Source organism: Zootoca vivipara, chromosome 8 (assembly GCF_965207765.1).
Source record: "Zootoca vivipara chromosome 8, rZooViv2.hap1.1, whole genome shotgun sequence".
Lineage (NCBI taxonomy): Eukaryota > Metazoa > Chordata > Lepidosauria > Squamata > Lacertidae > Zootoca > Zootoca vivipara.
The window spans coordinates 41,203,381-41,491,738 of NC_142591.1; the positions used below are offsets into that span (position 1 = coordinate 41,203,381).

A 288,358-nucleotide genomic window follows, 5' to 3' on the forward strand; every position below is an offset into this window, starting at 1 on the left:
TTTGCTAATGACACGATGTAGGACAACAAAGCCCCAGGTATGTCAGCCACAAATGTTTCATTAGCCTCTGTCCCTGAGGCAGCCCACCCTCCCAGGGACGCAATAATGTTTAAACTCTTGCTGCAAGCAGCTAACTCTTTCCCAAGGGCGAGCAGCTAATTTGTGCAGGTCAGGGTTATTTACCCAAATGGAGTGTGTTTTCATTTAGGCACATTCAGCCAGGGAGAATAGCAGAGCAAGTGGCGTAACTCAGTTATTTATCTCAAGATGTTCATCTGTCTTATAGACTTGAAATATAGCTGAAAGCCTGGGAAATAGAGATCTTGATTTTGGTTAACGGAACTATTAGCTGGTATAGATCACATTGGGCTGTGTTCTCTAAGTCCTGAATTCTTCCAGAATTTGGGCTATTTCCCCATAGCATAATAATTAACAGAAGCTTTCTTTTTAAGAAATCCAATTGCAGGACTCATTCTGTTATGCTCTTCTAATACTGTTTTGCAAACATCATTTAGCATGTGTTTTCCCATCTAAGTTAATGCAGATCTTTGTCATAGTACTGTATGGTGATCCCCCCCCCCAATTGCATCAAACTGAAGCATGCACACACGGAGATTTAATTAAGCCCTATTAATGAGTATTTCCCCTCTCCCCCCCCCAAATCAATCTACACTCTATAATAGTCAAATCATACCAGAGAAGAGGAGGGAAGGTTAAACTGGCTGTTTGATTACTTTAAGGTGCAGTGTAAGGACTAGGAATGTTTTTGTGAGAAAATGCATGGAGTCGAAATGAATCAGAAAATGCTGAATCTGGGGATATTTGGGAAATGGGGAGGTTTAGCTGATGAAGGAAATAAGATTACCTAGGATGCTGACAACCAGATTTCAAGGCAAAGGATTTAACTTTAGGCAGCATGTTGAACTGATTGCTTTTATCATTCTTATAATCTGTTTTGGACATTCTGGGGAAAGTAAGGAATTCTTTAGTATTTTCAGACTGTCCTGTTGAATATACAGGTGTTGCTTCATTATTTGAATGCTCAGACTATGAACCCCGATTTAATGTAAATAAAAACCTTGCAAATTTGTCTACTTTGTCAACACAAGAACATGATTTGTTTCCCCCCTGGTGATTCAAAGTAGTACTCCCTCTCATTTTAAATCAGGTTCAGCACAGAATCTTTCTGTTTCCATCACATTCTCACATTGATGGGCTGAAAATTCACTGGTGTTACATAACCAGTTACCTTGAACATCATACATGATTCCAATCAGGCAGATGTCCAGAGGATATCCTCACACCTTAAGCACAAAGGAGGATTTGTCTAGGTAGTAAAACAAAATAGATTCAGAAGGAGTTGCTTCAAAGAAACATTTCTAATCATGCTAGAATTTGGTTGTTTCCTTTGTACACTGACAGCTAAATTTCAAATTCTAGTTTTATAAAAGCACACAGCCTGTTCAGTGCAATACATACACGCATGCCCAGTGACCTAAATAAAACAATTCAAGTTGCCTTTCTACTATCATTTCCAACGTTTTCTACTGGAAATGCATTTTCCTTTTGCATGGTAGATCACCATCCCTAAGTCCCTTGTGTAATGTAACCTTTTGGCCTCATTCAAAGAAGATGCCCTGAGGCTCATAAACAGCTTAGCGACTCCTGTAACAAAACAGGAGCCTCCACATTCATAATGAAACAGTACAGATTATGAAAGCCAAACAGTCACTTGTGGTGTGATTAAGGCTACCTCAGGCTTCCTTTCCTGCCTTTAACCAAGATGGGATGCATTTTCGTATTATTTTATCTTAAGATGCAAGAAAGTGATGTATAAGGAACTTTAAAGCATAACCGAGTTGTCTCTGTAAACTACTGTTGGTTGATCAGTCTAAGGTTTCGTTTTGTATTCTCTTTATAATGTAGCTCTACCTAACCCTTTCATAATCAGCTGATGCATCCATTTTCGACAAACCTCCCACACTTTACCCACAGGGTATTCATTCAGGAAAGTACAGTCTGCAAAACAAGGACAAAAGCTCCATTCTAGAATGAGTGCTTTCTTCCACCTGGCTCTATCAGTGTGCATCTGGAGTAGATGGTTAAGCCCTTGTTAACATGGTCAGGGAATGCAGGGTGGTAGAAGGAAATCAGGATTTTGCCCCTACTCCTGATTTCCATGTGTACAAATAAATGGGTGCACCCTCAGGCTAGCCCATTATTCTTATACCTGTTCTTTCGGCTTCAGTAGTCCTGACTAGATTATAGGAGAGAGGCGAAATAGGCAAAAGCTCACAAGTGAAGTTCGGGGATTACTTTAGAGTGCAACCTTCCAATGAAATCTTTGCATATTCATAAGGACACCTTATTATTTGTAGGGTGGAGCCAGCCTGCAGCCTAATTTTTAGTCTACATCAGAGATGAGGAGGGATTGGTGTGGGGATTAACGGACATGAAGTATTAATTCATTTTTATCAAATAAAATACTTGCCATTTCATGCTCTGAAACTAAAGAGGAAATGGGGGACTGGGGCAATTGGAGAACCCAGAACAAACAAGGAGGAAATGAACAAGAAGTGTGACTCTGATGGGGTTAGAAGAATGGGACAGCTTGAGGAGGTGTTGGAGGCTACATAAAATGAGGCTGGGACTGTGTGACGGCACATATTGCCCACCTGTGTGTTAAAGAAAAAACCAAAATCCCTGCTGAACCACGGACCTCTTTGTGTTGAATCCATCCCAGTTTCTCAGTTCATACCGTAGATGCTAACACGTTTTGTATTGATTCACACAGAGCCAATGGCAGTAACTCTGTAGGAGTTTGGAGGGTTTCTACAAACCTGCAGGACCAGGATGAAAACAACCACACAACCACTGAAATAAACTTTGGCTCTAGAATGGGGACTCTTTAGCCTTTCAGATGATGTTGGATTCCTTCCATCTTCAGCTCCAGCCAGCACAGCCAACAATGAGCATTGTAGTTCAGCAACATCTGGAGTGCCACAGGTTCCCAGTTCTTGTTCCAGCTGCATATCCCCTCCTCCTGGTCACCACCCAGTTGTTCAGCACAACAGATCTTGAGAGTCTTTGTGAAGGTGTACAGCACCTTTGATTTTCTAAACTTCACCCACTGAGAAAGTAAAGGCAGGGGGTATTATTGGGTCAGATGACCAGGGATAAGTTTTAGGTCTGCTTGCCCAAGGCAATACTTCTATGACAGCAGAGGGCAAATGAAAGCTTGCTCTCTATAGTGAAGTCAATTTAAAGCTCTGACAGACAGAGTAGGGGATATTTTACCTTTATAGTAGTGGAGCAGAAGTTGAACGAAGTTGAACGAAGAGGGCAGGACCATCAGCAAACATTTTGTGCAGGACAAAATGAAGGAACATTCACACTGGCATGCTATGGAGTTGGATTCTTGGCAGGGTGGAGATTAAGTGAAAGCTAGTTAAGAGCATGCCATGTGTAACCTAGTGGGGAAACAGAGTTCTAGGGTAGACTCTTTATTAACAGTGTGGTCCTTTATGTATCTGCTGAGAGGTAAGCCCCATTGAGTTCAATGGGACTTACCTCAGGTTAGTGCAGGCATGCCCAAACTGCGGCCCTCCAGATGTTTTGGCCTACAACTCCCATGATCCCTAGCTACCAGGACCAGTGATCAGGGAAGATGGGAATTGTAGTCCAAAACATCTGGAGGGCCGAAGTTTGGGGATGCCTGGGTTAGTGTGTGTGTATAAGATGTCATATAATTTTGTAGCTAAGTATAGATATATATTTTGGTTGTTCATAGACTGCTTTTCCACATCTATGCATTCAAACCTGTGTTTAACACATGAAAAACAAATGACCTGAGCAAGTTAATTAAACAATAATACATTAATGACAAAAACTGGTGCTAAACAATAGTAGCAGCAGCCAAACAATAAAGGCAAGAAAAACTAAATAAACTCCAAAAGCAAATGCCTTGTCTTGCCACCTAATAGTGAGGAAAGAAGGGGTTTGCCAGATGTCCCCAGGGAAGGAATTCCACAGTTGCTGAGCCACCACTGAAAAGACTCAGCACCTGACACCTGTCAAGCATATGGCCAGAGGAGGCAGACCTGAGAGCAGGGTTTCTGGAGCTCATTGAAGGGCATGGGCAGTTCAATATGAGTGAAGGCAATCCTTCAGGTCCTGGGCATTGTCCTGAACTGTTAACAACCTTTAAAGGTCAATACCAGCACTTAAAAATGGGATCAAAAACAGATAGGCAGCCAGTGCAGCTTATACAAAAATTGGCACCCTCTGTTCTGATCACTGAGCAGTGGCCAGCATCGTCATGAACACATTTATCATCAGCTGCAGTTTCTGAACCATCTTTAAAGGGAGACCCACCTACAAAACATTATAATAGTCGTGTTTGGATGTAACTAAGGCATGTGTAACCAAGGGTAGATTTGCTTTCTCTAGATATGGATGTAACTGGTAAATCAGTCAAAGCTGATAAAAGATTCTCACCTGCACATCCAAAGACAATGGCAGGTTCGAAAGCACCCCCAGGTGGCACACTTGTTCTTCCAAAGCAAATACAAGCCTAGCAAGAGCCCACTGTCTCCCTATGTCCCCAAACAACAGTATGCACCCGATCCATACAGCACTGCTCTAAAACATTATGTGGAATTCCGTTAAGGCTGCTTTGTCAGCTATGCTGCCAGCAAGAAGAGTGCTCAGATTCCCTTTCACTAGCCCAACAACTCCCTCTCATCTTTTCTCCCCTTTTCTTTTGCTTGCAAATGCATGCAGGGCATTAATCAACCTTTTATTAATTTATGCTCTGCAAATTAAGTGCCCTGCTACTATTCAACAAATGCACAGAAAGTGACATTAAGGCCAAGTAGTCAGTTTGGCAAGTGGGTTGTGTCTAAGTGGCTATTTTTGTGGTTAAGCGATAACAGCAATTGGCGGGTTGTTGTAGACCTGCCTCTGTCTCGCACACACATCCTTGTGTCAGAGTGATTAGTCACTAGTGACTGAGCAGATTTAATAAATGAATGTGAAATGTAATTTGCAATCTTAAAGGGACTATGCCGTGTGGGCGGCTTTGCAATCTGGATCATCCCCAGGCTCTCATGATCTTTTTTTTTTCCTATTCCCTGTTTTCCTGTAGGAGCCGGAGTATCTGTAGGGAACAGTGCCCAGGGTAGCCAGCCATGATCGCCACTGGAGGCCTCTTGAGGATCTCAGCCAGAAAACAGGATCCCCTGCGGCCTCAGAGCCAAGTCCCAAAGCGCAAGCGCAAAGCCAAAAAGAAACGCAAGAACGACGTGGTGGTGGTGAAGGGCAAGCTCAAGCTGTGCTCCGTCTCTGGCCTCATTGCTCTTTGTGGCATCCTGGTGCTTCTCGTGGGAATTGCCTTGGCGGTAGTAGGCTACTGGCCCAAGCCTCTTTACCGGGCACGGAGCACTGGGGGCAGCCAGTTTTTGCCAGCACATGGGACTGCCACCAAAAGCCGCTCCAGGAACCAGACGGAAGATCCGGGAGAATCGCACCCAGAAGGCTTGGGAGCCAACGCCTCCTTTGAAAGCAGCAAGAAGGGTGTTGCTCCTTCTCCACCTGCCCCCTCGTCCTCCTCCACTTCCACAAGCTTCCTCTTCCAGCTTTTCTCGCGGTATTTGCATTCGGACAAGCTCAAGGTGCTCGGGCCTCTCATCATGGGCATTGGAATCTTCCTCTTTATCTGTGCCAATGCAGTGCTCCACGAGAACCGGGACAAAAAGACAAAGATCATCAACTTGAGGGACCTGTACTCCACTGTCATTGATGCACATAGCCTTCGGACCAAGGATGGGGCGCCCTCAGCTCCTGTCGCCCCAGTTCCTATCAATGGCTTCATCAACTACGTGCAACCTCGAGGGCTGGAGCTGAAACCCGGCAGTGGCCCTGCGGAAGCCCTGGGGGCTGCTGGTGTGCTAGCCAAGAGCAGCTGGCACCCACCCGTGGGGGCCCCTCTGTCTCCTCCAGACTTGGTTTCCTCGCCACGCTCCTCCTCTTTCTCTTCTAGGCAGCCACAGCCGCCCAACTTGGCTGAGGCTGTGTACAGCATCTATCGGGAGAGAGCTGCCTTGGCCAGAACTGCTCGTAGCCCACCTTGTAGCCCCCCAGATGGCTGGGACCAGCATAGCACAGCCAGTTCCATTGTGGGTTCCTCGCTCAGCACTTTCACTTTGCTGCCTCTGGCTCAGGGGGAGGCGGCAGAGGGAGAGCGTGGCGGCTGGCGGAGGCCACTGGGGGAACGAGGGGCTAGGGAGATTCCACGGGGGGATGTGGAGCTCAGCCTGAAAGATCTCAGGAGCAGCTACATAGACACGGGGCAAGGGTATACAATGCTGCCTAGGGCAGGCAAGCGTAAATTGGTCCTTAGACGCCAGAGCACAAGCTGCCTCCCTGATGCCAGGAGATCCTTCTCCCCAGAACCCTCTCAGACTCTGGACAGTAGCACAGACCTCGAGTCCAGTCTTTTAGTAAAAGCTTCATCTTCCAGCTACTCCAAATCCCTAGATCTGGGGGACTCTCCCCCTCCGACGCCACCTGTGGACAGGAGAGATTCTCAGAGCTCTCAGTGTGATCAGCACAGAAGCAATAAGGGCTACACCCCATTGGAGGAAACAGGCACCTCATTGGAATCTGTTGCCAACACCCCAGCCCATAAAACCCAGGACTGTGAAGTGATCCCCAGTGGGGAAACTGGCCCCTCCGAGGGTCCCAGCAAAGAACAAATGGAGCAGCGGCCTTTGAAAGTGCAAAGACAGTACACAAATAAAGAGAAACTTTTCATGATCTCCAGATCAAATGCCATGGCCGGGCTGGAGGAAGGAGACCCGGAGAGCAGAGGCATGATTTAAATCGGAGCGAAATAAAATGGAGGCAAGCACCAGAACAATTTGTGATCCTTCTGCCCCCTTGTGGAACTGGTCAACACCCAAAGAGCTTGAGGAATGTTATGTTATTGTTGAATGGCATCAATAAATTCCTGTAGATGTATTCAGGAAAGAAAGGAAGAAAAACCACCACCACCATCTAACAGGAGTTTGTTCTGTTCAATTGTGCAACTATATTCCATGCAAGCCAAATTGTATTGCACATTGGCAGCTGAGTAAATTCTTTGGATCAAAGGAATAGAACATTACAATAATTGTGCACTTTACTGATTTTTTAAATTCCAGTTGCCCCCTTTCATTCTCTCTCCATCTCTCTTGGCTTTTGCCATGGCACTTAACTGCACACTCTTCTCCTAGCTTCAGATAGAGATGACTTTCAAGTCAGAATCAGTCTCTTTTCCTACCTTTTAATGTTTATTTAGAACGACGAAGTACTATGGCAAAAGTGGGAGGTGGGAAACAGCTTTAATTTTTGTAAAAGTGTCGGCTGAGGAAAGATCGGAGATGCCCTATGGCCAGCAAGCTGCAATTCTACATTCCTAAATTCAAGTAATATTACTTTATTAAGTATTATTGCACATGTATGAATCAATAGCATTAATAAGCATTTTTAATTTAAATAAAATATATTTACAATGAGAAAGTAGATTTAGCTAATGTTTCATTTCTGACTAAATTCTTATTAATGAAATAAGCCTTGTTTTTCAGTGTAGGACTTTGAATTATTATTTTTAAAGACAAAAAGGCAGGGGAATAGGTAGGGGTGTGGGTGGGTGAGTGTTGAATTCAGGAGAACAATGGTAAAAAGCTTTCTTAAACAAAGCAGAAAAATGTGGTTGAGTTAACTAATTAAAAAACTTACAAAATCTTATGAAGATGGGATAGCATCAAGGCAAAATAAAGCACTTAAATTCCATTGTTTTCAAGTGAAGAGACAGTGAACCATGTGTATAACACTTCTGAAATAAATTAAGTTACAACACAATTCCATCTATGGTGATTCAGAAGGAAGCACCAAACTAGACATGATGTTAATTGCATGCATGTAATGAATGCACTTAAAAATAAACAAATAGAAGTCACACCCACCCTCCCTGGCGCTTGGGTTGTTCAGTGGCTGGGGAGAGGTTAACCCTTCCCTTCCTGTCATGCTAAAATCCTCCCCAGTTGCATCAAGACAGTGTCTTCACCACTGTGGTCCTGATGCATATCAGTGCTATCCCCAGCTGCTGTTTACATTTTATTTATTTATTTAATTAATTTATTGAATGCATGTTAACTGCATACACACAGTTAACATCAAATCTAGTTTGGCCCTTAGTTGCATTGTGTTGGGTAGGCCTTGCTCCTAGTACAGTGTGCGTAGATTTACAAAAGTTAAAAATGCGTAACTTTAATAAATATTTGCACTTAGGACTGTAGTCTTGTATCCTGGTACTAGGTGCACAATTTGGAAATGTCCCACTGAAATAAATGAGATTGAAGTCTAAATAATTTGCGAGGGGCAGGGTAAGATTGCCAGGTTAACTTTTTAGCATGTTTTAGCAATTATGAGATGCTTTTAGTATCAGTTTCACCCCACATGCATTTACAAAGACAATATAGAACACATGAGAAGTTGTCCTCACAAGCATTCTGATGCAGCCAGTACCAGCTGGCCCGTGTCTCAAGAAATATTAGCAAAGTAACACCAAAGAAGGTAAAGTGATACTAACAAGGTAAAATGCCAGTGTTTTGGATATGGAACTTAGCCCTGATTTCCATAGGTATATCCACCCTCCTTTGACATTTATTCATTGGTGGCTGTTTCATGCATGCGAGACATTACTTAATGTTGCAGTCACAAAGTGATGAACATACATGCATGAATTCAGCCTTAGTTGGGGTTTATTAGATGGTGCTGAGGCAGACAGGAGAGGATGGCACACCAGGTGTACAACCAGAGAATGGCCCAAACCACAGTATTCATGAATTATGTATATCTGTGCTTTGAAGCTATGGATATGTGCTTGTAAGTAAGTTCTATCAAAGTTAATGCATTCAGTATGTTTAGATAATGTGGTGCCAGCCTATAACAGTCCATATCAAACTATACCTTGATTAAATTTGCCTACCTGGTGCCTATTTGATTATGGATTGGACGGTAAACTACATTTGAAGTTAGTATTCTGACATTTTAACTGGGATTTAAAACAGGGTAGGGCTTGGGTTTTTGTTTTGCCCGTTAACATAAATCATATGAGCAATAATGTGCAAATAAATAAAAAACTTTTTGAAATTCCGGGGAATGGAAACGCTAGACGTTAATTTGGGACCTCAATTATTAATGTTGGGTTCCCCCCCCCTTTCATTTTAAAAAAAATCTGAAAGATCTGAGATTTAGGGCAGGCTTATGCCTTGAAACCACAGGGAACAATTATGAATGGGTTAGCTCCATAGGCAGCAGTAATATGTAAAACAGCTTGCTCTGATTATGGATAGATTTTCTGTGCCAGCCCCAAGAACAACCAAGAATATGCAGTTCTTGTGTTAGCCAATAATATGGGGTGATCAACATGATCCATTGCTTCCACATGCTGTGTTGGTCCCGCAGAGCTATATTTTTTGCTGAAGCATTCCTAACAGCTTCCACATGGTGACTGTAACCTAAGAACTGGCCCTTGGTAATCAGATTCCATTACTATTGGTTCATTTCAAATAAATACTTAATCTCAGAAATTGTATGTTAAAGTTTCTTTTTGAGATGCTGCTCCAAGGAAAGCCCCTTTCCCAATGTAGATTAACCACTAAGTAAGCTGCTCATCTGAACATCAACACAGTTCTCAGTGAAATTTATTTCCATGTAAATAGTTTAGTTCCCCTACAAGTCAATGCCAACGGATAAATGCTCATTGTTGCAGTGTAGCACAACACAGTGGTGTACTGTCATTGTGAGTCAACCAGTATCATCACAACAGGATGAGTAATTAGTAGGTGTGGTGCAATATAGTTACAAAGTGGTATGAAATTAGAAAAATGTTAGAGAATTAGTCAACACGGAGCCAACTATTTTGGCACAAGCTGATGATCTCATACTACCAGCCCATTCATATGGGATTGCACCCGAGAAGCATCAGGAATCTGCATTCAGCCAGGTTGTGGTTCTGGTCTAGATGCAAATATCCAGGAGCACCACAGCAGTACTCCAGTCTGTGAAGGCATCCATTTCCACCACCTGTACTGTACTACTGAACATCTGGTTTGTAGGAGAAAGGAGGGCTTTTTGAAGACTACTGGTTACATCCAGGTCCGTAGCTCAGGATGAGAGTCAATTTGAATGAATTATGCATCTAACTATGAAACTGTAAGCAATAATCACAAACTGTATGTATACGGTAGTTTGAATTCTGATGGTTGCTTTTTTCCTAATGGATCCATCCTTTCCCTGCATATGTTGACAGCCTGTGTTTAGATGGGTTAACAGCTTGAATTCACCCTCTCAAACATCTGTAACATAAGAAGAGTCCAGCTGGATCAAGCCAAAGGCCCATCTATTCTCACAGTGGCCAGCCAGATGGCCATGGGGAAGCCTGCAAGCAGAGCATGAATAAAACAGCATTCTCCCCATTTGTGACTTCCAGCAACTGGGATTCAGAGGCATGCTGCCTCAAGCTGTTGGGGTAGAATGTAGTCATCCTGACTAGCACCCATTGATAGCCTTATCCCTTAGTGTTTCATAAGCACATTTCTCTGAGATGCCTCCACTGTGATTGCCCTGCTGCTGCAGTTCCCATAATCTGAGTGGGCAAGAGGGTGGCAGGAACAAAAATGGCATCAGTAAACTATGAGCTCATAGGCCCAAGGGCTCGGCCACTCAGTTATTTCAGGGGCAAATCTCTGCAAGAAGGTTTAGAACTCTAAAAATAAGCAAGACAAAAGGAATGGATGATTGGCGCATTAGATTGCAATCCTATAGGCACCTGGGTGGGATTCAATCCCAATGAACACAATGGGACTATTATGCACTGATAGTCTTCCTCTTATATAGTTTTTCAATTCAGGCATCTCTGTATAATTTCAACATATCCCCTAGGTGTTAGTTCTTGCTTTTTTAATGCTTTAGGGGAGACTAAAAAGCATGGGATAATCTAGAGAACCACCATATCATCTTCTTCTGGGTCTTACTAATTCATTTTCTCATGTAGCCAGCAATCACCACAGTGCCGACATCATTTGGGACCCTACGACAGCCATTCCTGTTGTGTGTATTCATCATACAGTTTCATTTTGCTATCAACTTCTCTGAGCAGGGCCTAGTCCCAAAGACAACCAGTGTTATTACCATAGTGAAGAGAAATGGAGACTCATGCTGCCCTTTGTAATCAGATGTTTCTTTACAGTTTCCAGGACCAACCCAATAATTTTTGCTGCCTGAGGTTAAGGACAAGATGGCAACCTCCCCCCACCCCCACCCCAGTCTACAAAAGTCAACCAGACTGGCAATTGAGTCTCTTGCATTCAACACTAGTGACAGGACAATATCCTCTACCACACCTGAGGGAAGCAAGCTAATTTATGGAGGCATAGTAGTCTCCATAGTACACACAGGGCTGTCCTCTAACACCTTGCCACATCCCTCCCCCTCCCACGCAGTGTTCACTGCCTAAGGTAACTGCTTTACTCTGCCTAGTGATAGAGCTGGTCCAGTCCATTTTGCAGATTGGGCAATGGGGCAGGTACCAAGCATGCATATAGTACTGGCCCTAGAACAGCATCAGTTGCTAAAAAGCAAGACCATCCTCTCACCCGAGACTCCTTGCCGGACTGGCAAACAGAAGGGAAAACTCAAAATATGTTTCTTTGGCCAGATTTTGGGGGGGGGGGAGAAGTAGGGGGAAAGATTATATCTATGAAAAACACAACCAAACACCCACTCCTCCAACTCCCTCACATCTGATGAAGTTCAAAGAGGCAAAAGGGAAGACAAGGAAGACAAACACTCAGTCAACAGCAGCTAATTAGTGACAGAGGAAAATTCATCCCAAGCCCTGCAAAGCAGCAGCAACTACCAATGACTCAGTAGGCCAAGTTTTAAGGGCGAGAGAAAAAGCAAAGACGGGGAGGAGAAGCAGCCGAAGTAAATAAAAATGGTATCATTCAAAACTGGCATCAAAAATAGCGGCTTCTTTTGCCCACCCCACCACTAGTCTCAGCAGGTCTTCCCTCAATGAACCCTTCCCTCTGCAGATACAGCTTCCGGTATTCTGAGTAAACTCTCCCCCCACACACACACACTCCCTTTTAGGCATAACACAGGTCACAAATGCTGGCAAATGAGAGTGACTCATATTCCTCAAAAACCTCTACCTTATGTTAATTCATTATCTGTCCCTGGACACTAAACAGGACAAAATGACTTAGTATAGTGACAGACAGACAGACAGACAGACAGACAGACAGACAGACAGGCAGGCAGGCAGGCAGGCAGGCAGGCAGGCAGGCAGGCAGGCAGGCATGCAGGCAACAGCAAGGAAGTTAGGCTGAGGCATTTATATCTTAAAGGCAGATTATGCTACAGCTTTATCCCTGAAACAAAAAGATGCTTTATTTTAAGAGACAACATTAGAGTTCATATTCCTTAGAATAAGAACCAGCATCTTTAGGATAGTTGAATTTTCAGGCTTTCACAGGCGATTTGCTCTGGAGGGACTTTTCTTTTTATGCACCTGCTCTCTGCATGTCGACATCACCCTGATGGGCCTATGGGGTGCTGGTGGGCAGATGGTTCTTTGGCGCAGCAGGAAGCAATAGGCCATAATGGCCATCTGGTCCCTTCCAGTTCTACTCATGATGCCATGAAATAAATTGCTCAAGGATCAAAGCTTGATGACCCAAAACTGAGAACAGCAGTGCAAACACATTGATGTAGCAAATACTGCTGCAGCAGCATGGCCAGGGCAACAAGCCGGCACCAAAGTTCAGGAAGGGAGTGTAAATATTTATGGTGGTACCAATATATTTTTCTTCACAAGTGGCTAGATGAAGAGTTATGGCTTAGTGTTGTGGAGGAAATGTGCCGTAGTTTATTCCAATAATGTGTCATTTAATAACCCCTTGCTGAACTAATTTGCTAAATGAAGAAATGGAGGCAGTGAGAGATTTTACTTTCTTGGGTTCCATGATCACTGCAGATGGTGACAGCAGTCACGAAATTAAAAGACGTCTGCTTCTTGGGAGAAAAGCAATGACAAACCTAGACAGCATCTTAAAAAGCAGAGACATCACCTTGCCGACAAAGGTCCGTATAGTTAAAGCTATGGTTTCCCCAGTAGTGATGTATGGAAGTGAGAGCTGGACCATAAAAAAGGCTGATCACCGAAGAATTGATGCTTTTGAATTATGGTGTTGGAGGAGACTCTTGAGAGTACCATGGACTGCAGGAAGATCAAACCTATCCATTCTGAAGGAAATCAGCCCCGAATGCTCACTGGAAGGACAGATCCTGAAGCTGAGGCTCCAATACTTTGGCCACCTCATGGGAAGAGAAGACTCCCTGGAAAAGACCCTGATGTTGGGAAAGATGGAGGGCACTAGGAGAAGGGGACGACAGAGGTCGGGATGGTTGAACAGTGTTTTCAAAGCTACCAACATGAGTTTGACCGAGCTGCGGGAGGCAGTGGAAGCCAGGAGTGCCTGGCGTGCTCTGGTCCATGGGGTCACGGAGAGTCAGACACAACTAAACGACTAAACAACAACAACAACAACAACAACAAAACTAACTTACCAACATGATCCTCAGATAGCTGGGCTGCTCTCCCCTGCTCTTAATCCCATCCTCAGCATATCAACCATATCCAGTACAATATCCAGTTATTTTTCATTACAGCATGGAACCTTGCAACAGGAGCATGCGAATATTGAGAGAGAAAGTCACCTTGCATTGACTCTTTCACTACACAATTTGTTATGTAAATTGGCCTACAGTGACTGCAATTCAAAAGGCTAATTCAATGACCCAACTCAAATTTTATGTTGATGAAAGAGCACATGTTTCAGGCCACGTCTCCTTGCAGCTGTAATGTACAAGCCCTCTGTCAGGGCTCCTTGCACATTTGATTCACAATAGGAATTGGGGGTGGGGGGCATTGTGTAATTAAATTCAACTTATATGCCTGAGAACATTTCCTGATTTATTAGCACTGCTGTTAGTTTTGGCTGAGAAATATGTGTTAGGAGACTGGAGAGCTATTTAAAGCAAAAGAAGAATCTTTTCTGAGCATTTCACTAACAACATGATAGATATATTCCATATTGCTGACTTTTATTTTAATCGCCTGCCAGAATGCAACAGGGTGTTGAAGGATGATGCGTCAGAAAGAGACTGTGATTCCAAAGCACTATTAGAAATCCCCGAAGCCCGCAAAGAACACAAGCAACGGAGTGAAGAAATATTTAAGCTGGCAGCAAAAGTCCATCTTTACAACTCATTTAATCATAGAAACATCTCCCTCTGGTTTGCTATGTTTATTACGCAATATAAACACAAACCGAGAAAGGTAGAAGTAGATTTGGCAAGTCTGAGCTGAAGAACTGCGGGGTCTGATCATCTGTTTGTTCAACTCTGCTTCAAAATGCCACACATTTTCTACATGAAGCGCTCAGTCTTGTAGAAAATACCATATAAAGTATATGTGATGATGGCACATATATCACTTCTGTTATTCCATTTTGTGCATCACACAGTGACAGCCTTTTCTATAAAGCAATATGGTAAAGTGCAGTGATCAGCCATCCATAGTTTTCATGCTATTTCTCATGTGCTTGACCATGCTTCATATTTAGTTGGGATGATCTGGAGTTGTCTCATCCCGATCCAGCAGAAGCCAAAATCAGCCCAAATTGGGTCAACTAAGGTCTTATCCACACTTAACTTTTCGCCCCACTCTTTCCATGCTGAGGTCTGGACATTAACGCTCTGTGTGCAATGTGGATTTTTAAATTTTGTTTTGCCCTCATCTTTCCGGGCAAAAACTCACTCTTTGAAGCTGAATTGGAGCAAACATCAATTTGGGTTTTCTGCAGATTGTTTCTCTCTCCAATTGAGCTTTAAAGAGTGGGTTTTCACTGTGAAAGCATAGGAGCAGGGGGGAAAGGGTGCTCAGACACAGAGCTTTAAATAACAGACTGTGCCTAAACTGGTGGAGGAAGAGGAGTGCGGGGAGGGGGAGCAGCACCCCCGGGAGTACAATCCTGGTGGGGTGCTATCACAGCTGCCCCCCTGCCCGTGCTGGGCACCACACCCCTGCAGGAGGAGTGCGCCGCCCCCAGGACGCACACCACACCCCTGCGGTTGGCACGCCCTGCCCCCAGGATGCGCACCAGCCCCGCCCCCGCCTGCTCTTTGCCCCCCGGTGCCGGAGCATGAAGCAGAAATGGTGAAATGTAAGTTTTCTGTTTCACACGGCAAAAAAGGCATAGCAAATATATAGGGACCTTAAACTTAACACTGTGCAAATTTCACATGAGAAAAGCCTCTTAAAGGTTGTAAATGGGTGCATGTTTAGTATGCATTTGCTATGCTCCACTGCCATCTGTCTATAGAAAGTTAATTAATGAGCTTTAATAAAATAATGGCTGCTTGGGAAAATGCTTGTTAATAGGTCACATCATCCAGTCACATTCATAATAAGAGGTGTAATTAAACAGCTGAAGAGTCATTAAAGATTTTGCTTCTCAATGGTTGTTCTGTTTTTCTGGGGAAACACTTTCTCTGGGAAAATTACTTTGTATTGCATTTTAACGCTAGTTAAAATGCAATACAAAGTGGCATGCAAAAGTAACATGCAAAAGTAACAATACAAAAGCAAATGTGTTTTCCTCCTCCTTCCAGTTCCTGAAAAGAGTTACTCGCACACAGCACATTCTGGACCGAATCCAGAACGGGGATTCCCAACACACGAACCAAACAGATTTACAACAGCCAGCTGCAGCGGAATTGCGTTGGTAATACACCTGAGCTCTTTTGCTAAAGGTGACCCACTTAACAAAGTACCAGTATGTTTGATATGAAGCTTCAAATTTTTTAAAAAAAATGCCCCCCCCCCGATCCTAGCACTGCATTTTGGGGGCTTTCATAAGTCTACCTTCTCCACATTAAGCAGATTGTGACATCACAGTTATTTGGCTTGATCCAGCATGGGTAGCGAATGCTTAAAAAAGGGTTCCCATATCTCAGTCATGTGTGTGTGTGTGTGTGTGTGTGTGTGTGTGTGTTTGTGTGTGTGTGTACTTTCCATAGGCGACTTGATACATCTAGCACAGTGGTGGTGCTGGGGTAGCCTACATGGCCTTCCAGCTGTTGCTGGATGGGAACTCCCAATATCCCTGACCACTGGTCATGTTGGCTGGAGCTGATGGGAGCAGAGGTCCACCAGCAATGGGTGTGGGTGGGTGTGCACAGACTAGGCGCCCATGATGTAGCACCTGGAGTTCCATGGGGTTCCCAGAGCTGCAGTGAAATAGCAACAACAGGTAAACAACAGGTAAACCTGTGATGCCACTTGTGATGATCAGTTGGGATAATGCGAATGGGGGGGGGGGTTCAAGGTCTGGGCAAGCAGCTGATCACTGTCAAGATTGAGTGACTCATCTACTTTAATTTATTATTCTTATTTTTATTACTATTAGGCTGTAAAGTGCAGTACTCCTTGCTCCAGACTATAACAGAGTCGTGAAAGCAGCCCTATTTTTTCTAGTTCTGGATGCTCCCCCCCCCCCGTATTTTATTTTATTGTCTGTTCAGGATTCTTGCCCTAAGCGATTGTGAGAACACCATTTAATCGTCTAGCTCAGGAACACTTCCTTTCGTCTCTCCCACCTTGTGATTTTTCTGTCTTATATTATTCTATCTGCTGATTGATTGATTGATTGATTGATTGATGGCCTTCTATTGTACTCTTCTATTATATTTTGTTTTAATATGCTATTTGCCACATTAAGGGGGTTTTGGACTGAAAAGCCGTATATAAAAGCAACAACATCTATTTGGTGGAGAGGTGCACACAGACACACTTGCACAGCAGAACTCATTACTGTGTGCCCCTATCTTTGGGCAGAAGCAACTCAATTCTTGGGAGAAGTCGACACCATATTATAAACCTAGTTTTTGAAAAGCTTAGTGAAAATGAAGTTTGGCATTGTTTCTAACACATCTTTTTAATTTTTAACTCCACAAGTTTGATATCTAGAAAAGTAGCCCATGTCAATAATTTGGGAGTAAAATTCCATGAAAACCACAGGCTGTTATTCTGGAGCAGGGGTGAGAGGACTTGCCACCCTCCAGAATCCATCTCTCATCAGTCTCAGCCAACATGCCCAACAGCTAAGAATGATGGGAGTTGGAGGGCAATGAGTTTCATCAACTGTACTCCAGAGCGATAGATGGTTCCTTAAAAGTTTATGTAGGATTCTTCAAGTAACAAAGGAAACACTTTTCTACCCATCTTCCCCTACAATGCATACCCCAAGGAGCAAACCTGTTAGTTTTATATAATGGATTTTCAGTTCAGATGAGGCAATGAGGATGACCAGGAAGTGAGGCTTGTGCATCCTGGCAATGCTCCAGAATCTTCTGCTGCATACAAGGGTTCAACAGCAGACATGAATGTTATGTGACAGACAACAGATAAAGTGCTCCTTGAAATAGAAAGTCTGGAAGCCGCTGGCCTATAATGTAGGCCTATTCCTAACCGTTGACATGGCCCTAAAAAAGCCATCCTAAAAATCTAGAAATAAACATCCGAACTACCAGCATTTGCCATTAATAATGATAGAAGTAAAAGTACTATTGAAAGGTTTTCCTTGCAATAGGTACTGTGTATTTCTGCATTGGTGTGACTTAAAGTAAAAGGCCCTTCGGCCTGTCAAACAAATTGTAGATATTTTTCATTTCTTTTTACTGTGTTTTACTAGACATTTTCAATTTGTGCCATCTGCTGGTCAAACTGTATCACTACAGTTGGCAAAGGCGTTTCAGTTAGAATGCTCCCCAGCCCCACGACCCTGTGACTTAATTTTGCCAAATCACATCAGTGGAATTGCTTGCATATCATCATGACTTGACACAGAGCTATTGCAAATTATAGCAATACCACATATCTCACTAACAATGAAATGAATACACTTTTAGACCACAGAGGTTACAGGAATGAAGAAAGCAACCACAGTTTTCCTTCCTAGATTAAAGGCTGCTTCAGTAAAGCTCATACCTAATGTCCAATATTATCAACTTGCTGCTCCTGTTTTAGCCTTAGCCTTTATAACCCTGCTTTAATACCACGCAGACACTTTTACATAAAGAATATCCTTCTTCAGTCTAAGAAGCAGATCGTCCCAATAGTGAATGTTTTCTTTTTTAAAAAAGCAAATGCCCATTAATTCAACCTCAAAATAAAGTCAAGGAACAACGATACTTTAGCAAAATGCTTTAAACAAAAGGTGATGGTTTTTCAAATGTTTATTCCCCCAAGTGGATAAGCACTAAATACCATGTGCATATTAGTCATGTGTTTAGACCAGCAGTGGGGAACTCCCATCAGCCCCATCTGGAATGGCCAAACCACCAGATCATGTGATCTAGACTTGAGCACCAATATCAGGAGAATCACATGCTTCCCACCCTGGTTTACTCTCTGAACATCCTTTCCTATTTTCTCCTTAAGCTAAGCTTGTCCTAAAGGGAGCTGATGGTCCCCTAACCTTTGCGGTTTTCCCCAGCTGAAATTCTGCACAGCCCACAATGTTTTTCCATTGATTGACATCAGCAGTGGCAGTCTGCATCTGCTTCTGGCTGAGGAACACTTTGTACCTTGATGCATTAATGGCTTATGGCTGAGGAGCCTTTTCACTTGCCACAACTTTTCATAAGTCATCATCCGTCATCTTTGTGTGGGGTTACCCCCCCCCCCGTTCCTAATCCTTAGCCTTTAACGCTGGCAATAATTCAGGTACTGACTTGGAACAGAGCTCTCTGTCTGCAGAGAAAGTTTGATGCTTGGCTCTCATTTCGGTGCCTATTTTATTCATACCATTTTTTTTCACTTGTGGATGCATCTCCATCAAGATTTCCTGGTACTTTGTAATCCCTCTGAGCAGCAAAGCCTCTGGACTTTGCTGCTGTATTGTCACACATGCTGCCTTTTAAATGGACACCAAGAACATTCTGTTTTGGAGCATCAGCCGGCTGCTCTTTGTTCTTATGGTCTTCTGGAATTGTGGGCCATGCATTGATGGAAGATACACAGTGGTAATAACCAGAAACCTGCTTCTTTTCATGCATAGCGCAGAGATCAGTATGCCTTAAGATCTCTGTGCCAAAAGGACTATCTTCATACTTTCTATAGAGATCTTCCTGAATTTTTGTAAAGCCCTAAAACATTGGAAAATACATTGTGTTTTTGAAACTTTTTTTTTAAAGAAACAGATTTTGGTTTTTTTTTAAATCAGCTGCTCAAAGACTACAACATTTTAAATGTGGTGTTTGATCATTCCTATAGTGAGAATAAGCAGCTAACAGAATCTTAATATATTTGCTATCAATATTTTTGACTTTGTGTCATTTCACTTTCCAGGAACCACTTGCTTTTTCTGTGCACACATTTGATACTGTGGGCATGAAAAGGATGATTTGATAACATTTATATATATCCATCCCCATTGTTTGGACCCTAGTTTTACTAGCTACAACTTGGTAGAACCCAAACACCTTATGGCTTTCCTAAAATCAACAAATTAGATTTGAGGTTGAAAAATCAACAGATACATCACTGTCCTCCAAGGAAAATCCACAACTACCGGTAATTTTATCTTCCTCAGGTGTAAAAACCTCAATGCATTATTCTACCTCTATAAACCTTTTAGCAATTTTGTTTAACTACTATATGTTGCAAAACTTTTCAACAATATTCTTGGATCTTTTTTTTCAGCAGGATCTTTTTTCCTCAGAGCTCCCCCCACCCCCACCTCCCATTATTCAGATTCATTTGTTTCACAACTGCATTCTTCCACATTAAATAACACTATCCTAACTTGCTGTTTGAACTATGCAATGGTCCTCTTTATGCAGGAAGCAAATATATTGAAGTGAACCAACGACTCAGGAGTGTACTGTAGAAGGTGCCTCATTCTGTGGAGTGGGGGGGGGGAGGAGAAACAAGTTCTGAGAGTTACGTCTTTTGGATGACTGATTAACACCAAGAGTAAATTCGGAAGACAGATATTACAGCAGCCGCAATGTGCAAAATGAAATGTCAAAGTAAAACACCTCTTAATAAATATCCTCTTCTGCCACATATTAATGCAAAAAAAGCACTCTCATTGAGTCACTGTAGTCTAGACTTCCTGTTCAGTGATCTTTGTCATTTTCTAATTGCAAAAGCATAATAACTTCTCACCTCTCACGCTTCTGTTCTCTAGTCAAGTTCTTTAATTAGGGGCTCAAATACAACAAGGCCTAGAGAACTTCATGTGATATGAGTATTGTAATTGTACTTTGAATTCGTAGAAGCTTCCAACCCTTCCTGCAACAAGGATGAGACACACAGTGAATGCCAACCAATTCCAATAGGGCTTGAGGGTTATAGATTCCTTCACTTGTGGCATAAATACATGTCCCTGCAACAAACTTTCCATGAAAATATTTCAACTGCTACTACAGCTGGGCAGGCACATCTGCAAAAAGTTTTACAAGTAATAAAATGTAATACAAACAAGAATCCACCCCATAATAACTTCATGGCAATGAGAGACAGAAAAGGGGGGGGGGCTGAAAACTAGATGGGTGGGAGCAGTGTTTTTTTCCTAAGCATTTTGTGAATCTTTGTACTTTTCTCCATTTACTGTATTTATTTTTCCTGATTTGAACTATAAAATAGTGATTTTCTTGAGTCAAAATAGGAGTACAGTACTCCTAATCATTTTTTTAATAGAAAAAAGCACTGGGAGGGAAAATAATGGAGTGGCTGAAACAAAGAGAAACACAGGTATATATAAAGGGTAGAAAGAACCATCTCGCTGTCTGGAAAGGTCACTTCCTGGTTCATGCTGACACAGCTATTTTTTAAATTTTCACCAGGGATATGAGAAAAAGAGGAAATCAATGGCAAAATCCAAGATTTTAGGATGGAAGATGACGTGGATATTTTGTTACATAGTGAGAGCTGCTTCAGTTTCTCCTTGTATGATCTACTTCCTAAATACAGATATTGGGATCCCTACACGGGTCAGAAATGCCCCATGGGAACAGGTTATCAGACAACATGGACTATCGTTCTAACGATAACATTGTCATATAGCAAAAACCCCGAATTTGGAACAAACAACAACCCTATCACTTTGTTAGACAAGGCTACCTGATGCAGCTTATTCTATTTATTTAGTGTGAACATTGCTAAAAGGGGAAAATGGCAAAATTATTAAGCATAATTGGCACATATGCTAAAAGGATTCAGCCAAACCACAAGTGCACAATTGCTCATTGGGTCTAAATAAGGCATTGATATCACACTTGGCCTGCCATAATCTTTAATTACATGACCACATTTTTACAGAGCTCAGAATTAATGCTTGCAGAAGTGCATAATTTGGAGGGGATCAAATGTTAATCTTTTTTAAGATGCCAAATGAGTCCTTAATCATTTTTAGATGACAATTTAGTCCTTTAACTGTTATACTTCTTGATTACTCTTACCACGAAATACCAGCCGGGTATTATTATTATTATTATTATTATTATTATTATTATTATTGCTATGTCCAGCAGATGTGATGGGACGACTTCCTCTTCCTCCCCCCCCCCCCGGCTCTCATGTGCCCCTCAAGTCTGCTCCTAGGGGTCTTCCTCTGATCACACCAGGAGCAGATTTTTTGGGCCGGGGGGTTATACAGGGTTGTGGAGAGGAAGGGAAAATATTATGCAACTAAACTGACAATAGGTTCAGATATCATTATATCATTAGATCCTGATACCATTAGATTGTAAGGAAAACATTGGGGCCTAATTTGAATAGTAGAGTGCTTGGTATCTGGTGGGTGGGGCTAGTGTGTTTTGCTCCAGAATCAGCCCCTCCCTTCAGTGTTTGTTCAGTTAAGACTGTCAGTTAAGAGCAGGCACCCCCCAAACTCGACCCTCCAGACATCTTGGGACTACAGTTCCCATCATCCCTGACCACTGATCCTGTTAGCTATGGATGATGGGAGTTGCAGTCCCAAAACATCTGGAGGGCTGAGTTTGGGGGTGCCTGGTTAAGAGGGACCAACTGCCTCTTCTTGTTTCTTGCCTCAGACTTGCCTCGGGATGTTGTTTTAGTTTCTCTCAGACATCATGTTATTTTGCTACTGTTTTCTCTCAGTTTATTATTAAAGCTTGCTTACATTTACGCAAGCCACTTGTTTTTCTCAAAGAAAAATAAACTCTGCTGAAGAATGGTGGAATATCCTAAACTTGGCTGAGTGAGGGGATATTCCCAGTTTGCCAGGAGGACTGATTTTGTTAATCATCCCACAACACAGATATAACCCCTAGACCCCCAACATTTCTGTATAATTGCTGAATTTAAACAAGTACTGTACTTAAGTGAGGCTCAGAAATAACCAGGGAAAATGTCATGTACAACCTGGTGGGAAAGTACAGCCAGCAGATGGCGTCAGAATAGCTACTACAATGCTGTGTCTATTGAGTCATCTGCATATCCCTTTTATTATCTCATATTCAGCTTCTTTGCAAAGGAACCAAAATAATTCATTCTAGTACCCCTTTCCTGTGCATTTTTCATCCATCAAAACAGGGAATTTACTTCATAATGATGCTTCATGCACCACCACAGCATATCTGGCAAAATTGATCCAGGCTCCAGCTTAACACATCCTCTAGCACATCTACCACCTAACTTCAAACATTTTGGCCAAGCTTGACCTAGAATGAACTAGGTTAATATTGTGCTGCACAAAGTCTGCAGGAAGAAAGTCTCTCTCAACCCTCGTGAGCATAGGTCTCCTAAGAACAGTGCTTTTTTAAATTTCTGGGGGAACACAGGCGTACACGTACCCCTAAACATTATGTGAATCTCTGTACTTTTGTCCATTTACTGTAATTAATTTTCCCAAATTGCACTATAAAATGGTGGTTTTCTTGAGTCAAAATGAGAGTACCTCTAAACATGTTTTCAAAAGCAGGTGTCTTGTAGGGAAAAAAATGAAAACCACAAAACTATATAACCAGAACTAATCCTTTTAAAATTGTGCCCCTCAAAGGTCAGTACTGCACCCCTTTGAGGTCTGCACCCTAGGCGGCTGCCCCATTGGCCTAATTATAGCACCAACCCTGAATGTAGCTCCAAAACGTGCAACTATTTTTTAAAAAAGAGAGAGCGAGCATTTCGATGTAAGAAAATGTACTGTATAGGAAAACACAGATCATTAGGATTTTCTTTTTCTTTCCCAAGTTAAACATGCAGTACACCTGTGCAAGGACTGTGAACAAATACACTTCCCAGCATTTTTGTATGTAGCAGAAAGAAGTACAAAAATACATGGTTCTAACTCATTTTTGTACCTCACAAATGACAACATCGAAGGTGGCCATTATCACATCTTCTTAATGTTGTGTCTATTAAGCTCAGCAGGACTCCGTGTGAATAAAGGAAGGATAGGGGAATCAAGGGCAGACAAACAAAGACATGTGTTTCATTATGTTAGATAAGAGCCCTGAATCAGAATCTGAACAATTCCAATTCCATAGAGGGCTGAGATTTATGTGATGGGGTTGCTCAGCACTTAGAATGACATATTTATGTCCCTTTTTTTCAAAGCACAAAACACTCTGAGATTCTCATTTGATTGAGGAAGTGGTATAGCAAAGAGGGTCCAGCTATTTCTTCCCACATGGTTTATTTAAATAGCTCAAGCTCCAAAGCTGTTGTTTGCAACTGTGTTCCCCCCCCCCCCCCGGGCAAATAGCAGCTTTGGGGGAGAGGGTTTAGACTGGGAAACAGGAGGAATGACTTGCTTGCACAGCCCCAATAACCACTTCTGTAGCAAGGTTCATGCTAACTGCATCCCCCCCCCAAATATGGCCGAGGTGGAGACAGGCCCATTTGTACAGGGTGTGTGTGTGCAACCCTAAGACATAAGACTGTGTGACATGTTTGTTCTATCCCAGAGAAACAGAGCAAAGATCTCAAACACACACACACACACACACAGGCAAAGTATAGGAATGAGGGATGGATCCCAGCATAGTTCAAGCAAATTACTTATGCAACTGACTTGATGTGAGGGTGCTGGGCCTGGGACAGCCCCCAGCACGCCTGTATCAACACTAGGAGGGGAATCAGAGGAAATTACCTTCATGAAAGGGGGAAGAAGGAAGCCAGGCATGGCCCACTCTGAGATATAGAGTGGATGAGATTTGAGAGGTTGCCAGGGCAGTGGATTGACATTTGGCCCAGCCAGCCTCTGCTTGATCACAACACTGAGAGAACAGGTTTGGAAAAGAATGCAGTCATCCCCAAACTTCGGCCCTCCAGACGTTTTGGACTATAATTCCCATCTTCCCTGACCACTGGTCCTGTTAGCTAGGGATCATGGGAGTTGTAGGCCAAAACATCTGGAGGGCCGCAGTTTGGGGGTGCCTGGAATAAGGCATCATTAAAGGTCCTAAAAATAAGTACCTTTTACAGAAGAGTGTTTTGTTCAGAAACACATTTTTGCAGAGTCATTCTTCCAATAAAGGAACACTTTGTGTCGTTTGCATTTATTATCTTCCCATCAGCCTGTGTGCATTTCAGCTGTGTGCCCAACATTATCTACTTAATGGAGATTTACAAGACAAGACAAAACAAAATACATCATTAGCTCAACATCACTCATTCCTATCCTCCTGCATTTCTCCCTAGACAACAGAAATGTTGTCACCCTCAGCCTTAGAATAAATATCTTTATAAATAAGCCCTGCTATTTCCAAGCTGAATGAGAGACATCAAATATCTGAAGAAATACTTCATACCTGACTGGCAGAAGCTCATGGTCAGAGAACGCTTTCTTCCACTATTAAAGCATTCACTTCACGTCCTGAGAGTGTATCATTATTGTTTCCTTCTGCTTATTATATTGACCTCATAAAAACACACAGCTATTCCAGGAAACAAGGAAGACAGCATTCGAGCAGGGAAAACTTAATCTAATCAGAGCCACGTTTTTACTTTAATTGTAAAGCAATAAAACCCAACCAAATCCTATATCCTGCTGCAGTTAAAGGTTAGATCAGCATATCATGTATTTATACTGCAAAGTCTCAGAAGCCTTGAATGCTACCTGACATAAATCTTGCAGCCAGCTGAACGTTCCCCTGAACCCCTTTTGCTCCTATGGTGAAAACAGCTCAGGACTGCATTTCTGTACCACTGATAGAAGCAAAGGCAGTAAAAGCAAAACTGCACTTTTGAATCTCAAATCACTTTATTCTCAAGTAATCCTACTGATTTACTGTGGAGTAAATCAGGCTTCCTCAAACTCGGCCCTCCAGATGTTTTGAGACTACAATTCCCATCATCCCTGACCACTGGTCCTGCTAGCTAGGGATCATGGGATTTGTGGGCCAAAATCATCTGGAGGGCTGAGTTTGAAGAAGCCTGGAGTAAATGGTTTGCAGGCTGCAGTTTATACATACATGAAATGCTTACCCTGCAGCTTATATAAAGTTCTTTCCTTGACTAGGGATAATACAGTGGTACCTCTGGTTAAGAACTTAATTCGTTCCTGAGGTCCGTTCTAAACCTGAAACTGTTCTCATCCTGAAGCAAAGTTCTTAACCTGAGGTACTATTTATGGGTTCAGGGCCGACTCTAGGGGTACGCTGGGTGGCGCAGGGCGCCAGGGCGCCGGGCTGGCAGGGGGGCCCATATGTCTGGGTTTCCCCAGTCACTCTGGGTGGTTTCCAACAAAAGATTCTGGTTCAGGTGATAGGGATGGGGGAACGCTCTCACCATCCCTATGTGAAGGAGTATTCTGTTAAAGGAATCCAGGGACTCAATGGTTTGTTTAACCCTGTGAGGGGGTTGTGCCCTTGCCAGAGTCCAGGGGGACATCTGGGTGGTGGACATAGCCTGTTCCCGGCTTTCCACCATTCTAGGTGTTCACTCTAGGCTGACCTATGCTGGTGCCCTGGGTCAGCACTCCCTGCAAGGGTGCATGGAGCTAGTCGAACCAGAGCCTATGCAACCACTCACCTGTTGTAATCAATAAAGTTGTGGCCTAAATTCTGCCAAAAGCCAAACCAACATTTGAGTCTTGTCTGAATTTATTTAGGGGGGAGGTTTAAAGGTCTAAACAAGCAAGTATAATTGCCAGGCAGGAATATATTGGGCAAGACAGTCCCTTAGATATCCTGGTTCCAAGTTGTTTGGCGCTTTAAATGCTAAAAGCAAGACCTTGAACTGCACTTGATGCATTGCAGTAGACTTAATGGATCAGCATTACAATCCTTTTCCTAATGATCATGGAATTCACCTTTTTCATAGCTGCCACGTGCTGACTTGACATCTTCACTGAGTTGTCCACTAGAACCCCAACGTCTATTCCTGGTCAGTCACACACCCCTTTAGCAGATATGAGAAGTTTTGTGTATCATTTTACACTTGCTTACAGTGTTCTGAGGGAGTTTGAAACACAATGGCAACAATGGAAGTCTTGGATGCCCAAGAAAAGCAGGATCTATTTTAATATACCAGTATATTAACAGAAATTTAATGAAGCAGAAGAAATCTACTATTTACACTCAAGAAATCAGCATCCATAATTGTATTCAATGTTGATATGCTATTTCAGTGTTTCACTGAAATAGTAATCTCATGCAAATTGTGAACGTTTAAATACTAACCCACAATTCTGCTTAGCATTTGCTGTTCATCCTCTGACATTTTAATGTACATCACTTGGTTGTTAAACTGGCCAATCCCATGAAATGTCATGCTGAAGAGTTTTCCCTGCAACAAAGCTTGCACTTTGGCCTTGCTGTGCTCCAGAGCAGAAACAGCCCTTTAAACGAAAGAAACACACTCCTAAGTAGGAAATCACCAGCCAAGCAGCTTTGGAAATAAATACTAAGGTCAAGATGGCTTTTTGGAACGTCTACTTGCATAGATGCAAAATATTCATTGTTCAGTGCAAAAGCACAAGGTCAGCATAAAAGAGCAAAATGGGATGCATCTAGAGAAGCTTTTCCCTGTCCACAGAAGGATCCAGAAGAGGTTCCTACTGAAGGAAGGTGGGAAGCAATTCTCACCCATTTCCTCTGCACACACACCCAGCATCACATTCACTGCTATAGAGGACCCTGTGTCAGGGGACCCTGGGAGGGGAGCGAGTTTGCCCAGGGACAGGAACTAAGGGGACCAACCGAGCAAGAGGAGGGCTGGCTGGAGCGCGAGCTGGAAGGCAGTGCAAGGGCTCTGAACGAGGCGGAGGGGTCTAGGGATGCTACCGATGCGCACGCGGGAGAGGAGGTGTCCGAAGGTACTGCAGCAGGGGAGGTATCGGAAGTGGGGGAATCAAGGAGGCTGTTTAGCAGTTTGGGGGAGGGGGCTGGCCCCACTCCCTCCCCTGAGGTCCATAGAGGGGGGAAACGTCAGGAGCAAAGAAGGTGGACTGAGGTTGTTTTGCTGGCGTAGATCGAGACATATGCCAGTTCCAGATTATGACTCTGAATAGGCGGTCGTGTCTTTCTGAACTCTGAACTGAACATATGTGCATAGTATTAAAATCTGAAAAGCCATCACTGAGCCTTGGTGGTCTTTGGTCGTGGGAAGCCGCACACCAGCCCTGATACCCTGTAACGTTGTGGAGCTGTTTTTCAGAGGGCATGGTGCCGGAAGGGGATATTGACATAATTCACCTCTTTCTTCCAGTGCAGCAACATATGGGGGAAATTTTCAGCAGCCTGGATCAGACCTTTTTGGTCCCGACAGTCCATAGCTGCCAAGTTATCCCTTTTTTAAAGGGATTTTCCCTTATGCTTAATAGGCTTCCTCGCGAGAAAAGGGAAAACTTGGCAGCTATGCGACAGTCACATAGTCACATGCAGCAGTGGGTGAGCAGGCGCCACAAGCCAGTATGTGGCTTGTGCCACATTAAAATTGAGGGAGCCTGCCTCACCAACAGCTGTTTGGCATGCTGGTGACACATTTTTAATGAGATAAATATGCTGGGATAACTCTTCCCTCACACACACCTCTCTCTCCCCCCCCTCGCCATTAAAATTGTGCCCCTTCCTTTGAATGGAGAAGACCATCCCTGTGCGTCCATCTGCTCATTAAAATGCAGGAGATTGTTCTCCTAGGGGTTGTCTAAGCAGTGCAAGGACAGCAATCTTTACAGGATTGAGAGCACTGCAGGGGTTAAAAACCCCTCCCACTGCTGCACACAAAATCACTGGCCTCCTTTCCAACTTATGGCTGAGCAGCAAAAGGAAGGTGGGGAAGCTCCTCACGGTTTGGTGGCCTATGAGTTGCCTGCCTCAGATATTGGAGGTTCATCCATAGATTGCACTGTCCTCTGTTGTCTTCCATGCTGACGTTGAAGTAAGAGTCCTTGAGTTTCCTTACTTTCAAGTAAGTATGCTTAGGTCTGATAAGTTACCAAGTATCAAGCACTGAAGAGGCAAGTAAAATGTTTGCTGTATCGAAAGTTCTGCTTGTGTTGTAGGTAGCAGCCCTTTAAAAGCCTTAGAAAAATAAATTGGGTTTCTTCCTGTATAATATTAAACTGTAATTGTACCGCAGCATACACACTGTTTATTTACTATTACCTCAGAACAAATCCATTATTCAATTAAATTTAATTGATCGTTATCTATTACATTGCAAGCTCCACAATAGGTTTCGGTTTTTAGTCATTCATTTCCTGTCAGGCAAAAAAACATACATATGTTTTAAACCTGAAGCTCAACCAGGTACTTTAATCTTACTCCTAAAAATAAATCCTGAGATATAAAAGATAAACATAAATATTAAATAAGACATTTTTTTAAAATAGCTTCTGCAACATAAAACCCTAAGAGATTTCTGAAGGTACCTTGTAGAGCTCCATTTAATTTTATGAAGTGCTATTCATATAGCAGTGCAAGTTTATTTATTTTTATTATATATACGTTTACAAAAACAGACATATTGATTATTTCCGATGGGTAGGACTGCCCTCAGGCATAAACTATCAGAAACACTTGTGTTACAAGAGTCTGCTATACCAGGACCTCTCTGAACCAAGGACATTGGGTTGTCTTCCTCCACCTCACAGCACTTCAGCCCAGAAGCCCTAGTGGAGCCACAGTCTCCTATTTAACACTCATCTTGAGGATGAACTGAGCTGCGGAAGCAGCAACTGAGCTCAGCTCACGTGGAGCTTCCACTGCTTGCGCCTTGCACAGAGCTGTCCAGGGTACCCATTGGAGCTTTGCCTCACGTTGCCTCTGTACTGCCAGGTCTATTATTCAAAACAGGATAAGAGCACTAGTTATCATGTCCTGAATACTTTGAATGTTATGATACAGTTATGAAACTTTCAATTTTATAATAGTCTTCTAGTAACTCACAATAAAGGTTACTCCTGATCTCAGCGTCGTGGGTTTGAGCCCCACGTTGGGCGAAAGATTCCTGCATTGCAGGGGGTTGGACTAGAAGACCCTCGTGGTCCCTTCCAACTCTACAATTCTATGATTCCATGACCAGTTTGCGTTCAGTCAGTGGAAGGATTTCCACTCATACAGCAGCAAATTATCTTCCTTTCCTTCTCCCCAGGCACCCCCTAAATCTATTCTGTAGTAGATTTGGGGAAGGAGAGGGGGGTGCACAGGAAAAGGAGAGGGAGGGTTCCACTGTGCAAGCAGAAAATCTTACACAGATGAACCTAGTTAGCTGCATACTGCTCACAGAGAATAAACTTACTACCTTGGAGCGTGACCCATGCTGGGAAATGGACAGGGAAGCACAACCCTCACAGTGACATTTGACCCCACGCTGACCATGGTATCCAACACAAAATGTGTTAAGACCAGAATAAAAACCATTCATTCATATAAATTGCAAAGTGACATTTTAAGTTATTGCCTCTCCCTGTTTTAAGTTCTCTTACCTTTTCGCATCATCTTCTGTCCTCAGATGAGCTACAGTAATCGTAAGATTCACCGTTTGAACTGGAATTGGGGCTCTCAAGAGGTCAGGCTCTTTGGTGAATATCAACTCTTGGACATCTTCAATTTTATCTAAAATCTAATGATAAAAAGGAGGTTTATTTTAAAAAAATGCACCCACTTTGTTAACATTTTAAACCTAGACCCAGAGATAATTTATTTAGCTTCTCAAGGCACTTGGGAAGTGTCCCTGTTCAAGATGTGTTCAGTCGTTCTCCAGGTGCTAGGCGGTGATTTGAAGTTATCTCCCTTAAACCAAAAGCAATTTTTAACATCAAACTGAACTCATTTTGGGGTTAATGAAAACTGAGATAAGGAACTTTTTTAGGCTCTAAAAATAAAGTTCTTTGGGAGGGGAGGGCTTCCGGATTTACCACCCCTAAGAAACACATTATTGATACATAATTCTTATGTGCAACTCCAGGCTTCCAGTTGAGTTGTATCTACTTGACAGAATGCAGAATGCATCTTCACCTTTGCCTGAAGCCCAGAATTACAATAAGATCTTTCCATAAAATTTAAATATAGAGTATATTCTGAAGAAGCAGAAACTGATTGTGCTATTTCTGAACCTCAGCTTCACTGAGGGTACAAAACTAAGAGAACTAAGTATTAGTGTGGTCTTATGCAGCTGCCAATTGTTAACAGACTGGAAAATGGAATAGCATTTCCATAATTAATTGTGTGCTACTTTCTGATTACAAGAAGAAACTGATGCCTTTTCCCAAGTGGGAAACTGTGACGGCAAATAAATCCGTTCAGATGACTAAATTTGCCACTTTTAAAGACATTGTTTTTGCTGAGCTGCACGGCCCGTTCTCAGCATTTTCCAAGTCTATTTCATCTGCGTAGCTGAAAAGCTGCAGGAAAAAATATTATGCTTTTTGAAAGAACCTTCAATAGCATTCTTAGGATTAAGATGAATGAATTTAACCAGGAGAGGGAAGTCCCAATGGCCAGAAGCTTAAACATGCACTGAAAAGAAGTTATAATTCTAATTGGTGTAGTTCAGTTTTGTTCACTTAAAAATGCACTTATGTTTCTGGGGCACCAAAACCAGACCATAATATTTTCTATACTTCAAAAAAAAAGTAAAGCATATAGACATGCTGTTCAAGGGCATTCAAGTGGCCTGGTGTACAATTGTGTGCTTATATTCCATAACCTTTTTATTATTAGTGCTGCAGGCTTGAATTTTGGGGTGGGAAACCTTTTTTCAGCCTGAGGGATGCATCCCTTTCTGGGGCCATACATCTGTAGTCAACAGGGCCAGAGGTCAATGTGAGCGGAGTAAATGTGAATTTCACACTTGGACAGTTGTCTAGTGTCTACACACACTCACAGCTTACTCTAGCCTTAATCCAGGCAAGCAAGAGGCATTATCAGAGTTCAAACAAAAACACTCAAGGAGTATGTGAAGCAAGGCCCATGTGGCAGCGGGAACATCCCAACGGTCAGAGAAAGAAGCCTGGAGAGGCACACACAGACCACCCCTAGGCCTGAGGCTTCCCAGCCCTGCTTAAATTGATTGGTCTGGCAAGTCATGTGCTCATCTGTTTCCATCCCTGTGTGCCCAGCAGTGGAGCATATGCCTGTGCTGCCCAGGGCGGACGCGCTCCCGAGGGGGGCGGGGCATGGGGGTGTTCCCAAGGGGGGCATGGGGTGGGCCCCTCCCACATGCCACAGTTCAGGGTAGGAGAGGGGCAGAGAAGCTGCTGCTCACTCTCCTCCTCCTCTCCACAGCTGGGTCAGACATGACCTGGCAACGGAGCTGCTGCGGCCAGGTGTGCCTCGGCATGGCTGAGGAGGGCTGCTCTCTGCTGCCGAGTCAGAAGAGCTGCTGCCACTGTGCGCGAGGTGTGCTGCCCACTCGCCTGCCATTTTGTCACCCCCCTAAGTCATGACACCCGGGCAGGCCACACACCCCTTCCTATGCCTCTGTGTGTGCCAACTTTGATAGGCTGGCATCACCTGACAGCATTGCAAGGAGCTCTGCCAGCCCTGCGCTCAGGGCCTATCCTGAGTCTAGGGCTGGCAAAGCTGAATTCTGCAGGGATGAACTCAGTCATGCAGCTGATGCAGCCCCCTGACATTTGGGTTTTCCAGGTCTGTGTACGAGCATTTTATTATTATTATTTGTCTGCAATTGCCGTTTGCTCTGATTCAGCAGTAAAACATGGGTTTTCCCAGGGAAAGCACTGGGCAAAAAACAAAAAACAACCCCTACTTGGACCTGTGCCCAGAAATGTGGCATAAAAGGGAGTTTGGATGAGCCCATAGTTACAACAAACTAAGTACTAATTAGGAATGGCTTAATTATTTTTAATCCACATCACAGCATTCCAATTATTAAACCAAATTCACCTTAACTGGTCATTTACTATTAGGATTGCAACAAAATAGTTAGGCATATCCCTTCCGTGTTTCTTAGATACATTTTTTTTCCTTTGTGTTCCTGTTCCTTCTCTTCTACATTAATCTTTTGGGTTCCTTCATCTGAACCACGTTGCTGCTGATGAGAGGAAATGTCACCTTCATTTTCATGTTCCTGCCGCTTCTCTGTGGTTGGGTCTTGCGTGTCTTCCTCTCTCATACTACAAGATTGAAGTTCTTACATATTTGTTAGTTCTACATGTTGGCTGTCCTCATGCAATTTCTTGTCACCATCACCTCTAATCTTTGGCCTTTAGCTGCTCTGTGCTGCTTTGGTCCCACTTATGTTGCTGTTGCAAGCTCTCATTGCCCAGTGATTGATTCATGTTCTTCCATAGAGACTTTGAATCCAACAGATTTGTCTCTTCACGATCTTGTTGTTCCTGCTCCTCTTCCATTATTATCCCATTCTTGCACTGGGTTTGCTGCTGGTCTTGTTTTTCATGAGGTGCATCCTTGTACCTGTTATTGCTTTGCCAGTGGGCTGCTCACAAGGAATTTCCCCGTCATGACCATTCCACTGTACATATGGGTGGGGCTTCTCTCTTCCTGCAATCTGCTATTGCAATTTTAGACACACATGATATCTCTCCAATTTTGTTCCACTCTTGTTGCACCTCGACTGTTACTGATGGCAAATATTGTCCTTGTTGTACCTGTACGGTCATCTCGGGAACCTCTCCTCTTCCATCCCATTGCTGCTGAACAATTGTCACTGTCACATACTGTGCTTTATCTCTTTTCCTCTGTTGTTTTTGTTGAACATGAACCATTACAGATGGCATCTTCTTTTCCTCAGTCTGAGTTTGCACTGCTACATCAAAAGTAGGCCTTGCTTTGGCCTATTGTATATTTCCCACCCTTGCCTGTTGACATTCACCTGGAAGCTTTGGAGACTTCCCATTCCCATAATTTTCTTCAGACAGTAACAGTTGCTGTTGAGCCATCATCTTTAGTCTACAACAGGGATGTCCAACACGTCGATCGTGATCTACTGGTCGATCCCTGTGAGGCTTTGGTAGATCGCGGTTGATCACTGGTTTCCTTCCGGCCCCGGCCCCTTTCCCTGCACTGGCCTCTATTGTTGCAGAAGGGAAGCCTAAATTTTGAAACGGAGGCTTTTATGTTGTCAGCAATTGGAAGGTTAGTGGCTGCCTCTGTTCCTTCCCCCAATAGTGTGCTTTTCCCCTCCCTTAAGAAAAGCTCAACAACTTTGAGCTGAACCCCTGAAAAACGGGGGTAGCTCACCACCAGATTTTAAATTTGTGAGTAGATCGCAGGGTCTCTGGAGTTGGCCATCCCTGGTCTACAACACCAACACTGTTTCTTCCAAAATGGGTTCCTCCTCCAGAATACTGTCCTTTTTTTTCTAGGCCTGAAATCAGCCTTGTAGAAGAGATTGAAAAATGGACAGATGCTAACACGAAATTCCAAAACTGTGAATAAGAGGCAAATAATAATTCCACTTGATTGCAACACTGCAACACATCCTGAGAAAGGTCTAAGCTCAAAAAACAGTAGCATGAGGACAGTAGGACCATATTGGTTCACGTTATTTCTTGTTGAACACGGGTTGTCCAATAGTGTCACAAGCTGAAAACTGTGTGATAAGAACAAGGAGCAGTTTACAGACCCAAGTAGGCAAAACAGCTGCTTAAAGGCAAATTCAATATGGAATGATTAGCACCAGAGTATATATATGCCAGGCATGAATTGCTCTGTGTTGTACTATAAATGGATACCATATATAAGACTCCAGGAAACAGTCTCTGTGATGAAAATCATAGGCTGATACTAGAAAGCTCACAGCGGAGAAAGAAAAATATGCAATTTAGCATGATACTTACTTTCAAATATTTCTCTAATGTCAGCGTCAAGGAAGGGATGTTCTGTCAAATCCACTTCTAAATCCTCAAGCTATATTTTGTATAATTACAACACATGCAGCACAAAATATTACAAAATATTAGGAAAACCAGCAAATCAAACAAATTAGTGAGACCATGAGACTTGCTATGGTAGCTAAACATGCTGCATGTGCTGTATTGCTGCATACAATTTTAGTCTAAGCTCTTGTACACTATATGACATCTTGGTTGGCATAATAAAGGGATAGACGCAGTGCTTTTTTTCCTTTAAAAATATTTAAGGGTACTCTCATTTTGACTCATGAAAATCACCATTTTATAGTTCAAATTGGGAAAAATAAATACAGTAAATGGATAAAAGTACAAAGATTCACAAAATGCTTAGGGGTATGCATCCCCCTGCGTGCCCCCAGAAAAAAGCACTGGATAGACGTATGTGGATTTTTTTTTTTTTGCATATGGGGCCAGCACAGCTATCTTTTTCAGAGAGAGAGAGAGAGAGAGAGAGAGAGAGAGAGAGAATTGAGTTTTCAGTGTATAAGAGATGAATATGGAAACTTCTTGAGATTCCAAATGACAGGGCAAGGGACACAGAGATATGGAATTTTTGATGTAGGAAAAATATCCTGCCTCTTGCCACCTACTAGCAAGGAGATTGCAAAGTTTCCAAGAAATGAGAGATCTGATAGCTTAGTGTGCTTAAGGCATAGCTGCATGGCATACCAGAGAATTTTAAAGGTAACTTCCAAGGTGAGATGGATGTCTTAGGCTTTGGGGGAATCACTCCCTTGTCTTAATATTCTAAATTGTTCCACCTAGAATGAGTCATAGGATAATTACATAACTAAAGCAGAGAAACCCCTTCTAAGCTGCTAAACCTGGAACTATTTATGTGGCTGCAGGCTTCATTCCCCTCCTACCACTCCAGGAGGCACATTTAATGGCTTTGAATTTAATAGGAGTCTGGTAGGTACACAAAATGCATAATAGATTTGTCCGAATACTGTAATTTTGAGAGTTGCATTTTCCATTGCCAGGAGTCGAGATGTGGGGTCAGAGAACCAGCTGTTAATGGATATTCTTTTTTTAAAAAAATTACACGTTTCCAGTATTGAATTGAATAGTTCCATGTAAATCAGCACAGTAGGTCACAAAACATATTCCATTTTGTTTCCAATTAAAGCTAAATCCAGGGGTATGTCAGCAAATCTGAAGACAGAATTTAATGGAGTAGAGCTTTTAATTTGGGTTGCTTTATTACCCCTGAGAATGGCAAGGAGTATACACTTGAGTAATGTGCGACTGGTGATCTTGAGGACAATCCTCGCCAGGCAGCTATCATTTCTTGCGTTATTGCTAGCATTTCAGCGACTGAGTGCGGGGGAGGGGGAGGCATAGGAAGGCTGGAGAAGGAAAACTGACAAAACTGGCAAAGGACAGGAGTAAGGGGGTTCTGTTTAGTATGTGCAGTTGAGCATCCCTCCAGATTGGTGTTTTATTCGGGCATATTCTGCAACATGTCGTTGAACAGTTATAGTGCATTTGTGATGGCTTCCTTTCGCATTATGACTTGTTCTGCAATGCTACCACATTATTGTTGCTTGGAGGGGGATGAGGCACCACTAAAGCAAGGCAAACACAAAAACCCAACCCAGAACATGAAATGTTACATGACTTTGTCAGGAAGTTACGAGTTATGGAGTGATTGGAAAGATGCAGTATGGCCACTTCAAAACCTTTGCACAAATAGCATCGCAAGTTAGATCAGTTATGACCACCCCAGTATCATCATGAGCACAAATCATTGCCAATGCTCAAAAAAAGCGACACTGGGAGACAGAGTTAAACTGTATGATAAAAGCATGAATTAGATGTGTTACTCACATGTATTGCAGTTTTCTGCATGCAGGTGTTAGGATTTGTGCATTCTGTATCATTCTCCAATTGCATGTGTTTGTGCAACCTCTTCTATACATTTCCAGGTACAACAAAAGGCAGGGATTTTTCCAATATTGGGGTCAATGTTCTGCCCACCCAGCCCAAATATTCTCCCATCTTTGGAGGGAGACATTATTCAGATTCCTGAATATATAAAAGCACAGGAAACATGGACCCATCTATTTCCCACCTTCTGCCCCTACCATTCTCTGGTAACACCTGTTGAAACTTTTCTATTCATATCCATGCTTAAAAAAACAAAGTTCTACTAGTTAATCTCACCTTGTTCCTTTTCTACTTTTAGTACAAACACAGGATGATTTTTCATGTTATATTCAGAGTATACCATTAAAATCAATGAATTCCAGTTACTTAAGCCTATTTCTTTCAATGGGTATACTCTTGACATGACTACGGGGGGTATCCAGTGTTAGTCACTGGATATCAGGCAAAGTTTACTATTACTTAGTTATTAACTAATATTTAGCACTGCTCATTACACTGAAAGATCTTGTTAAGCTTTGTCATGATATAAAGTTTTAATATCTCATAATTATTATTTAAGCAATTCATTTCATTTTTTTTAAAAAAAGAAGTGCCTCTGTGTGGTCACAGCAGTTGGCGAGATCATGCAATATTTAGAATATATTGATGGATAAAAATAGTTTTTTCCCAGAAGCCACGGCTCTTAGGAATACCTATTCCATAAAGCTAGAATTACAGAAATTGTGTGATGTCTTAATTTAAACCAGCCAGCATTTTAAGTGCACCACAGAACAAAATGATTGTGCAGTTTCTGGTTAGCATGCTTTAAGAAATAAAAGCAGCAGCTACACTAAAACATCTCCATAGGAGATGAATGACTTTGCCCCACATTTTAAGAAGTTTTCACACTTTGCCAAGACCTGCATTTAAACAGATTAATCTCTCACAAACCCACACCCCTGCAACTCAAGAAAGCACTCAGACCTAAGACAGACATCTACATGTTTCTGTATGTGTAGCAATAGTCCCATAATTGTCACCTGCTGGTGAAGGGCTATTCACCAACATCATAGTTTTTAAACCAAGGCTAGGCTCCCAATTTGTCCTTCCTTCTCACATTGCAACACCACATGCATTTAAATGGCCATCCTATCTCCCAGGCGATGATTATGTAGAACCAATAGATAAAGGAACTGATTGTGCAGATCTTTAAGCATATTGCTGCAGAAACTTCAAGCTCTCTCACACAGGGAGCGAGCTTCTTCTGCTTACTGATTTACAGTGTGTCAGTTCAGAAGCTGTAGAGCAATTGAAAACAAAACAAAAAACCTGCCTTTCAGCGTTTGCCCATTCCTAAACTATAGAAGGCTGAAGTTGCATGTCTCTGATCTTTTCCTCCCCCAGCTGCTACCCGCAGTGGTGGATCTTGGCATATACAATTTCAGCGGTGCTTTGTGCAACGCCAAAATCCACCATGCCCCACCTTCTGCCTTCCATTGGACACAATAGTGGCAGCACCTGCTGTGATGCCCCAAAAGCTCCACACCCGGTAATACTGAGCTGGTCACGTTTCTCTTTACTGTCAGTGTTAAGCATCTGACACTGCAATTTTGTCTATGCAGAAGTAAATCCTATTGAGTTGAGTGTGGCTTACTCCCAAGTAAGTGGGTTTAGGAATGCAGCCTCAATGTGCTATAATGTATTGTATTAATCTGCAGACACAAAGTCAATGAGAAGATGTAAAGTTGCCATTCTTCCCAGTCTTCTGCCTTCACTAAGCTTCCCCATTGTCGCCACCGCAAACACACGCAATATTAGTCTGTTATACACTCACTCTGCAGAAGAAGGGGATGCTTAAAGAAACTGAAATGGGGAAGCATCTGTTGAAAGAAAGCTCAGGGGCCATAGCCAGCCAAAATAACATATTCACAGTACAAAGATTTATCGATTGCTGCCATTCCGTTCCAGCGCCTTCACCATTGTTTCACAAAATTAATTTAGACCAGTGCTTAAGTTTCACTCCAAACTATGTCACCTTTTAGCATAAATCTCATCAGTTAGAAATGTCATTATGGCTTACACATTTCATTTATTGCATAATAAAAAGTACATTAAATATTCATTTTAGGAAGAATGAACATATTTCCAAATAAAATGTTAACTTCCACTAGTCTGAACGTGACAGGGAACCTAGAACATATAGACAAGACACAAAGGGCCCAAGACACCAACATTTTGGATCCTGCTATCAAACAAGACCCAAAGAATGCTAAAAACAGCAAGGTTTAAACATAAAATTTCTAATAACTGCATATTTTCCTACAGGTATATTATTAACAAGATTTGTAGCAGTACTGCAAATAGTTTGACTCCTTAGCCCTAGTATGTATGTATGTATGTATGTATGTATGTATGTATGTAAAGTGCTCAGGATATTTGAAGGGCTGCCCACTTTCATGTCATTCTGCTCATCTTGTTGAGAACTGGCAGAGAGGTCCTGGTCCTCAAGAACAGACAAGTGTGGGCAGCAGCATGCCATTTCCCTTTCAGAATTTAAATACCTCCCCTCACCCTTTATGCTTATTTTCTAATACTGAGACAAAATTCTTTTGCTCAAGCTTTCCAGGTCAGCTACATTCTAAGCTTCGCTCAGCTAGGAGAATGGCTGGCACTCTCTTCTGAAGTAAAATGATAGCCAGTGAATTATAGCCTGCATACAATTGCAAAAGGAGCTCGGGTGTGTTCTACTCAGGGAAATATGCCAGAACACAGCATAGTTGGAGAGCTTTCTTGTTACTCTGGGACCCCAGTTTGAAGCAGATTTATCACAATAAGTCATCAGTTCCCTAAATATATTGCTGCTATGTAGTCCACCAGGCACCACGAGGCTGCACTATACTCAAGTCATAAGTGACTCAGCTCCATTGAAATCAGTAGGATTTAAGTTGCAATCCTATATCCCACTGAACACAATGGGCTTTATTTCTGACAAGACAAACGCAGGATTGCAGTGTTGCTTCTCTGCACAATTGCTCCGCAAGGCAACCTTTTTTTGTCTATATATTATACAGCATACCTATCAATCTCTTCATTTTAATGGAGCTGAACCTCATCCAGAAACACAAAACCGTACATATTTAAAATAAGATGAACTATAAGATATACTAGGATTTGTACTTTATATTAGCCTTTGGATTCCCCCCCCCCTTTAATGGAACGGTTTAGGGTTGTTGTTGGTCGTACTTAAAGAGTTGCTTCAATCACAATCAATGGGGAAAAGACTGGCAGTGGAGATGAAATAAGCATTGCACATCCTGACAAATCAAATCAAATTGCTTCTTCATCCAGATTCCACATTTCTGCAGGCAACGAACTGGGCTAGAAAAGCTACCTCCAAAATCAAACACCCTTCATCCAAGAAGCTCAGGACAACACATGTGGTCCCTGCTCTTTATTGTAAGAATGTACGAAGAGCCCCACTGGATGAGACAAAAGGCCAACCTGTGCAGCATTATGCTCTCACAGGGGCCAACCAGAGGATGCCCACAACAGAACACAAGTTCCTTGGCACTCTTCCGCTAGTGATCTGCAGCAGCTGACATTCAGAGGCATACATCTTCTGACAGTGTGAGCATATCATAGCCATAAAGTGAAGTGGAACCCTAAAGAGACAGAGGTATTGTGTGTTCTGAGTTCTCAAGTCCAGTGGGTGGGAGGCAGCCTGTTCTCCCCTGGAAGGAACAGGTCTCTAGCTTGAGGATGTCCTGGATTCAGTACTGTCATGGAGATGGCCTTAGTGTAAGGTTACCACATTTTTTTCAATGAATCTGGGGACACGTTAATTAATTAGTTCGGGACGCTGATGCTGGCAGAGGGGCGCCCACCACCTTGACCTCAACTGCTATGTTTCTCCTTCCTCCGGGGCTTCTTTTTTTTTCTTCCTCCCTTTTATTAAATTTTATTGTTACCGTTCACATTAACACACAATACAGAAAAAGAAAATAAATTTCCATCACCACCAAAGAAAAAAAGAAACTTCAACTAGTCAACAGAGGCCAAATAGCTGGCTTCGGTCCTTTTAGAGCTAATATATAGTCCCTGTTTTAAAACAGCTGTACTAGTTACCAGTTTGTTTCTGAGCCCAATTCAAGGTGCTCACATTGGCATTTTAAAGCCTCAAATGACTTAGGCCCCAAGTCCCACCAACCCCCTTGGATGTTAAGATGGGCAGAGGAGGCTCTCTTGGTAGTTCTGCCACCCTCAAAAGTCCAGGGCAGCTTTACATGGCTGATTATAATCTCAATGGTTTTATCGGGGGTGGGGGGTGGGTTACAAGTGTATTTTATATTGATCTACCCCACCCTGGAACCTCATGGGGAAGGGCTCATAAGTAAATAAATCGTGGCTTTGATAACCTTACCCTCCATTGATTTGTCTAATCCCCTTTCAAAGCAGTCCAAGTGAGTGATCATCTTTACACCTCATGACAGCAAATTGCACAGTTTACCATAGAAGTTGAAGAAGTACTTCCTTTTGTCCATACCAGTCTTACCAAATATATATCAAATACATCATCAAAAGACACATTTCTCATAAATTCCCATAAATACATGTCAAACCCAGACAAATATCTTGTGACTATCCCCTCTCCACCACATCAATGTGCATTTGGCCATCACTGATGTGCTTCTATTGAAAACAAAGCTCCATTCAGGAAACTGCAGGCGATTCACACTCAGTGCTCCTGGACTTCCTAGAAAATAAGAGGGTTGTAAAGAATGTAGTCCTATTAGCTATGTTAGCATGGTTGTAACCATGAAATGTGTGGCAAGGAACACCTGTTTCCATCTGTTTGCTAAATACATTGTACCATCACACTATTATTACATAATTATTATTGTGGTGTTAAAACTAGAGCTAATTGTTTGGTACAGTCATATAGGTCCAGAGACTCACAGAAACAACTAATGGCACACAATGTTTGCACATACATTGCCTGACTGTTATTGATGGGACTACAAACTGCTTGTATGAATATGTGCATCTAAAAGGCAAGTGGAAGGCCTCCACAAGGCTGGCGGCTGATGTCTTAGTGAGTGTTTGCAACCCAACCCACACTTCTGAGATGCAGATCCTATTTTTGTAGAACAGCTTGATTCACATACAAACATGATCTTCTTTTGCAAAAAATAATGCTTTCAAGTTTTGATGGACTTGGAATATCTCAAGCAATGCTTAACAAGGCTACATTTCTACAGCAGACCACAGTAGAAATTGTTGATTGCTATGAAGCCAGCCAATATAGTATAGACAGGGCTAATTGAGCACTGACAGTTACTGAGGCAAATAGCAAAAAAGAGCCATTTATACCTATGCTGCCTACCAATTATGCAATAACACATGTCACCGTTCAAAACAAGAAGCTTTTTTCTGTCACCTTTTATTTCCCGTCCTCCCTGACAATTATGTATATTAAGGAGATTGGAAGGCTCAACATTGCTATCATCATCCCAGCATGGATTAGATCTCTCCTGCAAATGAATATCTATTGATTTCTTATGAAACTGTAGCAAGAGTGCTACCAATTTATGGGCCCAGGATAATCGCACTGTCTGAAAACAGACTTGGGCAATACCCTGCTGTTCCACCTGCAAAAAAGGAGAGGCAAAAGCAAAGCATCGGCAGATTTCAATAAAAAGCCAGAGAGACTTCCACAGCAGAAACATCCATCAAACAGTGTTGAATGCTTCACACACACAGTGGGATTTCGAAGCACAGAAAACTGCTCTTGAAATATAAACCTAGCAAATTAAGGAGCTTGATGAGTCTTCTGTGGCCTTTGTCTCGTACTGAGTAGTGCAACAAAATGTTTCAGCATCTTGGAATCCCTGCAATGCATCCAAGTGAAAGACATCAGAAAGACGGCATGAATCCTGAATCCTGAATCTGATGCCTGATCTATACAGTGCAGCAAAATAAGGTGATAACATGGGACTGGAAGTGAGGCGACACATTTTTTTAATGCTCCATGAAAACAGAAAACCAGCACAGCAGGCAAAGTGCAAGGCTTTCTTTCTGATATGCTAGGTTTCTATTTCTGGGGAGTTTTTCCTCACAATAAAGCATTCAAAAAGTGGTATCCCTCACCACTTGTCCAAAGTGATACCTCCTGCTTGCATAAATCCAGCCTAAGAAACACTGTCAAAATCTGGCAGATTGGATCCAACAAACCTGCATTCCCCAATCTGTTCTGGGTTTCCCGCAAACCAAGAAGGATACTGACAAGGTGGAACGTGTCCAGAAGAAGGCATCCAAAATGGTCAAAGGCCTGGAAATGATGCCTTATGAGGAACGGCTTAGGGAGCTGGGTATGTTTAGCCTGGAGAAGAGAAGGTTAAGGGGTGATATGATAGCCATGTTCAAATATATGAAAGGATGTCATATAGAGGAGGGAGAAAGGTTGTTTTCTGCTGCTCCAGGGAAGTGGACATGAAGCACTGGATTAAAACTACAAGAAAGAAGACTCCACCTAAACATTAGGAAGAACTTCCTGACAGTAAGAGCTGTTCGACAGTGGAATTTGCTACCAAGGAGTGTGGTGGAGTCTCCTTCTTTGGAGGTCTTTAAGCAGAGGCTTGACAGGCATATGTCAAGAATGCTTTGGTGGTGTTTCCTGCTTGGCAGGGGGTTGGACTGGATGGCCCTTGTAGTCTCTTCCAACTCTATGATTCTATGAGAGCAAATGGGGAGGGGGAAAGCTCTGTTGCACAAGCAGAAGTTCTTGTACAATATGAGATGGCCTCTGTAACTGAGCAATTCACACCAACTTGATATGGAGACATTAACAGGTGGTGACATTTACATCTATGTATGTAGTTAAATACTTCACCTGGGCTCCACCAGACAACCTGTTTATTGAACATTCACCCTGATTTGCTTGCACAGTGCCTACGGGGAGGTTAGAGGATATCTGTTGTTTATTGAACATTCCTCAAATTTGTTTACAAGGAGGGTATACAACAATCAGCATACATTCTGCTTTCTTGTGTTATACGCCTTGCCATTAATCAATTGATTACCCCACACTTTTCATTTTTAGAGTGAATCAGCTGCACCAGAGTGATAAAACACTTTAATCTACTTTAATTGTGGAAACCTTGGTTTCCAGTACATGGTCAATTCTTTCCTGCAAAATACTGAGAGTCTAGAGGAGATGCTGCTTAGTCATCAATGCAACTGGAAGGGCAGAATAACAAACAAAATGCACTTTTGGGCTATCTTTTTCAGAGCCACATAAAGAGATGGTCCATTGTGTCCCCAAGCAGCAATTTCAGGAAGTCCCTTTAAGCATGACAACCTACTTTGCCTCCAATTAACAAGATATTTTCAGCCCCGAGTAAGTCTAGAAATAATTCCCAATTCCGTTCTTCCCGGGGTAAGTCAGCACTCAAAGAAGTCCTTAGTTTGGTTATGTTCTACTAGTCTCAAAAATAAATTGTAGGAAACAACTTGAAAATGGATCTGAAGAATAATGAAATAGTGAAGATGCTGGAGGATAGACATGGAGCCTATAGGATGGCATTGGGTGGCAGGGAATGAATGAAGGATAGTGGGTTTTAGTAAAGTCCTAGAACAAGAGACTTCAAGACCGCCACCCTACCTAAAGTCCTGGACTCTCTCACTTAGAAATTTGCTCAGCAGGAAGGAAATGCACTCTGCAGATGCTCAGGGACCCTCTTGCTTATTATTACTTGATAATTGGAATTAATAACAAGCTCTAGATTTCAATCTTGACTCTAAAAAGAGAGAGAGAATCTATAAGGGCATTATAGCCCTACCCTAACCTACAATTAGCTTGAGATGCCTCTTGAAAAAGTTTAAAGATTCCCAACTACCCACCCTAATGGAGAATCATTTTGTTTTCTAACAGCAGAATTCCATAATTCAATCCTGCCAGTGGTTAATCAGGATAAGACCAACTTGAGTTCAGTGGTTTTCCCACCCTCACCTATATTTACAAGTATGTCTGATGGAGGTCTGCAGTTCTGTGCACAATAGATGCTTCTTTATTTTACAGACTCCTTAAAAACAAGTATATATTCAAGTAGGTTAAACGTTCTCTTAACTACCCACCTGAGAATAGCAGTGCTAGGATTTCATAGTTGAAAATTGTAACAGTGACATTACCCATATGGGTCAGATTCCCTAGACAGACATCTTAGAGGTGCCATACGGTGGATAAATTAAACTTTATTAAACTAAGATTACGCATTAGAACGAAGTTTTTAATATCCAAGCCACACTCCACACCAACTAAACAGTTCCATTTCAAAAGGGAGAGTGAATTCATCAATCAGCCAATGGAAAACAGTTGTGGGTGGGTGGGGTGGGGTGGGTGTAACAACAGCACTCTCACCCATAGCTGATTGCAAGTTTTCCCTAAAATAACAAAAAGAAAATGGATGATGGGCGGGTCATTAGGATAATAGTGCAAGGGGACAAGTTTGATCTTTTCCTTCTTTCATCCTTGTAAGCTTGCCACATGTCCCTGAGCTCTGCTCCATGACTTCTCAGAGCAACTTGTTTTGGAACTGCTGCCCCTCACTGGACATCTGACAAGTACCTATGATGCTGTGTTTCAGACACTTGCTTAAAATTTTTCCTATTCACTCAGCCTTTCCCTGTGGAGTGTATTTCTGCATTTTTTTCCTGCATTTTCTTTTGTATTTCAAATCTTAAAATGCACGCCGCTCTGGTATTTTATATGTTGAAATCATTTTTTAACAAACTTATTTCAGGGAGGAGAACAATAGAATGGCATTTAAAAACACTATAGTTCGATAACAATAATCAAGAGGGCAGTTAACCCACAATGTCAAATGTAATCAAATATTGATTGCATGTATTGAGTCAGCTATTATAATGCATATTCTGCCATTTATCATTAAATGATCTCAGGGCAGGTTATTACATATAAAATTAAAACCAACCAATAAAATATACACAGTTTTTAGAATACACAGTTTTGATATATTATCCTCCATCCATCCCACCATTTTTGCCAGTGCTGTTTGTTTACTATGGGGTAACCAATGTGGTGACATCCGAATGCTGCTGGACTCCAGCTCCCATAATCCTTGACAAGTAACCAGGCTGGCTGAGGCTTATGGGAGCTGGAGTCCAACAACATCTGGAAGGCATCATGTTGGCTTCACCTGACATGAGTCTCATGTTGGCAGGCTCTTACACAGGAGGAAGACATGGCAGGGCTGAATGGTGGGAAACTGAATTGGAGAAGCAAGGCTCTCCACCCTGACTTCCATCTCTTCCTGGATTAGATGGGCCATTGCACTGATGCAGCAGGCTCTTCTTACAATCTTATGTTCCCCCCCAGACCCTGACTTTCCTACAGAATGGAGAGCCTCCGGAAAAGCTTGGGAGGATTTGGGGCAGCCAAGGTTAGGCAGGCAGAACCAGAGGCAGCAATGACAGAACAGGAGCCTGAACAGGACGGTGCAGTTTTGTCATCTTGAACCAGGTGCCACTTACACAGGTGGGACCAAGCCTGCCCACCCCATAAGAGTGCACATTTGAAAACCTGACATTTCCATAAGGTGAGCAAGTCTCACAAGTGACTGCATCTTTAAAAGCTTGGTGGGCAGGGCAAGTAAACTCATTGGGAGACCTTTGTTCCTTCCATCCATTATTGTCCTGCTCTTGAACTCTTGAAGCATGACTCTTGAGTCATGTGTTTTTTCTTAACCTATGCTATTCTGTTTTTCAGGAACTTGAGAACCACAGAAATAAGAACTGCAACGTTATTCAGCTCCCTACCTATCCTGCCCTACCATCCCCACCCAGCAACAGCAATGGATGAACCAGAAAGGCTCTTGCTATAATCATCTCTGCTTGCATGTTTGTTTGTTTTTTTGGAGGGGCAGCACAATCTCTGACTTAGCCAAAGGCCCAACAGAAAAAAGGTACTTTCACTTGTTGCCTGAAAGTAATTAATGTTGGTACCAGTCTAACTTTATATCCCAACCTTCCTCCAAAGTGCTAAAGACGTGGTTCTGCAGCCCTCATTTTGCCTTCACAGCAGCCCTGTGAAGTAGGCTAGACTGAACAGTGACTAGCCTAAGATCACCCAGCGAACTTAATATCTGAGCGAGGATTTGATGGAACCTGAGTGGAATCCCATTTTTCACCACTAAACCACACCCTCTCTCTCTCGATTTTAGCTACAAACCAATATTGAGTACGTATAGCAGTAGCCCTACTGGTTAATACATTTTGTTGCTGGGGGTGGGTGGAGAGCTGGAGAGCTTTGCAGTTGTTATTTCTGTGGCTCTCAAGTTCTTGGAAAATTATTTGTCTGCTTGTGTGCAAGTCAAATTCATGAGATTCCACAGCTGCAGAGGCCCATTGAAGCTTCAGTGGTGAGGAAATCACTACATTATTCCAAAACTCAGCTGTTTGAAACATACTGAATGCAAATCCATTGGTGAGTTACAATGTGTTAAATTACCCTAATTAAATGCTTATGTAGCATGACAGAGTTCATGATATTTCATTGCAAATTATAGATCAGGCACCTACTCTCGTAAGCAAGTGTTGCGTACTTTATCTTCATTTTCTCTTTTCCTTTTATTTCTCATCTCTGTACAGGAATGAAAAAGAATAAAAACTTTTCAAGTTAATTGCCTTCTAGACAAATTTTTTTTGGGGGGGGGGCTGTAGTCTTTTCAAATATCTCTAGGCACCTCTGAAAATCAGATGTGAAGAGTGGTGGTATTTTATTTATTTATTGGGACATTTTTATGCACCTAAACCAATCTATGACAGAGTAGGCTGGGCTTAACACCAAAGGCACCGGTTGCTATGGTTTGATCATATACTTTAACCATAGAGAAAGATCATTGGGCTGAAGGAACGAAGTGCTTGGAGTACTTTGAATTCCAGTACAAAACCAACCGTGCAATACAGAGTCTGCCTGTAGGAGAGAGGCTACAGGAATGCAAGCAAATAGCTCCAGTTCAATGGTGAGAAACATTGGGCTTTCCAGATGTTGCTGGCGTGCTGCTCCCTGCCAAAATAGTCAATGATCAGGGATAATGGGAGATGTATAGTAGTCTAGCAATACTTGGAGGGCCACACATCCCCCCACTCCTGCTGTACAGCAAACAAGTGACAGCATATGCATTTGTTTAAGTATCAGATTGGAAAAATTAATAGGATGTTGCCATGCAGCCCAACACAATATTCCTTTGGGGAGGGAAGCCAGAAGTATAGAAGTGTTCCTATTTCCCGTAGCCTCTTAATATTTAATCAACTAAATTGTTAAACACCAAACTGATAGTTTGACATTAGCCCTATTCCTGCATGTAGGACAATGGTGTGTTTACTTGGGATCACCACCCTCAACCTCACATCTGCTTCTTTGAACAACTGAGTATTGCACAGAGTAATCGGTAAGGAAAACTCAATATGTGAGCTGCTACTCATGTGTCAGGGCTCTGTGCCAAGCAGGAGACTTGCACTACTAGGTGACTCAATTGTGCAGAGTCCCTATACATGCGCTCACACACTGAGAATACTTTACAGACAGAAATAAAACCAATGTTAAGTCAGGCTGAAAGTGTAGTCCTACTCAAAAGTCCACACACCACTGCACTACACATGAATAACATCTAAATAGGGCTTTTTAACAAAACCAATGGTAAGGAACATGTGGCCCTTCAGCTATTCTTGGACCCCAACTCCCTTCTCTAGCCAGCATGGTTAATGATTAGAAATGATGGAAGTTGTAGGCCAGCAACAAGTCTTCCACCTCTGCTGTACATCTGATCCTGGCATAATTTAATTTAATTTAATTTAATAGCTGTACACAAGAGTTAAGGTTGAGCAGTATCATATATTTACCCTTACACTGAAGAAGTGTGCATGCACATGAAAGCTCATACCAATGACAAACTTAGTTGGTCTCTAAGGTGCTAGTGGAATTTTTTAATTTTGTTTATAATATATTTACCCTATTTTTCTTTCAATAGCTACACAGGTATTTCATAGCATTTCAAAGCATGCATGATTAGAAGTAATGGCCATTCAGATTGGTGAGGTTTCCTTCTGAGTAAACATATGCAAGATTGGGAAGTATATCCCATCATTTTAGAAGGAAACAGTTTGATTTCTAAAAAAGCTTCTCATTTTCTTTCTTTCCAAAGGGCAGGGATAAATCCTTAAAACGAGAAGCTCTCACCGCTACTAGAAATTGTGGACCTCTTCTAAGCTTCTGAATTCCATTATAACTGAAATCCACTAAATAAATATTCACAGGGTTTTATATTTAAAGTTTCTTCTCTCCTTTGATCTTCATATGAACAAACCTATGCTTTAACTGCTTGGAGGGAAATGAAAATATCCTGGATTAACCAAGATGGAACTTACAAGTAGCCTTTTTAATTACCCAGCAAGCAATCAGGTTGACAAAGGAAAATCATGGTGTTCATTTATTATTTAATGTAAATATTTTAAGAATTAAATATTTCCACAACTCTGAAACCTCATATTTTATCCATTGAAGTCACAAAGTCATTCTGTTACCAGATTTCCCCCTCTGTAGTTGGCAAGCCAGGCTCTGAATTCATGAACAAATTTATTGACGTATTCCATATGTTGAAGTCTTTTAGTTATCAAAGAAGAGACAATTGTTTATAGTCTCTGCTCCACTGTTCTGGAACTTCAAGCTTTAGTACTGAAGGACCACCTTCATTCATATGAAACTCCCCACATGATGAAGACTTCATGTTGTGTGGTAGGTGGTTACTCAGGCCAGTGGTTGGTTATTTTTTTCATCAGGGGCCCTGAAACTCAGGATCACTGGTTGGAAATGCAAATATTGTAGCATCTTACAGCAAATATATTTGTGATCTTCACAAAGGACATATGAAGGTCTCTTGCTCAGCTCCCATTCATTTGAATGGATCCTTTGTTTGTGGATTGGGCCTCAATATGTTAACTCTCGCCCAACATCATGGTAGCCCTCTTTTAATTTAACAACTGTGAAAATAATAAAACTGCAAATAAAGGTAAAGTGCCCACAAACAATCACTGCCCACAAACAAAAATCTTTGTCCAGCCTCAATCACTGGGCTGGCCCCATGCAGGAAAAGTTGGTTTGACTTGTGCCAATGAAACACATCCTGCTTTGTAAGGCTAAACTGGCTCTGTTGGTACCACATTGTGGAAAACAGTTTTCATTGATGAATAAGCAATGCTAACTTGTATTTTTGTTGCATTTTTAGTGCTTCAAAATCAGGAAAGCAAACGTTGTCTTTCCGTTTATATTTAGGTCCTGCTTTGAGCTGGGAATTGTACTCTACCCACCAAATGGGTCCAGTATACCTGAAGGAGCGTCTCCACCCCCATCGTTCTGCCCGGACACTGAGGTCCAGTGCCGAGGGCCTTCTGGTGGTTCCCTCGTTGTGAGAAGCCAAGTTGCAGGGAACCAGGCAGAGGGCCTTCTCGGTAGTGGCGCCCGCCCTGTGGAACGCCCTTCCATCAGATGTCAAAGAGAAAAACAGCTACCAGATTTTTAGAAGACATCTGAAGGCAGCCCTGTTTAGGGAGGCTTTTAATCTTTAATCAATTATTTTATTCTTCTATTGGAAGCCGCCCAGAGTGGCTGGGGAAACCCAACCAGATGGGCAGGGTATAAAAAATAAATTATTATTATTATTATTATTGCTCAAATTCTAGAATTCTGTGTCTGGTTTTTCTCAGCCTGGGTCTTCTAGCATCACATAAAAACCCAATCAACTCAGTTTTAGTATGCTTTGGGTTGGTACACATGCCAGTTGAGGGGAACACTGAATTGCTACTGGGAACCGAAAGAATGAAAAGATCACAGCATGAATCAGCTGAGCAGGGATGTGGTGCCCATGTGCAGACTCCACCAGCCTCAACAGACCCCCATTTTCCCTGCTAACCTACCAAAGTGACTATATGGGCATGCAGGAAAGCCACACAAAGGACAGCTGCAAAGAATGGAAGATTTGTGCATTCTTCCCTGTATGCCCATCCAATGATTGGTCTCTGGCCATGCAAGTTAGGGCTCATCCACACTTGTCCCATGCTAAGAAAGCATGGATCTGAACAGTTCTCCCATTGTCCTGCTCCTTTCTGAGGGAAAACCCTCTCCTTTAGCTCTAAAACAGAGCAAATGGCGATCTGGAGAACACCGGAATTGCCATCTGCTCCAACAGTGATTCTCTCTTGGGGAAAGCAGCATAACAAGAGGAAGTGTAGGTAAGCAGGGCTGTCTTTACCCGGGGGTGCAAGGGGTGCGAGGCACCCTGGCGCCAAATTCTGGGGGATGCAAAATGTATACCCTCTCGATCGGCGGCAGTGAAAAGCAATGGAGCGAAAGCCCCTGGCCTTGTCCTCCATCGATCTGTTACTTTGTAGCGTCAAATGTTCCCAAAGAGTCAGGAAACAAAAGCAGTTTTTGTCAACAACTTTGGCTTCCCCCCTCCCAAAAAAGCTCAATAAAAGTTAATTTGGGGGCGCTGTGCGGATCTTTGCACCCCGGCGGTGCATATGCTAAAGACAGCCCTGTAGATAAGCATTCATGCTCCATTCCCTATAATGTCCACATGCATTCATATGGGAAATGGTTAAGAAGAGCAGGGCTCTCTTCGACCCAACTGCAGTTTTTATTTTATATTTGCCGTGACTTTAGTTTGGACTTTGCTGTGTAAGGTGAACACATTAATTTTAAAAAAAACCATTTAATTTTCCTAAGTGGTGACTATTTTAATTACACAGATAAAGCTGGTAAATACACTTACATCTACAAGCATAGATTTACATTTCTGCCTACTGCCACAAATATGCACACACACACACACACAATCCATGGCTGATAAAATTTAAATAATGGCTGTACTAGGAGAAAAGTATTTAAGAGCGGCAATGGGATTCCTTTCTATCTCAAAATCACCACTCAGATTTGTCATAATATTTGAGATAGTAAGCCTAAGATACTAAAGCCTTAAATTGTTCTTCTGCAGTACAGCCATTATTTACATCCACAAGCAAATTTACTCACTATAATCTAAACAAGATATAATTTGAAATTGGCAGCATACATCTAAAAGCATAATGCATTTTCAGTGGAGTTTGGCATTCTGTTGCTGCAAATCTAATTTTTCTCCCATCCCCAGAAGAGGAAAAGCAAACTATGAAATTCCTCTTGCCATTCTGGGAGAATAATTACAACAATAAAATAGAAAGATTTCGGACCATTTTACCATGCATTATAAGTGGGGAACAAGCGTTCTTTCCTTCACAGCCAAGAAAGTAAAGAGTTCCACACTGCAATTTTTATCTTTATTGGTGAGGATGTACATTCCATATGCAAATTGCACCACTGCCATTCAGATAAATGGTTACACCGAACCGAGAAGGACAGGACTAATTTACGTCTGTCCATCTCTACAATCCTTTTAATGAATTTTACAAACAGAGGCCTGGATCCTGCCATGTTATATTATCACTTCAGCCACAACCCCATGGTTCTTTAATTAGTTTCCACGTAGTGTGGGAAGCTATGGTAATAAGAAGGATTTCTTTTTGAATGGCCACCATGCAAATCCATTGCTGCCCGCATTTCCTCTCTTTTTTCACAAGTGACAAGCCATTAAATACCTGAATTATTTTATTTGTCATTTCAGAATGTCTGCTTGGGCTTCGATGCCAGGAAACTAATGAAATAAGCTCTGGAAAAAGTTCAGGTTTAATGAAAGCAAGCCTAATACGACAGATGAAGCTTGTACAACGTGATGCATTTTAGCTTGAAAGGCAGCAAATACAAGGATCATGCAGCACTCTTGTCTGAAAAAAAATCATGCATTGATAACATTTATTTAAAATATTTATTTACCATCCTCCAGCCAAGCTTCCAGAGCGCTTTATGGAAGCAAGATACAAGTAACAAAAAATCAAGCTAAGATAGAACAGCTCACAACATATTAAAAGAGTGTTAGAATTGAAAATAGGGACCCAGGTGGCGCTGTGGTTAAACCACTGAGCCTAGGGCTTGCTGATCAGAAGGTCGGCGGTTCGAATCCCTGTGACGGGGTGAGCTCCCATTGCTTGGTCCCAGCTCCTGCCAACCTAGCAGTTCGAAAGCACGTCAAAATGCAAGTAGATAAATAGGAACTGCTACAGCGGGAAGGTAAACGGCGTTTCCATGTGCTGCTCTGGTTTGCCAGAAGCAGCTTTGTTATGCTGGCCACATGACCTGGAAGCTATACGCCGGCTCCCTCGGCCAATAATGTGAGATGAGCGCGCAACCCCAGAGTCGGTCACGACTGGACCTAATGGTCAGGGGTACCTTTACCTTTACCTTTAGAATTGAAAATACAGGAAAATTTAAAACATCGCCTGCTGAATCTTCTTGGAGAGGGAGTCCACCATTGAACAGTTGAAGATAGAATTGGACCACCTCCCCTGCAAGGGGGGGGGGACCCACTGCAATTCCAAACTTCATCAGGTGTCTGACCATGGCAGTGGAGATATTTTAACTACTCCTATTTCCAAACTACCTCTTTCACATCCCAAGCCAGATACCAAATTGAGGGGTTGACCTGCTCTATGTGTTGGATTGATGACAAATGGAGACAGCCACCACACAGCCACATACTCTGTAACCTCACACCCAACTAACACACATATGCATATACCACACAAATGCTCCTTGGTGCCTTGTGTAATGAGAGTTAAAAGCAAGCTGCATCCATCTCCTTTCAGACTTCAGACATTTAAGGGAATCAACATCTCCTGGTCTGGAAAGTATTTAGAATCCTTCTTCTCACCCCTCACCCCACTATCTCTCACTCAGGGTACCCAAATCATCACTCCCAGGTCCTCCCAGCTTTCACTTAGAGGGATCCTCACTCACACAATTTACAACCACTCAGGACATACTGCATTTGCCTCATGATTCTCTTGAATGTCTGAAGCCTGAAGGAGATGGATGTAGTTGGCTTCTAATGCCACAATTCTCTCAGATCTTGGTGATTTATAAAGAGAAACCATAAGCAGTCACCTCTAAGTACCATTTCAGTGTTATTGTTGCCAACAATACACAATGAATTATATCGAGAGGTGCTGACACTGCTATCTCCAAACAAACCGAATATCATTTTCATATGAATGCCAGTTGGAAAGCTTAAGTATCGTGGCCACTGCCTTTTCCACTGATCTGTTTTAGTACAAGGGTGAATTATTATTTCTATGCCATCATAAGAAAATATTAAGTCAAAGTTTTATAGCGTTATGGGTTTGTAGGTGCCAGACTCCTCTAAATTCCTTTCTGCAATAGGTATTTGAATTTAATCAAGGCTTGGGGAGTTAAACTTGATGCCAAACTCCTAAACCCTAGACTCAGCTTTTCTTGTCCAGAAGATCGCCTACAAGATGGGTCATTAAGAAAGCCAAGGAGAAGAGGCTCTGAGCCAGTCAGCAACTGATTGGGCCCCCTCCTCCAGCTCTGAGATAATTGGAAGAACAAAATCCAGCGTTGAGAGTTGGCTGTGATGCAACCTGGGCTGGGGGCGGGGGGAGGTTGCAGTCTGGAAAAGGCAGACAGAGAGAGCACAGTGTTTGATGGCACAGTATTTGATGTCTGTTTGAACCCGAGGCTGTGGCTATGAGACCCTTTTAAGTTATTGATGCTGTGAACCCCTCCATTGTATGCTTAAGTTATATATGTGTGTAAATAAACCATATATCATAAAGACACCACAGTCTCCACTGTGCCTCTTTTCCAAAAGGAAACATGGATCCTGGGTAAATGCCTGGAACCCTTAGAATCTCGCACTGCTGATAAATTTGGGTGGCATGCAACAATATATTATCAAATCAAAGAAATGTTTTGGTTTTGAATATTCTAAAAGTGCACTAATCAACCAACCACTTGAGGTGGTATACTTGTTTTTTCCCAGTTTAACTGAGAGTATTGTTGAATACATGTGAACATTTTATCAGAATAAGGGCGGATGGGCAGGTAACCATCTTATTATTTGATCTTAACAAGTTGGATGCACAGGGTATTCCACAAACAGGGAACTGCCACTGAGAAGGCCCTGTCACTGGTCAATGCTAACTGGGTAGTGCCAAGTAGTGACACCACCAAGGACCTACCCTGGGAATCATAGAGCCTGAGGTGGTTTATATCAGAGTAGGCACTCCTATTGTAGCATTTTGTAAAGGCCCACTTCACATTAGCAGCATTTTTCCCCCAAATAGGTGATATTTTTGGTGTATATTGTCGCTGGTGGAGAAAGATTGCTGATGCAGTAGCCTTTCCTAGCCTTACCATATATTCCTTTAGGTTACTTTAATTTTAATCCTATTAATTTTGCGGTCCAGGAGTGATCAAAAATTCTCTAGACCACAGCCAATTAATTTTAGCTGTTATGCGCTTTGTTGCATTAATTTTAAATGCTCGTTTTCTTTTTTCCCTAGCTTTTACAAACCATAGCACAAAGATATCTGCATTTCTTTGTTGCACTACAGATGGCAGCTGCTGCATAAGGCATGGGATGTAGCTTAAGATTTTTCAGAGCCAAACTATCCCCACAGAATTTTCTTGTTTATAACTGTATGACCAAGCAATTGCACTGAGGTAGGCTGCTCAAGAGGAAAATGTTGATCTGCCATTGATCTTGTAAAGAGTTGATAACATCCAGTACAGGTAAGGGATTGTTCTGTATAAAGTTGACTTGGCTTAGCGTTGACTTGAAATTCCTGAGGACTTCAGATCACAATGTTTTTTGGAATATAACCAATATGAATATTTATTTGAATACAGTCTCATAATATGCTGAACTTGGAAAGAGATAAAACAAAAATTGGAAATTTGGAAAAATTTAAAAATTTCGCTATTATATTACGGAGAATTTCAATAATAAAAATGAGCATTTTACCAAAAATGATGTTTTTATTTCAAAATTTACCGATCCTTGGAGGAGCAAAATGCTTTGACAATTGGAGGAAGGACCTGAGTAAATTCATTTGGGATGGTAAAAAACCGAGAATAAAATATAAATTATTAACTCATCCATTGCCCCAATCCATTTTCCCGCCAAGAGTAGCAATTAAAGAAAATTGATAATGTGAGCAGCCTGATCCTATCCATTCTTACTTCAAAGAAAGTTCCACTGAATTTAATGAAACTTATTGCCCCTGTCTTAATGGCATAGAAAGGGGAGACAGAATTTTGATTATAAATGTACATTAGTGTGTACAGGATTTCAGTAAAGAATCCAGACATTTTTGTAGCATGAAAATCTTTTGTACAATTATCTTTATCGCTGCATATTCTATGTTATGTTGTATCATATTGGTAATGTTTGGAGGATACTTGTGAAATAATTGGGGGGAAATGCATGTGCTGATTGTGTCTGTTCTCATTATTGCCACTTTGAAAACGTGTGACATTCAGGCAATGGTGACACCACACACACACACACACACACACACACACACAATAGCATAGCAGTGGGCAGAAAGGGCAAAGTATATTTCTAGAAAGTTATGTCCCGCATGTTAAGATCTCTGAAAGAAAAATAACAGTTTATTTTAATGACAAGAGTCCAGTAATGGGAAGCAAGTAGGGGGTGGGGGGACAAGCTCCTTGTTTGGAAGGACATTTGCCTCCTGCCCTCCCTCTGGTACCATTCATGCATTCAGGAACGCATAACAAGTCATGTAACAGAACTGTCTGAAAGTTCAGTTGTGGCACCAGTCTGAGTATCAGATTTGCAAGACTTTTTCATCTACTGAGTCTACTCCATTCCTCTGATGTATTTATTCTGCAGAAGTGCTTTAACAGTCCTGGCTGGCCTGCATCTACTTTTGAGTTATGCAAAGTATACAGCTTCTAAAATGTCACATGCTGATTGAGATATGTCAGCAATCTACAAAACCATTTTCCCCTTGAAGATTCAAGATATGATTATGGAAGAGTGAAATTTCCCTTCAAGATTACATGCATTGCTGTTTCGAGTGGTGAATAATCTCCTACTTACTCTACCATATGAGAATGATATAAAATTCTGAGTGATTGTGCTCATATATATTATTTTAGGGAGCAGCTTCAACTGAGATGGTGCCTTCAATTGGCTCAATCCACCTACCTTCAACTCCCTGCAATTCATTTTGCAGGTGCTTATTTTCAAGCAGTGCTTAATGGTTTGTACCAGGGGCAACTAACATTTAAACAAAAAAAAATTAAAAACCCTGAGGCTCGAGTGTGTTCATTGTGAAAAACTATGGGAAAACGGATCATTTAGTTCTACTGTTTGCTACATGCTGTTAAGCAATACAATGTAAATTGGAATCTGAAAAGTAAAATATCCTTTGTTGGAAATTTAATATCATTTCTGCACCAGTTTTATATATTTCCTAGACTTTGGGGGCAAAAATGTTTTCTGGTGCTGTTTTAAGTTTTCTTTTGAAGGTATATAAACAGACCTGAAGATGATTTAAGATAAGCATCACTTGCCATCGTATACCTACGTATAAGTTTTCTCCCAGCATCACAACCAGTCAAATAAGTTTTACAGGTTTCCAAAACAATGCAAAAACCCATTGACTAGAGGCAAAAGTTGGATTTGTGTACATAGTTCATGTGATCACACCTCTCTAACCCTGCACCTTAGCCAAAAACAGACTTAATTTCCTCCAAAACTTATCCTTTTCTTAATAGTCTTTCTGGAATCCTGACTGGAACAAGATCTTAGCAAGGAATTTAAAGGCATCATCAATGAATGATAAACACACACCAAAACAATTACCTGACTTTTAAAAATACATTTTGGTAACATCCAGGTTTCTGTACTTGGCTAAATTCAGGGCCTGGAAACCAGAAGGTAGGAAAGAGCCCCTGCTGCTTTAAAGCTGAAATCCACTGTGGCAGATGGTGAAGATACTCTGGGGGAGGAACGGGTAGAGAAGGCAGCATTTTTTGCACCTCATGCGGCTCCATGAAAGCTATAGTCTTGACACTGTGCTTGTAAGAACATAGCTGTAATATATACCGTATTGGCCTGAATATACGCCTCACCTTTTTCCCCCAAATTCTGACTGTGAAAAGTTAAAGTGAGGGTTAAATTAGCAAATTCCCCAAAACTGACTTTTACGATATCGCTGCTGAAACAGACATACAGTATGGTAAAATGGAACGGGTGTGAGTGCCTGAGGAATTTTAGGGGAGCAACTTATATTCGGGTTTTGTCCCCCCCCCCCTTGAATTTGAAAGGTGTGGCTTACATTTGGGTGCAGCTTATATTTGGGGCAATACGGTGTTTTTTCTCCTAATCTGGGTGAGGGTGATTGTGCATGTCTTCCGTCTACCCAGCCAGCACCCTGCCAGTCCAGAGGATGCCATTTTAGTGGTAACAGTAATCGACCAGTTTTGCATCTAAAGGTGCTTTGAGATGAGTGTGTTGTATTTCTAATAGGTTGTTCAGATGTACTTTTTCTCTGCAGGTTTGACACATTAGCTTCCATGCATTCCTTTTTTAGCTTCCATTTTTTTTCAGCCACAAATACCCATTATTGCTATTCTTCTGAATTTCATGAACAGCAGCACAGTGGGTCTTTATGTAATGTATCCAGGGTTGGAAGACCCTTCAGTTATTCCTCCCATGCCATCCTCTACCCATTTCTATTCTGAGCAGGTAGGTATATACAGGTATTTCTGTATCTGTGCACATGGACCTTTTAAAAAAATAATAATCCAAGGATGGTTTGAAGGAGCAAATGTTACCAGTCCTAGTTATCATGTTTCATAATGGGCAAATTGGAGACTTCTGCTTGGGGGGCGGGGAGGGAATATAATGTAGGCTAGAAACAAGGATGTGTTCAAGTGGCAAGTGAACAGAAGCAGGGATGAGATGAGAGAGACCACCCACTGAAGGCGTCACCATGCAAGCCACCCACAAGCTACCCACACACAAAATGCACTAGCAAGCTTCCAGGTTAGCAGTGAATGCAAGTTATAATTGGTTGTTTTTATATCTGGTTTTCGCAGTAAGGGAAATTCATGTTATTACTAATGACTAGCATTTTGATAGTGAAAATGTGTACAAGCTGCAAAAAAAGCAAACACACACACACACACACACACACACACACACAAATACCTTGTGTGCATAAGCAGCATCAATTTCATAATAAACTCCCATCCAGAAGACCCTAATTATTATGATTTTGGCTTTGAAAAAATATCAGATAACATACAGATGATGAAGTGTTGTAAACAAGCACTCTGAATTCACTAACAGTTGTATGGTTTTAGTATCCATTATTTATAGCGGTTCCAGTCCACACCAATCAGGATTTGAAGATTCCAGTTTATAACCTTATTAAAAAATATGGCAGCAGAGCATAACTTGGCAGGTTCAAACTCGCAAACAGCTGAATTGCTTAATTTATCTACCTACCACAGTAATAAAAACAAGCTGAGCGGAATGATTTTTAGTTATTCAAGAAGAAAAGATAAGGAAGAGCTGGTTATTTATAGATTAAAGACCTGTGCTTTGTGAGGGAAAGTGAGGGTATAAACTCTTCTTCTGTTACAATTTCTATATTAATGTGGAATCCTATGCATTTCTATTCAGAAGCAAGTCCTGCTCAGTTCAGTGGGCCTTGCTCCCAGGTAAAGATATAGGATTTCAGCCTTGTTGTTGTACGTGTTCTACTCTTCTGAAACAGTTTTTTACAGAGATCTGCTTTGCTTAATCAAGTGCTTTTAAACCCGAGGGATGAACTATCCATTCCGAGTGATTCTTTGATTACTACTTTTTAATTTTCACCTTCTAAGTGTAACAAATGGAATGCTAGGTTGAAGCACACAATTTATTTTCGCAAGACTCTCTAGATATTTTCTGTTTAGCCAAAGCAGAAAACAGAATTCCAGCTATTTGTCAGAATCTGAGAAAGGGAAGAGGAAATGGAAAAGACGGGGTGGAGTGAGGGGGGAGCTGCAATTGCAGCAATAAGCCGACATCTAATTATAGTAGTGAGAAGGGAAGATCAATACTGCCTTGCTGTCTCTTGTTCTTTTTGCTCACAATGGCATTAGATTACCTCTCAAAGAAGAAGGGCTCTCCAGACATAGGATGGCTGCAAAATCAACATTTCATCTCTCACGGATTGATTCTAAGAATTCAGGCACCAGCCTAGAATTCTCCACTCTTCCTCCTGGCAAACTACCCCATCCCCCCCCACTTTGATTTGAATACTACTCACTAATTTTCTTCCAGCCTGCAGTTTGCACCACTGCTTCACCTTAACTGCTCCTAATGAGGAGCTCCTGCTGAAATGACAGGAAGGCAGAGCTGGCGGTGCCTGGCAGCTGGCTTCTTGGCAACTCCTCCAAGCAAGGGGCACAGGCAAACATCCCATCTGGCCAATGGATCGCATTGCCGCACATTCCCTTTTCAAGTCATTTCACCTCTTCTACACAACTGACATCAATGGGCGGGAAGAGATCCCAACTAGGGGGAGTTGGGCTTGTCATTAAAACAGAGCTGGGGAACCATTGGTTCTCCAGATGTTATTGGACTCCAGCTCCTTTCAGCCCCGGCCAATGGTGGGGGATTATAAATAGTTCAGCAGCATCTGGAGCAGCAAAGATTCCCCATTCATGTATTAAAAACTGTGGGATTATTACATCTGCAAATGAAATAAGATACCTGGTAATTATCTCACCCAGACTCTGAATTCATTAGCTTAGATTTCCCCCTCCAATAGTAATTTTACTGTCTATTGGAAAATAGTATTCTGTACATCTCCTAACAACTAGAATGAAGCAGAAGGTACAGTGTACCTTGTGCTGACATAAGGAGAGTGGCATTTGGGATTTAGAGCATGGCTGAGCTGAATCTTCTTGAAAAGTACATTCTCCCCTTCTCCTGCAAAAGGGAGCCCTTGTTTCGGTTATCTTTGAGGGGGAGGGCTCACAAGCAGAGGTAAAAGTGTTCACCTCCTTTATTTAGAAGTAGCAAATACTACTATAAAGGAGGATTCCACAGTGTGATCGCCCCATCTTTTGACAGCAGATTGCTTCCTCTAATGTAGCAACAGCTACTTAAAAACACACCATGTGGAACGCGTGGTGCCTGCCTGGCGTGATCCTCGCCTTCTTCTGGCAAAGCACTTAAAGGGAGAAAGTCAGGATGCTATAATGCTTCAGTTTGCTGGAAATAGTCTGCAGCACCACTATGAAATCCCCACCCACTCCATGGGGAGTGTTTCGTCAAGCAGGGAGGGGGGAGGCGATCACAGTCTTGCAACACAAAGTAGGGATTTTTTCCCCCTTTAGGGGAGCACTGTTTCAGAGGACACTGCATGTCCCTTAAAATGATACCTGTTTGCTGTGGGAAAACAACCCCCATGAAAATTCATTGTGACCCCAGTTTAGAGGCTAATAGCGCAAAATCCCCACAACGTCTGATGCAGAAACGTATGTGTGCTTCATGTTCAGCATTCAACTGTTGTCATTGTAATAGAAAGTTTGTAAATCAGGGTGAGATAAGGCAGCATTGTCAGTGCACTACATTTTCATCAAGGCACTTTGACAGGAAAATAATAGAACCGAAGCCCTGATTCAGTCAAAAGAATTATGGCTTAATTCTAGCCTCTGTTGTTTATCGACAATCCCATACATATCTAAAGAGAAGTGGATTGCAGTTTGGAATGTCAGGACCGAGCTCAATTTTCTTACAAGTAAATTCTCTTGATTTTAATATAATATGTGTAACGAACAACTGGATCCTGTGTACATTTACTCAGAAGTAAGTGGGCTCAGTCATAAAGGAATGGTGCAGTGAATTGCTTCATGTGCAATAATGGACTATTAATGGCCAGGATGAGATGAGATATTGAAAATCAGAACAGTTGTAGGCTCAAGAAGATCACATACAACCTATGCATGATTATTTAGAAGTAAAATATATCAAGTTAAATAGTATTAAATCCAAAGTACATTGCATAGCATCATAAAACTAAGGCAGACCTAAAATTGTACCCTCTGATTCTTCAGACTTTTCATATATATCATATATACTGGGACATATTAGGGACATATCAACTGTAGAAGAGTTGCATTAACGTGTGCTTGGAAAGCTCTATTTTAAAAAAAATCCATTTAAGTTATTTACTATTGATGCCTTTAAAACAAATATACACATTCAGATGAGGATAAGTAATTCTCCTGAATGTTCAAACCACATCACATACATTATCTCAATAAAAAAGGTAAAGGTAAAGGACCCCTGGACGGTTAAGTCCACTCAAAGGTGACTATGGGGTTGCAGTGCTCATTTCAGGCTGAGGGAGCCGTCGTTTGTCCACAGACAGATTTCCAGGTCATGTGGCCAGCATGACTAAACCGCTACTGGTGCAACGGAACATCGTGACAGAAGCCAGAGCGGACGGAAATGCCATTTACCTTCCCACGACAGCGGTACCTATTAATCTACTTGCCCTGGCATGCTTTTGAACTGCTAGGTTGGCAGAAACTGGGACAGAGCAATGGGAGCTCACCCCGTCAGGGGGTTCAAACCACCGACCTTCTGATTGGCAAGCCCAAGAGGCTCTGTGGTTTAGACCACAGCGCCACCCATGCTCCATACAGCAACCCAGCAAATGATGCCAGTATTATTACATTTCTGTTATGGGTGGTGGCTGTAATAAAAACGTTAAGAAGAGCTGTGCTGGATCAGGCCAAAGCATCTAATCCAGTATCCTGTTCTCACGGTGGCCAACCAGATGTCTATGGAAAGCCCACAAGAGGAACCTGCTGTCACGGTCCCTGCCGACCTGTACAGCACCCCCGGACGTTTCACGGTCTATACCCTGGCTGAGCCCGCCCCTGAGGGTTCTAACTGGCACAAACTTAACTCCTTACATGCTTGGTCCTGTCTCAGGGCGAATCGCCACACCTGCCCACTAAACAACTCCTTTGCTGTTTCCGGAAGGGGGCTCAGAAATCCCACGGAAATGTATAAATCTCAGCCCCATGAAGGTATTTGGGACCCACCCAGACCCCTATCTGGCTGCATCTCCTGGAGCAGTTTGCTTGCTCATTTTCTAGAGTGATGGGTTCCTTTTAATGCTGCAGAGTCTATGACTTGAGTGGAGCTGCTTTTACATTTAAAAAAAATGTAAAAAGAAATAAAAGCAAGTAAAATGCTTTCTGTGGCTGCTTATGCCATGAAATGATGGCTCATATATCCAAATCCTTGCTGGATGTGAACGGCAACCCTATGATCACATTGAAAATATGAAAGTCAGCCCTTGCAAATTGGATCGGATATTGTCCCTATTGAGCCACCAGGGCAACTGTTTGGAACGGGGAACCGCAGGCAGTCCTAGCCGAACAGCTCGCATGAGAGAACAGCCCACCCTCCTCCTGCTACTAGAGATTTAATCGGGTGCCATCTGCAGGTCTAAAGGCCTGCTGACTCAGTGTAGGCAGCATATTGTTGTAGAAGACTACCTTATTCTCTCTCTCTGACTATCTGAGCACCTGGCATAATATTTCTTTTCCCCTCCTGAAGATGGTGCAGGTTGAAATTGGGATCTTCTGCAAGACATGTTTTTTTTACCGCTGAACCATGAGGGGAGACCACTGACTATTCATTCTAGCTATCATTTTAAGGGAATGTTATATTTATCTGCTGAATGTGTAACCTGAACAAAAACAGCTCCTGTGATTATCCCTCTATCTGGGTGCCTCCCATGTCCTCAGCAGATGCCAGAAGTACCACCTGTCTCCCTTGGTGAAGTTGCCAAATGATTCCTTTGCGGCACATCAAAGGTACATTACAATAATCTTCCACACTGAAAATGGAATATTTCAGTCACATAATAAATACCGCACCAGATAGATATTCATTTTCTGCATTCTTTGTTGGGGTTTTGTTCAAGTCAGCATGACTGGAAAATTTCCAAGAGCTGGCTTAAAATTGGCATCTTTTCCACTAGCAAAAATCAGGGCAAACCTGGCTGTAGGGTTTTGGTTTGGTTTGTCTCGGAATAAGTTAAGCTTACATGAAGTCTAAAAACTGATATTGCTTTAAAATATGCACTTATCATCGGAATAGTTGCCTCAAGAGCAGCAGGCAAATTGCGCTTTTAATTGTTTTCCTTTTAATTTAATTGGGTGTAAATGCATGGAATCCATTTCTCAGCTAAAATTTTTGATGACGGCAGAAAATACTGGTCAAAAAATTATTATTATTTATCTACTAGACTTTGATTCCCCTACTCCCAGCTCATTCATTTATTGTACCTTAAGGCTCTTGCTAAATATTTGGGATGGAATTCTGTTCTGAATTTAAATTTGCATGCCTTGGAGTATAATGGACTGACATGTGTTCCCTGATGAAGTTTTACATCATGAATTTGAATATAATTTCCCCAGAATGCACTGAGCTATAATGGTTGCCCCCTATTCCCCCAAATGGGGACTTGCGCACATTATGACTGTGAAATATGATTATTGTTGCTTATATATCTATAGCTGGCATTCATTTGTAGCAGAAGCGATTTTGCAATGAGAGATGAATGGAAATGGGTTCTAGAGAGGAAACATTACCAAGGTCCTGTTGACTGTATATTTATTAATATTTCCCATTTATTTTTCTGGATACCATCCCATGAACATCTAAAAACATTGCTTATACTTTTTTTGACCATGTTTTGGAATATTTTATAGCACAGGTAACAATCAGCCTTTCTAATTTTTGTTTGAATTTCAAAGAAATCCTTTAAACTTTTGGAAACATTTATACCACTGTTCAAGTGCTATAAATGTGCATTGGAATATGGTGTGGATGTGACCCCAGTCTCCTGCTCCATCACACAGAATCATAGGATTGTATAGCCATATTTGTCAACACCTGCACTGGAATCTGCACATTTAACAGAGGAAGCACTGGAAGATGCTCTTCCCCTTGTATTGCTTGGCATTTCAGAAAGTTCCATTTTGGTAGGGTTTGTATTCTGAGAGGTGGGAGATAAAGAATATAATAATAATAATAATAATAATAATAATAATAATAATAATAATAATTTATTATTTATGCCCCGCCCATCTGGCGGGGTTTCCCCAGCCACTCTGGGCAGCTTCCAACAGAAAAATAAAATACAGTAATCTATTAAACATTAAAAAGCCTCCCTAAACAGGGCTGCCTTCAGATGTCTTCTAAAAGTCTGGTAGTTGTTTTTCTCTTTGACATCAGATGGGAGGGCATTCCACAGGGCGGGCGCCACTACCGAGAAGGCCCTCTGCCTAGTTCCCTGCAACTTGGCTTCTCGCAACAAGGGAACTACCACATGGCCCTCGGTGCTGGACCTCTGTGCAGAACGATGGGGGTGGAGACACTCCTTCAGGTATACTGGACCGAGGCCATTTAGGGCTTTAAAGGTCAGCACCAACACTTTGAATTGTGCTCGGAAACGAACTGGGAGCCAATATAAATTAAAATAAAATAAAAGTCATTAATACCATTCATTTAAGGTTTTCTGGTAGTAGCAAAAGGTAGAAAGAAGGGGCAGGAAAAGTCGTCGTGTGCATATGGAAGTCAGTTCCGTTTGTATCCCAGCCCAGGTCATTTCCATAAAATGTCCCTGCATCTCGTTAAACGGAAGGCCTCCCCCCACCCTCATCAAAACAGAAGAAACAAATAGATGCCCTTATCCAGCTAAGGAGATCTGAGCAAGTAGACTTACATGCAGCCATGAACCATGAACATAAATGTACAACTGTCTGTGGATATAATTTATTTCCACTGCACTGCATTCAACAGGGTGGTCCTTAAAATGTACACACCCCTTCCACATGCTGGCATAAATACCTTTTCTTTAGCATGACCAGAACTGGACTAGGGCAATCAATTTTAATTAGAAACTATTTCCAGATGAGAGTGAACACTGATATTTTTTCTCATTAGTACAGTTTACCCTCACGTAAAATATAGATTGAGCACAAAAATATATAATGGTGCCCTGTACTCTTGATGTAGATTTGAATTATGATTAAAAATAAATAAACTAATCAATAATTCTTTGGCTCAGGTCTGTATCTTCCAAAATATATTAGAAGTGGTGTTGTTGTTTTTACTTGACTTCCTCCATAATGGACTGAAGGGAGATATGGATTGAATTTTGTCTTTTTTAAAAAGAAAAATTTGTCTTTTTTTAAAAAAAAAGAGCAACATTTTAATCTGACCGCTGTGTGTCAGCATCTAGTTGAAGGCTTCTCTGGTCTTTGTAGCCAGGACAGATTCTCCATCCTTGAACTCGGTTGTCCCATATATCAAGTGCATGGCTGAAAGATGCCCTCGATTCACCCAGCTGTACAGATCATCTATGTACAGGTTTATCCCTTCCATGAGCTAAGGTGAGGCTCTTGGCTCAAGTGGCAGGACAGGGGGGACTGTGCCCCTTTGCTTGCCCTCTGTTGCTGTCAGCCAGCTACAGGGTCTTCTTCTACCATCAGTCCTGGCCCAGCAGCCCATATACCCTGCCAGCCCGAGTCCAAGAGAGATAACCTATGCTAGGGTATGCCTGCCTGCTATTACTTAAGAAGAGCCTGCTGGATTCAATGGCCAATGGTCCATATATTTCAGGGCCGGCTCTAGGGGTAGTCTGGGTGGCGCAGGGCGCTGGGGCACCGGCCCGGTAGGGGGGGCGGTGCGCAGCAACCATGCTGTGCGCTGTGCCCACCCACCAGCCACGGCAAGAAACGGAGCGGGGCGGGGGCGCCGGAGCGATCTCCGCACCACGGCGCCAGGGCGCCCGACGTGCTTGAGACGGCCCTGGTTGGAACCCACCCAAAGTGGCTGGGACAACCCAGTCAGATTATCCTGTTCTCATAGTGGGCAACCAGGTGTCCAAGAGAAACTGTTGAATAGCCACTGGCAGCTGCTACATAGCAGTGCCATCACCATTTTGCTGCAGTGGCAAAAGCTGCTTGAAGTGTTTGGCGCTGTGTCAAAGTGATTGGCAGTGTTCCTAAAAGGACCTCCAAAGCCATCTCTCTCTGTCCGCCCCATCCCATGCCCTGGTGTGGCACTATGGGGTGAGGTGGCCACTACAAAGGGCTCAAACCACTGCTTTGCCGTGGTAGCAAAACCTGGTTATTCCCAGACGGAGGGACTGAGGATGAATGCTTGCATCATTCCTCAGAGCAAGGGAATTGGGCAGGGAGCAGGATTGCTGCACCATCAGGGCTGAGGAGGAAGAGGAGGAGGGTTATCAGTAAGAAGCGGTTCCCCCACAAACACACACAGAATCATGAGGCGAGGTCAGGAGGAGATGGAGCAGCAGATGGAGAGGGAGCTGGGGGGGCGGTTGCTGGTCTGTTTTAGGTGGTAGGATGTATTGGATCTAATTCATTGGATTGCAAAACTTAAAGGACACTAGATTTTGTACCGATAATCACAACACCCAAAGAAACTGATGTTTCTAAGCAAAACTAAGAAACAAGAAAAATTAGGACAACCTTCATCAACCTCAGCCAATGCACCTGAGATGGGAGTTATAAAAGAATTCATATGGACGGCACCGGGTTGGAGATAAGGCTTTTAGGAACCAAAAAAATAAAATGGATGGATGTTAGAATTCTGCCTAAAGGATATTCTTTCTGCTCTATACAAACTTGAAAGTAAGAGGCCGTGGTGTTCTAGAATAAAACTGCTGTTCTTAAAAGGACATCTGGGATTATAATTTGGGATGAATTATGATGCAATGCTGCAAACGGCACAAATAAAAATCATGAGTTCTGTTTGTAGCATTCATTCAAATGCATATCAGACCCACCCGCAAATCTCCTTGGTTCCATGAGTCTTTTAAAAAAATCTTTGTAAAGTTATTTGTGTGATTAGGAATTTTCAGGACATTATAATATAGAACACTAATGTACTAAATTGCTGAGATTATAATGTTAGGCAAAGATACTACTAGGTGATATAGTTCATGCCAAAATTAGACATCGGACCATTATAACCAAGGAGATAATTCTGCCTTATATGGTGCTATTGGTGCCGTAATTAGGAACTGGTAAATGTGGCTATTAATTCTTTCAACCCAAATGAGAGTAGACATAGACTCTTTTCCTATGCACTCATTAAATGATGTACATCTTTATTAAATAATGATGGCTATTATTTTTAGCACATGGTTTGAGTAGTTGTTTGCCTGTTCTGTATTTTTTTTATTATAAAAATGTCACTATGAATTATTCTGTCTGTATTCCTTTCTGAGTGGTAAGAATAATCTCATCAAAGAGAGAAGGATAATGAAATGTCTTTCCCCTACTTCTGTAGCCTTTGGATTCCAAAACGCTTTTCTCCTTTCCTAGGAACAGCCACAATCTAAGTTAACAGTGTGAGCAGCTGAGCTATATAAATGCTTTCAGATATAGAAAGATATCAGATATGTCAAGTAATAGAAAGGTTTTGAAACAGCAAGAATCTTGCAAAGGCGCAGCATTGTGCTCAAGCATCATTTCAAACATGTAAAGTACAATCAGAACAATGTGTTTGGTTTCTATTTTAATTTACTTTATCAGCATACACATTTTTAATGGTTGTGCATTCCAAAAGCTAAAAAATATAACTCAGACCTACCATTTGCATACTGTCCACCATTCTTCAAAGGGTGGCGCTGTGGCTTAAACCACTGTGCTGCTTGGGCTTGCCGATCGAAAGGTCGGCGGTTTGAATCCCCACGACGGGGTGAGCTCCCGTTGCTCGGTCCCAGCTCCTGCCAACCTGGCAGTTTGAAAGCACATCAAAGTGCAAGTAGATAAATAGGTACCACTCCAATGGGAAGGTAAACAGCGTTTCCGTGCGCTGCTCTGGTTTTGCCAGAAGCGGCTTAGTCATGCTGGCCACATGACCCGGAAAAACTGTCTGCGGAAGCAAGATGAGCGCTAGCTCCCTCAGGCTGTAAAGCGAGATGAGTGCCACAACCCCAGAGTCGTTCGCAACTGGACTTAATTGTCAGGGGTCCCTTTACCTTTACCTTTACCACCATTCCTCAGATGAAAATAGGGATATTCTATTCTACGTCAGTATCACTGCTTAAACATTTTGTGCTGATCCAAAAGTTATTAGTGGAAACACACAAAACCATAATATTTTAAGCCCAGAAATCTTTGAATCTAAGTCTTGTACTTAGGGAAGCCTGAGAGGGGAGAAAACTCAGATCAATAAATACAATTAAATCTCTTTCTCTCTGTGTGTACACATATACAACATTAACAGTAAATACAACATTATTAAAAAATAAACATTATTTAAAAAATATAAAAATACCACATGGGTGGAAAGTCTTCATTACAAACTGTCATGTAACCAAACAAGCAATTGCTCTTCAGTGCTGCTGCTTCCACTTTCAACTGGAGCTTTTAAACAGCAAAACTTCCCACGTTACGACTGAAGGCCATAACATCAGCACAGCCAATCCCGATTTCAACTCAAGTTTTTTGAGAAGTTTGCTCTTTTCTTGCCATCAACCCTCTGCAGGGGGCAGATAAGATTTTGCTTTGGGGACCAGGTGTTGCTTTTGGAACTCTTAAATACAGTAGATTGCTTTTTGCTGCCATCCCTGCACACAGACTATTTCTTATTCCCATGTGCTCTACGTATGCTCAGGATGAAGCTTGTCCTTCTGGTGACTTTCCTAAAGAGCTTTGAACCTAACTTATGTTCTTTTTGAACATACTGAAAATACCTTCAGAAAAAGCATTGCTGTATGGGATGAGAAAGACATATTCGGCCATATGAGAGAGAAAACTAAACTATGGTTGCCCAGTAGCTAGATCCTGCAGCTTTGAAACCTGATGCCAAGAAACCTACTTGAAATGCACATAATGTTGCACAACGGGCTTCATAATTTACAAAATCCACATTCTGGGGCAGGCAGCATAGAAGGGGTTTCTTTTTGGGTGGAAGGTTTCACAATGGAAACATACCCTCCAACATTTCTCTGATAAAAATAGGAACGTCCCATTCCATAATGATAATGCTACTATTTATACCCCACACATCTTACTGGGTTGCCCCAGTCATTCTGGGCAGCTTCCAACATATAGAAAAACATAATAAAACATTAAACATTTAAAAAGACTTCCCTATACAGGATTGCCTTCAGACGGCTCAGGGGTCGGATAACTCCATACCCTCTCCATACCCTCCAACATTTCACCAATGAAAATAGAGACATCCTAAGGAAAAGTGGGACATTCCAGGATCAAATCAGAAACCGGAATGGCTTCTCTAAATCAGGGACGTCCTTAGAAAATAGGTACACTTGGAGGGTCTGTAGAAAAGCAACAGAATCTGATTCTGAAAGCAGCAATAAAAGATAACTCCCGAACAACATAAGATTTGGAAATGGGAGCGGGCAGCACTTTCCCTCATCCCTAAGTCGCCTCCATCCCTTTCCACCTTCCACCCCACTCCCAAGCTGATCTCCAGAGTTTTTAGCAGAGACAAACCCCAGGTGAGATCTTGCTCAGTGAGGGGTGGGTGTGGATAGGAGGAGTGGCCAGGAACAGAGTAGAAACAGGAGGACACATTGCAAGTATCTCACTCAAATAATCAACACTGATCCACTCAGGGAACCAGCAACCTGTGCCAGGTGTTGGCAACACACCTGGAAGATGATGCATGGAGGACAGAACATAGATGACCTCTTTGAGACATTTACTTCTCCATAGATGAAGGCCTAAATGAATAAACGTTCAGCTTATATGTAAGTGGAAATTCAAAGAATTAAACTCAGGAGGAGATCTTTCAGTTAACTTGAGAGTAATGTCCATGGTTTGAAATAGCTTATGATTAGATTTGGAAAGAACATTAAATTATGTTTGAATAGCTATAATCAGGGCAGTCTCGAGCAGGTCGCGCGCCCTGGGGCTGAGGGGCGGAGATCGCTCCGGCGCCCCCACCCTCGCAGGGCGCAGCATGGTTTCCGCACGGCTTCGCCGCACGGCGCCCTGCCTACTGGCCTGGCGCCCTGGCGCACCGCGCCACTGGGGGTCTACCTAGAGCCGGCCCTGGCTATCATAGCAGTCTGACCTGGGTACAGGGGCTAAATACTAATTGAACTATATTGTCCCTGGTTCTCCTCAAAGTTTCCTGCGGGGCAGTTGGCACTCATCCTGAACCTTCTCCCTGCTGTAATCTGGTAAAATGAATCTTGGGGCCAAAACAATCTCAACCTTTTCTAAAACCTGATATGGGCAAGAAGCCCAACTCACTGCATGGAAAGGTGAACCATTTTTGGTGACCATAAATGATGCTTCAGGATGAACCAAGACAAGTTTGAGGTGTCATATGTCAGTGGTGGACCTTGGGGTCTCCAATTTCAGCAGCATCCTTTGTGACCCCGAATTTTGGGACCCTTCCCCCACCTCTTGTGCTCCGTTCTAAATAATAGTTGTGGTGTCCCCTTCAGTGCCCCTGAGGCTCTGCACCCAGTGTGACCAAACTGGTTGTGCTCCCCTCAATCCGCCTCTGCAGTCATCAGTTTTCAGACCATAGAAAATGTGTTGGTTGATAGCCATAGAAGTTGGAATCTGTTAAGGGGCATGTAATCAACTAACTCTGAAAATGGATGGTGCTGGCAAAGAGGAGCTATGCCACAATGGGCAGAAGGGCCACTGCAGTAGACCTTGAAGCTGAATATGTAAAAGTCATATATAGGGATTTCAATCTTTACTCCCCAGTCCCACAACTTAAAGTGTGTTAAATATTCCTTGGGAAAACAGCATAGTTTAAGTCATTAAATGCCTAGCCAAAGCAGCAAAAATGGCAATTACTTAGTTGCATTTTATGTTACATTGCATTTTATTGTATGTTGCATCATATTGTGATTCAATATTAAAAGAAGACACATATTTCACAGTGCTCCAGTGTAATAAAACTATAGTAGGAGTAACCCATAGCTTTTACAAAACCACCTACACCAAGCAAAATCTTAAATTTAGCAGAAATACCATGTAGTCAAGCTATCAGTGCTGCCATGAATTTAATGTTGGATTTCCTGACTTGGGTGTAATTTAATCCTTGGGGGAAAGAGTGAGCCTGTACCGTGCTATTTAATTCCTTAACCAGAGGAAGTGAATGCAGCTGCACTTATTTGCATAGTGGGGGGGTGAGCTCTTTTTTTTAGTAGGGGGTGGGGAGTGACATCTGTTGAAGTGGAGCCCTGCTAAGATTGGGTAATGGGTTAAGAGGGAGAAGCTCTTCTCATAGCACTGCCACCATGGATGGCATGGATAGTGAAAACACAAAAGGGGGCTTTTTCTCCTACAGCATCCTATCTCTGAAACTCCCTCCTGGGGCAGATCAGATCCTTCCCTGACAATATTCAGGCAGAATTTAAATATATTTTATTTGCCTTGGGTAAGAAGAAGACAGAAAAAAATCAGGCACCATAGATTTCAAATAGTCATTTTAATTAATATATATTGGATATGGTTTGATTTGGGTTTTATGTTATTAGGTCAATGTTTCGCTGGAAGGTGGTGGCTTGTAAAAAAAACCAAAACCTTCTGAGTAATCTGTTTCTAGTGTCCTTGAAGTTGTGTGGCATGGGTCTGTTATGTCTACAAATATCACTTCAGAGAAGCAAAGGAGATTGCTGCCTCACTTGTACGAAAGCTAAGCATTCTGCAAGCACAAGGGCAGAGGTGAATGTGTGTCCTGAGCCCCATGTAACCCAACCTTCTTTGAATTTGCTAAGGGAAGATTAGGGATGCTTGAGATCAACACCCAAAAACATGGATGCCAACGTTCTTCAAAATTGAATCAACAGAATGCATTGTGTGATTCAGGTGGGGAGAAGCTGGAGAGAGAAAACTAGTTCTTCTTCCAGGGGGGCTTTACTGAAGCAATTCATATTAAAGAACTGGACAATTAATGGGATACGCGCTCCATCAGTAGTAGTAAATCTTTTTTACGGTCACCGACCAGCATCAGCTTATCCTCACTAGCTTAATCAGAAGGAAAATAATTCTATGTTGCCTGCATGGGACTGGAGGAATTCTGAGTTGTTCATGAGAGCAGTTGTAATCAAAGTCTGCTTCAGTGCTTTGCCTTGATTTTGCTTTTATTCTGGGACCTGCAATGTTTCTGCCTTCTGGTGCCACAGGTGTCACCTCCTGTTTCCATTCATCCTTTCTCAGTGTGGGTAAATAAACAGACTGTTATAATGGCTCTGTAAGGATCCACTGCTCTGTGAAAGGCTGCATTGAACTTCACAAGACTTCACATTAGAATGCCATCCTACAATAAAAGAAAAACTTTAGTTTGCTCTATCGCATATCTGGATACCTCTGGGGCCTTTTCTGACCAATACATTGTTCCCAGATTACCTTACTTCAAAAGTAGGTAAAATACATTTGGGCCTTTGAAGCTTTGCGTGTTGGATGTGGCTTCCTGGTTTATGAATGAGGTAACCCTAAACTATCTATCTCCTCCAGGGTCTTATTTGAGATTATCCATGAATAGAAATTTACACTTTCTGTAACAATATGCAAACTTTCAAAATTCGCACTTCTCTGAATTTTGCTATGTAGTTTTCCAATCAAATAATGTGCATATTAGGGTAAAGTGTACATAAAGATGATCAATAAGAGAAAACAGAATCTTAAATACATTTTATTAGGGGATACGGCTTGCAAAAATCTGTATATCCAGCAATATTACCTACAAAGACATGCATAATTATTGGTAGGCACCCCCCAAGACATTTTGCCACTAGAAGCAATATAGAAAATGCCACTCTGCACAACAGGGCGGTAGGCAGGCACACAGGATATACAGAGGAGGTTGACAAACAGAGGAGGTAGTAAGCAGAACACTCCTCAGAAGTTGGACCTGCCACCCTCCCTACTGCCTGGAGCCTGCTGCCCTGAGGCCACTGCCTCACCTCACCTCATGAGTGAGCCAGCCCTGATAATAGGAGAAATTTGTACTAAAATGCTAATATATCTTCAGGAGGACTGGTGCAGAAATGTGGAGAGAACCAAACTTAGGACTGGGAAAATTAGAATCTGAGACAAAACTATAAATCAACCCAATTATCCATCTTGAGCTCCATGTCACAAAACTTTTTAAATCCTGATGAGTCTGTGAACTCTTTCATGCCCTGCCCTACCTGGCAATTCACAGAAAAGAATATCTAGACATACTTTCCCCTTAGCTGCTTTATTCTCAGATGGCGTGCATTATTATGGGGGAAAGTTGATAGTACTCACTAGTCCTTTCTTCTAACTGTCATTGTACTGCAACTCCATGTGAAGGTCCTGAGAATAAAACTGCAGAGGAAATCCTATAGGGGAGGGAAGCATTTGTTGTCTTGAATTCCAAGCACTCCTAATCAGCAGGAGTAGGAAGGCGTATTATCCAGACAATTGCTTGTGTTCCTCTGATTTGGTAGAGTGGAAGCACCACTCCCACGTTTTCATCCAAACAAGACACCTAAATTGAGGTTTGGAGTTCAAGAAGAATTCCAGAGTTCTCCTAATTAGTGCTTGCAGTTTTGTATATAGAGATCTTCCTTAAACTTTAAGAATCATGGTTTAAGACAGGGATGGCCAAGCTCCAGATCTTGTTAGACTCAGCCCTGGTCATCAGCCCCAGCCGGTATGGCCAATGGTCAGGGATCAAAGAAACTATAGACCAGCAGCACCTAGAGGGTCACAGTTTTCCATCCCTGATTTACAATACACACATGCAGCATTTAATGATACAGCCCAGTGTTTCTCATACTTGAGTCTCCAGCTGTTGTTTGACTACAACTCCCATCATCCCTACTTAACAGGACCCAATGGTCAGGGATGATGGGAGTTGTAGTCCAACAACAGCTGAGGACCCAAGTTTGAGAAACATTGGCATAGTCAATAACAGTCATCTTATCCTCTTTAACTGTAGAAAAAATGTAACATAAACAAACAAAACATCTGATAAAAAACAGTCAGTTTAAATGTATACAAGTATAAATCTCTCCAGCCTGGAGAAGAAATTTAGCTGAAAGGGTGATACTTAAGGCTGTCAGAAGCTAAAGAAAAGCAAACATTTGAGATGAAAGTGTTACGAAATTGTAGCATTGCTACTGTCACGCTGCAGAATATTTCCCCCTCCGTGTCACTGAAGCTAAAGCATTTTGCCTTTCTTGCAGTGTCCTTGTAGGTTGCTCCAGGAAATCAAGCTGTCACAAGCATCTGGACCTCTTAGTACACAAATGGCAGCACATGTGATAATGGTAGCAAAAAGGCAGTGGCCTGTTCTGAGAATGGCCTCATAATCTTCAATACAGAAGGCAAGAGGGTAGACTGAGAAGATGAAAAAAGAGGAAGAGTTTCCATCAACAAGTATGCCTTCTCATGCCACAGATGCCACAGACATTAAAATATACCTCGGGAAGCTGTTTGTTCTGCAGTAGCCAAATAACACTAGAAAGAAACCCAAGACAATCAATTGCATAGTATGATTCTCATGCTCTGCACTGAAATAACGATACATTTTGTGAAGACATTTTGTGAATTTTAGGAATGGCTGAAGGGAGCAGCGCTGAGAGAAGATACGCCATGGTGCATCTGCAGCAGCACAACTGGACACCTTCATCTGCCCCAGCTGCAGATGTCTCTCCTCCATCGGTCTCCAGCCACAGCAGGCACTGTAACCTTCCAACAGCTTGACCTCGCCCCACAAGGCGCACTCCTCCATTGTCTCCTGAGACAGACAGATGCCAACCAGCCAAAACGATACACTTGGAGAAATCAGACCAGTTTAACCATAAAATTTGTCAGGCTGAGAAAATTTATGAATGCTATTCACAAAAATATTAGCCGCCTCTTTATTTCTTAAAGCAGGTCCAGATTTCACATGTTTTAAAATAAAAATTGGGTGTGATCACAGATTGTCATGTTGTAAGTCTCATCCATTCTTCTAAGCAGATCTGGGGGGGAAATAATGTGTTCACATGTGTAGGGATTAGTGCTGGTGAAAAGGAAGGGTTTCCGCAAATGAGATTTCACCAAACCATGATTCTGAATACCTTGTGATAAATAACAGGAGTTTTATTTTATTTCATCTTGCTGTAAAAGTCTTGCATTAAAAAGAAATTATACTGCATAATAGTTCTAGCTTTCTCAGCTTTAAAGGAGATGCACGATGTCTTCTCACATTCATTATTATCGTTAAGTCAGGCCTATAGAACTTTTCAGTGCAGAATATACTTTGTCTCACTTAGCTATTTTGCAGCTGTGTTATACCAGCAAATTTTCTATACTTCGCGCAATCACTCCATAAGCTGCTTGGTCTACCACATCTTCCTATCTCAAATATATAATTGTCCCTAGAGAACCATTTTTTACTCCTTCAGAAATCAAATACCACTGAGCAGAGAAGGAAAACATTCCATGGCATAAAAGCTGTTATTCCTACATCAAATTCAAATCAGTGACATTTTCTTTCATGCTGTACAAGCGGGGAAAACCTAGAGGTTGACATTTTATTTTGAAACTCTAAGTAGGTATTTCTAAAGCAACTAATATTTGCATAATATGATCCAGCCCCTGGGGCTCATGCACTGATTCATCGATGAGCACAAATGGACACTACAAGTTGTCAACAGCACTCCTTGGCTCCCATCTTTTGTGGGGAGATTTTCCTTCCTGCATACGATTGGACAATGACACAGGGTGCCTTTAATTGAAGATTGGAGGAGGGAGAACTGGTTTATGCACATAGCTGCCAAGTTATCCCCTTTTTAAGGGATTTTCCCTTATGCTGAATAGGCTTCCTCGCAAGAAAAGGGAAAACTTGGCAGCTATGTTTATGCAAAGCACTTGCTCCATCTCTTGAGTTACAGCTTTTTGTGAAGGATACCAGAGTATCATACCGGTAGTTACTCTGCTAGTTGTTGCACGCTAGAATCAAGTTGATAAAGACTAATGTTGGGGCATAGGGTATAGAGATTCTCTTTCAATGCACATGAGTGGACTAGACAATACCCAGGTCACAGCCAGTCTTATAAGGCTGTGAATATTCTGAAGCACAAAGCACTTATTTTTCCAAATTAGAGCAAACCTCAGCACTGGCAAAGAGAAGGACTGAGGGGGCAGAAGGTGGCTTTGCACTGCTGAAAGTCTGTAAGGGTGGCAAAATGAATTTCCCTTCTCCTTTGCCTCCCTACTATGTCAGCTCAGCAGCTTTATGGTGCCTTATCTTTCCTGCTTATTAGCAATTGCAAAGTAGACGGTGCTTTCCTTTGTGGTCACTGTCTGCACAGATCAATCAATGGATATCATTAACCTACTCAGTGTTGTCTCTGCAAAGGAAAGAAAGACTGTGTGTTGCTGCAGGATGATTAAGCTATTTCACTCAGTAGGGATCCAGAATATACACCTATGGGGAACATGGACATACCTAGAATAAAATAGAAGACTATTGATATTGTAGGCAACAATCTACCTACCAGTTAAGTTGGTTTCTTTTTTCTTTTATTAAGGAATTCAATAATTATTTTAACTTTGTTGTTGTTGTTTAGTCGTTTAGTCGTGTCCGACTCTTCGTGACCCCATGGACCAGAGCACGCCAGGCACTCCTGTCTTGCACTGCCTCCCGCAGTTTGGTCAAACTCATGTTCGTAGCTTCGAGAACACTGTCCAACCATCTCGTCCTCTGTCGTCCCCTTCTCCTAGTGCCCTCAATCTTTCCCAACATCAGGGTCTTTTCCAAGGATTCTTCTCTTCTCATGAGGTGGCCAAAGTATTGGAGCCTTCATCCCTGGTGTTACCCCATCAGTCCAATCCAATTATTTTAACTAGCAGTTGATAAATCAGGGTGAGGAAGGGGTCTCTTTTACTAAAATCAAACTTCACTGGAGAAAGGGAGGAAGGGTTGCTGGAAAACTTGTCTTCAAGGTATTGACTTTCCTGTACCTGCTCCAGAAGACTGAAGTAGTGCCTGGATGTTCTGATTTCTCAATAGAATCTTAAATAAAATAAAACCAAAGCAAGCCAACTACTGACCTAGCCCTTCCCATTATACATCTAGAATGCCATTACCAAGAAGAATTAAACAGCATTAAAGCGTGGGCAGAGAAAAATCAAATCCTTGCTGCTTTTCTAGAGCATCCTATTTCTGTATTGAGACAGGTCCCTGAGAAAGCTGCAAGGCTCTCTTAGCAACACAGAACAAAGTACAAGTTGATTTCATTTACATAGGCACAAACCTAGAATAATTCCCTGGTGTTACCCCATCAGTCCAACCCAAGTTGAACTGCCAGCTTTTTGTGTGTGGGAGATTCCCATTTCTTCCTATACCAAGGGCACCCATTGACAGACAAGAAAGACAAACGCTTTATTGTGTGTGACTGTTAATTTTGTTCACACATGGACTGCACTCACATACAGTGATCAAGGAAAGCCCAAGATGTGGGTATGTAAAGCAAGATTGCAACGTTTGAAATGGCCACATGCTGCATATAGCCACCAAGTTTTAGACTAGTTAACAAGACACTGATCATAGGAAGGGAGTGCAACGTTCTTGCTTGATCCCTGTATGGAAGTGGTGTCAAAACAGCAGCTGCAGGGGAAAGCAGCAGGGCTATGCTAGCTGCCCCTTTTTACCTGTAGGTCAAGGAGTTGCAGGCAGAAGGGCCTGCTGACTACTGTGGTGGTAAAGGGAGAGTTGATAGCAGGCAAAAGGTAGGCAGGCCCTGTGGAAGTTTGCTCTGTATGTTTTGAGTTCTCTGCCATGAATTAATGGATTGATCTTGGGGATAGTCTTAGCCTCTGTGTTCCCTCCGTGTTTAATGGGCCAGCATTTACCAGAAGCCTAACTCCTTGGCCATATAATTTAATACAGAGGCAATGGCTTTGCTCAATTTCTTAACATGTGCTCTGCATGAATGTGATCACTTGCTTCCTCTCTGTGGCACAGGCTGTGTGACTCTAGGAATCATAGAATCATAGAATCATAGAGTTGGAAGAGACCACAAGGGCCATCCAGTCCAACCCCCTGCCAAGCAGGAAACACCATCAAAGCATTCCTGACAGATGCCTGTCAAGCCTCTGCTTAAAGACCTCCAAAGAAGGAGACTCCACCACACTCCTTGGCAGCAAATTCCACTGCCGAACAGCTCTTACTGTCAGGAAGTTCTTCCTAATGTTTAGGTGGAATTTTCTTTCTTGTAGTTTGAATCCATTGCTCTGTGTCCGCTTCTCTGGAGCAGCAGAAAACAACCTTTCTCCCTCCTCTATATGACATCCTTTTATATATTTGAACATGGTTATCATATCACCCCTTAACCTTCTCTTCTCCAGGCTAAACATACCCAGCTCCCTAAGCCGTTCCTCATAAGGCATCGTTTCCAGGCCTTTGACCATTTTGGTTGCCCTCTTCTGGACACGTTCCAGCTTATCAGTATCCTTCTTGAACTGTGGTGCCCAGAACTGGACACAGTACTCCAGGTGAGGTCTGACCAGAGCAGAATACAGTGGTACTATTACTTCCCTTGATCTAGATGCTATACTCCTATTGATGCAGCCCAGAATTGCATTGGCTTTTTTAGCTGCTGCATCACACTGCTGACTCATGTCAAGTTTGTGGTCTACCAAGACTCCTAGATCCTTTTCACATGTACTGCTCTCAAGCCAGGTGTCTCCCATCCTGTATTTGTGCCTTTCATTTTTTTTGCCCAAGTGTAGTACTTTACATTTCTCCTTGTTAAAATTCATCTTGTTTGCTTTGGCCCAGTTGTCTAATCTGTTAAGGTCATTCTGAAGTGTGATCCTGTCCTCTGGGGTGTTAGCCACCCCTCCCAATTTGGTGTCATCTGCAAACTTGCTCAGGATGCCCTCAAGCCCATCATCCAAGTCATTGATAAAGATGTTGAACAAGACTGGGCCCAAGACAGAACCCTGTGGCACCCCACTAGTCACTACTCTCCAGGATGAGGATGAGCCATTGATGAGCACCCTTTGGGTTCGGTCAGTAAGCCAGTTACAAATCCACTGAATGGTAGCATTGTCTAGCCCACATTTTACCAGCTTCTTTACAAGAATATCATGGGGCACCTTGTCAAAGGCCTTGCTGAAATCAAGATAGGCTACATCCACAGCGTTCCCTTCATCTACCAGGCTTGTAATCCTGTCAAAAAATGAGATCAGATTAGTCTGACATGACTTATTTTTCAGGAACCCATGCTGACTTTTGGTGATCACAGAGTTTCTTTCTAGGTGCTCACAGACTGTTTGCTTAATGATCTGCTCTAGAATCTTTCCTGGTATTGATGTCAGGCTGACTGGGCGGTAATTGTTTGGGTCCTCTCTTTTCCCCTTTTTGAAAATAGGGACAACATTTGCCCTCCTCCAGTCTGCTGGAACTTCGCCTGTTCTCCAGGAATTTTCAAAGATTATTGCCAGTGGTTCTGAAATCACCTCTGCCAGTTCTTTTAATACTCTTGGATGTAGTTCATCTGGCCCTGGAGACTTGAATACATCTAAACTAGCCAAGTATTCTTGTACTACCTCCTTACTTATTCTGGGCTGTGTTTCCCCTGCTGAATCATCTGCTCCATATTCTTCAGGTCGGGCGTTGTTTTCTTTCTTGGAGAAGACTGAGGCAAAGAAGGCATTGAGGAGTTCTGCCCTTTCTCTGTCCCCTGTTTGCATTTCACCATCTTCTCCTCTGAGTGACCCCACTGTTTCCTTGTTTTTCCTTTTGCTACGGACATACCCATAAAAGCCCTTTTTGTTGCTTTTAACCTCTCTAGCGAGCCTGAGTTCATTCTGTGCTTTAGCTTTTCTGACTTTGTCTCTACACGTGCTGGCTATATGTTTGAATTCCTCTCTGGAGATTTCCCCCCTTTTCCATTTTTTGTACATATCCCTTTTAAATCTTAACTCAGTCAAAAGTTCTTTAGATAGCCAGCCTGGCTTCTTTAGGCACCTTCCATGTTTCCGTCTCATTGGTATTGCCTGAAGTTGTGCTTTTAATATCTCCCTTTTAACAGACTCCCAACCATCATAAACTCCCTTCCCTTTTAGTATTACTGTCCATGGGATTTCACCCAGCGTTTCCCTAAGTTTTCTGAAGTTGGCTTTCTTAAAGTCTAGAATTTGGACCTTAGTATGCTTGGTTGCTCCTTTCCGCTGGATAATAAACTCCAGAAGAGCATGGTCACTCCCACCTAATGATCCTGCCACTTCTACCCCACTAACCAAGTCATCACTATTGGTTAGGACCAGATCTAAAATGGCTGATCCTCTTGTTGCTTCTCCCACTTTCTGGACAATGAAGTTGTCTGCAAGGCCAGTGAGGAATCTGTTCGACCTTATGCTCTTGGCTGAGTTTGACATCCAACAAATATCAGGATAGTTGAAATCCCCCATTACTACTATCTCACTTCCTTTGGAATGCTTGGCCATCTGTTCCAGGAAGGCATCATCTGTGTCCTCAGTTTGGCTTGGGGATCTATAGTAAACTCCCACAATGAGATCACTGTTGTTTTTCTCTCCCTTAATTTTGACCCAGATACTCTCAATTTGGCTTTGAAGTTTTAAATCCTGGATCTCTTCACAGGTATACATATCCCTAACATATAAAGCTACTCCTCCTCCTTTCCTGTTTGGTCTATTTCTCTTAAATAGATTGTATCCCTCTATTACTACATTCCAGTCATGAGACTCATCCCACCAGGTTTCAGTGATGCCTATTATGTCATATTTAGTTTGCTGTACCAAGAGCTCAAGTTCATCTTGTTTATTTCCCATGCTCTGTGCATTAGTATACAGACATTGAAGACCGTTGATCATTCCCCCATGTCTCTTATTTAAGGATATTTTCGTCCCACCACTAGGTCTGCATGCTGCTTGCTCCATTTGGTCCTTGACATTTGGATGATCATCTTCAGCATTTGATAGACTCCTACCTTCAGGACCACTGTCTCCCTCCCCCACATAAGTCAGTTTAAAGCCCTCCTGATGAGGTTTTTGAGTTTTGTGGCAAAAACATTCCTCCCAACTTTTGTGAGGTGCAGTCCATCACTTGCCAGAAGTCCATCTTCAAGAAACTGCAGACCGTGATCTAGGAATCCAAACCGTTCCTGTTTGCACCATTTGCGAAGCCAGGAGGGGAGCTTATAAAATGTGTGGGAAAAGGTATCCCTTGGCTGCAGTCATCTTGCAAGCACACAACTGTGGCCCTCCAGATGTATTTCCGGTGGGCTATGCTGACTGGAGCCCAACAGCATCGGTTTTCCATCTCTGCTTTACACATTGAGGAAAATGGGGAAATCTGTGATGTCGTTGGAAAAGGAAAGGAAGGTTAGTAGCGACTCCGGACTATCCTAGCTGTCCCTTTCTACCTGTGTGGCAAGGAGCTGCAACCAGAAGGACCCAGTGGCGTAGCGTGGGGGGTGCCAAGGGGGCCAAGGCCCCGGGCGCAACATCTGGGGAGGGCGCGCTCGCAGCTCTCTGCCCAGGACAAGGCTCGGTGGCACAAATAACCAGGGCGCCGGGCCGCGCCCGCGGTGCCCGCTCGCCAGCCACGCGGCGCCCGCGGCGGCGCCTGGCACAGTCTACAGGGGCGCTGTGCGCGTGCGCCCGGCAGAGTGCACAGACGCGCTGTGCGCCTGCGCCAGCCAGCCAGCAGCCCAGCGCCCGTCGGCCAGCCGCAGTGCACGTGCGCCCGGCAGAGTCCACAGGCGCGCTTGTGGAGCGGCTTGTCCGGGTTTGGCGCAGGATGCCTGAAGAGAGCGAGAGCTGCTACGTGCACAGGAGAGACGCCTTTCTTTCAAGGAAGTTGCCGCTCTAACAGACCGTCCCTTTGCTGCAGAACGTGCCTTTGAAACTTGCCGGGTTCCCCTTTATTTCGAAACCACTGACGTATGTTCTCCAGTGGTGTTCCCTCCGCCCCGCCCCCCTTCTTTTCGGTTTGGACATTTTGCTCTTAGCATCTCCAGCGTAAAGAGCCGAACTCTTAAGCCATCGCTGGAAACACACACACACACCCCGACCTGTGTTAAGAGCCAAAAGCCCTCTGCACATGCCCAAGAGCACTCTTCTTTCTTTATTGCATATGTGTCGCCTAGCACCGAACTCCGGAAGCTTGGAAGCAAGTTCCGGCTGAGAAATCAAACCACGCCGGGCACGGATTTCCCCTCAACTAAAATGAATGAAGCCAGTGGCTCAAAGATCTGCCCTGGCCTGGCATGCTCGATAAGGCTCGCACACCTAGGACCTTTTCAGCAAGTGGGAGGGGGCGAAATCGTTCTTGCCAGTGCCCTGGTGGAGATGAGAGAGAGAGAGAGAGAGAGAGAGAGAGAGAGAGAGAGAGAGAGAATACAGGGATGCCAACTTGAATAAAATATGGGGGGGGGCAGGTAAGCCCAGCCCCGCACAATTGATCATAAGACATGGTGCGCACGCACTGTTTGAATGGCAATGCCCATCAACATCTTGGGGCATAGCTGTCAAGTTCTTCCTTTTTAAAGGGAAATTCCCTTATGCTGAATAGGCTTCCTCGTGAGTAAAGGGAAAACTTGACAGCTATTGGGGGGGGCTGGGACCTCGGCCCCTAGAAGTTGGCTCCTATGGTCAGCTCCATATATTCACCCTCTAGGCATTATTGACAATATGTACTATTGCAGAATCAGGTTCCAATCCTAGACACACTTGCTTGGAACCTAAGCCATCTACCACCTTCTGGATAAGCTTGCATTGTATTGGGCGGCTTTCATAATAATCAGAGGGTCTTTTCAAATGTTAAAATTCTAATTTATGGGGAGGAATGCTCATTCATGGAGTGTACATGGCCTGGGCCTGGCCTGCCTGCCTGGAGTTTGGAGCGCCCAGCGGAGTTGCTCCCGTCGGATCAAGAGTCGTGAAGGAAGGGGGAAAGGTAAGGTACGCCGAGAGGAACTTTTGTAATAAGACTGCTACTTTGGGATCTTGTATAGAATGTCCTGGGAGATTGAAGTGGTCTACTGGTTTCTCTGTCTTGTAATTCCTGATGTCAGATTTATGTGCATTTATCCTTTGGTGTAGGGTTTGGCCTGTTTGTCCAATATAGAGAGCTGAAAGGCACTGTTGGCATTTGATGGCATATACAATGTTAGAAGATGAGCAATTAAATAGTCCTGAGATGGTATGTTGGATGTTGTTGGGGCTAGTAATGGTGTTGTCCGGGTGTATGTGGCAGCAAAGTTGGCATCTGGGTTTATTGCAGGCTCTGGTACCAGTGTCCATGTTAAGTCGGTGGTTGTGTTATTGTGGGTGAGGAGTTGTTTAAGATTGGGTGCCTGTCTGTAGGCAATGAAAGGTCATCCTCCCAGAGCTTGAGAAAGAGAACTGTCATTGTCTAGGAGAGGTTGTAGATCTCTGATGATGCGTTGTACTGTTTTAACTTGGGAGCTGTATGTGATTACTAGTGGTGTTCTGTTATTTTCTTTTTTGGGTCTGTCTTGCAGCAAGTTCTCTCTGGATATCAGTCTGGCTCTGTTGATCTGTTGTTTAACAACATCAGGTGGATATTTTAGTTCTAAAAAGGTTTGCTGTAGATCTCTTAGGTGAGAGTCTCTGTCTGTAGAGTTGGAACAGATGTGGTTGTAACGTAGGGCCTGGCTACCGTATATACAATGGATTGTTTGGTATGTTTGGGATGGGTAAGGGTTTCTTTAACTATCTAGTGGAAGAGACTCGAGTGCTAAAATCCACGGGTTAGGGGGCGCAAATTACTTGCCTTGCCCCGGGTGCTGACAACCCACGCTACGCCACTGGAAGGACCCCATCCTCGCCAGTCGGCATTGCCAATGGGCAAGGGCGTACCTAGGAGTTGGTCAGGTTGGTCCCCACCAAGGGCGCAGGTCCAGGGGAGGGCTGCAAAAATATCGCCCCTCCACTTTGGCTCAGTGTGACTAGGAGCCACGTGCTCTCTTTGCCAAAGGTGCAAGAGAATCTAGTTATGCCTCTGGCTAGGGGTGGTGGGTGCTGCTGCACTTCAGCAACCTCTGGAAGCGAGACGAGCAGAGTTCGCTCTGCAGCCTTCCTCCTCTCCCAGCACTATAAAAGTTCCATTTAGCTTTCGCTTCTTCCGTCCCAAAGAGCCATCCATCATCGCGAGCAAATGGCCCGACAGGTCTGCTCCAGGGCTGGCTGCCCATCAGAATCTCTCCTCTCCCTGCGGAAAGCAGCGGCGTCCAGACTGCGCACACCGGGGGGGGGGGAGGCGGCGGGGCGAGGCGGCCAGTGGGAATCCGAGGGCGCACCAATGGGGAGGCGTTTTGGAGAGCAGGGGCGTGGCTACGGCGCTCGGGTCGCTCTGTCAGGCAGGCGGGCTCCCAGGGCTGCGAGCGCTGCTGCTGCAGGTGGGGAAAGGAGCGTCAGGAGAAGCCGCCCGGTTTGGCTGCTCGCTCGCTCGTTCTCCCGCCGTCCTGAAGGGTTTCCAAGCGCGCCCCGGAGCCCCGCCACCCTGGTTCCTCGGAGCTTGGGCGAAAGCTGCCGCCGGCTGGCGCCCGCGCTACTTTACCAGGACTAAGCGGCCAGCGGGGGCTGAGCGGGACTCTCGGCGGCCGCTGCTGCTGGCGGCGGGTCTCTCAGGTGAGGCGCCTCGCCGCTTCTTGCTCCTGTCCCGCGCGGCCAACTCTCCCGCGTGCGCGAGGGAGGGAGGGCGGCGGACCCGAGCGGCTTCTGCTCGATGCGTCGCGGGAGAGCGGCTGCTGCCCTTGGTTTGAGGTCAGCGGGAAGGGCTGGGCGAGGGACAGATGCCGCTCTCGCCGCCCTACTGCGTCTCTGTCCGGCAAGGAGGCGGTGAAGGGAGCGAGATATCTATCAGAAGAGCAGCGGGGGGGGGGGTGCTCTCCGCCGCCGCCGCCCGGCTTCCCGCAGCTCCTCCGAGGGCGGGCGGGCGGGCTTCTGCGGAGCGTCTGTTCCCCTCAGCGAGTCTCTCCGGCCGCGCGCGCCGAGCTTAAGAAGTCCATTAGCCTCCCGCTCGCTCGCGCTCTTCCCCCACCCTTCCCAGGTCGGCGCTCGGCTCTGTGTGTGCGCGTGAGTGTGTGTGTGTAATCCTCTCGGAGTACTGTCCCCACCCAGCCGCAGCCGCAGCCCTGCCGTCCTGGATGCTTCTCATTGCCAGCCCTGCCCAGCGTAGTCCCTCGCCTGCTTCCTGCCCCTTCTGCGCTCCCCGCTCTTCCAAAAAGGGGACGAGCCCGTTGCTGGAATCGCCAAGCCGGGAGCGCAGTAGCAGCAGCAGGAGAAGGAACTTTAGCTCCGGGAGGGACTTGCTGTTCGCCCGTCTGTTTCTCGGAAACCGGCGAGGAAGCTTCGCGTTTTGCTTTTTGTAGCGCTTGTGGAGCACAGCTGAAAGGGTGAGGATCTCTTTACTTCGTTCACCTCTTTCCAAAGGGCTTTTTAACCTGCATGCTGAACTCTGGCAGATGTTGATATTTGCTTCATTCGAGCAGGTGTTCACCTCCCTCTGCTCTCCGTGAGATGTGCGCGGGAACGGGAAGCAAGCGCTCTGCATATTTCCATCCCTCTTTTTATTTTTATTTTAAGTAAATTCGCATTTGTACTGTAGGCGATCTGTAATATTCAGTACAAGGATCGATGGAAAGGGATGGTAGGAAATGAATGACTGCAAAACAAGGCTGATCAGAACTGCAACAAAATGTTGCAGCAGTGCGCGGTGCTTCTGTCCAGGATTTCAGCCTCGATGCTCCATTTTATTGTATCCTCCCCTTCACCAACAGCCTACCAGCATTCCCCTCAGTAGTCCTCATTTAGCTGTTTTGGGCTTCCTCTCCCAAAGCTATTTTCCTCTCTTATGCAAGACTGCAAACCTTGGGGTTTCCCCATACTGCTGATGCCTCTCCTTTGTGTGTGAATGGTGCTATTTTGGCTACGTCCAGGTCAGCACTAGGACGGATGAGTTTGGTTTTAGCATATGTCTGTATAGGATAGAATGCGAGGGATGCAACCATGGGTAAGCACTGGGGAAAGATCAAAGTCTATTAGTATCACCATTTTCCTCTTTGTCCTCCCCAGAATATTAGAGAAAACCATTCAGGGAGTGTGGATTTTTTCTGTCAAGAGAAGAGGGGAGGGGAAAAGCCAGATTGTACTGTGTGAATTCTCCACAGTTCCACTGCTTAGGTTGTATTGTGATTCCAGTTATTTCCTTAAGCGGGACAGGACCGAAGCAAGCTAAACTCCTAGATCTTGGCCAGGTGCTGGGCTGGATTGTGGATTGATTCTCTTCTGGAATGAGTTGACACACAAGATTCTTGCTGTCTCACCCACCAGGAGTTATAGTGCTCTAATGTATGGAGAGACCGTAGGCACTCTGTGGCGCCATCTGTGGGACAACAACAATAAGATGACAACAATTATTAGACACTACAGTATAAGAAGGTTGGAGTCACAGCATTGATAGAAACATAAGCAGTAGGAAATGGCCTTAACAGGCGTGTGTGTGTGTGTGTGTGTGTGTGTGTGTGTGTGTGCATGTGCGTAAGAGAGAGATGATTTGCTTTACAAGAATAAACTGTTGACTTTTAGGTGGTATGGACTTACTATTGGCTATATTAATCATATATGAAAGTATTCCCCTTTTTAGTGATGAATTTGTAGGTTAAATAAATAAAGTTTTAATGCATAGACTGCCTCCTTCCAAATTGTGAAGCAAGTTTCAGTATTTGTTTTGCCAAAATGCATACTCTTCTTTTTTTTGGTAATACAGTAATGAAGATATTGTTGTTAACCATAATATCTCTCCCTCTCCCTCTTCAATCCACTGTTGTATCCATTCTGTCTTCCATTTGTCACTTTGTTAAAAGTTATGGAGTATTTGTAAAAAAAATAAAAGAAAAAGTTACTAGGTAGCAGCAAAGTCTTTTACATTTTCAACTGGTAAACACACACAAACATACACACATACAAACTCTAAATTTTCATTTAATGGATTTACATTCATTACATTTTTTAAAAAAATGTAAATATTTCAATTCTAGTAAATATGTGATTCCTTCCATACAGCTTGATATTCCAGGGAAATGGTAAGGAAATGAAAATAAAGTTAGCTAGGTAGGAAAATATATTTCATTTAACACTTGCTTCTTGCCTAGATTGCTTCCTCACCTCAGCTTAGCTACTACAAATAGGAATTAAAAGAATGACTGAATTGGAGAAACATTAACTAATAAACATAGCAGTCTTCAGCTACTTTAGCTGTGAGGGGGCTGAAGAGTAAACTCTAAAGGGCCTGCCTTATCTGCAGCAGTAATTAGGATTCTTTTTTTAGTAAGCTCACTTTGGGGTTCTTCTTCTTAAAGTTGGACCACTTCCAAGAGTGCCTGTTTATCTTTCTCTCTGTAGAACACAGTTGTTCCTCACACTGCTTGTGTGGCATTATAGGCTGTGGCTGCCCAAGCTAATTGCTCACTGTCAGAGTACGTTGTTAGATGTATAGTACAAATAGCATATGGGCAGTTGCATTTCAATATGCTAAAGTATGCTAAAGACAAGGGGAGTGAGGGACTAGTCAGAAATCAGTCAACTGGGCCGGCTAATTGCAAGCCTAGAAAAGGTTGGGCAAGGATTCTGCTGAAGGGTGTTGTTTCCAAAGGGAAATCTGCAGACTGGATAGGGTTATGGTGCATCAATGGCTAATAATGATCAGAGTACAAACTTTAAAAGCTGTATCAGCAGATTCAATGTGCATTTTGCCTGTGTCAGGAAAGTTCTTGAGTCTTCAGTAATATTACACAAACAGCTGATTGCACTTGTGGATAATGCTGAACTTACTGCCTGCAATTATTTATTGACTTCAGTGAATGGATCTGTGACCTGTTTAGAACATAAACTCTGATATATTTTGCAACACCCATTTCCTTATCCATTTTTCTAATGCAGTTAAAGAACTGGTGAGCCAAGTCAGATGCCCTACGAAATGTTGTGGTGTGGAGTGTTCTTGTTAAGGTTTCCAGCCAGCTGGTGCTGCCGACTCCCAGGGCACTCATTCAATTCCACTTCCCTCGTAGTTTTTTGTCCCCCTCCTCATGTCACAGCCAGCCAGGGTATTAAGCATGCTAAGAGTCTTGGAGCAGCACTTGTAAGAGTCACTGCACCCCTCCCAGACAGACAGACACATTATTTCACAGGCCAAAGCAGATTTTGTGCCATATCTGAGCTTGCACTTGAACAGTACAATGTTTATTACTAAAAGGTAAAGATAGAGGGACCCCTGACTGACTCTGGGGTTGCAGCGCTCATCTCGCATTAAGCTGGCATACAGCTTCCAGGTCATGTGGCCAGCATGACTAAGCCGCTTCTGGCGAACCAGAGCAGCACACGGAAACACCATTTACCTTCCCGCTGAAGCGGCACCTATTTATCTACTTGCACTTTGACGTGCTTTCGAACTGCTAGGTTGGCAGGACCACAGACCGAGCAACAGGAGCTCACCCCGTTGCAGGGATTCAAACCGCCAACCTTCTGATCGGCAAGCCCTAGACTCTGTGGTTTAACCCACAGCGCCACCCGCATCCTTCCACCACCCACGTGAAAGAACAATGTTTATTACTAGAAAGCCCTTATTTCATGTTACTACTAGTATCTGTGCCTTATATTAATTCATATATGGATATGTTTAGATGGAGAATGGTTCCCGAACCCCAATGCTTCTATTTTTAATTTCACTGTATCTACTTAAGTCTTTATGTATGTAATGGTTACCATCGCCCAAATACTCAGAATGTTTTATAAGAGTCTAAATATAGCTTCATTATTTGCTCTTGTAATGTAAGCAACACCACATATGTTGTTGATCCCTGTAAGTTGATCATATTAGTGTCTCTTTATAGATCACAGCATAAATGCATTTCTAAAGGGGGGGAGGGGAGAGGAAGGAAATCAATGTTTTAACACTGACACATTTTTAGCTTAACATTATTGTGAGTGACAAAAACATTGAACAAGATTGGGAATTAAATTTTGAACTCCTGTTTAGTCTGTAGAGTGGGTCAAAAGAGGTTAGAAATACAGTTGTTTCAGAAATCAACTGAAATGCTTTGGCCTTATTCAGCAGCTGCCACTGCTGAATAATCCTGATCACACTGATGCACAGATAAGAGGTTTAACAGCATGAAATCAAGTAAAGAATAGAAAAATGGCAGTGACATTGATGATAATGAGGCAAAATCTGGCCCTGACATTTTGAATTTTATGCCACATATACTATTCACTATTTTTCTTTTTTTTAAAACCAAACACCATGGTGACTAAAATTATTTCTAAATTTTGCTCAGAAGCCATTTTTAAGATGGCAATCAAATACTCACTTTCCTGGGAGTTAGCCCCTTTGAACTAAATAAAACTTTCTTCTGAGTAACCATATAGGATTACACACATAATGCTTATTTTTCTAATGATAACAAGCCTACTTAGAATTAGACGTATTGCTGAATGCCTCCAACTCTGTTATATTGTGGGTAAAATCTGTAAGGGAACAATATATGTCAGTTTTCTTCTTTTTTAAAGTGTGTGTGTGTAAGAGAATAACAATGCAATCCTATACATGCATATTCAGCAGTAAGCCCCACTAAATTCAGGGGATTTTATTCTCTGTTAAGTGGATACAGAATTGCAGCCTCGTTTGTCCAACTTCCTTTTGGAGGGGGGTTGTTCAATACTACATTATGTTTAGAAATTTTCTGTTCTAGAGGCAATTTAGATGCGTAATCCAAACATGCAATAATTATATGGTGTCCTTTTGTGTGTATTGTTACAGCAAAAAAGTAAACAACTAAGCTCAATATTTGACTTTACGATTGAGCCTGTAATACCCTTTCTTGGGAGTAAGTCCCATAGACCTCAATAGGACTTTCTTCTGTGTAGGAGCATGACAATTGTGTTGTGAGTTGTTCACTAAAATCCTATTCAATATAGCTGCATATTCAAGGTTTTATTGCTCTGTTTCCTTTTCTAGTTTTACCAATGTGCATATTTGGTGCATATGATTCATTTATCTCTAAATAATTCTCACTTTTCTCACCCATACTTTGGATGGATAAAATATGAGTCATAATGTTCTAAAAAAAAACCAAAGCATTTTTCACACTTCTACCTGCACTATTTGTATTCTGCCTATTGACGAATTCTTCCATGAAGTGGGATAATGTGCTGCTTCTCTGACCATCAAATAAGCTGGTAAGTAATAGATCTTGGGCAGTTAGCACTCTAGGCCAATAATAGATATTTAAGCAACAAAAGAAAGAAAGAAAGAAAGAAAGAAAGAAAGAAAGAAAGAAAGAAAGAAAGAAAGAAAGAAAGAAAAGAAAAGAAAAGAAAGGAAGGTGGGTTGAAGGGTTCTGTTATATAAAAATAGCATATCCACTGTGCTCCAAAATATTCACAGCTGACGTGATGCCTGAAAAATTGTAATTTCAGTGTCGGCTGAAGAAGTAATTGCCCCTAAAATTGCTGCATGGAGCTGAACCAACATTTTCAGCTTCATAACGTTTGTTATACAGAGATGGAGATGGTACGAATTGACGGCATATAAAAGACAGGAAGAAGGTGCCGTGTATGTGCTACTCCCCACACTTAGCCAAGGGACAAAGTAGATACAATGGCAGCCATTCTGTGTGGGACATTGAACAGTTCAAATCATGTGGAAGGTGCTTCATCACCAACCTGACATCATGGGTGTACTCAGCGCGGGGCGGGGGGGGCAGCTGCCCCCTAGAAGCAGGGCCAGTGCATGAGAGCGGCGCTGCCAGCGGGCAGAGGCGGAGGCAGAGCACAGCCCGGCGGAGCGTGAATTCGGCATTCCCGCCCGTCGCGCCCTCCCTCCAGCTCCCCGTAGCACCCTCCAGCAAGCGCAGCAGGGAACCAGAGAGCGCAATGGGAAGCTGGAGGGCGCGGCACGGCGGGCAGGAACGCCGAACTCACGCTCTGCTGGGCTGTGCTCCTCTGCCGCCACCTGCCTCTGGAGACTCCCCCGCTGCCGTCGATCCTCCGGCCCGCCCCACACGCTTCCTCCCTTCCCTCCCGTGCCTTGGCCCTGCCCCTTGCCCCCCTAGTTTTGATCCTGGGTACACCCCTGCCTGACATCACTTCCATGATCAGACAAAAGCGGAAATGCTTGGAGATAGAAATTCTGGGAAGTAATCCATGGGCAAACTTATCCACGTGCTCCTTTTGCTGCAGGAAATTCTATAAAAGGATGACATCAGAGCTACTGAGAAGTACAGCAGAACCAGCAGGGAAGACTCCCCCTGTGTAGTGTCTGGCTGCTGTCATCCACCAAAGTCATCAAGCTGATTTCAGCCTTGTAATAAGCCAGGCTGGAACAGATCTAAATCCAACCTGCAACTGAGTTGCCACCACTCTCTCCTACACCTTACTTTTTTTTTAAAAAAAAAAGGAAGTTAAAGCCTAGCTGGTAACAATTAAGGATGGTGGAGGTGAAAGAGGGCTCACAAATCCTTCCTTTAGTATTGGAATTGGAACATAGCCCCCATCCAAGGAAACATACTCAGCTCTGGTACTGTATTCTTATTCAGCCAAGATGGGTATGGATCCAAAGAAGAGCTGTTTGGCTTTAGTTCTTCAGGCACCTTGTCCTCATCCTTATGCTGAAGAAACATAGGAAAACCAGACACCTGAGTCATAACTGTAGATACTCCGCTTAATGTGGAATCTAATGCAAATGTGAGCATCTTGACTGGCAACATGTTTTGCAAACTTGTTACAGCAAGCTAATGGAAGTTTAATATGTAACACCATTCAGGTCAGCTCTGAATGGATGTCACTCTGCTGGGATGATATAATTTATAGGCTGTGTTGACATGAGCATCATCACTGCTACAGAGTAGGTTCTAACCCATTCAGAATGAGTTCTAATCCATCAAAAAGTCTTGAGATTTTCTCCACTGTTTCTCCTGCTGGCTACCCTTTCATGTCATTGTCCCAAGAGAACCAAGAAGGCTGAACTTTTCACATTTAGCGGGTGCTGAAAGCCATTGTTCCAAGCACCCAGACCATTTCCCCATTCCACAATTGTTGTTGTTGTTTAGTCGTGTCTGTGGACCATAGCACACCAGGCACTCCTGTCTTGCACTGCCTTCGTGACCCCATGGACCATAGCACGCCAGGCACTCCTGTCTTCCACTGCCTCCCGCAGTTTGGTCAAACTCATGTTTGTAGCTTCAAGAACACTGTTTCACGATTAACCAGTCATATTCTCTCTGCCTTGGAGATCTTGAGGGATATGAGGGCGAGTCTACCACAGCACCCTGGACTGTAGTAGACCTCCAGTGAACTTCTTGAAGGTCTTGGATCCAGGAACAGCATTGTTTGGGCTGACATATTGCTTAATCTTGCTTAACCAAATACCTTCCACCACAATACAGATGCAACAAAGGTTAAAAGCAGCACACATAACCCTTTACTGGATTAGGGACCCTCAGGCATGTAGGGTGATGGTTGTTTGTATGCCCCCAGGAAATTGCAAAGTTTTAGCAGAGTTGATTGATTTCATTCTTGTTTCTTCCAAAGCATTCCTAACTCCAGTTTATTTGTATTGCTCTAATAAAAGGAATGTGTATATCCAAAATGCATGAAGTATTCTGAACAGTACAATTTTATGTACTATTTTTCTTTTGAGAAATATATGTATGGCTCCAGAAATTCTGGAAATGTTGAGTATATCTTGCCCTGAACATTTTCTCAATAAACTATTGATTTCAAATACTTTGCAAAATATAATCACTTGATTTTATACTGGCTAGATAAAGCCTTTTGCTTGCTTGAAGAAAGATAATATCAGGAAATAGATACCGGTAGCTGTTCTGTTCTCCTATTGTAGCTAAAAAGACTATTTGGAGACAAAAGCCCTCTTCACTGTCAGCTAGAAGGCAAAAATTCCTGACACTGTAATGAAGGTCAATAATTTACAATCTTCATTTCCTTCCTTAAGAGAAAAAAGTTAATGCTACTGGCTAATAATAAATTACCAAATGTATTCCATGCCCTAAAATATAGATTTTCCCCCTTATAAACAGCTTAATATATTACACACATACACCCCTATATGCTTAGGCAGCTGAGAAAGCATTGTTTTCAGTAGTTCACAGCAAGTATTTTTCAGGACTTGGTAAGCGAATAGTGTGACTACAATAGCAAACTAATCCATTTAATCTCTTGTTTTGACAGCTATTTCAGGAATGTAAAGTAGAAGCGTAATTTTGAATCTCTTCAGATTTATATTTAGAATAAATGACAAGAGTGACACAGAATTGGCACATCAGTGTTCCGTGAAGCATTTAGCTACTTGCTGTGCGGGGAGCAATTGGGCTCTATAATGCCTAAAAACCAGTGCTCTTGCCAATGTGAACAGCTTCTCTTGGAGAACCCATTTCTGTAGCATGGCTTTCTGTCTGACCTGTCATGGGCTTATCCAAATTATGGCCTTAGCACTTGATTAGAGATATCAGTTGTAGGGGTGCTTGAGGAATGCAGAGTCCTCTTTAGGTGTTGCAACTAGAGAAAAGTTAATACAGAGACAGCACACAAAATACAGCAGGGATAAGCACACTACCTTCATTTTTCGTCCATAGTCATTTTTGACTCATGGAAGAGGATTGCCTCGAGCAGGGATTGTTTTATGCCTATGGAGGTTTTCCACATCTTTTAGAACTTTGGAAAATCACAAGAAACCTCCATGGATACATTGCCACTTCAGACAGTCACCTTCCACAACTTGAGCAGTAATGAAAACAGTGGTGGGAGAAGCATGTAGCTAGTGGCTTGTCCCTGCTTGACCCCCCTCAATTATTTATTTGCTATACACATGAATGACCAGACTGTGATAGTAGAGTTCTGAGTGTCAAACAAAGGATGGGAAATCCGTTTAAAAACATGTTTTCCTTTGTGAATCAGACTCACTGCTAATGATGATGATGAAACATGATGGGCAAGGAGTGGACTGGGCAGAATCTCCCTTTTTGATGTTATCCACTTGTGTTTTAATTTGTAGAGCAGGAGGGCTTTGTTTTTGGTTTTCTTAGAGAAAGAAGGAACATTATAAAATAGTACTTTACACTGTTCATATAGCACCATCCATTTTGTCCCTATTATTATTATTATTATTAAATTATACCCCACCTTTTTCCTGATCATCACAGATAGTGAAAACAAAAATGTTCTATGGTGATGTAAAACAAGTCACATTACTATTACTACTACTTCTGCTACTATTCTAAACTGGACATGCACAGCTTACTATATTGTGCCTATAGCCAGCTGAGGAAATGTAAAAGTGGCCTCCAGGTGGCAGTTAAGAAGTCTGAGTTGACTCTAGGTATACACTCAGTGTTTTAGGAGCTCTGGACAGGAATATATTAGTTGTGATGCTTTAGGTGATTTCCCCCCTAAGAGAACCAGTGTGGTGTAGTGGTTAAGAGAGGTAGAGTCGTAATCTGGGGAACCAGGTTCGTGTCTCCGCTCCTCCACATGCAGCTGCTGGGTGACTTTGGGCTAGTCACGCTTCTTTGAAGTCTCTCAGCTCCACTCACCTCACAGTGTTTGTTGTGGGAGAGGAAGCGAAAGGAGAATGTTAGCCGCTTTGAGACTCCTTTGGGTAGTGATAAAGTGGAATATCAAATCCAAACTCTAAGTATATTTTATATTGCTGCTGTCTTGTGTGAACGTTAAGGGTTCCCTGGGCTTGCTGTTTAGCAGACAAGTACTGTAACTACTGCTTTTGGTACATGACCTGCAATTTTTGCAGGCTCCTTCTGTGGCTTTTGTCACAGGACTGTTTGTTCTTAGCCGATGGTGCCTGTGGTCTGTCAATAGACAATGGGTCACAGCAGCATGAATTCAGAAATATAGGTGGAGACAGGAATTAAATGTACATTGGAAGCAGATCCAGTTTCCTTTAATATTGTTGTGTGGATGTTCACTTGCTTGTCTCTGTGTTAGAGGAAAGCAGGTAACTAATCATATTAGAAGTTGTAGAGAGATATTTTTCCTATTGAAATGCATCTTCTGTGACAATTTTTTTTGTACTTTCCTGTGATATTTCCCTCCCCTGATCAGTACTTAAGCCCATTTCAAAACTGGAGAAAATTGTGATCATAGATATAAACACAGAATTGTTTCCTGGGTGGTTTAGAGATTTCCAGGTATATAATAGTGATACTAGGTGGTTGTCAGCTAAGTTGTACTCAAAGTAGACTCACTGAAATTAATGAACACAACTATATTATGCCAAATTAACTATGTTAATTTCAGTTAATTACTCTGACTAAAACTTTGTTGACTGCCATCCAGTGTTTTGGCTTAGCTTGGAAATTCTTATAGGGTTTACATTTTATGCAGTGGCATATATTTTCCAAGGTCAGCTAGTTTTAGGCCTAAAATAACAGATGGGGAAACTTTCAGATTGACTGTGACAGATAACACAATAACACTGGCTTCTTGGAACACTTGAAATCTTGGCACTGTTACATGCACTCTGTTTTTGAATATATTCTAATTCTGACCATGATCTGAGAACATAACTAGTAGTGATTAAATATCAAAGTCATCAGCTTGTTTCCAATACAGCTTTTTAAAGTACCAGTTGTTAGTTACTTTTCCTCTTGTTTTGCCTTCATCCTAGAAATCAGGCATGCCAATTACAGGGGGCTGAGAGGTCTTCAGCCCCCTCAAGATCTGCAGTAAGGGGCCGGGGCGCCTGAATGTTGAGGGGGCAGAGGAGGGCAAGCGCAGAGCCCTCCTCCTGAAGTGCTTTTTTGTTTGTTTGTTTTTTGAGCCACCTTCCGGGTGTGCCTTTTCCTTGTTATGTCAATCTTTCAGTTCTTGCTATATTTCTTGTCCAGGTCTTTTATTCCAATTCCCAGAACATTGTGTTTTCCTTAAGGATTTTTTTCTCCTTCTGGCTTGAACTTAGAACAAGTTATTGCTTCAATCTTGTCAAGGCTAGTTTGCCTTGACTAGACTCCCCAAATTGACGTGTTCCCTCAGCCACAATCTTTGTGTTAGAACAATGTTATTTTTCATTCCATGCCTAGCTCATTGCTCCTGCACTATTATCTATTCAATGCAGTATTTAAGGATATTATCTTGCTCATTTTTTTTTGTATCTCTAATGGTGTCTCTAATGGAGCTGATGTCTGCAATTAACTGATACCAGCACTTGACTGTTATCTTGTAACGTATTATTTATAAACCGGTGACATTGCTATTAAATTACTAACTTGTTTCCCCTCCCCTTCTTTTTTATGTGCTGACTCGTACGATTCACTGTCTACTACTACAATGTTAACATACTACAATGGTCTGGTGATGGTCATCATATTGAAATTATTGGTAAGTTCTATAAAAAATGTAATGGAATGAAGATATTTTTCTCTGAGACATGAAAAATGGCTCTTTAGCATTTCTAATTTAGAGGAAAGTGTGGTTTAGAAAGTATATACATATACATGAATGTCATATATATGATGTATTATGCCATATTCTCTGCTCATCCACAACCACATTTTATGTTTGTGTTGGCCAGTACACAGGGCCGTCTCAACCATGTCGGGCGCCCTGGCGCCGTGGTGCAGAGATCGCTCCGGCACCCCCGCTCCGCCCCCCTTTCTTGTTGCAGCTGGTGGGCGGGCGCAGCCTACCCCTAGAGCCGGCCCTGCCAGTACAGTAGTGCTGTTTGGGGAGATTCACACTAATAGCAGGCTTGTTGCACACGCCTATCGCTTGCTGCATTGGGAACCACAGATATAAAATTAGATATGTATTTTGCTACACAGAATAAGCAGAATAAGCATATATTTCAATCTGTTCTGTATTTCTCTGAATGGCAGTGTATTCTAAAATACATCTTAACATGCATCCACATCTGTATTCTTGTGCAGCTAGTCATGTATTAAACAATTTTTAAAAAATCTGTGACTATAACTATATCAGGGGCACCACGTTTAATAAGTGATATGATAGGTTCACGAAGTTTCAAATCCTAGTTGAATAGTTAAGGATGGTGCAGCAGTATGTTTAATGTCTTAAATCCCACTGATGGGGTCCAGAATACAGTCTGAAGGCACATTCTGCTGTCACATTGTTAGAATTAAGCATGTATTTTAAAGATATATGAGAGATGTTACTTTTGTGTTCTTTAAGTACATGATTTAGTATGGTTCCCTGAATTCCAGAGTGCAGTTTGTAATTTAATTGCCAATATTTTTCAGTTGCATGAATATAACTGGGAAATGTGCATAGTTGTTTGGTTTAATTTTCTGTGATACATTCTAAATGTGCATTGATACTGCTACAGAGTGTTCTTATTATCTTAGATTTATATTAATTGACTGCTTGACATATGAGCTACAAACAAATAATTTTTTTATGTACTGGTTATAAATCCACAAGTGCAAATATGTGTAGTATGTCTCTTGATCTTTTCATAACCTAGCTCTGCATTTGTGGAGCTGCTTGTCTTATGGCTTTAATATGAGGTCATAGAACTGGAGTTTAATGATGCTCATCATTTTTCATATGACCTTTCATGCTAGTTGAGCATATGTTGCTATGCTGCTTTAGGGGGCATTCCAAACCTATTAAGATCAATGGAAGTTTTGCCATTGACTACAAGGGATGCCATTTGCACCTTTAATCTCTCCCCTGACCCATTCTATGGGATCGTTGTTGTTTTTCCGATATGTGGCGTGGCTAGAAATGCAGTTAAAGTGGCTTTCCTGCATGACTGGTGCTAGGTAATTTCATGACTGAGTAGCAGTGAGTCCTGTAAGTGAACTGCTGCAAATCCTTCTTTGAAGCAAGGAAGCCTTGATCAGCTTGAAAGAGTAATGGTTCCTGAGCTCAGGAATATACATGTAGCGTATTACTTCACTTTATTTGCTCAGCATCTGAATCAAAGAGTCTACATTTCTGTTTTGTTTTTATATTTGTTAATATTCTGCCTAGGAGTGTATGATAGTAGCTTTTTCTGTGTTAAAGTACATGTATAATGTCTCACTGCATATTGCATTATGGTCATGCAGTGATTATTAAAGTGAGCAATTTTGCTATCTTTGCTCAGCTGTATCTGGGCTGACTCCAGCAGCTACAGCAGTACTAGTGGGGGGTTTAAAACAAACAAACAAACAAACAACAACAACAAGTAAATGCAGATTTTGTCTTAAGATAAAATGAAGTCATCTTGAAAATATGAAGAACCATATATTTCTCTCCATGAAATAATAGGAATGCATGTCATGTCTAGAGTATAAGAACAACAGCAAAAAAGAGATTAGAGGAATCCCAGGCTTGAATGACAAGCTTGGCAACAGGAGTATGTTCTGTGTCTGATAACAGTGAAGTTCATTAGTAGAGCTGAAACAGGTTAACTGTAATAAGCATATGCATTCATTGGAAATGTGATAAGACCAGTTATGCAACATAAATGTGATTTACCTCAGTATCGTTGTAAGACACCTGGACATCTTAATTTTATTTGACTGCTGTGTTCCAAGCCCTGTGTGATGCAGGCCTACGTGAAGAGAGCAAAGTAAATCACCTGTACCACCTCTGCTCTTGGTAGTGCAATGTAGTGTCACCTGTGGCTTTGCTTCTTCTCTGTTGACAACTAGAATGCAGACTACCCCAGTCTGACCCCCTCCAGATACTTTAGACAATTCCCATCACCATTGGTCATGCTGACTGGGCCTACACCAGGTTAGGGAAGGCTGTCCTAAAGCATAATGAAATAGCTCGCTAAATAAAGAATTTTTTTTCTGGTCTAGTCCTTTCCCCTTTCTTAGCTCACCAAGTCATGCGAATCCACATACAATAAAGCAATTCCTGCTGTGAGATGATTGCCTACTGGCAATATATCATAAACTCAGTGCATCAGGACTGGAAAAGGTAAACAGGCTCAGGTGACTCTTTTGTGCCGGGGTTTCATTCCCGGCCCCCCAGGTGCATTGGCAGAGTGTGCATAAGTGTGCCTCAACCTTCTTCTGGGTCCAAAAGGACCTGTACATCGCTAATAGTGCACTAATTGGATGCGTCTAAAATGGTCCCTCCTGCAATCTATTATTTATTATTTTAAAATATTGATTTGGTACTCTTTGGTACCCAAAAAAACTTAAAAGCAATAAAAAGTTTATATATATATATATATATATATATATATATATATATATATATATATATACACACACACACACACACACACACACACACATATATATAGATACAACCTATACAGTTTTACTAAAATCAATAAAAAAGCAGATTTACAAAGTTAAAAACAAACTCGGAACTCCCAAAACATAATAAAATTCCATCCACCATCAGTGACTGTGACAAACAAACAAAAATTATTCTGGGGTGACCAATCATAACACCTTCAGATTATTTAACGCCTTCAAAAAAAATCTGGAGTGCAGGTGCCTGCTTCAGTTCTACTGGGAAGAGGTTCAAAAGGTGTGGAGCCACCACAAAAAAGGTTCTTACATGCTTATCCCTCTCAGAGATCTGGTAGGTAGAAACACCAAGGTGGCCTGTGATTGTGATATCAGTGAAGGCAGGATGGCATGTGGTCTGTCAAATAGTTCATGCCAAAACTACAGTATTCAGGACTTTAAAGGCTTAAACCAGCGCTCTAAATTGGACCTGAAAACATACTGGAAGTTACTGTAGCTGATAGATGTTAAGGACTTAAGCCTCAAGTTTTAAAAACAGTTTTAACAGACTTCACTTTGATGCCTTTGGTGTTTCAGTTCATCAATTTGAAAAGAACACCTCCTCCCCCATTTTTATAAGAAATCTCCCATTAGTATACGAACTGCTTTCTTGAAAAGAAGTGGGTAGTTAAATCATATATATATATATATATATATATATATATATATATATATATATATTCGGAGTTTTTAGCATAATATAGAGAAATAATAAAGCAAGCAATGTTCCCATTTCAATTGCTGAGTGAAGAGATAAGCTACCCTTCCTTCCTGCTGCCTTTGTAATGAGAAATTGACTCCCCATGCTTGTAACTAGTAAAGGAAAAACGAAACAAATGAAGCTGCATGCTGTGTATTAAGTGTCTAGTTTGGACCTCAGACGAACATAGATTTCAACCCAGCTTTCCAGAATTCAGTGGCTCACAGGAATCCCATTTAATGAGATTTCCCTCATCTTCAAATCTAAATTTCTGATATGGTACCAAGAAGTGGAGAGAAGTCAGAACAACAATAAACTCCAAGCTCTAATACTCCTATGATGGTGAAATGTATTGCTCAAGAAATCATGTTCTAGTTCTGTTAGGAATGTAATGTAGTCCTATGGGCATTGGTATCTCTGAAGAGAGGGGCACCACAAGTGGGTCTGCCTTGCAGTATCCTTCCCCCCACACACACACACTGTTAAACATGTGTTGCTTAGGTGAGCAATGAGCATGCTTTGTAAATGATCATCAAACCTTTCTGTTCACCAAGCTTTCCTGCCCTGCACAATCTTTGAATCTTGTTTACTTCTTTTTATGACCTGGGAACTAATGGATCCTAATTTGCAACAGAATAAATATTTATGCATGAAATGAATGGATACTTAAGAGAGAGCTGCCTGAAACATGATCCACTAAGCCTGCAATATGGCCAAGATATTGCTGCTCCAAAATGACCTACTTTACTTGTCTATTTGAACTAAGCCCCACGTATGCATCATGATGCTGCTTTAGAGTTAGTTTTCCCTTTTAGAACTTGTTCCAATTTTGATCCACTTCTCCCTATGGTCAGAGAACAGATTTAGCAGTCCCAAATGGTATTTTGAAGTTGTCCACCCACCTTTTCATTTGATGACTTTCCTCTCTCTTTTTCCATTATCCCACCTGTTCCCACCCACACATCAATAGAATTTCTGGCACTTGCCCTGTTGTGTCCAGTGTCACACCTGCAGTGGCTGAGGTTAAGGAAAAGGCAAAGTAGGGATGTTGCTTCAGAATCTTTCAGGAAGCAGAAATTATCATCCATTGTGAGAAGGCGTATTGCTTCTTCTTTATAACTTGTTCAGAGTTACTTGTCCCAGAGTTATATTTAAAGTTCCTTTTCCTTATCTGTTTGCCTGACACAGCATGCAGTGGACAAATCATGCTAAATGATTTTCTTTCTTTCTTTCTTTTTAAAAAACATGCTTTTATTTCTTTTTCATGTATGCAGATAAGTTGTTTGCTCTTGTCCCTTCTTTTTGTGTTTAAACCATAGCTGTTCATTTTCATTTCTTGGAGAGATAATAGTGCTGATGAATGAGTATTTTGTCTGTCGCATAAAGGCTTAGCTTTAAAGAGAATGAAGCAAAGAAAATTACAGTGGCAAAGGTTTCTAAATTACTCTTGCACAGGAAGATGTTCGTGATAAGGAAGTAGTTAAATGGTGCTATTTGGGAAGAAACAGCAAGTTATGGCCCACACTTTATGTGTCAGCAGAATGAGGAAACAATTGATTCATAAGGTCAGGGGAGCACCCGTTGGTGCTAACAAAATTAAAAAAATTAAGCAACAGTTTAAAAACTGATGTGTACTAATCTGTTCTTTCTCTCCAAAGCCCTTTTTCCTTCAGGAGAAGGAAACGGAGCTGCCTCCATGGGCATGTTTTCTATTATAAGGAGCAAACTACATGTTCCAGGCTAACAGTTACTTGACAAAACAAAGTCACATTGGGAATGAGAATTTATACTATAAAAGCAGCAATTTGAATTCCAATGGATTAGCTACTTGGTGGGCAATTTGGAGCAGAGAAAAAGTTAGATGTGAAAATGTTTCAGCAACCCCATCCCTCTTTCATTGCTTTAAATCCCCTTCGCAGACTAGCTTTCCTTTAAAAAAAAGAAAGAAAAAAGCTTTAGGGCACTATTGCACACATTAGCATGTGACTTCTAGTTATTCCTCTTGCGATACTAACACAGTGTTGTGCCAGATTGGAGATTAGTGAATGCTTCCCCTTTCTTCTTAGAAATAGCTTGGCTCTTGTTTGCTTACATGGGATACTGCTTTAACTGGTACCATGCAAGTTTCTGGACAGAAAATGCTGGGCAAGAACTTCTTCACAATTTTTTCAAAGTTTTTCCAATGTCAAAGTAGAGACATGACAGAAAAGGTACAAAGCAGTGCTTTACACGTGATCAGTATGGCAATCACTATGAAATGCACTGGAAGCCTGAAGTATGCTTGCACCTCACCTCACCCCACGCCACCCCCATGTCACCCTGTTTTATCACCTGCCTACTGACTCATTCTCTATTCCAGTCCTTCAGGTATACCTCTCTTTTTGGCTCTTTTGAATGCTTGCTGTAGGAGGTAGTTTTCTAGATTGCAGGGATCCTCCTGTTGCTGCTACTGTATTGGAGTAATCCCATGAGAACACTGAACCATCAGTTCTGAAGTGTTTTGGATAAAGGAGCATTTCTCTTTAGACACTGTTGGTGAAATGAGCAGAGAAATGAAACTGCCCATTAAATCTGAGTAATGAAGAGCACTACTTGACTGTTTGACAACTCACTATAGACTGAGTACTCACTCCGGGCTCTCTGTGTGTGTCCATATGCATCTAAGTTGGGGGAGGGCAGGAGAATATACATTTCACTTTTCTCAAGCCCCACCCACTCTACTCCAGTTCGTCCAGTGTCTTTGAGCTAAGCAGCCTAGTTTCTTTGATATTGAACAAATGTCAGATTCTGATTTGCAGTCTTTAGGGTTATAGTCTGATGTGAAGAAACCACTGTAAAACTAAAACCTTCATTTTGTGGTGCTTTGAAATATGTATAGCTGCTTGTATTCACAGCCCATATATTACTGCCATCTCTGTACACTGTTGCACAAGAAGGGGAGTTTGTTTCAAATCATTTGAAGGTAAGGGAAAGCATTCATCTGCTAATAACCCCTATCGACACAGCTGACTAGGTTCAAATTTATTGCAGTAGGTTTAATTGATAAATTACTATTTTCCCTCTTGCCCTATGTTCCAGAAAATGGGGTAATAAAAAAAAACCTTTTGCACATATTCTAAGGACGTATGGAAATGTTGATGCCTTTTCTTCTTCCTATAAATTAGGAGTACAGAACCTATGACCCTCAGATGTTGTTGGACTCCAACTCCCTCCCACCCCACGTATCATAGAGCCGCTCCTCTTCAGAGAAGGGTGGGGTTGCGCGCAGGCCTCGCGCCCTCCCACCCACAGTGGGCAAGACACCCACATCATGGGGGAGTCCCAGCCTGCTCACAATCCGACTGGCTGGGGGGGGGGCGTGGTTTGCCACATGTAAGCAGCCGCACGGCCGGGAGCTCTCCTTTTGCTCCCGGCTTCCACGGATCTCCTGCCCTTTCTTCTTGCATTTGTCACCTTGACCTTGCTATGGACTTCGGTTGGTCACCTGTTGAAGGGGCCTGGTAGGAATTTTTCCACTTGGCAGATTGGCACCAGGCACTTGGTTTTTTGCCTACCTCGTAGCAAATCATCACAACTTTGTAAGGTTTGGTGGTTAGGCATTGGAAAAGCTTGGTTTCTGGGAGGGGAGGTTGTGGCCATCACCTACCCCTCCTCTTTAAAGGTATTCCATTAAGGAATCCGGGGTCATGGTTCCTGTCCAAAGCCCAGATGGAGGCTAGGGCCATGGCACGACCTGTCTGGTGACCCTGGGGGGAGATCCGAGTTGATGTACATCAATAGGGCTCCCCCTACTGGCGGTTAACCCTTGTTATGCTTCCTGCATGGCAGGCAGGAGTCAGATATAGCCAGTTTGGGTCCAGTGCCTAAGGCATTGTAACCAATAAAATTGTGGTCTTTTTAGCCCATTAACCTAAAATACTGGTGTCCACAGGTTTTATTCATCTAAGGAGGGGGTGTGGGGCCTTGACTCACAACAAACTGTTGGGGAATGTTGGGAGTTGTAAGCCAGCAAGAACTGGAGTACTAAATCCGTGCTGTAAATGATTGCTTTGGGAAACCTGCATTTTGGGTGGAATTCACCTAACAATCCCCTGACAGTCTTCTGCTTGTACAATGGAAGTCCCCTCCCCCTGCGTACTCCTCAGAATGGTCTCCCTGGGGGTCAGGAGGAGACGGCAGAATGTTCCACCCAGAAAGCTGCAATGCTTGCACAGACGAAATGTTCATGAACATGTAAGAGGGACATTGAAGTCCACTTTTAGTTTCTTTTATGGCTAGTGAGTTCTCCCATGAGCTAAAACACAACATGAACAGCCTTCTAGGAAAAGAGCTGACAATATGACAAACACAGAATATAGCAACTAATTTTATCTTCTCTTAATTGGTCACTAAATATAAATGAAATTCGTCAGGTCATCATATAACTTTTCACCAAAGTGCTAAACCTGGAAGTAAGCCCTACTGACCTTTGTTGTTTAGTCATTTAGTCGTGTGCAGCTCTTCGTGACCTTAAAGGTAAAGATAAAAGGACCCCTGACCGTTAGGTCCAGTCGTGACCGACTCTGGGGTTGCGGCGCTCATCTCGCGTTATTGGCCGAGGGAGCCAGCATACAGCTTCCAGTGTATAGCATCCGCTTCTGGCGAACCAGAGCAGCATACGGAAATGCTGTTTACCTTCCTGCCAGAGCGGTACCTATTTATCTACTTGCACTTTGACGTGCTTTCGAACTTCTAGGTTGGCAGGAGCTGGGACCGAGTAACGGGAGCTCACCTCGTCGCAGGGATTTGAACCGCTGACCTTCTGATCGGCAAGCCCTAGGCTCTGTGGGTTAACCCACAGTGCCACATGCGCCTCCTTCGTGACCTTAGCAGCACTTAATTACAAGAAAACATAATGGGTGACATCCAATGATGTCTGTTTGATTGCTCGGTGGAAATTTGCTTTCTCAGTGGGACTTGTGCTGAATCTTCTCCCCCCACCCATCCCCTAGCACACCTTCAGAATCTGCTCTAGATTGTCCACCAACCCTTCACTGTAGATTTTGGGTCCATGAAGCCAGCTGCAGGGGTGAGGAGAAATAAGACACCCTGTTGTGTGAGCTTGTGCTCCACTTGTGCTACATTGGATCTTGGGCTATAGATGCCTCTTCCCCCCTCTCCTGGTTTTGCTGGTTTTCTCTGTGAAACACTTTCTGGTATGTGTGAAGGAGCACTCAGTGTGAGCCCCTCCCCCACCTGCTGTTTGAGTGGGTATAGGCCAGAGTCCTAAGGGTTGCCTCCTTAGTTAGAAGTAGGCCACAGTTAATTGCATCCATGCTTATCTTAATCTTTATTGCACTGATCCTACAGGCCTGTTGCAGAAAGTGTCAGTGAGGTCAGTGGCCTGCTGAGTTCAAAGGTTGAAGTAATCTGTAGTAGTAGTAAAATTGTCAGCAGAAGTATAGCTTGCATTGCTTATAGAAACCATGTGTTAGAGTGACTTTCAGCATTTTTTTGTCCTCTGAGCTGGTGAAGAGGTTGATAAAGTACATCAGCCCAGTAAAAACTTCTGAGCAATGAACAAATGCACTCTGCTACTGTTTTATGTCCTGCACTTTGCATGGTTTGACAAGTTATTTTCAGACTGGGGAGTGAGATTAGGCTTTTCTTCTTCTTCTTCTTCTTTGTAGCGCATTTTATCAAGTAGTAGTGAAATATATCCCTGTTTGATATTAATGGATTATACCATTTTTCATTGTCTCTGTCTCACAGGAAAAATTATAAATTGTGGTGGCATATCCAGAGAAATCCTATAGCAGCAGTTCTGAATGATTTACAAGGCAATAAATAAATAGGTCCTATTAACTTGGACAGTAGTTCTGGCTTTCCAAATATGCTTAGGACTGCAGGTTGTATTCACTTGAACTAGGTGTTTTAACAAACTTTTAAATATTGAATCACTACAGTACCTACCCACTCTGATGCTCCTTTAGATAGCAATTAGTAATGCGCTTTCCTGATCTTTACAGTCATACCTCGGGTTAAGTACACTTCAGGTTGAGTACTTTCAGGTTAAGTACTCTGCGGACCCGGAGTACGCTTTTCCGGAGTACGCGATCTGCATGCTTCACGCATGCGCAGAAGTGCTCTATCGGCGCTTCGCACACGCGCACTATCACCGCTCAGGTTAAGTACTTTTCGAGGTGTGAATGGCACCCTGGAACCAATTAAGTACTTAACTTGAGGTACCACTGTAAATGTTAATTTTTTTCATCTACAATACTGTCTTATTTATTTTATAGTACAGTACATTGATTATTGCCTTCATTTTATGGATCAATGGTCTCATTAGACAGTAAAATTCCTGTGAAATTGCTGTTTTAGGGGGTGTTTTTCATTGTCTGGAACGGATTAATCCACTTTTCATTACTTTCAATGGGAAAGTTCGCTTCAGGTTAAGTACGCTTCAGGTTAAGTACTGACTTCTAGAACCAATTAAGTACTTAACCTGAGGTACCACTGTATTCTGTCCCTTGATAGTTGTGTTGGCATACCTGCCTAAGACGCTGGTGTAATATCATACTTGGTGAAATAGCACTAGCAGAACTATTGCTATATCCTGTTCTAAGCACCTAGGGAGTGGATCAGTGAGTTGAATTGTTGCTCTGGTGTAAATTATGTAAGATTCAAATAGTTATTGACAAAGAAAGGAGATATGTAAATATTTGCTTTATTTAGTTTACTTATACAACTGTCTTTAATTTTACATTAATCTAAGGCACTTCAAAAACACATACAGTATGTTAAAATATGCCCTTCTTTGTAAAAGGTACAATGAAAAAATATGTGAATTATCCAAATGGAAATTTTCATTTTACTTTGTCCTTGCAGTTATAGTAGCATTTAAAGCTTTAATGGCAGGTGAAATTTTTTGTTTGGTTTTTAATAATTAAAAAATCCAGGGTTTTTTTAATGACCAGATATCATAAGTATAGTTTATAAAGAAGTTACCTTACTGTCTGTTTCATATTCAGTTTTGTGAAATGGGCTCCACCTAGTGTTGAAGTAGTAGGATTGAACTAGTTGAATTAGGAGTTTCAAGAAAAAGAATATGATGCACATGAAAGTAGCTGTTGAATTAACATTGTTATTTCCTCAGAAAAAAAATACTTTGTAGTGTTTTGATATTCTCTGCTACAATGAAAATTGAAATATGATAAAGAATGGACCAAGAGACCTGTTCATCCAGTGGATAGGTGACTAACCTGAGGCTCTCCAGATGTGGTTCCTGTATCAGCCTTAGGCAGGATGGCCAATTTTCCAGGGTGATGGAAATTGTAGTTCAGCAACATCTGGAGGGCCTCAGGTTAGCTACCCATGAACTAATGGAACTCTTTTGCCCTTTCAAATAAATAAATTGGCACACTGACATTCATTTATCGTGCCAACATAGCTATGAGAAGTATATTTGGATGAATTTCACTAGATAGTCAGTAAGAAAATCATTCACTTAAGGTTGCAACAAAGCTTCCTGCAGTACTTAGGGATATACAGAAAACTCCTATATCATGTTTGTAGAGAAGGGAGGTTAAGAGGAGGAGATACCCCATTACTTGTCTAACTGGCTTGAATATGGAAAGAAATGTTCTTCCTCCTTTACTCAGTGACCTAGAACATGGTTTTCTCAGTTGCTAATATAGAAGTGACACAGCACTTGTTGTTAAAGGCATTACTCTAGTAAAGCAACTGTGCATTGCTGCTCACGTCACTGCTTGTTATCTATGAATGCTGTATCTATGCAAAGATGTATAGATGTAATGTATGCATGCACTGGCATTAGGTTTATATTATCACAGTGTGTGTTTGAACTTATTTTGAATAGCACAATGAGTTCAAACAGACACTGTGATAATATAAACCTAACGTCAGCGCATGCATACATTCATAGCTGCCAGGTTTTCCCTCTTCTCGCGAGGAAGCCTATTCAGCCTAAGGGAATTTCCCTTAAAAAAAAGGGAGAACTTGGCAGCTATGGCATACATTACAGACAAGAATTAAAGAATAGAATGTTTTTATGGCCAAAGTAGGGCAGGATATGTATTTAAGTAATTTGCAACTTGGACAAAAACAATAACAACTTGTTTTGCTAAGGAATCTTGTATCTCTGCTTTAATAGCACATTTGTTAGAAAAAAGAAAATCACTGCATTTTCTTTCCATTGAAACAACCACTCAGGATTTCATTTAATTTTTGTTCTTTCAGACTGCAATCATTACATCACTGGCTTGGAAGCCTTTTGGAGTAATATTCCCATTATATAAATAACTGAATGATATGGTTTTGAAATAGCATCAGGTGGAGTGTGATAGAATACTGTGACCTGCATGAGACCAGTTTGGTTCGGTTTAGTCATTGTGATAGATCAGAAACTTTTCTGTAAATGGTAGAGGGGTAAAGGTCCTTGTCTCCTTAGAGACTTGACCTCTCAACTTTCATGGCTGAGTGCCTTAAACTTGTAGTGATTGCCATGTATCTACTACCTTTCAATTATACTTAGCAGGTGGCTGGGGAGAGTGTGGTTAGAGAAGTAAAGTTTTCCTGGGACTGGTTCCTAAAATTTTCTATTCCTTGTACGATCGCAAAGCAATTCTGCATTGCATTGGACTCTGTCACTGATCCTCAGATCACCTTTGTATTATTCAACCATCAATGTGTGGTGGTTTTTTTTTTGTGTGTGTGTGTGTGTGTGTGTGTGTGTGTTTTACTTTGACACAATGTTGTTATAATGTATCTTACATTTAACATACATTGTTAAGAGATAGTAACCATAGCTTTTTAAAGGTAGAAAATTGACAATAAATAGCAATGCTCCTTCCTCCGCAACAAAAACCTCCTTTGCCAAGAATAATCAACTGTGTTGCAATATACAATCCATTCATCAAGAAGAATCCTATTAAAATCAATAGGTCTGTGTTACAGAGCTTTCACGTGCTTCTGATAATGTATTACAACTTTACATGCATTCAAGACACCCCCATGGGGGCATTATATTTCAAGATCTTGGGAATGCCATGAGGATGTTGCACTGTACCCTTAATTACATGGCCCATTAGAAAAAACCACTTAATCGAAATTTGGTTTCAAAAGGAATATAGTATTTCTAATGGCTTCAAATGACCAAAATGTAATCATTACAAAGAATACAATTCCCACCCTGCCTTGTATCAAGAGTTTCCACTTGTTGCTATGATAGACACAGAGCAAAGGAACATTCCTGTTGTTGTACAAGGTGCAGGAAGTGCAATGGAGGCCTGAATGCACCAAGGATGCTCAAATGCACATACATGGTAAGGGTTTGGACCATACAAAGAGGGGGAGGAGTGGCTCTCCTGGGTTTCACTGTGAACTGAGGGTTTAGGTCAGGGCTGTAGAACAAGGTTCTGAGAATGACTAGGTAACAATTACTGGGTGGCTAGTCTACCTTAGATGACTCCTGGTATCTATAAAAATCCGGCAGATGGGGCAAGGGACCAAGGTAAAGGAGGAGAGGTGCTAGCTGGGCTTGGAGGAAACCAACTCAGACCATGCTAGGTAATTCCAAGTGACTTGAATTCCTGAATATCTTGGCATATTGTACAGGTGAAACAATCTGGTTCCTTGGCGGGGGGAACTTAAAGGCTTGTGTTTAGTTGGAGGGGTTGCATGAGACAAAAGGTGAACTTGGATCACAATGCTGTAGAAAAGCATTTCAACACACTTGAAATGGTGGCTGTTCATGTAAAATTAGCATTACCAGATGAACATCCACCTTGCCAAATTCAACATTAATGAAAGATTTTCATATACTCATTTTGAAAGTGTCATGGGGTCATTTACACAGAACAGCAACTTTTCATGGTTTCGGTCTAAAACATACATTTTGCAGAAACACTGCATCTCTGTTACAATTTGTGGACAAATTCATACGTCCTATTGCATCTAAAGAGCATTAACAATAGCAACTGTGCTCAAGAGATTTTGGCAAACTATGCTCTGATGAATAATTTAAAGCTCTGACAGATATTTATTATTACAAGGAATACATTATAGCTGAAGTATAATGACGAAGCAAACCTTTCATGATTTATTTGTGTCTTAGTATAAAGCACAGAGCAAGAGGTATTGACTAAAATAGCACAGGCTTTTGTAAGGTAGTTTGGGTGTTTCTTCTTTTTGATTGTGAAGGGCTAGGTGGTGGTTGAATGTTCAAACAGGAGTTAAGAAAGACGCATGGCTGGCGAGCTCTTTGTAATATTTGCATTCATTTATTCCCCAGAAGCACAAAAGAAATAGGAAAAGTTTATGTGCTTAGTATATTGGTCTGTAACCTTCCCACGTCTTGATAAACAAAGGCTAGTAACATAACAGTAACCCTTAGACTTAGGTCATGGGATTTGCACAGAGATCCATCCAATTTTCCTAGTGTTTACAGATGTGATTGAAGAAAGCAGAGTACTAGTGTTAGATCAGATCCGCTCTCATGGGTTCAACAAATCAAGGCAATAGTGTTATGGAAACAACTATTCCGTAAATATAATGGGCTGTGTCCAGTTAAGGCATACTTGGAGTAGCCTGCCTAAGGAAAAAACAACAATTGATGTTAGCAATCTCCATTAATTTAAATAGTTATACTCTGATAGGGGCTAACTTTGGATGCAACCGCATATCATTGGGTAGTGGTCATCAGATGCATGTAGTCGGTTTTGGTTGATATTGCAAAGAACAAGAATGAGAAGAGAAAGTGGTCCCTGGTTGCAAAAGGACTTCTTTCTCATTGAGAACCAGTTATTCCTTGTTCCTTGCCATATGGCGAGTAACATTACTATGTTAGTAATATTTCATGATGGTATGTTTTTGAATGGTCATGAGTTTTATAGCAATTGTCTGTTGCAGTGGAAGCTACAAAACAGTTGGATATACATATACAGTACTGCTGGAGTTGCCAAGTGATGAGGATTGTCTCTGACAGTGGAGATTGAGCATAGTGATTTTGGCTAGTAGCCACTGATAGCCAAATGTCCCAAGAACTAGTCTACTCCTATTTTAAAGCTATCCAGATTTGTAGCCATCCCTGCATCTTGTGAGAGTTAATGCCATCATTTAACTATGTGCTGGGTGAATGATTCTGTTTTGTCTGTCCTGAGTCTTCCAACATTCAGCTTTCCTGGATGTCCCTGAGTTGCACTACTATGATATTGTAGATTATGTCAACTGGATCACCTCTTTCTATATGCTTGTTCACACCATAGCTGCCAAGTTATCCCTTTTTTAAAGGGATTTTCCCTTATGCTGAATAGGCTTCCTCGCGAGAAAAGGGAAAACTTGGCAGCTATGGTTCACACTCTCAGAGAACTCTAATAAATTAGTGACTATTTCTTTCATGTTACAGTTAAGAGTCTTAGAATGGTTTTATCTTCCTGTTCACCTAGCCTCCAAAACTGGTGATTGTAGCATCTGGTAAACCAGTGGGATGAAAATATCATTTTAAAAAATAGTGTTTATCTAGATTGTGACTGCTTAATGAAATCTCCTAGGGTCATATCAGTTTCACAGGGAGTATCAAGTGGGTTTCAAAGAAAACCCAGAGACTAGTTGAAGTAAAAAATTTCTTATCAGAGACATAGATGGCTTTATTTAGATAATGTGCTGAAAACTGGAGATTAGTGCCACCTTCTGGAAACAAAGTGGAAACTAGGATCATAATAATTCATCACATATGTTTCAAGACTGGATTGGAATGACATTTCTTTTTTTTCCTTTTTTTTAATGTCTTCAATAAAGCTGTGGCTATACAGACAGTCTCTACACCTATTTCATTTGCAATGAAGTTACCAATGCAGTTTTTCAGTCATGGAAAATTTAAGTAGAGATTGAGGGTTGATGGACTATCTAGTGAGAATTTAAAAATAACAAACTGGTAGAGAATTGTTTACAGCCAATTTGTAAGCCAAACTGGATATATATCTCTAGAATATCAGTAAAGTTTCAAAAAAGCCTGTTAAGAGGGTCACCCTCGAACTACAGGCCCATTAGTTTGATGAATATTATGTCAAACTTTATGCAAAGCAACAAATACTTTGCAGAAGAATGGACCCTGGAATATGACATATTTCCGAAAGGACAGTTTTCAGACTGTCTATTTCACTATTGATCACAACTTTGTACTCATAGGAAATTATGAGTATGTCAGGAACTCTAAATTTTCTGTGGCGTTTATTGACCTTATGGAGCCTTTGGATACCATAGACAAAGAAGAACTTTAGAATAAACTTGTATCTACAAATCTTGATTTCAGACTGTTGGTGCCACTTTAAAAATGTATATGCCAATACTTTGGGGGGGGGGATAGGTTAACCTTTAAATGTTTCCTGTCTAACGCAATTCATATTATTTGTGAGGCTAAGCAGGGCTTAAGATTTTATACGTGTGTGTGTGTAACTGCTATTAGTAAATGAAATAGATTCAAGCCCTTGTTTTGTGCTGACATCTTAGAACTTTTCCATCCAGTTTGGTTTATATAGGCTGCAGGATGCATTGGCACCAGTAGCCCCAATGGTGCCCATTGCGAGTGGTGGGATGTAAGGGCCAAACTCGTTCTAGTTTTGTCTCCATCTTTCTCTCTGCTGAATTCTACAAGGGCAACACGGAGACTGGATGTAAGTAAGAAGGTGGGAGGGGGACCTGCCTGAGGACAGGATGATGTTGGTGGGGAGATTATTCCCTGGTGATAAGCACCATCAGATTCATTAGGACTTACTTCTGAAAAGACGTGGTTAGGATTATGCTTTCACTGTTTCCCATATCTCACCTGCTACATATTTCCTTAAATCTACTTTCCACTTGGGGACACGGGTGGCGCTGTGGTCTAAACCACAGAGCCTAGGGCTTGCCGATTAGAAGGTCGGCGGTTCAAATCCCCATGACAGGGTGCACTCCCGTTGCTCGGTCCCTGCTCCTGCCAACGTAGCAGTTTGAAAGCACGTCAAAGTGCAAGTACAATCATACCTTGGTTTAAGTACGCTTCAGTTTGAGTATTTTCAGTTTAAGTACTCCGCGGACCTGTCTGGAACGGATTAATCCACTTTCCATTACTTTCAATAGGAAAGTTCGCTTCAGGCTAAGTATGCTTCAGGTTAAGTACAGACTTCCGGAACCAATTGTGTTTGTAAACCGAGGTACCACTGTAGATAAATAGGTACCACTCCAGCGGGAAGGTAAACAGCATTTTCGTGCGCTGCTCTGATTCGCCATAGTCATGCTGGCCACATGACCTGGAAGCTGTATGCCGGCTCCCTCGGCCAGTAAAGCGAGATGAGCGCTGCAACCCCAGAGTCGTTTGCGACTGGACCTAACGGTCAGGGGTCCCTTTACCTTTACCTTTACTTTCCACTTATCACAATAGTTGTTGCACCAGTTGTTCATACCTGTTAATATATTGAACTGTATATCTTAGATGTCAATATCCCCTTTTCTTGCTCAATCAGTTTCTCGAAACATTACCTCTTAAATTGTTCTTTCTCAATTTATTCTGAAACCCATTTCCTTAATTGAAAAATAAACTGCTATAATCAAAATCTGTGATTACCTCTCCTTTCATTTAATTCTTGATATGAATAAATTTCTCCTCTCTAATTAAATGCTTCCATCTTACTAATTGTATTTGCTCTCAAACTTTCCACAAATTCATTGCCATTATTTCTCTATACAATTTATTACCATGAAGATACTGCTGGACTTAATCTTGTTTTTACATTTTCCCATTTAAAAATAGATTCCAAACAAAAATGAATTGCCTTAAAAATCAGACGTTGGCATCTAGACAGGGGTGCCAGTTTGAATAAAATATTTGCAGGGGGAGCAGGTAAGCCCTGCCCCACAAAATCAATCACAAAACTGTGGCACATGCATATCATTTGAATGGCGATGGCAATCAACTTTGAAGGCACCTGCCCCCCTAAAATATTTTAGTGGGGGGCTGGCTGAATGGACCTCATCCTGTAGAGTTGGCTCCTATGTATCTAGGACTTTGAGAAAAGTAATATCCAGTATTCTGTTGAGATGAGAAGATTTCTAGATGGACTAAGCCTAAAGGAGAGAAAGTTTTTGGTAACACCTTTGACCAGTGGCAAAGAAGTAGCAAAAACTCCTTTGGGGAAAGGTTTGGACACTGCACTGTAAGAGGATGGAAGTGTTCACCCATAGAGTGAGGGCAATATGTGAATGAATTGGTTGTGGCCACATTCATAACCAAATGAGGAAGCATTGCTCTCACTCTTCATTAGCTTTTATTTTTGTCTCATGGTTTTGTTACATAGACAAATCAATTAAATATATAGCATTATGACAATATCACCTTCACTACAATGATACATGTTCAGCTGGGATTCAAGAAAGGGATTGGTGTCCTAACGAGACCGAGCAGGCATTCCTGAAATGTGTGTAATAATTCCTATTTCTCTCAAATATTATTTGGTTAGGTTAAGTATATGGTGATGTGGAACACATCACTAGTAAAGAAAATTAACATCATAGGATGCCCAGTTTCAAGAAACCTCGTGGTGTTTGTTCTGCTGATTTTGGGGCAACTGGGTACCCCAAGTTCCTGCCTTTTATTGTTTGATTTTCAAGGTTTACTCTGAGTAGACACATTGAAATGAATTAATATGACTAAGTTAGGTCTGTTAATTTAAATAAATCTACTCTGAATAAAACTTAGTTGCATACCACTCATTGTGAGGAACAGATGTATTGGGCTGAGGAAGGAGGAACTAATGAATTATTGGATTTGAAAGTGATGAGAAACTTGGATAAAATGCCAATAATGACTATCAGGCAGAAGTAAGGAAGACAACTTTGGGTAGAACTCAGAGTTTATAGAATAAAAAAGTAATTTAGTATATTTCACATTTTGTATTTAAACTTACCTACAGTAGTTATATCCTCCAATGACAACCTATTCATAGAAATTCAAGTTGCACAGAGCCCAGAACAGGAACAGAATAGCAGTATGCTCACACAAATAACCAATAATAGTGATCCCTTCGATCCTAAACCTTAGGAGCTGGTAATCAGATGACCATGATCCCGAATTAAAATTTTGAAATAATCCTGCCTGTTTTGTTTAATTTGACTGGGTTAGAGCATATTGAAGTTCCTTGAAGCTGATTGATTATCGACACAATTTTGACTTTAGAGATTGATCTTAGTGTTTCTGAAAGTGGAGTCAGTACAGAGTGTGTGCCTAAGAAACCTTTTGGGCTTTGACTGAGATAAAATGATGATTGCTTAGAAAGTCATTAGCTTCTTGCTGGTTTTGTTACTCTTCGCACAGCTTTACAGTTTCATCTGCTTGGCAGAGCTGAATAAAAAAAACACCAATACTGACAATTTGTAGGTGTCTTGGGAATTGCAGAGCATGCTACTGAAACATTTTGTTTCAATGACTTGTCTTAGCACAACAATTGATAAAAGTGAAACATCAACTGAATATGAGTGATGGAACAGAGATGTAGATAAATGAATAGACTTATGTTAGTCATGTTCATTATTTTCAGTGCATTTACTTTGAATAGGAGTAACATTGGATACAGCTTTCATCTTTCATCTTATTGATTGATTGATTGATTGATTGCATTTATATACCACCTTTATCTTCCAAGGATCTCAAGGTGGTATAGATTGTTCTCCTTCTCCTCCCCTTTTCATCCTCACAACAACCCTATGAGATAGGCTAGGCTATGAGATAGTGACTGGCCCAAGGTCACTCAGTGCGCTTCATGGCTGAGCATAGCTGCCAAGTTTTCCCTTTTCTCGCGAGGAAGCCTATTCAGCATAAGGGAAAATCCCTTAAAAAAAGGGATAACTTGGCAGCTATGTGGCTGAGTGGGGATTCAAACTCTGTGGTCTCCCAGGTCCTATTCCAACACTATAACCATTACACCAGACTGGCTCTCGGCTTCTAGTTTCAAAGGAAGTTTTATAGATTGTCTTGAAAAATGGATGCCATGTATATGATGTATAGCATCTGGAAACAAACTGAGAAATTTCTTAAATATAGAGCAATATGCATAAAAGCAGTGGAGACAGCATGAGGAAAAACAATTATTGATGTAACTTATTTATTTATTTGTATGGCCTTTATTATTTTAATTGAAAATGAAGTGAAATGAATAAGGATTTAGTCAGTAATCACTTGCTTATCAAACTGTTTAGCCAAGATAATTTCTTCAAGCTACCACAATTATTTAGGGCCTCATTATCAATAAGGACCAAGTTTATTCCTTTGGTGAATGAGACCTGCGAGAACAAGCATGTAATGAGTTTGTGGCACTGGTTCCTCTTAAAGAAAATATAGTTAAAAGTGTGCATGCAGGCAAAAGTATGCACATGAATGTTCACTCTTTATTCCCATTGCCATATCTGTTGTGTGTACAGATACTTTGGTTTGTAAAACTTAGGTCCAAACATGGTTATAAAAAATTCCATGAATCTTTGGCTTCATATCCAGCTTGTTCTTTTTTTGGTTTTGCTTGATTTTACACATTTAGTTATATGTTCTTCAAATTAATTAACGCAGGATTACACCAGTTTGGTCGATTTTGTGAGAACTTATACTGAATGATATAGCCAATTTGGTAATACAGGGTAATATAGAGAGAGAGGACTTTCCCCAGCCACTCTGGGCGGCTTCCAGCAGAATATTAAAATACTATGATTCATCAAATATTAAAAGCTTCCCTAAACAGGGCTGCCTTCAGATGTCCTCTAAAAGTCCAATAGTTGTTTATTTCTTTGAATATTTCTTTGATGGGAGGGTGTTCCACAGGGCAGGCGCCACTACCGACAAGGCCCTCTGCCTGTTTCCCTGTAACTTCACTTCTCACAGTGAGGGAACTGCAGAAGGCCCTCGGCACTGGACCTCCGTGTCTGGGCAGAACAATGGGGGTAGAGACGCTCCTTCAGAATATGGAGTTCCATGATTCTTTAGTCTGAGAGCTCCTAGTCGTGTTTTGTTAGAGGTGGCCCTTTGCTCTACTGCTTCATTGAATCGCTTCTGTCTAGCTATGGGATACTTGTTTGATTGCACAAATTGGGAGGGGGGGGAGGAATCACTGAAGTTGGTAACAAATGAGGGGGGACATGCCTGTGCAGACTACAGCTGTGAATTTCATTTTCTTGCTGCAAACAACTTTCTTCCTTATCCATAAAGATAACAGTGCTAAAGAAAAGTAGAAAGATTCTGGTTTGTACTATGGTTTCTTCTCTATGATTATATGCTGCTTTATACCTCAGAGGTGTTTTAATTTAGTTTGTGGATTTTGTGCCTGGATGCTGTTGACTAAGTACGGTAGGTTAGTTTATTACACTGAGCCCAATTTTACAGAATTAAAAGGGCTTCCTTTTTGTATGATGTTTAAAAATATTACACACCAGCCTGACTGTAGGATTTGTAGGATATCCTTTCATGAACACAAAAGCGATGGTTGTGGCCATGCATTTTGAATAAATATTCAGCTGAGATTCTGAGTACATAATTGATCATTGCATGCAAAAGTTGTGGATCAGTTTGGAGACTGAGCTGGAGAATGTCATTAGTATTTCACTTGTTTGATGTAGGAAACTATGACTGCCATGCCATGAAGCATTTATTCCACTGCATTAGAGATGAACAAATGCTTCAATGTAAGGAAGACAATACAGTACTAGCTTTTGACCTTTTTGAAAATGAAAGACCTGAAAAGTTTGCGAAGAGCAGTTGTATGTGTAGAACAAGTAAATGAGGTTTATTCTGCGATTAACATCACAATCCTATGCATATCTACTTAGTTCATTAGGTTATGAAACTAGATTAGTATGCATAGGATTGCAGTTTTAAGATATATCTGCAAGAGTAAACATTTCTGAAGTTCTTATGAAGAGGATTACATGCGTTTTTGTACAGCTTTGAGAACCTAAAAACATAATAACACCAAAGCTGGCCAGAGAACATGGCAGGATAAGGAATGAATGAATGAATGAAAAGTGTGTGCACTATGGATCAAGACAGTTCTCAGGTGCTGTCTCCAAGATTCTAAAAAGAACTTGTTGCATCGCAACACAAGCAGACTGACAATCTAAGTAGCCTACAATGAAATAGCTGTTATGAGGCCTATTTGAATAACTCTCTGTAGTGGTTCTCTCCGGACAGCATATGTATGCAGCATGTTGCAAAGGGTGCAAGACATCACTTAGCTTTGTGGGGTGTTACAAGTGGAACAGCCACCATAAGTATTTTAATTATGCCACCATGGATATACCTGTGCAAGAAGAACAAGAAAAGGTATGCGGGGTAGAACGAAGTTAGCAAATGCCTAGCATATTTTGGATAGGAAAAGGCACAGAAATATGTTGAAACAGATGTTTCAAATGACACATAAAATCATAGAGTTGGAAGGTACCCAAGGGTCTTCTAGTCCATCCCTGCATGATGTCCCTGAGTACTGGAACAGGCAAGTAATGCTGCAAATCTTAACCATACAGCAGAGAACATGGCTGCAAATTTTTAAGAATGTGCCTTATTTGTGGAGCATAGAACTGGTGATACTGCAGAAGCCCTAATCTTGATGTGGAACAGTGTTCTTAGTGCCCATTCTAACACAGTGGAGCACGTTTTGCGACCTGGTATGGTGCAGTGCTACATGCTAGGAAACACTGGCCTGGACTTCGGCTACAGTGACTTTCTCCTTCAAGTCCTCAAAGTATCAGAAGCCTGCTCCATAGTAACACAGGGCAGAGGTTTTTGGTGTGGCTTCCCCTGTTCTGTGCAACAGCATTCCTGTTGAGGTACAACACATGGCCACTATCTGCACTTTCTGAAAAAACTGAAGACTTTATTTGTCTCAACAAGCTTTTTCCAACTGGATGCAAAGGCTTCTTCTGCCTTGGTTGTATTGTTAGTTGTATTGCTTATAAACCATCTTGAGTTATTTTTGTACTGTTTTAAAAACTATTTTTAGCTGCTTTTATTGTATGTTTTGAAAATCATCTTGGTACATACAAAAGGGAATTTATGAATACAGTAATAACTCTCCTACACTGACACATGTGGGGGTACTCACATTGGCATTTTCTTGTGTACTCAGTCTGTACTTAGCAACAAGCAGTTAACTGGCCACTTGAACTGAAGTGCATAATGAACATGCTCTTCCTATCATGCTTGTTAGTTGCACTTATCAGAAAGGGCAACATGGAAATAGTAAAGAGCTGCTAAGAAAAAGGGATTAAGGGGAGTATTTTTCTCTGTGGGATAGTAAAAAAAAAGTCAAATTGTTAAGTGCTTGAGACTACTGAGAGAAATGTGAAACTTCTCTAGGAAAATTAGTGTCCCAAATCATTTTTTTAATTTAAAAAATCATTTTATCACTATCTTGTTAACTTTTAAAATAAACAAATAAATAAAATTAAGGTGCCCCAAATATCCCCCTGTCTATTAAACAGAAAAGCTGCATAGATAAGTAGTTGGTGTAAATGTTAATTAATATATGATGAAGATGTCTTACAAACTTTAAAAATGTTTGTGAAATCCTTAGCTCCCCTAAAAATACCCAAAAGATAATGACTTATATTCTATAGCAGGGTTTCCTAAACTTGGGTCTCCAGCTGTCTTTAACTACAACTCCCATCATCCCTAGCTAGAGGGACCAGTGGTCAAAGATTATGGGAAATGTAGTCCAAAAACAACTGGAGACCCAAACTTGGGAAACCCTGTTCTATAGTTTCATGATGTGACATAAGAAACAGATAGAAATCTCGTTGAGGATTTATCAGTCACAGGCAGCTGCTTATAAACACATTTTATTTACTCATGGACTTTTCATATGAGCACTGTGGACACTAGATGTATTTTTTTTTAAGCTTTAAAAAAGTGTTTTCAGAACTTTTTAAAATATGTGTGTATATTCCACCTGTATCTGTAGGGAGAGAGCTCACGTAGTATCTAAACTTCTGTAAGCAAGGGATGCTTGAAAAGCAGACTTCTATGTTCATGAAAATTGCATTAGTTCTATTCTCATGTTTCATTAAATCCACATAATGTGGATTTAACATTGTGAATTGCTCAGGGGGCAGAGTTGATTAGGTGCTATAGAAATGCCTAAATATTTTCTTATGTTGTATTCATTGATGTATGATATTGTGGAGAAACAAATTCAAAAGTGGGCCTAATAACTGATTTGGATGGATGCTGTCTCTCCAGACGTGCATTTTAAGGATGGGGAGTGTCTCTCAGTTTCATATCAGATTTGCATGTGACTGCCGGGTCATGATGTGTTTGGGAGAAAGGGCAGGAGGAGAGATTGAATGATTTAATAAAAATTAATTTTATTATTTTTAGGTGATAGTTAATAAAGAAAACTTCACCATCAGGTCCCAGTTATATTTTAAGATATAACAGTGTGGGGAAACAGGCTTGAATCTACAGGTGCTTATGTGTAAACAGAGGACAATTCTCTTAGCAGAAAGTGTTTGTTCATTATATGCTCAGATCGTTCCTGCTTCAATTGCCTATCTTACAAACCTCATGAACTGGGGGAGACACAGGAAGAGGGGTAGGGAACATTTGGGCCTCCATATATTCTCATCTAACAGCCTCATGTTAGGTGAGTGGGAGCTGATGTCCAGTAACATCTGGAGGGCAGAGGTCCCCTGCCCCCATTTGGGAAGCTTCCCAAAGCTTCTGTAGTTTATAAAATTACTTTTGGTCAACGTACAAATTGCCAGTTTTAGCAGATTATCAGATTACCAAGGAAGGTCACGTGTTATGTGAAGTCACCAATAGTTACTGGGGTGGATAAATATCCTCCACTTCCTATATTGTATCCAGATTGGACTAGGAATCAGAAGGTAAATCCTTGTATTATTCTGGGGAAAAGTGGAAGGGACAGCAATCCAAAGTCTTACTGCAATAAAGATATTATGCATTCATTAGTGGGCCAGCTCTCTTCTCACACCCTTCCCCCAGCTTTGAATTAACATCTAGCCTGATGAAGAGTTTTGGTGGACTCAAAAGTTTTCAAAGTAAAATTATTTATTCGTCTGCAGAGGGATAACATAATCATTCCTGAAATAAGTGGCAGTGCTTTGTCCCAGACCATTCCTGCTCCTTGACACCACTGGGCAGCGCACATCCATGCTACATCTCGTGCTCATTTGGAAGATCTTCCAAACCTGAGAAATAATTTCGGAGGAGGATGTGCAGTGCATTGCAACAGGAAGGGAAGGGTGAGAAAGGCCCCTACCCCATGAGCAGAGCTTCAATTATGGAAGTTAGGGATCCAAATCATTGGGTTGTATCCAACTAAATTATATTTGCAGTAGATCCACTGAAATCAAATGACCTAAAGTAGGCTACAATCCAACCTACCTTTGCTCCAGCTTGTGGGTGGTGGGTTGTAGCGGAGAGGGTGTTGCCCCTCCACCCATCTTTACTAGCCTCTACTTGCAGAGAGTGGGGACATTGAGCCAGCCCTAGATCTGCTGCATCCTGAGTCAGTCTGCACTGTACCAGCTCTAGGTGGCTCCAGGAATTTGCTACCTACTGGCATGGACAATGGGGCTGCAGATATGGTGGTTTCACTACTGAGTAAAGGCAGGATAGGTTCGCATTGTCCTGCCCATCATGTCCATTAATTTAAGTGGGTATACTCTGAGTAGAGCTAACATTTTTTCACAGTCTGGTATTCATATTTTAGGTACACCCCTTCAATAAGTTAATTGATTAACTAGATTCTAGTTAATACTAATAGATTGTATTATATAATAGTACTATATAAAACTAGTAGATTGGACTCTCGGTTCCTTTCCAACTATATAACTGTCTCTCATTTATCTTCTCTTATGTCTCTGCCAATGGCTTTCATAATGGTTTTTTTGCATTTGTCATGTTCTGTGGAAGCAGCATTCTTTGGAAGAATGGTGGCCTTGGTTTTGTTTTCTGAGGCAGTCAGTCAGCATGTCCTGTTAACTTGTTTGAGGTCTCATTTATACTGTTTCAGCACTTTCAAACAATCAGCCCTGTAGCCTGGGTATTACATTCTATGGTAATGTTGAGTTCAAAGTTGCATTGACAGCAGCAGAGCACAATGCTTAAAACCCTTAATCACGTTTTATTTTTAATTGGTTACCAAATCCAATCAGTTTCCAGAATACTTTAAAACAAATTGTCAGTTTACACAAATGAATTGGAAGGGTAGAAACTGCCATAACGATGATAAGTACACCTGTTTTAAAATTCCACTAAAGTCAGTTGATTTTATTTGTAGAAAAACATCCTGATAAAATGGAAAAAAAATAAGTTGGCATTTAACCATTTTCTGTTTCATGGCGTAATGACCTTGCCTGCCCAAGCAGTATGATAATCGGGAAATATAAACATACAAAGATAAATCTATCTGCAGTGCAGACATAATAAAAGGACCTTAAAGGAAGGACGCTGATTATGCACACAGTTTATTCAAAACTGCTACATACAATTCTGATTGTTTTCAGAGGTTACCATGATTGTTCTTCAGTATAAATGTAGCACAAAATTGGTGTGTGTGTTTTAATTTAACATTTTTAAGATATCTTAAATTTCTTTTTATTCATTTTTTCTCTATAAATCTGATAGTTCAACTTAGATATTCCTTCAAAAGTGCTCTGAATTCAGAAACTATTCTTTTGTGGTCTTTAAACTATTTTTTTGAGGCCTCAGGTTTCTAGGCATATGAAGTATTTATTAAACATGTGCAGCCATGTTCTTCCTAATCTGAGTCTTCAATGCAGGAATTATGTGACGTATTCCTAGTTGGTAAAATGTCCCTGAATTAATCCATGTTACTTCAACTGTTGTAATATTTGTCTGATAGTAAATAATTTCCCAACAAAATGCAGAAATGTCCATTAGGATTTTGGTAGATGGGCAGTAGGAAATTTGCTTCTCTGTGGAGGTAAACAAATAAAGCAGCTCAACTGAACTTGCCTTTTAAAGTAAAAATTCTGCAAAGTTAGGTACTCCTAAAACTCACTGGATTTTTTTAGCAGACTTTACTTTAGTACAGGGTAAGGCTGGAAGGCTTCCTGATGTTGAGGAACTCCAACTCCCATAAGTTCTAGTCAGCATGGCCAATGGCCAAGGATTGTGGGAGATGTAGTCCAGCAACATCAGGAGGTCACCTGCTTCAAGGCTACATTCTGCATTTAATTTTGCCTGAGTTTTATACAATTTTCACCTCCTACCTAGCAATAAAGTTTTCTTTTTCTCATTAAGCACAATTAAGCTAAATTTCTCCTTTTGTGCTCTGAAAGCTCTGGAGTGTAACATAACTGCTTGAAGTAGAAGCCTGATCTAAAATTCTCCTGTCCTACCCAATGGAACAAAAACAGGGATGTGAAGTCTTGCTGCAGTTCATAGCTACTGTAAGCATCACCATTGTCACATTCCAGGTGCTACATTTTTCTGGAAGAGGCTAGATAAAAATGTTACCAATCTTAAAAGAAGAGGGTGAAAATGAGAGACCCCCTTTGTCTTTTTATAGTTTTGGTATATTTATTTAAGTAATACACTGCCTAAAGCAATGAAAGATGCATTATAGTTCCACTAATTTAGGATAATTTATTGCACATAAATTTACTGCAGTTTCAGAAGAGTACATAATCCATGCATATAAATGAAGCAAATAAAGAGTACACATAAGATCTCATTAATTACTCAACAGCTCCTGAATTGTCTTCTGCTTTCTCAGTAAAGATCAAAAGAAGAATGGTTACTGTGTTAAGTTGCACCCAATAATTACATGTTTTGGGGAACAACCCTCAGTACCCTTAACAAACTACAGTACAGCTCCTGGAATTCTTTGGGGAAAGGCACGACTGCTTAAAGTGGTAGTACAACACTTTAAAATTATGCTGTGAATGTGTCCAAGGTCTGAGATGGAGCTGCAAAATTCTCAAAATTGTACAAGCCAGATTCCACACCACACACAAGAAAAAGCACAATCTCCCTTCTATCTCATAAAAGATTATTGTGGGGAAATGAATTTTGAAAGGCTGAATCCATGCTAGAAGGGTTAATGTGTCTGTAAATTCCATCCACTAGTCAAAAGGAGTAAAAGTTATAGCTGATTTTTGATTGCTCTAATAATAATGGGGGAGCACAGATCTTCATTTTAGAAAGACTGGTACAGATTGAAGCAGAGAGAGTTTTGAGAATATACCAGGTTACTTACTTACTTACTTACTTACTTACTTACTTACTTACTTACTTACTTACTTACAACACAGATACAAGATGAACATTGAGAATTGTGCACATCCCTAATAGTAAACTACAAATAAGATATTGAGGGAATTTAACTAAGTTGAGTAGAGAGGCAGGTAAATACTATTACTAAATAGAAATAAATTCAGGGGTCAACACATCTGTTTTCATTGTGGGGGCATAGGATATAATCCTATGCACACTTACTTGGAAGTATAGGTAAAGGGACCCCTGACTGTTAGGTCCAGCCGTGACCGACTCTGGGGTTGCAGCGCTCACCTCGCTTTACTGGCCGAGGGAGCTGGCGTACAGCTTCCAGGTCATGTGGCCAGCATGACTAAGCCGCTTCTGGCGAACCAGAGCAGCACACGGAAACACCGTTTACCTTCCCACCGGAGCAGTACCTATTTATCTACTTGCACTTTGACATGCTTTCAAACTGCTAGGTAGGCAGGAGCAGGGACCGAGCAACGGGAGCTCACCCTGTTGCGGGGATTCGAACTGCTGACCTTCTAATTAGCAAGCCCTAGGCTCTGTAGTTTAACCCACAGTGCCACCCGCATCCTACCCAATGGAAGTAGCCTTATTGAACTCAATGGGCATTACTTCTGAATGCACTATACTGTTGTAGTATCAGACTTGAAGCAGCTGAACAGTAGTAAAGAAACAAGTACTTCTGAACATGTGCATATATGTGTTCTTACAACTACTGAGTCATCACAGGCAGTCCAGTCTCCATGTAATATTAGCTAGAAGGCTGCCAAGTTTTGGATGACAGAAGTTTTTAACTGGGTAAAACAATATTTATGCATGAAATTATGTATTCTTCAAAGCCTAAATTCAGTGGGGATTACTTCTGAGTAAATATTGCCATGTAAGTTTTGCAGCTTTAGTAACTCCCTAACTCCACCCCTATTCTGATATACAGTACATGTATTATTAGAAGGGTAATTGAGGACAGTTGATTGAAGACTGCTGCTCAGCTAAGATTCAGTAAGAATAATATGGAAAATAGCAGCCAATTATTATAAGTCTGTGGTACAAATCAATAGCTCATGCTCATCTGGAACATTATGTTCAGACCAGTGATCTCATCTCTTAAAAAGGAAAAAGGAAGGAATGAAATTCAGAAGAGGAGAACAAAGGTAAGGTTGTTTACCCCGGCAAGGAGATTGTATACATAGGTAAAGTGAATATGCCGTTCTCTCTACTTGAAACAGAAGAACAGGAATGTGCCATGCCTTCAACAATAAGAAAGTATTATATTCTTAACCATTTTGTAAGCACCAGATGGGCTGGAATCCAAAGGGACACATGTGGTGTATCATGCACTCCTATCCTCATTAATTAATATAAATTTATAGCTTTATAATACCAATTTATATCACAATATATTCCAAAAATGGATCACTTTTCTATAAGTCTTTTGTTTCTTGCCTGCTGTCATGAGCAGGAGCTGACCAGGGGCAATAAAACACCCGGCGTCAGTGAAGTTAACCCTTTATTCAAAGAAACCAAAACAGCACAGACCTAGTGGTGGCAGCAACTCTTTCCAGTAGGTCTTGCTCAGATGAGGCAGTTGTGAGGACTGAAAATCCCCAGCTTCCTGCTCTCTAAGGTTCTTCCCCTGGTTCCTTCCCCAGCAGCCTAAGACTCCATCGTCTTGTTTCTCTTTGCTCCGCAAACATTTATCTTCGGGTTCTTGGAGACCAGGCAGGAAGGGAGCTGGTCACAGCAAGAGAGGCAGACTCAGTGGCTTCTTCAGCAGGCTGACTCATCTCTGTCTCTTGCCCACCCCCACCCTCCTGCCCTTGAGTCTGAACCACTCTCCTAGCCTTTTCCCTTTCCTTTCCCCCATTTTTAGTTCATTAAAAAAATGAGAATCCAGTATGTATGCCCTAGTTCCTTAGAGGAAGGGGAAAATACAAATATAAATAATGGTGCTGATATACTTGGTTCAGCGGTCTCATTGACAGTACTTTGCAAGCCAAGGTAGTGTGATGACTAGAATTGTGTGCTAGGAGTTGGGATACCCATGATTCAAATCTCACTAGGTGGCCTTTGACAAACCCTTAAGCAATAGATACAAAACTTACAAGGTTGTTGCAAGGATTACTGAGATCATACATACATAGTACTGTACTTCCAATGCACAGAACTCAATACCTGGCATTCTAAACAGTCAGTCCCCAGAGAAGATACATTCATACAGAATTGGGGGTCTACCGGTAATTACCAGAAATAATACAACCTCTACAGAGTTGGGCAGATAGAGTATACTTGTTGCACAAACATATCCCATTCCATTACATTCCTGGGGCCATTTTTACCCATATAAGACCTGCAGGCCTTTTGTAAGGTGCATTTTTTGTAAGCAGCGTTTGCCACTTTCTACTTCAGGGTGGTCCCCCTGGTTTGAGGAGCTTGGAGCTATATACACCAGGAATGAGACACTCCAGTCACAGGCGTGAGAACAGACCACAACTCCCATCCTGACTACTGGCTTTGTTGGCTACGGTTGATGGGAGTTGGAGTCCAATAACATCAGGCCACAGGATCGCCACCCCCGCTCTGCATACTGTATTCTATCTTCTATATGAAGGGCCCCCAGGCACTGTAAGGTTTGTAGATGCAGGGCCGCCCCTACGGCAACCGCGCTGTGCCTGCCCGCTGGGAAATGGGGCGGGGGGGCGTGCCGGAGGGATCTGTCGCACCACGGCGTCAGGGACGCTTAAGACGGCCCTGTGTAGATGAGCTATAGCTAAGTCTTGATCTTGGCTTACTGGTTGTGATTTGAGGGAGACAAAAACCATGAGTCAAGGTTCACATGGCTTAGCTCCTGGTAATGCAACAGGAGCAGAACCAGGGAAGAAGTAAAGCTGCTGCTGTGATTTTTGCTCAAGTAACCACAAACTTTATCGTTCATGTTGAGCCATGGTTTTGACAGTGTTGTGTGCCAATTGGAATACTAAAACTAGCAGGTTTCTACCGTACTAATTTGGCCAGTGAGAAGGTGTAGCAGACTGAGCTATGAAGTAGCAAGTCCCCAATTTGAATCTTGCTTCCGCCAGTTTCATAATGTGGTTTCAGACAATCCATTTTGGCTGTAGTCTTTCTACCTGCAATATACTGACTTACCTTTCAGAGTTTTAAGGATTATAGCAAGATCAGGTATGTAAAATGCTTTGAACACTGTAGTGCAATATAATGCTAAGTGTTACATGTGACATCCTTATCATACTTACATAAACGTAAGTTGCGCTGAAACCAATGTGACCTACTTCCAAGTAAAAGGGTGTTTAGAACTGAAGTCCTAGTATTTATTATTATTGTAGACATGCCACGAGATTGTCGACTTGTGTCAAGCCAGCTTCTGATCTTATTCCTTTTAACTGCAATTGTGTTATTGCACCATTGACTTTTGGGTATGTTTGGTTCAAGAGAAGTGGCCAAAATTAGCTGGATCTGGTAAATCCAGACATCTGCATTGCTGATGAAAAAAAGTGCGTTTGGTGGGTTATTTTTAGCATATGGTCTTTTTTTCTTACTGGAATGTTAGTTTATCTCAGCTCGTCGTCTTCTTTTTTTTTAAAGAGCTGGCAGGATCTTGCTTCTCTTTTCCGTTTTCGGGGGTCTGGGAAGGCGTCTGCACAATTCTGATTTGCTGAAAAACGCAGAGGGCTCGTCCTGGGTAGAGCTGCCTCGCTGTGCTTGCTGCTGCTGCTGACGCGTGGCTCTTGCTGCTGCAGCTGCTGCACGTCCTTGTGACGTGCTGGAAGCAGACTTGGATCCCGAGTCCCGGCTCTTCCTCTCCTTGCAGCGCTCTTTTTGACAAGGTACACAGACCTCTGAGTCTTTGCGTTTGCTCGTTATTCCCGTGGTGTTTTGCGCGCGTTCCTTCTGCAAAGCGGCTCTGGGAAGGAGGGGAGGGAAAGGGGGCTCTCGAAGGCCTTCGCCTTCTGCTCCGATTGATTTAAGTCTCCCGTGAATTGTGATGCATGCTCTAGAGAAGCCATTTTTAAGTTAACAGTTGTCCGTGGTTGAACATTTCGCATGCACTCGGCCTGTGCAGGGCGCCAAGCCGGGGCTCCGGGGTGGGCAGCTGCTCTCCTGGCGCTTCTTCCTTGGCGAGGATCTGGCAGGCAGGAAAGCCGCTTCCCCGCGCCCCGAACGAGGGGCTGTTTTGTGGCCTTGGCCTCTGGTGGTCCCCCCCCCCTGGTTTGAGGAGCTTGGAGCTATATGCGCCGGAAATCTGAGTTAGGCGGGGAACTCGCTGCCTGCTGCTTTTGCTCGCGCCGGCCAAGGTCTCCCTGCTGACTTAGGGAAATGAATGGGGGTGGGAGGAAGGGCGCTGGGGTGGGGGGAGGCAGCAGAATAAAGCAGTAACAGGGAATGGCCAAGGGGCTTAAGTCGGGAAGGCACGGTTTGCCTTGGAAGCCGGGGAAAGGTATGCCTAGGCTGCAGCCGGGCGCCGGCGGAATGGCCGGGGGCTCGGTGCGCGCGCGTGGGTGGAGCATGATGGAGCGAACGGGCAGCACTTGCAATCTGCGCGTGAGTTGACTTTGCTGCGACGGGGTGGCTGTGGCTCTGCAGTGCCTCCCCCTCCGGAGTTGCCTGGGGCTTAGGAATTCTGGAAGAAGGGAGTCTGGGGCGCTGTCGTCTGGGCTTGAGACGAGCGAGAAGGGTTGCCGTGAGTTGGCGGAGAAGGGCGCTTGCATCGGGCTCGAAAAACCTGCACAGACCGAGCCCAGGTACCAAGAAGCTTTTGTCCTTCCTGCCTGCGCTGCCCTTCCGTTTCACGGTGAGAGCTGACTGCTTGGGGCTGCCTTGCTTACCTTCCTCAGCAGTGCCAGTCCTAAGAAGCGCGCAGCTGGATCAGGCCAGAGGCCCATCTAGTATCCAGCATCGGGCTGTCCCAGTGGCCAGCCAGATGGTGCCTTTCCATGGGGCTTCGTGGCCTTGCCACCTTTCTGCACAGCCTTTCATTTAACTCCTAGGAAATGGGATGGCCCTGCTTGTCATCCCTGCCGCCCCCACTAAGCCATTCCTTGGTGCCCAGCTGCAGCCGTGGGCATCTTCTCGAGGTTGCCGCCTTCGCCCACCGTGACTGGCCGTTTCCATTTCTTCCAGTATGGCAATATTGACCTTCCTGGCTGTGGTACTCTTTTACTGAGTTACGTTAGGGAGCTGAAAGGTGGAGGGACGTGGATGTGATGTGAAGTAAATAAATAAACACCCTCAATACACCCCCCAAAAAACTTATCTAAACTTCGGCGGTGGTGAAAACAAAATTTAAAAAATCCTTCCAGTAGCACCTTAGAGACAGTTTTCGCATCAGTAGCAGGATGGTGTCCCAAAGAGGGGGAAGTGGCACCATTCCCCTCCCTTTCAACGCCATGTGGTCTGATGTAGCAGGTCTCCTTCTCGACAGACTTTTTGCTGAGCACAACATCGTGCATCCCTTTTCCTTGCTTACCAGCTGGGCCTCCTTCAGCTTTGGGCGGTTAACTCCTTTGCAGAGTCTGCTGCAGGCACGGGGAAAGAAGCATTCGCCCTCAGCCCGTGCCTGGGAACTGGCCTTGGCATCCTGCTATGTCTCGCCCCGCCTCGCCCGTGGGTTCCTGCTTGTTCCTTCTTTCCCCTCCCTCCTTCCCCACTTCGCCTCTCCCCAGCTCGTGGCTTCTGCAATGCGGTGGGTGTGGTTATATAGTAAATTGTAGCTCTGGACCTCTGCAGTGGAAGCGCTGACTCCTCCTGCTCTCTCTCTCTTTTGCATTCCCAATCCCAAGCTTCCCTATGGCTGCATGTCTCTCGGCTGCAGAGTTGAGCTTAAAGTTGGGGAAGAAGAAGAAGCTGCTGCTGCGAGCTTAAACGGAAAGATCGAGGGAAACAGCTGGTATTAATCAGGCGTGTGCGATGGGGGAGGAAAAAGAGAGGCGCTCGGAGAGGGCTAGTTGAGTTGGGAATCAAGCGGGGCGCTTAAACCGCGGGTTAGGGTTGGTATCTGAAGGAAGTGTGCATGCACACGAAAGCTCATACCAATGACAAACTTAGTTGGTCTCTAAGCTGCTACTGGAAGGAATTTTTGTTTGTTTGTTTCGACTACGGCAGACCAGCAGGGCTACCTACCTGTAACTAGGGTTGGAAGTGTTACTTTCCCAGTTCCTAAGTACTACTTTGAAAGAATGACTCAGTACGGTAGCTGATCATCATCGCTTACCTGACCGCAAAGTGTGGTGAATTCTAAAGCCTGTGATGATGAAGATCCTCTTGATGCCAAGGGTTTGAGGCCGGTGTAATGCATAGTGTAGTAGCAAGTAGAGAGAAGGGCTGGTTTTTAAAGGGTGTGGTTCAGTTATCAAACTTTGTACAGCATTTAAAACTGGTTTCATGTCCTATCTTTGAGCATGTGGTCGAAACTTGCAAGGAAGCTTGTTCTTGTTAAAAGACGTTAAAAAAATATCAACTGGGCTGGATTTTATTTTAAAATGCTTTAAAAGTATTTCAATAATTTTTAAAAGTTACATATGCGATTTTTTTGTAGGTTGCTTCATTACCTATAAAACATGTTTAGTGTTGCTTGAATAGTGATTTTAGCTGATGTATAGTTAATATAGCTTAAATTTGTATTCAGAGGACTAATTTAGTCCTCTTCACATCAGTTTCATTGCAACTGAGAGCACATTTATTCTAGTTCTGGAAAAAGTAGCTTTGACTTTACCCTAGAGAAGTTTCATATTCAGTTGTTACTTAAAATAGACATTTTTAAAAAGAGGACTAGGATGAATAAAGGTGTGTTCATGTAGGCAGCCTGATCTACTAAGTCTCATTGAAGTACACTTGGAACTAATTTCTGAGCAAAAATGTATAAGATTAGTTGCTGGTTCCCATTTTATACTTCAGTTATCAAACTTAACTGGTGGTTTTTAATGTTTAAAAATGCACTTTTAACACCTGTCATTCTATTGTTCTATGTTGCTCTGTTTTACAGAGGGTAAAGGGGAAATACTATGTTCTGCAAACTCAACTGCCCCAGATTCCTTCATTTAAAATGTATCATAGCATTTCAGTGTGATATTGGTACTCTGCTAGTAGTGATATTACAGAGCAGCCTTTTACATTCCATGAAAAAGTAAGCCTAGTTGGTTTAATGGGACATACTCCCAGTTAAATGTATTTAAGATGTCAGTCCTAATCATGATCTTAATAACCACTGAATTGAACTGGAGCACTAGAGTGGAAGTAAAATTGATACATCAGGATATAGAGACAACCTACCCTGAAACAAAACTGATACAAGTTTATTTTTCTAGTTTCCACTTGACAGTGTGGCTGGCAGCATGGTTGCAACCTAATGCGGTCAGTATCCTGGTAATAGCAGTGGTCCATGGGTAGAAACAGCACATCACCTTAAATACATTTTGGCATGGGGGGAATAAATGTTTTGTCGTTAATTATATTAATGCCACCAACACTCATTTCACTTTGTTTTTGAACTAGCCCCTCATGAGGCCAGTGGATGATTTATAAAACTATCTGTTATTGCAGGAAATGTCTGCCATGTTGTAAGCTAACTTTGAGCGGACCTTAACTGCTGCTATAGTCTAATGTTATAGGAAAAGAGGGTGGAGACACAGAAATCTCTAGAATTGTAGCAATGGAGTCCCTATTGCTGCTTTGACCATGACATCACTTTGGCTCAAGGAAATGAGGGTGGGGCAGTGAGACAGTCTGTCTGAGCCATATTTTATCATAATACAGTACATAATGCTGAATAGATGTGACTACTGTTTCCCTGTTGGCCATTCATTTGAAGGGGCTAGGAGAGATGAATGCAGAGTTTGTGCTTGCATATGTGTTTGCAAATAAAACAAGCTGAGATGAAGACAAAAGGTCAAAGCGGTGTTCATTGCCCATGTACTTATAATTTTATTCCCCAAATTATAGTTATGAAAATTTCATTCGTTGTTAAGGAGTGTGGATTGGTAATGGGTTGAGTCAGCAAAGCTGTCCTTGAAGAATAGATGTGCAGCAACATACATGAATGTATTTCTTTTAATATTAATGTATCCGCAACATTATTAAGATGAGGAGGTTGTCTGTGAAGACCATTGATGGGACAAAATACACTTACAAGATTATATGGTTCAGGTGAATGCACTATACTGTATTATAAGTAAATAAGTAAGAAGTGCTGAGATAGGAAGAAATTACAGTATGTTTCAAATTCTGGTTGTGTTGTAACAGAAGTTTTATCAAAGCTGTGTGTGGCTGTGTGGTTAAAAATTAGGATGTTTCTTAATATTTTATATATTTTTGTTGGAAGCATCCCAGAGTGGCTGGGACAACCCAGTCAGATGGCAGGGGTATAATAAATTGCTATTCGTATTATTATTAGTAGTAGTGAATCAGTTGTTTTTGAAATACATTGCAGATTGTGTTGTGCAACAACTCCAGTTAAATCAAGTGAACTCATGTCAATATGATTTCATGTGTAGGTGATCAGGCTAGTGCCTTAAGTTTAACAAAAGAGAGAAATAATTCATTCCAATTGTTTCTGAAAGCAATCATGAACAAGTAAAGCAAGATGCCATGTGACTGCGCACATAAATTATTTTATTTTTCTACAACCAGAAACAACCATACAACTTTGTAAATATGGTTACCGGTACATTCCATCTGTGTCTAGAACTGGGATACCCTTATTTCACCAGAATGTATTAGATTGATGGATTGCTTTTACCCAGCAATCGAAATTCGCCAGGCACATTTTGCACCTGGCTATTGACCACTTGCAACCAAGTGAAGATGCCTGGGTGCCAGGATGGAGCCTGACGTCACCATCTGGAAGTGCATGCCTGGGATCCATATCCTGTAGAATTCTATCTGTACCATTTTATCTGCACAATCAGAACAGATTTCAGGAATCCAAAAGTCTTTTGAGCAGTGTGGCCCAAAAATAGCAACTATGTTTCAAATTCTGGTTGTGTTGTAACAGAAGTTTTATCAAAGCCGTGTGTGGCTGTGTGGTTAAAAATTAGGATGTTTCTTAATATTTTCTATATTTTTGTTGGAAGCATCCCAGAGTGGGAAACATTCCATTTTGATGACTGTAAATGCTAGGAGGGATATTGAGAGAAATGCTAACTAAAATTAATTTCTATAACAAGCAGCTAATGATTGCTCTTCTCCAGACTTTAGATTTTTAGTAGTTAAATTGACTCCTTAAAACATGCCTGCTATTGTTAATATTGCTATTGTTAATAAAATAGGTTTCATTATTGTTTTTAACCTTTTACTTACCCAATAGAAATGCTGAATTATTTATGAAATATGCTTAATGTCTTCCTATCTTTAGACTAATTTTTGAGAAATATGAGGTCTGATTTCACAAAGCTGTAACCAAAATAAATCTTACTGAATTTATTTCTTCATTCAATGAACAAAATAACTGGTATCACAAGATATTGGGTACTCCTATGGTCCAAAGACATAAAACTTAACACAGCATCTTTTGGTTTGTTTGTGGACATAAGGTCTGAAGATGACCTTTGTGGTTATTATTGGTAAAAAAAATTTAAAACTTTCTGTTTTCTCTAGTCCTCCAAGAGGAGAAACAGAGTAGAGTGTAGGAAGGGAGAGTCTGGCACACCTGAATAGCTTTCGCAAGGGAGATTCTGCAGGCTTTTTGTTCTGTCTCCTACCATGTTGTCACTATAGGCATGGGGGCAGAGTGACCTCTAGAGCAGGCATAGGCCACCTTGGCTCTCCAGAGGTTTTGGAACTACAACTCCCATGATCCCTGACCACTGGGTCTGTTAGCTAGGGATCATGGGAGTCATAGTTCCAAAACATCTGGAGAGCCAAGGTTGCCTATGCCTGCTCTAGAGAAATGTAATCTGTTGGATTTCTGAGAAACTAAAATTTAGTTGTCTCAAGATACTTTGTCTCTGACCATTCACTGTCTCCTTACAAATTACATATAGTTTCAGCAAAGTTTATAATTTAACTTTTTGTGTACTAACAAAATCAGATTGATCCTGAGCCTACCCTGTCTCTTGAGGTTTGCAAATACTGTATGTGTAATCCTATGCATATTTGTTGGGAGGTAAATCCTATTGACCTCAAGGGCACATCCAACTGAATAGCAATGAATAGGCTTGCACTGAAAGTCATAAGAAAATTTCTGGCTGATAAAGAGCATCACATCCAGCAAAAGATTAACTTTCCTAGTGTGTTGGACAATATTTCTAGTTATAGATTGAAGTTGTATTTGATCTGAGATTTGAGATGAATATACAACTTGGCGTCTTGAGAAAGATGAAATCTCCTAACTAACCACATGAAATATCAACAAAATATATAGCATGACTGACAGTATCTGAAAGAAAACTAGTTTTTGATATGACCATTGTTTCTCTGGCCTTGCTATGTATAAAGTGAAATGAGATGAACAACCTGTCTTTTAGGTTTGAGAATTCCACATGAAAAGTAATACAGATGCTAATGGGATTGGCAACCATGAATGGATACAAAAAGATATGGCAGAGACGACAATGACAAATGTAAAACAAAATGGTAAAATTTGCAGGTGCCATCTATATACACTTACTGCAAGTAGTGCTCACTGACTGCCAGGGCTGTCTCAAGCATGTACGGAGATCGCTCCGGCGCCCTGGCGCCCCGCGCCACCCAGCCTACCCCTAGAGCCGGCCCTGCTGACTGCAGTGAGACTTGTTTCCAAGCAAATCCATATAAGGATTGCATCTTAAAGCTACAATCTTAAGCACATTTATTAAGGAGCAAGTAACAGTGAAGTTAGATTTTTTTAAAAAAACAAAAACAAAAAAACCCACAATCTTAATATCACACTGTAAATCTAAAATATGTGTATCTGCTCTGAGGTAAAGTTTCTATGATGACTGCAAATTTAAACTAGAATGTAGTATTCTCCACAGAAGATAAATCATGTAAAGTCTGTTCCCAGGTGATTTGTACATATGTTAGGGGGAATATGAGGTGAACAGCCAACGCACATAGCAACTGGCCATTGCGTACATTCACAGTTTGTGGAGAATGTGCACGTATGTCCCTGAAGAAAGAATTGTACTCATTTCCCAGTCAGTATGCATATTTTCCAAGAGGCTTTGGCCAATGTTTATATCTTCTCAACTGCAGGCTGCTTGCAGCTTGCGGGCAATGATTTGCCCAATTTTCAACTAGGGATAGAAACCAAGGGCATATATGCATAATTTCTGGAGAATGGGCACTATTGCCTAGAGAATGTAAAAATGAAGCTGAGATAGGCACATTCACCAACTTCTGTTGGGGCATTTGCACAATGGCCAGAGAATTCATAAAATGTTGAGATATTAACTATACCAAACGCCTGTTGGAGAATATGTATGTTGACTAAGAAATTAGTAGAATGCATATTCTTCATGAGCTGTAGCAAATTTGTACAATGGCCAATAGTTATGCTCATTAGCAGCTCCTGCATGTGTGTGTGAGAGAGAGTGTGTGTATTTATGTAATGTAATTGGTATGGCAGGTTAAACTCTTTGGGTGATATCCAACTAAGTCATACTGAGAGTAGACTCACTGAAATCAGTGGGTCTCCTCTTATAAGTGTTGGATGTATAGCCCATTGGGAGCTGTTTTTTTTTCTGGCAGATTTCTTTTGTCACAGGGAAACTGAAGGAAAGGTAATGTTACTAGTTCAGATTTAATATTGGAATAAAAAATATCTATTTTTTGTCTGACTTCTTCATCTTTCCCATGGACTTTTCTTTTGTAACCTTTTCAAACAAGATCTTTACAGCACATGGAAGCATGTTGGGTGTGTGTCCCCATTTTTATTGCGCTCTTAGTTTCTCAAACACATGTTACAAAACCCTTTGCAAATTGAAACTGAAGTATTGAAACATTGCTTAGCTAGGTTGGCATTCAATTGACCTTTTCCCTCAAACACTGGATGTTAGGAGATTTTTAAAAATCTGGACGAGCAGGTAATTTTGAATGGGGGCAAAAGGAGGTATGAGAGACACTTGTAAGTTCCTTTTATCTATTTATATAGATTTGTTCTTTCCTGAATGGTTAGGGATTAGCAGTGGTAGAAGTATGCTTCTCTGAACTGCATCATGTGTGTGATAACAGAAATATAGTTCAGGTCAGAACACTTATTAAAAAGAATCTGCTATTCATCTGTGGTAGCTTTGAACTCTTTTATATATGGTGGAAGAAGCATGACTCTGATTAGTTTTGGTTTAGGACTAAATAAAGCCTAGATTAAAGCCTAAAGAGAGCAGTTTTCTCACTTTGTAAAATATAACACCACCATTCAGGACATCAGAGTAGGAGGAACATCTGTGGCTTGAATACTGTCGTGCTGATGCCTCTAGTTTAGTACTCAAGAAGTGTCTAGCAATACCCAGTATGGGCCAGTGACATCATTAGGGCCATGCTGGTTGCTGCGGACCACTCCTCGGGTGCTATGTCATAGCATCAGCCCATTTCCTTAATGTATCGCTACACAAAGGGCCTCGTTTATCCTTCTGTGAGTGGATTTCAACACACAGTCTCAAACACCATTGCACCATGGAGGTAATTGTGTGCAGGGGTGCCAACTTACATAAAATAGAAGGGGCTGGTAAGCCCCACCCCACATAATTGATCACAATATGTGGTGCGCACGCACCATTTGAATGGCACCACTTATCAAATTTGGGGACCCCAGGGCCCCCGTAAATATTTTATTTGGGGTCTGAAGGCATGGCCAAAATCCAAGCTCTTTCCTCCAGTGTATATAGCTCTACTTTCAGACTCAGGATCAGTATCTGGTGATTGAATTCATGCCTATATAAGCAGTTCATATTTATTTAAAGGCAATCTAAGTTGAAGCCAAAACCTGTGTTAATCAGAATATGAGTAGTTACCAGTTTTGATGGTACTTCTGAACAGCAAGTCCTTTTGAAATTACGGTTCTGTTTCTCATCCTCTTCTGTGGAGTCTCTAATGCATAAGAGTCTATAAATATCATACACAGTGGTACCTGCATTGAAGAGATGCATGATAAAAATAGATGCTGGGAGAGAGGAGAAAAAAGAAAGCAGTGAGTGATACAACCACTCAAGATCATTTAGCAGTGCAACCCAAGAAGAGAAATAATATTCTGCTGTTCCCAATACTGACGTTTTGTGTGCAAATGAATTTTATTACATGTACTTCATTTCTCCAGCTGTTTAGATATAATTTCAAGAAGATAAATATATTTTTAAATAAAAATAAATTATAAATATGAGATACAGAATAGAGATATTAAAATATAATTTAAAATTCTTGTTATATCTAATTTTAACTTTAAGAACTTGAGCTTGCTTTTAATTTTTTATATATATTTTATTGATTTTATATTATAAAAAGAACAAACATAAAAATACATAGCATATTTTCCACTGACTTCTGTCCACCCTCCCAGAACCCTCTCCTCCCACCAGAGGGTCCCCCGAAAGGCAGGCAGTCGGCAGTGTTTCATTTTATGATTGAATTTCTCCCCACCCCTCCCCTCCACCCCCGAGGGCCCCCCCTGCCACCAAGAGGCTCCAAGGGTGGAAACAGGGGGGGGGTGTCCATCCAACCATTTATCCAAACAAAAAAAAGGAAAAAGGAAAAAACCCCAAAAATGACCCCCCTAAAAAGAGAAGAGAAAAAAGAGAAGAAAAAAGGAGGGGGAAAAAACATCATTATTATTTCTATTTCTATAATCATTGTGTGGGCCTCCCCAACCTCCCCCCTGCCCCAATTTCCATTTTCAATTCTTATTTAGCAGTATTCTTATTCTTATTCCCATTCTAATTGCAAAAAAATTCTCACCTTATATTGTAAAAACTATCCCAATTTTTAAATCCTCTTTACACATTCTAGATTTAATATTTCCGAATCCTTTCATAATTAACTCTAATCAATTACTTTTCTTGACCTGCCTATTTTTTATCCTCCAAAGAACCAACCTTCATATTTTTATAACCTCTTTTTTTCCTTTTTTACATTAACAAATTTTAAATATCATGATTTTTCCCCTCCCTCCCCTGATCTCGGCCTTTCCCTTCCAGTCCAGTAAGTTCCAAAGTCATCAGTCCAGTTTTCAGTCCTTTTTGTCTATCCTGAATATTTAAATATTCAATCCTCCTTCATCCCACCCCCTTCCTAACCTGTTTCAAAATCCAAACCCCCTCTGTCTCCCCCTCCCCAATATTCTTTTCTTCTTTGCAGTCCATTTTTCTTATGGGTGTTCTGTCTCTCCTGTAGGTCTTGCATTTTCCCCTCTTTCCAAGAGGTATTCCAAATCTGATGCTGTTCTTTATCCGCTTCTGACTCCTGTAGTCCATCTTTGTTTTCTTGATTTTCAATTTTTCCATGGCTCAGTTCATGTGACCTTTTATCATCTTGCGCCCTTTCTTTGGACAAAACCTTTTCCTGTAATTCTTGTATTCTTTCTTTAGAAAAATCCTCTTTTTGCAAATCTTGCGCCTTTTCTCTGGGCAAATCCTGAGAACTTGAGCTTGCTTTTTCCTATTCCCTCTCATTTTATTTTTTCCTTATGTGTGTTTTTTTTTTAGGTTGTAAGCCTGAGGACAGGCACTATTTTAATACTGATATTTGTAGGCTCTCGAATAAAATTATTTTGACTAAAGAGTACCGGTATGTTAGAATGTGAACAGTTACAGAGGAGGTCAAACAGATAACAGGAGGTGTGGACCTGCTAATGTAACAAATAGTGATTGTTTCTTCAGCTTAGCAGAGAGTTGACTGAAGAGAGAATATAATAGCACTAGCAGATAAGATCAGTAATGGTGTGTGGAAAGATAGCTCTTGTCTCATAGTGTTTCACACTGCAAAAGCCAGGATTTAGCTAATTGCTTTGAAATTGAAGGGCAGTCAGTTTGGAATGAACAAGAAGTAGCATGCTTTCACACAAGGGTTGATGTAAGAAATTTGTTCACTTTCAATTTTGCAATTGTAGAAATGTATTCAGTCGGTAGAGCATGAGACACTTAATTTCAGGGTCGTGGGTTTAAGCCCCACAATGGACAAAAAATTTCTGCTGGATTAGATGACCCTCATGGTCCATTTCAATTCTGCAATCCTATGATTCTATTCAAAACAGGACCATTACACGCATGTGTGGTGGAAAATTACAATGGTTGGATATTAGGAAGAATTGTACATTAAATATTATACGACAAGTACTTCCACATTTGTATCTGTTTGGTTAAGATGTGTAAAAACTGGAAAAAAAAGCTAACAAGCATGAAGTCTGCATTCTACGTGTCCTTTATGATAATTTAGGACTTTGATAATCTGTATGCAATACATGTTTATTTTATGTGGTCTGCCCTTGGGCCTGGTCTGGAAGCTCCAGCTAGTGTGTAAGTCAGTGTCTAGGCTGCCGATGGGGCCAGACCTCCAACATTATGGGATACCTCTGATAGAAGGTCTGCACTGCAGGCCCATACGATACTGGGTCAGGTTCAAAGCTCATGTGTTGATATACAAAGCCCTGAACCTCTTGGATCCAGGATAACGTAAGGACTGCCTGAGTCTTTATATCTCAGCTTAGTTACTGAGATCATCCAGATGGTCACTGATGGTTGTTTGCTTAGATACAGAGGCCCAATAGAAGTTGGGGATTTGGTGTCACTTGTCCATGCTGTGGAACACTCTTGCTGCAGAGGTTCGGCAGGCACCCTTGCTTTTGACTTTCAGGCATCTCTTGAAGACCTTTTTGTGCTGACAGGCCTAAGCAGTTGTTTAAAATATTTTCAATTACCCAGACATTTTAATGATTATTTTGCACGGTTTTTAATGGTGTTTTATGATTTGTATACATGTTGTTGTACATCACCCTGATATTTTCTGAGATGGCAGAATATAAATACTTTTATAAATAAATACGAATATTAACATTGTTTTCATCTCTTTGGTAGCACTGCTTTTTTGGTCACCTATTTTGTTTTCCAGTGTACTCTCCATCCACTCCCAATCCAATATTGCTGCTCAGGAAACAATCTGCTTTTGCTAATATCAAAGCAATGTCAAGGCTTGCTACCAGAGAGCCAACTGACACCAAGTGCCCTGTGGAAAGGAAGAAGACAGTGAGGGAGTTAGACAGGGTCTGTTCCAGTTGGGCTGACCATCATAAGAGCTAATGTTTAATGTTTAGCAACTACCCTGCAGGAAGGAATATTTGAAGCTGGTTTCTGCCTCAGGGGGCATGGTTGTTTTTTGTTCTGTTTCTTGAGCATGTGTTGTGTTTTATGAATGCTTGATAGCTGTTTCAAGGGCTCCAGTTGAAAAGTGAGATATAAATCTACTAAATAAATGAAATAATAATCACACTCCAATTCAGAACTTTGTAGGTAATGTATTTTCATTCATTTGTGACCCTAAATTACATAGATAGCAGCAAATTACAATGGGTTACAGAATGTTTCTTAAGTAGTGGTAAGGTTTTTGTGGTGGTGGGGATCAGTAAACAATGCAAAGTCTTTTGCTAAATTATAAAAAAGTGAAAATAGTAATGATAATAATATGACAATAGAATAGAATAGAATAGAAATGTCATCCACTAAAACGGGTAAATAGGTGGATACAGTGTTATCAGGAAAGAGCTCACTCATGGACTATAGAGCAGTTCTTCCAGAGGGCCAGTAAAAATCCCATCACTTGAATCATTTACAAGTTGACCGAGTATTCAGTGGTACAATGGAGAATGCAAGTTTAAAATGTTGGGGGATGGACAAGATGACCTAATTTCCCCCCTCTGGTTTTATGATTTATTAAAGAGTTTTGCAGCCTCTTTGCTAGGGGCTGACTAAATGGAATTTGAAACATGACAATTATAAGGGCCTTTTAGTTTGGTGCCAGCACATTGCTGTTTTTGATTACTTTGTTGGAGCAGCAGTATGAGCAATGTGAATAATTCTCTCTACTGCAACAGACTGAGAGTGCAGTCAGTAGAGAACAGGATTTCCAGTTCTTTTGAACTTAATGGTTTAGATTTTGTGTGTAGGTCGGTAAATCTGTTTTGTCAAAAATGATGAAAATAAGCTTTAGTAAAGAAGAATGGCACAATCCAATGATTGTTGATCTAAAGCACTACAACTTGCATCCAAAATTTAGTAAACTTTTACATTTGTATTTCTCTATCTTGTTGAAGTTTTTATAATAGAGTTTACTATTTTTGCTGACTTTGTAATAAAACTATAGATATTTATTTGAGCAACTGTAATATAATAATAATAATAATGATAATAATATACTGTATATACCAATATTCAGTGTTATAAGCATGATTTATAGGGAACACAGGGCAAACCTGTGCTTCTCAAATTTTATATTCTTTAAAAAAATGGAATGCAATTTTAGTATGCTACTGTGGTAAACTGAGAGATTTTATTGCATTTTTATATCATAAAAGGAGAACTGGAAGTGTAATCATTTCTAAGTTTAATGGTTTGAGCCTACTAAATATCAGCATTTCAGAAACTTTAGTACCAGGAGTTACTGTATCTTGAGAGCAGGCATTTGCTACAGTAGAGCACAAGGAATAGGGAACGTGGCTCCATAGAGTCTAGATCTTGTTGGGCTCCCAATTCCCATCAATTGCACTACCACATCTAGATTCAATGATAGGGAATGATAGAGATTAATGCCATCTGCAGCACTAAAAATAAAATAAAAATTGTTTCTCTGTCAACACAGGAAAAACTTATAAAAGCTGTAGTTGCTTCAGCCTAAGCCAAGGAAGTAATACAACCTTTTGAAATGTTCATGTACACTGTATATCTCCAAGTGTACGCTTCTCCATTTCCCTTTACTATCCATACACTGTTAATTATTGTTGCAGAACAGAGAAGTTTGATAAAACTTTCACCCACATTATCCAGTGTTTCTCAACCTTTTTTGGGCCAAGGCACACTTGTTCCATGAAAAAAATCACGAGGCACACCACCATTAAAAAAGTTTAAAAAATTAACTCTGTGCCGCCCTATATTGACTATATAATTATGACTGTAAGAAACACTTGCCAATTGCTGTGTTGGTTGCAATCTCCTGTAATAAGGCTTCACAAGCCGCTGATTTCTCTGCCAGCACAATCCTTTGCTCAGCAAGTTTCAGGTTGAGCTCATCCAGCCAGCTTCTTTAAGTTTGTCTAAAACCACCCTCCCGTGGTGGTGGCTGTTGAGAGCTGCGCTCGCCCTGCGTCGTGACCCGGCCGGCTTCCTTTCCGGCGGGTCAGTGTTGTTTATTGGCAGCCGCCAGGCACGTGACAATGCAAATCGCCCTTCTCGTCGCGGCACGTCGCGGCACACCAGCCAGCATCTCGCGGCACACTAGTGTGCTGCGGAACAGCGGTTGAGAAACGCTGACATTATCATTCAAAAGGAGACAGGTACGGTAACATACATGAGTGACATTGGAATGGTCTAGGTCCCATTTTTAATACATTCCATTGAAAGATTGGAAGGAAAGACTGAGTTCTTGTTAACAAACAATATTCAAATTCTTGTATTGGCTGTAGTGACTTCATGCAAATCTGGTAGTGTGTGCAAGTCCCAATAATACTAGTTGAAGCAAGTAAAAGGCTCATTTTAAGTTTTTAGTCATGTTGATACAAGAGGCACAGAAGGTTCTTGTGGATGTAAGGGAGCATTCTTAAGTCATTCTGTATAGGCCATCTAATTTTAATAATATCTGGGAAACTACTGAGAGCTACAATTGTAGAGAGAGATAGTTGTGTGATATGAAATAATAAATATGACAACAGGATGTGAGAGAAGTTTGTGCATGAATCGCTGTTGTAGGAACAACTTTGAGTAGAAGTGAATTTTTAGGAAGTATCAGAACAATGTACTCTCCTTTTATTGGGGTGGAATACATTTTTAAGAGCATTTATATATTCTTGGCTGTAAATTGTGTTCAGTTAATGACATTGTAATTTGCACACAGCTGGTTCAAGGAGCCTATTAGCTCCTGCATCAAGTACAGCTCTGTCAAAGCGGTATTGTTGCCCATTCTTGTGTTAAGTTCCTACTTATTTTTATTTTCTCTTTAATTATCCCTTGTGCAGAAGAAATTGTTATCCTCAGCCCCTTATTGTTCTTAGAAACATAACTGTTGCTGCACAGCAGAAACTGTACTGCTCTCCTCCGTTTTATTGTTTTTCTTTCACCAGGTCTTTATACACACACACACTGAGGCCCTTGCAGAGAGGCCCAGGCAGACTCCAGCTTTTAAGCCCCCCCCCCAATATTAAAAATAAAACTGAAAACAATAAAAAGGCACCCAAAAGGAGTGGTTTGTTTATATAATCAGCTAATCTGAATGAACATGTTTATCATGGTCTAATCTTGTGCCACCAGAAAAGATACATATTTTTATTAATGTGCATGAACATTTTCCAGTCTGAACTATGACCAAATCTACAACAGCTAACAAAAAATTACGTATTTTACCAAATTACATCTTTTACTTGCTTAAATTTCGAGCTGTAAACATTTCACACAGGCATACCTTTTTAAACACCTGCAATGCACATGCCATCCTAAACAGCAGTTGCTGTAGTGTGCCATTTCTTTCTTCAAGCCTGCGGCATGGTATTAATTAGAGTAAGGGTGAAGTGGCGTGTCCTTTGATGTAGGGATGTCTCACATTTTATGTTATGGATGTGTCATGCTGAAGCTGGGGTATAGCTATAGCTGCACTTAATGCAAATTCTCAGTTAGAATCCCTTACATTTTTAACTCTCATCCAGTGATATATATTGAAATGGAATTGAAATACTTTATTGTCAGTTTTGCACAACTTTTAAACAGTGAGATTACTTGAGCCCCCCCCCCCACTCAACTCTCTTAGTCTAATTCCCCTTGCTTGTTGTCCTGTTGTTCTCTTTTCATTCAGCAGCCTAACAGTCCACTGATAGAAGCTCTTCTTTACCCTGTTGGTGCGACTAATCATGCTTCTATATCTTCTGCCCAAGGGCAGGAGATCAAGAAAGTGCTGGCCAGGGTGTGAATCATCCCTAAGAATTTTCCTCACTCTCCTGAGGCAATGGTCTTCTGCGATGTCATCCAGCGGATTCCCTGATTCGTCTCCACCTGTTATTAAACCCATTATGGTGGTATCATCTTTAAACTTAATAATTTCAGTAGATGGGTCAGATGATACACAATCGTATGTATACAATGAATACAGGTAGGGACTTAGCACACATCCCTGTGGTGTGCTAGTGCTGATTTTTAAGGAATTAGATGTTACTTGTCCAATCGTCACTGTTTGTGTCCGATCTATCAGAAAGTCTTTAATCCAGCCACTTGGATCGAATTATATGCCTTTATACCACTTGTTGAAGGTTTTGCTTACGCAGCTGTTGGTAAACCTGGTGATAACCACCTACTTTCTTAGCCTAGCATGTTTATGATTGGGAAGTTAAGTATCCTGTAAACTCGTAAAATAAACAACAGATCAGTCGTTTTGAAGTAAAATCACTGCAGATGTGAATATATGTTTTGCCAGGGCTGTCTAGTTATTAAACATACAAAATGGAGATAGCCTTTAAAAAAGAAAATAGCATAATCTACATATGGGTCAATTAGCAGTGTTAATTCCAGTGGGTGGAACACAGCTGGTGGGTGAAATCCAGCTTGTGCCCTTGCATTTACAGAAGAGTTTTGATCCACTGACCCCCCTCCACTAATGAAAGAGGAGGGTGTGTCAGTTTGCTCTTCACCTTGAAGCTCCGACAATACTTTCTACTGTTTTGGAGGGTCCCCCAAACTCCTCAGAGCTGCTTTTGGAAGGGGATTGCTGGCAAAACCCTGACCTTTCCTCCTCCATTAGCAAAGGCATCAACTTGATCAAAATCATTTCCATGAGTGAAAGAAGACCAGCTTGATACCACCATTTAAATTTATACTTTGGCCTCTTCCCTTGTTTAAACAGAAGACTGTTTCAGAAGAGGAGAATATCTCAGTTTAAACTGTTAAGCACTTCCAACATGAAATCTCAGGTATCTGGAGTACTTGCTCTTTATCTCTGCTGTGCAGTTCAAAATGGACAGCCAAGGCATGTTGTCACTTTAAATATTTTGAGGGAGACAAAAAGGGTAAGTGACCTAGAATGCTGCTGTTGTCAGGAGGCTAAGCAGTGCCTCCTGCATTTGGGGCAGTGCTTTATTGAGATGGCTAGTGGGCACTTGCCAGTTTTCCTTTGAATGGAGTTCATAAAGGTATTCCCACACAAGTGACGCTGACACAAAACCCCACACATACACTAAGCAGAATAGAAGGTATTTATTGTAGCAGTACTACCTTATGTAGTGGGACAACTGCCTTTGATTTCCTTTTTGAAAATTGGTTATATTCTGATTCAGAATGAATCATAGGATTTGTAGAAGTATGTATGTATGTATGTATGTATGTATGTATGTATGTATGTATGTATGTACGTAGAAGTTTAATCCCTGTTTAGTAAACACTTTGGGAGTGTGTGTTCATTTGCAAGGCCAGGTTGCATGTTTTGAAGATGCTGAGAGAAATTGGATGAGATGTTCAGGGACATTTCAGATGACCTCCACTGAAATACTTGGGGTGTAACTTGGTGATAGGGTTGTCAGGCTTCAAGCTGAAGAAGTTTCTTATATAGTTTTTTAAATCCTGCTTCTCAGTTGTTGTTAGGCTGTATGTGCTGCACCTCCCTGTTTGAAGGCAGATCAAAATTTTCATTAATTGGATAGTAATAATTTCCTAGTACCTTCTTAATTTTTTGAAGGTTATTTCTGTGGATGGATTAGTTCCTTTTAAAGATTTGACATTTCTGGCATGTAAATAATACATCTCTCTTTTAATTGCGTTTCTGCTACTTTGGTTTTTAAAATTGCCATTAAACTACGATGGTTGCCTAACTACGATTGTTACGCCTTAGCTTAGGTTTCCCTGAGCCTAACTGAACAAAAACCCTTCCTCTGATACTAACATCGCATCCATGCATTCAGAATTTTCAACTCTCACTAAGTAGTCCTGAACATGAAATGGGTAGTAGCACGTTTGAAAATGCTGCCCATTCATGTCAGAATCTAATGTTAGGGAATGTGAAGCACTTAATACATGACATAGGTTGGAAGAAATAGAGTGAACCATGACACTGTGAAAAAAGTTTCTCCAAATTCATCCTTGGACTAGCAAAGAGGGAATGTTTTAAAAGCAAATGATCCATTTGGGTTCTGTCTAGCAGTGCAGCAGCTGGAAATTTTAATTATAGGCTAGGAAGCCCTACTGGGATTAAGGAAAGTGTTAGCAGAAGGGGTGAATATTAATGACAGCTGTTTGCCGCAGGACCCAAGAGGCAAAGAGAATATGTGTGTGGTGTGTGACTAAAGTGTAATGTCCGGCATATGTGCCTTAAGCATGATAAAACCCCAAGGCATTTCTGAAATCATGGAGCATGTTTATATGGAATGATTTTCAGAGCTTAAATGTATGTTCAGTAGAGCCAAATTCAGTGTGTATTTATTTACAACCAGTATTTTGTTGTTGTTCAAGACAAAACTGTGCACTAGCACCAGTAAATGACTCCCCAAAAGATATAACTTGCATTGTGCCATAGTCTCTGAATAACATCATTATGCTTGCATCTCTGAGGAGCAGTCCAAATAAAAATTGCCCTGAATTACTTTATAAGATGGGAGTTATAAATCCGAGGGCCACATTCCCTCACGGGGATCTACCAGGGGCCACATTCCACTTTCAGTGGGGGGCAGGGGAAAAATGGGCAGGGATATTTCTCTTACCTGTATGGTAGACTAAATTTCACTCATGCAGAAGCCTGAGATACTAATAACACACAAACACCACTTTCCCATTTCCTCTCAGGTCAACAAGAGACATTAAGGGTAAAGTCTTTGGCATGACAAAGAAAGCACTTCACAAAGTATAGTTAAAATTCAGGACAGGGATTCACCAGAGGGGTTTCCTGAGGTCGGAATGAACCAAGACCAAACAAAATGTGGCAAAGAGGTTCTACCCTTTTCTTGTAAGGAATCAACTAACTGTGTTCATAGTTAGAAATATATATATATATCTTGAAATAATTGAAGTTAATAAGCAGATCTTGTTGGTTCTCTCTTTAGGGTTGCAGCTAAAACAGGTTTTCCAGCAATGGCATGCTAAATAGTAAAATGTGGAGTCAGGATGGTGTGTGTGTGTGTTGTTTCACTTCCTTGCTCAGATTACTGTGTTTTCTTCCATTTCTCCTAATCCTGTCGAAAACACAATTACGGGAAAACCTGTTCTAGCTGTAACTCTAGCATTCAGTCAATTGGTACAGGCTTTGAATGATGGTTTGCTCAGGAATCCTGCTCCCATCCCTGAAACATTCTTCTACAGCAGCAGCGAGCTCATAATCATGCCGATCCAGAATAATAACTACTTAGGACAGCATGAGTGAACTTCCATGCAAGCACCAGAGCATCCTTTGTGTCTTGATCTTTTGTCTAGAAACTGGTGTTTCAGCTAACTAGAACAGTTTTACATGACTTTGTGTTGAGCCATTTCCTGGATTGTCGCCCAGATGAGGTACCCACGGTAATTATTTCAGAGCAACTGTGGCCAAATCTGCACAGCAGATGAAGGAAGTGTGGGGAAAGGGTTGTCTTTCACAAATATTATCCAAGTCAGGTAGGTTAATATTTTGGATTGCACATACAGGTGGGCTCCTTCGGGAGGAGGGAGGAGTTATAAATTGAAACAACAACAATAATAAATAAAGTGCTTAGAAATTGTCCACTTTAAGATTTTTATGTGCTCAATGGTAATTTATGGGCAAGGACATCTGTTTTGTATGCAGAAGTTCCTAGGTTCAATACCTGGCATTTCTAGGAAGGAGTGGTACATTTTCAGATTCAGTTACCGGTACCTTTGGGTGGAGTGGAAAACTACCCAATCCTGTCCGAAACATGAAATGCTGCAGGTAGTCATTAGTACTGGACTAGATGAACTAATGGTCTGAATTGGCATAAGGTAGCTTTCCTATGTTCCTAATTTCTTACTGTTGTAAGCCATTATCTGCTTAATGCTTTTTTACACTGCCTCCCACCCCCCAGTTTAAAAAAGAATGCTGAATTGCTATAATAGTGTTGCTGTTAATTTATGTCAATGTAGATAACCTCTGCGTACGCAAAGTCGTTCAGCTTGAATCGCCACACTTTTGTCTGTAAATCCCACTCAAACTCTGTTGTGGGATCAGACAAGCAGTATAAGTGGAGAATGGAGAAACTGGTTGTACGTCGTGTTTTAATTAAGATGCACCAATAGAAATGAAAAGAGCGAGTTACGAGAATAGAAACAACTATCTGATGGGTTATGCTTTGCAATTACTGTCGTCCTCATTTCATTATTCGACTTTTCATGCATGTATTTACAAAAACTTCCCAAAAGATATAATTAACTTCTAGAAATACCCCATTTCTTTTGTGCCGTGAGTGATTATTAATTTTAATGTACATATGTTGCCAGAAGTGACAAGCTGGCAGAAGCAGTTCCTTTTAATGTACTTGATTCCAGTGGAGGCCAATAGATTTCATAGATACAAGTATAATTTGCTCGTCTAATGGACATGAACTTACTCTCAACCTATTAATAAATTATACAACTGCTAGTCTTGCATCGGAGATCCCCTCATATCCCACAAGCTTTTGAAGTCAAGACAAAAATGGAAATGGTTTAGATTTTGTTTGTATTAGCAGTGTTTAAGATTTGTAGTGCTATCTATCTATCTGTGCATTCATATGGCAGTACAGTAGTGCTACTATTATACCCACCATTAGTCAGGATCTGACCCATGAATTGAAGACGAGTGTATTATCAGGAGTTTAATATTTTTTTATTCCAAACAGTTGCAAAGTTTAAACGAAAGCAAGCAGATATCAAGGATCATATTGTAGTGTGTGTACTAAATTGGAACATAAATTAGGATAATCCAGTAGGTACAAAAAGGGATGATTTGTGGGGGAGGAGGAAATTCTTTAAACAGTTCTTTTGATGACTAAAAGTTAGGGTTTGTTTACTTTGCTTACTCCAGTCAGTGTTCAGTTGAAACTGATTGTGGTTGCAGTTGCTAGTTCAATCCTGGAAACATCTGCAATTGATCAAGGTGCACCTGGAAGATGTTTTCGGGGTCAAGCTATATGACTTTGAAGAGAGACCAATGTTCATGGTTAAACTCAAAAGGATTTTCCCCCTTAATGTGGAAAATAACATAAGATTTAATCTTCTGTTCAACCATTGTGATGGATGCCTGATGGCACAGAACATCTGTCTTTGTGCCCTACTTTTGCCTTTTACTCTTGGTTCACAAACTCCATTTTTAGGGGATCATAGTTCATTTTTTAGGGGAAATGTTTGAGTAGTTGCAAATTTAAACTTAAGCCCTGAAGTTAATAAGAATGGCATTTACAGTTTTGAAACGAAGGCTTCTATTCAAATGCCCATTTTTCGCAAATGGTTTCACTGATTTTTAAAAAGGGATTCCTGAAAAAACATAGGCTAATCATACATAGGAAACAACTTTTGTTATGCATTAATTTGGGCGTGAGTGTTTTGCAGGTCTGTTGGCACTGTGCTTATGTGGCCAGAGTCAATTTTTAAAAATTAGGGTCTGAGAGGATTTAGTTGTCTATACTGCCCATGCCACATTGCCACAGGGAATTAACAGCACTTGGTGAGGATATAATTCAGTGTAGAGGGAATTGTTAAAAACCTCTCCCCAATATCATGGTTCAATATCAAGGATGCTTTGAAGGGGGGAAAAATGAAGGTCCAATTGTGGATCCAGTGTATCATGCAATTTAGCCCCTAGTGAACGGTCCACTTCGCTACATACTGTTTTTCTAATTGCTAGCAGGGTTTCCAACTTGAATCCAATATGGGGAGGGGCATGTAAGCCCCACCCCACGTAATCCATCACAAGATGTGGCAAATGCACACCATTTGAATGGCAGTGCCCATCAACTTTGGGGGGAGGCAGCTCCCTAAAATAATCAATGGGGGGGAGACAAAAAGGACCTTGGCTCCTAGGAGTTGAATCCCATTAGTATGCATAATGTTAAATTTAGGATAGCCATTTTAAAAGTGTGAGGCAGTCTCATTCACATTTAGATGTTGAGCATAGAGAGACATTCATGGAAACATATCTACCTAGATCAGGCATCCCCAAACTTGGGCCCTCCAGATGTTTTGGACTACAATTCCCATCTTCGCCGCCCACTGGTCCTGTTAGCTAGGGATCATGGGAGCTGTAGGCCAAAACATCTGGAGGGCCGCAGTTTGGGGATGCCTGACCTAGATGAACAAAACTAAAAGCCAATGCTTAAATAACCTCATTTGCATAAAGTAAGGGTATTTTTGTGTGTGCTGTAGTAGTCAATGTGTAGAACAAAGAACCAATGCAAAAATACATTAAGTCTCTTGAAGACACATCATTCTGGTTTCTGTTGGCATTTTACTGTTGATTATTTTAAAATAAACTGAATATATGACAGCACTAATGAGCATAATATGATGATGAACAGAAAATAGGTGTCATAAGATCCTTAAATTCTTATAGCTGAAAACTATTGATTTGATTAAATGTTAGTTGTGTTGCCTAAGAGTTTACAGAATTTACACCAGTGACCGAGCTGCCATTAATGTAAATTGTGTTTGAATGCTTTTATTTTATATCGCTTTAAAAACAATACATGTAAGCAGTTGCCCATAGATTGTATGTTTTTTTGCTCCCTGTTGCCTTTTCTATATTCTTGTATCACTGAACCATGTGGATATTTCTTGAAAATTTGGGTCCCATTTACTATATTATTAAAATATAGACATTTTGCTTCCCGTTGTATGTTTTAGCACAGTTCAATATGATCCACATAGAATATAGGATATTGAGGCATTCTAGACATCTTAGGCTCATTTCAGGGGCTTGTGATAGTATTGTGGGGAAATGAAATATACAGGTAAACTCATGCTGGCTGGGCAGGCGTGCAGATCCTGCATGCTTTTAATAAACTCCCAAAATAATGCAGTATCCTTGTCCCCTGGGAGGATTGCTACTGTCAGCCATGCTCTTCTCCAGGATACAATAAGATGTAAGTGACTCAAGCATAATAAATATGAAATTTAAGAAACGTCAGTGATTTATAATTACCAGCTAAGTAGTTGTCAGGTCATATTTTAGTTCAGGGGCAAAATCTTGATCATACACTGATGATATTTCTACATGTTCCATACTAGAGAGAAGACAGAGAATTACAGTACTTTGTGCATAGCTGGGACAAATTGCTGATGAACAATTTGTCTCAAACACTCATTGTCTTTTAAAGCATTAAATTAATCAAGCTTTTAAATGGTGAATAATGTGTGTGTGTGTGCACCCCTTGTAAGCAAGGCACTTTACAGCAACTGTAGAAGCAATAGGTTGTACTAATGATGTTTCTCCAACAAAAAAGGGAGGAGGCAATAAGCTGAACTATCCCAGTGAAGCCTTTACAGAAAGTGCAGTGTAGTCATCATCAATCAGAGGGAAGAGAAGAAAGCTAATGCACAGCAAGGAAATCAGAAGAAAAATACTTTTTTCAAAAAAATAGGTCAGAAAAGAAGGAGATTAGACCTGAATGATTTTTTTAAAAGGTGAATCTATTGAGGATTGTAATGAGCCATTTTAGTGAACCCTTCTTACCTCCTTAATTGCTTGATGAAATATTTATTGTTCATTTGTATTCGATTTCCAGAGCTATCTGGCTATAATAATGCCTTTCACAAATACTCTTTTTGTTTTTGGTATGGAGTGAAGTCAATAAGTTACACTGTTTATTATTGCTGTTTTCTTATAAAAGAAATGTTACAATAAACTTCATGTGAGAATTTGCATCCCATGTTTCCAGTTTCTTTTCCTCCGTTGTTTATTCGCAGACTGCAATTTTTAGGCTACAACCCCCCACCCACCCTACTTTTATCATTTAAAAAACTTGTTTCACTGTTTTTGATTTATATTTTAAATGTTTTTATTTTATATTTTTGTAAAGTGTGTAGAGGTTTTTGTTACAATCAAGTGATATATAAATTTTGTTAAATAAATACATCAAACCTATTTTCATAAACTTTTTAATGTAGGATTTTGCTCTATAACTTCCATAGCTAACTTTTGATACATTGGCATGTGTGAACTTATATTTCATAGTAAATTTCAATAGGAGTGTAAGAATGGATTTTGTTATTTTTACTAGGGCTGTTTTACTAGATTATAATACTAGACTTTCATACAGTGGCCTGGTTCAGCCACCACATGATTAAACCATAGTTAAAATTTGTTATACTTTTAGTCCACCCTTCTGAAGATAGGCAACCCCATACAATATATTTCATTGGGAAGAGTTTGAGGTGGGCCATCTAAGTGATTATTTTGAGTCATTACTACAGTGACCCAATTGATAATTAGTGAAGAACATCACAATGCAAACATAGCAGCAGATAGTGGACAGGTCCTTACCAGCACAAATACTGGTTTTCTTTTTGAAGGAGTATTTCCCCTCTGTTAATTGCATAGTTATTCAATTAAATAAATTATTATGGCTACCAGATTTAAAGCAAATTACATGTTGATTAACAAAATCAGATAGTTACAGTCATACTTTTGTTTTTGATAATTCAAATTGTGACAATGCTGCATTTATTAATTTGAAAACTTTTGAGTTTTAAGATTATCTATACTGTATGCTTAAAAGGTGTGTCATAGGCTATAATGAGACCCTAATTTTTGTGATATCCCTGAGTCGCACAAAGATTTTGCATTGAGCCACCAAGCAGGAACAGGATGTTTTCAGTTTAATTTCCTTGGGGTTCTGTTGGAAGAGTTGGATAAAGGGTGATTAGTTTTCTGACAAATGGTTTATAGTCCTCCACAATCTTAAACAAGTCCCTAATTAGGACTAGTTCTGGTAAGCTACCGTAGATTCAGTGACCAGAGTTAAGAAGAACCTGCATTCAAACAAATTCAGACCACCTAAGTGTGGTGAGCGGACAGGAGAGCAAGTGTGAAGACAACTAATAAAAAAAACAACCCTTGTATGTAGAGGTAGGTGGGTGGGTGTGACTCCCCATCACCCACAAATGGTCTTAGCCATACTTTGTGACACTTAAAACCATCTTAATTGTTTGTCAATTCAGTTTTTGCCTTCTTTTGATTTTTTATGATACTGAATATTTTTATTTGTGTTGTAGAATAATCAACCATGACTACAGAATCTGGATCAGATTCCGAATCAAAGGATCAGGATCAAGAGCAGAAAGAAGCTTCGGGTCAACAAGGATCAGGTGGGACAGGGGCCCAAGGACAGCAGCAGCAGCAGCAGCAGCAGCAGCAGCAGCAGCAGCAGCAGCAGCAGCAGCAGCAGCTGAGTGAAGAGCACCAGAATGCATTAGAACAATTTTCTGGTGTTGCAGCTCACAGCACTCCTGTGAAAAAGGAACCGGTAAGATCAGAACTTGCATAATTTCTTTAAAAGTCTTAACATACACTAGAAAGCCAAAGCACAACTTTGCTTAGACACAGATATCAGTCTGATTAAACAGCACTCTTGCACACTGATTGGTGATCTACTGGAGAGGTTAGATACTGTTCCTCTCTCTCAATTTCAGTCATAAAATGTTTTTGTAATTTTTGTCAGATTGTCTTACATGCTGGGCTTAATTTTTAAAACCTATTGCCATTGTTAAAAGGGGGTAGGGAAGCTTTCACTATTCATCACAGGGTTAGATAACTGCAAATTTTGGAGAGGTTGGGAACACATTTCAGCTTTGACACCTGTTGAAATCCCATTTTATTTGGGGTTGAGTAATGTTTGAAACCAACAAAACCTTACATTCATTAAGGCCTGGTACTTGCAAAATGACTACATTTTAACTACTATCAGTTGTGTTAACATTGAAAAATTACTCAGCCCTGAGGTTTCCCCCCTCTTTAATAAAGCATTGCTTTTTGGACATAACAAGGTGCATCACATTGTTGTTGTTTAGTCGTTTAGTCGTGTCCAACTCTTCGTGACCCCATGGACCAGAGCACACACCAGGCACTCCTGTCTTCCACTGCCTCCCGCAGTTTGGTCAGACTCATGTTGGTAGCTTCGAGAACACTGTCCAACCATCTCGTCCTCTGTCGTCCCCTTCTCCTTGTGCCCTCAATCTTTCCCAACATCAGGGTCTTTTCCAGGGAGCCTTCTCTTCTCATGAGGTGGCCAAAGTATTGGAGCCTCATCTTCAGGATCTGAGCTTCCAGTGAGCACTCAGGGCTGATTTCCTTCAGAATGGATAGGTTTGATCTTCTTGCAGTCCATGGGATTCTCAAGAGTCTCCTCCAGCACCATAATTCAAAAGCATCAATTATTCGGCAATCAGCTTTCTTTATGGTCCAGCTCTCACTTCCGTACATCACTACTGGGAAAACCATAGCTTTAACTATACAGACCTTTGTCAGCAAGGTGATGTCTCTGCTTTTTAAGATGCATTACATTAGAACGTTGTTAATGGGAAAGGAAACAAAGGAGGCAGACAGCAATGACTGGGATTAAATACTGGTAGTTCACAACTTTGTTTAAAGAGACTTGGCATGTGTATTAGCATTAAGCCAAGTGCATGGATAACCAGCTGCATTGCCCCCTTCAAAACAAGGCAGGTATGGAATAGGTTCCCCATCTCTAATTAACTATATAGTAGGCTTTGGTTAGAATAATGCATACATTCTTTACTCCATCAACAACAGGTGTTGTTGGGCTAATCAGACATTATTATATCATACTCTGAACCAAAGTTACAAACCGAAATGTATAGATTAGTCTGGTTAGAAACAAATATTTAGATTCTACACACACACACACACACACACACACACACACACACACACACGAAAGCAGTGGGAAGTCTGCCTGTGTGAAAATTTGAGCAATTTCAGTGTTGCTCTGAGTCTAGCTGAAGGTAGCTTGATCCAAAAAAGAGCCTTAACACAATTCCTCACCCCACCCCCGTTAGATGTTAATTTATGGTGCCATTAGCCAAATAATCAAATTGCTTGTGGAAATGCATCACAAATAACCTTTGAAAAAGAGTTCATCACACATGAAAGAATGTGCATTTGTGCATGTAAAATAAAAAAATAAAATACTGAATGCAAGTTGTGTCTCCCTGGTCATTTTGCCCTAGATAACTGCATGAACAGGATGTCAGGCTTCTTTAGGAAGATGAGACTTAATTCCCTGTGAAGGTGCATGAACACATCTTGACAGTTTGGGGTCCTGCTCTAATAGTTCCTGGCATGTTTTTGTGTGCAGCACAAATTACTATAAAGGTTCTTCTGTGACAGTCTAACCTGGATAAATTCTCCCCGGCTTAGTTTTGTTCTGGTTAGCTACTTCAATCTAGACATTGGTATCCACATCCTTCCCTTTTAAAATACTAATGCTCCTGCTTGTAGTTCAAACTAAATATTACCAGCAGGTGTGTGTGTGTGTGTGTGTGTGTGTGTGTGTGTGTGTGTTTTCTGTTTTCTCTGCACCACCCACTAGTTTTCACAAGCAAATGTAATTCCTCTCACCATGTGCTCTACTATATTCAGTGAAGCCCTGCACTTTCCCACATATTGTGCAACACACAATTCTTTGGGTCTGAAAGCAGATTAAGGCTTTTGGCCAGATTTGATTCATTCTCATGGAGACTTGTTACAATGAAGGAAACGGACTTGGAGGATTAATTTGTGATGGATGTCAGTTCTGCAGGCTGCTGACTTACTATGAAGTCATTTCGAGCTGAATCAGATTTGTTTTTTTATGATGGCCAGATGAAAATAAGATTAAATTTCTAAGCTTTAACTAACGTATTACTACATTTCAGTTGCTGTTGAAATGTTGCTTCTGAACTAGTTGTGGAAGAGCTGTGTACAGAGTTAGCTGCTTCTAAATTGGCACCACCATTGGAATGTAACTGCCAGGTGGGAAGAGCACACTGTTTTGGCTGGACTATAATCGCCATCCCCTTCTTTCCTGAAAGGGGGCATATTGCATTCAGCCACATGACACATTGGATCTTTTAAACTCAGACTCCTTTTTATGCATTATGAATTAACAGCTCTACCCAGATGTTTATAAAGTTCATGGGCATTTTAATTTGTTTTAGTCTATTCTACTGCAGTTTTAACCTTCTGTATGTTTAAAATTATGGTTGTAATTTTTTTAGAGATAGTTTTATTGTTATATCTTTTTTAAAAAAACCACTGCTTTGAGGTTTTTCTACAATCAAGCGGTATATACATTTTATGAAATAAAAATAAATAAATAATCGAATCTGATCTCTCTGTTAAATGTAAATATTGTGTGTGTACCTATGATGAAAAAACCAAATTATTAGAAATATAAAACTCAAGACTCCTGCAAAGGTTAATATATGTCATATACTGAAATGATTCTCCTTAACACTTTACACTAATGAATTAGCAGTTATAAAATGGAGCTGCAGTTTCATTGACTAGAAAAGCTTTTCAAAACATTGAATGAAATTTCTCTGCACTGCAGTTACGTTGCAGCTTCAAAATGTGGCTCTAACTAGTCCTCTGTAAGGGATGTCTGATTGTACCTTGTGATTCTGAAAGCTCGCTGCAATCGGCCACATTTTTTTAATCTGAAATTAGAACTTAATCTCCCTATTTTCTCTTTGTAGGGCAGTGACAAAGAACGCGCATTTGCTGCTGCAGCAGCAAAACAACTGGAATACCAGCAGTTTGAAGACGACAAGCTCTCTCAGAAATCATCCTCAAGCAAGCTTTCCAGATCTCCTCTAAAGATTGTCAAAAAACCGAAAAATATGCAGTGCAAAGTAATCCTTCTAGATGGCTCAGAATACGGCTGTGAAGTGGAGGTAAATACTGGAAGGGAGGGAGGAAGATTTTTTTACTATATATGATCTAAGGTGTTTATTTGGTGAAGGCTGGTTGCAAAGGAAACTTCCTTCTCTTTTATATCAGAAGGAGAGTCCCTCTAAGAAAGGAAATATGCTTATAAATGCACATGGTTTGTGTGTATTCAGTCTGGAATACTGGCCGTAGAAAGCAAAAACAGAAATTGAATAATCCTTCTCCCAAGGCTCTATGTGATAATTCACCTAGCAATTCAGCCTTTCCCTCAAAATATATTTGCCCTTGTGATATTGATGAGAGTATAGAGCAGCAGGAAACACCAGCAAGGAAAAGAAGCAGTAACAATACAGATAGGGAATTGCTGGTTATTCTGTACCGCAGTTGGATTCTATAGCTGTGTCTGAATCTATCTGAAGTGTGTAGTTTCAGGCTTTCTATTAGTCAAGAGACTTTTGGTTCGCATGCTCTTTGAAGAAAGGCCTGTCTAGAATTTCACACTTTTATTCCCAGGGTATGGATCTTGGTGATAACTGTTCAGAAAGAGCAAGCAATTTATATAGCATCAAAGGCATCCTTGTGAGGCAGTGGTGAAAAAAGCCAAATCCATGCTAGGGATTATTGGGAAATAGACTGAAAATAAGACTGCCACAAAGATTGTAATGCCTGTATAGAAAGAGGAAGCAAGGTGATAAAGTGGTTGGACCACCTTTTTAATGAGGAAATGTAGAGGCTTTTTAGCTTAGGAAGAAGTTTATGAAAAGGATAATGGGCTGGGACATGATAGAGGCTTGTGACAGTTTGCCTATGTAGAGAGAAATGACTAGGGACCTTTTATCTTACAGTAGTAGAATTCAGAGTCACTAAATGAAATTGGTTAACAAACAGTTCAGAAGTACTTATTCACAATGCTTAGTTCATATGGAAATTTGTGATCACAAGCTATGATGATGATAGACTACTTTAAAGGGGAAACTTGATGCCCAATGCCTTTGACCTAGGAGGCTCTCCAACAATAAATAAAAAGCAAAACACATCCTATTTCTGCCTCAGTGAGGTTAAAGCCACTACTCCTTGTTTCACTACTTTTCTCTGCTTGGGCTGGGAGCACTTTTATTCCTTATAAATCGGAACAATGTGAGCAGGGTAGAAGGTCAGGCATCAAGGGAGAAGATAGCAGGGAAGTATTTCTCCAGTCAGGAGTCCACCACAGTTCCACCAAATTCTGAAAATAGTGCTTAACATTATTCCTAGACTAAAAGGACAGAGCTTGACGATTGGAAACAAGGGTTAGCTTATAGAACAAACATTCCAGTTCTAATGCCAACAAGCTTGTTAACAATTCCTACCTTATTCCTATCCCTAGGGTCTCACGTGAAGGCTTAGAACAGCTGTGTGTATAACAAGGACAGGTTGGGGAGATGTCACCTAGCTTCTCTGACAGGTCTCAACTGTCAGTGAAGCTGTGTGCTCTCTTTCTCCCTCCCCCCCCACCTTCTCCTAGATTATGTTAAGGAGAAGGGGCTGCTCAGTTTTTGGGCAGCTCATCAGGCACAGCTGTCAAGCCTGCCGCATCACATTGTCAGGAGGAACTTTAAAAAATGTGGATGAGAGGTCTATCAGCGGCTATTAGCTGCTAAAACTAAATGATTTAGTTTATAGGGTGTCTACCACTGAATACCCGTTGCTGTATCCCATTCCAGCCATCCCTTACACGTGGCTCAAAATTCAGAGAGACCAATGAGCCGCCTAGGGATGAGACATCAAGATATTAAGGATAATATAGTTGTCCAGCAGAGAGCATAGCAGGATACGGTGTTGCTCCAATTCTGGCTACGTTCCAACTAAGCAGGTTTATAGCTGGTTTAGCTGCTGCACCCCTTCCTGACCTGCAATCAGAGTTCTGATTCTGAGTACGGGGAGTGGGTTGGTGCTGATGCCAGCCAGTTTGTGTTGGTTCCTTCAGAACTGTAGCTTCCTTAAGTGGGCTTAATAATCGGACCAGCTCATCCTCCAAGGTCTCATCCAGAACCGTGCTGGTCCTGCTAGGGGCATATCATGCCACAGGGGACATAGAAAATAAGAAGAGCCCTGCTAGATCAGGCCAGATATAATCTGGTCCAGCATCCTGTTGTGACAGTGTGCAACCAGATCTCAATGGGATGCCCGCAAGCAGGAAACAACATGATTGGGAGGGCTGTTTCCTTTATGGCCAGTATCTTGAAGTTATCTGGTTGGCCTTAGTTGAAAATAGGATGCTGAAAATAACAAAGTGGTTTATTCATATTTGAACTTCTCCTCAAATGGAGGGGGAAATCCCTATGTGTGGGTGTGCATTGATAGAGTAATGTAAATGTTGGTCATGTAAACCTGCAAGATTTTGTGTGTAAAGGTCAATAGATTTTCAGCAAAAAAAATGTGCTTTCTAGGTTTGTCAGCACTGGTAGCAGCATAGGTCAATATAAAACAGGTATAGGATTTCCCTCTCCTTCCTGGAAGGTGTGGCCAAGGCAAGCAAACACAACTTTATTAAATTTATATCCCAAAGGAACTCACAGCAGCAAGCACACAGGTGATAAAACAATTAAAACTTCTAAAAGCAAAACAATTCCAACACAGAAACAATTATTCAACGCACCAGGTTCAGTTAGGGATGAAGGAACAGAGGCTGTAAAAAATGTCTGTGTTTAGCTTCCTTCGCTTCCTTTACTGAATGGCATGGCAGTCCACCCTTCCTCCCACAGCACACGCATCTTGGAACCCAATGGTCATATTGTGCCAAGTTAGAATTATTTTCTCCTTGAATTAATAGGAAAACCTGGTTTTGTTTCATTCTATTCTGTGACTACGATAGTTGGTGCAACAAGGACCTCCAATGGAAAGGAAGGGTATTTGATTGTTTCTGTGTAACTACCAGTAGCCAACCCAGCAGGGAGGGAGAAGAGGAAGCGTCCCAGGAGCTTTAAATCTATAGTTCTGATCGAAATTACCTGCCCTGTGCATTCATGCTGTTATTAAGCTTATTGTGGGGGGGGGGAAAAACCTTAATAGTAGCACGATACCAGTTATGATGAGAATACCAGTTATGGTGAGATTTAACCAGCTGAGGAACCATAAAGTAGGGAAGAGAAGGCTGGAAAAGAAAGAGTGTGAAGTATTTCTGATCTAAGATGTTCTTAGCTGCACTGACATTTGAGATAAACTTATATTACTGTGTCTGTTACAGTTTTTCATAACTGGATTTAACAAAAATATCCATAACTTTTTGCCCATTTTTAATTCTCTTTTTTGAAATGGAGGTTCATGTGATGGTAAATATGCTCTCATACCGACTGGAAGAGGAATCCACATTTTTCTAACAGAACTGTCCTCCCTCTCTAACTCTGACTACATTAGTCAGCAGCTGGAGAGTTAACCCCTTCATGTTGCAAATGGAATTGAGAAATGCCTTCCATTGACTACTTTACAAGGTTTCTTTCAAGCCCCATTTCAGCCAGATTGGAGTGTGTGGAACAAGTCCCTGTGAGCACCAGGGAATGCCTGCCAGAGCTGTGTTGACAACTCATGCATTAGAATCTGACCGGTTTGAGTGAATCATGAGTACAATTAGGCAAATTTGCTATTTAAAGTTGTTATTTCTAAAACCCAAAATATTTTGACATACAACAATCTTGCCAGCATTAGCTTATCTTGATAACAAGCTTGTTATGCTACATTCATCTTTGTGAGCTTTCATACTAAAGTTCTTGTCTATGGATCTTACTACCAGCAAACAATTTCTTGCTAATATTTCTAGAACAATATATAGCTTTTAGCTGCCATTCCACCCGACAGATTACAAGAGCACAGGGAGAAATGGAAGTGGGCCAACTTAGAAGTGGTTCCTCTTTCCTTCAGCTACCACCCAGCAGTAGTCATTACAAAGGGAGAGATACCACCTGGGCAAGATTGCAAGTGAGTTAGCAGGGGGACCAGCTCATTTGGGCTTATTTTCTCCTTGGACTGTTCCATTCAATCCACTTGTTCTAAGAACTTTGACCTTTTAAAAAATTGTGCCTGAATTGGATTTTCTCTCTTCCCCCCTGCCCATCTCTTTTTACTTAAAATATTTATTGCCCACCCTTAACTGCACACCCGCTTTAGAGCAGGTTACAGGTAAGAACTTTGAATTCACGCTGCAAGGGTTGCTGCACTGGGATTCTTGAAAGAGAGAGGCTGGAGTAGCTAGTGTCGGTCTGTTGCATACCAATTGCTTCAGAGAGATTATAAAACCATGTGTGGTGTGGGTAGCTTGTAAGGATGTGTGTCTACATGTTTGTTTCTGTCCCTGCATGTCTAATTTCATAAAATTTAAGAAACTGTCCTGAATATTACAGTTTTAGTGCATAATACTAGGCCTGCTGAGAGCTCTGTTGCTGATGTCATGAGAAAAGGCCCTAATTTGGTCTGATTCCAGAATGAGGACTAGGTCACCAATCTTCTTATTGGGATTTAGCAATCCTTTGGTTGTTGGGGCTTTTTTCTGTTTAGATTAGTGCTGGCTTTTTAGGATTGTGAGCTCAAGGGTTATTAAAAATAAACTCTTGGCCCCAATAGAAAGTGTGCCATATTATACAATGTCACTGACACTTGTATGATTGTTACTATAACATACAAAAGTGTGAGACATTGATCTGCACACTGAAAATCTACTAGAAGAAGACTTTTTAAATGCAGATACAATGCAGCTGTATTGCTGGGTAAATTGCTAGCATTGCCATTTGTCTCCAGCACTATTTTTTTGTTTAAAAGATTAAAGGGTATGTGTGAAATTAAATGGAAAAATCAGAAACCCTTAACTGAGTATTATCAACTGTTTCTAACCGATCATAAGAAGTTTATTTCTAATGAAGCTTCATTTACATTAATGTGTACTTGCAACACAGAGGCAGTGTGAGATTCAGTGGAGGTTGTAGACTGCAATCCTGTACACACATGGTATTTAGTGGGGCTTACTTTGGGGTAAACAATGCATAGAGTTGTGCTGTACTATTCCTTCATATCATGAGCATTACATTTTAAGCAAGTTTTTACCGTAAAATTGCACAGCAAGGATCATTTTTAATACAGACAGATCCAAACATGCTATATGGATAAAGAAACAATCAATGATAGGGTAGCAAAAGAATGTGTGTTTAAAATATCTACATTTGTAGTCCACAAATTGAAATTTAACACAGTATTATTGAACTAAGCTCTTTATAAAACAAAAATAAGCTACTCATTGTGCTACAGGCATGTTACTACAGGCCATTATTTTGGATAACTAAAAGACACGAATTAAGGGTACCCACGTGACATTTTAGGTAACAGATATTTAACATTTTAGTTTGCTGCTTGAATGAATTAAGCTGTTGCCAGTTGAGATATAATGGAAGTGAGGGAGATATAAGGAGGTTGTAGATAATATAAGGGATTGAAAATAAGTATTGTTAGAAGATAAGGATATATTAAGAGGCAAGCTATAGATTGAGTGTTTAAAGGATAAGATACAATAGATATAGTAATATGGTAATAGTGAAGTAAATTTAGAGTTTATATAAGATTCAGAACTTACTAAATATGAAATGTAAAGAAGCGCAGCAGGAGGTGGAAGAGGAAGTCAATAGATTAGAATAAGGGTTATAAGTAAGAATTTTTGCTTTTGTATTTTTGTGTTTTTTGTATTTTTTGTGTTTTGTGTGTTTTGTATTTTTGCATGTTTGAAAATCCTTAATAAATATATTTTTTTTAAAAAAAACTGTTGCCAGTTGAGTAGCAAGAAAGGTTGTCACCAGGTTTTTGTTATGGGATTTCTACATTACATGGCAAAATTATTATTGTGGCCTAAGAACATAGCCAGAAATCCCAAAAGCTACTTCTGTTTGAGTCTTTATGCTTAAAACAAATGAATATTTTATTTAAGATAATTCATTTTCTGGCATGCATGCAATGGCATGTGAATGAAGGAGAACAAAGGAAAATAGTCTGGAATAAATGCCCTGATAGAAACAAGGTGTTAATTCAGGCCAACAACCTAACCTGCATATGTAAGGTTTACAGCACAATCAGGTACACAGAAGTAAGAGCCATTAAGTTCAATGGGGCTTACTCCCATGAATGTGTATAGAATTGCCATCTTGCTCTTCCTTAAAAGTCACATAGTAAGGATTGTCTGTGCATTTGTGAAGCATTTTTTTTTCCTGACAGAAGTGAACCAATGGTATTTTGGGATTTTGATTAAGAATGTTCAAAGGATTTTCAGCTAACCCCGAGTCTGCAAATCAGTGCTAAAGATGATGCACCAATAGCTGCCTGTGTTGCAACTGTTTTAAGGAGGGTTCCCTGTATGCCAGTACTAGGATAACTCAGTGAATTTTTACAAGTCTTTAAAATATTGCATGTTGTTGTTGTTGTTGTTGCTTCATTTATTGGTATTTCCATTTGTTAGCTGAATCCAATTAGTTTAAATGTTATTAATCGTTGACTGCCTACAGTTCTATGTTCTTAAGGAAACTGACAAAACTCATATTTTGATGGAATGATAACTGATAGAAGAAAGTTAGCAGTAAGCTCCTTAGACAAACTTTATCATCCATTCTCAAAGGATAGGTGTTTCAGTGTTCAGACACAAGGCTATATGGTAATTCTGTATTTTCTATATTTGCACTGAGAGAATTCACTACAAGACTATCAGGAACAGAACATTTGCCTTGCATGCAGAAAGTCCCAAGTCTCTGAGACCCTGCAAATCAGTGTAGAGTCTGCCAAGCTAATTGAACCCATGGGTGTTTAATCAGTAAAAGTTTGCATATAAGCCATCTTCCTATGTTCTAATGCTAGGGAATGCATATCTGCAGTGACATATTTACGGCAAGAAATAGTTATGCAACATTGTGTCATAAATCTCATAGGATTTAAAATGAAAATGGCATGCACTCTCTCTTACTCACACCTGAGCAAACCTGCTATTTCGATTAGGCTGGTATAGGATGGGACACTTCACTATTGTTACAAAAAGGCTATATTAGTATTGGGAAAGGGGTAAAATGCAAATAGAGGCATACTCTGAATGTTCACTCCCTTAAATTTTACATACTGTTCTGCTTGCAAACTATTGACCTAGACCTCCTGCATTAAGAGCAAAGTTTGGTGGAACATTGTTAGCTTTTTGGGCTTTTAAATGCCTATATCACAAGAAAGGAACTTGTACAGTTACATTGTTTCTGCCCAGAAGTCAACAGTTCATAGACTGACCTACTGTAAACATTGAAACCAGTCAACTGGAAGTGGTGGACATGTGCTATTACTGTATTACAGACAAAGTGCTCCTGACAACTGGCTAAACCTTCAGGCTTTTCTCCACTAAAGGGATCTTTATAGTTGGTTTAGGATGGGTGAAGTGATGTTGCAAGTTGTTTATATTTATGCCTGACCCTAGATTAGTGGCCCATGGGCTGAATTTGGCGCCCCCAAGCGGTTTTGGCGGCTCCAAAGACCCTCAATAATTCGGCAATTAATTGTTTTTAAAATGTTCTGCTGACGGATACTGTAGGGGATCACCAGTGCTCCAGAAATCAGGAGCCTCTGCCTCAGTTTTCCCTACAAAGGCACTTCTCCCTCCCAGTGGTACAACTGCAAGGTTTTCAAGCTCAGGAAACAGGAAGGAAAGCTCCCCCCCCCTTTTTTTCTTTTTGCAGTAGTACCAAACCAGAAGAGCAGAATAGGTGCCTTTGCCAGGCAAGAATACATTTGAATGTATTGATTGAATGACTGAACACGTTGATTTGTTCCCCTCCCCCTTTACAGTGCTGAGGTAGGATTGCCTCTTTTCTTAGCACTGCAATTGAGAAATGCTTTCACTTTGTTCTAGATGCAGAGCTGAGTAGGAAAGCCTCCCACTCTAGCACTGCTGTGAGAGAACAGAACCAAAGCGTTTTAAAGTCTTCATTGCAGTGTTGCATGCCCAAATGTGTGACTCTGTGTGCATGCCTTCCTGCCTATCTGTATGCTGTGTATGTGCCTCCACACATGTGCATTTGCCACAGCCACCATTGGTATGTCACCCTCTGAGAGGTGGCCAGTCCTCAATTTCCATTGACAGAAAAAAGGTTAACTGTCCTTGCCTACAGACAGGTGTGTGTATTTTTGTGCATTCATGAATATATTTCTTTCTTTCTATTTCTCACAGGGTGTGTGTGATATGCTTATTGATTCCACTTTGCTACCCAGTAATATAATGTCTAGACTGCATTCTGTTTTTTCTGGACAGAACCATGTTCTCATTTAATCTAGAACAGGGGTCAGCAACCTTTTTCAGCCGTGGGCTGGTCCACTGTCCCTCAGACCATGTGGTGGGCCAGATTATATTTGGGTGTGTGTGTGAACAAATTCCTATGCCCCACAAATAACCCAGAGATGCATTTTAAATAATAGGACACATTCTACTCATGTAGAAATACCAGGCAGGCCCCACAAATAACCCAGAGATGCATTTTAAATAAAAGGACACATTCTGCTCATGTAAAAACACGCTGAATCCCAGACCATCTGTGGGCCGGATTGAGAAGGCAATTGGGCCGCATCTGGCCCACTGGCCTTAGGTTGCCTACCCCTGGTCTAGAAGTTTGCTCACTGGCATACTCCCTTTTGTGGGTGGTGTGACTTATTTCTTTGCTGAGTTCATTTTAGATCCACTTTGTTCTGCATTACACGGTCATCTTCAGCAGTACACTGCCCACTTCTGGGTGCTTTACTTTAAGATAGGTACAGGAAGTTTGGATGAGATCCATAGGAGGGTAGTGAAGATTCTCACATTATGGATAACCCTTCCTATGAAAAATTGGTGAAGGGATTTGGCATGTTTATCCTGAAGAGGAAGGCCGAAAGGGGAATGACAGCACTCTTTGAATACTTGAAGGGCTTGTTGCTTCTGAGCATCTCTATCTATGGTGTAGATCAGGCACCCCCAAACTGTGGCCCTCCAGATGTTTTGGCCTACAACTCCCATGATCCCTAGCTAAGAGAACCAGTGGTCAGGGATTATGGGAATTGTAGTCCAAAACATCTGGACAGCCGAAGTTTGGGGATGCCTGATGTAGATTCTTTATTGGTTATATGGCAAATGGCATGTCCCATACTTCCCTTTGTAGCTGAAAAACACTCTGTAGAAATTGTCATATAATGAAATAAAAAAATTCTTTCAGTAGCACCTTAAAGACCAACTAAGTTTTTATATAATGAGCCATTGTCTTGCGCTTGTACTCTGTTAAACATTCTTCCAGTGCAAAAGTCTGAGACACAAACAGTTTAGGGAGAACAATTAGCTTGTAAAATTGCTTTATCTCTTCATTATTTCTCTGTCCTAAGAATTTCCCCCAAAGTATACCCTAGTATTTAAACTGAATAATAGGCATTTATAATAATCCAACAGATGTTTAATTTGTAGTCAATATTTCCTCGCATACTTCAATCATTATTGCTAAATTATGTTGGTGCTGTATATTAAGCCATTTTCAAACCGATACATATCTTCAAAAGCATACATAAAAATGAAGAAAAGTGTTTAAGAACTGTGACATTCTTCAAAAGGAGACATAAAAAGGAAGAAAACTCTGTTTAAGAACTGTGACATTAAATTATTGGTATTGTAAATGATATACACATACAGGCAATTCTCCACTTACACTCTGGGGATTGCACATGAAGTCTAAACCCACTGGGTTCAGTGGCGGGTGGGATTGCCAAAGTCATTTTTCTTAGAACCCTGCCCACTTTCTGCATATTAATTTAGTATTTATCTGCCAAGTGCATAAAGCTGAACACATAGAAGTTAAAAGTGGGTAAGTTGTGAGTTACCTGTGTATATATGAAACTTAGAATATTGTCAAAAAGTGCATTTATTTCAGTAATGCAACTTATTATTATTATTTTTATTTTTACAAATGCTTTCTTTTGGAAATTCCACAGTAATAAAACAAATAGTTACAATAATACAAAAATAAACATCGCTATTACATTTCATTAATTACATTCCATTTATAATTGACCCGCCTAATGACAAATAATTACAATTACAACAAATAAAGGCTTGACATATCTTGCTTTGCATGTCATGCATGTATCTCATATATTGGTTTCACCTTTTAAGTTGCATTACTGAAATAACCACACTTTTCGACGATATTCTAATTTTCCAAGTTTCACCTGTATATTAGAACACAAATGACTTTATACTAATGAGTTAATGTTTAACATTGTTGGCCTCAAATTGTGATAACCCATATATTTATTTGCAGACTAACAAAGGACTCATCAGTATGACTGTGACTGTAGTCAAACATATTGTTTCCACTTTTTCCTCTAATGCCACGAGGCCCTTGCAATTTCTTCCCAGCCTCTGATTTCATTGCTTTTTTCAATGCCAGTGTGATTTGCTCCCAGGGCAGGGCATCATGGTCCTCCAGGCTGCTGTTGGCTGTGGGCCAGGATACATTAGTACTAGGCTGTTTGGTGCTTACGGTTATTTGAGAAACTTCAGAAGCTGAATTCTAAGGTCCATGGACTAGCTAGTTAAACTGACTGCTTTCTTATATTAAACATTTACTTATTCATTCATTTTGTGTATTTGTATACAATTATTCAGCCAGTGCAGCTCTCAATATAATACAAATGACTATAAAATCAACACAATACAATTTATTGCTGATTTTGTTACAAATGCAAATCATTTATAATATAACAAGCAGTAAATCAGCAGTTAAAATAGATTAAAATGCAGCACTTTTTATGCCATGGAGACTTTAAAATTGCAGCTCTTTGAACAAATTGTTGGTGTCAGGGGCTAAACCATTTGAGACATCAATTGTACTCATGGAATTAATGTGCACATTTTGTAATGTAAATAACAGCTAAGGTGAACTGGGGAAGAATCGCCCTAATATAGTGGGAAGAACAGACAAAATGGTAAGAATACATTTTAAAGACTTGAGAAGCAAAAGGAAACTGCAAAAATGATTGGTGAAAGCAATCTGGAACATAAAAATGCTTTGGGGCTAATATCTAGAGCTTGGGGGGCTAGAGTCTCTCTTTGTCAATCTCCTTTTCTTTTCAGCGAAGGCAGCAATAAATAATGGTTTGGGATGAATAAATTATTTAGTCCTGTTGCCACATTGATTTTTTAAAAAAATAATAATAATTGAATGGTGTGTTGCCAGACTCTTAATTCTTTCAGGCCTAGAGTTGATTTGTACTGTTAGTAGGGAAGGAAACTAATTGAAATATAATCCCTTTGGTTCTCTTTAGTTACAGTCTAAATGTCTAAATGCAACACAACTGCTGGCAGGACTGAGATCTTACCACAATATTAAAGGTAAAGGTAAAGGGACCCCTGACCATTAGGTCCAGTCGTGACCGACTCTGGGGTTGCGCGCTCATCTCGCATTATTGGCCGAGGGAGCCGGCGTATAGCTTCCAGGTCATGTGGCCAGCATGACAAAGCCGCTTCTGGCAAACCAGAGCAGCACATGGAAACGCCGTTTACCTTCCCGCTGTAGCGGTTCCTATTTATCTACTTGCATTTTGACGTGCTTTCGAACTGCTAGGTTGGCAGGAGCTGGGACCAAGCAACGGGAGCTCACCCCGTCACAGGGATTCGAACCGCCGACCTTCTGATCAGCAAGCCCTAGCTCAGTGGTTTAACCACAGCGCCACCTGGGTCCCACCACAATATTACCTTTACTTAAATACCTGCACTGACTTCCTCTTTATTACCTGGCCAAATTCAAGGTTTTCCTATTGGTATATAAAGCCCTGAACGGCTTGGGGCCAGTTTATTTGAAGGATCTCCTTGCTCCAAATGTACTTACTCAGCCACTTCTATTTTTGGATCTTTGTTGCTCTTTTGTGGAGCATTGTATCTTTTAGTGTGGCAATATCTGTGCTTTGGAACATTTCTTCTTTGGCAGGCCCCCCATGCTATACTGTTTCATTTTTATTTCAACAAGTCTACACAGGCATGCAATTTAGTGTTGTATATTTGCTTTTTTATAGTCACGAAGAGTCGGACACGACTAAACGACTAAACAACAATTTGCTTTTTTAAAAGGAAAAGATGCTTTTTTGGTGTATCATTGATAATTATTTTATATTATTTTATGTATACAGCTTTGATTAAGTAGTTCATACATTTTTTCCCTAAATAAATTAATAAACACGTTTTTAGGATATGTGCTATATACATGGTTGCCTGCATATCTGTTTCCAACATGCATATACTTTTGTTTGCTTGATCTTGTTTCAAGACAGATGAAGCCACAGTAGAATGTGCACATCAGAAATTACATGAAGTGCTAATTTTACTGGTATATTGCAAACCATTGTTGTGTGTTCCCTTATCCTCTCCTATCCAACACAATGAGGTTTTGGTGGTAATTTGAATTTCAATGTTTGGTCACTTGTTGTATATTTGCTGCCAATGAATGTTCACCTCTTAAAGTTACATATTAAAAATGGCACCTGCCTCCTGCAGACCTTTAGCCAGCAACTGCTTACTGCTTATCAAAGCAGTCAGCTGTACCAGCATATGGATTTGCCAGCTGAAACATCTTTTGACCTTGCCTGGCTTTTAAATTGACAAGGTGCTGTATTGTCATCATGAAAATGCAAATAGATGCAAATTGCACCCTTGAATTTTAATATAATTCTGAGCCCAGCAATTTTTTAAATAATCTGCCAACAGTCTTTCAGCTAGCACATCTGCATTGACAGATACTAAAATGGGCAACAAAATCCCAGAAAAATCAAGTATCACACTTGTTCCTCCAATTAAGCAAGTACCTTTACCTTACTGTCTAGCAGTTAGAAAGCACATCAAAGTGCAAGTAGATAAATAGGTACCGCTCTGGCGGGAAGGTAAACAGTGTTTCCATGCGCTGCTCTGGTTCGCCAGAAGCGGCTTTGTCATGCTGGCCACATGACCTGGAAGCTGAACTCTGGCTCCCTCGGCCAATAAAGCGAGATGAGCGCTGCAACTCCAGAGTCTGTCAAGACTGGACCTAATAGTCAGGGGTCCCTTTACCTTTACTGCAAGCTACTGACCCATATTTGAAAGCATATGGTGTTAGATATTACCAAAATAGTTCTTTTTAGCATCAATCATGTTCCCTGTTAAATTGATCTGGAACTTCTTGCTAGGTGTACATAAAGGGGTGTTGGAAAGGATTTACAGAAAAACAAACCCACAATCATGGCTCTTGACAATTATCTGTCTTGAATTAGTTCCTTCAATTTGCATCCCTAAGTGATTGTCAACTAGTTGGTATTTAGTACCAGCCTTATGTTGGTGAAAACTGAATCTAGAATGTGTGGCAATTAAGGAACACAGAGTATCTGTCCCCTGTTGTTTTTCACCTTGGGGAGGTTTATTGGTTTTTTAATAATTTTCTCAATCTTCTAAATGGAGATAATAAAATCTTCTTCCTCTTTTGCAAAATAACCTGGAAAAACTCAGGCAAAGTTGACAGTTTGGTGGAAAACATAATTTTCTTCTTCCTATGTGCTGCCTATTTCTATCACCCTAAATGATTTCTTGAGGACTCTATAGATAATTGCATAGTGACTTCCCCTTTTTCATTATTTCTTTCTGAGGAACTTTAATAATTTGAGGCTAAATGTATGGCCTTTGGGGAAAGCTGTGGAATGAAATGAATTAGCATGATTTTGTTTCAGTACAAATTAGTTTAAGAATGGCACTTGTAATGTTGTTGAGATTACTCATTATTTTTAATGCAGATAATGTACTCCTGTTATGTTTTGTACCTCACAGTTATAAAGTTTTTTGGGGTGTTTTTAGGCATCTTCACCTAACAGTTGGGGCTGTGTTTATGTTTCCTAAAACAAAATAGTTCAGAAATCTCAGTCTGAAGGTGTACAATCAAAACATTTACTGGATTTTCTAGAGCATTATATTCAGATATATCCTGCTTTAGTTGCCCTCACCAAATGAAACGAGGCAGGTAAGCATCAGGAAGAGGGGCTTTTCTAGCACTGGCACTATGGTTATGGAACATTCTCCAGAGTGAGTCTCTCAGGCACCAGCTTTGTGGTATTTTCATCACCAAAGTCATTTCTGTTCAGCTATGCTTCCTAAATATCTTATATATTCTGGGCCTCACAGTTTTTAAATTTGTGCTTCTGATTTTGGGGGTGTGAAGAGCCTTGTTTTTGTTTTTATGGTTTCATGTTTTATTTTACATACTGTATTTACATTTCTATTTTTATTTTACTATTTGTTGTAAACCATCCAGAGAGCTAAATGTTATGGGGTGACATACAAATGCTGAAATCAGTTAAATAATCAAGAGTACACATTATATAATCACTCTGTTTTATAATGATTATTCTGAAAACTAATATAATATCCCAAAATTTTCAAACTTCTTTCTGAATAGAAACAGTTTCTTCAAAAAGGTAAACGTACATGCACTGTTAAATGAAAGCACGTGAACTCTTACCACTTAATGTAGATGAGACATATTGTAGCTTAAATTATTGATTCAGAAACTCAAATCAGTTCTAGAACATTGCAACTTGTGCAACAAACCTCACCAGAAGCAATACCTCTGACCTAACACACCCCACACCCCAGATGTGGGATGTGAAGATAGGCTTCTTGGAGAGCTATAGATTTGAGCAGATCCTGACGGTAGATAACTTCTTTGATGAGATGTTAGGGTTTCTATCCTGAATTTCCTGTACTGGGAGGATCAGTTGAGGAATTTTAGATCTAGGATTGCTTTCCATGATGTTCCTTCCTTCTTCAGAACCACAGAGAATATTGAATGGATGCCATAGCAAAATTATTCCCTGGGAACTGGTTCTATGGCTTCTGCTTGTAGAAGATGCTCCACTGGAGCATTTTTGTGGATCGTTGGATATTGGAAACAGAAAGACTCTTGGAGACAGATTGGAGGTGAACTCCAGTTTGTAACTGTTGAGAAGAGTGTCAGCGTGTGTTTGAGCCAGTGTGAACGTCTGGCAGTGACATCTGCCACAAAGGAATGAGGAGCATACTGAGAAGTGTCCATAGCTGCATCTTCAATAAAGGAGCTTGAGGTTTGTTTATAGGTTGGCTAAGCTGCAGAGGTGAAGATGTCAAAGGCTGGAGACCAGGGAGCAGTTCTGCTTGATTGTTGATACTTGTGTGCTGTGTATGTTATTCTTTGTTAATGCTGTCAAAATTCTCAAAATGGTGAATTCAGGCCTGATAACAGTGAATATTATTTCAGATTCCAGGTAGCCTTATAAAACCCCTGCCCTGCTTTCATTAAATTCCCTCAGTAAATTATCTCAGAAGTTTCAAAATGTCTTTTCATGCTACAGCAATTTACATTTCCTTCAAAATGCTGTCATGGTTATTCATCTTACTAGATATTATCACATCTGTGTTATCTTGTTCTTTAAACTCTTCCACCCCAACGTATTTCTACTAGTGGTGAGCAAAGTCCCCCTGGCTCAATCGTTATTGAGTCATGAATGCCGTAGTGAAAAAAAGAATTCTTCATTTTAAATTGGCCCATAATGACTTATTGCAGTGCTGTTTGGAAATTCCTGTGCAAGAGCAGGGAAGGCAATGCATTATCTAGACAACCATGAAATCCTCTCTTGGATTGCGTGCAGAATTCTTTGATCAAGAGGAGCACCACCCCCACCCCTGGGGAAACAATCAGCTTTGGTTTCCCCTAACCCCTATGCTTTCACTGTTATAAAAATTACATTTGCATGATGCATATCCTGCCCTTTAGGCATACTTGATGTTCCTAGCCCTGGGACCATGGCATTCTAATTTTAGGTAAGTTATATTCAGTTTTACAAAAAGTCCAAGTTAATTTCAGAAATCAGGACAGTTCCATTGAGAGCCAATAAGACGTTAACGCTTTCAACTTCTGCATATGTGCTGAAAATGGTCCCTACCATTGGGCCTGTTGCAAATAATATTGAAGAGAACAGACGGATCAAAAGGTGCATTTGGGGGAACCTCCTCTGCCCAAATTCTGCTAATTTCTCCTTCCTGCTGCAGTCTCCCATGTCCCACCCTGTGAGCTATTCTGGCTTTTGGGATAGGTTCAGTATGGAGAAGGGGCCAGGAAAACTATGTTTTGTGAACTGAATTTTGTGAGCTGCGTGGGATGGATCCTTCCCATTATGTTTTCATTGCAATTAAAGTAATAATTTAATGGTAAGGTGACATACCTTGCAATAGAAGGAAGTATTTCAGGCGTGGAAAATTCATATTATGAGCCAGTTAATATCAAACCTTTAGCGTGAAATTAAATGAATGTCCACTTAATTCTTTTAAGCTGTCTTGATATTTTTTTTAAAAGGTTCGTGTGTTTTGATACTCAAACATTTTATTTCCTATACTTTCTCTGTAGAAACGTTCAAAAGGCCAGGTGCTGTTTGACAAAGTATGTGAACATCTGAACCTGCTGGAAAAAGATTACTTCGGGTTAACATACAAAGATATGGAAAGCCAGAAGGTAAAATTAGACAAGAATTTAGATAAAATGGGGAAAATATATCAAATCCAAGCATTTCCGTCTTATTAATGATACTGAGATTGTGTTGTCAGAATCATCAGCCTTCAAAACTGGTCAGAGTGGAGGCGGTGGAGACAGTAGCATCCTCCTGACAGCAGCAGTGTTGCACTTTTCATAATGGAGTAGGGTCCCTGTCAGCCCTGGACACTGAGATCCAGCTCCCAGGGCCTTCTGGTGGTTCCCTCATTGTGAGAAGTGAGGTTACAGGGAACCAGGCAGAGGGCCTTCTCAGTAGTGGCTCCGGCCCTGTGGAACCCCCTCCCATCAGATGTCAGAAAGGTAACCAATTACACAACCTTTTGAAGACACCTGAAGGCAGCCCTGTATTGGGAAGTTTTTAATATTTGATGCACAGTTGTGTTTTTATACTTTGGAAGCCACCCAGAGTGGTTGGGGCAACCCAGTCAGATGGACGGGGTATAAACAAATTATTGTTGTTGCTGTTGTTGTTGTTCTTCTTGATGATTTTTAAAACATGTTTGTACATTAAAGTATTTTAAATACTTATTTTCAGAATTGGTTGGACCCAGCCAAGGAAATAAAAAAGCAGATCCGAAGTAAGTTGTGCTAAATCATTTTAAAGACATTAACTATATGTTTTTAATAGGGATTCCTCCCAGGTAAGTAACATTAGTAATGCTGCCTAAAAGATACCTGTAGAAGAGGTCTATATATCTGTGATTCTACCTTGTATTTTTAAAATTGTTTTCCCACATTGTTACCCAAGTAAGTCTTAATAGAAAGCAAATGGTTTTATACTTCCTTTCTCCTGTGTAAATGTACTTGTGAACTGCTTTAGAAACCTAAAAGTACCCAGAATAAATTAAGCATCAAGGCAACCAAGTCGAATATTTAAGATCCTTTCTACAAACTTGATGTAATGCATAGACATGGAATTTGCTGTAGCAAACAGATGTCAGTGTTCATTCTCAATCACACTTCACAAATAAAATCTTTCCAATGGCCAAGTATATGCAAGCAATTACATTTGGTAGGAAACGTTCTCCATCTGGAATTAAAAACATGGTTTTTGGTTTACAAATGTTAATTTATAGTGTGAGCGAAGTGGTATACTTGTAATGAGAAATATTTAATAAAATGTTGTAAATGCTTTAAAACATCAACATTTCTGTAAAGAATTCTGCTTTGAATAGCCAAATTATGTAAACCTGTTTTGAAAGCCTAGGCACATGGATTTATAAATGACAGTAATGGTTTCAGCTATTTCGGATTTTTAAAAAATCAGTATTGATGCAATCAAGAAAATGTGCAGTGTTTGTTATGGTAGATACTGTTAATACATCAGATGTAGACTTCTTAGCCAAATGTGAACAATGGTAACTGCAGGAGATTATCCAGAACAGCAAAGTCTAGTCCTGCTCTTGTCAGTGGGAAGAGATGCAGTTGTAGCATATAAAAATGCAAAACTTGCTGTTTCAGAAAATTACTTTAGGAACCCAGTATTACCAGACATAAAATATTATTGACTGATAATTTAAGAATGCACATCATACACAAAATTTCATTAGCACATGGGATCTCCTTTGGGCTTCTCTACCCTGAAATGCACCCAGTTATCACTGCAGTTAAAAGTAATAATGTACATTGGCACCTAAGAAAATTTGGCTAAAAGTATGTATAGTTTTTTCTCACCCTGTTTCTTTGTTTTACCCAATGTGGGAAAGAAATATTGACTGTGCCTTTTTTCTGAAATCAATACAGCACAGCAGGCTTACTTTAAGTCTTTCTTGCTTTTCCCAAACAAATGAACGGAATCCAAACATTTTCCAGAGTAGCTCAGGGATTTGTACACCAGGATTGTTAAGATCTCTGATTAATTGCCGTTTAGAAGACCTGTTTTTACTGAATAAACTAAGAGCTTTGTTCAAGCGAAGGACTTATTCAAGCAGAAATATATGTAAGGAAGGACCAAGAAAGAAAGTGAGTCTTTGTATTTTGTAAGGGGCAGAGGTTCATTCATGTAGATAACATTCCAGACCCTAAAGGCCAAACCTGTAGGAAATTTGCACACAATTTAATATATATTGTACTGTCAAGATTAGCACGACCCCTCTACTATCAAGCACACCAAGGCTTCAGTAATGAAACTTGACACACCTTCAACATGCATATTCATCATGACATGCTCAGTTTAAATAGTTAAAAATAGGATGTTGCAAAGTAGAAAAGTACTTAAACTGAAATCAAAAGATATACTTTACACAGCTTCTGTTGGTAAGATATATGGCACCTTAGTGGAAGAAGAACTTGGGCAGAATGTCAGTAAACTGTAAGGGATATTCAGAGGTCTAAATAGGAAAATACTGTATACTGTGTGGAGTCCCCAGTCTACGTGTGCTTCTGCATTTTATGATTTTGATGGTTCAGGCAGTGACTCTGTTTTTTTACAGTGTTTTATAGGCATATAGATATATCTTTTCTGCATAGTGCTTGTATGGTTTAGTCATGGCCTTTGGCTAGTACAATAAAGCTTATTTACTTACCTTAGTGGGCTGTATTTATTATATGTTTCATTTCTAAATATTTCTACCCTGTCTTTCTGTTAAAATATTCAAGTCATCTTATAAATAATAAAAACTGCAAGCAAGCAGGAAGGTAACAATTAGTGTATATGTTTTAAAAACAGACTTACAAGACAAGTTTAAAAGCAGCAGTGGTTGAATCCTTATTTAAAGCAGCATCACGTTTTTAGAAATTGTGTGTATCTTTTCCAAAGAACATTAAAGAAGTTTAGTTGCATCACAACCAAAAAGGCACTTTTCCCTTCTCACCAGGTATCAGATAGTGGAGTGATCTGGAGAAAAGCCTCGGGGTTAGACTCATGGGGAGAAAGATTAATCTTGAGATATTCCAATTACAGGTCACTGAGAGCTGTAAAGGTCAAAACCCATTTTGAATCGAGGGGGGGAAATTGGTACAGTATTGTGGTTAAAGGATGTGTGCAATATCAGTACATTGCAGCCTTCACCAACCTGGTGCTGTCCAGATAGTTTGGACTACAACCCCATCAGCATTTGCTGGTCTGTTAGGTCCAGTCAGAACTCTGGCAGCTTTGCATTATGAACCTGTTGGAAGTTTCCAGGCTGCATTCAAGGGAGTATCCCACATAAGAGTGCATTATGGTAACCTGATTGTCATTAGAACTTGAATGACTGAGGCCAGGCCCAAGAAAGGACACTGGTGATATTTATTTTATTTATTAAATTTCTATACTCCCCTTCATCCGAAGAACACAGGATGGTTTACAATATGAAAACACAAAAATATATACCATAGTAACAAACCAAAACAACCTCTCATTTTATTTTATTTTCTGATATACAAGATCAGGCTGTAAAATGCAAGTGTTTATACCTCTTTGCTTTTGTCGGAGTCTTCTAGTAGCAAGACCAAACCAGCTTATGATTAATAAGCACTGTAATTGGTCGGAGCAGGGGAACTACCGGTAAGCTGGCTAGTTGACTATGGTGATATTATTGCCTCATCTTGAGGCTTTCAGGGCTGATTCTGAGTAATGACCTCTATGTTTTATCTTTACAATTTTGTACATGGTAAAGGACAAAGAAATTCAACTGAGATAGATCTCCCCAAGGTGCTGATGAATGTGTTTATAGAAATAACTATATGCTTCACTCAGTTGTGAGCACAGCCTTGCTAAATGTTTAGGTTCTTATCTTTGTATTTGATTGTGTAAACCGTATCTTAGCCAAGAAAATTGTCCTGGGTGTACAAGTTTTTACAGACGCTTCAGATAAGTTGCTGTTTGCTGAGGGACAATTCTTCTTCTTATTTTTTGTTAAGTTAGGAGCCCTCAATCTTCAATTATGAAAGCAAAGGAAATGGTTCAGACAACTAGATAACCATTACTGGACACGGTATGCAAATAATCTTAAGTTTTGTTTTCTTATAGGTGGTGCTTGGCATTTCTCTTTTAATGTGAAATTCTATCCTCCTGATCCTGCCCAGCTTTCTGAAGATATTACCAGGTATTTAAAACAGCCAGCAATCTTTATAAGTTGATCATGAAAAGTTATTGGTGGTGGCAACCTCTAACTAACAATTATTAAACAATTGTTTGTATAATGTGAGGTGAACACCGGTGGATGAGGATACAGCTCCAATATCTACATTTCCTTCCATAAACCATTATCAATATGGTAGTAAGGAAATGTAGATATTGGAGCTGTATCCTCATCCACCGGCCCGCCACCAAAGGTCAAATTTATAATAAACTTGCCTCATTGCCATCCCTTTACCTTTGTTGCCAGGGTAGGTGTATTAGGGTAAGCTTGCAGTAGCCAACACCTCAGCCTCATGGCATCCATTGCACTGAAACCTGTGAAGTGTAGCAAAGAACATTTGAAAACTACATTTCCCATGCTTCCTGGCCATACTCATGACCCTCCATAGCTGGGAACCAGACTTCCTTGCTAATGACTGACCCATCCTGCCTACAATAAGTTTTGGGGAAGGGTTGGATAATTGTCATAGCAGAAGGCTGGGTTTCCCACAGCATCTCAAATAAAACGTTGCACTTTCCCTGAAAAATCTCAGAAAATTTGAGCTGAGGAGACCTCATCTGTCCCTAATAGTGGCTGTGGCATTCACATAATCATGAACATAAAAAGATGCTGCAGTGAACGGAGGGAATAGTTCTTTGCTACCATTAGCAGGTGAAAGACATATCTCTGAAACTGCCGCTTATAGTTAGCATTAACTGAAAAGTAAGCAGAAGAGGAAACATGGATTGCAATTAAAATAATACGGTAGTGACTTACTGAGAAGAACCAATTCCCACCAATTCCTGATTGTTATGACTGATATTTTAATGTTTTGTTGTGACTTGAAATTTCAACTTTGTTTTATTGAGCTAGTTCTGTTGTGGTATTTTGATGTTTTTGTTTGTTTGTAAACAGCCATGGCACTTCTGCTCAATGTATAAATTCTTCTAATTAATAGGAGAGAGAACTCTGTTGTGCCTAAAATACAAACTGGAGTTCTGACTGCATCTACTGTTTCTTCATATGCGCACACCACTTCTTGGGATTGTGTTTTCAAGTGCTCCATTATGTATCAACCTAACTGGCCATCCCCCAACTGCCCTGTGATGGAGATATTTCTTTCACGTTCCTGTTTGTCCTTTCTTCTGTTTTCTACCACTTTGGTTAAAGCAGAGATTCTGCACTTGTCTAGGCTTAATGAAACCTATAAACTGCTTGTGAATTGCTAGAACTTGGAGGGGTATGGAGGTGTTAATGAGGTGTGTTTTTTTACAAAAAAAATTTGTTGCAGGTACTACCTCTGTTTACAGCTGAGAGATGACATAGTTTCTGGACGACTGCCATGTTCTTTTGTTACACTTGCACTATTGGGCTCCTATACAGTTCAGTCAGAGCTTGGAGATTATGATCCTGATGAATACGGAAGTGATTACATCAGTGAATTTCGCTTTGCACCAAACCATACTAAAGAACTGGAAGACAAAGTAATAGAGCTTCATAAAAGCCACAGGTAATATAAGCAGGGGGGGGGGGATGTATACAATTATAGTCGTTTGGAATTCTATCCTCCTTCAAGAAAAATGTACTGAATTTCAAAGCATTACATTGAGGGGGAAATGATTGGATGGAGTGAATAATAGTGTAAAACAATTGCATGAAATCATTTAAATCATCATAAAGGACAGATTTATTTTCCGGGAAACAAGTTCATTTTTATGTGTGTTTATTTCTACTCATGTTTATTATCTTTAGGGGAATGACACCTGCGGAAGCTGAGATGCATTTTTTGGAGAATGCAAAAAAATTATCCATGTACGGAGTAGATCTGCACCATGCCAAGGTACAGTCTAAGTAGCAGGATGGTTCAGATTAGGAGCTTAGAATTGTTGCCATTCATGCATTAAGTAGTATGTGCAAAACGTCTGATGATGATGATGATGATGATGATAATAATAATAATAATAATATTTTATTTATACCCCGCCCTCCCCAGTGAAAACCGGGCTCAGGGCAGCTGACACCAATAAAATTACAATAAGACGTAAAAGAAAGAAAAACAATTAATTAAAATACGGGTTAAAATACAGTTTAAATTTAAAATGTTTAAATGCAGCCTCATTTTCCCAAATCAAAAACCACAAGGGAGGAAAACATAGGGGTGAGACTGAGTCCAGCCCAAAGGCCACGCAGAACAGCTCTATCTTGCAGGCCCTGCGGAAAGATGTCAAATCCCGCAGAGCCCTGGTCTTCTGTGAGAGAGCGTTCCACCAAGTCAGGGCCAGTACTCAAAAGGCCCGGGCCCTGGTTGAGACCAATCTAACCACCTTATGGCTTGGCATCTCCAAAATTTTGTTATTTGTGGAACTTAAAGTCCTCTGCGGGGCATACCAGGAGAGGCGGTCCCATAGGTACGAGGGTCCTAAGCCGCATAGGGCTTTAAAGGTCACAACCAGCACCTTAAATCTGATCCTGTACTCCACCGGGAGCCAGTGCAGCTGGTAAAGCACTGGATGAATGTGGTTCCGCAGCAGGAGCCTCGCCGTGGCATTCTGCACCCGGTGGTTTCTGGGTCAGCTTCAAGGGCAGCCTCGCGTAAAGCGAGTTACAATAATAAAGCCTGGAGGTGACCGTCGCATGGATCACTGTGGCCAGATCAGGGCGAGAAAGGTAAGGGACCAACTGCTTGATACGGCGGAGATGGAAAAATGCCACCTTAGCTGTGACTATAACCTGTGCCTCCTTGGAAAGGGAGGCGTCGAAGGTTACACCCAAACTCTTGACAGAAGGCGCTGGCACTAATTGAGCCCCTGCAAGAGATGGGAATTGCCCCCCCCCCAACCCCATGTCGTCCCTACCCAGCCAGAAGACCTCTGTCTTCGAAGATTTTAACTTCAACCGGCTCCCACGTAGCCATCCAGCCACAGCTTCCAAGCACCTGGTCAGTGTGTCCGGGGCCGAGGCAGGACACCATTGTGTGTGAATCGGCCCTTTGTCTTACATACCTGTGGAAACTTCCGTAATCAGTGCTATGGAATAGAGTTAACCGAACCAAAATGTAGTTATACTATATATGGTGAAACAGTGTCTGCAAAAAGTGGTTTGGCTTGACATGTGGCTTCAGTCTTCCTCAATTCAAGGTCACATGTATACATCTTAGTCATTATAAATTTAATGGATCATGTTTTTGGCAAAATGTTGCTGACCAGAAGAAAATTATGAAGTGCATGTTATTCTGAATTTTTTCTGCATAAAATCTTCTCAAAAGCTTTGATAAATGCATATAATATATGGACAGGTTTTGAAAGGACTGTAGGGCATTTTAGAAGGAAATCTGCATAGATATTTGAGTGAAAGTGAGTCTTTTAGTTTGTGTTCTGTTAATTACATTAACTGTTTTTGCCAGAAATGGGATAACTCTGTGGTTCAGTGGATGGCATCCCTCATAAAGGAAGGCTGTCCACCCCCACCCCCCATCTGATGTTCAAAAAACTTGTGAAAATGGAAATGAACCATTGATGCTCTAAAGATTAAAAAATAACATATTTTGAAACATCTTTTTTTTTAGGATTCTGAAGGAGTTGAAATCATGTTAGGGGTTTGCGCAAGTGGTCTCTTGATATATCGGGACAGACTCAGAATAAACAGATTTGCTTGGCCTAAGGTTCTCAAAATTTCATACAAGAGGAATAACTTCTATATCAAAATCCGACCAGGGGAAGTAAGTGGACTTCAGCAAAACGAATGTATTTCAGTGTTCCTTTTGCAAACTGGACTGCTCCAGTTGCCTAATTTCATATAATCATTAACTGAGTTCATGCAAGTGTATGTAACCAAGTCCATGACAGCCATGGCATTATGCTGTATTTCCCCTGTTGCCAGAACCATCACCCCCTCTTGCCTTTCTGAGGGCCAAACTACATATGACACCATTCACACAATTAGGAATTGTAGCATACACTTGTGTCCTTTCTTATGTATGCACTCTGCTTCATTCTTCCTCACCCTCTTTTTACTAGGCAAATGTTTACTTACCAAGATAATCATTTTCACATTATTTTAGGACCCCCCCCCCGGCAATGTTTTAATTCTTGTATAATTTATTAATCAGAACATTTCTAAGGTTGGGTTAGTATTGGGCATATTGAGTTGTTGAAGCTGTTATTAAACTTCATATCTGAGTAGGAAGTTACCGTTACTTTGTTCTCCTACTTTTAAACCCCAGAGCACCACATTGTCAGAAATAACAGCTGATTTCTGTGTGGCAGCAAGATAAGAATCTTATGTCACAGTTGATTAATGTAGCAATAATAGTGTCTTGATGTGTTAAGTTTTCTTCTCTGCAGCACTTGACGTATCTCATGGTTGGTCCATGAGTCCAGTAAAACCTATTAAGGTACACTTTCATATATTTTGACACACATTAATCAAATATCCCTTTCTTAAATAGTTGTGGATTTTGTATGCTAGTTCTTCTAAGTCTGTGGTGGTCAACTTTTAGCTTCCCGGGTATTGTTGGACTTCAGCTCCCATCAGCCTGGGCACTGGTAGTCCAGCAACATCTGAAATGTATAGAAGAACTCTGACACAGTGTTTATTAGCAAACCAGAACTGATCCTGTTTTTATGCCTTTATATTTATTTACACTATATATTCCCCTGGGAATGTCTGTATAGTCAACTCAGGCTGCAAGGGACCAAATAAAGGTTTCATGAGCAGCCATGAATCTAGAATACACTGCATATTATTTGCTTACATTGGCAACCCAACAGTGTTGACCCACTGTATGTATGTAATATATGCAGATGTATACAAATTTGTTGAGTTGGTAATCTGCTTCATTGTATGTTTGTTACATCTTAACTCGAAATTAAATGTTCTTTTCTCTCCTAGTTTGAGCAATTTGAAAGCACAATTGGGTTTAAATTACCAAATCATCGTGCTGCGAAGCGTTTATGGAAAGTATGTGTTGAACATCATACATTTTTCAGGTATACAATCTCTTTTATGTTTTAAAACATGACACATAGAAATAAAGAATAAAAACTAAAATGTATTTAAGAAGGAGACAACTAAATAGTTCTGCCAGCATAATGGCTTCTATTAGTGCAGCAGAGCTTTCTTGGCTCCCCCCCCCCCCCCGCCCCTGAACAGCAGAGGAGAGGGGTGGTTGTTCTGTTCAAGTAGAAACATAATGTCCATTTACATCAAATAGGTCTCCTTTGAGTAGGGCTAGCATTGGGTACAACCCATTAAAATGTAGCATTCTTCTTGATCATTGGTGTAAAGAAACATTCAAAATATATGCTTGACTATAAGAGGAAGCACTTCATGGTCCCTGGTGGTAATTGAGGCCTCTGCAAGAGCCCTACTCCTTGGATGAGCCTCACACCCAGAGTCATGGTTGGGCAGGACTACATCTATGTAGATAATTTCACCAATGACGTTGGAGAACAGTTACTATATAATGAGTTGATATTATCTAGAGATTCTTTTTTTGGGTGGGGTCAGATTAGGGATAACAACTCTAGAATGAAGAGTGAATTCTGGGGCAAACTTCATGTGGAAACTTTTAATACTACTATAGTGGTGGGTTTGAGAGAAGTCTACCTGTATGCTGATTCACCTAGATATAATATCTTATATATAATAGCCAATACCTAATCAAACAGTGTCAGTGCCACATAAAATGATTGGGGTGTGTGATGTGTGTTTTTTTTATAGATATGTAGATATATTTGTGAAGAAGCAGTTGTTGATACATGTTTTTGAAAAGAATAACAGACATTATTATTCTTCTTCTTTGACAAAGACTTCAAAATATTCAGCTGTTTCTAATTATAATTTTTGGGTTGTATCCAACACTCCCCTCTGGAGTAGATTTTGAGGGTGTCTGGCGTGTTGCAGAGGACAGAAAGGGAGGGACGGGAAGGTTATACAATATTTAATTCTAGCATAAAACTAAGGTTGTAGATCTATGTCCACATAGCCTGGGTGTTAGTACCAGTGGATATAACAGGATTTACATCTGAGGAGGCATGCATAGGAGCACTGTGTCATAACCGTATCTATTCAAATAAAGGATTATGGAATAAAGACATGGATGCCCAGAATTTATTTCTCCACTTCATTTTTCCCATTTAAAACCTGCAATTCGTCATAAGCATTCCGTGTGATATGTTCTAGGCTCTTGCTCCCAGAGGCTCCTCCCAAAAAATTTCTTACGCTGGGTTCCAAGTTTCGCTACAGTGGAAGGACACAAGCCCAGACAAGGAGAGCAAGTGCACTGATAGACCGACCAGCACCTTACTTTGAGCGTTCATCAAGCAAACGCTATACTATGTCTCGCAGCTTAGATGGGGGTAAGATGCTCTTGATGGTCTTTATTTGGAGTTTTATCTTAATTTTTTTATATCGTTAGAGAACAGATTTAAGCTTCTTGTAATCTCATGTCCCTTGAGCTTCTGTCGGATGATGCTTGTAAGTATATGCATGACACTTCATTCATTATAAAATGCCCATTAAATAAATATTAGCCTTCTGCTTTTCCTGGGCTTATTCGTATGGCAGTACACAAAAGCTGTGGAAAGAAGAACAATGAAACGTCAACCTTGGCCCACCTATTCCTTCAACCACCAGTCTTTCTTCAGTTACCGAAATGCTTTCTGTTTCCCTCTGCTTTTTAGGGTGTTCCAAGCAAATATATACTCAATAGTTGGCCTAAATCCCAAAGAGACTAGAATAAATACATAAAACAATTGCCACCAGCACTCTTGTTCTTAGGTTTCAGATTGGTGTCACACCAATTGTCTGCCTGCCACTATGGAATTTAAGTCATTTCCATATAGCTTATCTGTCTCCACACATATGGTCAGGACCCATAAACAGGGCAGGTGGGTTGAGTCCAGCGAGGATCAGAGCTGAGCTGGCTGTGTGCAGCCAGTATTTATTAATATTCGATGGATTTGACTGGGAACTAGGGTTGTCAGGTCCGCAGCCCTACCCCTCAGCTCGTTCCTGACTGGCTCACTTGAACAAGGCCTCCGGGCATGCCGCATGGCTGCAGAGGGAGGCACTGGCATCCCTCAATGGCTACCTGTAGCCTAAGAAGGCCTCGGATCCAGGCTCCTGCCAGGCCAGGCCACAAACCCCACCTCCGTGGAGTCCCAGGTAAGTGGCATTCTAATTTTCAGGTGTTGCCTAGATTCTGGCCTCGCCTGCATGCATACAGTGTAAATAAGTTAATATATGTTGTGAAACACAAATCAAGGCTCCTGAGCTAGCTCTTTCCTTCCTCTTTACTGCTACTTTTGTTGCTCACGCTTACCAACAATTTGCAACCCTTTAAAACTAACAAAACATGATGCTCAAAATGTGAACTCACCTAACCAGTTTTCAGTTTAATACTATTTATTTCCAGAGAGAAAATTGGCATGTAACTGTCTTCTAGGAAGCTGCTTTTCAAATGTCTATACATAAAAAAAAAGAATATAAAGCAGATACCAAGAAACAGCTGGGGTCAATGGAAAAAATTGTGATCCATATAAATTAGTGATAATCCCTGGTGTTCCCTGATGAAACTGATAACAGGAGTGCTTATCGCTCATTAATTTTGATCCTTTTGAGTACTAATATGCTTCCTGCTGGTTACCAAGCAACTCATGACCTTGCTGCTATGCATGCATCTCAGAGTACAAATTGTTCTCAGTGTTATTTTTCTTTTGCTTAGTTTTTATTAAGTAAATACCTCTTTAGCAAAAATCAGATCAGAATAACACTAATCATTGTCTTGTATCCATGCATAGGTTACATCATAGTTAATTGGAAAGTGTGTTTTTTCTGGGCAGAACATGAGCCACTTTTTTTAAAAAAAAAATAGGGAGTGTAAAATGTGATTTGAGTTTACTGAGAGAGGAAAGGTGCTCCAATAATTTTTGATGTGCATACAAATTGAACGTACACGTATCTCTAAATCACAGATAATATAGACGAATTCTGAAAGTTTAGATTAGGTTTTTTCCAAAGAGTTTGTTGAGGAAGAACAAAATTATGACTACATTAATTTGAAAAATCACTCTGAGTGAAGCATATAAAAAGGTAGAACATGGCATTATTAAAAATGGGTAATTAGATATTAACCATGGAGTAGGTTTACCTTGCACTGGTTACTAATTTGGGTAACTACATACTTGTGCAAAGTATACACCTGGCTATTTGGCTATTTCATTTGTATCTTGCTGATCCTCCAAAGAGCTCAACAATCTTGTGAAGTAGTTCAGCTAAGAAATAGTGACTAGCTCAAGAAAGCCCAGTGAGATTCATAGTACAGAGGAGATGTGATCCTGGGTTTTCTGGATTCAAGCCTATACTTAGTGTAACCTCTAGTCTTCCAATTTTTACATTCTATTCAGGCCAGATACATCTTAGAAAAGTTACACATATAATTGTTACTATTATTCCTTTCAAAGTTGTTGCTCAGCTTTCAGTTGGCATCCATGTGCATCACTGAAATTAAACGGAAGCCTTTAGCACAGTACAGCCAGAGACAATAATTTTATTTAAAATAAAATAAAATAATTTTATTAATTTAAAAGATTTTTAGGCCAGCCATCAGGGCACTGTGTAAGGAATCTAACGATTTAAAAACACCAAAATAAAATCACAATAAAATAAACATAAAGCATTGCTTCTGGTACAGATCCAAAGGAGGCTCACTGATTTACTGGAAAGAAAAATTAGGAGATTTTGAAAGTTCAATATATAAGGGGGAAATGGGGGGAAAGCTCACAGAATCAGTTATTGTAAGTCTGTTTCCCCCCGGACTCACCATGGAGGGCTAAATGAGACTGTAATGTTGTTAGTGCTTGCAGTTTGTTTGTTCCTTAATGGCAAGTCATGTGAATGTGGAGGTCAAACCAGTTTGGGGCCTTAGAATGGGAAGGAGGAGGTGAGTTAATGCTTCGACAGATGTTTCTCTGATTGGTGTCAGTGGAACAACGCCTGCTACTTGCAGAGGAGTGAAAATTGCCATTGGTGCCCAGTTCTAATCAGGACTGTAGCAGAGGGAATGTGATAAAGCCTCATGTTATGATTCTGATCTGACTTACTTGCCTCCTATAAAGCTGTTTATTGGTTTTCAAAACAACAACAACAACCATGCAAGGGCTAACAACTTGAGTTAACATCACACATCTAGTTTGTACCCCCCCCCCAAAAAAAAAACCTGGCAGTCTTGCAGAGTACCATGGCATCATTTAAGTCTACAAAAATTGAATGGAAATTATTATAGCTTCTCACCGCCAGAATTTTACTGTAGGAAAAGGTTTCTACAGTTATGATTTACAGTGCAATTCTGAAACAGCTAGATAGATCGATTTGCCATAGAGTGGTGACATTTGAAATGTTTAGAGGAAAAGGTCTGTAATATACACAGAAGTATAATTTTGAGTCATAATAGCATAACATACAAATTTTGGACCATTAGGTGTTTTTTTGATCATAATACTTCAATTCAATCATACCAGTCCTATAAATTGTTTTTTTACATACTCAGCTTTATAAAAAAATCTTTTTCTTTTCCAAAAATTATGGAATCTTCTTTGGATGTACGGTTTTATTTTTTTAGGTTTATACTGTCCTCCTTTTTGGCTCCATTTTGTTTGCATTGCATCTGGTTACATTATAATGAAAATATTAAACAGAATCCTTTCCTGCTGTGCACATTGCATATTATTATTTACACCGTTCTCTTAAGCGAGGGACGCTGCAACATGCTCAAATCATGTTAGTTTTTTGATGCTGAGCATTCTAGCAACTAATATTATAAATGTATTCAGAATATGTGTTATGGACCATCTGCATGTGTATGAATACATATAAAGCCTTAATATGTGTGTATGCATATGCACACTTGATATTTAATCCCTTTGCAAATTTACTCAGTAATTATACATGTTTCTGCATGTTTCTGAAACATGACGTTTTCCTTGGCAAATTGCTTTAATCCACATTTATTTTTATTTGGCTTTGCAGCGCAATTTATGTTAGACTTTACCTCTTCAAATTATATTTGCTTTTAGCATCAGTCAATGAAAACCATGAAATGTACATGAAGGATTCTATGTCTGCTGCAGAGGTTGGTACTGGCCAGTATGCCACGACAAAGGGCATCTCTCAAACGAACTTGATAACCACTGTGACTCCAGAGAAAAAGGCGGAAGAGGAGAAGGATGAGGACCAGAATAAAAAGAAGAAATCAGAAGAAGTCACTCCAGTCTCAACAATACGGCATGATACAAAGGTATAGTTTTCTGGTTTATATTTAGCTCCACTAGCTAAGCAAAATTAGAAGTGGTAGAAAGAAACATGTCATGATATATATTCATATTCAACAGTAAATATATTTATGATCCTGTGGAGTATTTTTCTACAAATTTGAATATGATGACTTGCAACACATCTTATTTTATAGAGAAATGGTTTATTTCTAAGCAATATGATGAACTCTGCAAAAATGCAAACATTATGGACTGAGATGGCTTTCACATTATTCTTGTTTTTAGAACAAGACTTTTATGTTTATAATTTTTTAAGATCTCACTTTTATCTTGTTTTTTTTAATTACTCCTGAGAAGTTTATCCAAATGGCTCTTGTGTGAATTCTTATTTTTCTGATCTAAAATATTGCTACCTTCCTTTTCATGTTGTTGAAACACTTTTAAGTGTAGGTTTTGGCATTTCATTCCATCAGCCAGCCACAGTACTTGGGGAAATAGGTTTTAACTAATTCTGGATCCATAGCAAAGCAAGCAGTTTTCTGAGCCAGTAGGTCTCCTTCAGTGTCTGTTGCACACAACTTAGTAGGTTCAATCAACAATGTAAATGAGGAGCTTCAGCCTAATGCTGCAGCTACATATGCACTAAACAGCAACAAACAGACAACACAGTGATGTTGGTGAAACAATGAAAAGGTAAACCACCGTGAGGTGCAAATATTAAATGTATAAACAACCTTCACATATACAAGGAGATTCAAAAATGTATACAAATCTCATGCTCGAAGTCTTGAAAGTCCAGTATAAAGTGCAATAATCAAGTCCGATAATAAAGTGCTATGATGATCATGCGTTCTTATCTCTTCCCATACGTACTTATCTCATCTGACGGGCGGCCAGCTTCTTCCCCGTTTCACAGGAATGGTTTCCTCAGGGGGCCGGCTCTTTCTTAAGTAATAAGAAATTCATATGATGCACCATAAATAGTTATACATTTCTTTAAAACATCATACAAAAATGTTTAAAATTACTCACCAAAGGTTCATGTGTAAAGGCTTAACAAGACTACCGAAGCTCACAATTCTTATGATGAACTGCAACAGTTACTTACAAGGTTAAATCAGTAAATCATTTCAAATCAACAAATCCATATCAACATATGGATATATCTTTAAGAGTTTCTGGTGTTGTACTTCTTGTAAGGATTTGTTGATTTGAAATGATTTACTGATTGAACCTTGTAAGTGCACTAAACAGCATTCTATTCCATTTGAGCTGCTTCTTTAGTTTCAGTCCTGTTTTTCAAATTTGAGGCATCTAGGTCTTTGCCAGTATGTTCCATAATGGACAGCTTGCTTTTATAATACAATGTAGGTTTTTTACTCCTAGTTTTGCATGCCCGCTGTTCATTTCTTTCACAGCCACTCTGCTTTAGCAGCTTTGCACTCCACACAGCCACTCCTGTATGACAGCCTGAGGTTGGCTGCTGACACCAGTGCAGTGTCACCCCAAATTGTGATGTTGCTGGCACCTTTTCTAATTTCTTTGCTGGCTGGGAAGCTCACAGGCTATGGCTGTAAAGCTTTTACATAAATGTACAAATTCTTAATTCTGTCTTTATAGCTGCTCGGTTGGTTAAAATGTTTGAATTTGCAGCTCCAGGCAACTGAAATAAGTTTGTAAGAATAAACTGAAGCGACAGCATTCACCCTGTACTTTTAATTCAATTGTAGGGCAAAAAGAACAAAAATTGTTGTTGCAAACTACACTGAAAGCAGTGTGTTTATTATACAGTCGTACCTTGGTTGTCAAATGCCTTGCAACTCAAACGTTTTGGCTCCCAAACGCTGCAAACATGGAAGTGAGTGTTCCGGTTTGCGAACGTTCATTGGAACCCAAATGTCCAGCAGGGCTTCCGCGGCTTCCAATTGAGTGCAGGAAGCTCCTGCAGCCAATTGGAAGCCACGCCTTGGTTTCTGAACATTTTGGAAAGTTGAACGGATTTCCGGAACAGATTCTGTTCAAGAACCAGTGTAACATCAATCAGCAGTACAAACTGTGGGTTGTTTTGTGTTGATTTTTAAATACTGCAAGGTTTTTTACATATAGGGAAATCTAAATGGTGATGCTTAATGAATTCTAAAATGGCTTTTACTCTTACTAATAAGAAAGTATTACAGCTTATTAAGAGGAACATATATTTAGATTAAGGGAATTAAATCATACAAGCAAATTAGATGAACAGAGATAAATATAGTAAGATAGGAAAATAAGAAAAAGTTGTCTTCTTCTAAATTCAAGATTTTATGTCTTGGGTTCCAGTGCACAGATCTTTCTGTGCAGTAGTGGACTGGGTGCAAATAACTTTACATATGAACCTACCAAACTTAGTAACTGTCAGCTCTGACAGTGCCAATTACCTGTTAAGAGCAGAATAAAAATAAACTAGATTATGCCTCTCAAACAGGTGGTCAGAATTCTGCCACCAGTTAACAATGCAGCCAATGGCTGGACTCGATTCACCAAAAACTTGCCCTGTGTGTGGATGCTACGATCACTGAAGTCAATAGCAGTTCTGTTGATTTTTATTTTAAAGTGCAACTTGATCCATCCATCCATTTCTCTCTCTCTCTCTCTCTCTCTCTCTCTCTCTCTCTCTCTCTCTCTCTCTCTCTCTCACACACACACACACACACACACACACACACACACACTGCATGGTTGCATCTGTTGGGTTTTCTTTTCTTTAAAAAAATCACAACTATCATTGAATCTCCCAGCTGAATACTGTAGAAACCATCTTTGCCCCTGTGGTTCTTAACAGATTACAGTCACTCACCGACAGGGTCTATCCAGAGTCACAATGTTGCTTTAGAGCTCAGAGGTCAACAGTCGACATGATTTTCTCATTGCACATCTGCAGGAGAAATGCCAAGAGCAGAAATCCTCCTTGTACATCTCCTTCATAGACCTGACAAAAGCCTTTGATCTTGGTCAGTTAAAAAGGACTCTTCACACTGCTCAACAAGATAGAATGCCCACCAAAGCTCCAGAAGATGATTGTAGCCTTCCACAAGAACATGACGGCACTGTCCAGTATGATGGTTCATCCTCAAATGCCTTCCCTATAAAGAGCAGTGTTCTTGCCCCAACTCTCTTTGGCATATGCTTCTCCCTGGTGCTCTCATATCCCTTCAGCTTGACTGAATCTCTGCCCAGCTGCAACAAAACATGTATCTCCCATTTTGGTCTCAACAGCCGCAGCAGATGCTGTAACTCTCCAACGGTTTCACTTTACCCCTGAAGACACACTCTTCCATTGTCTCTCAAGACAGATGGTTGCCAACAATCACTCGTCTACATCACCTTATGTCTCCCTCTCCATTTAATATCACACTAATGCATTAACTTCCAAATCTGCTAATGTTATACATTTACTCATGCTAACTCATATTCTTCATTATCCTTTATTTGATTACCATTTTTGTTTAATATTTAAAAGCTTGATGTCAGTGTAGTAAATTACCACAGGGCACAACTTAACAGGGAAAGGTGGGGAGGTTTTTACACAAGCTTCATTGTTAAACCAAAGCAGAGGCAGGTAAAATTATGAAAGCTGCAGGAATAGCTATCATACGGTACTATGTTTTAGAGCTCATCCACTAACAGGCTGAACCTATCCAGTTTGTATCTATGATTCTCTGGAATCAATAAGAATAGATTGGAATTTTTTGTCAGCTGGTATAGTTGTAACTACAAATGGAAAGTGTCCAAATAAATAAGATATCACCCTTGGGGTACTTCTACCTGTAGATAATTTGTGTAAGCCAAAGCCTCTGGACTTAAAAGTTACTAAACTGTTAGAAAGCATTAAAAACTCACAAGAACATAATCCTTTGATAAGATTACAGTCAAGATGTTACTACCATAATCTCCGATAGTCACTTTCAGAGTCATGTCTCCGGTGGTATCAGTGGCTGAGCAAGTTCATAGGGGAGAAGTCTTTCAGGCTCCCTTTTCCTAGACCTAAAACTACCATTTTGAATTTTGGTTGGAAAGTCTGGTAGGCAGCAAAGATATGTAAACAGATTTTTAAAATGGACCATACTCATTTCTAGATGGTCCAGATAATGATTTCTCCACTTTAGTCTGAAGTAATTGAAATTTCCCAATAGTTTAGAAAGGCAATTCCATGTACAGGACATTACCTGTATATTATCAGGGAATGGGTAGTTGGGGACAGATTTTATTTTCCCAAGAACACTTATTATCTATACACAAGCTACATGTCACCTGATTTCCATTGTAGCACCTTCTTTGTAATATACAGTGACATTTTGTACTTCTCATATGGAAATTCTTTATAGGAAGTGGGATGGGCAACAAAACATTGCAGTGTGGTGTGCTTCTGCTTAGTGTGCCAGCCAGCTATGCTCTCATCCATTTCCCCAACAGGCACTCAGTGTTTTATAGTCACTGAGCATGTTTGGGTTTAGGGGATTTCACCCCTTAAAATCCACACCCCTCAAGATGTTTTGGACTTCTACAGACTTTCATAGTTCTCCCAAGAAGGCTGATACCACCCTCTTTTTCTCATACATAAACCATACATAAACTTTATCCCACTTAGCTTCTCTAAACACTCCCAGGCGATGAAAATTTTCTTTAAGAGATCCTTACTGCCTCCAAACAACAATTCCAAGCATTCCTTGGAGAGAATGTTTGGAAGGATCAGCTTCAATCTCATGCCAATGCCTTGTTCTAGTTTCCGATTCCTTCTAACTGTAGCTTAAAGTAATGACTAAGTTGGACAAAATATGGTAGTGGTAACCCTCCAAACCATGGGATTGAAGTGGGTTTGTAAACCATGGCCTGGAAATTGGCACTAGCTATGATGTGCAAATAGGTATGTTATAGTAAAATAGGATTAGAGCAGACTGGAAATGGAAGAGGGTCTTGGTGCATGTACCAAGGTGATGAAGGACTATGAAGGTTTGTAGCAGATATGGAGAACCTTTGGCCCTCCAGATGTTCTGCTAACACAGCTCCTATCAACCCTGGCTATTGCCCATGCTTGCTGGGGTTGATGAGAGTTTCAGTTCAGAAAATCAAGAGGGCCAAAGGTTCCTTATACATGGTCTATAGCACAGTTCCATTTTTTTCAAATCATGGTTTAGGTGACTATCTCAATTGAGCTTTCATGTTTAAGAATATCTAGTTTATTAACTGAATGTAGTAGCTGGGTTTCTACCGAATCTGTACATTTGAATATTTTAAAATATAAGATGTCTAATATTGTTAACAGACACTTTGACCTTCAAATTTGTGTTATTGGGCTGCTCTCATTCATTTGAATAGCTATGGCATGTGGCAAGGGAATTTAATCCAATGAATAAATTTGGTTTTTTAAAACTTATGTAATTAACTTTTTATATACAGAGGAAATTAACTAATTACAATTTTCTTTTGTCCTTTTGCTCTTGCACTTTGTTTGCTGCTCTTTCTTCTTTTTCATCAGCCACCTTTGCTTGGTACAGATCCATTACATACCTCACCATCCTCACTATCTGGTCCCTTTGCATCTTCAACAAAGCCCCGTAGGAGATGTAAGGAGAGTGGTCGAAAACCATTAGATTGCAAGTCATCTAAAAACACTGTTCAAAAGCCTGACGAGTCTGAGGTGGACTCTGAAAGAAAAGGAAGAGTTTGCTCAGTTGAACAAGATATGGCCTTCAGCTATAAACAAAAGGCTGGTAAAGGCGGGACATTGTTTTCCTTCTCCTTGCAACTTCCAGAATCATTCCCCACACTCCTGGATGATGATGGCTACTTATCCTTTCCTAATCTCTCTGAAACCAACTTTCTGCCAGAAAGTGTGCAGCACTTCCTTCCCATTCGCTCACCATCCCTTGTGCCTTGTTTCCTTTTCATCTTTTTCTTTCTGCTTTCTGCCTCTTTCTCAGTGCCATATGCTCTCACTCTCTCCTTTCCTCTGGCTATGTGCCTCTGCTACCTGGAGCCCAAGGCGGCCTCCTTGAGTGCTTCACTTGACAATGACCTGAGTGACAGTTCAGAGGAAGAGGTGTGTACCTCGGCACAGAACACACTTTTTTGTGTTCATTGCTTCAGTCCTAAAGAGTGTTAGAATGCTGCAATAGTGGTCCTACTTTCAGAGCCTCATTTCTGTCTGTGCTGATATGTTCAGAATATTTAATTTTTGTCGTGTTGAGTGTAGCTTGAGCCTCAGGGTTAGGCACAATGCTATATTTATGAGATAGTGGTTATCAACTTTTTTATAAAAAACCCCCCACACTTATTCTAAGATCCAATAACTTTTAACTAGCTGTCTCTTGTACTTGTACAGTACATCCAAAATCTATTTTACAGGTTTCAGTGCCACCCAAGAGTAAGTAATTAGAAACACTATACATTCCAACTATACATTTGTAGCAGGTAAAAATTAAAATGAGGTCTGAATTGCTTTAGTAGCCTTTTATTTTTGTAAGACACCAAGCCAGTCTCTCATAATCAATAAAATACGTTGAATCTTTGAGGTGTTTGTTATTTCATTGTGGGTATTAGAACTTCTTTCCTGTAAATCTGGCTGATGTTTCATTAAATAGACCCACTTAATGAATAAAATAGTCCCCACAGAAAATATAACTATCAGTTATCTCATGGTACTATGTGCCAAAATTACTTACTGCCAAAATTAATGCTTTCTACACTGGCATAAAATCTTAAACAGAATTTGTCATTTATATTACCTTGAAAATAACAATTAATAGTAACAATCATATTAATATGTTGTATTCTCCAAGTAAAAATATAACAATATTTAGGTTAATCAGGCTATAATCCAGAACACAAACCCTTTTCCATTTGTGACATCAGGATAATGTATTTTAGAGTTCATTCCAAACCTAACTTGTCAGTTAATCTCCAATGAATTCAATGTTACTTTAAGTAAAAATGTATTGGGTTGGATGTGAAAGGTTTTTGAAACTGGCTTGATTCAGATGTAGAGTCAAAGCATGGTTAGGTGTTATGTTAATTACCGGTAGTCTTCTGCTTGCACACTTCTGCCCTCTTCTTTTGTCCACCACTTCAATTTCCTACTTCTGCTTTAGTCCAAATAATTGTTTCCTGGGATATCTGAATTGACAGACTATGGTTGTGTTTCTCCAACAAACCAGAATCAATCCTCATTTGGAAGACAGGGCAAACTATATTTTGCCAGTTCAGATACTATAACGAACTGAGATTTGCACCAAAGTGAAAGTAAATAATTGACATGAAGTGCACAGTGGAAGGAAAAGAGTGGGGTGGGGGTCAGGGTTCGCAAGGATTAAGCTCACATGTGTGATACAAAATTCTGGCATTGTATGTGAACCAGCCCTATAATAATCTCAGGACCAGGACTTCTTTAATAGATTTATACAGACTTGTGCCTAATCCAGGGTGCTTCTCTTGTTGGACATACTGCATGAAAGTTTACTTTATCTCAAACTTGGGCATGTCTGCATTACATCAGCAAAACAAAACACAGCAGTTACTATGACAAGTTAGAAAACATGTGGCTGGAATTTTCTATATTTTGAATCTATTTTACATTTTCTTTGAAAATGCCATTTCAGTCTGTTAGTTCCAGCACAGTAGCGTACCACTCAAAATTAATGCTGGTCAGTGATTATCTGCTTACCCTTTTACAACTTCCTGCTCCTGGGGAAACCTGCTTTTCTTGAGGCCCCTTGAGATTTCATTTTACTGTTTGGTTTGCTTTCTTCACTCAGCTAGCAACTTGTTAGCTTTGTATTTTAGACCTTGAGTGTGCTTCATCCACAGACATACAATTTAGCATTCAGATTCTTGTTTCAATTGATAAAAGCTGTAAAGGACTTGGAGGGGATAGAATCTCCATTTTGAACAATGCCTCTAAAATTAGTTGAAAGGCATTTCTAGAGATATTGCTTCTGCTTTCCTGTGCAGAAAATAGCACTTTATATTGCAGGGTTAATTACCAGTATTCCTAAGACCCTGCCCAGCAGCATACTTATCATATGGTTACTCATACCCTGATAGAAGTAAGCCAAAATCAGTCCTTATAGAGTTACAGTAAGTATTTTAAATCAGAGGAAATACTTAAATTATTCATAGTTGAAAATTAACCCACACATGTAAAATTCGCTATCAGTGCAACCCTGTACATGTCTACTCAGAAGTAAGCCCCACTGAGCCTGTTACTTTCAATTTTATTTTGTTTAATAAAATGGGTTGATTATTATTTTAAAAAGTTGTCAATAGAGTAGATGTGAACCCCAGTGACAATTAATATATGCAAATCATTATAATTAGTGTTATAGAATAGTGTCATACTAAATATGTAACACAAATCTATTAGTTCTGCCATTCACAAACTCACTACTGAACTTTGCCTTGCTAAATCATCTGAACAGGCTCACACAACATGGTATCCACCAAATGTTTTGGTCTACATCCTTTGAGCCCCAGGCAGCACAGGCATTAGCATGTAAAGGATATTGTTTAAGTGAAAATTTCCCCTTGGTATAGATCCAGGCCTTCAGTGGACGCCTGGACTTGTATCTAACTTCTATTTATATTTCACCATTCTTACATCATGGGACATAAGATGTAGATGTGGCCTCCAAGTGGACTGCCTCAGGCACTGACCAGACCTGGACCTGCTTAACTTCAGAAAGGAAAGGAAATCATGCTTTTGTTTTGTGGTATGGTTTCCTGGGTGAAATATTTTCCCCAAGTATTAAGGGTATGTGTGTGCTGAGTTGGTGACTTTGTGTTTGTTTGTTTGTTGCATGCATTTCCCTTTCAAATACACGTGGACGGGGTCCCAGTCTAGGTCAAGCCCAGTACAAGATAGGGAATATACATGTATGGTGATCAAACCAAACAGCCTACCAGCCTACTGTAGCAAATTGAGTGGCTGTGAGAAGGATCTCTACTTTTTCAGAATATCTTTTTGGAGCCTGACATTGCTCACACATGGCCTTTTTACAGATTATTCAAGCCCTTGAAATATTTATTGTACTCAGTATTGGACATAACTGGCATGGTGCCATTAGAAACTATCTAACATATTCCTACATTGTGTTGTCTGTGACCAGTAAAACTGGCAAAACCTGTACTGATGAGAATGGAAGCTTTATATGGTGCTGAGCTACCATACAGCTTTCCTTTTATGAATATAATTTGGTTTTCTTTTATATATTTTTTATTTTGCAAATATAAAAAGTATAAAATATTGTGACAGGAACTATAAAAATAATCTCCCATTGTTAATTTATAATACCATTATATTATTATTTGTACCCCACCCATCTGACTGGGTTGCCCCAGCCACTCTGGGCAGCTTCCAACAGAATACACACACACACATACACAAACATTAAAAACTTCCTGATACAGGGCTGCCTTCTGATGTATATAGAAGGTTGTATAATTGTTTATCTCTCTGGCAACTGATGGGTGTTCCAGTGGGCGGATGCTCCAACAAGAAGGCTCTCTGCCTGGTTCCCTGTAACTTTACTTCTCACAATGAGGGAACTGCCAGAAGGCCCTCAGAACTGGACCTCAGTGTCTGGGCTGAACTTACAAATATATTAATATTGGCAGTCCATTTGTCCAAATCAATATCTAAACAAGAGCAATGATTGTAAGATATATATTCAGAACACAGTAAGACCACTGAGTAGTGGGTGGCAGATATCTATCCATCAATCTTTGAAATACTGTATAAGTCTCTTTGCAACCACAAGGGCTTGCAGAATCCAGTTTTGTTGCCCCTCTGATGATCCTAACACTGCAAGAGTATAATTTAAAGTGTTTGTAAATATCTAGGATTTTTAAAAAAAGTTTCACTATTTGTAAAATCTGAAAGATTTCCCTAATCCCATCCAATACCTCATCAACTTTTTAAAAGTTGATAATACCTGGATGTAGTAATTCATTTTCAGGCACTAGTAACAAAGATGTTCTTGATACATTCTTAGTTACCAGTAGATTAGGATGGATAATGCTGTGCTTTGTTTCACTTGGATCATTTGTACCTACTAAATGTCATTATTATTTTATTTTAAATAATTGTCATGTTTTGTAAATTGGAATGGAAAGTATTGTCTTTTTTATTTTTAAATATGTCCTTACAGTGTTAGAATTGGTACGGTATCAGCATCTCATATGTTGGTTGAGAATTGCAATTCTCTCAAAGAAAGAATAGCAGATTCTGTTACATTTAACCCATTTCTTGAAACACTTTGGTAATGCAGACAGCCTTATACCCTTTTCTATATGTGAGGAAAATAAAATCTGTACAAATGAGGGGCTGAAAGTCAGGTGACTGTTAAAGTAGCTATATATATATATATGTATATATACAAACAAATTTATTTCTGCCTTTTTCCCTTTTCAAATATGAACTTTCCCCTTTTCAAAAATAAACTACCAACATTTTTCTAATTTTTCATTAAAACGTACTTTTTGTGCATTGTAGTTGGACTAATTGCTTTTGGAAGTTTTACTTCTTGTTAAAGCCACCTGGCTTTCCTCAGTAGAATTAAAAGTTACACTTACATACTTTTTCCGGTACTATTTTGTTTGGCTAATAATGTCTTAAATCAAAAGCCATATTCTTTGTACAGTATGCCTTGAGCCTTCCTCTGAGTCTGGTCTGTTTTTTTCTGATTTTGCTTCTTTTAAAGTGTCTATAGTTTGAAAACAACTCAAGTGCGGTTCACAGGGATGTAGACTTGGCAAATCAACCTCTGACTTGTGTTTACTTACAAACTGGGTTTATTCTTTATTCCTGCTTACCCATTGGAACCTGGTTACTTGTATAACAAAACAGACTGACAGTGAAAGGACAGATACTGCAGCTGATGGGGAAACCACTGCCACAGAGGTTTGTACAGTTGATATCACATAGTTGCCAAAGAGTGTATCATGTACCTTCTCCCATCAGATCTTGCACATTAGCACTGTTTTGCCTATTGTTCATGGAATAGAACACCCTTTCCAACACAATATGGGCTCAGGATCTGATACATGAATACACCACACACACACACAAACACACACACACACACACACACACACACACACACACTGCATATGTGAAGGATTTGCAGCTTTTCATCTCAAAGTACAAGTACTAATTAGAAAAGCTGCAGTTAGGAGCTATTCAAGTATGTAGCATCCAGATATTGGAGCCCAAATACATAAAACGCTAGCAAAATGCCTATGATCATGATGAGCTAAGGTGAGGGGGTGGAGTCAGAGTTTGTATACTGAAATGGCTCCTGTAAGATACAGTGCATCTCTGTATGCTGTGCACCAAGAAACACAGTAACTTCACCATGGGATTCCGGTCAGTCTCATGCGTGGAGGGCAGCTTTTTCCCTTAGCAAATGACATTCACTTATATGAAACTAAAAGGGTTCACATGGGAAGGATTGCATTTCTCTGCCCTTTATTCTTCAGCTTTTGAGAGTGAAGCCTACCCCTATCATTCTAGGTCATTTTGTTTCTGTGGCGTGTTTTTAAAAACTCAATGTTTCAAATATGCTTTGTTGTGTATTATTTTAGAATAAAAGAAACATGGTACATAGAAATAAAACAATAGAAAAGCAACCTGATGCAAAGTAACTAATTCATATAGTAACATTACTTGGCTTCTGAAATATAGTTTGCACACATACAGACAGTGAATTGCTTATAATCAGAGATCTCCTAAGTGATTTACCGCAAAATAAAAAACAGAACAGTATACATAATAAATAAAACCAGTGCTTTTGGGCTGAAGGGGAATGAGGTGCCAGTACCTGAATATTGATAAAAGTGCCTTTGGTAGCAAAAAAAGAAGTGATGGTAATCCATAACAGTGAGCACCATCTCAACAAAAGCACTGATTAAAAGCAACCACATAAAATTAGCACTCTTTAATTTTTTTTTGCTGAATTTTCATAGCACACCCAAATCCATACAATGTTGACACATTGCCTCAACTCCACTGTGACAGTATTTCATAATACAGGGGCTACTGTGCTAAATGCTCTCAGATTTGATTTCTATTTCTGGCACATGAAACACCTCCTTAGCCCCTGGGAAGTCCACTCACAGAAAATCTGAATTCAGCCCATAGTCTCCAGCTTCTAAACACCTTCCTAATTTAGCAAGCCTGTTCAATCCTTCTTCTGAATGTTCAGACAGAAAGAACCATCTGCCTCGGTGTTAAATTAAGATTTTAAAAATCCATAGTAAATAAAAATATGAATACTACCATATTTTATTGTCCAAAACTATGAAGGTAGAGAGGAGCTTATTTCACTGAATAGTTGATGTTTATTCAAAACCTGCTTCGCAGCAATCTAGTCCACCCTTCACTCAAGAATCCCATTGTACAAACAATATGAAAATTGTAATTAATACAAATGTAAAACAAAATAAGCCAATCAGCACAATAAAATTATTTGTACACTTTTGGAATTCACTTATCCAAGTTATTTAAACCATAACTTCCTTATTTGAGTGCCCAAGGTACACTGCAGTGTGCACATCCATATTCTATATGACCAGATTATTGAAATAATGTACAGTGGTGCCTCAACACGAATTTAATCCGTTCCGAAGGCACCTTCGTAAGTCGAAAAATTCGTAAGTCAAAAAACGCAATTGGAAATGCTATTTCCCATAGGAATGCATTGGAAACGGAAAAATTCGTAAGTCAAAGCAACCCTATCTAAAAATTCGTAAGTCAAAAAATCCCTATCTAAAACTGCCGCGGTTTTCCCCCGGATGTCGAGACATTCGTAAGCGCGCGGCCATTACCCCCATTCATAAGTCGAAAAATTCGGTTGTCGAGTCGTTCGTAAGTTGAGGTACCACTGTATTTGAATCACTTTAAAAAGCTATTATAATTATTGTAGACATAAAGTATTTTTCCCAATCTTTCCTATGTTAACAGTCTGATCAAGAAGAAGATGGTGATCTCAAGGCACAGGTAGGTGGAAGAATGGCTTGTCTTATGCTTAATTGTTGGTACTCTTCCTCTACCAATTTACCTAGAACAGCATTTTGTATCCTTTCAGTACTATGGCGCTTACTTCTCCCTTTCTCTTTCAATTTTTTCAGAATAGTCTGATTAAGCACATAAAGGGTGAAAATGTGTATGTCAAACATAGTAATCTTATGTTAGAGGTTGGTATTGGTATATACCAGTGCATGTACTCTCCTTGTGATTTGAATATAGTGGTTAAGCTGTGGATCTGCACTCCGATGCATGAGATGTGTATTTTCACTTGCTAATAAATCAAATGCCTCTCTCTCTCTTTCCTAAGATTATGACTTTCTGTTACACTGTTGTTTAGGACTGTGTTTGTATATATGTAGATCAGGGGTATGTAGATGTACCTCTTAACAGGTAGAATGTGTATAAAATATGACCATCCTAAGAATATTTGATGCTTAATGAATTAGGACCACTTTACACATTGCATTTTGAAGTAAAACTATAAAATCTTTTCCACATATGTGTAAAAACATAAAGTAGAAATAAATGCCTGTGAATAGAGGTAAACTTGCCAGGGAGCTGAGATTGGCTGAAGAGATCCCTCACAAGTGTACCCTCAAGTGGCAAGGACGAGTTTGCCACCATGCTATATGCAAAGTGTCCTAAGAGTTTGTATGTAACTATCCTTTGAAACACCACAGTTTCCCGAGAGTGTTGTGTTAGTGTTGTGAGACATAATCTTGTCAAGGCTTCTTTTGCTGACTAACGCACGACTTGATTTTTTTTCATATCTTGTCAATTTAGATAACGTAGGTATTTTTTAAAATGCTGTTTGCTTTTTTCTTTCAGGAACTAGATAAAAACCAGGAAGACCTGATGAAACACCAGACCAATATAAGTGAGTTGAAACGGACATTCTTGGAAACCTCCGCAGATACCTCAGGGACCAATGAATGGGAGAAGAGGCTTTCTACATCACCAGTCCGGCTTGCTGCAAGACATGAAGAAGCTCCTATGATTGAACCACTTGTGCCTGAAGAGGTGATCTTTCTGTCCTTCAACCTTTAACTGTCCAGTAAAACTTTCATGGGTGCTTAATAGGCCAACCAATTTCAATTTTTAAAAATGCATATGTTAAATTAGGTTGCCATAAATACTAGCTAGGGTACATAATTGCCAAGATACGCTAAAGATCTGAAACAAAATTTATTTATTAGGCATCCCTTAGACCACTGAAATCAAGGAACTTAAGAATGTCTACATAAGATGAGCTGTTAAAGCCACAAATCTGAAATGCTAGCTTTGATGGACTTGCTTCTCTCCCTGCATTGCTCAAAAATCAGTTTTCTCCTATGCTTGTTAAGCAAGATAGCTCAGTAAGTGACTGGGGAAACACAGCCATATGGGCGGAGAATGATGATGATGATGATGATGATACTGATACTTGTGCCTTAGCAAGTGAAAAGAAAAGGTGTGTTTATTAAAGCTCATATATGTACGCGTCCCCCATTCCCTCTTACTCATTAGACCAAAGAAGAAAGAGAAAAATCTGAAAAGCGTCTATTTTTGCAGAAGGAAAGCACTGCATACCTTGATTCTCAGGTAAAAAGCAGCACACTTTCTTATGATTCAAACAGGCCACATTTTGTGACACTGGCATGATAAACACATCATACTCCTTTTTCTAAGCAATTTTCTATTTTTAAAAGTTAGTAGCAGATAAAATTGTCAAGCAGAATGCAAGACTAAATGAATACATTGCAAAGGTCTGTGAGATCTGCAGCTTAGAATCCCTTAGTTTGCATTTGCATGTGTAAATGTCTCACTGAAAATACTATGCTGTGTTCATCTGGAGGGGGTGGGGTTCATGTCCAATCCCAACTTCTTCATGAATATTCTAATTATCATACACATGTTTGAAAACATTCACTTGCTGCTGCCAGATGTTAATGTTTATCATCAATATCTGTCAGTATGCAAGTATGGTGTCCCCAAGCAAAGATCCTCATAGGATTCAAGAGAGTCAATTTTCTCTTCTTGTTCTTCCACATGGGAATATATTCAGGCAGGGAGAGAGGCTTACAGGGAAAGGTTGCACATATACTCATAACCTCGCTCGCCTCTCTCCCTATGCTTGGTCAAGTTATTCAAGCTTCAGAGGGCACATATCCTAAATGAAATATTTGTGTGTAAGCTAAGCCCCAGACTGCCCTAAGGCAAGGATTGCCAGCCAGCCAATTTGGACACCTGAATTTTGGGAGAGTGCTCTGGGTGCCAGTGATGAAATGGATGCCATGGGGTTGTGGCATAACACAAAATTAGAGAGGGTGCAGTCATTGTTGCTTCTCTCTCCTTTTCCCTAATAACCTCATGCTTGCCATGGGAAGTCAGCTATGTCCTGCTGGTCCTGATCGTGGAGATACAGCTGAAAGGCACATTAACCCTGTTTCCCCCAATTCTAAACCTAAACCAAAGCCCTCCTCTATCCACTTACTTGGGTGCAAGCTCCATTAAACACAAAGAGACCTACTTTTGAGAAGCCAAATATATCACTGTACTGTAAGTTAACTCTTCTTCTTCTTTGGCAATCACTCATAGCCGAGTAAGATTGTCTTCCATAAACACGGTTGTAACAATGAGTTTGTAAGTGACTGTAGACGCCAATTAACTATACATTGAATGAATACCTAGGTTTGAGTCCTAGGGCTCTTTGCAGAGTTTTCACATTTTGTATTTGCCACTTGAGGAGGGAATTCTTTAACTTCCATCTGTACTTATAGTACAATAATATTTGCAGAAAATAACTTCCAGGGAGTACCTGATCTCAGAAGAACCCACCACAGAAAATATTCATACTGATCGCTAAGAAAAGAGTAAAGAACAAGCTATACAGAGTCCAAAAACCCTGTAAAATAAAACAGAAGCAGGAAAAGTGCACAAAGGAGAAGGGGAAAAAACAGCAGTTTGGATTCCACAGATTCCTCAGTTCCACAGACATTCCTATTGCCTGGTGTTCAAACAACTCACTTACCAAAACCACTCTGAATGCACACAATGACTAGAAACACTTACAGGTTGCCTGATTACACAGAAACCACATAGAAGGGTATCTGCACATTTTGCTTCATAACTTTCTTTCTAGGAAGGATAGAGACTTACTTTTTAAAAAGAAAAAGAAAATGAAAGCTCAGAATCTGGGGCCCCTGTTGGGGACACCACTCAATAACTTTTCAGGTGCCATGTTGGTGACCCCTATCCTAGTGCTGTCCTAGGTCATTTCTCATGCAGTCATGTTTGGGGAAAGTGGGAAAATAAATTTATGAGAATCCCTTCTGTGCTCATGTGAGAAAGGATCATACCTTTGCGAATACTCTTTAAAAAGTAATTTAGAGCAACTTGTAGACTTCTCCCCTAGCCAGTGGAACTAAAGGTTAAGTTGCAAGGGGGAGATTATGTTTACCACTTCTCAGCAAACAAGGATCCAGTTTGTCTCATTCCAATGCTGTAATACTTGCACACCAGTTTTAAAAATTTATTGCTGGAAGTAAGCGCAAATTATTTCATTGCTACATATTCTAAGTATGCATGTTTGGAACTGAATCCTTAGAATGTAATGTATACTGAATAGCAAATGGTAAGGTAAAGGTACCCCTGACCATTAGATCCAGTCATGAACGACTCTGGGGCTGTGGCGCTCGCTTTATTGGCTGAGGGAGCCAGTGTACAGCTTCCGGGTCATGTGGCCAGCATGACTAAGCCACTTCTGGTGAACCAGAGCAGTGCATGGAAACACCATTTACCTTCCCGCTGTAGCGGTACCTATTTGCACTTTGATGTGCTTTCGAACTGCTAGGTTGGCAGGAATAGCAAATGGTACAATATTGTAAATAACTTCTGATAAGACTACCCTGCAATATACAATATTTTCAGTAGTCAATATATTTTAAGTAAATTTGTTTAGGAATAATAATGTGATGTTCCTTCTTATATTACTTACATTGTCTAGTTTAGTTTCTACAAGTTGAAATGCTTAAGATGCCTACAGACTTTTGAAAACTACACAGGATAAAATGTGTATCACCTCTAGATGGCTATTGTACTTTCTTAAAAGGTATTATTTTAGTCTCCTAACACAAAGGTAAACCACTAGTTGTTCTAATTTAGCTTTTATATTTCAAATATAGGGCACTGAGGATTGGGTTATTGTAGACAAAGTACCCACTGAGGTAGTTGATGGTGAATCGAAAACAATTGTGACATACAAAGTAATGACTGTGAGCAGTAAAACTGGTGACATCCCTGGCAAGCTTTTAAAATCCACTGACATACAGAGCTTTGAGGACTTGGAAGGTGAATTGCAGTCAAAAGACTACAATAAGCAGAAAATGTACACTTTAGGAAAATCCTACGATACTGTTTCTGGGAAAATTCTAACCATGACCAGTAAAGTAAAAGAGGGAGAAAAAATGGCACCATCATCACTTGAAGCATTTCAAAAAATGGAAAGGGCAGTGCCAGAATCTGTGAAAATCATTCCTGTAGTAGCAGAATATGAAATTCTAGAACCAATTACTGATGAGAGAGCCAGAAAATTATCTGATTCAAAAAGAAGGGTATCTGAATCTTTGACACCTATTAAAGAGACTGACTCCCGGCTGCAGAGCCCTGAAGATGAAAGTTTGAAGAAGACCTTAAAGATGGACCAGGATTTGCAGTTGCGTGATACACTGGGCAGCATACAGATTTCCAGAGCTGAGAAACCTCTTGACAGTGAAAGACTAAAAGGAGAGGCATTTGGTCGGAAAGAAAAGAGTATATCTGAGTGGAAGTATTCCAGAGAACCACCCTTGACCATTGCTACTGCTCACTATGTTACTGAATCATCAGCATCAAGAGTAGTGGTAACATGCAACTTTGCCACAGCTTAAAGATAAAAGCATGACTTCTTTAGGCAATACCCTCACTACCCTGCCTTTCGGTCCTTTTGCTGCCTGGCTTTATGTTGACAACAGCCAACCCAGCTTCTTATTATTTCCTCATGGTTTAAGCCAATTAACACAATACAAAGGCATTTTTAGGTTTTCAGTGTTACTGAACAGTAGTATGCTGCTATGGCTTGTTTTGGAAGGGGAAAATACTTCACAAGATCAGCAAAATCCTAATGCTAACAACTTTTATTTATTTATTACTGCTTATAGTCATTACAGACTAATGCTAATTTATTTTCCCATTATTTTCCTCTCTGTATCCCCGTCACTTTACTTCCTTTCCTTTGTCTGTCTGTTTTTGTCTATTAACATTGTGTGTGTGTGTGTGTGTGTGTGTGTGCACGCGCGCAAGAAAGTGTGTGAATGCATATTTGCTCCTCTTTGTGTGTATGTGCTTGTGTGTGACTCTACATTTTTCTGTCCATTTAGACAAAACAGCTCTCCGGTGAAAAAGCTCTGGATGGTTCAGATATCTTCACTTTAATAGAGTCTGCAAGAAAACCAACTGAGTTCATAGGAGGGGTTACATCTACTTCACATAGCTGGGCACAGGTGGCCATTTGATTCCATCTTTAGATTTAATTTGTATTTTACCCTGATGGGACTGGGGATTAAAAAAAAAGCTTTGTGGTGATAGTTGGATTTTTATTTTGCATGTAGGTGTACTAGTGTTACTTTATATACATTACTATCTTCAAAATCTGCATGGAAAATATAACACCATATGCTGGTTAGCTTTCCCCTCAATTTAGATCACACATAAAACCCTGAAAAGAACAACCAGGTGTTTTCTGTTGTTTCCTTCTGAGCTGTTTAATATATTGGAAGTACACTGAGACTTTAAATGAGTATTTTAAATGAGGATAAATTACATTCTGTTAACTTTTGTACAACTATCCAGTTTTTGAGAACTCAAGCAAACATCTTGTATAATGGAAAAAAGCAAGCAAAACAAAAAATTGGCCAAGACTAATATGCTTTAGCGTTGTAGTTATACGCCACATTAGCTTTTGATATTAACTTCTTTTCCCTGCAGAGAACAGAAGCTAAAACCGATCAGGAGATACATTCTAGTGAGAAGAAGACAGAGGAGGAGAAGCAACAGGAGGCTGTGAAGAAGGTTGTGCAGGAAACTGTAATGGTGGAGGAGAGACATGTGATGAGTGTGCATGCAAGTGGGGATGCTGCTAAATTGGCTGGCGTTCAGCTGGATACTACAGCAGAGGCAATATCGCATGTGGCTTCTAGCATCAAAGGGAAGGAGGGCTCTGCTGTGACTGAGGGGGCTAAAGAGGAAAAGATGCAGGAGGCTGAAAAAGCTTTAACCAAACAGGAAGAAACTGCTACTGCATCTCACGATCAGGAGGAGAGTGCAGCAGCCCATGCTTTGGATGCACTGGAAAGAAAACCTCTTTTTGAGGTAACTAAAAATTTCTGAGCAGCCAATTCTGCACAAAAGAATACATTTGTGTCCTCTTTAAATTAGATTCACTAACGAAGTGTTAAAACAAATACTAGATGGTTATTGTAAGCAGTTTGTTTCTTGCCTTATCTTACATAGTCATGTGTGATGGTTTCCTAGCTGCAATGGCTTCCATGTAGAAAAGTTGAGTTTACACCACATGGACACAATTCGCATGCAATTAGCACTGCATGTTCATGAGATGAAATACATGTAGCAGTATTCACATGGTGTGCAAGCTGTTCTCCTACATGATGGTGTGTGTTCTGTGTAGCAAATGTCTCATGATGCAGTCCATGCTTTCTCCCTTGCATGGCAGCCTTGAGGCTTGTTGCTGGTTTCATTTATTTTATTCTATTGTTCTTTGAGCATCATGCAGTTTATAAAGGAGATTCCATAGTGATAAGGATCAGGGACTATCCATGTTGGTATTGCAATAGATCTTACCTGATCTTGAGCCTAAGGATACTGTTGGCTGTTCCCTGGAAACATCAAGATCTGTCACTTTATTTAGGCACTAGATATACTTGTCAAAGTTGCGAAGAATGGTCTCTACTGTATAGATTTCTCAGCTCATTAATAAGAATCCCCTGTCTCTCAAATTCCTATGGGCATAAACATGGGTTTGATTACACATGGCATATGTTAGTGAAAGAAAATAAGTTTAAGCTAGTCTGGGCTAGTAAGAAAATTCCATAGCTGCCTATTTTCTAAAGATGGCTCCAAATAAGTATAGTCCTGAAGGAGATATAAATAGTACTTTAAAGTGCTTATGATATGTTTCTGAGTATTTCTTTCTGTATAATAGAGATCATTTTTCTCTTGCTCTAGCAGAGGACATTTCTTTTACATTTTTCCTTTGCAATTACTACAAAACTTGAACTACTTTGATATATCATACAATTACCTTTTTTCATTTAAACAGTCACCAATTGTGAAGACTGAGTCAGTCAGTTTTGGCAGTGTTTCTTCAGGTGGGGAGAAGTTGGAAATTTCTATGAAGGAAGTGCCCATCGTTCATACTGAAACAAAAACCATTACATATGAGTCCTCAGAGGTGAGACGTAACATAACACAGACAGATGCTATGAAGGTGCTAGTAGCGACATACCAAAGCCAATGCAATGTGTGTACAAAATCTAATTGAATCTGGACTAAGAGACCTCCAATATAATTTTGACCTAGTAACGTCCTAACTGGTGCTGTAAATCCCATTTTTATTTTTTTAAAATACTTTAGAGCACACTTCAGATAATATTGGCATGTTTGTGCTAAATAAATAAATATTTAAGAAAGGATACAGGTTAAACTTTATATTTCAATTGTCAAGTTAGTTTCATATCAAGTTTTCAAAGGCTTATTCGAGGTTTTCCCCCCAATTTGCATAGAATGCATGCAACATATTCCTAATTATGACTCACAATCAAGCCAGCAGGAGTGAAAGATGAATAGTATTTTAATTATATTAAAATAATAAGGAAGTTGTTTGCCCCGTGATACATTGTTATTTGGTTTTCAGTGATGGGAAATTGTCATTCCCTACTAAAAATTGTAGCTTTTTAAATCCTAGGTTAAATGAGTATTTCCCCACTGTACACTAATACATTCAGATGATTCATAATATTTTCATCACATTAGGGTAATGCTTGCTTGCTTGCTTTAGGCGGATCCTAGTGCTGACTCTGAACCAGGAGTTCTGATGAGCGCACAAACCATCACATCTGAAACTACCAGTACTACAACTACTACACATATCACTAAAGTAAGTTTCTTAGAACGCTGCTTTCTCAAATATTATTTGTTTTGGAAGACAAAACTTTGTGTTTGGTAATTATTTTTAATTTTTTCAATAAAGATTTTAATTAATTCAGGATTAAAAAGTGCCAGATCTGCTGCTGTGTCTATACACACGTCATATTGCATCTTACATGCATATTCACAAAGCAGTTGATTTAGGGATATTTACTAGAAACAGTTGTGCATCTCAGATGTTATTGCAATGACCTTTCTTGGCTTAATTCTGAAGAATTCAGTAGTGACCAGTAATAACCAATATCTCATATGCTTATGGGAACAAGCAACAGCCACACAGTTCATTTGTAATTATAATGTCTGTTTACACAAAATAGCTGACAAAGAATAAGATGTATTGTGGCTTTAAGTGCCAATACAGAAATGGAAAAGAAACAGTGGTCCATTATGAACAGTTACACAGAGTACCCTCCCCACTTTGCCTGGACCATATACTTTTTAATAGATTTTATTAGTATTTTATTCCATTCATTCACTTTGAGCTATTTATTTCTGTATAAAGCAACTAATAAATGCAGCAGCAGCAGCAGCAACAACAACAATGGAAAAATGAGAGGTGTAGCACAGAGCAATTACTGTCCTGATCCAGGATGAACATTTAGCAGAAAAGCAAAAAAGGAAAACTGCTCCTTTATCTCAGGAACGATTTGGTTGCAATATATTAAGAGGTGTCCAAAACTGCATCACAAACAAGCAACTTTACAAAATATATTATATTAGACACAGATTCTACAGAAATACATTTATAATTGATGTCAACCATTTTGAAACACTCAATATACATTTCTTTCAGCAAAACTCAAATAAGGATTTCCCCCTTCTTTGAAGAGCAAAAAGTATGTTTTATTTGAAGCCTACATTTGTTCCTTCCCTTTAGACAGTGAAAGGAGGCATATCAGAAACAAGAATTGAAAAGCGAATAGTCATCACAGGAGATGCAGACATTGACCATGATCAGGTATGATGCATAAACTGAAACTATCCATAAGCTAATCTGTTTTTAACTGTAAACCGAAAAAAAGCAGTATTAGTACTGGCATGCCTTTAAATTAAACTGGATTTTTAGTACTTAGATCAAAGATGAAATTCCTATTTTGAATCACTTTTCCTCATTTGCAAATTGTGTAATTTATCATGAATCTCTCTTCACCTTGCTACTGATCATGCATGTTCCACCTCCTTCTTGTTTTTGCCCTTCTGTGGTTTCCTTGGGCTAGGCGCTGGCTCAGGCAATTAAAGAGGCCAAAGAGCAGCACCCTGACATGTCAGTGACCAAAGTAGTGGTACATAAAGAAACAGAAATCACACCTGAAGATGGGGAGGATTGATCACAGGTAAGATGATGAGATTTTTCCCAGGCACTCGTGGGCTGGCATGTGTCAAAGATCATTTCTTCCTTCATAGTTCATCTCTAACCCTTTCTATTTATTCTCTCTGGCATTTGCGAAAACAGTGATTCTGAAAGTTATGTTTTGGGGGCAGAGCTTTCTCCCGCTCTTCCTGTTAATGCCAGTTAGAGAAATAGAAGAAACCCATTTGCTTCTGTCTGCTTGCTAGTTGCTATGCATTTTCCACAATCCAGTATCTTGCTCTGTAATTTCCAAAGCTGAAAAGACTGTATGCATTTGGCTTGTGGGGGAAGGGAAGCATTTCATAAAATAATCTGCCATAAAAAGCCTGCAAAATAAAACGGCTGCATCTTACCCATATAGTGGCCAGAAACATTAATTTTAGACTTTTAGTGCAAAGCTGTTCAGGTATGGTTGGCATTTTGTTTAAATTATATCATTTTCTCGGTTTTACTGAGAAATAAGTGCTGGTATGAATGTCTTTGTCTCTGTTTGTGTTCGTCCCCAATAATTACATTATTTCTTTAAGGGAGACATTCATGGTTTTTCTAACTGCTGCAATTCAGTAAAGGCATGCTGACAAATTCTGGCTAAACAGGCATCTTGAAAATGTGTCAGTTACTGAATGCATGTGCTAGAATATGTTGTGCATACTAACATGCTATGCAAGAGCTCTTATTACTACGTCATCTGTAGGTGGCTTTGAATGTTGTGTGGGGAAAAAAAGGAGGGAAAGACTTTTCTGCTTTTTTGAATCGACAGCATAATTTTCAAGCAATGAGTATTCACAAATAATGATATAAATTATGTTTTCATATGGAATATTAGGACAGTGCATTGTGTAGCCTTAGCAGATTTACAGACTGCTGGCTAAAAGTGTGGTACTGTAATGATAGAGGAGACAAAGCTGTTCTGAAGTGAAAGGCAGGGCCAGTAGCATAGCTGCCAAGTCCGGGTCATAAAGATCCGGGATCGGCAGCACGCGCATGACCGGAAGTTGCGTGACGCAACTTCCGGTGGCGCTTCGCCCTTCTATGGGCATCAGAAAATGGCGGCGCCAGCGCCGGAAGTCGCTTCCGCGCATGACCGGAAACACGTAAAAGCGACTTCCGGCGCCGGCATTTTCTGATGCCCATAGAAGGGCGAAGCGTCACCGGAAGTCGCGTCACGCAACTTCCGGTCATGCGCGGAAGCGACTTCCGGCGCCGGCATTTTCTGGTGCCCATAGAAGGGCAAAGCGGCACCAGAAAAATGGCCGCCGGGAAGAAGCGAATTTAAGGGAGAATGCCGGGATTTATCACCAAACGGGAGACCGCCGGGAAACAGTAAGAAAAAAGGGGTTTTCCCGGCGGATACGGGATACTTGGCAGCTATGGCCAGTAGATCAGTACCTGATAAAGAAAAGACACCCTTGATTATGCCCATTTAGTAAAATGAGAGCTAAAGACAAATAATTTTCTGTTCTGAACATTCAACAATTGTTTCAATTCAATATATGTTACTGAATCTGACCATTGGTCCACCTGGCCTAGTATTCATTGGCTTTCCTGAGGTCTCAGGAAGGGTCTTTCCAGCCCATCTTCTTAGTTCCTTCAATAGAAGATACCAGGGGTTGAATTTGAGATCTTCTCCGTGCAGAGTATGTGATTTACTACTGTACTATAGCTCCTTCCCTATTTTTAAACTCTTTAAATAATTGAGATGCAAATTTTATTTGCATATCTTTTTATTGATCTAAAATATCCAAGGGCTTTGTTTTGTCTGTCATCTACCGTAATTATTTATAAAAAGATAGATCCCTGTCCTCATAAAGCTCAGAATCTTAAATTAATTCAATAATTTAATGTATCCTGTATATTGTTCTAGAAAAAAAAGCATATAAGCCTGAAACATTCCTCATACAAGTTATTATAATCTCATTAACTGCAATTGGCTTTGAATCTGGTCTTAATTTTACTGGCAATCATTGTAATACTTTTGTTTTATTTATTGCTTTAAATCAGTTGCTTCCATATCTTAACTACACTCTCTCTACTGCAGGAATAAAGTAGCTTCCTTATGAATTCAGTCATACGTGGGAATACCAGAGCCTACAATCTTGGTTCTAATCCAGCAGGCTTGCATCTCTCCAGAGAAATTTTCAATGTGGAAGAATCAATCTTGATTGTTACTAAAGACACTGGCAGAAATATCGTCCCATTTACAGCAATCTGAATCAGCATTAGCAAGCCAATATTTGCATGAAGCAATGAACAAATTACAAAAAACACAGCATTTTAATTTTCCTAAACTAAGTTTCCATCTATACCTGCACGTTCATCAACAATATAAAACAGTGATCTCATGCTACACATGAAACAGTTCATGCCTTCAGTTATTGAAAATCTAAATAAACCACAGTTTCTTAGGTGGCAAAACTTTTGTTTAGGGTAAGTGAAGATTGCCCTGAAATGCTAGAAGCTGTATAGGTACTGTGTATAATGTTTTATCACGTTAGATGTGCCAATAACACACACTGTTCAGTAAACAACTTGAATCATATAATTGTTTTCATCTGGTTTTATTACTCTTGTCCAATAAACAATGTCAAATCTCTAATCTTATTTAAATGCTTACAAAAATGTGCTTTGTTTACCTGGTTTGAGACCTTTAATAGATAGTAATAATTTTAGCATTGTTCAGACTTTAAAATTAGAAATCCAGTCACCCTTCACAAACCCTCATTCTATAAATTACATTGTGGTTATTTTAAAGAAAATGTGTGTTTTCCTTACCATTTCAGAAATAATAGTCTGAATTTTTGACATTTTTTGTATTGATTTCCCTTCTGTTCTCAGAGAAAAATGTTTATTTTCAGAGTCTGGTCAGCATTTCCTAGGTCAGAGTTAAGCCTTAAACTGTACAGAACACCTACTAAACATTATTTGGTATTGGTTATCACATTCACTTGAGGGATACTGTCTTCACTACACTGTCAGTCACATCACAACACATGGTGAATGTATGTTTCTGCATAGTGAAATAAAAGTGGTAAACGCACCAAAATTTGTATTTGTCTATGTCTAAAAAACATGTTTTCTGTATTCAAACATCAATACCATTTGTTTAATGTAACAGGCATTTTAATGTGCATTACAGAGACATTCTTCCAATTGACCACAATATGGTGTTTAGATGGGTACAAATAGAAGAGCAACCCTAAAGAAATACTGTACAAATATATTCCTTCTGTACAATTTTTGCACATACAATAGGTGCCCTCTAATTTTTTGTGTGAAATTTAGCTCTGTAATTTGCTTCATGTTAGCGAAAGGGAACAGTACAACCAGCTAACTATTTTTGAGTATTAGCTTAAATATATACCATATATATTATATTTTCTATTCTAAAACATTAGAGCACTATTTGTTTCAGCAAATAATTTGGGCACAATCTATCCCATAGTTAAGCACTTCTAAGTTCCATTCCAATGAGAGAGTTAAGTGTGTGTTTCATGCTCTCTTGCTAAAAGCTGTGGGACTTAAAACTACTTAATTTGGGCTAGGTCATGTCCTTTACTGTTTTGATTTAGCTTTCTATTCACAGTCCATTCATGGTATCCTTTCATTGAAGGAAAAAATGAAAGTCTATTTTTTAGCCTTTGAAATACATAAACGGCCATCTGTATGGCTATTTTTAATTATAAAGGCCAAATTCACAGATTTCCAACTGAATTGAGTGGTAGGAGCTTCTGTGAAGTAAAACTGACTCGTTATCACAGATTAAAAGTTTAAAAAAATATTTTTAAAGAGTATATATCAAGAGAAAATAATCTATAGATAAATTATATAAAAAATAAGAACCATTGTCCAGTAATTTTTGCATGTGTGGAATCTCAGGCAAAGTTTAGGTGCTCACTCCACCCCAGTGATCTATAGGCATACGCAGGGCCACCAGGGCTTGTGACCCAGTTGGAATGCATGGTGGTTGATAGTATAAACTGGCACCTATGAGTGAGCTAATACATGGCCATCACAATAGCTGCTTTATGTCTAGCTCACAGTTGGTGTCACATTCTCTCAGCTAGGTCACAAATCTGCCACTGGCCCTGTACACATCCACAGGCTGGGATGGGTTTGCTAGCCATTTCATTTCTGGGGACAGCTCCATCCTTGTGTCCCCTTTGTTCACTGGCGCTCCTACAAAGCTTTTAATTGGGATGAAGGTTTTGTCTTGTCTTTGGGACCTTCTTCTTGGAACTATCTTCCATATTCTATCAATAGACATATTTTAATAAGTGACTCCTATATCTGTAAATATCATGGATAAATACTTAGCTAACCCAGTGAAAATCACAATCAGGTAATGCATAACACTGAAAATTTTGCAAAACACATTCCCTGTTGAATAGGTGGCTTTCTGTATAATAATGCAATTCTGATCACATTGAACACAATGGGATTTACTTCTAAATGTACATATGATTGTGCTGTAAAGTGTTTCTTTTACTCTAATAACACATGTAAGTTCTTCCTACATAATTAATACAGACATTACTATGTTGTGTTTCCACTCCTACCTAACTCACAGGAACTCTTTTGCTCCTATAATGTAGGAAGCAGCCCTCATCCAATCATTTTAAATTAATTTATTGTTGAAGATTTCCTATTTGCATATTTAACTTGTTCCTTCCAGCACAATCATCTTCTGTTACATAGTGAACAAGCATAGATTAGTTATGTGAGGCTTTAGATTATCTATTTCTTTCCCTTGTCATAGTGTGCTGTTTTGGAATAGAGTATCCAAGTATAATCTTACATTTCTGTGAATGCCAAAATCAGCTTTTTACCTGTGGCAGCTGTTGATGGGATAGGAGACCATGCTCCTTGTTAAGTCATCAAGCATTTAAAAATAGATTCTGAAACCAGATTCCTTTTCCATTGTCACAATATTTGCTTTGTAAGCCTTTCATATTGATTTTAATGAAGAGTGGGTTATAAAACAGCCAAAAAAACAAAAACAAATAAGTACTACTTGGTCAGTTTAACTGATACTTCCCATGATAAAAGTTCATCTTTCCTTGAACAGGTCCACTATTCCATTTGTAACAACACGTTAGCTCAGTTTCAAACTTGCTATTAAAATGTGGGAAAAGTTATTTTGAAGTGGCTGAAAGGTAGATTCTCAGAACTAGGTCAGGTCATAGTGAAAAACAGTATCAGCTTTCAGACAATCAAACAGTGGTTCATGTGACAATGTTATTATACCTTCAGTAGCTGCTACACCAGGCTTCCCCTACCTAGTCTCCAGATGTTTTGGACTAGAACAGTGTTTCTCAACCTTTTTTGGGCCAAGGCACACTTGTTCCATGAAAAAAATCACGAGGAACACCACCATTAAAAAAGTTTAAAAAATTAACTCTGTGCCGCCCTATATTGACTATATAATTATGACTGTAAGAAACACTTGCCAATTGCTGTGTTGGTTGCAATCTCCTGTAATAAGGCTTCACAAGCCGCTGATTTCTCTGCCAGCACAATCCTTTGCTCAGCAAGTTTCAGGTTGAGCTCATCCAGCCAGCTTCTTTAAGTTTGTCTAAAACCACCCTCCCGTGGTGGTGGCTGTTGAGAGCTGCGCTCGCCCCGCGTCGTGACCCGGCTGGCTTCCTTTCCGGCGGGTCAGTGACAATGCAAATCGCCCTTCTCGTCGCCGCACGTTGCGGCACACCAGCCAGCGTCTCGCGGCACACTAGTGTGCCGCGGAACAGCGGTTGAGAAACGCTGGACTAGAACTCCCATCAGACATAGTAACAATGTTGAATAATTGAGGGGAATGGTAATTGTAGTCCAAACACTTGGAGAGTACCTGCCTGGGGAAAGCTGCACAACACAAGCAATAGTACCATCATTATTATTTTGAAGCAGTACATCAGAATCCATCCAAAGGATGCAATCCTAAGCACACAACTTAGGGGGAAAGCCCCACCGAACACAGTGGCATTTACTTCTGAGTAAGTGTGCATAGGATTGTTCTGCACAGAATTTGTGCTTGGACAGTAACCTTCTGTCCAATATTATTGCTACATTGCCTACATTTTAGCATGGCATATCAAAATAAGAACGCTACCAAAAGCTAATTCATTGATTTATAAGATTTCTCTACTTCAAAGGAGTACTCACTGCTAGAATAAGAATGAAGTGCACAATGATGGCTCAATGTTAGTGAACTTTGTGTGAGGGTACTTCCTGGGAAATAAATGTTTCTTTTTGATAGATTGTTTTTTGGGTTGACTGCCTAATCCTGTGCCAGATGAAATAAAAAGCTCTTGCCTGTTTCTAACAGCTGCCTTTTGTCTCAGTCTTTTCTTGTTTGTTGGTCTTCATCCAGCTCTTATGCATGTAGTGATCCATACAAACTAACTGTAACAAGACTAGCCTTGTTTGAAGGCATCATTCTTACACAGAACTATACAAGGGCAAATCTTCTAATTACAACAGTCATCATAATTTCAGAAGATGCAGCACTGTGGGTTGTCAGTTCTGCCTTATTATGATAAAGGGTCATGCCACATAGCCGGAGAATGGTAAAATTGGGGTGTGTGTCAGCAAATACATACAGCATATGTACATGTCTACATATAGTGGCCAGGATCCACAGACCCAAGGTGAAAAGTACATTTGCATGCACATGGAAGAAAGGATAGCAAGTTCTTGTTTTCTTACAAAAATGCTCCTATGTCTATTAGAAGGGTGCCCTAAAAGCAACTGGGTGAGATTTCTGGCATCCTGAAAGGCTACAGCCAGAATGGGAGAGCTGAAATGCAACACGTCACATTTTGAATTCCGAATCAACATGTTCCAGTCTGAGACTTGCAGGTGTGGGGCAGTATATAAATTCAATTAATAAAATACTCCTAGAAACAAATTAACAGTCATGTTTCTAAATGCCGAGACTATGAAAGAAACTAAGCTGAAGGAATATAAGCACTGTTTACCTTCCTGCTGTAGCGGTACCTATTTATCTGGTTCGCCAGAAGTGGTTTTGTCATGCTGGCCACATGACCTGGAAGCTGTACGCCGGCTCCCTCGGCCAATTAACGCGAGATGAGCACCGCAACCCCAGAGTCGGTCACGACTGGACCTAATGGTCAGGGGTCCCTTTACCTTTAAAGGATCAGTTATATGCAGAAATGGAGAATTGGTGGAGCAGGAAACTGCTGAAGTGGCAGTAGAAGCAAGAGGGTTTGGGAGCATTGACAAAGGATAAAGACAGAGTCTATGGCCAGAGGAAGGATGGAATAAAAACTGGAAGAAAACATAAAAGGACTTGACTTAAAAAAGGCCTAAACCCAGAAAAATGTGACCAGTGCAAATATGCAATTTTGGGTTGATAACAATTATCTAGTTTATTAAACGATTTCTTCATGAAGACAGCTAAGGTTCAGTTTTTAAAGCTGACCTCCAACATATAAATGCACATTTAGTAAAGGTAAAGGGACCCCTGACTGTTAAGTCCAGTCGTGACTGACTCTGGGGTTGCAGCACTCATCTCACTTTACTGGCCGAGGGAGCTTCTGGGTCATGTAGCCAGCATGACTAAGCCGCTTCTGGTGAACCAGAGCAGTTCACGGAAACACCATTTACCTTCCCGCTGTAGCGGTACCTATTTATCTACTTGCACTTTGACGTGCTTTCGAACTGCTAGGTTGGCAGGAGCTGGGACCGAGCAACGGGAGCTCACCCTGTCGCAGGGATTCGAACCGCCGACCTTCTGATCGACAAGCCCTAGGCTCTGTGGTTACACTTACAGTGCCACCCGCGTGCTTTAGATCACAACTAATTTTCTTGTAAGGGCTGTATTTGCAATCTTCTGCCTCTCCCGCCCCACCTTCTGTCAGGATTCCTGTCTCCACTCATATTTGTATTAAAATAGCCACAAATGTCTAGGATGAGTTCACTGATTGCCGCAAAATAAAATAAAAAAAATCTGATTATTCCAAAATGGAAGGGTATACATTGCAGCATGAGAACATACCTTCTAAGATTCCTCAGATGAAAATAGGGACATTTTTCACTCCCCATCCCCTGACCCTTAACAACTCCCCATTTTTGTCCCCTCACCACAGCATTCCCTATCAGAAGGGAGAGTGCTACCACCACTACACCAATGGGACACAGCACACACACACACCCCACTGTTCTGAGAAAACCACTTAATCCTGATTTTATACATTTTAGAAGGGGGCAAGATTAGACGTTCCCGCACAAAGCATTTTTTTATAAAAAAAAATCAAGACTCTCTGATCTCCACTCCACTCCACCTTTCTTCCCACCCAGGGCAGCCCTGCCCTCTGGCTGCCGCTCAGAGCTGGCGTGTCATGCAGGGCTGGGTCCACTCTCCAGCAGCTATGAAATGCCCAAGGAAGGAGGTCAGCAGTAACAGCCACAGAGAGGCAATTGGATGCTCCCTCGCCACCCCCATTGTCGTAACTCGGGACAAGTGCCAGCTTATCCTACTCCCCGAGCTCAGCAACAGCAACACTAGCAGAGGAAATAGGAACATTCTGGGATCAAATCAGAATCCAGGATGGCTTTAATTATTCTGGGACTGTCCCTGGAAAATCGGGACATTTGGAGGGTATGTGTGAGAATCATAACTTGAAACAGTAGGCCACAATCCAGTGCCTTTTATTTATCATGTACACTGCACGCTCTCTGTTTTGGAAGCGGTATACTGTATAATAATTATTAAACAATAAACAAGGTCCATGTACCTAAGAAAGTCAATGTAGTGAAATGCTTATACTTGTTAGACTAGGTTCAGGGAGACTCAAGGCAGCATTTCACTCTGTGTGGAGCGGTGCCTGGCTCTCTAATAATTTATTCTTATGCATTTCTTTTGCAACAAGCCCCACTGTGTTCAATGTGGTTTCATTATGGGTTCATAGAATTGTACCCAATCTACATAGACCCCCAGCTACTACAACTTCATTCAGAAAGCAACAAAACATGGGCTCCAAACTTTTATCGTGTCCTAAAACACAAGGCAAGTTGATAATTCATAAGGTGTTTTTCATGATATTAGATATTGTACATGAATTACACTTCAAAAATCTGACAGAAACAGTTGTAATGCTTTCTCAATGTGTCCAATAGCCCTACGTTCAAGAGACAACAGGAAACAAAATAAGCACAATGGGGGGAAACCTGTATTTTAAAAGCAGCAAAACAAAATATAATCCCAGTAAAAAATTAACATACAGTCCTATGAAAGCAAGTGTGGCCAGACCACCTTTCTATTCTACACTGAGCTTTAGCTCAGTTTGTAGAGCATGGTACTCTTAATCTCAGGGTCAAGGGTTCAAGCACCACTGGGCAAAAGAGTCCTGCATTGCAGGGGGTTGCATGATCATGGTCTCTACGATTAAACATACAACCCCAAACATACAACCATCTCATACAAACCCTAAACAGGACTTGTCTGCACTAGGGTAAACCTCAATCACTATTCTGGGGAAGGGTCTTCAGAAAATTCACCTGTTTCAGCTTTAAATAGCAAAACTGAAAGTTTATGGCTTTGCTTCACAGCAAAAAAAATCACTGGTCAAAGAGCTTTTGGAAATAGCAATCGGGCCTTTTCTGAGGTGGCTCCCTGCTTGTGGAATGCTCTCCCCAGAGAGGCTCAACTTCATTACGTTATCTTTAGGTGCCAGGTGAAACGTCGTCTCTCTATAACCAGGCCTTTGGTTAAAAACCATCTACGGTTTTTAAACACAATTGTGGAAGTGGAGGTTATTGATTTGTTTTTTGTTACGTATTTAGTATTCTCATTTAGTATTTCTATACCTGTGGTCTTTGGATGAAAGGCAGTATACAAATTTAATAAATACATACATAAATTAATAAACCAGTAAATCTCAGGGACCTTCTGCATGCACAGTACATGCTCTGCCACTGAACTCTAGCCAGTTAATAGGGGGGGGGGGGCAACTTAAAATATGGATAGATAACCACTAGACATTTTGGACGTGGTGGAATATAGAGGATTAGGATTACTGTATCTTGAAAGAACGCACAAGGTCAGATATTTGAGGTATTGTTGCTCAAGGGCCTCACAAAACCTGTATCCAGCACTAGTGGCTCAGCAGCCTTAAAGTTTTCATTCACGTACTAATTTGCACCCAAAGAAAAATGACATGTAAGGGCTGCTGAATACTGTACCTGGTTGCAGAAAGCAATAATTTTATTATTATTATTATTATTATTATTATTATTATTATTATTATTATTATTATTATTATTATTATGTTAGAATACCACACCACCATACTTACTATTTTCAGTAAGTCTAGTTAGGTCCTCCCAACCAGAAAACTCGTGCTTTTTATCTTTTTAATACTGTATTCGCAGCACACGAACACATACTGTACATACAAGGCTCTCTTTCTCTTGGGGGCGGGAGAAAAACGAGCATTTACTGAAAAGAAAAGAAGACAAGTCTAAAGAGGCGCCCAAACCTCCGGGAAGGAGCGCGAAGTGTGCGCGGTCCGCTCTGCCCCCTCAGATTTAACGGCAGATGCAGGCGAAGCGGGGCGACACAAAGACCCGGATAGCACAGCCGTGGAATTGTGTTGGGGAGGATTTCGACTACAGTAGCCGCGAGAGACTCGGGGTTTTCAGTCCGCGGCTTTGTAACGCTTCCCTCAACGAAGGGAAAAACGGGCACTGCCGCCCTCTCACGTAACCGCTCGCTCTGACATCACACCAGCGAGCAATGGCGCGCGCGCGCACACACACCCAGGTAGACAGACGCTTCTCTCTGGAGAGATTGGGAGCGAGAGACGCGCACGCGCGCACGCACATAATATGGTTCTCGAGGCCGCTTCAACTCTCGGCGCGGCCCCGTCCATGGCGACGCGCGGGGAAACCGCCCGGCCGACCCTCCCCGTGCGTGAGCCCGCCAAGGCCGCTTCGGAATGGTTGGTCGGGCTCCCCGTTCTGCCCCCTCCAGGCCACCTGCGCGAATGAGCGGCCTCCCTCCTCAACGGCGCACCCGCCCCCTCCTCTCTCTCGCTCTCTCCCTGCGGGAGGCGCGCCCTGCTCGCACCGCGCATGCACGTTCCCGCCTTCGGCGCGCCTCCTCTGGCCGCCGCGCGCGCGCACTGAATGCTCGTGCAGGAAGCGGCGGTAACGGTCAGAGACGCGCGCCATTTCCCCTTACATCCCATCCCCCCCCAATCCCCCCCAAAATCCCTTTACTCGGAGCGAAGCGCTGCCGCCGCGGCCACCCCCCCTCCTCCTCTCCCCTCCCCTCCCCATATTCTGTCCCTTCGCCGAGCGTGGCAGGTAAGCGCGAGGGGCATCTGCGCGCGCACTCGAGGCTAGGCTGGCGGAACCGGGCGAGCGGGGGGAGGGGGAGGGGAGGTGCACTGGGGAGGCTCCGCCGCGCGCCGCCCTTTGCAGCAGCTGCTCCCGCGCGCGCCGCCCGGCTCGGGCCTGCTAGGCTGCCTCGCGCCACTCGGGGCAGTCCCGACAGGAAAGGGCCTCCTTCTCGGCAGCGACCGAGGGCGCTCTCCGGTGGGAAGCTGTTGTTTTCGGCGCCCGAGATTGCCGCAGCGCCCCCACCCCGCCTGCCTGCCTTCCTTCCTTCCGTCCTCCGCCGCCCCCCATTAGGCGAGGGAGCGCGAGCGCGAGAGGTGGCTGCGGGGCAGCAGCGCCTTTCCCCCCCCCGTTCCCGCGCGCGCGGGCCTTCCTGGGCTCCTCCTCTTCGGTGGCGGGTGGAATGGGACGGGGGAGCCGCGCGTGTGAGGCGAGTGTGCGCTCCTCCACTCCGCTGCAGCCCTGTCTTAGCGGGGGCACAGGCATCGTCCCCGAACGGGCACTAGCACGCATGCACCGAGTATGCACCGTGCACGTCTGCTCCATGGTTACTCGCGCGCTGCTCGCTTGCTTGCCGGAGGAGGAGTTGTGTTCCAGTACGTGCACGCAGCGAATGCACGCTCTTGCTCGCCTATAGAGGAAAAAATCGCCATCGGTTCAGTACGAAACAAATAGGAATCGGGACTGACTCATAATGGTTGTCGCGGTGTTGATTTCCGAGTAAGAGTGTTTATTATGCTTTCGCCCTCTTTAATTCAAATCTGATTTAGGGCGCGCGGGTGGGTGGGTGCGGGGTTGTGGATCTGTTCACGAAACCAGTCTATGGTGCTTATTCCGATGGTAGTAAAACATGTTCTTTAAATAAACATTGCTGCAGTTAGGGTTTATCTCAGTTTTAGTTTCCTTTAAATGCACAAAAAGTGTACCTCATCACATTTTATTTAAAAAGTTATGTGAGTATCTTTGATAGCTAAAATACTTGGTGCATCAAAAAGTAGTTTGTCCAAGGTCCCTAGAAGGTGATCTTAAACTCCTATATCCCTAGGAATATAGGAGTTTAAGATACATAGCTGCCAAGTTATCCCTTTTTTTCAGGGATTTTCCATTATGCTGAATAGGCTTCCTCGCGAGAAAAGGGAAAACTTGGCAGCTATGTTAAGATATCACCTTCAGACAAAGCTACTGAACTGGATGCAAGCAGACAGTTATGGGATTGCTTTATTAGTCTTGCTTTAGTTCCATTAGATTGAATATATTTGCTTACTCTGAGAAGGCTGAGTGGCTACTGAAGGGTAGGAGTAGGCATTTCAGTAAATAAACAAAACTGGAATCTGTTTACGTGGGAAAAATCTTATTGATTGCAACAGGATTCCCAATGCAGTTTTTTAATATAAAAAATGTCATATTTCTTAAATCTAGCAAGCTTAACAATAGTTACGCTCAGATGATTCCTCTCCCAATATATTCAAGAAATTTGATGGGTGGGTTGTAGAGCCACATGTACGGTACTAGTCCTGCCTCCTGCTCCGATTTGTCAGATGGATATGCCAAGCCATCTGCCCAAGAACCCTGTCTCATGTGGGCTGAACAACTAGAGGTGTTGTCTGAATTCCCTAAAATGAAAAGTATATGAAAATGTAACACTCGGAAACTCAGAGTTAATAACGTTTCCAGTAACAGTTCAGTCATCAGGAGAATAGGAATGTTTTTGAAGTCATGCTGAATGTTAATAATGAAGGAAGCAGATGCATCTCATCAGGGTGGACATTCTGTTAGTGGGGAGCTACTATGAAAAAAGTCTTGTCATGGGCCATGCCAACAAGGTGGCACAACCAAAGGCACCACCTGCCATTGTCAAGCCCACAATGGTTGATATTGCAGGAGGTGCTTCTTTAAATACTTTGGTCCAAAGCCATTTAAGGCTTTGTGCACTAGTACTAGCACCTTGAATTATTGCTATTAACAGACAACCCTAGGAGCGGATAAGAAGGGAATGGGTTGCTTTCTTGTTGACAGTCTGCAGCCTTTGAGCTGGAAGAAAGCCCCACTTCCCTCAAATTACTATTTTGGGAGTTCTCACACACCATTTTTTGAGGAGAGCTCTGTTGCGCAAGCGGAAGTCCTTGTGCTGGGCTTCTGCTGACAGGCCTACTTAGGTGAATCCCACCCTCTATGTCTAACTGGCAAACAAATGTTGCACTACTTATTTTTCTGATTTAAACAATACTTTAGTATCTGACTTTCTTACACACAAGTCTAAACTACTTGCTTTTGTGTAGCTAAACCAGGCTTCCTTAACCTCGGCCCTCCAGATGTTTTGAGACTACAGTTCCCCTCATCCCTGACCACTGGTCCTCCTAGCTAGGGATCATGGGAGTTATAGGCCAAAAACATCTGGAGGGCCGAGGTTGGGGAAGCCTGAGCTAAACATTACCTGCAACATGGCATTGCAATGCTATTTGGAGGGGAAATAAAAGCCAGCAAGCAAACAGGACATGTATTAGGCAAGACATATCAGACATAACACCTGTGACTGTGAGCAAGCAACCAGAGTCAGATACAAATGAATGACTTGCTTGGATTTTGTGAAACACAAAAAGTGGAACAAATGAAAATAAAAACCAGAAAACTGAGAGGCAACGATTTATGCTTTTAGAGATGAAAACATCTATATATTTCCCCTCATTTCTTGGTCTTCTTACTGCTTAAAAATAAAGTTAAAGGATAAACAACAAAATCAAAATTCTGTACAGTTGCTGTTGTACCAGATTTTACAGTCTGGAATATTTCATATACTTGCAAAAATAATTTGCTTAATAAAAGTTATCCATAGCTGGAACAATTTGAAACTTCGCCCCCCCCCCTTTGAATCATATGTACATGATCCACATTCCTGTCCTACACACACACACACACACACACACACACACACACACACACAGTTCCTGCTCTTCCCCAAGTCTCCACCACACAAGTTACTAGTGTTTTTATAGATACTCTGCAGGCGTATAGGTGAGTAGTTGCTGATGTTCACATTAAAGGCATATACTACCCTGAACATGCCTGATCTCTGATCTCGGAACCTAAGCAGGGAGGAGGGCCTGTTTTGGAAATTGTGGCCTAAATTGTGAGAGAGCAGGATTATATGGAACTATAGGATCCATTGTGTATTTTGCCCTTGCAAGTATGCAAAGATTCTGCTTTCAGAAATAAGTCATTTTGATTTTAATGAGTAGCATCATAGAAATAATATACTACCAATACAGACATGGAAGCCAGTGTGGTGTAAGTTACAGAGTCAGATCTGGGTTCAAATCCCTACTCAGCAATGAAGCTCACCAGTCCTAATCTCAGCCTCCTCTAACTCATAGGCCATTGTGATGGTAAAATGGACGACCTGGTAGACCATTCTGAACTCCTTAAAGGAAAAGTAAGATAAAAGTAAAATAATTCTCTTTTAAAAGACACCTCATCATTTTCTCTTTCAGGTTGAGGGTCCCCAGGATAAGGGTTAACCTACCGTCAACGTTTTGTTCAGATATTAAGAAAAAAATCCTTCATTGTTCATGGTACAGTCTTAATATTTATTCTATGCATTTCCTTAATCTTCTGCTTCAGTAAATTATTTTAGTCGTTAGGTAATTGCCTGTACAGTTGTACCTTGGCTTTCGAACAACCTAGTTCTCGAATGTTTTGGCTCCTGAATGATCGAAACCCAGAAGTGACTTTTCCGGTTTTCAAACGTTATTTTAGAAGCCGAATGTCCAACAGGGCTTCCTATTGGCTGCAGGAGCTTCCTGCAGCCAATCAGGAACGCGCTTTGGAAGTTGGACTTCCAGAACAGATTCTGTTCGACTTCCAAGGTATGACTGTAAAGGTTTACCAGTGAAATAATGGGGCATATTTGGGAAGAGTGAAGAGAAGGGAGGACCATTTCCTTTTTGCCTCTCCTCTCCCTCACTTCATACCTTTTGTCTTCCTCTCCCGTTCTCAACACTTTCTACTCCTCCTGCTTCAGCTCTTGCCCTTTAAACTTAGATTAGTTGTTGCTGCCTTCCAAACATAGTTGGAAGGAAGGGTTTATATGTTTGGCTGCGCTGCTGAGCATTGTGTTGGGATGCAACCTTTCATTATCCCAGACGATGTTCAATCTGGACCAGTGGACAACTTGCAGACAAGTCGGAAATCCTAAAGTATTTATGACTGTGGTCTGCAGTTCACTTGCCCACTTTCTTAGAGAAGAATGGCACTGTTGTTTTCCTGTGATGTTGAGATTTTCAAAGGTTATTAATTGCTTGAAATGTTGAGCAAATCTGAGTTATAAAGTTCAGCTCTAATACTACATTTCTCAAAATGTCTTTTGTTTTGTCAGAGTAACACACAAATAAATCTTTCATTATTTTTCTGCAGGAGTTTTTCCTCAGTATGTCTGAAACCATTAAATATAATGACGACGATCACAAAACTGTATTTCTGAAAACATTAAATGAGCAGCGATTGGAAGGAGAATTTTGTGACATCGCTATTGTTGTTGAAGACGTGAAATTCAGGGCCCACAGGTGTGTGCTTGCTGCTTGTAGTACCTATTTTAAAAAGCTTTTCAAAAAACTGGAAGTGGACAGCTCATCAGTAATAGAGATTGATTTCCTTCGGTCAGATATATTTGAGGAAGTGCTAAATTATATGTACACAGCCAAGATTTCAGTTAAAAAAGAAGACGTCAATTTAATGATGTCATCTGGTCAGATTCTCGGGATTAGATTTTTGGACAAACTCTGTTCTCAGAAACGTGATGTTTCTAGTCCAGAAGATAATTCGCAATCAAAAAACAAGTACTGTCTTAAAATAAACAGATCAATGGGTGAATCTAATGATAACCAAGACGATGAGGTTGAAGAAATTGGAGATCATGATGATAGCCCATCAGATATGACAATGGAAGGAACTCCTCCCAGTCAAGAAGATGGCAAGTCACCAACTGCTACTTTGAGAGTTCAGGAAGCAATTCTGAAAGAGCTGGGCAGTGAAGAGGTTCGAAAAGTGAACTGCTACGGTCAGGAAGTAGAGTCCATAGACACTGCTGAAACTAAAGAACTAGGATCTCAAACTCCTCAAGCTCTAGCATTTAACGATGGCATCAGTGAAGTCAAGGATGAACAGACGCCAGCATGGACAACAGCAGCTGGCGACATGAAATTTGAATATTTGCTTTATGGTCACAGAGAGCAGATTGCATGTCAGGCATGTGGTAAAACATTTTCAGACGAAGCACGATTGAGAAAACATGAAAAACTTCATACTGCGGATAGACCCTTTGTTTGTGAAATGTGCACTAAAGGCTTTACCACCCAAGCCCATTTGAAAGAGCACCTAAAGATCCACACAGGCTATAAGCCATATAGCTGTGAAGTATGTGGAAAGTCTTTCATTCGTGCTCCAGACCTAAAGAAGCACGAGAGGGTTCACAGTAACGAACGGCCGTTTGCCTGCCACATGTGCGACAAAGCTTTCAAGCACAAGTCTCACCTGAAAGACCACGAAAGAAGACACAGAGGGGAAAAGCCTTTTGTCTGTGGTTCTTGTACTAAAGCATTTGCCAAAGCATCTGATTTAAAGAGACATGAGAACAATATGCACAGCGAAAGGAAACAAGTAACCACAACCAGTGCTCTCCAAAGTGAAACAGAACAATTACAGGCAGCAGCTATGGCTGCGGAGGCAGAACAACAGCTGGAAACTATAGCTTGTAGTTAAAAGCAGAAGAATCCACAAGTTGAAAAATGTTTGGTCTGATAACTCACCATTGGAAAAAGTATTTTTAAAGGGATTTTGAGAGTAGAAATATAGTTTGGAATTTGCAGCAAAGAACTACCCTATCAGTGACGTTAAACACGGGAGAAGGCTTTGATTTAGGCAACAGTCCAGGCATAAAAAAAAAAAACTCCAGCCAGTATTTTACTCCTCTTAAAACTCTGGGTTTCATTGCATGTCTAGTAAACTCTATGCATGTGGAATGGAAGGCCTTACACTCCAATGCACAGGGAAATTACACTAAAATATTTCAATTTAAACTACTGGTATTTATGTTCCATTGATTTCAGTTGCTTTGGCATCCCAATCATAAGTATGCTTCCTGTGATCAAGGGAATCTCTAAATACCTTAGAGATTGTCCATTCAGGATGCTGAAAAGTGACAGGAAAAGCTGCTGAATCAAAATGTATGCCCATTAGGGATTCATTGGATTGCAGCTGCTAATGTGGAAGTAAGCCTCATGGATTTCACTGGAAATTTGTTCCATGTAAGTATGTAACTCCAAGTCTTTTGGTTGCATTGGCCTGAATATTGGGCTGTTAGTGAATATTTGAACAGTTTAAATAAATAATGTCTTCTACAACAGTTTTTTTTACTTTGAAATTATGAATTAGAATGAGTGCAAAAAAAGCATTTTAAAATAAGAAATGTATTGTCCCTCTAACCAAAACTCATGAAGGTATGAATTTTGACTTTATATAATAGCTCTTTGCAGTTGTCTGTTAATCCACTGTGATGGTCACTACAAGTTTTTAATGTAGCTCTGTGGGCATCTGAACACTGGGAATTATCTTGTTTCTCCTGCTGGTGAATTGGTGTATCCCAAGGTCATTAGAACCACTCTCTGTCTTGCAGATGTTTTTCCTCCCTGGGCCGCCTTACCTTTGTGCCTGCATTTTGCTTTGCTATTCCTGTCTTCAACTCAATACAAAAATAACAGTTGTCTTTGTCTAATTTTAGGAGGCCTTTAATTGTATTCTGATAGGGAGCCTAGCCCTAAGAAAATGGAAATGACAGGGAACAGCTGTTGCACTGCTGCTTACAGTTGGAAAGGTGCAAATGCCACTTGACGAACTCTTGTTCCTTTCCTGGGGTTTTCTGGTCTTCATGGCCATTGTCCAAGAATGCACAGATCCACCATCCTGTCTCTCTCATCAGCATTATTCCATTGCAGAGTTAAAAGGAGCCAAGGCATATTGTTACAGGAAAGGAAAGAAGTAGAGAAAAGCATCTCAAGGAAGGCAGTGTCGCTCTGCTACAGTCAGCTGTAGTAAATCCTTGCTTTCTTTCAAGGTTCTTTTACTGTCCTTAAATGTTTGATAATTGGGTATAGCTTGAAGATCTGAAGCAAATAATTCAGAACATCGGGCAATTGGGTTGAAGCTTACTATAAGATAGCTTTAAAGACTCTTCAACCTGGTTTTCAATAGACTATGATAGACTATGCCACTTCACGCTGGGTTGCAGTTCACAATGATGTTCTTCAATACAAATTGCTTCAGTGGAAAATTAGACATCAAGAAGAAAGATTATAGCCTAGTCTTCTCTAGAAGACTTATGGAGAGCATTCATTTGAGCTTGACCTGCAGTCTTTACACTTTATAGTGTATAGCCCAACACTTTGGTAAGAACTAGGCCTACTTGAGCAGCCTTTTCATGAAACCCGGAGGAACTGGGGTGATGGGAATGTGATTAGGAAAGGACACAGAAAATGGCAACACATATCGATATTTCTTAAGGGGTTTAGAGTTACACAGCTGCATTTTGTTATGATTTCATACCATATTCCCTGCTCAGTAACTCAGAATTCCACTAGTCTTGCAGTGCAATCCTATGTGTGTTTACTCTGAAGTCCCACTGAATTCAGTGGAGATCAGCCCCTAGCTAGTGTGTATAGATTTGTAGCCTTTGGCTGCGTTACAGTTAGCTGTGATATTTAGTGTTTGAGATTTACATCCCAATCCTAAGGATTTCTGTTTGGAAAGCAATCTAAGTTTAGGCTTAATGTTCAGCTAGGCTTATTTACTATGAAGTGTGCTTGGGTTTGCAGCTTAGTGTCAAAGCTTAGGTTCAGTTATATCGCTTTAAAAATCATCAGCTTTTTGGAACAGGTCCTGTATATCTCTTTCAGAGATTTCTAGTGTGAGATGCTTTCAGGGAATTGATAGGAAATGTATGATCTTGGGATCATTTGGGGTAGAAGAAAATTTTAAGCTAGTGAAGTGATTTCAATACTTTCTTAGCCTGCCTGCCCTGAATTAATGAACCAGTTTTATTTGAAATACAAACTTACCATTCAGGTATGCTTTATAATGTCTCAGTGATTACAATTGCATTTGTAATGAACTGTAGGATGGGATTTCCATGCAGTAAGAGAAGGCTGAAGTCTGTTCAAGTCTTTAAAGAAATTTCCCCACACATTTTTAACATAACTTCTTTTATCAAGGTTAAATTTTAATTAACATTGGACAAAAAATGTTTATAACATTGGGTTAGAATTAGTTACTAGAATATGTATTTATAAATTATTGTGTGTCAAATCACCTATTGCATTTCTAAATAGTAATTAAGACTAACATTTTTAAGTATTAGAATAAAATTGCATCTAACTATTGATCTTTGTTACAATGTTGTGAATCATTCGATGAATAGACAAGTTTAAGTTAAATTTAAAATGCCAACCGTTTGAAAATTGTCTTGTAAATAAAACACAAATATTTTAGAATACATGGTGTAATGTGTGTCTATACATTTTACAGCATTCTTATTTTATTTTACATTTTGATGTATTGGTTTTAGAATGTCTGATATGCAACTTCAGTGAATTTATATAACCTAAAACCAATTTGCTTATAAGGTTCTTGGTTTATAGGTCAGACAGAGATGACTATTAGGATCCAATTTATTTGCTTAACAAGTAGTGATTGATGACTGGAGCATCTGCCTTAGTATTAAAAATGAATTCCTGTAGGTGGCAAACAGATTAACATGACTTTTGTTACTGAATTATACTAAATGAGTACTGAAACTCATGCATATTGTCAAGTAACACACTCATTAGACATGTACACGGCAACAATTTGCCAGCTATGCCTCATAATTACATAACAAAATGCAAATAAATAGCATCATATCTTACTATATAATAGAACTGTAAAGCTCTCTTCACACAGCAGTTGTCTGGCTGCCAATACACATTCATGGCAACTCCAGAATGACAACCAGCAGGCAAGCAAGCAGTGCAGGTTGCAGACATCACAGGTGAGCTATTTAAGAGGAGTGTGAGGTGCTTGGCAAACTTCTGAAAACCCCTCCTCTGTTAAACATCACTGGAGCAGTGTTGAATGACGGGGATTGCTTCAGAGAGCAGTCTGCTCAACCCTTCTCTAAGGTCTCTTGCATGCTTCTAAAGGGGATGAGGGGTATTTTGGGGTGAGAGCTGTAAGGAGGAGTGGAGGTTTGAGCAAACTGTGAGGTGATAGGCAAGGCAAGCGGATGGGATGGGTGAAATGTAAAATGTCTTCGGTAATGTGTAAAGGGAGGAATGGTTGGCCAGGTGTGGGAGAAGGGGTGTTGATGGCTAGGCGGGGTTGGCAAGCAGGTAGCAGCCCCTTGTATACATATATTCAAAGCTGCCAAGTTTTCCCTTTTCTCGCGAGGAAGCCTATTCAGTATAAGGGAAAATCCCTTTAAAAAAGGGATAACTTGGCAGCTATGTATATTTGTAGAAAGACTTAAGAATGATATACATACAATCCAACATGTACATTTCTGTTAAAAGCATGTCTCCTTTCAAACACCCTAATGCAAGCAGGAGATCTACTAGTATTCATATGTTTAGCCTGGAGAAGAGAAGGTTAAGGGGTGATATGATAGCCATGTTCAAATATATGAAAGGATGTCATATGGAGGAGGGAGAAATAGTGTTTTCTGCTGCTCCAGAGAAGCGGACACAGAGCAATGGATTCAAACTTCAAGAAAGAAGATTCCACCTAAACATTAGGAAGAACTTCCTGACAGTAAGAGCTGTTCGGCAGTGGAATTTGCTACCAAGGAGTGTGGTGGAGTCTCCTTCTTTGGAGGTCTTTAAGCAGAGGCTTGACAGGCATATGTCAATAATGCTTTGATGGTGTTTCCTGCTTGGCAGGGGGTTGGACTGGATGGCCCTTGTGGCCTCTTCCAACTCTATGATTCTATGATTCTATATTTATTTGTTCAAAACACCAGGAGACATTCTAGCTTCAGGATTTTGAAAATGTTTAGCCTCAATACGATAATGGCTTTTGTCACATTCCCACTGCTACACTATAATTATTACAGTTTTGATTGCTTTCTCATGGACCATTCAGTATTTGACCATGGCCATATTTCCACCACAGTAGCGATTTATAGGTTATTAAAATTTGTAGGTTGTTACACCCAGAAGCTTGTTGATTTCAGTATTAATGCAGATGCTTAAAAGGTGGTGACATTTCTAGAGGCTCCTGTTCTGGAACAGAAATGAAAGGTTTAAGGTGGAAAAGGTACAGTGACAGAAGACAGCAAAACAATTATGTCCACGTTTTGTGAAGCAGGGTGGCCCTTGCTTTTTTTTTCTAGCCATCCTTCTGGTGTTCAGAAACGGAGTAAGCATTTATTGATGAGGTAAGTGGTAAGAAAAAAAAACCTGACTGATGATAAAAGGAGCAGGATAAGTTTTTTAAAAATAAAAAGTGGTAAAGTGGCACACTGCAATGCAGTAAATTCAATTCTTACTATAGTTGAGTACATTTTGATTGAACCTATCTTTGAGCAAGTGTTCTCATCTCTGTGATGTAAACTCCATTCCTAACCCTGCCTTTTCCTTTCCTGAATAAAAATGCATGCCCTTAATGGCTAGAAATGTGATTTTTAAAGAAATGGACTGACACTCAGGCTGCAGAAGTTAGTGTTAAGGTAACCAGCCTGAGATGGCATGGAAAAAAAACATCATACATCTTCTGGAATTTTTGGTCACATAAGCAAATACAGTTGAAAATCAAATGACAGTTGTGCCACTGTTGTGACCTCTTCGTTACCCACACATGCCCTGCTCATTATCTTCTGTACACTTTGGCAAGAGAAATAGAAGTAAGCCATAATTGATAGATGCTCTCACACACAAAACTCCTTCAAGGAGTACTTTGTTTAAAACATCAAGATCAACAACAGGAAAATGCTTTGTGGGCATTTGTGGCAGGAAGCCCAGTTGGGAGGTGGTTGGGAGTTTTAGATGACAAAAGTGTTCTAAAGGAGAAGAAGATTGTAGAGAAACAATGACATATTTGTCTTCAAAATGGGAGCAGTAGTGCAGATCCCCATGTCTGGATTAATTTTTTGAGGAATAGGAATTGAGGAAAAATGTGATGAAGAGATTAAATGTTGGAGGCAGTATGGCTCTGGATACCAGTTGCTGAGATTCACAAGTAGGGGAGGTGCTGCTTTGCAATGTTCTGCTTGTTCTCAGAAGCATCTGATTGGCCACTGAGAACACGATGAGCTAGATGGGCCTTTGATCTGAGCCAGTAGGGCTTGTCTTCTATTCTTAGACATTTGTACTATCCTTTAGGGAGTCCAGGTGGCATTATTTTAATTTATTAGATTTTAATATCTTGAATGTTACCCTGAATCATCGGGATGCGACAAGATATGGTAGTTTCCTTGCTGGTCATTGGACCAGCTTCAATTAGTCATTGGATGATTACTATGCTTCTATTGACATTGGATCTGTTTATATATATTTATAAAAGCATTCAACTTTGCCATAACCTAATGTTAGATGTCATTAATAATGGGGCCTATTTTAGTGAACATTGATCTGGTACCAGAAATCCTAGCATGGACACAACTTAGAACACCTATTATTTCTGAAAATGTCTCATTTCTATAAATAAACAGTATATTGAATCCCTTGGCCTTGTTATTTTCAGATTTGTGTCCTTCAGGAAAGACTTTAACAAACAAATGAAGCCTTTCCTCTCAGAATATTTGGAACAACCCAAATAAACTTTGCTTTGTTTTATTTTTTGCTTCACAGCAAATCGGGCATCATAACCAGAAATTATACAACAGGATACGCTTGCCAAAAGCTGCATTTTGAAGGCCAAAAGGTGTTTCCTTATTGAAGGAGAACTCGGGCCCAAAAGTTCAGGCACAATGGTGAGCAGGGATGGTACATTTTGGCACATGAGGTGCACTCCCAAAAAGGCCCCCCTCCCTACCAGGGAAGAAAGGATGAGGGAACAGCCAGGGGTTGGGGGGAAGAAAGATTGACAGCAGGATCTGCTGTCCTTGTGGATCCTGCTGCCTAAACCAGTCTCACATCATCTTGCCTCATGGGTGGGTCGGCCTTAATGGTGAGAATGAATTAAAGATCATGATGAAGCTGAACAGTTAGACGCCAGAACTAGAAGGGTTCCCAAACTGGTCTGTGGACCACCAGTGCCACACAAGCTTCATTCAGGCTGGAAAAGCAGAAAGAGCCTTGGCTTATTTCTACTTGAATCCAAGGCTATGACTATGGGAGAAGCAGAACCTTCTTGGGGTGTTAATCCTGTGAACCCTTTCATCATAGGTTCAGGTTGTATATATGTGTAAATTAACCACATACGGTATCATAAAGACACCACAGTCTCCGCTGTGGTGCCTTATCGAGTGAGTACCCTGAACTGGAGTGTTGCACTGCTTGAAGATTCGGATGGCATGCAACACTGTGTGTTAAGCAAACATCAACCATTGCGCTTGCTTCCTCGCTCTCCTTTTGGAGCCTGTAGCTTTTTCCTCTACATCACAACACAGCAAACTCTGCCATCAAGACTCAGGCTTTGTCTAAGAGCTGGAGGAGGGTCCCCACCCATATGTCATCTGGCACAGAGTCCCCTCTCCTTTGCTCTCTTGATGGCACATCACCCAGGCAGAACCCAGGAAGCTAGCCTGGTTTGATTAGCTTTTATTGGATCCAGGAATTTAGAGGGGTCTGGCACCACCAAGCCCATAAGAGTACTATATTTGTTTTTCCTGCAGAACCAGATGCTGAAAGTGGCATTTGCAATAACCAGCTCAAGTGATGAGACGCTTTCAGAAGTCACTCTTGCTTCTGTTAAATCGTGATCATCTGGCAATACTAAGACTACACTGGGATTAAAAGATACCAGCAAACATATTTTCTGCCTCGTATTTTTTCTCTCTAGCCTACTCTAGCTCCAGTTTCAAGGAGCTGTTTTCTGTTCTCTTGAAACTGCCTACAGTAGACGGACCCGGGAAAGATCTACAGCTAATTGCGTTTTGTTTTTGTTTTTTTGCGGTGGTGAACCTGCGTGAGATGCAAAGCTGCAACGTCCCGAAAACTCCACAGAGCCTGCTTAACTAGGGGCTTTTAAGCTTACCCTTGCAGAATACCCCGTAAATGTCAGGCTTGCTGCATCCAGCGCTGAGGTTGACAAGAAGAGTTAATTAGGAGCAATTAGTTTATCCTCCTGCCGAGAGCCTCTGCGCTTCCCTTTCCCCCTCCCCTGCTGCTGCTGCTGCAGCAGCAGAGTCCAACATTGCTGTGCGTACAGCAGACGAAGGAATGAGATATGAGCTGAGTCCCGGTCTCTCTTTCCCCCTCCCGTCCCCTCCCCTCCTCTCCTCTTCCTCCTCCTTTCCAGAGCGGTGCATTGTGGAGGTAATCGCCGAGGAAGCAACGCGCCGTTGACTCCGCTGTCCTACTCTGAGAGCTGTCCAAGGTGCTACTTCTCCTGGGAGTCCTTGCGCAGCGCACGCTCTGGTGCTTCTCGCTGGACCGGCCCCCGCCTTTCCCCTCTCCTATCCACGTCCTCTCAGTATACTGTTCCCTTGGCAGGAAGAGACCATGGTGTTTGCTCCAGGTAACGTATTTACTTCATCTCTCTCTCTCTCTCTCTCTCTCTCTCTCTCTCTCTCTCTCTCTCTCTCTCTCTCTCTCTCTCTCTCTCTCACACACACACACACACACACACACACACACACTCTTAGATCGTTGCACGGTGGGCCCTTTCTGCTCTCCTTGAGAAGCAGGGGCGGAGCTCTTCCACAAACATACGTACGCACATGCCTGCATGCGTGCCTGCACACATACACACGCACGCACCTCCACCCAAATGCAGATCGGGACTGTGTGGATATGCTGCCCCGACAGGCATGCTGACAGAAACGCCGCAGAGGACCATCTGGAGCTATTGTTGAGTCAGTTTTGTTTGGGACCAGATGAAATAAAGTTCTTCTTCATCATCCCAACAGCTCTGGAGCAAAGAAAACTGCGGGGAAGCATACGGGAGGGGTCTGAGTGGGAGGCTGATAAATGGAAGGATAGTTCTTCAGCAGGAAAACAGGGCTGTGCCTGTGTGTAAAAAAGTGTTTACTGGTTGTTTGTCGTCATAGGTGTTTTTCTCTCCCTCTCTCTGAATCATAAGGTTACATGGTGGTTAGACATAATGAATTCTCTCCCTAGTTTGAAAGTTTCTCCAAATCATGTTTGTTTGTTTGTTTGTTTAGTTATTCAGAGAGAGGAGAAAATTTATCTGTAGCAAAAGTTGCTTCTAAAGTCATCTTTTTTTAAAAAAAAAATCACCAAGCAGGTCTTGTTATTTATTCCCATTTATTTATTTACTGCATTATCTCCCACACTTCTCACTTAGGCAGGAAGAACCAAATGCACAAGTATAGGATGGGGGGGGCACTTGGCTTACGAGCAGCACATGTGAAAAGGATCTAGGGGTCTTGGTGGAACACAAGCTTAACATGAGTCAACAGTGTGGTGGAGCAGCAAAAGAAAAAAAGAAAAGCTAATGCTATCCTAGGCTGCATCAACAGAAGTATATGTCCAGATCAAGGGAAGTAATAGTACCACTCTATTCTGTCTTGGTCAGACCACACTTGGAATACTGTGTCCAATTCTGGACACCACAATTTAAGATGGATGTTGACAAGCTGGAACGTGTGCAGAAGAGGACAACCAAGATGATCAAGGGTCTGGAAACTAAGCCTTGTGAGGAGCGTTAGAAGGAGCAGGGTGTGTTTAGCCTGGAAAAGAGGAGTCTAAGAGGAGATATGATAGCCATGTTCAAATATCTTAAGGGGTGTCACATGGAGGAGGAAGCATGCTTGTTTTTTTCCTCCTCTGGAGGGTAGGACTCAAATCAATGGCTTCAAGTTGCAAGAAAAAAGATTCCAACTAAACATTTGGAAAAACTTTCTGACAGTAAAAGCTGTTTAGCAGTGGAACAGACTCCCATGAGAGGTGGTGGGCTCTCCTTCCTTGGAGGTTTTAAAACAGAGGTTGGGTGGCCATCTGTCATGGATGCTTTGGCTGAGATTTCTGCATTGCAGGGGGTTGGACTAGATGACCCTTGGGATCCCTTCCAACTCTATGATTCTATGATTCCTTCCAAGCAGCTCAAAGTAGCATTCTTGGGCTGCAGTCCTAACTCCATTTACTTGGGAGAAATCTCAATTGAATTCTGGGGACTTACTTCTGAGTAGACATAATTAGGATTGCACTGTTATTATTAATTAGGATTACACCCACCTACCCACCCCATTTTATCTTCACAGAAATATGAGAGATAGTCACTGGTCCCCAGGGACCCCAAGGACCCCAAGGAGCTTCATGGCTGAGTGGGGATTTGACCCAACTCTTTCCAAGCCTGGTATTCTAACCACTACAGCTCATAGCTTGAAATCCTATGCACACTCTTCTAGGTGTAAGTCTCATTAAACACAATGAGACTTACTTCTGAGTAGACATGCATAAATTGTGCTGTTACAGTCCAGTCTGAATTCCTGTGTTCTCTTCCCTCTGTTCACAGTCCTCAAGTCACTACCGTAATTCTGGAGTAAGCCCATTAGGGTGGAAATCGATTTTGAAGAATGTAGCTTAAGGAACAATCAGATAATTGCAAACAGGATTATTAAAAGGTCTGTTTAAACCAAGAAACTCCTATGCTTTCAGCAACTGTGCGTGGTTACTCAGGTGTAAATGTGACTGAATTCAATAGGGCTTACTCTCAAGTAAGTGTGTTTAGGATTGAAGATTTATTCTTGCTCTCTGGGTGAAGATTTCTTTGGCAGGAGAATCACTATTCATTGAAATAAATTCTGATTTGTTTACTTGGGTACTTAAGATTTTTATAAATTGCCCTTCCTTAAAAGGAGCTTTGGGTAATGTACAACAAACATATAAACTTTATATCAAAAATAGTAAAACATTAAAAAGAAATATTAATAACTCATTAAAATTCATTAACACGTAGAGCAGATTCAGGCCTATAAGCTTCAACCAAGTAATACCTATTCTCTTTCGGAGCTGTGCGGCAATATCCAGATTTAGTAAAATGAACTTAAGTTCCAACTGAAATCAATGCGGCAAGTTAGTCTTGGTGTAAGCCATATTGATTTCTTGAAAACCACTGTGATATATATTACATACCTAACAAATTTCAGGTAAGTAATTAGCACTCATGCCCTACAAAGGTACAAGCTTATGCAGCATTTTGCATGAGAAATCATTTAGTGAAATAATTTATTATTAGTATAGATATAGATATATTTGATCCCTCAGCCCCGCTCATCTATGTATAAAATGACACTGTTGTGCAAACAAAAACCAGTGTGACAACCACAAGTCATTTTTTCAACTTTTTGGATTTTCCTCAGCCATTTATTATTATTATTTTAAAGACTGCAGCCTAGGCCACAATTGTTGTATGTGCTGTTGTTGTTGTTTAGTCATTTAGTTGTGTCCAACTCTTCGTGACCCAATGGACCAGAGCACGCCAGGCACTCCTGTCTTCCACTGCCTCCTGCAGTTTGGTTAGACTAATGTTTGTAGCTTTGAGAACACTGTCCAACCATCTCATCCTCTGTCGTCCCCTTCTCCTAGTGCCCTCCATCTTTCCCAACATCAGGGTCTTTTCCAGGGAGTCTTCTCTTCTCATGAGGTGGCCAAAGTATTGGAGCCTCAGCTTCAGGATCTGTCCTTCCAGTGAGCACTCAGGGCTGATTTCCTTAAGAATGGATAGGTTTGATCTTCTAGCAGTCCATGGGACTCTCAAGAGTCTCCTCCAGCACCATAATTCAAAAGCATCAATTCTTTGGCAATCAGTCTTATTTATGGTCCAGCTCTCACTTCCATACATCACTACTGTGGAAACCATAGCTTTAACTATATGGACCTTTGTCGGCAAGGTGATGTCTCTGCTTTTTAAGATGCTGTCATTGCTTTTCTCCCAAGAAGCAGGTGTCTTTGGGAATTCTATTTCAATGAACGGGACTTACTTCCAAATACTGTAAAGTATTGGGACTAAAGTGAAACACCAACAAGAACAGATCAGTTTCTGACAAGTTAAAATGTATTTTATTTTTTTATTGCCCAGTGTGCTGATTATTTCCAAAACACATTGGTAGACATTTTTACCTGGGACAACTTTATTTAACCCAACAATCCTTTGCTGCCAGCAGCACCCTCCAGAGTCGCTACACCTCTTCTAATTACCCTTTATCTAAGAGCACAGATGGTCCACATCATTATTCACAGCCTGTTTTTGAGGCAAACACATGAGGCTGGAGAACAGCAGCCGGAGATTATAATTACAATAAAGACAACAACACTATTTTCAGTGGCTGATAAGTTGATAATAAATGTGCCATTTGTGAATATTGTGTCAGAAGGAACAGGCTCTCCACACTCACAGGCCAATGTTTGCTTAATGTAATGATTCTCTTTCAGCTTGCTCTTGCAGGAAGGATATTTAGTAATTCCCAAATGTTTGTTCCCTTTCATATGATGAGTGTCATTTTTAAATAGCCTTCTTTATTTGTTATTTTATCTGGGAAGTTAGAAAGCAGACACTGCCACTTGCTGGGATAAGAAATCTCAAGAAATATGGGTACAATCTAGGAAATTTAAGAAAATTAAATTTCCAATTAAAATCAGTGTAGGCTGGTCTATTACAACAAATGGGGCACTGCCTGGCCCACCTTGGCCTACCCTCAGGCAGCCTATACCTATTTGCTGTCTTACTTATAACAACCAGTCCATTGGTTGGCCCTAGCTGTCAGCTTCCTCCTCCTTAGTCTCAGTGTTGTCCTTGTAGAACTAGCAAGGAGGACCTGTTGTCCTCCCTGGCTTCCACCATATGAGTCTCAGTGGACAGCAGCCACCACTAATTAAAATAATTGCAAAGGGTTTGTGCTATGGGAGCTTGTACATGAGTACAGATTGCAATGTACAGCCAAACAACTCTGGACTTGCTTTAGCAAGGGGGCAGATGTGTCACGGGCACGGCTATATAACAGACCACTCTTGTGGAGAAAGGAATCTTGTTTCGAAATATAGGGTGGCTCAGTTTTAGGTTGTATATATATGTATGCACACACACACACACACACACACACACACACACACACACACATGCACACAAAAAATAAACTCATATTCTCTTCTTTCCTGGTCAGGGGATAAATGTGGAAATGAACAAGAAGAGGCAAAGCTGCAGAACGTCAGCAAGCAGATTGTCCACACAGTCATTCAGCAGGCTGTCCAGCAGCTCTCCCAGGAGAGCCAGCAAAAGGAGAAGGCGAGGCATGGCAGCGGGAGCCTGCAGCTGGAGAGAGGGCAACTAACCAAGAAGCATGAGAAGAAGTAAAAGGGCCTGGTTTCTTCTCAGGGAATCTTCCAGTCTGCAGCACTTCCACCTTCTCAGCATCAGCTGTATCGCCAGTACCACACTACGTCAGAAAAAGCAAATCCAAGTATAACCAGCACATAGCGATAGATGTATACCGTTGCAATAGTCCTCAGCTGAGAAATAGGGTTTTAAGTGCATTAGGTAGTGCCACTCAATATTTATGCAGTGCCTTGAACACACGTAACAAAATAATGCTGTGGCCATTGAAGTAGTCTTAAGCGCAAGTCCTTCCCAAAGGACACTCCCTGAAGGACTTCCTGTACTGTTGTGTGTGTCATCATCTCCAGATGGTTAGTAGATGTCTCTTGAAGTTCAGGGGTCCCAGGAAGCCTTTCTATTGACACACCTGTTCGAAAATGTTCTTGAAAACTCCTCGAAGCACAAACCTACACCACCTTTCGAGTGAATACTGTGGCGTGCTAAATGACCAAATGAAATCTATGAATGAGTCTTTCACAAACAGACTGTCTCCTTAATTCAACCCAGAGTTAAACAAGCTTAAAGCTGCTGATTTAGGTTTTTGTGCTTTTAAAAACTTTATTTTTAATTCAAAACTGAATCAGTATTCAAAGATGTGAAATGAATGAGACATTGGGCACAACCCAGAGAAAATGTGTATTATCCCACACACACTTACTTGGGAATAATTGCCTTTGACCTCAGTGGGGCTTCTGAGAAAACATGTATAGGATTGCAATGTTAGCCCTTTAAAATCCATGCACTTCAAACTCTTTATAAGTACGTTCAGTTTATTTCCATGGGAATTAAACACAACCAACTTTTTCTGGGTTCTGCTCCTTTGTTGCTTTTGTTTATTTATTTTTTGTTTTTATTTACAAAACTTCAGCATATTTCTTTGGAAGACCAGAGGGCTGTCTGCAAGCAACTCCCAAGTGCCCATAGAACTTCATATATATATCATATGTCCGGTGCCATGGGCAGAAGACCCTCCTTGGGTTCTATGGAGAATCCCATCTTACAAGGAAATAGATAGCCAATGCAATGAATGGGCTTTGCATTGTTTTCCTTGCATATAGGGAAAGACAAAGAACTTCATTTCCTTCATACTGGGCTTTATATATTCTTTTAATCCACAGGAGCCTTCCAGACTGGTATACTTGTCCTTATGCATAGTTCTTGTTTAAAAGCAATCATATACCTGTATTAAAATACAGTCTATTGTATCACCTGGGTCTGATTTAATGTTTCTGAATAAATATATATTAAGAAAAATCTGGAATTATCAAAATGTCTTAAAAAATGCAAAATAGAAAAAAAAATCCTTCAGCAGCACCTTAAAGACCAACTAAGTTTTTATTTTGGTATGAGCTTTCGTGTGCATGCACACTTCTTCAGATACACTAGAAACAGAAGTGTCAGACCCTATATATATATACAGAGGGTGGTGGGTGTGGGTGGGAATGGGTGATGGGCTGATGGGAGTGGTAAACCTGAGATGGCTGTTAACGACTGCTGATTACTGCATTTAGTCCTTGGGGGGGGGGGGAGCAAGGGCTGAGGCGCTAAAGAAAGCTTGATCATGCATAATGAGATACGAATCCGATGTCTCTATTCATCCCAGGTGACTCCATAGTTTTAAGCTTGGTAATGAGTTCCAATTCAGAAACTTCTCTTTCCAGTCTGTTCCTGAAATTTCTCTGTAATAAAACAGCTGCTTTGAGATCTTGTATAGAATGTCCTGGGAGATTGAAGTGTTCTCCTACTGGTTTCTCTGTCTTATGGTTCCTATGCAGTTTATTTTATAAGTTCTGTTCATTTTTTTAATCACTAGGAAGCTAATAAATGCAAGATAAAATGGTTCACCATGTGCTTTTTATGCCTAGCAGTGCTGCCCTACCGTACATGTCTATTCAGAAGTAATTCCCACTAAATTTAGAGGAGCTTATTCCCAGAATCCCAGGTAAGTGGATTGAGGATTTCCGCCTAAATTTCACAAGTATTCACTTGGATTAAACATCTGCATTCCTCTGCCTTGCTCTTCCATGTGTAGAACACACACTTATAGCTCCTACGTATAGAAGAACACATTACCTTTGATATTATCCTAGTAATGAAACAAAGGCACCACATCAGGGATAATGTTTTCTTCTAAGAGCTACATAGCTGTATTAAGAACCTGATCTGCAGGTTCCCCAGTTGGGAAAACAGCAATGAAGTGGGAAGAATTTTAATTGATGTAATATTTCTGTAGCCATAGCTGCCAAGTTATCCCTTTTTTAAAGGGATTTCCCCTTATGCTGAATAGGCTTCCTCGCGAGAAAAGGGAAAACTTGGCAGCTATGTCTGTAGCCATCATGTATCTGGATTTACCTTGCACTGAGCTCATGTGTCAGACGGCTCCTCCTTTCTGCTGTGTCAACCCAGAACAAGCTCTTATCAGGACTGCAGGATGAGTCATTCTGGAGACTTGTAGAGAACTGATATAACTCTATAGCGCAGTGCACATTCCATATGGTAATAAAGTGCTTGTTTCATGGTATTAGATAGTGACTCACAATAGCATTTGAGAAGAAACTAACCTATCACAAAATATCTCATTTCCTGTTGCATTCTGATTTTTGGTACTGGAAATATTGGGGTGTTTAAGCAGTGGTTGGATTCACATCAGTGGAAGGCTAACAGAGTAATCCCATGCATGCCTACTCAGAAGTAATTCATAGTGAGGTCGATGTGGCACACTCCCAGATATACAGGATTGTAGCTAAGACTGAGGCTGTGATCCTATATGCACTTACCTGGGAGAAAGTCCTATTGGACTCAATGAAACTTCTGCATAGGATTGTAATGTTAGGAGACACTAGATGTATTCACTAAATCTGGTAAAGAAGTTCTCATGGGGAATTGATATGATAGGTTAGAATATTATTGCAATACTCTCAGATTATTTTAAGGCTATCTACAACTATAAGATAAGTAACATATATAAGGCAGTCAGAAATTACTTCAGAACAACACAGTTCATACATATGAGTACTGGAGCCAAATGAGGTGCATCTGTTTTCAACTTTAACTGCCCAGTTGCCTCAGAAACAACGTTAGCAGCTGTAAGTTTTATTTGTTTAAGGATGCCTGTCCTGCCTTCAGGAAAAACATTTTCAGGGCTACTTTATAAAACAAACTACAAAGCCAAATGCATAATAAAGCTGCAATGGAAGATAAAAGCAGTAGAGATGACTCAGATAGTTAAAAGGCCTGGAAAGGGTCTGGTTAGATGTGGCATTGGTTTTCAACTGCACGTTTTTGCTTGTATTTATATGAAAAAGGAGGAGGAGGAAAAAGAGGGAGTGCAGTGGAAAGCACAAGAAAATGTGCTTTAAAGGTATTGTGTGTGCATGCGGTCCATCCTAATTTCTGATCATGTGTATTCAGAGATCTCATGGATTCCTCTGGGATTTGGAAGTTCAAATGCAGCTCTGACCTTCTGTAGCATCATATACACAGCTTGTACATGAGCAGCAGTATCAGTTTCAAGTCTAAATGTCTGTTGCACTCCATTAAGTCAATGCCGTGCGAAACGAAAATGGCCAGCGTGTCTCCTGCCACCATGACTAAGATCTGAGAGAGACTAAATAATGGGTTCAACCCAACTGCTTAATTCTGTCATATTTTAGGAGCGAGTGATTACACGCTAAAGTGCTCATAATAGAAACGGGAAATGGCTCCACAGCATGGTTTTGCAAATGAGTCATCAATCAGATGTTTTACAGGCGTCTGAGGAAAGGGCAAGCATCACAATCTCCCATATATTCCACAAAGCGCAAAAGAAAGAAAGAAATGGTGGCTGCAAAAATAGCCGCTGGATCACCATGTCCTTAATTATTTAAATGTTCTTCAGAACATTGTACCTAGAAGGGTCTCAAGTTTCTGTGTGACTGGAAGCATCTTATTCCAAGCAGTCTGAGTGCCTTGGACAAGGATCTCTGTCCTGTGCTGCAATTGGTGAATGTCCCCTGACTCTCAGACGCCCTGCACTATAGTTCCTGTTCACTGACAGTTTCCTGTATGGCTGTTCAGAGGGAGTTAATCCTACAGAATGTTTTCTAAGGCCAGTTCACTTCTTACATTTTCCCCACACAGAAAAATGCACTTTCCAAGTAATCCCACCATTACTTAGCTTATGTCTGGTATCACAATATCTAATTAGCATTGAGGTGGGGAACAACAAAATAATAATAGTAATAATAATAATAATAATACCCTGCTCCAGCCACTCTGCACAGCTTTCAACACATATCAAACATAATAAAACATCAGACATTAATAGTAACAATCTGATCCAATATAAAAGTCACAATACCTTTAAAACAAACAACTATCCAATAAAGCAATATTCAATAATCCATTACAATCTAATACTAAACAGTAAAATTTCCATCCCGTGAGCATAGCTGCCAAGTTATCCCTTTTTTAAAGGGATTTTCCATTATGCTGAATAGGCTTCCTCGCGAGAAAAGGGAAAACTTGGCAGCTATGCCCGTGAGTCTGATTAGGCCTGGCACAGGTCCCAGTTTTGTGAAAACCCTGCCCACCTGCCTACAACTGAGGTAATGTGATATCAGGTAAGAGGCAAGTGGAGATGTGACTGTCAGAGCACAAACAGATGCCTAAAAGTTCACTACCATTCATGTTTTGGCAAGGGAGGCTTGCTCTCGCTGCCATTGAACTGCCTATCAACTAATATCATCATGCTACTCAGTTTCCCCATGGGGAAACTTCGTAGGCAGCCAATCCAAGCAGAAAAGTGAAGCTTGATGTAAGCACCTAGCAGATTATAGGTCCTTGGTTCAAATTCCCTGGGATCGGCTACACTGCTGAGTAGGAACTGCAGAACAGCAAACGCCTACAGAAAGTGAACAGGAACTCACTTCAAGCTTTCTGGGACTCCTGCATTCCTAAGTACTAAGCAGCAGGAATGAGGTGAAATAATGACAGCAAATAGTAAAAAGGAACAAATCAGATGGTTTTCAGGGAGTATTCTGATCTCCTAAAATACAACTTTCACCCCCAAAATTATTGGGAATATGAATTTTGTGCCTCTGAAACTACACCAGCCTGATTCTTGTTAAATTAAAGGTGCTTTCCAGACTTGTTTGCAGGATAGCACCCCCTGGTCCCAAATACATCCTGCCCTGCCTATTTCACTTGAAGTTTTCCTGCTCACCTTGAGCTGAACTTGTGTGGCTTTTCTTTTATACAACTTAATATAATATTTTGTCATGCACAGCTGCCATTTGCCACTCAAAAAAACTAACAGTTTATAACAAGTGAACTTTCTCCTGGCAAATTTTACCTGTCCCTTTACAAAAATGTTCTGATCATCCAGCCATTAAACAGCCCCCTGTCTCATCAAATCAACAAGCTCCAGGCACTTTTAGATGTCAAACAGGTTTACATTCTAATTTTATTAGAAACAAATCTGATGTCACTGCAGAATAGCAAGTGGCTACAACAGTGTCTCACATCTACCTTTCCTTTAAAATCCATTGTAACATTTCATTAAGTGGACTTTTAATAGGGCTGTCACTTCACTCAGGTTTTATTACCCCATTATATGTCTGTTTTAACTCATCAATCAAGTTAGTATAGGTGTTTGCTGAGGAGATTTGATTAGCTGTTTAATGATATAGCTCATCTTGGTTAAATGAAGACACATTTGAATCTAATACACTTCAATTATATCATAATATTTGGATGCATGTATCAGAGACATGTTTTAGTAACATAAATGTATAGATTTTGTATGAGAGATTAGACTAGAAAATTAGTTATTGAATGAGCCCTTTCATTTATCCGTTGCACATACCCAACACACAGCTATATGAAGGTTTAGAGAAGGGTTGGGAAACCCAGAGAGGGCCTTCGGAAATTGTTGAACTACAACTCCCATCATCCCTGAAAATTGTCCATGCTGACTGGGGGCTGGTGGGAATTGTAGTCCACATTTGGAAGACTACAGGTTTCTCATCCCCAGTATAGAAGCAGTAAGGCTCTTGTTGCAATGCTAATGAAGAAGTTAGCAGAGGCTTGGTGTGGCTCATTTTGATGAAGCCTTACCGAAGTTCCTACTGGAAGAAACTGAAATGCTCCGACTCTCTGCTTTCTGTCTGGGAACCAAAATACATACTCCACACAGACATCTAAGTGTAGACAGTCCATTGCATAGCAAAGGATATATGGAAGGAAAACATTTTATGGGTTGGGTTGGCACACAGCTATAGAAAGAAACATCCCATATTGTTATTTGCACTGAACTTTTATCACCATCAGTGTCACATCTGCAGAAATCCCATAACAACATTGCACCAGTACTTCATTTTTTATATAAAGAGCTAAAAAATAATAGCGAGACTGGGCAACAATAAATAAATATTTGATATCCACTAAATCTTGAGTTTGGACAAAATGTTGGTTTGTTTATAATAAGGGCATCCAAGATGGCTTATGTTTGTAAAACAGAACAGCATAAGCCAGGGGTGTCAAACTCAAATTCATCGGGGGCCGCATCAGCAGTTTGGTCACCCTCAAAGGGCCGGTTGTATCTGTAGGACTATGTGTCCACTGCCTTATGAGTTTGGGCTGCCTTGATTACTGGGAATGGGCAAAACTCTGACTCCCTTATTACGACACCTGTATGGTTTCATGTGTGTTGCTCCCATCAAGTGAACTTATACAATTTCCTCATATTGAATCAACCCATTAATTACAGGGGTGGCCAAATCCCAAGAGACAGTGATCTACTTTCAGAATTAAAATCTGGCAGTGATCTACCCCCATTTTTAGGGGTTCAGCTCAAAGTTGTTGAGCTTTTTTTACAGAGAAGGAAAGGGGGTGGATGATGCAGCCTGCACAAAGAGAAGACAGGGGTGTGGGGTGTGAGGTGGCGGGAAATGCTGCCTGCATGGATGGAAAACTGGGGTGTGGGATAAGGGAGGGAGATGCTGCCTGCATGGATGGAAGACTGGGGTGAGGGGGGGGGAGATGTTGCCTGCATGGATGGAAGACTGGGGTTTGGGGTAAGGGGGGGAGATGCTGCCTGCATGGATGGAAGACTGGGGTGTGGGGTAAGGGGGGGGAGATGCTGCCTCCATGGATGGAAGACTGGGGTGAGGGGTAAGGGGGGAGATGCTGCCTGCAGGGATGGAAGACTGGGGTGTGGGGCAAGGGAGGGAGATGCTGCCTGCAGGGATGGAAGACTGGGGTGTGGGGCAAGGGAGGGAGATGCTGCCTGCAGGGATGGAAGATGGGTGTGGGGTAAGGGAGGGAGGGAGGCTTGGGAGGCAAGCTGTGCAGCAGCCAGCCATCTGGCAGGCGAGCAGGGAAAGGGGAGACCACTGGCTTTGTGGCTGGCTTTAAAGCAGCAACGGGACAGGAGCCTCCTGCACGGGTAAGAACTCTTTGCCAGCAAGACGGAGGCACACGTGGTCGTGCACGCGTGCACACACACACACACACTCCAGCTCTTTGTCGGCAAGAGGGAAGGAGCTCTCCTTGCAATTGCCCATTGTTATTGAGATTTTGGGAGGGGGAGAAAGACAAGAGTTGGAGAGCTTTCCCTTTTAGGCTGTCGACCTCTAAGGAACCCAAGATCTACCCACGATCACCAGAAACTTTTTGCACCTCCTGGCTGCGGAGGCTCCCCTGAATTCTCCAGCGGAGAAAAGAAATACCTCTGTGCCGCTGCCACCGGCCTCTCCCTCCTTTTCCACGTCCGGCCGCTGTTCCCCTCAGGCTCAGGATGCTGCTTCTCAGGCTCCGCTTCAACTCCCGCGCAACCGCCAGAGCCGGGGAAAAACTTTCAGCCAATGGGCTGCCTCGCTCCGAACTCCGGTCTCCAATGGCGAGGCGAGCGCTGAGAGGCTGAGATTAGCAGCGCCACTAGCCAATGGGGCCTCGAATTCAACTTTGTGTCCCGCCCTTTCCTCCGGAAGCGGCGCCCAGACGGCGCCTCGGGTGAGCGAGCGGCCAGCGGGCGGCTGGCCAGCGGGCGGGCGGCCGGCCACATCGTGAGGTCTGGCGGCGGGTGGGCGACGGGTCCCATCACGAGGTCTGCCGGGCCGGATTAGGCCCCCGGGCCTTGTCCTTGACACCCATGGCATAAGCCTTCATCCACATTAATTTTTTTGCTTAGAGCTGTGCAATATCAGAATCTAATGCACATGCTTGGGTTGGAGGAAATGAGGTGATAGGAGAGTCCCAGGAGAGTCCCAGGGCTGCTACCCATGAGATCCAGAGGAGGCTGAAGACCGCCACCAATGGAGGTCCTAATAATAATAATAATAATAATAATAATAATAATAATAATAATAATTTATTTATACCCCGCCCATCTGGCCGGGTTCCCCCAGCCACTCTGGGCGGCTTCCAACAAAATATTAAAATACAGAAATCCATCAAACATTAAAAGCTTCCCTAAACAGGGCTGCCTTGAGATGCCTCCTTCTGCCATAGCCATCCTTATCCCTCCTTTCCTATCTCACCAAGTCTAACAGTCATTATTACATCCATCTTATCTGGATTTGGCTCTAACTGGCAATAACTACATGTTATTGTGGCTTCATAGAGAGATGTGTATGAAGAGAATGACTAGTACCAAATTTAGAATAATTGCTGACACTACCGTATCAGCAAGACATGCTTTTAGTTGTAGGTTTAGGGTTCTTTCCCTCTTCTCGTGCGGTGATTTATCTCAATATGCCGTGATCTATTTGATGAAGTTAGCAAGGCTTTTTTGGTATTAAATTACATGGAACACAGAAACTGACAAATTGAAGCCCTAAGTTTATTAAGCAGCCTGCTCTTTCTATAGGCAACCTGCTTTATTGGGAATTGATTTAATTTGCCCCATGAAACTAGCAAATTGCCTTCATTTTAAAAGTTTTGCTAAGGTTATGCCTTGGTAAAAGGGCAGGAGTAAAATCAATTGCTGTTTGCAAAGAGCCATTTTCGTGATGTCTGCATCTGGTAACCTTTTAACAAAATCTGATTTCTGGCAGGTTTTACAGTCTGGCCCCATATTATATTAATAATTATTTTCTGTGGTCTGCTTTGCATGCATAGCTGCTTCTCTCCCTGTGCTAGATTTGAAGGAAGATATTATTTCAAGTGCCTTGTTGGAGACATTTTATTAATCTTACAAGTCACTCCATTCATCAGTAGCATGTGCCCAGCAAGCCCTAGCTAACCTGTATTCGTTTATATTTATATTGTATTCATTGATATTTTGGATTGTTAGTTTTTCCCCTAAACCAAATACTGTCCCTATACTTCTACATATTGGTGGCTGGAATATCAAGGCAGCCATGGCTCAGCCCTACAAATGAAATGACACTTTAGAAAAAAAGTCCGCAAAAAAAAAAATATCTCACAGCCACAGTCTCTCCTGTACCATACATCTGTCTATAATCCATTTTAACTAGGAGAGCTTCTTTCTGTCAATCTCCCAATGAGTCCTCAACAGAAACAAAACAATAGTCAGAAGAAGAAGAAAGGTTTTCATCAATCACCAAGAAGTTCATTCTAATGTAGTTCTTACATAATATGAAAGTGATGATAAAACCCCCACTTTTGTTGGAACAATAATTTCTTCTAATTCAGAATCCAGATCTTTTCAACTGTATCGTCTGTAGGAATCTCAATGGATAACTGAACAGGAGCATTGCTCTATTTTTAAATTTTTTAAATAGTTTAATTTTACTTGAGTTACAAGAAGCTAACATTTGATAGAACAACAGCTACTGCCAAAGTGCAATACATATTGGACGGAAATTGTGAGTCGAGGCCCCGCTCCCTGCTTTGTGATGAAATAAGACACATGGACACAAGAATTTTAGGTTAATGGGCTAAAAAAGGCCACAACTTTATTGGTTACAGAATGTGAGTGGTATTGGCTTAGGCATCGGATCCGAACATACTATACTTGACTCCTGCCCACTCTGCAGGAAGTCACACAAGGGTTAACAACCTGTAGGGGAAACAAATCAACTGGAAGCTTTCCCCTAGAGTCACCGGAGAGTCGGGTCGTGCCATGGCCCTAGCTACCACCTGGGCTTCGGACAGGAACCACGACCGCCAGATACCTTTAACGGAATAACCTTCAGGGTTAGGGGGTAGGTGATGGCCACAACCTCCCCTCCAACACACAATGCATTTCCAATGCCTAACCGTCAAACCTTACAAAGTTGTGGCGATTTGCTACGAGGTAGGCGAAAAACCAAGTGGCTGGAGCCAATCTGCCAAGTGGAAAAAATTCCTACCATGCCCCTTGGGCAACCAAGGTGACAAACCAAGGTCCATACCAAGGTCAGGTGCTGAGGCAAAGCCTAAAGGGAGGGAGGGTGTGTGATCCGAGGAAGCCGGGAACAAGAAGGAGGAGCTTGTAGGGCCTGCGGCCATTTTAAACGGCTAAACCATGCCCACCAGCCCGCCTGATTGGCTGGCTGGAGTGCGTGACGCAGACCCAGGACTCCAATGATGCTGGGGGCCCGGCCACCCCCACCCCCGCGGACTGATTCCCACTCACAACACCTCCCCTCCAGGAAGAGGAGAGACTCCACCAAGCAAGGCAAAAGATTTATAGGATCTGAAGAAAAGAATTCTGACCCTTCTAGACCCTATCAATGTTGGCAGAGGCAGCAAAAGTGGGAAATTAAAGTTGGCACGGTGGAAATAACCTAAGTGCCCTGATGGGGATGCAGATCGTTCCCTCCACATTACAGTGGTACCTCGGGTTAAGAACTTAATTCATTCTGGAGGTCCGTTCTTAACCTGAGGTACCACTTTAGCTAATGGGGCCTCCCGCTGTCACTGTGCCGCTGGAGCGCGGTTTCTGTTCTCATCCTGAAGCAAAGTTCTTAACCCGAGGTACTATTTCTGGGTTGGCGAAGTCTGTAACCTGAAGCATCTGTAACCCGGGGTACCACTGTAATTGGATGGATCATTTGCTCAGTGAGAGAGGGCAATAACTGCCTCTACAGCTGATTTGTACAGATCATCTGGGGATGGTGGTACTGTATTCTTGCATCTCCCTCCCTCCCTCCCTTTCCATGCATGCCAGAGGGTGTGAGTGGCCACACCAACCATTGGCATGGACCTCCAGGGGGGTTGGGTGGCCCATAGACAAAGGTTAGCCACCACTGCTACATCAGAAGCATTCTAGTCATCAGGCAACCTCCTCCTTACAAGGGGCTGCAAAATCTCTCACTGGGAGAGCAAGGGTGGTTTGCTGTGGGACATGCTGGCACTGGGATGGTAACCGTGACAACACCAGCTGAACATGCTATTGGTACAGCAGTCAGGAAGCATCGAGTTTCAAGATGACATGCCAGCACACAATGATATATGGGTAGATGGAGGCATTGGAGTCAAGTTAAGGACAAGGAGTACTGAACATCTCTCCGGATTACAATCAGAGCTTCCAACCTGGGGCACTGTATGCAGTGGTGATCACAGTAAGTACCACAATTAGGCAACCAGCAATGGCAACTTAAGAGCATGTGGTACAGGATACATTTCTGAAAGCTCTCGAAAATCAGTGGCATTTACTATTTTGTCTGAGCTTATCGGAACAGTTTATTTGCACGAAGGCACAAAGGCTTATTGGCACCTCCATAGTTTGAAAAGTTGCAAAGATTCTTACTCGGGCAACATTCTCCACTCTTTGCAGACAAACACTTTCCTAGCAGAGCAGTGCCATTTTGAAAATAGCATATGTTAAAAGAAGAAAAAGCTAAGTCAAAGAAGATATCCAACACATACCACAGAGTCTTCAAGCAGTTGTATTTATATACATTTTTTTTTAAATCCATAGTTAAGTCCCATCAAAGACTGGACATTAAACAAAAAATGAGGCTGCATTTAAAATTTAAAATCTAAATTGTATTTTAACCTGTATTTTAACTAATTGTTCTCTTTTTATGTCTTATTGTAATTTTACTGGTCTCAGCCGCCCTGAGCCCGGTTTTGGCTGGGGAGGGCAGGGTATAAATATATTATTATTATTATTATTATTAAAAACAAACAGGAGAGGGAGGGAGAAGAGCACAGAAGGCGGAAGTTTGTGAAAGTTTTCATAACAGAAAGCAGGAGGTGTTAAAGCAGATCATAGGAGCAAGGGCCCTTTAAAAATCTAAAGATAAGCTTAGTTAAACCAGTTCAAGAAAATCTGCCTCACTTTCTGGGATATAACAAATAGGCCACAATAAACAGTAAGTGAAATAGGACAAATTTAAAAGTGATTAAATCTTAAGAATAATTTTAGTAAGCTTGATTAGAGTCAATCTGTTAATTTGTGTGGTGGAATACTGGTTCTCTCATACCTCTTGCAACATAATGAACCTGCTCCTTTGCAAAGCAACCTGTAGCAGTGAATTGCTGGGCATCTAAGGTCATGCCTAGATACAGTCTTTCCCTTTCAATGGGCATCCTTTCTGAGAAGAAGGGTTGCTCTTCTTTCACTTCAGTTTTCCTTTAAGATCCATTCACAATACATATCCACAAGTGGTATTCAGAGATATATGTGCCCTAATGAAAGCTTCCTTGATGCTAAGAGTTTTTAACATGGGTGAACAACTTATTTGGCAATGAATTGCAAAGACTTTTAAAGAACATAATAAGGGCCACTTTAGTGCTACTTCTATGCCCGCTTTCTTCCAAACAGCCCACTAGCTCTGTCAAATGCTATCCAGATTGTATCTGCAGTCAACTTGTCTCTAAATTTCTGTCTGTTAATTACCTCTTTTACCAAGGCAGGCTTAAGTTCTTTCGCTCTCTGAGACAAGAGACAAGAAAGCTTCCCACTGTTCCATCTACATGGCTGTAGGCTAGTTATGAGGGTGCAGGACAATTCATGTGGCACACTGAAGGGTACAGCTCTGGAGGAACAGCCAGGAGGCTACTGCCACTGTCCCCCAGCATCAGCCTCCTCAGGCCATTGCCTCCCAGTGCCAAATGACAGGGCCAGCTCTGCCTTCTACCAAGGTATGCAACCAGGTGAAAAGGGTATCTGTTGAGCTGTTTATCTTTAATGATTTGTGTAGTAGGCTTCTATTTATAACTTAATGTATATGACTGTGGTGAAGCAGAAACAAAATAATGGCTCGGGGTGATTGATGTATGATCTACAAGTCAAGAAGTCTACATAAAAACTTCCAGTCAATCTGGAATGTGATGAAGATGATCTTCCAGCTGCTTAAAAATAAGTCAATGTTTCCATAGTATAGTACTCTTATTAGTCCCTATCCAGCCCCAGTAATGGAATATTCCATACATAAAAGGAAATATTCAGCTTTTAAAGAAAAGGTCATAAGATGTCGAGCGACAAGGGGGCAAGTTGGTTATCACACAAATCTTTCCCTAATCTGGTGTCTTCTAAGTGTTTTGGATTCCATGAGGTCCAGCCAGCATGTCAATGGTCCAACATATCTGGAGAATATCAGGTTGAGGAAGGAGCCACATAACTCTCATAATGGATATGCCAGCTGGAATGGAAATCACACTTTCCCAGTGATGCAATATTGCCATTTTGAATGATAGAAAGACAAAATGCCCCCACAAGTTTCATTCTTAGAATAACTAGGACAGGTCTTAATCACTCATCAGAGGCGGATTTTGGGCAGCATGACTGGTTCCCCCATACTGGGCACCTAGCCAAGGGGGTCACAACTATGACATAGTGATTTGAAAGATCAAAGTTGGGCCATATACTTACCTTAGAGGGAACAAAACCCATAAGAAAGGACAAGGGTAGTAAAATATAACACCATTGGTTATATTTAGTTGATCTGTGTCAACCTATGTGCACTGGGAATTTAAGCAACACATGGATTATTATTATTTATTTTGTAAGTCAGATTTTGCAGAATACCATACATGTACCAGAATGTAAACAAAATTGCATTCCTTGTTACCAGAGGAAGATGAAGTTCTAGTGGCAGGAAGCTGAAGCTGAGAAGAAGAATATCCAGAGCAAGTTAACATACAAACACCTACAGTTCACAAACACACAAGCACTCATTGCTCCCAAATGAGAGCCACAGGAGGCTTGGGCAATACACTAACAGCAGAACAAAATCAATTCAGTCCATCAAAGGCCTGTAGGAAAAGGTAAGTCTTTACCCTGTGCTAAAAAAGATGTCAGTGGAGGCAACTAGGGTTGGTGTGTGGATGTGTGACCGCACACACTCTTAGAATAGTGATTCAGCCACCAAACGGAACAGATGTGCCCCCCAGTGTTGATTCACCACAATAACAAGTAGTGTTTTTTAATCTAAATATCTGGACAAAATAAAAAAATTCCTTCAGTAGCACCTTAAAGACCAACTAAATTTTTATTTTGGTATGAGCTTTCGTGTGCATGCACACTTCTTCAGATACACTGAATATCTGGAGTTATTTAAAAACTAAAACTTATTGCATTTATTATGCCACTACCTAGTGCTTTATAATATTTTTCTCTTTTTCACTGTGACCAAAACACTTTCTAATTACAAAGCCAACCCTGTGAGTTAGATTCTACCACAAACCTTCTTTGCCATCTTATGTGAAATCGATACCGTGCTAAAATGATGTTTTAAATTAAACTGGAAGTGTCAGTTCAGCATTTATTTTTCAATCTGTTACCCAAAGGACATGCTACATATGACATGCTATGTGCCATCCCCATGCCCCGCTGTCATAACCTGCTCAAGCCAGCCAATGTGGCGGCTGCTGCCCTTCATAGAGTTCGGCCCACTTCCTCCTCCCACCTAGCAGGACTTGCTGAAAATAACTCTGCAGTTTAAAAGGACACATGTCTTCTTGTGGTGAAATCACACCTCTTGTTACCCTGGCAACTTCCCCTTCCATGCCGGCACCTGACTGATGGCTCCCATTATCAAACAAACCAAGCCATATTGGACAAACAGGCCAAACCCTACGCCAAAGGATAAATGGACATAAATCTGACATCAGGAACCAGAAGACAGAAAAACCAGTAGGAGAACACTTCAATCTCCCAGGACATTCTATACAAGATCTCAAAGTAGCTGTCTTACTACAAAAGAATTTCAGAAATAGACTGGAAAGAGAAGTTGCTGAATTGCAACTTATCACCAAGCTCAAAACCATGGAGGGACCTGGTTTGAACAGAGATATCGGATTCTTATCTCATTATACATGATAAGCGATCTTCAGCCATCTCAACCCTTGCTTTTTCATGCAAAACCATTTGCAGTCGTTTGCGGTCATCAACAGCTATCAGTCAGTCAATCACCCATTTCCACCACCCTTCTGAGTGATGCCCCCTCCCCATCCCCACCCCTCCCCACCCCTTCTCTACATAAGTGCCTGGAAACTTCCATTTCACTGTATCTGAAGAAGTGTGCATGCACACGAAAGCTCATACCAAAATAAAAACTTAGTTGGTCTTTAAGGTGCTACTGAAGGAATTTTTTTTATTTTACAAGCCATTTTAAACCTTTTGTGTCCCCCAGCAAGCCACCACCAGGTGAAGAAGGGAGTTGGTGTTAATGCAGCCCTTGCTAAATTTATGAATTCGTGTGTTTGTTCAAATTCTGCCCCTTCACTGAAAGTAGAGATGATGAAGGGTCTGCCCCTCTGAACTCATAACACTATTTAAATGACAGCAATTCTTTCTAAATTTGCAGGTATGCATGAATACGTATATGCAAACTATATGCAATTTTTTTTGTCCCTTTTTTGAGAGGGTAATGCATTGCATTACAGAATTCAAATTTCTCTTGTAGGCTTTGTAGAGGGATCCTTCCCCACTATCCCCACTGCCTTGGATATATAACACAAAACGGGAAGGAGACCCAGATTTATTTAATTTTAACCAAACTTCATCACAACCCTCCAACAGAGCTCGGAATTTTATTTCCTATATGAATTGAGCTTTCTCCCTCTCTTTCTCTGGTCAAAAAAATAACTCCAGACTTCTTTATCTGTAGCTTTCACTGATGCCCAACAGATGGTGCTCCTGTATCACAGACTTATTTTAGTTTTTGCCCCTTTATATTTTGAACCACACCTACATGCCCACACGCACGCACACACACATTAAACAATTCTACACATAAATAAGAGACAGGGGGTTGTCAATAAGATAAACATCATCACAATTCTTAATTAATAACTGAAATAATGAAATGATTGCAGGAATGGTTAGATGTATTGATAAGTTCCACTTTTAGAATGTTTAGTAGTGCTCCTTGTCATTTTTCTTTATCAGCAGGGAGTTCTGAGCCTCCTCTCCAGATCAAGCCCATTTTTATTTATATTTTTTATTATTAAAGAAAACCTCCTTGAGGCATATTTTCTCTGGCTACCAGGTAGATCCCACCTCCCACCCCCACCCCACTAAGTCACCGGGGGTGGGGATTATACTTAAGGGAAAAAAAGATTGTTATTTCAGCCTTAATTGTGAAGCCAATGTGTGATTTATATATTTAATTACATTTGTGTCTCACTTTTCCGAGGATGAGCTCAAGGCAATGTGCACTGTTCTCCCACATTTTATCTTCTCATCAACTCTGTGAGGAAAGCGAGAGAGAGGGAGAGAGGGGGGGGGAAATGGGGCTGGCGCTGGGTCACCCAGGAGGCTTCATGGCGAAATCAGATTTGCCTAGACTGACTCTAGGTGCTACATTACATCATACCTTTGACCACCCAAAGATGCCAGATGTTGTGTGTTTGGTCTTGAAGTTCCATTCTTTTCTTCACGTTCTATTCTGTTTTCCCTTCTTTGTCTGTTTGATTGTACTCTTAATAATAATACAAATTTTACTTCAATTTGGAGATTGGAGTGAGTTTGTCAGACGACCAAGCAATATCCAACTCCTTGACCCCTAAGAGCTGGACTAGAGTAAATGGGAGGCACTAAAGTACCTCTCAGTATGGGTGGTCTTTTAGTGCTGCATTGTTTCAGTGGCCTGTGCATTTAGGAGTACAGTGGTACCTCTACTTACGAATAACTCTACTTACGAATGTTTCTACTTACGAATGGAGCTCCGTCCACCATCTTGGATGCGGTTTAGATAGGATTTTTTGTACTTACGAATTTTTAGATAGGGTTGCTTCTACTTACAATATTTTTCTCCCAATGCATTCCTATGGGATTCGACTTACAATTTTTTTCAACTTACAAATGTGTGTTCGGAATGCATTAAATTTGTAAGTAGAGGTACATCTGACACACATCTCATTTTAAACAGTGTTGGGGAGATGGAACACCCATGCTGAAATTTACATCTGCATGCTCACCCATACAGGAATCACTTTTTTGTGGGTCTATTTCTTATTTGTATTTCTTCATGTAGCTTATAAAATGTGTCAGGTGTTTTATGAATGCAGTTACTGACCACTCAGCTGATACTAATATTTTCTGACCTCATACTCTTAGCCTCATTTTTTTCCCCTATAAACCATAACACTCAGAAGTTGTAAATTTAATTTGATCTTTACCTATTTTATGGTGTAATTAACCAAACCATGGAGATGTTTTAGGTTTGACGGCATGTGCTGTACTATGAGTGAACAAGAATTTTGTAAATTAAGCAAGATTTTAAAAGAAGCATTTAGTTACAAAACACCTGATTAGCTTCTGCCAGAAAATCTGTCCTCTGATGATCCCTCTCTTTTGACCCTATCTGCACTATACATTGAAAGTAGTATCGTATCATTTTAAATAGTAAAGGCTTCTCCACAGACTCCTGTGAGCTGTAGGGTGCTGAGAGCTGTTAGGAGACCCACTCTTTCCCGCACTGAGCTACAGTTTTCAGAGTTCCCTGGAGAAAGGGATTTATTGTTAAACCACTCTGAAACTGCAGCTCTGTGAGGGGAATAGGGGGTCTACTAACAACTCCCAGCACAGTTAACAAACTACAGTTCCCAGGATTCTTTGGGGGAAGCTATGACTGTTTAAAGAGGTATGATACTGCTTTAAATGTATAGTTCTAAAACCCTCCAGGAGACTGGATCTCGGATCCTGGAGCGATCAGCGAATGGATATATAATTTTTGCAGAAATTATGATTGGACTATGTTATATACATGAATCAACGATTTAGCCAGAACTGGACTTAAAATGGCTTTCATTATGGAATTTGACTCCTGCCACATCCGGTCTTCCTATCTTCGGCTTTCCCACGGAGTCTGAGAGGCAAGGACAATGGCAGTCTCAACACCAACACAAGACTGTTATTACCAACAGATTTATTCGGTACTCGTGAATATTAAAGATAGGTTGGACAAGAACAATACGCAATTGAGACAAATAAATAAAAGACTAGAGGACTTAAACGGCAATAAAAACAATGAGGAGGAAAGAAAAGAGTCTAGCTCCGAGGATCTAGAGGAAGAACCACAAGTGCAAGACAACAAGGACGATTTTGAAAAATCTCAAAAATGCAAAGAAGAGGAGAAAGAGGGAGGGCAAAATGCTCCACAAGTGAGAGATGTGGGGCAAACCCAGGACTTGAAAAAAGAACTCCTCAATGGTGAACCAGAGGGCTTTTCTGCACACCCAGTGAGAGACGGTGGGCAGGGAAATCACTGGGAAAAAAGAATGGAAGAAGGGTGTGGGGAAGTAATAAGAGGGGGGGAAACAAGTGGGTTTCAAAAAATATGACTGGAAGCTTGCGGAAAGGGTAGGTGTGGGATAAAAGTCATAATATTGTGTTTATAGGCTGGATTGCATGGGAAAGTCCGACACTGGCATGAATTTTGGAATTTGCTGAAATTTTTTAAGGGGAATTTCATTTCTGACAAAAATTTAAGTTGGGGAATTATTAATTAGAATTGTATGTATATTAAAATTGAGTTATTAGTTATTAAAATCTAAAGAGGATAATTAGAAAGGAAATTCTAATAGATTATAAAATAATTGATATGTTGTGAAAACTGTTTTTTAAAGAATTGAAATAAGAAACCAATGAGGGAAGAATCGGGGGAGTCCAAATGAATTGATGAGGATATAAGACATAGATTATTATTATTATTTGTTTTTTGTTTTGTTTTTTGTTGTTGCTTGTTTGCTTTTTGCTTTTTGTGTTTTTTTGTGCCTGGTGTTTTTCTTTTTTCTTTTTGTATTTTGTATTCTATCTATAAAATGAATAAAGATGAGTTTAAAAAAATTAAATGTATAGTTCAGGTGGGGACTGAGTCAATGTGCCCTTTGGTGGCAGTGCCAGGCACCTGAGCCTAGTCACTTATTTAATCTCCCACAATAGCTTAAAAAGCAATGTCAGGTAAGGGGCATTGGTTTAAATTTAAAATACGGCTAGATCTAGCCACCCGACACTGTTCAAGGGCCAGGAATACAAATGATAAAAGGAGTCTGCAGAATGCAGAGACCCAGGCACCTGCTAAAAGATGCCAGGTGCTATGCCCCACCCAGTTCCACATCCTGGCAACATCTGTATTCAAAGCATCACTCACAGTAGATTACTTATATGCAGGTGGCAGTGCCGAAGCATTAAATAGGAAGAATGCAAATTGGATTACAAACCTGTAAATTGCTATTGCTGCCTTAATTACTCACTGGAGAAAACCCAGCAGAACTCTTAATGTAAACATGGAATGAAAGATAACAAAGTTGGAAAGATTTTCTCATAACCCAGCATGCTAACTTACGCAGTGACCTTTTCAAAGAACTGATAGTGCTCTGGAGTTCAGATTCTTCAAGTAAGTACCAGGAGCTATAGATACACCAGCCTCCCACCTCACTTCAGGACTGGTGTCTTCTCCTTTTCATCCCTGGCAACTTTAGAATCTGTGACTTACTGCTGTTGCCAGAAGCACTTCCAACTCTTGGTTCTCATCCTTTCCTGCTGTTGCTAAGGGACACTCAGCAAGCCTGCTTTGCCCTTTATCTGTCTGCTGTTTTGCCAGGGTAGCCCTCCCAGATTCTGCAGGCTATACGTTGCTACTGGGAACCCAATATCTATCTCACAATACTGATGCTTTGCAGGGAAGTCTCCCAATGATGCCAATGCAAAGATCAGCTTTAGAGGAGAGTTTTTCCTCAGGACTGCACCAGGGGAGGAAAGAGTTACATTTCCAGTCTGCTAGAATGCTGATAATCCAGCAAGGATGCATTTAACATCACATAAAGTTTGGCCCTTAGAGCCCCATAGGCTCTCAGCACAGCTGGTCCTGGAAAATCACTGTTATTCAATTAGGACCCTCCTTTCCATTTGTCACTGTCCCCAACCCTCCCTTTGCAGGTTGTTGTTTTCTCTTATCATGCTATCTAGAGAGAGAGAGAAACATAAATCTTGACTGGCATAATAAAGCATATATAATTGCTGATAAGAGTAGTCATATTTCATATTCTATCATACACTGTATGCAACCACACAAACTCCCAATTTTATGAATTGCGCATCCTTGATCGGGAATATTTTGTGTGCTGAACATGCAAGAAGCATAGGAGACTCCAACCAACACATGATTAACACATATCCCCTCTCAATGTTTGGGAGACACCCTTCTGGCACATATCTAGAATCTTCTTTCCTGTTACAAGGAGCACTGAGTAGTTAGTTCTGCTAGATTTCATTCCATTCAAGGTTGCAGGATTATGCCATATAACGTGTGAGTGACATGTTCTGCGCCTGAAATTCCATTTTTTGTTCAGCTATTTTGCGAATGACATATTTGACATGAAGAGTGCAATTTCCCTCCTTTAATTCTCTACAAAGGCGGCACTCTCTATTTCCTGCTGTGTCTCATCTAAATATAGCTCTTAACATCAAGGCACCTGTCAGGTATCTAATTCTTACAGAAAAAAGCTGTTCCTGTCTTAGATACACTGCAGGTAGTTGAACATTCTTACTGCTTCAAACATAAGCACAATTTAGTTATTTAGAAAAGATAGTTGTTGGCTCTGTGAATATTGAATAGCCATATATCTGTATAGACCTTCCTGTATGCTGAGATCTTTGGATGAGGCCTTCTTGGCTATGCCACACTCTGATAAAGGTCCTTATCATGGCACCAAGCTCATGAAACCACCTCCTCTCCAAAATAGGGCAAGAACTGACTTTGATGTGTTTTCAGTGCTTATTAAAGACACCTCTGTTCTCCTGGGCAATACAGGTTGTTCATACTGAGCCAGCATGGTATCTGGGTGGTTTGTTATGGATAGTGGTGTTGACTTTTACTGAAATTATATGGTTCTGAAACACATTTGTAAAGCATTTCAAATAAATAAAATGTTGGGGATAGTCTGTGAACTTTCTCTCCCCTCTCCCCCGTCCCCTCAACTCTTGTGCATAAAATAAGAAGTGAAATATGTTAAAAGAACGCTGGACTATTAGTGAACTACATTATAATTTAACAGGATGTGCAGTCACAAATCAGCTTTATTTCTTTTTTAAGGATCCAAAGGAATATGATTCAGGGGTGGTAAATTTGTACAGTAAACACTTGCATGATGGGAATTTTTCATCAGCTCTTTTCTGTTGGAAACCTTTGCACAGGCCAAAAAGCCATATCTGAGGGTTGGGAGACCCTACAAATTGTGTTCAATGAGGTAGTGAGGGGATCTTCAGCTGAGTGGAAATTGTCAGAAGTCAGGTATTGTCCCCCACACATATGTGGAAGTGCCTTCTGCAGAAACTAAGGCTCATTGGATCTAAAGCACATAAATGTGTTTGCCAAGTTCTGGGGGAATACCTGTTCTTGAGAAAGCCTGTTCAGGAAAGGCTTTCTTTAAATGTCTCTTCAACACCTACAACCATGCAGAGACCAGGCAGAATATATGGCCTTGTGCTCAGTGGATCTTGCATCTGACTGACCACTGGGAGAACTTCCCACTGGACTAGATACTGTAGTCCTTTGGTCTGATCCAGAAGGGCTCTTCTTATCTTTGCTCCACATATGTGGCTTACACAGTTTGCGACCATGGGGAAAGGGCATGGCTTGTAGAGTTTTGCTGCATGGTCGTTTACAATCTCATTATTGTGATAGCGGAAGTTGGCAACAAGGGATCTACAGTCATCAACCTTTATCCAAGGGTGTGGGCAGCACTTCATGTCACTGGGCATCTTCCTTTTTCCTCAGGCAGTGATCACAGAAATCCCTGGACACAGAGGTGATTATTTGTTCACAACATATATACTCTAGGCACAGAAATGCCATCTGCTTCACTGATTTTGCTGTGCACAATTCTCTGCAAGCCATCAACTAAAAAGGAGCTTCTTTTTGTTCATCTTTTGCAACCTGTCAGAAATTGTTTTTAAAATGGGAAAATCCATTGTTGGAGATGCAAAACAACAACAAGCACACAAGACGTAACCGGCTGTGCTCTTACATAAATAAAATATATTATTCACTATATCATATCAAATAAATTATAGAGTTCAATGGAAATAACTCATAAAGTTCAACGGAGTAAGCAGAAGACCCAGAAGATCAGTTCATTCACAGATCAGTTCATTCACGAGGCCCATACATGTACTAGTGTCTATTCCACCCAGGGCCGTCTTCAGCATACCAGGCGCCCTGGCGCCGTGGTGCGACAGATCCCTCCGCCCCCCCGCCCAGTTTCCCAGCGTGGCGGGCGGGCAGGCACAATACGCAGCACGGCTGCTGCCTGGAGGGCCGGCGCCCTGCACCACCCAGCCTGGCCGTAGGGCTGGCCCTGGGCCAGGGGGCACTGCCCGCCCCCTGTTGTGACGCCCCTGCACACGGCAGAGGCAGCCCCAGGCCTGCGCGCCTCTGGAGAGTGGCCTGAAGCCGCTGAACAGCTGAGAGGCGCACCTGGGGCTGCCTCCGCCGTGCCTCTCCGCGGGCGCAGTGGGCGCAGCGGCACCCCTGGTGGCCTGGCGCCCCGCGCCCCTGGACCTGGGCCTAGAGACGGCCCTGATTCCACCTGTGTCTTTGTATGTTCATAAAGTCCAAACAATCCACATGGGAGCTTGTACAGTTCCACAGAATCCTTTCACAGAGTCTAGACAAGGATTTCCAGAATATTGGCCTTGTTTCGCCATCCTGGGCTTCATAAGTTGTACAGGTTCTAAGTAATGCAAATAAATACAATGTCGTAGTCTCACACACTTTAACAGGAAGAATAATATAAATACTATAATAAACAACTGTACATACCATATGTGATGTAATAAGATTGTGGATCTTATGGCATAGTAGTAGTTGCAATAAACAGCAACTGTTGCAATGTGGGATTATACGGACAGGCACAGTATTGATTTCAGTTACAGGTGTTGGCAATCCACAGATGCAAAATTTCTTTCTTAAAGTGACCCACTTTTGTGGGTCCTGTGAAAGGATTCTGTGGAACTATACAAGCTCCCATGTGGATTGTTTGGGCTTTACGAACATACAAAGACACAGGTGGAATAGACACTAGTACATGTATGGACATGGACATGTATGGACCTCGTGAATGAACTGATCTGTGAATGAACTGATCTCCTGGGTCTTCTGCTTACTCCGTTGAACTTTATGAGTTATTTCCGTTGATATGATATAGTGAAAAATATATTTTATTTATGTAAGAGCACAGCCGGTTACATCTTGTGTGTTTGTTGAGTGTATTTTACGTAACCACAGGTTTGATGTTGTTTTGGAGATGCAAAACAAGCAAATTGTTATTTCCAATCCATAAGCATTTGCCATAACCACATTTACATAATGAACACTCCAAAACAAAGCCCCCGCCCCCATTCATTAAATGCACAGAAGACATAGGGTTGAATTGCCCTATTGGAGTAATTCCTTTTGTCAATAGCCAGTGCAACAGTCATAACCCTGCATTGTAATATGTAGTAGAATTGAGAGCTCTTCAAAATGAAGGAAATATGTACCTGAGGACTATGGAAAATCACCTGTGTTTTCCAACTTTTTCCTGGCTGAATTGGGTTCTCATGCCTCTAGCTGCTGGCTGACTGCTGGATTTATTGAGGTAAAGCTTTCTTGGGATGGAGGTGAGGTGATGGGGCAAACTTCCTTGTTGACTTTCTACCAGTTGGGAAGCTGTTAGAAGAATAGCAGCTCTACTGACATAGGAAATTAGTGCTAGATCACAAGGTGATGCAAAGTTAAAGCTACAAAAATAGTCCCTGGGAGCAGTTCTTTGGTGTGGTTTTAAAGGGGTTTTTTCTTATTCATTTCCACATATTTGACCAATTAAATTGTTTTCATAGTCTTTGTTGATTAATTTAGGATTAAATTAGGATTGAAGTCAACCTGAAGTCAGTCTTTCAGGGGGGTCTTTGATGGTGCTGTTTATCCTGCTTAATGAAGAGCTTTTGTGGTGAGCAGATTAATAGAGGTTGTCCCATTACCTAAAGTTATTTCAGTCACTTTATTGGAGTGCACCTAATTAGAGAAGTGTAAAAACAAGGTACCCTTTCAATTAAACAGCAAAGCTATTATACAGCATCTCATTGCTTTCAGTTTCTCATCTATCTCATCAGTTTAAAATGAGATTTTGAAAAGGTCGCTGGCCTCTGTTCTCATCATCCCCATGCAAACTTCCTAGAAAAATGTCACTGCGCTTAAACAGACAGTGTTCCATTTTGGTTTGCCTCTCTTCCTAACAGTAAGAGAATATTGTAGAATTGTAGAGTTGGAAGAGACCACAAGGGCCATCTAGACCAGGCATAGGCAAACTTGGCCCTCCAGATGTTTTGGGACTACAACTTCCATCATCCCTGACCACTGGTCCTGTTAGCTAGGGATCATGGGAGCTGTACTCCCAAAACATCTGGAGGGCTGAGTTTGCCTATGCCTGATCTAGACCAAACCCCTGCAATGTAGGAATCAAAGCAGGTAGCCATCCAAACTCTGTTAAAAAACTTCCAATGACGAAGAGTCCATCCCTGTCTGAGGTAGTCCTTTGGTTCATGTTCTACCCTCCACAACAGCAGAAAACAAGCTTGCTCTATCATCCATGTGACAGCTCTTCAGATATTTGAAGATGGCTATCATATCACCTCTCAGTCTTCTCTTCTCAATCTTCCATTCCAACCGTAAACCATACATGACTTTGAGCTAGGAGATCCACTCCAGCATGTGGTGCATCTGATTATCACTGCTTTTCATCCTCAACATCATGGTTGCAAATGGCTGACAATATCCCAAAATGAGTCTTTATCCCCCTAATTCAAAAGGATTCTACAGGAATTCGACAGGTGGGTGGGGGTTACTGCAGGAAAAAATACGGGAAACTAAATACTGTACATAATCTTTGTGAGGGGAGGAGTTGTGTTAATTGTCATCCTTCTTCTCTGACCTGTCATTAACCTTGTCCAAAGCCTTGTGTAGGAGACAGACCGCCCCCCTCTATTTGTTACATTGGTGCACAGGAAATGGAATGGAATGCAGATGCCAAAGTAGACAGGTACTGTACATTGGGCAAGAAAGCCAAGCATCTTCCTTATGCCATATTCTGCCTTGCAGGAATGAGGGATGGATTCGCAAGTGAGGAAAGGGGAACAGCCACCCACACACCTGCTTCCTTCCTTTTCTTATAGGGAATGTATTGAAAGGTACTTTCCTCACCCAACTGGCAAGTGAGAGCAGCTGGTCCCAAAACGCATATTTTATATCATGTTCGCATAATCAATCTTCCTTCCTTCTTGTCCTAAGAAGGATCATGGGAAAGGGGTGAGGTGAAGGCTGAGCTGTGATCCTGCTGGGTCCCTGGAAGGCTGAACATCCCCCCACCCCTTATTGCAAATAGATTAAATAAGTAATACATTTCCCCAAACTAGCTAAGGGTCGCAGCTACATTGTTCCTGGTCACGCCAAGTGTGAACCAGCAGCATCAAGTAGTCTGTCATAAGTTTCTATATTCGGGGGACCTGAACACAAGTAGATGAGGGTGGAATTTTGAGCAGGGCTTTTATAAGTCAACTGTCAGGCTGTCCAGGCTGGCGCCATGCTGCATCATTACTTACGCTCTCTTGTGCTGAAGAGGTATTCACAGAGAGGGGCGAAATAATTACCCGAATGACTGTCATGCGTTTTAGTTCTGCATTTTGGACTTGTATCTGTCTTAAGCAGTTCAAATAAAAGCTTACTGCAGTGGCCGGAGAAAATACATATTTTCTTAATTTCCTAAGGTGACTTAAGAGCTCTGCAAACACAAGGCAGCTGCAATGATTCCATGATGAAGCAAGTGAACTAAGGGCACCTGTTATATGTGTCAAGCTCTTGTGGAATATATTATAATTAGATAGATTGTGCTTTGGGGGGGGGGAGTCCTGACTGATGTCTCAAGGTTACCTCACCCTGAAAACCTGTTTGCAAAAAAAGAGACCACTAAGAAGGTGAAACCAGTTAGAATGGCATATTCCCTTCTATTGGGAGTATGGGCTGTTGAATAAAGAAAGTGATGGTCAAGTACAGGTGATAATTGCGATAGGAGCTAATAGAAGGTGAGCCATCTGAAAAGGAGAATGTCTTCCCCAGTCCATGCCAAGGGTGCAAGGGAGCCTAGCTACACCTGCGTATTTCTTCACCTGTAATCATGGAGTTTTGTGGATTGTTCCAGCTGTATGCCCCATGCAAAATTCTGTTCGAAGTTTCGTATTACTTGCTGAGAGATGCTTCATTTTCCATAGGTTAGATAAACAGCAGTATAAATAGTAGCATTATCTCAGTATAAGGTAAAAAGTGAACACATTATGGCCAATAAATGCAACTTCATCCAAGAGATCCCCTTTATGGACGTAGAAAGCTACTGCTAACATGTGAACTGTGTAGCTGTAGCTAAGGAAGCTGGAAATGCAGAACCATAAGAATAAATTTCATTACTCACTTTTGATTTCCACTAGCAATTTAGGTAGTGGAATAAAGTGATGGAGAAACACATATTTCATGCCTGTCTGCCACAGGAATAACTAATTAGGCACAATGTGTAGAGCTAATTATGGAAATGATTATGGCTGGATACAAAAAGTCTGAAATACTCACAGCTGGTTGTATATTAGAAGGAAATCTTTCCTCTGGAGAACGTACTGGAAGCTCAATCTTGCTAGCATTTTTTTTTCCTGCCAGCGCTTGACAACCCCAAGTAATAGCCTGATTCTCAAAGTTCTTTTTCCCACACAGACGTTTGAGTGAACTTTCAAACAAGGGATATATTATGTGTTTGGATGTGATGGTTCAGTATGCTCAATGAAATGACAAGGAAACTGTAGGGAATACTATATACCAGTAATATATAATGTTGTTTGCATGAATGCACTTCACATAGGGTGGCCATGTGCTCTACTTTACAGAGGACAGCCCTCTGTTTGAAGACGTTTGAAGGTTTGTCTGGTCTAAGTCTGGTTAAAAGATTAATAATAATAATAATATATTATACCCCATCCATATGGCCGGGTCCCGTCCCCCACCACTCTGGGAGGCTTCCAACACACATTAAAATACATTAAAATATCACAGATTAAAAACTCCCCTAAACAGGGCTGCCTCTAGGTATTTTCTAAATGTCAGGTAGTTGTTTATCTCTCTGACCTCTGGTGGGAGGGCGTTCCACAGGGCGGGTGCCATTACCGAAAAGGCCCTCTGCCTGATTTCCTGTAACTTTGCTTCTCTCAGTGAGGGAACCGCCAGGAGGCCCTTGGCACTGGACCTCAGTGTCCGGGCAGAACGATGGGGGTGGAGACGCTCCTTCAGGTATACTGGACCAAGGCCATTTAGGGCTTTAAAGGTCAGCACCAACACTTTGAATTGTGCTCGGAAACGTACTGGGAGCCAATGTAGATCTCTCAGGACCGGTGTTATGTGGTCCCGGCGGCCGCTCCCAGTCACCAGTCTGGCTGCCACATTCTGGATTAATTGCAGTTTCCGGGTCACCTTCAAAGGTAGCCCCATGTAGAGTGCATTGCAGTATTCCAAGCGGGAGATAACCAGAGCATGCCCTACTCTGGTGAGACAGTCTGCAGGCAGGTAGGGTCTCAGCCTGTGTACCAGAAGTGCAGGGGTCTTGATGTTGTCCACCAGCAGTTAGCACCTGGAAAGCTGACTGAAAAGGCACTCAGATTACCTGACCTAAGTCTTCCTCACCATGGTGGGTCTCAGCCCACAACGTAGCATCATGGGTTGTCCATATGCTGCGGTACAGTAGGAGCCAGAAAATACCCAAAAAGCACTGGTGATGATAGCAACAACAAAGCTAATCTGCAAAAGCAATGGAACTCTTCCCCACACCAGAGAGCCTGAAATTAACAGCATCTGGACAGCAGACTGAAGAGACACACTGGTAATATGGTCATAATTATTTATATTTTGCACCTATAAAATTGCATGTGCAAACTTTGTGCAAATCTGTGTCCTCCCTTGCCTTTATTTTTATTATGCATTTTTTGCATGGCTGCAGCCCAGCACTACCAACAGCTTACACTTCTTACCTTGGGATAGAGTTGCAACTCTTATTAGGGGTGTGTGCGTGTTCGTTCATGCTATCAGGCTATTTCCCAGGGCATGAGTATATGATCAACATGCCAGCCACACCCTGGCCTCCTTGGTTCCAGAAAATGGTGATATTCCATCACAGGGATCTCATGAAATTAACCGCTATTAACAGGTTAGATTTGATTCTTTAGAATCTAGCCATTGTTTCCATCTGCAAGTCATCAAATCATAGTTGGATTTGGCAGGATTCCCAGTTTTATTTATATATAAAAGGGGGTCATTAGAGTAAATCGCTTTAGTCAAACTATTCATGTAGTTTGCAATTCTTTTTAAAGAGAGAGAAAGAAAGGAAAAAAGGAAAGAGGGGGTTGTCGGAGGGATTTTATTTAAAAGCCATTTATATTTGCAGAGAATATTAATGTTTTCCTTTTAACATCAAAACTCCATAGAAGTCTCCCTTGATCCAGAATCATTCTAGATCAATAATCTCTCCATAGAACATGAACTTACTTTTTGCTTTTAGTATTATTCTTATTTTGGGTGTTTGTTATTCTGGGTGTTATTCTTATTTGGGTACTTATTATTCTATGCTGTACAATCTTACAGGATTCAGGTGGCAGGGCACCCACTATGACTGGCTCACCCCACCTCATGGGTGGCCTGGCCTTGCTGAGCTGCCTTGGACTCTTAAGGCTACAGTGGTACCTCGGTTTACAAACACAATTGGTTCCGGAAGTCTGTACTTAACCTGAAAAGCGTACTTAACCTGAAGCGAACTTTCCCATTGAAAGTAATGGAAAGTGGATTAATCCGTTCCAGACGGTCCGTGGAGTACTTAAACTGAAGCGTACTTAACCTGAAGCGAACTTTCCCATTGAAAGTAATGGAAAGTGCTCGTCGGGAGAAATGGCTGACCCATAACATCTCTCCCGACTCCCAAGGCAAAATTGGGCGGCTGCTTGGGGAGTAGGCAGTCTCCCTACCCTTCCTGGATGACGGGAGGGGCTGCTGGCCCGTGGATGCCCCTTAACCCACTCCGACCCTTTGGGGGGTGGGGGTGGGGGCTTGGGCCGAACACCTGTGGGGGCCGGAACTCCTGGAGGCCACCCTGTTCGTGCACAAGTCCATGATCTAAGAGGAATAATTGGATTTAAATTCATGGACATGCTTCAAATGAAGAAGAGGAGGATACTGCCAGAAAATTCAGCCTTTGAGAGACAAAAGAGTCGAGGAAATACTGTATTAAAGAAAGAAAATACTATGTTGGACCGAACAGAAAGGGAAGTGAACTCTTTTATTTTTATGTTTCAAGATTACACTTAACACCTTCCTTGGATGGACTGTCTAAAGTACCTAGAACAAGCAAGAAGTTATAAAAATATAAACTGTGTGGATATTGAAATATATAAAATAGAGGATTTATTTGAATTTGCTTAGATAAGCCTGTAAGATCAAAGCTCCCCTAAGGTGGTTACATCAACAGCTGGAGCTTGTTAAAATTCTTTGTGGACGGTTTTAAGAATATTTATGACTTGTGACACACTTTTAATTGAGCTCGCTAAAAATGGAGGCCGGGGAGTGGAAAGCAGTCAAGGGGCGGGGGGAGCCATTGGTTTCTCATAAGATGTGTGTTAATATCTGGATTTGGCTGACCCTGCCCAGAAAGACTGCGAATCTGCAACCGGAGGAATTAATGAGCAGAAGCCTGGACATGATTTATTGGATCTTTAAGATGGCGTCTGTCCGTGATAAACGGTTGGTGGCATAGCTGCCAAGTTTTCCCTTTTCTCGCGAGGAAGCCTATTCAGCATAAGGGAATTTCCCTTAAAAAAAGGGAGAACTTGGCAGCTATGGTTGGTGGGGCTTGGAAAACATTCCAGTCTGGAAAAAGAATGCAAGGATTTATGGGGAAGCTGGAGAGAAAAATCCTCACAGAAACATAGCCTGTGTGGTAAATCTCGCTTGAAAACATTTCTGAGGCTGTGACAAGAGGAAGAGAATATTACTAGAACTGTTGGGAAAGATCTGGACTAGGTTGGATTAAAATGATTGGAAAGAACTTGGAACTTTGATTAGAATGGCAGCAATTATTGATATTCAGAACCCTCAGAATTTGAAGCATGGGGAAGCAAAAATTTTATAATTTGGCATAATATTTGGTTTAATAGATATATATTTGTATAATCTGGAATAACTGATATGATATGATTGATTTGTAAGTGAAAATTTAATAAAAATTGATTTAAAAAGAAAAGAAAAGAAAGTAATGGAAAGTGGATTAATCTGTTCCAGACAGGTCCGCAGAGTACTCATTCAACCTGAAGCGTACTTAACCTGAGGTATGAGTGTAATTGGTTCCGGAAGTCCGTACTTAACCTGAAGTGAACTTTCCCATTGAAAGTAACGGAAAGTGGATTAATCCGTTCCAGACGGGTCCGCGGAGTACTTAAACTGAAAATACTCAAACCGAGGCGTACTTAAACCGAGGTATGACTGTACTTCAGACACTCAACTCCAGCTGAGAAGTCTTTTTACACCATGCATGTGGCCCTCCACAATATTATTGAATAACATGTGACACAAGTGCTACATGCAGAGGGTCAGGTGTGCATAGCCGCCTTGATCTGTGCAAATTTCACCCCTCCCCCTGCACCATTTTTAAGGGGTGGATAACTTCACAAATTGGACCAACATTTTAGAAGACTGGAGGGCATCCCATCTCTCATCCAAAAATTAGCAGGTGCCTCAGGGCTTCCAATGAAATGGGATCAGAGCACCTGCCACTCTTGGGGGGATAAGAACGTAAGAGTCTGACAGAGCAAGCCAATGGCCCATCTAGTCCAGCATCCTGTTCGCACAGTGGCCAACCAGCTGGCTGCAGGAAACCCACAAGCAGGACCCAAACACAAGACTGCTCCACCCCTATGCTTTCCAGCAACTGCTATTCAGAAGCATTGTTGATTCTGACCATAGAGGCAGAGCATAGCTGTAATGATAGATGGTATATCCTCTGTTCTACTCATGTTCACAACCTACAGATGCCATACTGGGAGTGGGTTTCCCTACTTGTGCCCCCTGTGGGATTGTACATCCAGTCACATACATAATTTCTATCCTGTCATTTCACCTTCTACCGTATCTTTGGCATCAACTTTTACTAAAAATCTCTTTATGTCCATGTGCCATGGCCCCGATCCTAGTCAGGCCCTGTACTAATGGCAGAGGTTTCTTCTTGTCTCTCTGATTAGGTTGCCTCTCCCTGTTAACATGTGCCTTGAATTGTTTCTAAGCAGACACGGCTTCTACAGGCACTGTTTGTAAATGGAGTTCTGGGTGTGGCTCCAAAAGCTGAACGGTACCATTTTATGAAGCAGAGCATTATGTTGTAAAGACAGCAGACTGGCAGGCAGGCCTATACAGGGCTCTGGTTGCTATGGTTATAGAAAGGATTGTATTTATTCAACACAAACTCACCAGGCCTTAATAATAAAGCAACACCAGACTAAGTTTTCACTTGTTGTATGTAATGATTGGAGAGTCCAGCACCAGAAGGAATGAAATTGCCCAAGATTATAAAATCTGCCTTTCTCCTTCCCTTTCTGTGAATATATAATACTGCACCATTGTTATCCCATTTAGTTTGCTCCCCATCTCAACAGTCTCTTGTTTTGAAATGCAGCATTTGACAACACAGGCTGACCGACTCCTGAAAAGCTGTGGTGGCTGGAAAAGATGAACCAGAAGGTGGCTGCAAAAAGTAATTCAGCAAAGAGTATCATATGGTATCTTTTGAAAATGGATCCACAATATTCACTGTTATCAGCCCCAAACTCTGGTAATTAACTGAAATAATCATAGGTGATTATGCCACCACGTTTTACATTAGAACGCAAGAGCTCTGCTGGGTCAGGCAAAAGACCCAGCTTGTCCAATAACCTGTTTCCAATCAGATGCTTCTGGCAATCCCAAAAGCAAGACATCTTGCTACTGCTCCACAGCAGCTGGCATCCAATGAGATTTCCTCTGAACCTGGAGGTTCCATACAGCCATCATGACTAGTAGTTATTGAACTGCCATCGATTTATCTAATTTCATTTTAAAGCCATGCAAACTCATGACCACCACATCTTATGACAAAAAGTTGCATACATTAATTGTGCACTGTGCAAGGAAGTAGGATAGAGGCATGTATGAACCTCCTCTGAGACGCATAAAAAAATTCTATTCACTTTCTCTCACTGTGCATAATGTAAGAAACTACTATCATGTTCCTCTTTAATCAGCTTTTAAAACTAACTAACTAACTAACTAACTAACTAACTAACTAACTAACTACGGTAACTAAAAAGCCCCAAACATTGTAACTTTTTAAAGTTGTCTTTAGGCTGAACACCTCTCTGTTACAAAATTCCTTTCTTCTCTTCCCAGATACTTAGATATACAGTAGGTAAAAAAGAAGAAGCTCCAAGGTGGCTTTAAACACTTAATCTGTTACTTCTTAACATACAGTGGTACCTCTGGTTACAAACGTAATTCATTCCAGAGGTCCATTCTTAACCTGAAACCGTTCTTAAGCTGAGGTACCACTTTAGCTAATGGGGCCTCCCGCTGCTGCCACAGCGCGATTTCCATTCTCATCCTGGGGCAAAGTTCTTAACCCGAGGTACTACTTCTGGGTTAGCGGAGTCTGTAACCCGAAGTGTTCGTAACCCGAGGTACCACTGTACTTCCAAATCTTCCCCCACCCAACCACTTTATGATCACCACCCAAAGATAAACTGGTGGGTTGTATCATATTTTTCCATGGTCAAAAGTAACCAAGTCAGAAATTTGCAAACTATGTTGGGGCAGGGTTCAACGATGGAATCCCTGTGCAAGGAACATTCCCTGACCTCCTCCCCAATTGGTCAGAGAAGGAGATCAGGAGAATCCCTGGAGCGGCACATTTGGTGAGAAGATGGGGGGGGGGATTATTCCAACTGGCAAGCCAAAAAGCTTCTACCCTGATGAAACAATCACCTTAGCATAATATTTAATTCCTCTCTTGGTTTCCTGATATGTTTAGATGAAACATGAAACACATATATTTCTGTAGGCTATAGGCATGAACATGCTAGGTTTTATGTATTCCTCCCAGCACAAGTGTTACTTGCTACGATGCAAAAGAAATGTATTCCATGATCTATAGTGTCAGTAGCCTTAGGCTTGCGTCGTAAGTGCACAATGCTATGTTTAAAGACAGAGTGCAGCAATACCAATGCCAATTCTCTTAAAGAAAATTAGATATCAGTTATGGTCCTATCTGGGGAAGTATTCAAATATCATATCACCACAATATTGTTATTCTAACATGTACATCCCAAGGTTGCTTATCTCATTATTAGTATTTTACATAAAATATGTATTTTTGTGTTAATGTGAAATATAAATGAGTAATAAGACAAGCTGCAGGGAAACAAGAGAACTCCAACTCTGCCTGTGTTTGCCAAGATGCAAAAGCCCAAGAAGAAATGATACTAATTTTCTCTGTCTTGAGGATTTAAGAAATTCTATTTCTTAAATAGAAAGGTTTGCTTTGAAATGTGTATCACTTTTACACATTTAGTTATAAAGTGATGAGGAAGTGGGGAGCCAACAAAATAAGCCTGCTTAATTTGCAACAATATTTTCTCTCTCTCTCTCTCTCTCTCTCTCTCCCTCTCCCTCTCCCTCTCCCTCTCCCTCTCCCTCTCCCCCCTCTATATATATTATTGCAACAAAAGTTCATCACAAGTTCAAATAAAAACAACCCCAACAAGCAAAGTTGTTAAATTCTTTAGACAAATTAGTAGCATAAACCTGAGATTTTACAAGACTGATTCGAAAAGAAAAAACATTGCATATTATTATTAGACTTTACACTAGGGCTGGGGAAGCTCAAGCCTGGGAACAGGTAATAGCCCTTTAGGCCCCAGGCATTCTCCTCAGGCCCCACTTCTCACTAGCGCTGCTCTGCACCCTTCTCCAGTGCAGTGGAGAGCCAGTGCACTGTAGTGGTTAAGAGTGGTAGACTAATAATCTGGGGAACTGGGTTTGCGTCCCTGCTCCTCCACATGCAGCTGCTGGGTAACCTTGGGCTAGTCACACTTCTCTGTGCCTCAGCCTCACAGAGTGTTTGTTGTGGGGGAGGATGGGAAAGGAGAATGTTAGCCGCTTTAAAACTCCTTCGGGTAGTGATAAAGCAGGATATCAAATCCAAACTCTTCTTCTTCTTCTTCTTCTTCTTCTTCTTCTTCTTCTTCTTCTTCTTCTTCTTCTTCTTCTTCTTCTTCTTTATGGCTGGAGTGTGTTTCTGCACATGAGAATGACTCTTGCTTGCCTGGAAAGAGGATGGAAAGATGTGTGCATAGAAACTGTGGATTTTTGCTTGGTATGAATGTGGCCTACTACACAAAGCTAAGTACCACTTGTTTCTTTCCCCCTTTGCTTTTGACTCTCCTTATCTTGTCCATCATGTCTACACTCACTTTTTGTAGAAATCCTGGAATCCCCAGGTTTGGGGAAAGTACTCCTTGGAGAGAAAATGTCTCCTTTAAAAGCTGTTTCCAAGCTGTCCCACTTCCTTAGCATAGAGATAAACCACACATTTGGAAAGCCATAAAATGGTTTACTACCAAAATTCTTCAAAGGTCAGATTCATGTGCTTTTCCATACAGCAGTCAGGAAAGATGCATAGTGCTTAGTTACAAAAGGTAAAGGTTTCTAAATTATTGATAGAGAAAAAGAAATGTTCATTTCAGACTCCATTCTATTTGTTTAGCTATGGAAATCCGCAATTACTTCAAAAAGCAGAAAACAGCTAGTAAGCCCAATAGCAACCAATGTGTCTGCCTCAAACAAGAAAAAAAATATCCAGGTACAAGCAGGAGCAGGGCAGGAGAATATACCAGATGGCAATACTGAGACGGCTATCTGGACTGTACAGAGGATGAGATGGTTGGACAGTGTTCTCGAAGGTACCAACATGAGTCTGACCAAACTGCGTGAGGCAGTGGAAGACAGGAGTGCTTGGCGTGCTCTGGTTCATGGGGTCACGAAGAGTCGGACATGACTAAACAAAATCTGGACTGTACCACTTGAATGACAGGGAAAGCTAGATATAGGGAACTACATATTGAAAGCAAATATTCTATCAGATGTGTTAAAATTTGAGCTGCTTAGGAGTCTCAGAAAGTGAGGAAGAAGGGAGATGGAATGAGATGTATTCAATCTGGTGGGTTCCAATTAGTTATCTAACAACTATGTTCTGAAGTGCTAACATTTCCAAAGGGTGTTCAAAGGCAGCCACATGTTGCAGCAATAATACATGGACATTCTCATAGGATGAATGGCTGTGGTGAGATCAGCACTGACCAGTAGGAATTTCAGGTGATGCACTAAACGTGAAAAGTTTTTTGTTTTTGTTTTGCCTCCGATGTTGCTTGGACATCTAAATACAGGTCCTGATGCAATAGAACATCCAGTGTGGATCTAAAGGCCTTTAAGAGACAGTTTTTCAGAGTCCAGTCCCAGAGAATAGGAACTGTTCCCGGTACATAGGGAAGCTGGAATACATTATTATAAAGTGCTGTGATGCATTTGGTTTAGCATTCCAATGGGCCTCTTTCCACATTGGGAAAGTACAAATATTGTCTCTCTCAGAACAATGGTGGCGGCAGATATTATGTAGCACTGACCTAAATTTGTGTTAAAATGTCTTCTTCAGAACATATTGATGTAGTAATTCTTGCTGACAGCAGATGCAGATTTTTGCTCTGTAGAAACCCCCCCCCCAACCTGAATTTGTAATACACTTTATGCTAAATCTTGCTTGCCAAGATTCTGTGAAAAGTGTTAGATTTGATTAGCACTGCATAATTTTCTTCCCAGTTTGCCAGAAAGGAATTTGCAGTATTCTGGACCACACTCTATTCTCCTTGTAGTCTGAATCTGTAAAAGAGATTTATATTGGGCGTCGGGAAAGGCTTCTTTGTGGGCAATGGAACATAGTCTCAAGGAAGGTTTGAAATGTCTTTCCCACAAGTTTTAAGAAAAGGCTGTTTTTTATTTGTCAGAAATGGCTTTTTGTATGAATCCTAGAGGTCTGACTAGATTGAACCCCATTTTGACTCCATGATTCTGTGTGGGGCTCCACTCATCTGTATGCCACGAAGAAGCAATGATAAAGATATAAATCTTAAAACTACAACCAGTGATTCTGATTATCATAAGCTTCTAGGTCAACACGACACAGCAATCATTTTGTTTCATTTGACTTACTCTTTTCTTAATGCATGTCAGGAACAGATTAACCATTACTTTGATTTCATGTGATTATCCTATTCTCATTTGAGGAGAGGAACCTAGAGTTACGTCAATTTCCTTCAGGACAGATTCAAGTGTCCTTTATTTTTGATATAGCACATCCTCCCTTAATTCTATTGTTTGGATCAACTTGAAACTTGATCACTGCTCTCTAGACAAGTGAGCTGATCAAGTGCAGGAAGCAGGTGGCTGAGATGCAGCTAATCATTTTTTTTTGCTGTTCTTCTTGCATTCATTCTCCCCACTTCCTTTAACAAACTGTTTCAAATACATTTCCTTCTGTCACTTGCACTTCCTCTGAGTCATTGCACAATGAGCAAGAGAGGATTTTTCTTACACTTGGGTGCTCACTGGGGCTAGAAGATCAAAACATACTGGGTGGCATTCAATGCACTGCTCTTACAAACGTTCCATCTGCACAAGCACTGCAGCTTGCCACATGGAATGATGCCCCCCCCCACCGGTCTGCTGTCCTGGGGCCTCTCCCGAACTTACTAAGCCAATTTCAGGAGTAGAGGGGAGGAGAGGGGGAAAGACCTATCATGTAAGCAGAAGTCGTTGCACAGGGCTTCTGCAGATGGGGCACATTAGGTGAAGCCTACCCAATAGCACTGATTGTGTACCAGTGTTGTCCGGTGGCCCATTGGGACTGGTAGAGCGAAAGGCAGGTAAACAAAAAGTAGGTGGATCCAGAGCCAATGAAAGGCAGAACCACTGCCTGATTGGTTGTAAGTAAGAGGGCAGGCAGGTGGGTTGGGCTGAGAGCAAAGTGAGGTTGGTGGGACAGTGCCCCATTCCCCTAATGGATCAGCCTGGTGCACTGTTGTTCCACCAACATATGGATTGATTGCTCATTAGACCAAAGTGTCTCCAAAGACCTTAAAGGATAAAAAAATAGAAACAAAAAATATTCTGGTGGTGGTTTTTTTTTTAGGATCAGCATTCTTGTGTCACAATACATTTGTGATTTATTCATTTACTGTATTGGCCTGAATATAAACCTCACTTTCCCCCCAAATGCTGACTGTGAAAAGTTAAAGTGCAGCTTACAGTATGCAGCCAGGAGCTTGGGGCAAACAGTGCCAGGAGTGTGACAAAGCAGTGCCCGCCCCATGCATAGTCCCCCGTCCTCTCCCCCAAGGTCAGGAAGGGAGAGAGCGAGGAAGGGGAAAAACCGCTGGCAATGCAGCACGACCCACCCCGCGAATGCAGCCAGGAGCAGCGAGGAAGGGAGCTGCTTATATTCAGGTGTGGCTTATATTCACGGTATTAGGGTGTTATAGGGTGCGATTTTAGATCTTCTGTTCAAGAAATTTCCTCATCCCTTAAAAAAAACAATCTAAGGGTATGCGTGCAACTTCATATAAATTCCGTGAAGGTACTGTCGATTTGATTAAAAGCAGACGTTCCATTCATAAGTACAATCTGATAGTGAACAAATCTCGAGAGAAAAGAAGGTGCTTCTTCTTCAGCAAACTTCTGGATAAAAAATGAAACGGTCATTTGTTTGAAAAGGACATCTATAACACAGAATCTGGTAGTCCTGAAGTGTATTTAAATTCCCTCCTAAAAATGCTGATGTTAAGTGTCTTTGTATTGATACAGCTATATTTATAGTTATATGCAGACTGTACAGTTCTCCCTGAGAAATATATCAACTCATATTGAGAACTATTTAATTACAACTTTGCCTAATTTGTTCTTTGTAGTTTCGCTCTCTCCTGGCCAGCTACTTATCAACATAGCTCCTTCTTTTCTCCAACCAAACAAATGTGGACCATTTTCTGGATGCTTGCTCATGTTTGTGTTTAAACCATTTTACATATCTCTTGACAGTTTGCTGTTTTTAAAGAATACCCTTGCATTAGTTTGGCTCCATTAAAATAACAGCATTGCCTTGAGGCCAGACTATAAATGTTCAGCACAAGTAGGGTAATATTTCTGTAAGACTTGTACTCTATAAACAAATTGTAGCAATCTTTCCATTTTAAAAAGTCATATGGAGGCTGCTGTGGGTCTTAGCATTTTTCATTCTCTTTTTTTTTTTTGGAAATTCATTTTTTATTGTTTCCATTTGTCATACTGGTAAATTGTTACAACGCTGAAAATTTACATCATATACAAAATTATATTCCGAAGAATATCTTCCAAAATAAAGTTATTATAACAAACAGAACAATGTGTCTTTTTCTTACATAAGTTTCTTATATTTCTCCTATATACATTTTCCATCTTTACTTGTTTTTTCGAACTTGACTTCCACTTTCTTCTCTCCTGGTTTTGTTTTCCTTCCTTTATCTTTTTTGCGTTTTACCATTTCTTGCCTGTCACACTTAAATATCCTGCTCAAAAAATGTATTTCGGACAACGGCTATGTATACTCTATGTTGTATTTTTTAACATAATCCTACAGGTGTTTTGATAAATTTAGCATGTTCCTTCATATAATCAACAAATTTACCCCATTCTTCCTGGTACCTTTGCTCTTTCTGGTCTCTAATTCTTCCTGTCAACCTTGTCAATTCTGAATATTCCAACATTTTTTCCCTCCATTCATCTACAGTTGGGATTTCTGGAGTCTTCCACCTTTGGGCTATCAACATTCCAGCCGCCGTGGTGGCATACAAAAACAGTTTTTGGTCTTCCTTCTTTATTTCCCTTCCCAGTAATCCCAGCAGCATAGCCTCCGGTTTCTTTGGGAAGGTATATCTTAACATCCTCTTTAGCTCGTTATATATTAGTTCCCAGAATATTTTCATCTTTTCGCACATCCACCACAAATGGTAGAAATTTCCCTCTTTACTTTTACATTTCCAACATTTCTTATTGTTCGTCTTATAAATTTTGGCTAACTTGACGGGCGTTAAATGCCATCGATACATCATTTTCATGATGTTCTCTTTTAGGACAGTGCATGCTGTAAATTTGATGTGATATTTCCACAATTTTTGCCATTGATCATAATTGAAGCATTTTTCATTCTCAGTACTGGGGAGGGTAAGGGTTCTCCCCCCCCCCTAGAAACTCTGCTAAAAGTCTTTGCCCTTTGAAATCCCAATGAATCCTGCCAGGCCCATGCAGAACTCATCTGAGGCCTGGAGCCAGGAGTCTTGTTAGAATGAAGTTATAAACCCAAGCAAAGAAACAGCTGGTGCCTAGCAGGGGCCCCGGCAGATTTGCCCTCCAAGGCCTGGAACAAGTGTACCTGGCTTCCCTCCCAGCTCTGCATGGGCTTGGATCCTGCTATGCAACAGGAAGAACAGCTTGTGTTGCACCAGAAGTGAATCTTGGCTACTGATTTGGCCCAGGGGTGAGAGGAGCCCACCTACTCACCGGCCCAGCCCCCCTGCTGCTTCCCCCCCCCCTGGCTGGCAGAGGGTTTGCAATCACCTCCATGAACTGGATCTGGGGGTCCTATGTCCAGAATTTCATCAGTGGGAAGTTGGAGGGCATGAACTTTGTTGGCCCTATCCAGATACGGTCCCAGTAATGCAGCCTACAATCCATATGTTGTTTTGGCAACATTTTCATTGGTGGGTGGTGGAGGTGTTACCTGCAACGCTGTCAGTGTTGCTCCATGAACTCTCTTTCTATCGGCACCCTTTTGCTTTCTGCTTAGATGCTGTAGGACATAGGATTGCTATGTTGACAGAACATAGAAACACAGGATCACCTACCTCTCGGTTTTATTTGAGAGGTGGGGAATCTCCTCTTTCTTGTCCTTCTTCTCCACATCTACTAATTAGTTTTCAGCTCCCCCCACTAAAAGGTTAATTCAGAAATAAGCAAACGCAAAAAATAATATTGAGTTGGCAGCTGATGCATCTAGCCAACTGTGCGATTACCATAGCAACCATACATTCTGTATCTACATTAGATATATTTGCCTTCTATTGGATATTAATGGCATTTATTTTTAAATATGTGAAAGAACATATGCAAAAGGATATTTTTAGCTTTTGTTACAGATATTGTATGTGCGCAATACCTTTCATTTCTCTGAGACTACATGTTCACCCCACCCACCTGGGAAAAAATAATGAAAAAGACCCAGAAAGTATGATACTGGAGGTTACTTTAATTTTTTTGAAGTACACACACACACACAATACACACACAAAATGAACTCTGAATTGTCGTCACTGAATGTATCAGTAATGTGTTTTTTAAAAAATTTAAATGATATTGTTACATTTTGAATCCAAAAGAGCTCAGACCAGCATTTTACCATCTCCCCTATGAAGAAGCATAGGGTGAAGAAAAGTGATTTGTCCACAGTATGTACTGACTGGAGATATGAACCAGAGTTTCCATTTTCCCTGTTATGTAAGCTGCAATAATGACATTGACTGCTTTCCACAAAGTCCCCAATTAATACAGTATATGAACCTGGCTGTTTGGATCCCTATCCAAGGGAAATACATCACCTCAAAATGTGTACAGTACAGTATAGTAAAAAAAAAAGTCTAATAACCTTGGAGCAGATTAGCCACATAAATGCTTGGGCATGCCTGCTCATCAACTCTTTCAGTCCCACACTCACCATCTGCTCTTCTTGCTGAGGAAGAAAAGCTACCTCTTTCTCTTTGTTCTTTACCATCTGGGTTTAAATGACCAGGATTAAAATTGACTGCCTTTTTAAATCAACAACCTTCACGACTTGATTTGCTTCCCAGTGTCTAGACCACTTACAAAGGCCCTTTTGTGACGAGGGGGGGAGATGATTCCATTCAAAACATCTTTCAGTTGTATAGAATAGTCAACAGTTCTTGCAGGATGTGTGCATTTTGAAGCTATCAATGGAATTGTTCCTGGAGTTTGACAGGACTAAAATAAAATAAAAAACGATGCCCATGATGGGAACAACCCACCAGCGAATGGCACAGCACAGTTTCTTTCTTCCAAATGGAGCTTATGTCCAGCTTCTGCAGAAGCCCCACTGAAAGAAACAGGGTGTGCAGCCACAGTCCAAAATCCCACTGTTTTCAACAGGAAGGTCAGGAAGTAAATTCATGGGGAAACTGCCATAGAAACTTATTGAGTGAGTGATGTGCATGCACACGAAAGCTCATACCTATGACAAACTTAGTTGGTCTCTAAGGTGCTACTGGAAGGAATTTTTTTATTGTTTGATGAAACTATAAGTAGTCATTTCTGTTAGAAAGCTGGTCTTCTGTTTACAGTATATGAAATCCAATGACTGAGGGCTCATGCAGACTCCCCTTTGTACTGTGGTTCTAGGCACAGGTCTGAATTTTAAAGCTCTGTGTCCGAATGGTTTTATTAATTTTTGTTCCAGTTCTTTCCCTGGGGAAAAACACATTTTACTGTCGAATCCAAGCAAACAGCAGTAAGGTTTTCTGCAGATTGCCGTTTTCTCTGATTCAGTGGTAAAATGTGGGCTTACCTGGGGACCAAAAAAATAAAAGTAAAAATGCTTGGACATGGAGCTTTAAAGAGTAGAAAGCACAGTACAAAAGTCTGGATGAGCCCCGAGAATGCCAGAGATGTTGATGGATCAGCTGCAAATCCAGAAATATACAGACATTCTTGTGCATATGCCCTAATTTTTAATGTGTGTATCTACATTATGTCTGTGTTTCAACATGAAAATTGTTCTTTACAAATTAAAAAAAAGGTTTGCAAAAATTTACAAAAGTGCACAGAACATTCATAGGGCAATCATAGCTGTGTTATAACATTACATTATGTACCAGGGGTGGTCAACTCCCAAGAGACTGCGATCTACTCACAGAGTTAAAAACTGGCAGTGACCTACCCCCTTTGGGGGGTTTCAGGTTAAAGTTGTTGAGCTTTTTTTAGGGAGGAGGAAGGCCCATTTTTGGTGGGTTCGGGTCAACGTTGTTTCAGGGAGGAGGTAAAATGTTGAGCTTCTTTTAGGGGAGCTACAGTTGTTCAGCTTCTTTGGGGGGAGCCAATGATCTACCAGTGATCTGCTGCAGACATCCAGTGATCTACCGGTAGATCATGATCTACCTGTTGGACATACCTGCTATATACAAAGTCAGAACACTTTCTTTCAAGCTCTTTTGGATGCTAACTTATCTATTATTATATCATTGAAATCACTAAGTCACACTTTATCATTTTATGTGTAAAGAGTGCTTAGATTAGACAACTGATCTTGGCAGGTGTACCCTTCAACTGCCCCGAAAATGCCAGGACAGTTACAAAAACTCTTAAGTCATCATGGCTTCTCACTTTTTCACGCAGGGTCCCAAATTCCCAAGGGGCCTTCCCTTCAGTACAGTATTTCAATGTGTTACTGGAAGTTCAGATCAACGCATCCCACTTCCTCTCCACCCCCACTCAAAATGGTATCACTTCCTGTTTTTATGAAAACAAGATCTGGGTCATTTCAAAGCCCTCAAGAAAGTTTTTCACCGTTTTCTAGCTCCTCAGTTGGTTAGTCTCCCATAAAGAAAGCGGCGAGTGGGGGAGCAAAGGGCTGTCTGTGAGGCCACTGCCATGGAGTATCATTTGATTCTGAATAGCTTTAAAGCCTCCACAAACTTTACTAGCAGTAAGTATGCAGTTGTGTAACTGTTATACAGTCACAGACTCATACCTCACATATTTAATATTACTAAGCACCTGGGCCTAGATAGTAACATCTGCCTGTTTTTTTTCTTTCTAAAAAGGAGTCAAGGCTCACCTAGATTATGAGGGCCTGGGCTGCTGATTGCGCAGCCTGTACGTAAATCTGCCATTGCCAACAGTACTGCTGCACAAGCAGATTCCCACTTCTCAAGCAAGCGGACATTATCAGGTGTCACCCACAATTCTCAGGCTGTTCTATTCCGCGGAGGAGTCACATGCACCAGACCTTCTCAGAGACATAAGCAGCAGCAGCACTGAGAGCACCTTGAACTACATACCGTAACTAGGTGAGAGAGGTTGGAGAGTCAGGAAACCACTGTGGCAAAGGCAGGGGGGTGGGCCAATAGTAGCATTTTGGTATTTTGCTACTAAAGACAAAATAAAAAAAAATCCTTCCAGTAAAGGTAAAGGGACCCCTGACCATTAGGTCCAGTCGTGACCGACTCTGGGGTTGCGGCGCTCATCTCGCTCTATTGGCCGAGGAAGCCGGCATACAGCTTCCAGGTCATGTGGCCAGCATGACTAAGCCGCTTCTGGCGAACCAGAGCAGCACATGGAAATGCTGTTTACCTTCCTGCTGTAGCAGTACCTATTTATCTACTTGCACTTTGACGTGCTTTCGAACTGCTAGGTTGGCAGGAGCATAGCTGCCAAGTTATCCCTTTTTTAAAGGGATTTTCCCTTATGCTGAATAGGCTTCCTCGCGAGAAAAGGGAAAACTTGGCAGCTATGGGCAGGAGCTGGGACCGAGCAACGGGAGCTCACCCCGTCGTGGGGATTCAAACCGCCAACCTTCTGATTGGCAAGCCCTAGGCTCTGTGGTTTAATCCACAGCACCACCCAACTAAGTTTGTCATTGGTATGAGCTTTTGTGTGCATGCATCTGAAGAAGTGTGCATGCACACAAAAGCTCATACCAATGACAAAATTATTTGGTCTCTAAGGTGCTACTGGAAGGAATTTTTTAATTTTGTTTCGACTACGTTAGACCAACACAGCTCCCTACCGGTAACTGCTACTAAAGAGGTTGACTGCTTTAAAAAGCTGAATAAGAAATGTATGACTGGAGGCAATTATCAGCTTTTTTTTCGCTGTTAAGCTGGTATTTCCTGCAATTCACCCTCAGTGACTAAGAGCTTTCAAGAGCAGTTAGCAGCTACTTTAGAATCTAAGTGTGGGCAAGGTTAAGACCATTAGTACCTGTAGTCACTTAAGAAAATTAATTTCTTGTTCTGAGTGCAGCTGTGGGAGAGAGATATGGCACAGTCCAGCTGCTAAAGCATGGTAATCGCTGGGCTTTTTAAAAAATGGTGACCATTGTTTGCCCTATTTTGTTTTTGCCATCTTTTGAAAAACTATATATATACTGCTGGAGAAAAACTGGAGCAAGAAACAGTGTGAACCAATTTAGAATGCATAGCAACACTGGGGCGCTAATTATAATTTTGCCACAAGCAATTGTCAAAATCATAAAACTCCTAGTCTGTCTGGTAGTGGGCAGCATTCTAGCATACAGGGATCTGGCAAAATCCACAGATGATGGTTGGTTTGCCCTCTGCATTACATAATTTGACTCTGCATTACACACTTACACACACATTTGAATGGAGTTGGGAGTACACACTTTAAATTGGTAAAACTTGTGGGATGCAAAGGGTTAAGTGCAGTCAAGTCACAACAATCCCTAGATAGTCCACTTGGAGGACTGAGGAGGAGGATATGACTAAGCGTAGTTTCCTCTTCCTTCACATGCAAATGAGTTGAGGAAGTGGCAGATAAATCCTGAAGGAAACAGCCATTTTCTCTCTCTTGGACCAGACCTCTTGGACTACACACATCTTAGTGAGTCTCTCCCTCAAGGCCTCCAGCCTAGAGAGAGAGATGAGATGGAGTCTCACTTCTTATAAGTGAACTTCACAATGTATATATTACCTTTTAACTAAGCAAGTCTACCTCTTGAGTGTGCTGTACCTCGAGATGCTTGTAAGTAAACATCTTTTATACTTTTAAGAGCATTGTGTTGTGTCTTTTCTTTTAAGAGGGAAAAAGGGGAAATACCAGGAAAATACACTTTATTTTAGTGGCTTAAATCAAGCCTGCGCAAACGTTCTTCTGCTGTGTATTTTGCAAAAGGGGAATGTTTTACTCTGCTAAAGTTTTGTGCTTGCTAGCGCAAGCGGGGATAGGATATATTAAACAATATCTCCTCATCCACATTCCTGAACATTCCCACATAGGGTTATTGCGGCCCAGAGTTGCGTATTTTGTGTATTTTTGAAGGATTGATTTGGATTGTGATTTTGAACTCTGTAGGATTTTTCCAGTTAGGATTTCCTGGTTGAGCACATGGTCTCTTTGTTCTGCAGTGTGCTTGGGGGATTAACTACCCCTCCCCTCCCTCAGAGTTTACAGCACTGAGAAAGCTCAGAGGTAGTGAAGATATTTTTGAGATTTTGAATTTGATTTTTGAAAGATTTTTGAATTTTGGAAATTTTTGAAGTTTTAAGATGGCAAGCTCCAGTTTTGATAGTGAGGCAAGACCAAGTTTTATGCTGCTGGATGACAATAATTTTGTGCAGTGGAAGCAGCGCGTTTTAGTTTATCTTGCTGCTAGGCGTGTTCTGCAGGCCATTAAGGAAGAAAAGCCTACAGGAACCGATGCAGAAGCTTTAGCTAAGATAGAAGCTTGGAGTATTAAAAATGATGAAGCCAAGCACATAATTTTGAGCAGTTTGAGGAATGAGCATCTATCAATGATAAATTTTGAAGATGATGCATCTAAGATCCTAGAGGACATTGAACGCATTTATGCACAATCTACAGAGAGTTCCTATAGATACTTGTTGGATAAGTTACTCAAGTTGAAGATGAATTCTAGAGAAGAGTTTACAGAGCATTTTAAGAATTTTTCTGAGATTGTTCAAAGAATTGCCCTTACTCCCAGAGCCTTTGATGATGTGACTAAAGTAACGTTTATGCTTGCATCATTGGGACCTACGTTTGCTCCATTTAAAAGTATAATGGATCACACAAAGGATTTAACTTTTAATGAGCTTATCAACCATTTAAGAGAGGAATGCAGAGATAGCCTTGATTCTCAAGAAAGGAATCCAAGGAGGAAGGATAGCAGCTATGCATCCAAGCATTTTGGAAAGTCCAGACAGACATCTAGAGAAATAATTTGTTTTAAATGCAATGGGAAAAACCACATAGCAAGGAACTGCAAGAGTCAAAATGGGGATAAAGTTGAATCCCACCCCTCAAAACCACAAGGTGTTAAGAAGGGGAGTCATGAGCAAACCATGTTGATGCAGGAGAGGAGTTTAGCTGTCCAGGATTGTGAAAATAAGCGCAATAAGTGGATTCTTGACAGTGGAGCGAGTTCTCATTTCTGTTATGAAAAGGAGTATTTTAATGAGATTAATGGGGATGAAACCTCTGAAATTGAGATTGCTGATGGCAACATTGTAAAGGCAATTGGTTCAGGAACTGTGAATTTGAAATTCAACGTAGATCATGAAACAATTAATACTAAGATAACTGAAGTTAAGTTTGCACCAAAGCTTAATTGCAACTTACTCAGCGTGTCCAGTTTGGACAGGAAAGGTTTTAAAATTACATTTGAAAAAGGACAATGTATTGTGACTAAGCATGATGAAGTTTATGTTCAAGGCACACTAAAGGATGGTGTATATGAGCTTAATGTTTCAGAGAACCAGCAGAACCAGTCTGCAAAGGTGGCGCAACCAAGTCAAAAGGACGAAGGAAGTCTGGAACTCTGGCACAAGAGACTTGGACACAGAGACACCAACGTTATTCTGGAACTACAG

At 41.0% G+C, this 288,358-nt stretch overlaps 4 protein-coding genes, 2 long non-coding RNA genes and 1 pseudogene across 58 annotated transcripts in view; 4 read left to right on the forward strand and 3 right to left on the reverse strand.

The window, feature by feature from the left end:
* The window catches only part of TMEM200C (transmembrane protein 200C), a 9,882-nt gene extending 1,559 nt beyond the window's left edge, over positions 1 to 8,323 (forward strand). For 2 of the 3 annotated variants that reach the window (XM_088675357.1, XM_088675356.1), the window contains exons 2-3: positions 1 to 37; positions 5,147 to 8,323. The exon at positions 1 to 37 is cut by the window's left edge. In XM_088675357.1, the coding sequence (XP_088531483.1) occupies positions 5,190 to 6,881 (1,692 nt within the window). In that variant the 5' untranslated portion in view covers positions 1 to 37; positions 5,147 to 5,189 and the 3' untranslated portion in view covers positions 6,882 to 8,323. The remainder of the gene's footprint in view (positions 38 to 5,146) is intronic. The other variant, XM_035126434.3, reaches the window with a different exon arrangement.
* Positions 8,324 to 18,972: 10,649 nt separating this feature from the next.
* LOC118090173 (A-kinase anchor protein 7-like) lies at positions 18,973 to 92,183 on the reverse strand (annotated as a pseudogene).
* Positions 84,806 to 217,587, forward strand: EPB41L3 (erythrocyte membrane protein band 4.1 like 3). 49 transcript variants are annotated; one of them, XM_088675398.1, is made up of 25 exons: positions 128,365 to 128,544; positions 154,030 to 154,280; positions 157,513 to 157,710; positions 174,157 to 174,261; positions 174,836 to 174,878; positions 178,253 to 178,328; positions 179,635 to 179,853; positions 180,096 to 180,183; positions 181,909 to 182,061; positions 183,234 to 183,331; positions 184,527 to 184,702; positions 188,420 to 188,640; positions 194,133 to 194,696; positions 199,497 to 199,550; positions 201,612 to 201,647; positions 202,506 to 202,697; positions 203,184 to 203,258; positions 205,841 to 206,557; positions 207,074 to 207,196; positions 207,681 to 208,064; positions 209,032 to 209,163; positions 209,770 to 209,868; positions 210,796 to 210,876; positions 211,136 to 211,252; positions 213,308 to 214,312. In XM_088675398.1, exons 2-24 carry the CDS (start codon positions 154,041 to 154,043, stop codon positions 211,244 to 211,246), a joined length of 4,185 nt encoding a protein of 1,394 aa, XP_088531524.1. In that variant the 5' UTR covers positions 128,365 to 128,544; positions 154,030 to 154,040; the 3' UTR covers positions 211,247 to 211,252; positions 213,308 to 214,312. The 49 variants fall into 49 exon arrangements, with proteins under 49 accessions (XP_088531486.1, XP_088531493.1, XP_088531501.1 ...); XM_088675360.1 differs by lacking the exons at positions 128,365 to 128,544; positions 194,133 to 194,696 and adding an exon at positions 84,806 to 85,062 and having other exon boundaries at positions 154,051 to 154,280; positions 213,308 to 217,587; XM_088675367.1 differs by lacking the exons at positions 128,365 to 128,544; positions 194,133 to 194,696 and adding an exon at positions 84,806 to 85,062 and having other exon boundaries at positions 154,051 to 154,280; positions 188,474 to 188,640; positions 213,308 to 217,587.
* LOC148684826 (uncharacterized) lies at positions 184,531 to 186,835 on the reverse strand. Its single transcript, XR_015951457.1, has 2 exons — positions 185,725 to 186,835; positions 184,531 to 184,920 (listed from the first exon to the last, which is right to left on the reverse strand). It is a non-coding gene; the product is annotated as an uncharacterized LOC148684826 (long non-coding RNA).
* LOC118090411 (uncharacterized) lies at positions 188,804 to 209,129 on the reverse strand. Of its 2 annotated transcripts, XR_015951455.1 has the most exons (5): positions 209,014 to 209,129; positions 208,554 to 208,711; positions 194,165 to 194,301; positions 191,454 to 191,531; positions 188,804 to 189,562 (listed from the first exon to the last, which is right to left on the reverse strand). It is a non-coding gene; the product is annotated as an uncharacterized LOC118090411 (long non-coding RNA). The 2 variants fall into 2 exon arrangements; XR_015951456.1 differs by lacking the exons at positions 188,804 to 189,562; positions 191,454 to 191,531 and having other exon boundaries at positions 193,967 to 194,301.
* A 4,760-nt stretch (positions 217,588 to 222,347) lies between the features above and the next one.
* Positions 222,348 to 231,163, forward strand: ZBTB14 (zinc finger and BTB domain containing 14). 2 transcript variants are annotated; one of them, XM_035125982.3, is made up of 3 exons: positions 222,348 to 222,591; positions 226,113 to 226,193; positions 227,035 to 231,163. In XM_035125982.3, exons 2-3 carry the CDS (start codon positions 226,191 to 226,193, stop codon positions 228,376 to 228,378), a joined length of 1,347 nt encoding a protein of 448 aa, XP_034981873.1. In that variant the 5' UTR covers positions 222,348 to 222,591; positions 226,113 to 226,190; the 3' UTR covers positions 228,379 to 231,163. The 2 variants fall into 2 exon arrangements, with proteins under 2 accessions (XP_034981873.1, XP_034981872.1); XM_035125981.3 differs by having other exon boundaries at positions 222,409 to 223,344.
* Positions 231,164 to 236,156: 4,993 nt separating this feature from the next.
* AKAIN1 (A-kinase anchor inhibitor 1) lies at positions 236,157 to 242,380 on the forward strand. The gene is made up of 2 exons (XM_035125983.3): positions 236,157 to 236,322; positions 240,929 to 242,380. Exons 1-2 carry the CDS (start codon positions 236,307 to 236,309, stop codon positions 241,117 to 241,119), a joined length of 207 nt encoding a protein of 68 aa, XP_034981874.1. The 5' UTR covers positions 236,157 to 236,306; the 3' UTR covers positions 241,120 to 242,380.
* Positions 242,381 to 288,358: the final 45,978 nt, after the last annotated feature.

Bases quoted from the DNA above. Each gene is read 5' to 3' on its own strand.
- EPB41L3 (XM_088675398.1), top strand. From the start codon at position 154,041: ATGACTACAGAATCTGGATCAGATTCCGAATCAAAGGATCAGGATCAA. The intron at 183,332-184,526 runs GTATACAATCTC...GATATGTTCTAG, and splicing joins GAACATCATACATTTTTCAG to GCTCTTGCTCCCAGAGGCTC. The intron at 201,648-202,505 runs GTAGGTGGAAGA...TTTTTCTTTCAG, and splicing joins ATGGTGATCTCAAGGCACAG to GAACTAGATAAAAACCAGGA.